This window comes from Sorex fumeus, unplaced genomic scaffold (assembly GCF_029834395.1).
Source record: "Sorex fumeus unplaced genomic scaffold, SorFum_2.1 ptg000072l, whole genome shotgun sequence".
NCBI classification, from domain to species: Eukaryota; Metazoa; Chordata; class Mammalia; order Eulipotyphla; family Soricidae; genus Sorex; species Sorex fumeus.
Genome location: NW_026606129.1, coordinates 10,030,066 through 10,314,742, shown reverse-complemented (window position 1 = coordinate 10,314,742; position 284,677 = coordinate 10,030,066). Strand labels below are relative to the sequence as shown.

The 284,677-nt window shown below is 51.2% G+C and overlaps 5 protein-coding genes across 8 annotated transcripts; 2 read left to right on the top strand and 3 right to left on the bottom strand.

Moving 5' to 3' along the window:
• The first annotated feature begins 6,939 nt into the window (after window positions 1–6,939).
• Window positions 6,940–62,255, top strand: RAF1 (Raf-1 proto-oncogene, serine/threonine kinase). 4 transcript variants are annotated; one of them, XM_056129362.1, is made up of 18 exons: window positions 6,940–7,239; window positions 40,406–40,638; window positions 42,553–42,665; window positions 44,965–45,067; window positions 46,412–46,569; window positions 47,622–47,720; window positions 50,020–50,173; window positions 50,871–50,930; window positions 53,877–53,904; window positions 54,009–54,127; window positions 54,395–54,512; window positions 58,602–58,686; window positions 58,959–59,135; window positions 60,067–60,113; window positions 60,764–60,882; window positions 60,973–61,104; window positions 61,227–61,361; window positions 61,461–62,255. In XM_056129362.1, exons 2-18 carry the CDS (start codon window positions 40,432–40,434, stop codon window positions 61,602–61,604), a joined length of 1,998 nt encoding a protein of 665 aa, XP_055985337.1. In that variant the 5' UTR covers window positions 6,940–7,239; window positions 40,406–40,431; the 3' UTR covers window positions 61,605–62,255. The 4 variants fall into 4 exon arrangements, with proteins under 4 accessions (XP_055985337.1, XP_055985338.1, XP_055985339.1 ...); XM_056129363.1 differs by lacking the exon at window positions 50,871–50,930 and having other exon boundaries at window positions 6,942–7,239; window positions 61,461–62,254; XM_056129364.1 differs by lacking the exons at window positions 6,940–7,239; window positions 42,553–42,665 and having other exon boundaries at window positions 40,562–40,638.
• On the bottom strand, window positions 62,189–79,311 carry MKRN2 (makorin ring finger protein 2). The gene is made up of 8 exons (XM_056129366.1): window positions 79,197–79,311; window positions 73,105–73,233; window positions 72,153–72,334; window positions 70,725–71,029; window positions 69,645–69,859; window positions 67,881–67,991; window positions 63,109–63,253; window positions 62,189–63,015 (listed from the first exon to the last, which is right to left on the bottom strand). Exons 1-8 carry the CDS (start codon window positions 79,220–79,222, stop codon window positions 62,878–62,880), a joined length of 1,251 nt encoding a protein of 416 aa, XP_055985341.1. The 5' UTR covers window positions 79,223–79,311; the 3' UTR covers window positions 62,189–62,877.
• A 5,580-nt stretch (window positions 79,312–84,891) lies between these two features.
• On the top strand, window positions 84,892–90,481 carry MKRN2OS (MKRN2 opposite strand). Its single transcript, XM_056129284.1, has 4 exons — window positions 84,892–85,112; window positions 88,839–88,888; window positions 89,303–89,465; window positions 90,268–90,481. The coding sequence occupies exons 1-4, from the start codon at window positions 84,892–84,894 to the stop codon at window positions 90,479–90,481; spliced, it is 648 nt and encodes a 215-aa protein (XP_055985259.1).
• Window positions 90,482–93,768: 3,287 nt separating this feature from the next.
• Window positions 93,769–113,671, bottom strand: TSEN2 (tRNA splicing endonuclease subunit 2). The gene is made up of 12 exons (XM_056129538.1): window positions 113,654–113,671; window positions 107,996–108,181; window positions 106,695–106,776; window positions 103,282–103,318; window positions 102,272–102,653; window positions 101,831–101,908; window positions 101,065–101,115; window positions 99,518–99,656; window positions 96,471–96,507; window positions 95,843–95,957; window positions 94,801–94,890; window positions 93,769–94,330 (listed from the first exon to the last, which is right to left on the bottom strand). Exons 2-12 carry the CDS (start codon window positions 108,170–108,172, stop codon window positions 94,271–94,273), a joined length of 1,248 nt encoding a protein of 415 aa, XP_055985513.1. The 5' UTR covers window positions 108,173–108,181; window positions 113,654–113,671; the 3' UTR covers window positions 93,769–94,270.
• A 49,874-nt stretch (window positions 113,672–163,545) lies between these two features.
• PPARG (peroxisome proliferator activated receptor gamma) lies at window positions 163,546–283,209 on the bottom strand. The gene is made up of 7 exons (XM_056129503.1): window positions 283,135–283,209; window positions 210,011–210,238; window positions 208,157–208,326; window positions 201,526–201,664; window positions 190,270–190,469; window positions 179,290–179,740; window positions 163,546–163,870 (listed from the first exon to the last, which is right to left on the bottom strand). The coding sequence occupies exons 2-7, from the start codon at window positions 210,228–210,230 to the stop codon at window positions 163,623–163,625; spliced, it is 1,428 nt and encodes a 475-aa protein (XP_055985478.1). The 5' UTR covers window positions 210,231–210,238; window positions 283,135–283,209; the 3' UTR covers window positions 163,546–163,622.
• Window positions 283,210–284,677: the final 1,468 nt, after the last annotated feature.

Below are 284,677 nucleotides of genomic sequence, written 5' to 3'. Positions count from 1 at the left end.
AGTCTGACCACTGCTCCATCTCTGGCACCCACCTGCGGTCCTCCAAGCAACAGTTGGGGGGGTCACTCCTTGATCACAGAGCCAGGAATAACTCCCCATATAGCTTGGGGAGAGAGCTCAAAGGGTGCTCAGCATGCAGGAGTACTGGGCTCAGTCCCCCACCTCATGGTTCTGAGTGTTGTTGGGAGCTATGCCTGAGTAACATGCTGGTGTAGCCCCTAAGCATGACCAGGTCTGGCCCCCAAGCTCCAACCAACAAACAAAACGCAATTCACAGTTGTGACTGATAGGGGCCGGAGAGATAGTACAGCGGGGAGAGCACTTGCCTTGCATGCGGCCAACCCTGGTTCAATCCCTGGCACGGCACCCCTGCGGTCCTCCAACCATTGTCAGGAGTGATCCCGGAACTCAGAGCCAGAAGTAAGCCCTGAGCACCACTGGGCATGGCCCAAAAACCAAAACCAAAACCAAATAAGACAAGGTGTGGCTGATCGTACTCTTCACAGATGGCAACAACAATAACCTCCACTTCTTAAGGGTTTCTGTGACCTTATCAATCCTCCATCCAGGGTTGAGTCAAGGCAGGCTGGGGACCACTCAGCTAGCCCAAGGTACTGTAAAGGGTGCTCGGCGACATAGTTGGCTCAGCTACTGCTGGGGTCTGGTGCTCTGAGTTGCCTGGTAGGAATTCAGGTGGCCTTGAGGTCACTCTGCTGGAAAGGCTGGGTTCTAGTGCTTGCAGATAGTCCCAGCTGACCACTCCTCACCCCTACACATCTGTCAGCCCCACGGAGGCGCAGAGGAGTAAAGACACCATATTGGAAGAGATCTTCCAGTCCGGAGTCACTGAGAGCTCGTGTGCGTGGGGTCCATCCATAGATGTTTTGGGGTGCTACTGTGAGTGCGGGCTGGAGCCATAGGACAGCGGGTAGGGCATTTGCCTTGCACGTGGCTGACCTGGGTTCGATTCCTCCGTCCCTCTCAGGGAGCCTGGCAAGCTCCCTGTGGCGTATTTGATATGCCAAAAACAGTAACAAGTCTCACAATGGAGATGTTACTGGTGCCCGCTCGAGCAAATTGATGAACAACGGGGGGACAGTACTACAGTGCTACAGTGGGTACAAGGTCTGGCTACTACCCGCTCTCCTGATTCTCACTCAGGGCCACTGCAGAGCAGAGCAGAGGAATTAGGCGTGTGAAGGAGCAAACCGGGCTCTCTTTAGTAACTGCTGAAGTAGGGACCTGGTGGGAAGGGAAGGCAGGACTTCACACCTGGTGGGAGGGACAGGCAGTTCAGCCCCTGCTGCAGCCCAGGACTGGGCCACAAACTGTGCAGCAGCTGAAATACTAGAGTGGGAAGGAGCCTGGGCCCACCCAGGCAAGGCCTACAAGTGCAGGAGGCCAGGAGAGCTTGTCTGAGGCCTGGTCCTCGCAGTCCTGGTGGCCAGGCCCCAGGGGAGGGTCACTTTGAGTTTGTGAAGGTGAAGTGGAATGGGAGCCATGTGGGTGGCAGGGCTGTGTTATTCACTGGACTTCCAGGTATAGTTGCTTTACCCTAAATTGAAAACGTCAGAGGGTAACAGTCACATGATCCAACAAGTAACATGTATGGAAAATGGATTAGGGGAGGGTTCACCAGACTGGAGCACGTGCTCTGTTGGCGGGAGGTCAGGGTTCCATGCTTCCCCTATGCCCCAACACACACACACACACACACACACACACACGCACACACACACACTCTGAGCAGCCAAGCTAACACACACGCACACACACACGCACACACAAACACACACACACACACTCTGAGCAGCCAAGCTAGCACACACACACACACGCACACACAAACACACACACACACACTCTGAGCAGCCAAGCTAGCACACACACACACACACACACACACTGAGCAGCCAAGCTAACAAACACACACACACACACAATGCACGCGTGCGCGCGCACACACACACATACACACACTCACTCTGAGCAGCCAAGCTCAAGTAGGTCCTGCTGGTGTTCCCCACACTCTCCAGAAAAAAATAGTTGAAACAAAAGTAAAAAATAAAGAAAAAAAAACTTAGAAAACAAAATAAAGCATTTAAAACAAAACAAAAAAAAAGTGGTCTAAAGTTTAAGTGGCCTTGGAGATGGCCCAAAGGGCTGGTTTTGCATTCATGGGGCTCAGACTTTGATCCCAGGGAACAAATATCCTCCCTCCAACCCCACAGCACTTCTAAGACCAGCCTTGCTAGACCTCTGCCAGACAACAAACAAAGGGTTAAAACAGACACAGGAAAGGAAAGAACAGAAAAAAAAAGAGTAAAAGTAGGCACTGGAAATATTTTTTTGGTTCCTGGTACGCTCTGCATCCATGAACCCCCGCCCCCACCTCCCAGTCTAAGATCAGTTAGCATTTTGTGAGCTTTTCAGACTTAACTTAAGCCTGCTCAAGCGAATGTCTTTTTGTCCTTCACACAAAACAGCATATGTCTTACTCTGCTTTGTCCCTTGGTTCTCTTCTTTCCCTGGGCATCTTTTCCAGATCAGTGCACTGAGAGTTCATCCTTTGTTACAGCGCCTTGCTACTTCTTCCTTTAGATTTCAAGCAAGGCAGCAAGAATAATACCATACAGAGACATTATTTCACACCTCTCCAAGCATATCTGAGGAAGAAAGGACTATGCATTTGTAATTTTGGTATGAATGTCCAGAAAGATTATTTTTGTTTCTACAGCCTAAGTTATGGATGAGAGAACCCAAGTATTTACTTTTTGGAGATCTGTCCAGAGGAGCTCTCTGTGCTCAGGGATCAGTGCTGGCAGCCTGAGATACAGAGTGTATGAGATGCCGGGGATTGAGTGGGGGTCTGTATGCAAGGCATGTACCCAGACCCCTGCACTATGCAAACCCTGCAGCCCTCACCAGAAGGCAGTCTCCAGCCTGGGATGACTTCTTTCTGCTAAGTCACACCTCCATGCCTTTGCCTATTGTTCCCTCCTCCTGCCCTGCCCTCCTGTCTCTGGAAAATTCTGACTCCTCCTTTAAGACTCTGCTTAAACGTTGCCTCTCTGGAGGCTTCCTTGACCCTCCCTGGTAGAACCGGTCCCTCCCTCCCCCCCACCCCCCTTTGGTGCCATCCCACGGAACCGGGACAGCTCGCCTGCAGAGCATGTTCTGATTACCTGGTGGGGTAACTGTCTGTGGACATGCTTCTGGCTCTCCTAGCTCCCACCCAGACCCAGCCCACACTTCGAACCACCTGTGACTAAAATTACACTTGCTGGAGAGACAGGGAGAGGCCACAGGTGTGGGAGTCTGACTGGGTCATGCCTTCCTCCAGCCTCTCCTCCCCTCCTGTGCCTGGACCCTAGAACCCTAGGAGAGAGTGCCCTCGCCTACAGAGTTCAGAGGCAACCCCCACTGGGCCCTCCTACTGAAGGGCTTGAAATGTTCTGGAGCCAGAGATGGTAGTTGCATAAAATGTACTCAAATGCCAGCAACTTGTTCACCTTATTTACTTTCTTGGGGTGGTTGTTTTGGTTTGGGGACACACCCCACGGTACTCAGGGATGACTCTTGGTGGCTGGTACTCAGGGGACTCTATGTGGTGCCAGGGATCCAATCAGGGTTGTCTGTGAACAAGGCAAGCGCTTTAACCCCTGTATTCTCTCAGGCTCAAACAGTTCACTTTAATGTGGTTAATTTCATGTGATGTGAATTTCACCTCAGTAAGTTATCTGACTTTTGTCTTGGGCCACATCCACCGATGCTTAGGGGTTACTCCTGGCTCTGCACTCAGGTGTCACTCCTGGTAGTGTTTGGGGAACCATATGGGATGCCGGGGATGGAACCCATGTGCAAGGTAAGTGCCCGCCCCACTGTGATATCTCTCTGGCCCCAAATTATGTTTTTTTTTTTTTTTTCAAAAGAAGCAGCCTCTCTCAGTGGTGGGTAGAGAGGTTTGAGAGGCTCCTTCAAGTTTCTCAGCTATGAAGTGCTGAACAAATACTAGCTGGGGGCTACCAAAGGGGAGAATGGCCTGGGGGTCAGCAAGTGTGGCTTTGCTGCTCTGCCCAAAGTAGTAATGATATGATGAGAAGATACTATAATAATTACAGCTAGTACTTCTCCAACACTTAACATGAGCCTGTACTTCAGGTACTGCACACCTCCAACACACTAAACTTCCACGACCAAGAGTCTGATCAGATCCTAGTTACAGATGAAGAGACAGAGGAAGACGTCCTCTGTCTCTGACGAGAAGTGGCAAGCTTGAGCCTAGGCAGTGGGAATCCTATTATTTTTAGCCCCCAGGGCCTAAACCATGTGCCATTTAGTTAAACTAATTTTGGGGGGCCAGGGGGCATAGACCCAGCAGTGCTCAAGGCGTACTCCTGGCTCTGTGCTCAGGGATCAGTCCTGTTAGGGACCATATGGGCAGCAACCTGGGTTGACCAAATACAAGACAAGTGCCTGACCTGCTGTACAATCTTTCATGTTTCTTGTAAGCTAATTTAACTCACAGGGGGGTGTTACTGTTATTTTTCCTTGGGGGTGGGGGGTGAAAAGGAACATACCTAGAGGTGCTCAGGGACTACCTGCAGATCTGGGGTTGTGAGACGTGGGGGTGATGCTGAATCTAGTGCTCCTGGAAACGGTCTCCCATGTGTAAAGCATGTGGTCTAGCCTTTTGAGTTACCTTTCTGTCCTGCTATTCTGATTTTAAAAAATTCGTCTCGCAGCAATTCTGTATTCATTCATTGCCTCATAGTCCTTCCCTATGTATTTTCATGTTGGTTTACATAGATTTTTTTTGGGTGTGGAGGCTCACTGGTCGATGCTCAGGGGTTATTCCTGGCTATGCATTCAGGAATCATTCCTGGAGGAGGTGCCTGAGGGAGGAGATGGTTGCTGGGGATAGAATCCAGGTCTGCTGCATGCAAGGCAAATGCCCTACCCACTGAACTATCTCTCTGGCCCCAAGTTCACATAGCCTTGTCGTGATCTCATCTGTATTTTTTTTTTAAATTTTGGGCCACACCCAGAGATGTTCAGGATTTATTTCTGGCTTTGTGTTCGGTAACCTCTTGGAGGGTTCAGGGGACCATCTGTGGCACCTGGGATGCAACCTGGGACGACCTCCTGCCTGGTAAGCACCTTCCTGACTTTTCTCTAGCCATTTTAATTTTTCTTTAAGCTTGCACGTAATACTTGAGTACACTTTATCTCTTTGAGAAATAGGAAGGAGATTGTGACTATAGCTGACTTCCCAATACTCATAAAAACGTGTGCCATCAGAGCCTGGGTGAGCAGGTGAGCAGGAACGGGCCAGTTTTGTTGTCCTGGTATTGAGTAAAATCTCACCGTACATCATGTTCCACTTCTTGGTTTTTAAAAAAAATCAGCATCGGATCTAGTGCAGATCTAGTTTGTTCTAACTTGACTTCCTATACTGTGCATGGTGCTGTTTATTTAACCCATTTCCTGTTTAATTAATCCACATCTTCCACAGAGCTTCTCTAATGCAAACATTTATTTTTTATTTTTCTGTTGTATTTTTTTTTTTCTGGCCATACCCGGTGATGCTGGGGACTACTCTGGGCTCTGCTGGGGGGGGTCACTCACTTCGGTGCAGTTGGCTACCTAATAAGGCAAGCATCTTGCCCTGGGTACGATCACTTGGGCCCCTAAACACAGACATTTGGACACAGGATGGCAGGATTTCTGTCATCGGCGCCCCGAAGCTGAAGGGCTGTGACAGGGGTTTGGACACCGCGGATGTCGAGGATGTCGCGAGATGACGCTCAACTGCGGAAGGCGGCTGCAAAGCAGCTTTTCATCACTTTGGACCAAACTTTCTCCCGTTATCCGACCTTCCTCCCGACCTGTCTGTCAGATCTGAAGGTGGGGCGGGGGTCGGACCCAGTTGACAGACGAGGAAACTGCGTCCTGGGGCTGCGACTGCACCCAGAGGGGTCGGACTCCGCGGGGGTCGCGCCCCGGCGGGAACTAGCCCTGTCCGCGGCGAGTCCCTGGGAACGTCTGGTCATCTCCGGGCCTGGCAAGGCGGGAAGGAGGCCCCGGTCCAGGATCCGGAAGCGTCGGGGCGGGTCGCCAGGTGCCCGATCCCGGCCCGGCATCCTCGTCAGCGGTCGCCCCGCCAGCGGCTCCCAGACCCGGCGTCCCCGTCAGCGGTCGCCCCGTAAATGGCGCTCCCGTCAGTGACCGCCCCGTCAAAGGCGCCCCGTGAGGGGTGCTATCGTCAGTGACCGCCCCGTCAGTTGTGCCCCCGTCAGTGGCGTCCCGACCCGGAATGGAGTCCCCGTCAGCGACGCCCGGGCCCGGCGTCCCTCCCCGTCGGCGGTCGCCCCGTAAACGCGCGCCCGTCAGCGGCCGCCCAGTCAGCTGTCGGCCCGTCAGCGGTCGCCCCGTCAGAGGCGCCCCGGCCCGGCGTCCCCGTCAGCGGTCGCCCTGTCAATGGGGGGTGCCCCCGTCAGTGGCCGCCCGGGACCCGTCAGCAGTCGCTCCGTCAGAGACGCCCGGGCCCGGCGTCCCTCCCCGTCAGCGGCCGCCCCGTCAGCTGTGGCCCGGTCAGTGGCGGCCCGACCCGTAGTCCCCAGCAGCGGCGCCGCGTCCCTCCCCGTCAGCGGCCGCCCCGTCAGCGGCGCCCCCGTCAAGGGCCGCCCCGTCCCGTCAGCGGCGCCCGGGCCGTCCGGCGGGCCGCCGGGGCGGAGGGAGCGACGGCGCCGGCGCCGGCAGGCGAGGCCCCGCCCCCGCGCCCAGGCCAGAGCGGCCGAGCGCCGAGCGCCGAGCCCGCAGAGCGCCGCCCGCGGCCGGGCGGGGGAGCGCGCGCGCGGGGCCCGAGCCGGCGGCGCCGCAGGCCGGGAGGAGGAGCGCCGAGGGACGGCGCCGCGCCCGCCCGCCCGCCCGCCCGCCCGCCCGCCGCCGGGGCCGCCCGAGCGTCTGTGGGTCGCGGGCGCTGGGGCCGCCATCTTAGATGGCGGGAGCGCGCCGGGGCCGGGCGTGAGGCGGGAGGCGGCGGGCCTGTCGGGGCGCCCGCGGCGGGCCGGCCGGCCGGGCTTTGGGGCGCGCGTGCGACGATGCGGGGGCCGCCCGGGGCCCCGTCCCCCGGGCTGGGCACGCGCCCGATGTGACCGCCGCCGCCGCGGGGAGGAGGAGCGGCCGCGACGCCGCCGCCGCCGGACGACGGGACCCGGAGGGGCGCGGCCCCGCCAGGTGGGCGGCGGGGCGCGGGGCGGGCGGGCGGCCGGGCGGGGGGCGGCGGCGGCGGCGGGCGCGGCGAGCGGAGCGGGGCGCGCGCATCCCCGCCCGGCGGCGCCCGGGACCGGCGGCGTCACCCCCAGGTGGGCCGGGCCGGGCCGGGCCGGGCCGGCGCGGCGGGGCTCCCGGCGCCTGACACCCCACCCCCACCCCCGGCGCGGGGCCCGGGCAGCGGCCGGCGCCCCCCGCCCGCCGGGGGGCAGCGTGGGCCGCGCGGCCCCGGGATGCGGCGCGGCGGCGGGGCCCATTCATTGTTCTCTCGGCGGGGCCCCGCAGGGTGTGCCCGGCCGAGGGCGCCGCCGGCGGGCGGGGGGCGGGGGGTGCCCACCCCCGGCGTGCCCTCGGGCCCTCGCGCCCCCCGCCCCCTCTGCGCCCCGGGGTCTGCAGGGCCGCGGCCCCGGGATGCGTTTGGGGAGCGTTGGCAGGTAACCGGGGGTGCCGCGGGGACAGGTGAGCGGGGTCGCAGGGGCAGGAGCCAGTTTGGGCTTTCGGTGGATGCCATTTGGAGTTCTCTCAGTTGCCCTTTTTTTTTTTCCTTTTTTTAACTTTCTTGCTCTTGAACTTTCTTTCCCCTTCTTGATGTTCACGCCGATCGCGATGGAAACGGGTTGCGTTGCGCAGGTTTTTGGCTTCGATTTTGCACTTAGGCCAGGGTGAATGGGTTGGTACCTGGGGGATGCTTGCAGCCCAGATGCTGATTTTGCAAGTGTCCCGCCTGCTGATGCGGTGTTAGAAGCGGTCTTTGGCCGTGCAAGTCCTGTCCCCGGCCACATAGAAGTTGGCTGGTTATATAGACCACAGAGAATGCGAGTGTTTTCAGTTTAGTAACAGTTTCTAGATAGTGAGGCGTTTCTTTAGATTGATTCCCTGGATTCCAGTTACGATTGTAAGGTCTTTCGCTCTGGAAACGTAATTCACACCTAAGATAGCTGTGTTGTTCTGATTGATCTTTTTGAAGAGCTAAAGTGTTTCCTAGGATGTTAACAGACTTTAAGGTGGCGGTTCGGAAATGTCTGCTAGGATGATTTATGTATCACTGAAAATCGTTAAGATTAATTTGGCTTTTGCCTTTACCGCTTCGAGGGCTGAGCATTTTAATATGCAGCAGAAATATTTGACCCAGTTGAACACTGGATCCTTGGGAAAATAAACCTGTTACTGGTTCCATTGTAAAGGCCTCTCTATTTGGGATGTAGTGTTGGTGATTATGAATTGTACTGTATTGCTTAGTCTTATACAGTCTTGTCAATAATGTGTGTGTATGATCTTCATAGTAGAATATTTGAGTGAAATGTAGTGGGACATTTTATGGATTTTGATTTAGCTGAAGAAAACTAGATTAAGTTGACCATTTATGATAAAAAGCATCTGAAAGATCAAATGTAGATGGTTATACGTCAGATAGGACATTACAACTATCCTGAAAAGAGCTGCTTTCACCTTTAAACATGCCACATACAAAGGGCTTTGTTTTGAAGATTAAATAACTTAGAAATTAAAATGTCATTTTCTGAAGTACTCAATTACCTGTTAAATGAAAAATGCATTTAATAACTTCAAATTACTGTTTCAAGTAGTTTTTGTAGTAATACTTGATTCTTTTGCATTTAAATGTCAGGTAAAAACTTTCGTAGTATTTCACTACTTAAATATCGAGAAAACTTACCGGAGGGAGTATATATTGTTTTTGTTTCAGGAGTATAATAGGCCTTACAGAATGAGGTCCTGGGAGGAGCTTGTTAGCCAGACAGCATGCCTTAATGTTGACCTACAGAAGAGAATTCTAAGTACTGCTTCTGAAAGGCAGTGGACTTATTTGAGGGAGGTGGGAAGGATTATTCAAACCACTAAGATGGTTGAAAAATATTTTGAAATTTATTTCTTTTAAAATTTATTTTTATTTTTTAGGGGAGCTGGAGAGATAGCACAGCAGGTAGGGCGTTTGCCTTGCATGCGGACGACCTGGGTTCGATTCCCAGCATCCCATATGGTCCCCTGAGCACCGCCAGGAATAACTCCTGAGTGCAGAGCCAGGAGTAACCCCTGTGCATCGCCAGGTGTGACCCAAAAAAAGCAAAAAAAAAAAATTCATTTTTTAAAATCCATATGTGGTGATGCTCAGAGCTTAATTCCTGTCCCTGTACTCAGGGTTCACTCCTGATGGGTTTGGGGGACCATATGGGGTGCCATATTGCTCCAGCCCTAAGATTTTCAGTTTATGGGACTGGGTATATGACCTGCCAGTTGTAGGGCACAAACTTCACATGCTTTTAGGACCCTAGGCTTGATCCCTGGTGCAAAAAAAAAAAAAAAATGCCTTAAGGTGCAAAAATGAATAAGTTCAAAATTTGATACTTAATATTTGTGTTATAGCAGTATTTTTTTTATATAGGGTGGAACTACTTTCCCTGTAAAATTCATGATAGTAATGATTGGGTTGAGTATATTCTTTCGAAGTTGTGAGTAAAAAATTCTTGCTGATGATTTTACATGTTGTGGTTGAATCATCTTGTTCCCTTCATTTCTCCTGGAATTACTTGGGTTGCTCTCAATGGTTTTAGTAGTTAACGTCAAATCTTCTAAAATTACTCCTAGCTTAACCAAGGAAAATGTCAAGTGGGTGTTGTTCCTTTGTTATTGGTTTTGGCGTAGGCTATCTGGAGTCTTTTTGGCAGATCACACACACAAAGTGTGTTAATTACTTCACATTCCAATCAGTATACATAGTATTTCTTGAGGAACACTTGACACATAGTTTTATTTTTAGACTAGATTCTAAGGACTTAAACTGGGTGGGGATTAATAATCTGAAAAGAAAACTTTAGATATTTTAAAATCTTTAATTTTAGGTTATTTACATTTTTGGTTAAGAAATGGAAAACAACAGGCAGTGGCAAAATTTAGGGGAACCCCTACCTATCTAACTGCTTTGGAGGTCCTTCCTCCTCTTTTTTACTTGAATTTCATTTATTCTCATTCAGTAGCAAGAGCATGCGCGCCCATTCTCTCTCTCTCCACCCCCTTCCCTCCCTCCCCTCCCCCCTTTCTCCCTTCCTTCCTTCCTTTCTGGTTTTTGGGCTTTACCTGGTCATGCTGAGGAGTAACTCCTGGCTTTACATTCAGCGTCACTCCTGGTGGTGCTCTGGGGACTGTATGGGATGCCAGGCCCACTGTACTTACTGTCTCTTCAGCTCTGCAGTGCTCAGGAAGTTTCTCCTGGCTCTGCGCTCAGGAATCACTTGTGGTGTGCTGGGAGACCCTATGGGATGCTGGGCATTGAACCAAGGTGGGCTGTGTGCAAGGCCTTACCTGCTGTACTAGCTCTGGGCCCCCCGTAAGAGTATTTTTTTACTGTTGTAGTCAAGCTGTCGTCTTCTGTTTAGTGTTTATGTTTTGGGGCCACTTCCTGGCAGTGCTGGTGTGGGCTATTCCTGGTGTGGTACTGTGATTTACTTCTGGCGGTGCTGGGGTTCCTTGTGATCTCTGAGCCATCTTTGCTAGCCCCAAGTGTTTCCCTTTCTTCAAGTGTATCTGTAAGTTTGAGTTAGAGAGAGAGAGAGAGAGAGAGAGAGATCGATCTGATGTTTCAGTCACACCTGACTGTACCCAAGGGCACCTCCCCACTCTCTGTCTGGTCCCTCCCAGCAGTGCTGAGGGGATCACGCGGGGTCGACCACACCTTGAGGTAGTGCTGAGCTACTCCTGGCTCAGTTTTGGGATTGTTCTGCTGATGCTGGGGACCATGTGGTGCAGGAGAGTGAACCAGGGCCTCTCTGTCTCTCTGGCGCTTGAGAGTTCGTTTTTTACCTGGACATTTTGGAATTATTCTTTGCAATTGTGGGTCGCTTTTTTGTGTGTGGGGGCAGTGTGTGTACATGTTGTGGGGGATCAAACCCACGGCCTTGCACTCAAGGAATACACTCAACCACTGAGCCACGCCCTCAGCCCTCATTGCTTTTAACATCTCTTAGGTTTGGAACTGATGAAATCCTGAGCTTTCCCCTTGGAAGAACATAACCTATCCTCTTCAGCAAATCCCAGTCAGAAGCTCAGGGTTTTTGAGAGGCCATTTCCCTCCTTCAGATAGATGATTCAAGTTTAAACTCCTTTTCTTTGCATTTCACAAAGTCCGTTCATAATCGAAAAAGCTGGAGTGAGTTCAGGTTGTTAACAGTAAAATGATTAAACTGGTGCACTCTTTTTAATGGGCACTAGGCTTTTCATTATGGCGCGTGATGCAGTAATGACATGGAAAATGCGGGACATAAAATTATGCATCTGGAATGATAAGTTGTATGAAAAAGTATAATGGAATATTATTTAGTAATGAGAAGAAACAGTGTATGGAAACTTTTTCCAATGTATGTAAACATGGCAAGCACAACATTAAATGAAGACCAGTTAGCGGAGAACAGATGTGTATGTTTCGAGGGGGGTGGGCACCTGGCAGTGTTAGGGGTTCTGCTCCTGGAGGTGCCTGGGATCCACGCAGTTCAGGGGCTCCAGCACAAACCTGCGAGCAGAGCACCTCCTCAGTCCGGTGCTGTCTCTCGGGCCCTGGAAGAGAACACGTTTTCAGATGCTGTCTCTCTCTACAAATTGTTCACATCAAATGCTGTCTCTCTCTACAAATGTTCACATTGAACACGTTTTCAGATGCTGTCTCTCTCTACAAATTGTTCCCCACTTCTGGGGTGGGGAAACGGCTCAGGGCAAGAGCGTGGTGCAGCTTGATATGACGGGGCGCCATGCTGAAGTCTGGAACCCCGGCACTGCCAGGAAGAGCCCCCTGATCACCTGGAGTGCCTCTGAACCCCAGCAGTGGTCCAGAAACTTAAGAATGAAAGAATGGGTTTCTGGGGTCAGCAGTGCTGGGAAACCCCCTCCCCCGCAGAAGGAATTGAAAAAAAAAAAAACCCAAGTTTTTCCAGGATCTGGAATGAGAGGGGAATGGAGAGTGATTGTGATGGGAATTTCTTTTGGAACCATGAAAATGTTCTGGAATTGGTTGTGGAGATGGACAGTGCCTACAAAGTGCCAGTGAAATGTATCCATTACGTGGATGAATTATATGGTGTATTCCTACACACAGGAAGAAAATACTCGCAGTGAAGGTTCAACAGTAGCCGGACTATAATGTTCCTCTTTCTATAGTTTTAGCTTTGTGTTTCTTATTTTTGGGCCACACCCTGCAATGCTTAAGTCGGATTGGCTTCTGACTGTGCTCAGGGCTCACTCCTGATAGGGCTTGGGGACCCTATGTTGTGCTGGGGAGCTAACCTACGTTGAAGGCAGTACTTGCCTGCTGTATTATCTATCACATTTGACAGTCCCTAAATTACCATTTCTTTATGGGAAAGGCGCCTCTCTAGCACAGGGGAGCTGCTTGGCTTGTACTCAGTGGTGATCTGGGAACCTGGCTTTGTGGGGCTTGAACCCAAGTACTTGGAACCTCTATTTCTTGAGCCTTTGAACTGTCTTATACCTCCTTCAGATAATTTTTGATGTTTGCTATTTGCTTGCACTTTTATGAGTAGCTTTGCATTGAACTATTTTTTTTGAAATTTGATTTTCCATAATCAGCAGTGCCCAAGGCTTGCTCTGGCTCTGTGCTCAGGGGTCACTCCTGGCAGGCCTCTGGGGACCCTATGGCGATTGAACCTGGGCCAGCCACATGCAAGGCAAATACCTTTTCTGCTGTACTATTTCTCCACTCCCAAGAAACCATTTAAAAAACCTCTTACATAGGTACTGACAGGCTTCTGTGCTTGATGTAGGGTGACTAAGGCAAGTCAACAGGCTTAGCTCTTCGCTTTCTTTCATCTGTTCCTCTTTTTTGGAAGCGTTTTGAGCACTATCTTCTAAATACCATCTCTTGATCTTTTTCTCTGTCTTGACAACTTAAAAAATGTATCAGTTTTTTAAATGATCTTTGTTATATTATGTATGTGTGTGTGCCTTACCAGGCAGTGCTCAGAGCTTACCCCTGATTCTGCACTCTGGGATCACTCCTGGCGGCCTCAGGAGACCATGTGGCGAACGCCCTCCCTGCTGTACTATCTCTCAGGGGGGACTTTATCATATATTCTTTTGCATATTATCCTCCTAGGTCTGGAGCGATAGCACAGTGGTAAGGTGTTTGCCTTGCACGTAGCCAGCTGGCTGACCCAGGTTCAATTCCTCCACCCCTCTCTGAGAGCCCGGCAAGCTACTGAGAGTGTCTCGCCCGCATGGCAGAGCCTGGCAAGCTACCCGTGACGTATTCGATACGCCAAACACAGTAACAACAAGTCTCACAATGGAGACATTACTGGGCCCGCTCGAGCAAATCGATGAACAACGGGAGGAAAGTGCTACAGTGCTGGTATTCTTCTAGATGGTAAATGTTTTCTACATGACATGCAATTTGTGTATTGATGTTTTTCCTTTGGGCTTCTGTAAAGTTCTTGAATTCCAGCCCTGGGATCAGGGAGATACTCAGTGGGCTGGTGCACATCCCTTGCATGAACCCCTGTCACCTTTATTTAGACTTAAATAGGGTGGGGAGATAGTGCAGGGTGCTGTCCTCACATGCTGCTTACCTCATTTCAATACTGGTCACCAAATATGGTCCGCTGAGCAGGGGAATGACCCTTGAGCCAACCGCTGGGTGTGGCCCCCAAACCCAAAATTAAAAAGCAGACATTTTTGGTTCGTGTATTTTGTTTGTGTCTGTAGTTTTTCGGTACTGCTTATGTTATAAGAGTTGGTTGTGACATGTCTTATTCAAGTATTTCCCTTTTTCTTAAAGGACTTGCATCCTGATCACCTTTGTGTACCTGGAGTTTAACACAGTGGTTGGCCCCTCCCCTGATTGCAGCTCAGTTTAATTGAGGCGCTTAGATGACACTTATGAATTGAAATTACAAACATTTTCTGTAGTTTGGGGTCATACGGTTATGTTAGTGCACTCAGGGAACCTGGTAGGTTGAACCCTGCTTGGCCGCAGGAGGCAGTCGGCCTACTTGCTGTATTATTGCTTTGACCCCATGAATTAAGATTTGTTTTTTTGGTGCTCAGGAATCACTCCTGGCCAGCTGTAGGTACCGTGTGGAGTGCTGGGAATTGAATCAGGTCCACTGCATGCAAGTCAAGTACTCTACTTGCTGTACTATCACTCCAGGCCCCGCCAGACCTAAGCTTTTTATAGCTAAGTCCTGCATCTCTGGCTTGGCTTGAGGTCCTTTTCTTGAGGGCCCGGGGAGGGTGCTGTGTGCTTGGGCCCTGCTCTGTGCTGGAGGTTTGCTCAGCGCCTCCCCAGGCCAGCTGTCTCTCCTGCACCTGATTTGAGCTTCTTAAAGGTGGGGCACTTAACTCTTTTTCCTTTTTGTCATCCTGGGTGTGGCCTTTTATTTGTTTGTTTTGGGTCACACCCAGTGGTGCTGGGGGACCGTACCTTGTTGGGGATCTAACCCAGGGCTCTTACATGCAAAGCAGGCACTCTAGTCTTCCAACCAACTCCTGGGGCCCTGGATGCTTGGTTGTGTTTGCCAGAGGTCACACACCTGGTTGCAGTGCTCCTCAGGAGGCAGATACTTGGTTGCGTTTTGGGAGGTGGCGTTCCCCAACTGCAGGTGCTGTGCTTGGCACTTGCAGGTGCACTGGAGGTTGAACTCTCAGGCTTGCAAGACAAGTGGTTTTTTGATGCTGAACCATCACCTGTGCCTTGGGCGTGCTTACTGTTACAAATCTCAGCTCTTTTTTTTTTTTTTTTGGCCACCTGATTCAGCTCAGGGCCAACTCTTCATCGCACTCATGTGAGTTGGTAGGGGTGTGTGTGTGTGTGTGTGTGTGTGTGTGTGTGTGAGAGAGAGAGAGAGAGAGAGAGAGAGAGACCCAGATCCAGTGATGCTTAGGGGTTACTCCTGGTTCTGTACTCAGTGAGCTTGGGGACCATTTACACAGTGCTGGGGATTGAACCCGGATTGGCAGAATGCAGTGCCAGCATCCTACTTGCTGGACTGTGTCCCCAGTCCCCAACCCGTTTTTTTGGGGGGGGGGGTTGATTTATTATCTATGAGTTTTGTCCCTTTTGCCTGTCTCATACACTTACTCTTAGAGGTAAGAGAATCTCCTTACAGGATCAAGGATGTGGCTCAGTGAGCTTATGTCTCAGATAGGTGAGATCTGGGGTTTGCTCCTTGGCATGTCCCGCTCCCCACCCTCCCAACCCCCCCAGTAGGCTTACTAAAAAACTCATATTCAGAACTTTATATTTTAGGACATGGTTTTCAGGTGATAATTCCCCTAACACGTTAGAGTAGTGCTTAGTTTATGGCACTGATAGAGATGTTGTTGCACACCGCCACACAGTGCTCGGACTGATGGCCTTGTTCAGCCTCCCCCTCCACTCGCATCAGAAGCCAAGGCTCTGGCTTCTCACGGGTGTAGCTCCTAGAGGACATTTGCCTGTTTTAGCAGCTGCTGACTCATTCATGGGCTAAAGCTGCTCTTGCCATGCTGGTTTTTTCCTCCTGTATTCATAGGCTTTATGCATGGAAGAATGTGTGTGTGTGTGTGTGTGTGTGTGTGTGTGTGTAAGAATTTTTAACCAAAGAGAATGTAGGAGATAAGTGATACTCATCTTTGACCTTTGTAAAGTAGATTAGAGTGTGATTGTTGGTCGAGAGTAGAAATCATAACTGGGGGTGAGAAGGCTCATATTCCACCCGACTTGGGGTTCACTCCTGCAGAAACTCAGGGGATCATGAAATGTTGGGTTTAAGTCCTGGGCTGCTTCCTGCAAAGCACGCGATTCAGCCCTTTGAGCTAACTTCCAGCTCTGGAATCAGGACCTTCTAGACTCCTATTAATCTAGCTGGCAAAGTAAAATGGACCCCTAAGGTAATTTTATTTATTTTTCTGTGGAGGGGGAAGTGTAGTAAATTATATATAACAAAATTTACAACTTTAGTCACTTTTTAAAGCATGCTGTTTACGGTCATTAAATAAATTGACAGGCTTGCACAGTCATCACCATGGTCTATTTCCAGACCTTTTTCATTATCTCAAGTAGAAACTGTACCCATTAAATAATAACCTCCACTCCTTCCAGCCTCCAGCTCTGGAAAACTTTGTTCTGTCTTTTTATGAAGTTGCCTTTTCCAGATACCTCTTACAAGGGGACTCTCACAATATTTGTAATTTTCTGTCTGTTTATTTAATTTAGCACATTTTCAAGGTTCATATAAGTGTAAGAATTCCTTTAGTTTTATGGCTGAATAATATCCTCTTATATGTGCTTGATACGTATATGTACATTCTATTTATATCACTATTTATCCATTCATCTGTTGATGAAGCCTTGGGTTGTTCCTACCTTTAACTTTTGTGAATAACACTATAAACATTGATTTGCAAGTATGTGAGTCTATGCTTTCAGTTTTTTTTTGAGTTTATGCCTAGGAGTGTAATGACAGGATAACAGGGTAATTTTGTTTAACGTTTTTGGGGGGTGGGGCTTGGGCCACACAGAGTGGTGTTTGGGACTATTTCTGGCTTTATTATTATTTTTTTTTGGGGGGGTGAGTTCTGGTGGTACTTTGGGAACCATCAGGGTCAGCGCATTCAAGCAAGCACCTTAACCCGTACTCTCACTTTCCATCTATTTAACTTTGCAGAACTGCCAAGCTCTTTTCTACAAGAACTGCACAATTTTATATTCCCATTGGAAATGCATGAGGGTTCCAATTTCTCCTCATTCTTGCCGACACTGTTATTTTCCTTTTTTTTTTTCTTTTGGGATAATAACTGCCCTTATGAATGTGAAATGACCTTGGGATCTTTTCTTATTGGACTGGTCAAAAGCTTCAAAGTTGGCTACATTTAGATTTCATGAACTTTTTCCTCTTATGAACATATTTGTTTACGTCTGTGGCACAATGCACACAATCAATGAACACAATCTTTTTTTGTTTGTCTTGCTTGTGGGCCGCACCCAGCAGAACTCAGGTCCTCCCAACTTGGTTCTGTGTGGTGCTCACAGGTCCATGTCATGACTGTCATTGAACCCAAGCCTCCTCTTGGCCTGCTCAGCATACCAGCCTTGCAGTTGTATTTTATTCAGCTGATAATTGAGCATCTAATTTTGTTCAGGTGATATAGGATGTCAGAGTATGAAATTGTAAAGGTAAAAGGTAAAGGCCCTCCCGTTGATCGTCGATTTGCTCGAGCGGGCCCAGTAACGTCTCCATTGGAGACTTTGTTGTTACTGTGTCTGGCATATCGAATACTCTCGGTAGCTTGCCGGGCTCTCCGAGAGGGGCGGAGGAATCGAACTCGGGTCGGCTATGTTGGCTGCTTGGAAGGCGAACGCCCTACCGCTGTGCTATCGCTCCAGCCCAAAATTGTAAAATAAAATAATATGTATTCTTTATATTTTCATGTAAGTTAGGTGTTACATTTTCTTAAATTTTTTTTTGGGGGGGAGGGTTTACGTATCACCCAGTGATGCTTACAGCTTACTCCTGGCTCTACACTCAGAAATACTCCTGGTGGTGCTTAGAGGACCTTATGGAGTGCTGGGCATTGAATCCAGATGGCCCGTGTGCAGGGCATGCACCCTGCCTGCTATATTCTCCCCAGCCCCATATTTCCATTTTTTAAAAATCTTGTGCCATGGGATAATTGAGTCATAAATCTCATTTAATTTACAGGGGAAACTACGTCTTTGCTTTTGTTGTAAATATGTTTTATAATCATAAGCAGTTCTGTAATTCAGCTAGACTCAGAGTGGGGGATAGGGAGGAAAAGATCCCAGTGAGCTTTGGGGTGAGCACAAGGATTTTGGGGTACCTGGGGGTAAAGGGGTGTTCTCCTGAGCTAATGAAAGGAATGGTCTGATGGTTAGAGGACAAGTTATTTGTTAAATTTGTCCACGATTGGAAATCATCATCATCTGTTCGCTGGTCTTGCCATGCCGGGATCCCAGAGTAACCCATGACTTAGAGGTGCTATCTTTCAACATGCCAAATACATGCTTGGCCGTGCAGATGAGAACTGGCAGGCGAACTTGTGCTGGGTCCCTCATGACTCAGCAGGAGAATTTCTCCCATCAGTGGACTTGCCGCTGGCGCCATTGTGAAGTTACTGCCCTGGCACAGAAATCCTGGGGTAAACCTGTGAATGCAGGAACCTTTGTAACCAAATTGTTGGTTCTCAGAGCACTGCAATGGCCTGCTGTTTGTGGAACTTGCATGCAGCGGAAAGGAGACGCAGCCTGAAGGCTCCCCTTGACAGTGATGTCCAAGTACATGGTGGGATTTGAGTCCCTGGCACCACCCGCGTTCACACGTAAGCACAGAGCCAGGAATAACCCGTAGTGCCACTGGATGTGACCCAACAAAACCAAACACAAACTCCCCAAAATTAAAAAAAATTACTCTTGGGCTGGGGCGATGACTTCAAGGACTCGAGGGTGTACCTTGCCCACGGAATCCCTGATTGCATCAGTGACCCTGCGGGGAGAGAGGCCTTGGGTGTGGCTTCAAAATCAAGCCCCAGCCCAAAACCCCCCAAAGAAAACTGTTCTCAAAAAGTTAGTTTGGAAATAATTTCTGAAAAACGGCGTATACAGTACCTCATTGTGGTTATTGCAGGTGTTTTTCTTCGGGAAATACACTAGTGAACCTTTTTTTTTCTTTTCTTCAAAAAATGAAAGTCATTCCGTCCAAGAGGAAGCATGAGAGAGGGCTGGAAACATAAGTTCTTGAGATTGTTTGTGCCAGTGTGAATATAGAATACAGTCTGGAGGACAGATCCTTTGTCTGCCCAAATGCAAGATGCCAGTTACAGAATAGTGGATTCACTTCATCTTTCAGAAAAGTCTTTGTTTTCAGGGAAGGCTAATTCTGTGTTTTAGTCACTTATTGTTATTCAGGTTTGCAACTAAAATTTATGCCTTTTACAGTGGCAAAAAGTTGTCTTTGTTTCCAAGTATTAATAGGTGATACCTGGTCCACCTTTTCCTTTTATTTTATTTATTTTTTGCTTTTTGGGTCACACCCAGCAGTGCACGGGGGTTACTCCTGGCTCTGCACTCAGAAATTACTTCTGGCGGTGCTCAGGGGACCATATGGGATGCTGGGAATCGAACCCGGGTCGGCTGCGTGCAAGGCAAATGCCCTACCCGTTGTGCTATCGCTCCAGCCCCCTTCCTTTTATTTTATAGCCAATTTAAAAAAACCATATTACAGGAGCAGTAGCACAGCGGGTAGGGCGTTTGCCTTGCATGAGGCCGACCCGGGTTCGATTCCTCTGTCCCTCTCCGAGAGCCTGGCAAGCTACTGAGAGTATCCCACCTGCACGGCAGAGCTTGGCAAGCTCCCCATGGCGTATTCGATATGCCAAAAACAGTAACAAGTCTTATAATGGAGACGTTACTGGTGCCCGCTCAAGCAAATCCGTGAACAACAGGAGGAAGGACAGTGCTGCAGGTGCTACCTGGTGATCAGAATGGGACCGGAGTGATAGTGCAGCAAGTAGGGCATTTGCCTTGCACGGGGCCAACCCATGTTCGATCCCAGGCATTCCACGTGGTCCCCTGAGCACTCCAGGTGTGACCCAGAAACCAAAAAAAAAAAAGACAAAACTCAAAACCTAAAAAACAGAATGATCCCTAACCCTGAGTATTTTGTTCATGCATTACATATTTTGGTATTTGTGTTAATGGTATATTTTGTAAACGCGTCTGTTCATTTAAAAATTAGCAGTTGCGGTCTAAATGAGGTGATGACTGATTCGGAGATGAAAAGTAAAACTGTTAAAAAAAAAGTTCAGGCTGACTTAAAATGAAAATAATCAAATGAATTTTGTGGCAAGAGTTAAAAGTGAAACTGGCTCCAGTCATCTTTCTGAGCCAGTGGGACAGATCGCTTTAATGTAATTACTTTGAATTAGCTGATTTTTAACTTGTCCTCTAAAATTAATTACCCCTTTTTAAGGTTGGAATCTTTTCTAAGCTTGGGCAGCTTGCTTGCTAACTTTCAGCAGACTGGAGCGTCACATTTCTTCATGTGCATTTATGTTGGCCAGTCATCTGATGAAGTTGCCAGTTTGTGGTCAGAAATTGAGAAAGAGAAGTGAGGAAACTCAGAATTGACACAAACACTACCTTGCAGTTCATCAGAGTGCCCTTTTGGACTGGTTGGGAAACTGTAGCCTAAGCCTTTTCTAAATTAGATATTGTTTTCTAAATTTGAATGGGGTGATGTTTGATGTTTAAGTAGTAAATGTTTAAATTTTTTTTTTGTTATCTATTCATTCTTGGGTGCTGGGCCCCATCCAGCTGTACTCAGGGGTACTCAACTCTGTGTTCAGGGGTCAATCATGCCAGTGTTCTGGGAACCATACATGGTGCCAGGGATTGAACTGGGGTGGGCTGTAAGATAAGTACCCTTTTTGTTGTTTGGGTCGTATCCAGTGATGCTCAAGCTCAGCTCAGCACTCGGGAATCACTCTTGGCAGTGCTCAGGAGATCGAATGGGATGCCTGGGATTGAACCCAGGTCAAAGCCAGCATTTTACCCACTGTGCTATCTCTCTGGTCTGCAAGACAAGTACCTTAACCCCAGTATTTTCTATCCAGCTCAAACTCAACTGCCTTTCCCTTCCCATCCCTCCATTCTCCGCCCCTCCCAGGGCTAGGGAAACGAAAGGGGTGCCGGGATTGAGTTGTGGTGGCCACGCACAGCAAGCACTGTATCTCTCCTGCCCCCAGCCCAAGTTTCTAAAGGAAATGATAAAATGATAAGGCCAGGCATAGGGATAGGTGTTTTTTTTTAAGTTGTGCTGGTTAATTTAGGTGATTTAGAAGTGATTTCAGGACTAAAGCATTTCCTTATGCAGGCCTGCAAAGGGTCTTTGGGAATAAGGACAGTTTGCAAAGGACAAATGAAGTGTAGTGTATAGTCACCATTGTTCTTCAAATAACATTAGAACTAAGCAAAGCATTTCACTGTTGATCTGGGAACCTCATTTTTGGGGCATAGTATAGTGGTTAAAAGCCTGATTGAGCTCAGGAAAACCCAGCCTGGAGTTTAGGGACTTCTGGAAGAGTTCCTTATTATTGTAATCAACAACAAGCACCATTGCCTTTTATAAGTGACGTGACACCGTCTCAGGCTAACACTTTGCTTCCCATGTATCATTCAATCCTCATGTGTGGGAATCAAATGAATAGCTTCCCTCGTAGAGGAGAAAGAAATACAAGTCAGTCTTACACTGAGTCCTCAATGAAGGCTGCGGGCGTACTGGGCTCCCTACAGTCAAGGGCATTCGGGCCAGGGCAGCCGGGAGCTCTGGCTGCTCTTCCCTCCCCTCCGCTCAGCTTCCACACAGCCCTGACTCAGGGTAATCAGGCACAGCAGCTGAAATTGAATGCGTTTTAAAAACTTGAGTATTTTATTTCTTTGGGCTTCACCTGGCAGTGTTCTAGGGCTGCTCCCAGCTCTGTGCTCAGGAGTCACTCCTGGCAGTGCTCTGGGAACCATGCAGTTCTGGATCCACCCCTTTGCATGCTGGCTGCAGAGTACGGGAAGCTCAGCCCAGAGAGCCATTTCTTACCCTGTTTCCGTGTACAGAAATTCCTCTGTATTGACCATGCTCAGAATTGTTGAGGCATGGTTTGTAATTAGTAGCCTTCTAGTTGCTTGACAATTACTCTTTTGCCAACTTTGGGGGGAGATTTTGAATGAAAACTTTTGGCAAGTTTATAGAATCTTCATTGTATTTGTGTACAATCCTTCTTCATGTGCTGTGGATTATGAGTTAGTTTTCTAAATAAAAGGACTTAACATTGGATTCTCTGTTATTTATATGGATAGAATTGAATAAGGAAGAAAGGTCAAATTAGCAAAAGCGTTAGAAATAGAATTGCACTGTAATTCATCTTTGGAGTTTGGGCCACACCTGGCAGTGCTTGGGGACTCTCCCAGCATGGTGCTTAGGCATGCTGGCAGTGCTCACGTGACTGCATCCGGACAGGGATTGGACCCGGTTCTCCCTCATGCAAAGTACTTGTTCTTGCCCTTTGAGCCATCTCCTCAGACTATGATAATGATTTTATACTAAATTCTTTGTTAGAATTGAAGCAAAACTTTGAAATATCAAAATTCTTTTCTTTGGTTTTGGGCCACACTCAGCTGTGCTCAAGAGATTACTCCTGGCTCTGCATTCAGGAATTTCTCTTGGCTGGGCTCAGGGGATCATGTGGGATGCCAAGGCTCGAACCCGGTCAGCCGTGTGCAAGGTAAACGCCCTATCTGTTGTTCATAATCCAGGCCACTCAGCTGGCTCTCGATTTTAAATTCTTTCGGTGCTGGGAGTGGACCCCAGGGCTCACCTGTGCAAGGCACGTGAGGCCTACCATCTTGATTCTTGGCATGTAGAAGATTTAGCCCTTTTTGGTTCTTGTACATTTGATGATTTCTGCAAGGCTTTCTGGTTGGTATAACGGGGTTTTTGTACCATTGTCCAGAGGCCTGTGACTCCACCTCTCAGGAGAGGTCCTGTGACCAGAGAGCTCAGTGGTGTGCTCCTCTGTACTTTGTAGCATTTTCTGCTCCCTGCTTATTCCTCAGAGAGGCCTTAATGTGCGAGCTGGAATCCTGAAAAACTACAGGATTCAATTCACTGAAAATTGCACCCTAAGTACTGGTAGTTTCATTTTCATAATTGTAGCCTTATCAGATTTTACCTGTCTTGGGGCTACTTTAATAGTACTCTTTTTACTCCCTAATAATCCTGTGCCTTACTCATGCTTTCAAAAACCTTTTTCTAACTTAGCGTCTGGTAAAACTCTCGGGAGCAAAACAGTGAGACCCTCACAGGGTTTTAAATTTTTATTTTGTTAATTTGGCACTGTTTACTAATTTTTTAAAAAAAATGCTTCTTAAAGCAGTTCACAGAAATTATTGCTCGGGTCAGACTGACCGCAGGGTGAGGAGACTAGAACGAAAACACTGAATTTGGTTCTCTGGGATTCTGAGCATCACAATAAATGGTACTATTGTTCTGGCTGAGTAGGGACTGCTTTCAGAATCTTTTGCCAATGTGTGAAATGTAGCTGTTATCTCACAGTTCAGATCTTGCATATCCTGGAGGTTGCTGGAAACAGTAAGAAATGTTTATATTTCCTTTTCTCAATTTTACTGAATATCTGGTTGATCTCATGGTTGACAGTGTATCTGTATGTGGGTTATTTTAAGTACTAGAGGTGCTGAGGATCAAACAGGGTTGACCACTTGCAAGACAAGTGCTTTGCCTCCTGTCCTACCTCGACAGCCCTAGAATTAAGTATTTTGGGGGTGGGGGCACACCCAGTGGTACTGCTTCCTGGCTCTTCCCTCAGGGCTCACTCCTGGTGGGCTTGGGAGACCATCTGGGGGTTAAACTTGGCCGCTTGCACGGTCGATGCCCTCCTGCTCTACTACTGCCTGGACCCTGGAGTTGAATTCTTAATATTACGTGGTTTTACTTGAGAAAAAAGCTTTTTTGTTTTGCAACGTGTATCCCAAATATTTGGAAATGACTGTTTCCTTTAAGCTTAATTCCACTATCCCCTGGAGCTGGAGCAACAGTATAGCTGGTAAGGTGCTTGCCTTACATGTGGCTGACTCGGGTTCAAGCCCTGGAACCCCGTGTGGTCGCCATGAGCACAGGGGCGGGTGGGGCCTCAAAACAACAACAACAACTGCTACCCCCAATCTGAAATTCTTCTTTTCCTTCCTTCTTTTTCGGTTCTGTTTTGGGCCACACCCAGTAATGCTCAGGGGTTACCCCTGGCTCTGTGCTCAGGGATGACCCCTGACATTGCTTACTGGGCTGTGTGTGGTGCGTGAGATCCCATGTGGGCCTCCCAAATGCAGAGCATGCCTGCGTTCAGCCCCTTGAACGTTTGCGATCCCTCTCATGCAGTTTTGATTACTGTTGCTTTGGAGCATGATCTGAAGTCAGGGAACCTGAGCCCTTCAGTTTCCTCATTCTTCCTCATCGTTGCCTGAGGTATTTGTGGTATTTTATTATTCTGTAAATTTTTTGGTGTTCTGTTTCCTTAAAAAATGTCATTGGAATTTTTATTGTGATGGCATTAAATCTTTTATGTGTTTTTGGCCGAAAGAATATTTTTACTTTCAATTCTTATCTCCATATGCATGGAAAAGCTTTCCTTTTCTTGCTGTCTTCTTCTGTTTCTGAGGATTATATTCAGGATGTGGCTCTAACCTTTGACCCACATCCCAGGCCTCTTGTTTGTGTCTTATATTGCTTTTTTTGGGCAGGTGGGGGTGGTCTGCCCAGTGGTGCAGGGTCCCAGGTGACACTTGGGAGGGAGACCATGCCAGGGCTGAGGACCTGTGTATGTGGTGCTTCCCTGGACTCTAGTGGTTTTTTTTGTGTTTGTTTTTTATGTTTTTTGTTTTAAATATAGGATGGGCCTTTCACTTCCTTTGTTAGATTTATTTCTGGGTATTTGATTCTTGGCTTCAGGGTAGTGCCTGTCGTTTAAACCCAATAGTGAAATCCAGCCGTTTGGACTGGATGATTCGTGAGTCACTGAAGGTCAGTGAGATAGAGTCATGCTCGGCGCCGTCTTTACTCTAGAGACTTTCCTGAGAAATGAGAAGAGCCTTCGTCTGCTCTGCTGAAATGAACGTGCACGAAGCTTTCAGAATCTGTTTGCCGTACACTTGATTGAGCCTTGTGGTTTGAGATGGCCTGCCTTAGAATGAAACCAGGGCACAAAGGAGCAAGCAAAAGAAACCTAATCTAACAGTATCAGAGGGGCGGAGAGAGTACACGGTCAGGCACTGCCCATGGCTGAAGCAGGTTCAATCCCTGACACCCCGTACAGTCCCCTGAGCCTGCCATGAGTGATCCCTGAGAGCTGGGAGTAAGCCCTGAGCACAGCCAGATGTGTCCAAAAGGCAAACAAAAAAAACAACCGTTACTGATTGAGCCTTTACACTGAGAATTTCTAAAACCATTCCCTTCTGGGATCACTTGACTCTGAACTCCGGAATTCCTCCTGCTGGTACTCAGGGGACCTATGGGACGCCAGGGATTGAACTCAGGTTAGCTGTGTACAAGGCCAGCACCTGCCTGCTGTACTATCTCTCCAGCCCCTCTGAAACAATTCATCTCAAATAAATTACTCAGTGAATTCCCGATTTGTGTAGTTTAAGTTGTGTTTCCTGTTATGTGTACCCCCCTCCAATTGAAAATCATAGTTCATAGTTTAATCCCTCTATATTTCAAATATCTAGGAATATTTACCTAAGAAAATCAGTTTGTGGAACCAGAGAGATAGTCCAGTGGGTAGCCTTGCATGCGGCTGACCTGGATTTGATCCCTGGCACCCCATAGGGTCCCCCCAAGCCCTGCCAGAAGTGATCCCTGAATTCTGAGCTAAGAAAAGTCCAGAGAAGCACTGCTGGGTGTGGCCCCAAAACAAACAAACTAAAATTTTAGTTCAAAAGTTCAGAGTATGCGGTCAGGCAAATTAAATTGTGTGTGTGTGTGTGTGTGTGTGTGTGTGTGTGTATGTGTGTGTGTATTTGTGGTGACCCTTCCAGGAATAGTCCCCAGGTATACTCCCCCCTACCCCTCCATACCCCTATTCAGAAACATTGTTTTGCTTATGCTGGGTTCCTTACCTTTTCCCTATAGATTTTAGGGTCACCTTGTCATTTTCTGTAAAGACACCACTGAGCCTCTGATAGGGATGATGTTGAATCTATAAATCAGCTTCAAGAATTTTTTTTTTTTTTGAGGTGCATGTTGATTTGCTTTTTGGGCTATACCCGTCTGCTCAGTGTTTATTCCTGGCTTGGGGAGCCATTGCAAGACCAGGGATCAAACCCCGTTTGGCTCTGTGAAGGCAAGCCCCTAACCGGCCCTGCTATCTCTTCCGCTCTAAAAATTCTTAAAGCTCTTCAATTTACTTGACCTCAGTTACTGCCAAGGGGACAATAGGATAGTTTCAAATCCATTTCCCGGCATGGATCCTTGCTCCAGTTTTGTGTAGTGAGACCTTGGATCTAAAAAAACATCTCTGCTGGGGTTGATTCCTGGAGGTGAAGGACGTGGGTTTGAAACACAATGTAGAGTTTCCACCCCACTTCTTACTGGCAGTAACTCAAGGTAGAAAAACTGCAGGACACTGGAGAGATCATGAAAACAAGTCTCCAGGCATATCCCATGGTTGGGGCAGGACGATGAGAAATGAGTATGATGGGTAGGAGGAAGTGGGGGTGGAGAGAGAAGAACCCCCTGAACATGTTGTGTAATGTGTTTCGTTTTTCTTTCAGAAAACTCTTTTAGCCCACACACCTGGCAGGGCTAAGAGGCAGTTTCTGGTTCTGTGCTCAGGGATCCCTCCTGGGGTGCCCGGGACCAGTGTGGGCTGGGAATAAGCCTGGCGGGCTGTGTGCAAGGCACCTTCTCCCCTGTAGTATCTCTCTGGCCTGCTGTACGTGTTGCCTTAGGAGGAAGAGTGAAGTGGGATCAGGCTGAGAAAAACGTTTGACTTGATGATAGGGGTTTTATTGGTGATTAGGTTTGGGTGAAAGCTTGACAGGCAAATTGAGGCAAAATGTACAGTCATTTCAAGTCTCTGTACTAGATACTCTGCTAGACCCGTGTTTGCCGACTTCAGTCGTTCAAGCACTACCTTCCTTGATTTTTGACCAGAACAGTTTATTGTTTTGCTTATTTAACGTTCTCTTAAATAGCTCACTTTAAAAAAAATGAACTGTTTTTTGAAAGTTAAGGGGTTCTCTAAAACATTGCCACCCATGGGAAGGCAACATGTGGTGGTAGATATTTCTGAAAATCAACATATCTTTCGAAGTACTACAGCAAAAATTAGAATAAGTTTATGAGCAAAATGAAGACAGATTACTTAGCACTTATGCTAATACAACACAGGCTCATTTAAATATTAGCATAGCTTAAAAGACATTTAAAAGTTTGTATGACACTTAGGGCTGGAGTGATAGCACAGTGGGTAGGACGTTTGCCTTGCACGCGGTCGACCTGACTGACCGAAGTTCGATTCCTCCGCCTTCGATTCCTCTGTCCCTCTCTGAGAGCCCGGCAAACCGTATCTCGCCCTCATGGCAAAGCCTGGCAAGCTCCCCATGGCGTATTCCATATGCCAAACACAGTAACAAGAAGTCTCACAATGTTACTGGTCCGCTTGAGCAAATCGATGAACAACGGGAGGACAGTGACAGTGATGACATTTAAACTTCTTTGTTTTGAGGGGCTGGGGTTCCTAAGCAGTGCTCAGGGAACTTGGGGGCAATTGAGGGGCACGCCTGGACTGGTAGTGCCTAGGGATGTAGCGCTATGGGGCTCAGTGGTAACGTGGCCGACCGACTCTCCCATCATGCTCAGGCCATCCCTGGTGGTGTTTGGGGGCCTCCAGGGCTGCTGCCGGGTGGTGCTTAGGGGTCACTCAGTTCCAGCTTTGAACTGGTGTCTCACACACTCAGAGAATGTGCCCTGGGCCCCTGGACAATCTCCCCTGCCCTACTTATTACCTATAAATATAATAAATACAGAATTGAAAGAGGACACCAGTTTGAGACTGTTGATTGTAGAGATAAAGACTGAAGGATGGCAGCACACTAAGTTGCAGAAGCAAAGCAGGTGCAGACTTTGCTGAAAATGTGATGTGTTGGCAATGTGCCATGGAGTATGCCTGCCTTGCGTGTGTCTAACTTTATCCCAGGCATCCCATAGAATCTCCTGGGCACAACCAGAGCTGATCCCTGAACACCACCAGGTGTGGCCCAGACACAGAAAAAGAAAAAAGAATGTGTTGAGGGTGCATGTGTGTGATTAAATACCTTGTGTTGGTTTCTTTTGCTCAGACGTCTAGGGAATTGTGTCATAAGCACATAGACATTTATTTATTTTTGGGAGACCTTCCAAACAGTGCTCAGCGGCCCCGGGAGGGCTTCTTGGTAGTGTTGGCCAGAGGTGCTGGGGGTCCCCGGGGCCAGTGGTGCTTCGGGGGACCTCAGAGCCACAACCTGTTGGTGCTCAGAGACCTGTAGTGTCAGGAATGCAGAGCATGTGCGCTAGCCCTTTGCGATCTCTCTCTGGCCCGACGTTAATTTTGTTTGTTTTTGTTTGGGGGCCACACCCAGCAGTGTGGGACCAGGGATGGGGGCTGGCCTCTAGCATGCAAAACATGCACTCCAGGGCTGGAGCCACAGTGCGGCCAGGACAGTAGCCTTGCGCTCATGGACCCGGGTTCAGTCCCCTGCTTCCTGTATTGTCCCCTGATCATTGCCAGGAGTGCCTCCTGAGTGCGGAGCCAGGAGAAACGTTCTCCGGCCGTCAGCGTTATTTTTTAGTTAGATACTGTGATTTGCTCGCCACTTTGAGTTTGCAGTCGTAGTTTTTGTTTAGTTTGGACCACAGCTTTGCTCAGGTGCGACTCCTTGGTCTTCTTGGGAGTGGTTTCCAGTGGTGCTGGAGATTTAACATGGGCCTTCTTCATGCAAAGCACGTGGGCATCTTCCCAAGCTCTTTCTGCAGCCCCTCACCTTTCTACAAAGTAAGGTAATTGTATTACTAGGGTGTGTGGGGGGAGGCTTTGGGGGGTGGGGACTCTTTTGGGCCACACTCTGTAGTTCTCAGGACTTCCCGCCTATTCTGAGATCACTTGTGGCCAGCTCAGGAACCACACCAGGTGCCAGGGAACCCGGATCACTGCGTGCAAGGCAGTACCTTTACCCCTGTTCTGTCTCTGACCCCAGAACAGTTAGATTCTTGTGCCTGATGCACAGGTTTTTATTTTGTTTGTTTTTTTCTTTCTTTTTTTAATTTTTATTAGTAAAACACCATGAGGTACAGTTGTAGACTTTTCTGATTTCTTAATTTTTGTGTGTGTTGTTTTGGGCACACCCGGTGGTGCTCAGGGCTGGCTCCTGGGTCTGTGCTCAGGGGTCACTCCTGGTAGGGTTTGAGGACCATACAAGCCAGGCGTCCTACCTGCTGCGCTGCCTCTGGCCCTTTGGTGCAGTTGTTAACCAGGGATTGTCCTCTTCAGCTGCCCAGGATTTTGACTTCGTCCTCTGTATTGATTTTTCATGCAACAAGTCCCTTGAGAAAGCGACCTCGAAGGGCAAAATTTTTTGTAACTGTGAATGAATGTCTTCTATTCTCTGTGATAGTTTTTTGTTTTGGGTTTTTGGGGCCACACCCAGCTATGCTCAGGGCTCTATTCTCAGGGATCACTCCTGGTGGTGCTCACAGGACCATGTGCAGTGCTGGGAATCGAACCCAGGTCAGCTGCATGCAAGGCAAGCACCTTATCTGCTGTTCTGTGGCTTCAGAGGGCCCTTCTAAAACATCTCTTAGTTGGAGTGCTCCCCGGGGGTGGCACCCTTTCGTTGTGCACCAGGCCTCATTGTGACCAGAAATCACTTGTGTCACTGGGGACGTCAGACAGAGCAGTGTCAGACACCCACAGTTGACACATGCCCTCGTGTCACAGCAGCAGAGACTGAACTCTCAGCCTCAGGCTTGCAAGGGGCATTCTAGTCTCTGAGTCACTGCTCAGCCCCGTTTTTTTTTTAATTTTAATTTTTATTTTCTGCTTTTTGGGTCACACCCGGCGATGCACGGGGGTTATTCCTGGTTCATGCACTCAGGTGTTACTCCTGGCAGTGCTCAGGGGACCATATGGCATGGTGGGAATCAAACCTGGGTTGGCCACGTGCAAGGCAAACGCCCTACCTGCTGTGCTATCACTCCGGGCTACCCCCCCCCCTTTTATTTTTATAACAATAGAATTAAACTGCTAGTTAGGAGCCAGAGTGATAGCATGGTGGGAAGGGCGTTTGCCTTGCTTGTGGCCAACCTGATCCCCAGCGCCACATACGGTTCTCTGAGCATCGCGAGTGCGGAGCCAGGAGGAACCCCTAAGCCTTGCTGTGTGGCCCAAAACACAGCCAGAAAGCAAACAGACAGCAGTTAGAATCTTGGACTCTGGGGGTCAGGCTTTTGTTGCGTTGTCCGGAGCGGGAGCCCGGTGGTGTCCTTCGGCCTGCCCGGCTGCCCAGTCAGGAGGCGGCTTCGGTCTGTGCCTTGAAGCGTTCAGTCAGCATCGGTCCAGAATGGCCTCCGCGCTGTCCTTGTTCTCGGGGCTGTTTTACCTCTCCTAGGCCTTCTTGTCAAAAGGTGCGAAAGGAGGATTGGGTGTAAAGGCTGCACAGTATAGAAAACACAAAATCATCTCACTCAGCAGTTAACCTGCTGACTGGAAAACTGACCTAATGTGAAATTCTTGTAAAAGTTACTCATGTCGCCTTTATCAGTCTCTTATCTCTACCCGCTCTGAACTCGCAGAAACCTTTGCTATTTCAGAGAAGATGGAGGAACAGCACAAACCCTTTTCCTGGTTCAGCCTAACCCCTTCCTCCCAACCCCTCAGGGTGGGGGGAAATGAGAAAAAGCCCCAGCCTGCAACCAACTGCTTTGGAAAATAAACTTATCTTAACAAGATTATTGAATAATTTGAAAATCAATTTTAAAATATTTTTAAAATGACAACAACAGTCGTGTACTTATTAACCATTTGAGCTACTGCCCCACACCTAGGCCATGTCGGGTAAATAAGTTCTCTGTTAGGGTCAATAAGGCACTTCATTGTTGGACTTTAAGGATTTTAAAATTTGAAAAATTGTGTCACCTAAGAGGTAAGAACCACTTCATTCTGTCTAAGGGGTTGGGGTGTAGCTTCATGCTAGAGTAACTAACTGGTATATGTGAAGCCCTGGATTCAATCCCCGCACCACCAAAACAAAACAGCGCCAAAAGCATAGTATTCGGGCGTCAAATGCTTAAAATTAAACTGGAAGGAGAATGATGTAGCGTTATTCTCCTAGCGGTTGGGTTGAGGCCCCCTGCACATCTCTCTGGGCAAGAGTCGGACCCTCCCAAACGCCCCATGCGAGCGCTTTGTGAAGGAAAGCCTGGCTGAACTGCCGCCTGCCCCGATGTTCTGTATGGAGTGTCTGTGTAATGCAGTAACTACAGGGCTGTAGAAATAGCTCGACAGGCTGAGCACGTTTTGCATGTGGGAGGCCTGGGTTTCAGTTCTGGCACCATGTGGTCCCCCAAGCACAGAGCCGGGCAGGAGTAGACTTGGCTCTGCCAAGTATGACTCACCCCCCCACCATCACACACAAAAGACGGAGCTGTAACAATACCATTATTATGTGTCAGACACAGTACTAATTGCTGTACGAAAATTATTGAGCAAATTTTGTGATCCAAATGAGGTAATATTACTATTATTGTTATTATTTGGGGTGGGTCACACCCGGCAGTGGTTGAGGACTATCCCTGGCTCTGTGCTCAGGAGACCATACGTGATGCCAGGGATTGAACCGAGGTCATGGGCACTGCAGCTTCATGCAAGGAAGTGCCTTGCCTTCTGTACTCTAATCTCTAGCCCCTATTATTTCATTCTATTTTTTTTAGTATTGGGAGGTCATACCTGCCAGTGTTCAGGGCTTCCTCCTGGCTGTGCTCAGGAAGCACTCCTGGCTTCTGGGAGGAGCCCAGTGAGGAGTATGGGATCAAACCTGAGTTAGTCCTTAAGACTTAACCTAGATTGAGTGACCCTGTCCAGAACCTTTCCTTGAGTTTATGTCTTCCCAAGTCACCTCTAAGGCACTGTCAGCTCCCCTTGTTCCCCTGCTCTCAGCTACACTTTTAACTTTGTTTTACTTCACTGTAGGTTTTCTTGCTGTTTTTTTCTACAGAAGACTCCTCTGATTTTAGTCATGTTCGTTTTGCCTGACACATTCTACCAGTTACTTGCAAGTGAAGCTTCCTTGCTTCTGAAATCTTTGCTTTGCTCTGAGGACTTCATTGAGTACTGCGCTGACCTCCGATATAACCTGCCTGCTTCACCCAGCCCCTGTCAGCCACTGGCACTGCATAATTTATTTTATCGTATGTCGTGGGATTAGAGATCTTTGTCTCCTTGGCTGAGGTTACCTAATCATCTAGAACAGTGCTGGCACACGATAAATAGGTGTGCAGTAATGTTTATTGCATCCATGCATCAGGGAGAAAATGGGCATGGGGGAAATTAAGCTATTTTGCAAAATAGGTCGTACAGCTAATAAAAGGTAGTGGTAGGTCTTTCAATATTAGCTTTGTGTATGTGGCTTCTAGTATCAGAAAATGCCACCCAAAATTTATGTTAGAATAAGATTATAGATAACTTTCCTTTTATTCTTCTCCCAAAATTTGCTTTTTTTTTTTTTCTGCAGTCACAAGGACCAAGTCTAGGGCCTCCCACATGGGGGGCAGTTCTCACCCCAGGTTGTGCTTAGGGATTGCCCCCAGCTGTGCTGGGGCAGGGTGGGGACCTGCACTGCCGGGGTGGAACGTGGGCCCGGCACTCAGTGTTCTCCAGCCCCGGGAGCCCTGTCGTGGGGGCTGGGGGTGCGGCTGGCGGAGGAGCTCTAGCCTTGCATGCGTGAGGCTCTGGCTTCAATTCTCTTTGCTGTCAAGAAAGAAAAATAAAAAAGAAAGGCAGGAAAGAGGGATCAGGAAGCCTGGAGGACCTGCCACAGGGTTGAAATCAGGCACTGTATCAGCACTAACTTGTCCTACAGACACACAGGTCCCGTTGCATTGGGAGCAGAGAGTGATGTGGAAAAGTCCTGGAAACACTTGTGGTTCTAACAAACGTAGATCTTCTGTCAGTAATCTTGGGCAGTTTTATTGAACTCCTTTGGTGGTTCTCTGTTTCCTCATCTCCAAAACCCTTGTAATTGTCTCTCTCCTGGCCTTGTTGGGAGGGTTAAGTGAGAGAGTGTTGCAAAGACCGGATCCTTATTATGGGCATACTGAAATGTCAAGAATTCAGCAGCTTAGGTAACGCTTGATTATCAGCATTGCAGTTTGGTTGGACGGAATTAATTCCTAGCACTCGTTCGATTGACAGTTTTTGTTGCCTGCTGAGTTTGATTGGTGCCAGATTAGAGGGCCAGCCTGTATTATTTTTCAGAGATCAGTATCAGCCAAATAATTGACTAAAAGAAAACGTTTTGGTGAAATGTTGAATACCGTTGGGTTGTCCTTGCTCCTCCTGCAGGGAACTTAGGTTTATTGAGTTACTCCCACAACAGTGCCCCTGAGGCACACCCAATTCCATCAAGCACGAATATCCCATTTTGCTTTTTCTCTTTTCTTTATGCCATTTGCATGGTTTAGCAATGTCCTTTTTGTATAGATGCAGGAAAACAGTTGATGCTATGCTTTTGTAACGTGGGAGTTAACTAACTCTGGATAATGTTTACTCCTGGGCATTCATCATATTTACCTGACTTAAGCCTCAATGGCCTTTACATCTTAATACTCCTGAAAGGAGGGTCCTGATGAAGGAACTGGATGGACCCAGGGCAAGCTGTAAGCTACCCCGGCATCAGAAAGGGACAAGCTAAATGCCATAAGAAGTATAATAAGTTAAGAGCACGGTCATGAAACAAACTCTGACATGACCCAAAAAGAATTAACTGAATAAGGACCCTGTTGGGGTTCGGAAGAGTAGCCTGACCTGAGGATCATAGATAGAGAGCGAGATGTCCCAGGAAGAGCCAACCTTTAAGCTTAATATAGAGTGACTAGAAATATTATAAGACTAGCTGAGGAAAGGAGAAAACAATATACCCTGGATGGAATTTTGCCCTTGAGCCGTCCTGCTAGTAATCTGGAGTGCTGAACCCTCAGATGAGATTTTTGTCCTTGAGTTAATCTAGAACTTCTCCTGAAGGAGTGGCTTTACATCTGTTTGTTGTTATGACAGTGTTCAACCCCACCTATGTATACCTCCACCCTTCATGATTTCTGTAACTGTGCTGTAAGGCGAGAGAGAGAAGGGGGCTAGGATGATGGACCGATGATGACTGGGACTACGACCAAACTGTGACTATGGTTGTGCTGTAAGGGAGAGATCGGACTAACGCTGGGGAGGAGAGAGAAATACACTACCAACCAGCCCGGGGCCCCGTTCCTGTTCCTCCGATTCCCTGGTCCTTCGTCCGTCCTTTGCCGTGGGCCGGCCAGGGGAACAGTTCTCGGCCACCGAACACTCCAGTCCCCTGCACGCCCACACTTTTCTTTTGAAACTCACAGTGAACTTCTGGAACCTACACCCTCTGAAGTGATATCAGCTAGAAATAAGAAATGGAGAACTTTCGACAAGGTGGGCAGGTAGGGATATGGGTATAGAAAGCGGACATCTAGCGGTTAGTAAGTCATATCCATCGTCTGGTATCAAATCTCTCTGTGTGTTTTTCCAGAGATTGACTTTGGGCCTGGCACGATGTGGTACTCCCGTGATGGAAGAGTCGCCGGGGCTGAGAAGGAAGGGCAGGGCCGGAGAGAGGCTTCTGAGTTCTCAGGCCTCCTGGGACGCTGGGGAGAGGGGAGGCGAGGGTGGACAGGTCTCGGATGCATAACGCATGACTAGTTGAACCTGACAAGTTCTAGAATTGGCCAGGAGAATACGTGTTAAGCGCAGTGTGGGCTTCTGAATCTATGCAGTTTGAGCATCATAATAAATTACGAGTCTTTTGAGTAAATATTTAGTTCGTAGAATACAAATTCTCAGGCTGTCTCCCTAAATAAGGGAAGGTCAGAAAACTTTTGTGATAATAGAGCTGTATTATATAAAGAGAAGTATCTGGGGCCAAAGAAGTGGTCCAGTGTGTGTACGCGGTAGAAGTCAGGGTAGACTTCTGGAGTGATCCCTGAGCGCGGAGCCAGGAGTCCGCCTGGAGCGCTGCTGGGCGTGGCCCCCCTCCCTCCCCCCAGTATACACACAGCAGCTGCTCTGAAAGGAGTTTTTGTCCATTTGTTAAATGTCGCCCGTGGCGGGGGTGTTGTGCTGGGCTCACACAGTTAGGTCACCACGGCGCTCAGCACACTTCATGCTTCACAAACATTTGAAATTTATCTTTTAAGAAGATACTTGGTTTTCTTCGACTGAGCATATGCATAGTGTTCAGAAGGGGCTTTGTCTGGGGGCTGCACTGGGCAGTGCTGTGGGGCTGCCGAGAGCGCCGTGTGGAACCCGCACCAGCCGTGAGCTCTGATCCGGCCCCCGTGTAGTGTTTGAAATGATCGTTGCCTCTTATGTGTGGGTCCTGGGCTGTTTCTGGCAGTGGTGATGACAGAAAAGCAAGTGGTGACAACAGGTGGCAATGGTGTCATTCTTACATTAAAGGTAAAGGCCCTCCCGTTGTTCATCGATTTGCTCGAGCGGGCCCAGTAACGCCTCCATTGGAGACTTTGTTGTTACTGTGTTTGGCATACCGAATACGTCACGGGGAGCTTGCCAGGCTCTGCTGTGCGGGCGAGATACTCTCGGTAGCTTGCCGGGCTCTCCGAGAGGGCCGGAGGAATCGAACTCGGGTCGGCCATGTTGGCTGTCTGCAAGGCAAACGCCCTACCGCTGAAGAGTAAATTGCAATTTATTTTTACTGCTTAAATTTTTATTTATTTTGGTTTTGGGGCCACACCCAGTGGTGCTTGCTCAGGAATTACTCCTGGCAGCATTCAGGGGGTCATATGTGGTGCCAGTGATTTGAGCCTGGGTTATCCATGTGTAAGGCAAACACCCACCGTTCTGTCTCTCCAACATCTGCAATTGTAGCAGTAAAGCCCAGTAGTTTTTCACTTTGTTTTGGGGCCACACCTGGTGCACCTGGTGATACTGAGGGGTAACTCCTAGCTCTGAACTCAGGAATCAGTTCTGGCGGAGCTCGGGGGACCATATGGGGTGCTGGGGATCAAACCCATGTTGTCTGGGAGCAAGGCAAGTACCTGTCCACAGTAGTGGCAAAAGCACTTGCTGTGCAAGTTTGAGGCTGCAGGTTCAATACCCAGTACAAGCCCAAGTGCCCTGAATTCCGCTGTCGTGGCTCTGTCATGGCGCCCAGTGCTGCCACACAGTGGACAACCCTGGCATACCACCAGGTGTGTGCAAGCACTGACGCTATGTGTGACGCCTGCACAGCATGACCCCTGACAGGTTCTAGTGCTGCAGTCCAGACGTGCGCTCTAACACTCTCTCCAGACCCTTAGGTGTTTTCTCAGACAGAACCAAGCTAGAGACTTGTTTTTTTTCCTTCTTGTGTCTTGGGCCATATACCTGGTGGTGCTCAGGGCTTGCTCCTGGCCCTGAGCTCAGAAATCACTCCTGGAGGGGTTTGGAGAACTATATGTTGTGCCAGGGATTGAACTCAGGCTGGATGTGTGGCAGGCAGGTGTCCTGCTAGTGCGTGCTGTACTATCACTCCAGCCCAGGGAGGGCTTTTCTTAAACTTGGTTCTCTCTCTCTCTCTCTCTCTCTCTCTCTCTCTCTCTCTCTCTCTCTCTCTCTCTCCCCCCCCCCCCCCTTTTTTTCTTTTTTTTTTGGGTCTCACTCAGCTGTGCTCAGGGTTTGCCCTTCTTCTTGCTCAGGGATCACTCCTGGTGGGGCTTGGGGAGTGGGGGCTGGAACCTGGGTGGGATCTGTTCAGGGCAAGCACCCTGCCTATATTGTACTGTACTATTGCTCCAGCCCAAGTAGGGATTTTCTTAAACTTGAGTATAAACACATTTTAGTCAGTCTGGATAAATTTTATTTGGTGGGGGGTAGGAAACGCCAACAGTGCTCAGGGATTACTCCAGGCTCTGTGCTCAAGGGTCACTCCAGGCAGGGCTCGGGACCACACTGTATGCTAGGGATTGAACCCAGGTTGGCCACATGCTAGGCAAGCACCAACCCGTTGTGCTATTGGTCTGGCCCCTGGATAAATATTCTCCAAATTAGATCTTTAGCCATGGCTTTCGGGCAGTGCTTCTTCTTGCAAGGTCTGATTTTATACCAGACTTGACTGAAATGTTTCCTGTCTTAATTCATGACTTTGGGTCTGAGGTACTTTACGGGTTATTGCTGCCATGACTATTCTTGTGTTTTGCTATTGTTTTGAGATTGTCCCGCTGCCCCAAGATAGGTCCACTAGTTGTATAGAATTGGAAACCTGCGGGTGGTCACTTGGCTTGATTCTGGCCTCCACCAGGAAGTTCAGGAAGAGGTAGATTTCCTCCTGTGTTTGGAATGGATGTAGCGTGACAGAAACGTCTCCCTAAAGCAGAACCATTTCTCTCCACCCTCTTGGTTTCCCATCGTCGTCGTCGCGATTGGGGTGGCGGTACACCTGACAGGTGTTGGCACATTTTGGTTGTGTACTTCGTGGGGCTGCCGTCTTGATTGTGGCGCTCCCATACTTTTGCTTGTGATGCTTAGTGGCTTGTTGCAGTGCTCATACATTGCTTGTCAGATGCCTCCTGACACAGTGCTCACTGATCTCTTAACTTTAGTCTGTGTTGGTGTTGCACCCTTTCAGTTGTGCTCGCACACACCGGGCTGCGGTGGGGTCAGATCACTGCCAGGATTGCTCTTGGTGCGTGTAGTGACCCTGGGGATTGAACTTGGGACCGTGACCTTGCAGAGTCACCGATCTATTCTTCTGGGCAGATTGGGACCTTAGTGATATAAGAGGTGACCTTCAGCTGTGTACGGACTGTGCCAATCAGCAGGTGTGAAGGGTTGACAGGTGGCCTAGGGCCCTGGTTAAGACTGCCGGCCTGGACTGCGGCGTGGAAAGGTTGAAGAACACACTGGGGAAGGGCCTGCTGGCTTGTTCCTGCGGATTCCGGCCTTGCAGGTGAAGGGGACAGTAGATTCTTATGACCTGAGATAGGAAACATGACTTCTGAAATGAGGTCTTGCACGACTTGTTAAGGAGTTTCGATTTGGTTTTCCACATCTGGCGTTGCTCAGGGCTTACTTCTGGTTCTGTGCTCAGGGATCATATAGGATGCCAGGGATCAAACCCAAGTCAGCCACAAGCACCCCAGGTGCTTTAACACCTCTGGCCTCGGATGTGGTACTGTGGCAGAGGATGTGCCTTGCGTGTAAGAGGCCCTGGGTTCAACTCCCAGCATCCTTCTAACACTCTCCCACCCCCAGAAAAAAACCTGAAAGGCTGATACCTGATCGTATCGTCCCCTCTTGATTCAGGTCTGACAGGAGAAAGGTGCCAGCACAGCGTCTGCCTGCGCCAGTTTGATCCCACCCAGTCCGGCGCTCTGTGGGGGTGTCGTCCCCACGCCGTCTGCTCGAGGGCTGAAGGCGGGCGTGTGAGCGTGAGCACAGGGTGCTGCACCGGCCTGGGGCGCGCTGTGCCTGCGGGAGCGGGGTCATCCCGGCACCCCCACCCCCCAAAAACAACAGCAAGGAGGAGTTGATGAGAACTCCCGTTTCAGGCGGAGGGAGGCTTGGGAAGGAGGGCGTCCATATAACCTCAGCCTTCTAAAGAAGTGACCTCTGGCTTCCGCACAGCTCTTGATGCCCGGTCACCAGGGCATCGCATGTCCTCACCCAGAGGGGTTGACTTTCTGTCATTGTGTGACTGGATGCGGACAGCGATTGCAGTTTCTTGGTGACTCATTCAGACATTTGGTTCTTTTTTTTGTTGGGTGACTGTCTCTCTGAGCACTTCTGCTTATAAACCAAAATCGAATTCTGACGCTGTGGTGGAAAAAAATTTAAACCGCTATGTAGGCTGGTTGTTTGTAATCCACTGTGTGTTTCTGGGCGAGCTGCATTATAGTTCTGCTCTTCCTTTGTTTGGGTTTTAGGGCGTATGTGGTGGTGATTAGGAGCGATTCCTGACTCAGTGCTCAGGGCTGAGGCAGCAGTTTAACCCCGTACTCTCTCTGCCACCCCCACCCCCACCCCCAGTGCTTTAAGCGAAGTAAGGTAGTTTTAGTTAAAAAAATTTTTTATTTAGACAAATATGGGGGGGGGGAATAAGAGGTGTGTTTGAGTGTGAATACAGGCATCTCTGAAGGAAAAAGACTGAGAGCACATTCTCAGGGGGACATGCAGGCCACACTCCAGCTGGGGGACAATGAACCCTGTGCTTTGCTTTTTAAAAACAGTCGTAAATGGAAAAAGGGTCTTAAAATCTTTGGGACCTTTGGATAAATAAAATTATTATATGTAAGGCATCTAACACATTCTAGAAATGCTGAAGTGCTGATTTTCTTCCTTGAAGGTAGTAAATAATGATCAAAAGTGTGTGTGTGTGTGTGTGTGTGTGTGTGTGTGTGTGTGTGTCAGAGAGAGAGAGAGATTGGGCCACATCTGGCGGTGATCAGGACTTAACTCTGGCTCTGACTTTAGGAATTACTCCTGGCAGGTTTGGGGACCTATCGTATGGGTGCCAGCGATCAAACCCTGGTTAGCTGTGTGCCAGGCTAGCGTCTTCCCTGCTGTACTGTTTCTCTGGCCTGGTGGCAGAATATTTTACTTCTCATAGTACTAACATGATTTTCATACTCAAGGTTAGTTGCTTACATTTAATTAGATACGAGCCAAAGTAGAAAAATGAGACTGAGAAAGTAAGTATTAAGGGGCTGGCGCGATAGTAACAGCACGTAGGGCGTTTGCTTGCATGTGGCAGACCCAGTTCGATCCCTGTCATTCTTTATGGTCCCCTGAGCATTGCCAGGTGTGACTCAGACATCAAAAACAAAAAAACAAAGTGTCAAACTAGAAGTCAAAAGGTTTAGGCTCATGTTTTAGGTGCATTTTGTTTTGTTATGGGGTTTTGGGCCAAACCCTTCAATGCTTGGAATGGGGTGAGGGGTATTGCCCCTCTCCTGGCAGTGCTCAGGGGACCGTCTGGGATGCTGGCATTGAACTTGGGTCAACTGCATGTAAGGAAAATGCCTTACCCACCGTACTGTCTCTCCTTCTCCTGCCCATGTTTTAGGTATTTTTAACTTGACGGTATAACCTGGTTGAGTTTTTTGAACCCTGTTTCACAGTTTTCTCATTTGTCTGTGAATTCTTCTATGGAAATATAATACGGAACTTTTCTGACTTATTTAAGTAGAAGGTATCACAAGAACCCCACCTACTGTTATTTTCAGTTCCTCTGTGTGTGGCATTGCTGACCGGATTGTCTTGTTTTCTTTATCTTCCTTGCCAGGCTTTAGTACTGTGTAAGCTGCCTCCATGGAGCACATACAGGGGGCCTGGAAGACGATCAGCAATGGTTTTGGGTTTAAAGACGCGGTGTTTGATGGCTCCAGCTGCATTTCACCTACCTTAGTCCAGCAGTTTGGTTATCAGCGTCGGGCGTCAGATGATGGCAAACTTACGGATTCTTCCAAGACAAGCAACACAATACGTGTTTTCTTGCCGAACAAGCAAAGAACGGTGGTATGTAAACATTCTTCTCGAAGTCCAGCTGTCCAGTTGCAGAAAAATATAGGGATAATATTGCCTGACTTTTAGATCGGGGGCTCTGGAGAGCCGGGACGCTGCCTGGCGTGCTGTGTGCCGTGTCCACGCTGCCGCAGTATTTGTCCTTAGAGCAGGGTGGAAGCTTGATTCTCCCCTGCTTGCCCTGACTAGGGTGAGGTATGCACAAGAAGGAAAATTTGGGGGCCCGCCAATGGGGGTCCCGCAGTGCCCTGAGCACCACCCCATCCCCACCTGGGAAATTTTGTTAGGAACATCAGCCATTTTGTTGAAAATAAATTGAATTGTAAAATCTTTCTTGTTGTTTTTGGGCACACCCACCTGTGGCGCCAGGGGTTGAACCAGGGTCATCAGGGGCCCGGCAGGCTCCTTGAGCTCTGTCTTCTCTCCCCAGCCCTAAATTTGTGGGTGGGAGTTTGCATCTGGCGTCCTCAGGGCTCACTCCTAGCTTTGTGCTCAGGGATCTCTCCTGTTGTGGCATGGGGGTCTCTGTGTGGTGCTGGGGATTGAACTGGGGTCCGCTGTGTGCCAGGCAAGTGCCTTCCCCATGTGCTGTCTGGCCCCGAGATAGATTTTGTTTGTTTTTGGGTCACAGCTGTCAACGCTTATGGCTACTCCCGGCAATGCCAAAAGGGGACGGGGCGTATGGGATGCCAGGGATGGAACCCAGGTTGGGCGTGTGCCAGGCAGGTGCTGTCTCTGCAGCCCAAAAAAGCAGCTTGTTTTTCCTTCTGGTAGATCATTCACATTGGCATGTACATTTTAGTGAGTTGAACAAGGGAGACGTGTGGGCAAAGTTGACTTTTTAGCTATCAGCCCACTCCTGAGAGTAGCAGTTAGGTATGTATCTTTCACACATGACATAAACATGTAACTTATATATCCTTAAATAATTTTTTTTTTTGAGTCACACCCGGTAATGCACTGGGGTTACTCCTGGCTCTGCACTCAGGAATTACCCCTGGCAGTGCTCAGGGGACCATATGGGATGCTGGGAATCGAACCTGGTAGAGCTGTGTGCAAGGCAAACGTCCTACCCGCTGTGCTATCGCTCCAGCAACCTAAATAATGTTTTATTTTTATTATTATTATTATTATTATTTTCTTTTTTGAGTCACACCCGGTAATGCACCAGGGTTACTCCTGGCTCTGCACTCAGGAATTACCCCTGGCGGTGCTTAGGGGACCATATGGGATGCTGGGAATTGAACCCGGGTCGGACGCGTGCAAGGCAAACGTCCTACCCGCTGTGCTATTGCTCCAGCCCCATCTAAATAATGTTTTAAAAATTAATAAAAATTGGGGGGGCCACATCCAGCACGGTTCTGCACTCAGGGGTCAGTCACTCTGGGTGGTGCTCAGGGGATTATATGAGGTGCCTGAAATTGAACCCAGGTCACCCTCCTGCTGTGCTGTTGCTCTGGCCCTAACTTGAAATGTGTTTTCCCCTAATTAACATTATAAACACCCTTTTTCTAGGCACTGTACATAATATAGTAGCAAAATGCGACACATATGCCATGCTCTACTGTTTGTGTGTGGGTGGGATGTGTGTATGTTGTGTGTTTGGTTTTGGACCACACCAGTAACTCAGAGGTTACTGGTGCCTCTACACTCAGGTGGTTCTCGGAGTGCATATGGGGTGCTGGGGACTGAACCCTGGATCAGCTGTGTGTGAGGCAAACGCCTCCCTGTTGTCCTGTGCTCTGGCCCCGACATATTTACCCGTTGCTGGACTTTTCTACTCAGCTCTCGCTTGTAAATAAGCAGCACTGTCACGCGTCTCCACACACCCTTCCACACTGCTGCCTTCAGTCCCACTTGCCTCCTGAGGGGTGCGCCGGGCTGGCTAACCGTGTCCTTTGTCTGCAGGTCAGCGTGCGCAATGGGATGAGCCTGCACGACTGTCTCATGAAGGCGCTCAAGGTGAGGGGCCTGCAACCCGAGTGCTGCGCCGTTTTCCGGCTTCTCCACGAACACAAGGGGTAGGACCTGTTTCCATGTTTCCAACATCGTGTCCGCTTACTTCCTAGAGTACTGCATTTGTATGAATGGTGCTTGTGTAATGGCCACTGGGGAGCGGGCAGCACCGGTGGGGCGTGGGACTTCGGGTGCAGCGCTCATGGCTTACATGGCTTACTCCAGAGGTGTCCCAGGGACGGCCCTTGGTTGTCAGGTGTGTCTCCAGCCTAAGGGTACATCCTGGGTGTGGGTTAGACGCCGTGACTGAGAGACTTCTCAGGGTTTCCCTGCATCACGGCGGAAGGCTGCTGTCCTGAAGAGATTCAGTCTCTCGGGGGCTGCGAGGTAGGTCAGTGGTTAAAGACCCTGTCTTGCAGATGTGTGGCTGTGGGTTCCACCCGAGTGCCACCATGTGTGCTGTATGTCATTCTAGCACTCTGCTGTCCAAGGTTCCTGGCTTCCACTGGCGGTGTGGGGGGCGCCCCTGCTCAGGGGTGCGGACCCCAGTGATTCCCGCAGCTCAGTAGCCAGGTGTCCCTTAGGCCTGCGACTGCAAGGATGTGTGGGCACTGGAGCCAGGAGTGCCCTTCCGAGAAGTGACCCCCTGCGGGCACCACAGCCAGAAAGTGTGGGAGCACAGACAGCGAGTGCGGGCACACCACCGCGAGAGCTGCCGCCCTCGTAACGGCGACTCCTGGGCATCGCGGCAATGGAGGGAAGGGTCGGCGAGGGGACTGGCTGCTCACGAACTCCCTCAGCAATTGCTGAGTTCCCGCAGCGTCGTCACACCAGGCCCAGTTGTGCAGGAGGGTTTCTGCGCCAAGAACAGCCGTACGTGGCTGATTCTGTTTCTCGTGACAGTGGCCACAGGGAGGTTGGACGTTGTCAGTAAGACCTGGTAGAGTCTGAATCTTCCGTTAGGACACAGAAAGATGCTGCCCATTTATTTACTTTTTTTTTTTTTCTGTGTGCCATCAACATAGAGTATCCAAGAGTGTTTTCCCTCCTCTTCTGCTGCAGGTGGGATAAGGAGGGTCTGCACTTGCCTGTTAGTGTAGCTCTTGCACGCACCCAGCCACAGTGGGGGGCAGGTGCTCGTGGTGCCAGGAATCTTGATCAGCTCAGGATCGTGGCATGCCTGTGAGAGGGACCGGGTTCGCCACCTCACACAGTGCGAGGGCTGTAGCGAGTGGCCACGTTCCCCTTAACCTCATAGTAATTCTCGCATCAGCTTATACTTATGGATCCAGAAAACCACTTCGTAGAGTTAAGGCTACTGAAATGCATGTTCATTTGTGCTTCCTTTGTGGGGTTCAGGAGGGGTAGGAGGGCTGAGTTTGGGGGCCACACCTTGGCCCTGTGCTCTGGAATCACTACTGGTAATGCTGGGGGCTGTGTGCCATGTCTGGGTCAAGGCAGGCTGTGCCCCAAGTGCATGGACCCCAACTCTCTCTGGCCTCTGTGATGTCTTATTACCTGTATAGTTTCTTTTTTCGTTTTTTCTTTTTTTGGGGGGCGGGGGTCACACCTGGCGATGCACAGGGGTTACTCCTGGCTCTGCACTCAGGAATTACTCCTGGCGGTGCTCGGGGGACCATATGGGATGCTGGGAATTGAACCCGGGTCACCAGGTTGCGTGTAAGGCAAACACCCTACCTGCTGTACTATTGCTCCAGCCCCCTATCTGTGTGGTTTCTAAAACAAAGTGAACTAGTGAAGATTAAATTTTGTGGCTGTAGTAATCCTTTTATATTAATCCTAGGGGAGCTTACTGCTTTATAGGAATTTGACTTCACAAAATCCATTCAATTATATATTATTGTGAGATTGTTTATTTCATTGTTTTAAGGAAGACTTTATTCTAAGAATGTAAGCTTTGGAGTTTGCAGACTGGGATTCTCACACAGACCCTCACACTGACTGTGGATCTGGATGAGTTCAATCTGAGTGCCTTAGCTCGCTCTCACTTTCGAGATGTTGATTCTTGGCAGAGAATCCCTTTTTGATTCTAGCACTGCATGCCTGTCCTGAGCATAGCCAGGTGTGGCCCTGAAACCCGCCACTCATAGGGTCTGGCGTTAACTGTCTAGCTCAACTGGCCGGGTATTGGTGTTGGACTCCCTAAGCATGTGTGGATGGGCCATCCCCTACGCTGCGAAAAAGTGATCATTCTTATTTAAGTTTGTTGTATGAGTTAAAGAAGTGTGTGGTATCAAATAAACTTCATGTCTGTATAGCAAAAAGATATATAGCAATTCTCGTTACTGTTGGTATTGAACTCTTAAACTTTTCTCCTTCATATTTTCAAAAAATTCCCTTTAGTAAAAAAGCACGTTTGGATTGGAATACGGATGCAGCTTCATTGATCGGAGAAGAGCTTCAAGTAGATTTTCTGGACCATGTTCCCCTCACAACACACAACTTTGTAAGTTGGATACTTCTTGTTGGGTGTTTCGACTGACGATAAACTTAAAGACATAAAGTGCATATGTTTGTTGGGCGCTTAGATTTAGTTAAACCAGTGTTTTATGGTAAGGCTCTTTCATTTCATTAGTCACAGATAAACCTTAAGTTCTGGTTGTTTTATAGGTGCTGGAAGTATTTTGTTGTTGTTACTGGACCACATCCAGCTGTGCTCAGGGATTGCTCTTGGCTCTGCACTCAGGGATCACTCCTGGTGGGGCCTGGGCATTGTGTGGGGCTGGGAATCAAACTCAGGTCGACCGTATGGAAGGCAAGCCTCTCTCTCGGTCTCTCTCTCACACTGTATTTAAATACCATGTTTACAGAGTTGTTTGTTGTATAGTTAATCTAGTTCTGGGCATTCAGTATTCCAACACCATCATTCCACCACCAGTGTGAACCTTCCCTCCACCATTGTCTCCACTCCCCCCTCCCCCCCTCGCCAAGCCTGTCCCCTGAACAGGCAGGAAGTAATTTATTTTATATTGCTTGTTACAATAAAATGGCTAATGAAATTACAGACAAAAAAAAAGACCAGTAAAATAAGATTCGTGGGAATTGTTCTCTCTCACCATGGGGTCTCGTTTACTAAGCTGCTGTTGCTAGTTGACCTTCTGTGTTACTCTTTGTTTACTGAGCTGAATCGGTTTCTTTTCTTTTTTTTTTTTTTGCTCCCCCTCTCCCCCCACTTTTTGGGTCACACCGGAGACGCACAGGGTTTATTTACTCCTGGCTCATGCACTGAGGAATTATTCCTGGCGGTGCTCAGGGGACCGTATGGGATGCTGGGAATCAAACCCGGGTTGGCCGTGCGCAAGGCAAACGCCCTCCCTGCTGTGCTATCGCTCCAGCCCTCGAGTTGGTTTCTATGCTACTTTTCTATCTCATTTTGTGTGCTCCTGCTGGGCTGTCAGTACTGTGGGATTTGGAGATCCAGCAAACTCCAGGAGCTGATGAGTTTCCTGGGCCTGCTGTGCATCTCTTCTGAGATTAGTTGTGAAGCTCTAAAGCTGGGCTGTGGCTTACGTGGCAGCAGATGTGGGTGTGGCTGCAGGGGCTGCTGGCGGTGAGCGGCGGTGTGGGGTGGGGAGACCACCTGCCCCACTCTTAGAAGCAGCAGAGTTCTCAGCCCGAAAAGTAGTGGACCTGAGCTTGCTGTCTCTGCAGAGGTTAGTTGTAAAGTAATGACACTGTGCCCCCATATTCTTAATTCCATAAATTAAAACTTCTTGGGGCCAATCCGGAGGTTTTTTTTGTCTTCCGCCTTCCTTTACTTCCTCAGTTCATACCTTTGTTCTTGTCCCAGGCACGGAAGACCTTCCTGAAGCTTGCCTTCTGTGACATCTGTCAGAAGTTTCTGCTAAATGGATTTCGGTGTCAGACTTGCGGCTACAAATTTCACGAGCACTGTAGCACCAAAGTACCTACCATGTGTGTGGACTGGAGTAACATCAGGCAGCTCCTGTGAGCACTCTTTTTCTTCAGAGACTGTAAAGGGGCAGGAGAAGTCTAAGCATTTTTGAAAGTGTGTACGATGGCCCGTTGGGGTTTAGTTATTCCGTGTGTGGACTGGAAAGCATGGGCGATGCTGCTTTTTTCAGCTCACTGGAGAAAACGTTATCAGATGGTTTGAATGCAAAAATCATTGAGGGTGGGAGGTGGGTACCAGGTGGTGCTCAGGTCTTACTCCTGGCCCTGCTCTCAGGGTCAGTCCTGATGGGACTTGCGGTACATATGGGATGCTGGGGATGGAACCTGGGTTGGCGCTCGCAAGGCGAGTGCCTTACACGCTGTACTATTGCTCTGACCCCAGAATGTAAAATCTTAAAAACGTTATCCCCCAGGGGACAAACAGTTACCAAAATATGTTTTATCTAGGCAAAGTATTGTTTAATAATGTTTGAACTAAGAGTACATGTTCCAAACTGCTTTTTTAAAAATGTTGGCAGGGATGTGAAGTCAGAGCTTTACCCTTTTTTTGTGGGGAAGGTGCTTAAAAAACAAAGGGGACTGGAGTGATAGTACAGCATGTATAGGGTACTTACCTTGCAGCTGACCTGGGTTCGATTCCCTGCATCTATACAGTTCCCCGAGCCCACTAGGAATGATTCCTGAGTGCAGAGCCAGGAATAAGCTCTGAGTGCTGTGGATATGGCCCCAGAACTTAAAAATAAAACAAAACATCCCAACCCCCTTCCTCCTGCCTCCCCTCCCCCAAACTCACTGAGACTTACTCTAGTTTTTTCTGTGTGCTTCTGGACCAGAATGTTTTTTAGAAATAGTTTGTGATTTAGGTATTGAGTGTCTTACTAGAGCATCTGATTGCTTAAATGTATAAATGCCCCAGGAGCCTGGTGTTTGCTGGCTAGTGGTGGTTGTCCGCGTTCCAGGGTTGCTGTCCCTGTGGCCCGGGATGAGGAACTGGGATGGGGAAGCCTCCTGCGTGCTTGTAGGTGAGACAGGCTGGCTGTGGAATTCCATCAGCTGATAACCAACCGTTCTCTGCTTTCATCTAGATTATTTCCCAATTCCACTGCTGGTGACACTGGCGTCCCAGCACTGCCTTCTTTGACCATGCGTCGGATGCGAGAGTCTGTTTCCCGGATGCCTGTCAGGTAACTTCTTAACTACAACTTGTCCTTTGGAAAGTGCTGTCCAGACAGGTCGGATTGAGTAGGCTTTCTTATATGTGAACCCCACACGGCTTCTGTGGGATTGATAGATTGTAGAACGTACTTTTTGTAATCTGTAGTTCCTATATTCTAGAAGGTGACTCTGGTTACAATTTTTCTTCTGTTGTCATAGTTCTTTCATATGACCTTTAAGAGAACTTGAGATTTTACCTTCTAAGCGTGTAATGCATTGAGTCGCCAAATTATATATGTGCATTTGGGGCCAGACGGATAGTATAGTGAGTAGGGCGCTTGCATTGCATGCAGCTGACCCAGATTTGATCCCTGGCGTCCAGTATGGTCCCCTGAGCACTGCCAGGAGTAACCTCTGAGCATCTCCATCTCCAGGTGTGGCCCAGACAACAAATAAAGGAAAAGGAAAGAAAGAAGACCTTCCAATTTAGAATGCTTCTTACGATTTTGTATTGCTAAAACCATGGTATTTCATAGACTTGCCCTAGAATATAATCCAGATAGATTTTAATATTTTATCTAAAGTGCCGATGAGTTTGCATGAACTTGTGTTCTAACCTTAAGACCAGATATTTATTGGAGCTGGAGAGATCATACCAAGGGTACGTCACTTGCCTTACATGTGGCTCACCCAGATTCGATCCCCAGCACCCTATATGTCTCCCAAGCCTTGCCAGGAGTGATTCCTGAGCACAGAGATGGGAGTAAGCAGTGAGCATCACCAGGTGAGTCCTTTAAACCAATACATTAAAAAGACCAAAGATTTATTGGGTTCATGTTTCTTGGGTAGTGCAGACAGATTGGGAACCTGAAACATATTTGTTCACAGTATCTGACTTTAATTAATTTAATTCCCTTTGTCAAACAACTGGAGGGCCTGTGAGATAGTAACGGGTCGGGCTGGGGGGTGAGACCTGACTTGACCCCCAGCACAGCCAGGGATACGCCCAGAGCATTGCCCGGTGTGATCGCCCAACAAAAGAAAAAGCAAACAAAAGTAAAGCAAGTGGAAATTGCTAAAGACAGCAAGCATTATCTTTGAGCAAGGATTTTTTTTGAAGTTATATTTTTATTAGTTATATGTCTGCTGGATTTTTGTTTGTTTCTTTAATAAATTGGAAAGCAAACAGGTTCAAAAACCTGAGAAAAATTTTCATAGAGAAACCAAGCCTCAGGAGGCATACGCAAACATTAGATGACCTAGGAAGGCATTTTCCCCCTGAGGAATTAGAAAATCAGCGTTTCGTCTTTCAAATTCAAGGCCGTGGTATATAAATCTGAACCAGACACACTACTCTTCAGAGCAAATTTGAAAATCTCGGGCTCAGTACGTTGTGTTTGGTGTTGGTAAAAAGGGGCTGGCCAGGCCGTGCTGCAGCTTGAATCCGAACAGGCTGTGGAGGAGAGGAGTGGGGAAGGTGTTGCCCTTTTTGGATCCAACCCAGTGTTCCTCAGCGACCCCCCAAGGCCTTCCGGAGATGCCAGGGGACCACAGGTGAAACCTGTCTAAATGCAGGGAGGGACAGACCTGACTCAGCCACTGGTCGGGCAAAGGGTCTCGAAGGAGACTAGATGAGAAGCAGGTCCTGGTTGGGAACAGCTCGAGCAACCCCAGTGGGTCCAAAAGAGGGGCAGCTTCTCACCACTGTCCCCCACCGCCAGTTCAGAGTCTCCTGCGGAGTGTCTGTGAGCTGGGCGGGGCCCCGCTAGCTGAGCATCTGTGCTTCCCCCAGGATAGTGCAAGTTTTCCGAGTAGTCTGTGCAGCTTATTGGTCCCCAACAAAGAAAACGTAAGCGGCTGCCTTCTTTCTGTGTGAATTTAAGTACATGCGTTTTTTTCTTCTCAGAAATACGCGGGGTGTGGGGCTGAGGAGAGAGTTTGAGGGACGGGCTAGAGCATCTGTCTCGCCCGTGGGGGGCCCAGGTTGGAGCCCCACTGGTTAGTTCTTGGTAGTTCTGGATCCCCCGAGTGCTGTCAGGAGCCCCCACCCCAGCCTTGAGCAATAGGCAGGCAAAATCACGGGGACCGAAGAGAATCTTAACACGCCGACAGCAGTTTGTGTTAAGAAAACCACATCGGGTGTGAGCTGCGCACACTTGCGTGGTGGCACATGCCATGTCAGTGTGTTAAAAGGCGCATCCCGAAAGCTGGGAGCACTTTTCCAGAGTCCTGGCGCGTGGCGTTGTCCTTGAGTGTCTGGACACGGAGCAGGCGGGGGGCAGCCTGGCTCCGGGGTGTGGGCCTCAGCGCTTCTCTCCCCTCTCCTAGCTCTCAGCACCGCTACTCCACGCCCCACGCCTTCACCTTCAACACCTCCAGCTCCTCCTCCGAAGGGTCCCTCTCTCAGAGGCAGAGGTCCACGTCCACGCCCAACGTCCACATGGTCAGCACCACTCTGCCTGTGGACAGCAGGATGATTGAGGTAATGGGGCCCCTCGGGAGAGGGCTGACTGTTGTGTCCGCGTTTTGTTTGGTTTTCCAGCCTGGCGAAGTCTTGAGCACTTTCTCGGCTTCTGTAGGGTCTTTTTCATCGACAGCATCTTTAGACAGACTGAATGATTGATGGGGGACTGAAATGACCTGAAGATAGGGTCGCATGTCAGTCCTTTCATTCCCTGGTAGGCTTGCCCAGATTTTTTGAGCACGTGAATGAGCTCTACCAGAGCAATAGATCAGCGGGTGGGGCGCCTACCTTGTGCCTGGCCCACCCAGATTTAATCCCTGGCATCCAATAGGTCCCCCGACCATCCCCAGGAGTGATTCCTGAGTGCAGAGATAGGTGTAAGCCGAGACCGCCAGGTGTTGCACCCTCCCCCCCCCAAAAAAAAATAGGGGAACAAAAAATATGATGGATGGAGAGCTATTTACTCTCTGAAAGACTGGGTGATTTTAGTTAGAAATGTGTGGGCAGTGCTGTAGGATGTTAATACACAGGGTTTCGGGGAGATGAAAAAGTACCCAAAGCTTGTGTTTTCCAGCTGCCTTTTCTTTTCTTGGCTTCTGGTGTCTTCTGTTTGTTTGGTTTGCTTTCTGAAAGTTCATCTTTGATAACAACTGATTACACTTAAAATACTTCCTTTGTTCTTTATTCTTCTTTATTTCTCGTTGCTTTGGACTAGAATAACAGCCTGAATGCTTCTCCCAGGCCGTGTTCCAGACGATTTTGTTTGAGGGGAAGAGTAGGTATTTTTCTTCATGCCTTTGCCTTCTTCTATACTAATAGGATTGCTAAGATTGTCAGGCAGTAGACTGTCAAAAATGAGACACTTGCTAAGTTCAGAGTTGTATTTCTTGTCAGACCTGTTTTCATGTTTGCTTTTTTTGGCAATAGACTATAATAGGAGTAAAAGAAATGCTGTTGTGTGGTATTGCTGATAAGTGAAATAAGTTTCTTAGGTGAGCTTTGGAGACTAAGGGCATTAAATAAAGTTAAAAATTATTTCCAACCAAATTCAATTTTAGGTTTAATTAGTTGATGCTCATAGCATCACTGTTTATTTATACCTCATTAAAAAACCAAATATGGGGCTGGAGTAATAGCACAGCGGGTAGGGCGTTTGCCTTGCACGCAGCCAACATGAACGACACAGGTTCGATTTCCAGCACCCCATATGGTCCCCTGAGCACCGCCAGGAGCAATTCCTGAGTGCATGAGCCAGGAGTGACCCCTGAGCATCGCCAGGTGTGACCCAAAAAGAAAAAGAAAAACAAATATGGGGGGGCACAGAGAGATAGTACAGCAAGTAAGGTACTTGCCTGGCACCTGGCTAACCTGGGTTCGATCCCTGCATCCAGTGTGGTCCCTCCAGATGGAGCACTCTCCAGATGGAGCTTCTGACTCACTCTAACCAGCCCTCGCAGTGACACAGAGAGATGCTGTCCCACTTACTTCTGCTCTCTGATTTCTTCCCCTGTGGCCTTTCCCCCTTTTTAAATGGAAAGGTTTATTGGAAAGTCAGAATGAAGAGGAACTCCCCACCAGGGCGGAAATTAGCACAGGACTACGTTCCCCTCTTGATGCTTTTAATACTTAGAGGTAACATGAAAAGTGGGATTTCTTGAAGTTTTATTATAAAGCGACCAGTACAGCTCTATTTTGCAAAATAAAATTTGATTTCTCTTTTGAAAAACTTTACATATGATTCAACATTTTAAAAGAATACATTCCTTTAAAAAGCCATTTCTAGTTTGAGTATTTAAAATTCCAAAGTTACTGAAAAACTTCTGTGATGACTTAATTCAGCTGTGAAAATTAGCATAGAAGAGTGTATGAAGGGAGAGTGTGTGTGTGTGTGTGTGTGTGTGTGTGTGTGTGTGTCTGTGTGTGTGTGTGTGTGTGTGTATGTATGATAATGAGTAGAGGGGTAAAAATGCTATGACAAGAAGAAAAGTACAGGAGAGATAGTACAGGACTTAACGTGCTTGCTTTGCATGTATCCTATCCTAGTTTGAGCCATATATGGTCAACCAGCACTGCCCTGAGTGATCCCAGAGCAGAAAGGCAGGAATAAAGTAGCCCCTGAGTACTTTCAGGTGTGACCTGAAACAAAAGAGAAAGAAAAAAGTATCCTACTGTGTGGGGGTATAAATCTAGGCAACGGAAATGCATTGTGCCAAGTTTAAACTTGAAACAAATGATAGGGAAGTTTAGGGCTTGCAAGATAGTTGAGTAGGTAAGCAGGGCACTTTCCTAACAGGTCAGCCTGGGTTTGAGCACCGGCACCACGAGTGATCCCTAAGCACAGAGGCAGAAGGAAGCCCTGAGCACTGTGGGATATGGCCCACAAATCACACACCCACCACCCACCCACACACATATAGAAGTACCCAAAGCTTGGCAATGAAGAATAAAAGAAAGGGTAGTTGACTTACAGAGTTCCAGCTGCCAAATTGAAATTCAGGTGTTCTGATCAGTGTATTGGCCACTTGGCAGCACTCACTAAACTTCCACATGTACACATTCCTGACCCCACTGTCCCCAGCGTGTTGGAGTAGACCCGGGGGGTGAGGGGGTGTTGTGTGTGTGTGTATTGGGCACCTGTTGTTTTAAACCCCTGTCTAGGTGATTCTGGAGACTGGCCAGATTGGGGGTCCCTGGACTAGATATTATTGGTTATTGAAACTTAGTGGAGTCAGCCACAGAGGGGCACCAGAGCCGCAGCTGGACTTGTGCTGTTTTTTTTTTAATCTCATAAAGAAGTCAGGGAGCGGGGTCGATCCAGCAATAGCTCTGTGCAGAAAGACTCTTTCCTGGCACAGCAAGCATCCTTTCCCGAGAAATTCCTAGGGGCCACGTGGCTTTATTGTACCAGTGTCTATAAACCTCAGTTGAGGATTTAGAAAATGGCAATTTAAGTTTTATTGTAGACGCTGATTTAAATTTCCCCGGTTTCTACTAAGTTCTAGAGACAGCCTTCAGTGTTTTACACGAGTAGAAAGGAACTAACTTTAGAGCCCGTCCATAAAGGTTAAAGAACATTTTGTGGTCCCAGAGCGCAGGGCTGAGATCAAAAGGTCATGTTTTAGGCCACCTCCTGGCTAAATCTCTCTGCTTTTTCAAATGTATTCTTTCTCTTCTCTTTTTATTTTATGTCAGATGTAGTTTTGGAAGTAGTAAATTTACAGTCCTTCCAGCAGTCTGTTTTTAGGCTCTAAGTATGTAATAATAGTGCTTACCATTATCAAATCCAGTTTCTGATCATTTTGTCCCAAACTCCTGGGACGGGAGAGAGGACTAGTCCCTGAATCCAAACCCCTCCCTCTGGGGGGTCTTCGTGGAGCTAGCCTCCATTTCCCTTCCCCATAGTGGAGGGGCACTTTCCTTGTCTTTCTAAGAAAATATCAGTGTGCTGTGTACGCTGCTTTCTGCTGAGGGAGAGGACTTGCTTGCCATTGTGTGTAACCTGGACAGTCTTCCTAATATTTGGTGACAGAATGGGGGATACTGGTCACTTAAATTTGGTGACGTAATGGGAAATTAGAATATATAATCAGATCCTTTGTATTTTAGAGATTCTGTAATCTGCTTTGTACCTGCAAGTCCCCCCTCCCCCCGCTGCCTCCCGTCCCCTGCCCCTTGACCCCCTGGGCGGGCAGCCCCTGACTCACTGTCTCTTCTGTTTCAGGACGCCATCCGCGGGCACAGTGAATCAGGTACTGGTCGGTCCCTGAGCACGGCTTCACGGGCTTTTTCTCTTTATGCTGTGTATCTCCTGTCGGCTCACCCGGTGTGGACTCTGTTTGTCTTGTCCATTAAGCCTCACCTTCAGCCTTGTCCAGCAGCCCCAACCACCTCAGCCCCACAGGCTGGTCCCAGCCCAGAGCGCCAGCGCAGAGAGAGCGGGCGGGCCCCGGGGGCCAGGAGAAGAACAAGATCGTGAGTAGCGGCTGCGCGCCTAGACGGAAATTCCCGTGCTTTCCTCTCGGGGCTTGGGAAGGCGCCTTGCACCGTCCCGCGGAGCGTCAGGCTTCTCACCCGTTTCTGGCCTGCGGGCAGTGGCGGGCACACGCTTTCTGTGTGGAGCCGCACACAGCCAAAACGGTGTTGCGCAGAGCGCGAGACTGGGGGTTGGTTACCCGTGGGGGGGGGGGGCAGTGGATGGAGCCCGGACGGAGGGCACAGGATGAACATCTCTTCCTGCAGAGGTCCCGTGGCCAGAGAGATTCAAGCTACTACTGGGAGATAGAGGCCAGTGAGGTGATGCTGTCCACACGGATCGGCTCGGGCTCCTTTGGGACCGTGTATAAGGGCAAGTGGCACGGTAGGTGTGGGCTCCCCTCCCTGCTTTGCAGGCCCAGGGGTGGGGAGCTGCTTCGTGCAGTGAGGTTCACAGCGGCACTCTCCGTGGCCCACGACCCCAGGGCGAGGGCAGGTTTAATGACCCCTCAGGACATTTCAGAGCATCCTGCTGGGATGTCGCTGTGCTGGGATTGCTGTGATCCTAAACGTGTTCTAGTTTAGGATTCAGTGAACACTGAGGCCGGAGCGATCGTACAGCAGGTCAGGTGTTTGCCTTGCAGGCAGCCAACCCAAGTTCATTCCCCGGCATCCTGTATGGTCCCCCGGCAGCGCCAGGAGTAATTCCCGAGTGCAGAGCCATCACAATGCCCTGAGCATTGCGGGTGTAACCCCAAAAGCAAACAAAAAGCAGTGAACACGTGGGCCCGAGTGATAGCACAGCAAGTAAGGCATTTGCCCTGCACATGGCTGACCCAGATTTGATCCCCAGCATCCCATATGGTCCCTGAGCACGGCTAGGTGTAATTCTTGAGTGCAGAGGCAGGCATAACCCCTGAGCATCTCCTGGCATAACCCAGAAAGCAAACAACAAAAAAGAAACCGGTGAACACGAATTAAACCCTGTGGGCAAGTGTGAGGGTCTCTTGTGGGCCAGTGGAACACAGGCCGCATGGGGCAGATGGGAAGGATCTTGCCGAGAATGGGTTCCAGAAACAAGCTGCAAAGAACCCAGAGATGCCACCCGCGGGTGCTGGAGAGGGCTGTTGGGCCCTGGCGTGCTTGGCGCAGGAGGGCTGGGTTTGCTGCCCTGGCACTTCATAGTACCGGGAGCACTTGTGCTGTGGCCCCCAGACGAGAGACGGTGGCTCCACGGGAGCTCGCAGCCGTGGTCAGGCGGGCGGGGAGTGCAGGCACGGCCATGGGGCTCCCTTTGCTTTGGGGCTTCAGTCTAGGAGCCCCGTCCGGTTCTTGAGTCTGTGCTGAGTGTTTAGTGTCTGCACGTAGCAGGGTTTGGTGGCTGGCGCTGTCCCTGGGGTGCTCTGGGGCTCGGGTTTCTGGAGGTCAGACTCAGGATCTCAGCACTGTGCCCACATCCTTGTCTCGGCTTCTTGTTTAATGAAGCCCATGTCCCTTGGGGAACTTGTATTCAGTTAATGTTGGGAGGTGGGGCTGTCATGGGCTAGTGCACGCGGGGCCTTTGAGGCTGTGACATTTGTGGCCGTGAGCAGTGTTTGCTTTCCCGTCAGTGCCCAGGGTGTGTACTCCTCCTCTTCTCTCTCTCTCTCTCTCTCTCTCGCTCGCTCGCTCTCGCTCTCGCTCTCTCTCTCTCTCGCTCTCTCTCGCTCTCTCTCTCTCCTCCATTCCCTTGACTGTCATCGGTACTGTGTGTGGCGGGGGGAGGTGTCCTCCCCTTTGTGGTGCTGACACTTAACTGTGGGCTGCTGGAACATGCGCACTAAGTTGTGGCACTTGGGGTCCCCGCCAGGGGATTGTAAACAGCACAGCCACTGGGCTTCTGTGGGCATGAGGGGCGCCCGTGGCTTCATGTGGCTGAGCCACCCCCTCGCCGTGAAAATATTTTGTTCTATCATATGCTGCGGTGTTAGTGGTGCCCAAACTCGTTTCCTGTGACCACACACTTCTCTGAGGTTTGTTTGGGTTTGGGGCCCCCCACCTCGAGGTGTTTAGGACCGACTCCTGGTTCTGTGCTCAGGGATCACCCTGGGCAGGGGCTTCTGTGGCTTGGAGGTGCGTTTTCCCGTCGGTGGCTCCCAGGCAGGCAGTGTGGACGTGTGTGATGCGGATTTTTGTATAATAGGATTTAGAAAGGTGAGGGGACTTGAACAAAGGAAAGACGAACTTTCTGTAGTAATGAGACCTGTTTGTTGTTGCAAAAAGGAGAAACTTGAGGTGGAGGAAGTTCAGCTGACTCTGGGGTCAGGTGAGTCACCGCGAGGCAGCTTGGGCTGCCAGTTATTCGCGACAGGAACTTTGAGGTCGCCTTATGTCCCCTTCAGACTGCGGGGGAGGACGGACCTTGAGGGTAAGTTCAGTGACCACTAGAGCATGCCCAGAGGTACGCTGAGAGGAAGCCAGCATAGGAGCCAGGCAGTGGCCCCCTCCCGAGAGGCCCTTTGACACCTCTCAGCCACGCCTGCTCCTTTTTCAACCTGCCTGGCGGCTGGACCACCAGCGTCGCCACCATCTTCCTGATCTGCTACTGAGCGGACGGCCGTGCGGGTCTGTGCACCCTCCCCCTCTTCTCTCTGGCCATCTCCTGCCTTGTAAGTCGCCCGGCAACGGCAGGCGTTTCTCAACACGGATGGTCCTTCCGCACCTTCCCTCGCCTGCTGTTCTTTGGCTCAGCCTGTCCAGCTCAGCGAGATCTTTTGGTTGTTTTTCACCCTGTTTCCTTCAGGAACCCTCTCGCCCTCCTCCCTGCACTGAGATTTCCTCCTGCGCGCCCCGCCCCCACACCCCTTTCTTGGCTCAGGTTCCAGAATGAGCAATGGGACGTGACCGTGTCTTCCTCCTGAGTCCCAGGGCCGTGGCATGGGGGCTGTCTGCTGGTTCTCAGGTGGCCGCCACCCTGCGCCCACGGTCTCGGTAGCATCAAGTGCCTCCTCAGAGGGGAGCCAGCTTGGGAGTCATTGTTCAGTGTCCACGGTAACTTCAGATGTTACAAGGGTCACAGGGCAACAGTTGGGGCCCTGTCAGTAGAATCATCTCTTACTAGTCGATGCTCCCCAAAAGTGAAACAAGAAAGGTGAGACAGAGGTTCTCAGAGAAGCTTCTGGAAGGAGGAACAGAGTGACGTACCAGGCACTATTCACCATTCCAGCTGTGCTCACAGGAAGGCTGAACGGAGCAAATTCATTGTTGGGAAATTTGGAGCACACGGCAGAACAGCCTGCCCCATCTCGTCCTTTTCTTTTATCGCACAGTCCGCCTTTGAGCGCCTTCCGTTCTGGTGCACTGGCAGGATTTTCTAGCCACATAAGTGTCCACATCGTCAGCCAGCTGTCTGCGTAGGCATCGATGAGAAGCTTGTTCAAGGCTGTGCTTGTGTTTTTGTTTTTTTGTGTTTTGAGCACCGCACACCCGGTGATTCTTGGGGCTTTTTCCTGGCTCTGTGCTCAGGCATCACTCCTGGCAGTACTCGGGGGACAGTATTGGTGCCAGGGATTGAACCTGGGTCAGCTGCAAGCAAGGCAGGTGCCCTACCCACTCTTCAGTCCAGTGTCAGTGGTTTTAATTGTTCTTAATTTTATTTATCGAATCACTATGAGATATAGGTACAAAGTTGTTAGTGATTGAGTTTCATACAATGTTCCAAACCCTTCCCACCACCAATGTCCCCAGTTTCCCTCCCAGTCCCGCCCCCCTGCCTGACTCTGGCAGGCACTCTCCCTCCTCTTCTCTCTCCCCTTTTGGCATTATGGTTTGCTATACAGCTATTGAAAGATTATCGTGTTTGTCCCTTTACCTCCTTTCAGCATTCAGTTCTTGTCCAGTGATCATTTCCAACTCTCCTTGTTGTAGTGGTCTGCCCTAACTGCCCTATCCCCACCACTTGTGGTAGGCTTCCAGCCATGGACCAGCCCTCCTGGCCCGTGATTCTGCTGACCTTGGATCATAGTCTCAGTTTGTGTTTTTTTACATGCCACAAATGAGTGCAATCATTCTATGTCTGTGCTGCGCTCTGACTCCTTTCACTCGGGATACTCTATGTCCATCCATTTATAAGCAAATTTCTGACTTCATTTTTCCTGGTGGCTGCATGATATTCCATTGTGTAGACGTACCATAGTTTCTTTAACCACAGTCGTTTGTTCTCAGGCACTCGTGTTGTTTCCAGATTCTGCCTCTTGTGAATAGTGCTGCATTAAACAGAAATGCAGATAACATTTCTGCTTTTGTGCCCCGTGAGTGGGGTTTTATAGGTAGTAGTACACCCTTTTCACTCTCTTGTCAACTTTAGTCATTTAAAAAGACCCTCGTCCCATCTGTGTAAGTAATCTGCGTGACTTCTGGTATATTTTCCTCAACACATGGGTGCCTGACACCTGGGTGCAGACCGGGTCTGACGGCGCTGCTGGCCTCTTTGCAGGGGACGTTGCAGTGAAGATCCTGAAGGTGGTGGACCCCACGCCAGAGCAGTTCCAGGCCTTCAGGAACGAGGTGGCTGTGCTGCGGTAAGCACGGCTGCATCCTTGGCCCCGGGAATGCCGGGCTCCTTCGGGTGACAGGCTCAGCACCAGCTGACCCAAATGCCAGGCGCTCTCTCCGGCTTCAGTGCTTTGGAGAACTCATCTGAGCGGACTTGTTTCTGCTTGAAAACCTTTCCCTCTCGAGCCTGTCCGCAGGCCAGGGGGCGTCGGGAAATGCCGTGGGCAGGTCTGAGTGGCCAGCACGAGATGGGCTGACGCGCCTGCACGCTCTCTCTCTCTCTCTCCGCTTTCTCCAGCAAAACTCGGCACGTGAATATCCTGCTCTTCATGGGCTACATGACCAAGGACAACTTGGCCATCGTGACCCAGTGGTGCGAGGGCAGCAGCCTCTACAAACACCTGCACGTCCAGGAGACCAAGTTCCAGATGTTCCAGCTGATCGACATCGCGCGGCAGACGGCCCAGGGCATGGAGTGAGTGGGCGGTGCCGAGGCCCTGAGCGGGGACGGTGGGCGTCACTCAGCCAGGGGAAGGGTCCAGGGATCAGCTTCCCGCAGGCACCTGCTGCACCCCTTGCTCCCCCGCTGGACACACTGTGCTCGCACCGGAGGCTGCCACAGTTTCAGTCAGGACCCGTTCTGGGGGGGAGCAGCTCTCCGTGCAGGCGTCAGTGAAGCCAAAGCAGCAAGTGCCTAGGAAGTCTCAGAGCTGCCTTGAAAATTGGTCTGGAATCTGAATTCTGTAGGTTAATGACTAACCAGACTGTTAAGAAAATGTAGGATTCGATTCTCATCGTAAAATCCAGCCATTGTACATGTGCAAGCCAGTGGAGTATATTCAGAAACTCTGCACCCACCACCGTCTAAATTCACATCATTCTTTGCCACATCCAGCTATGCTCTCAGGGCTTACTCCTGGCTCTGTGCTCAGGGCTCACTCCTGGCGGAGCTTGGGAGCATATAACCAAGCTCAGGATCAAACCCAGGTTGGCGTCGTGCAGGACAAGCACCCTCCCCGCTATGCTCTCTCTCTGGCCCCTCAGTCAGATGCCATGCTCCCTCTGGCCCTTAAGTCAGCCATTCTCACAGCGCTGACACTGGTGTGTCTGAGGTGTGCATCTGCGCTGAGAGGCCGAGTGCTTCCCTGCTCTGTATCGAGTCCGTTTGATCAGGTGACGGGTAGGATTACTTTCTGATGGCAAGCCAGTGTTTGCCATCAGTCGCCCCATTTGTGCTGTGGCCTCCCCTCTGGATAAGGTGTGGTGTGGGCCAGCCCGCAGCAGCCCAGGGCAGGGCGCGGTCACCTGTCTTGGGAGCCCGGACACATGGCCCTTGTGTGCACCGAGGAACTGCTTCCTCCGCAGGGCCTTGAAGTGCATCTCATACGTTCACTTTCCCTTCGCAGCTATTTGCACGCCAAGAACATCATCCACAGAGACATGAAATCCAACAGTATCCTTGGCCTGCTCGCTGGGAGTCAGGGTCAGCAGAAGGGCCTTGGGGGTCTTTGGCCTGAAGTAGGCTGACTTCTCCAGCACTGTTTATTATATTTAATTAGGTTGGGGGGACTCTGTGGTCAGTATGTGTTTCTAGTTTCTGTCCAGTGATTCTGGTCAGTCTTCAGTGCTTGGTGGCCACTGCCACAGTAAGGCAGGGACAGATGGAAGCTCACTGCAGGCCACTGCTGGGCTGACAGGGACCTTGATTTGGGGCGTGGCCTATTCGGGCCGGTGACTGAGGAATGAGGCGCCTTGTTAGTGGTGGGGTTCACTGGTCATCATGTGAACTGGCTCTATAGTGGCCAGCTGGACGGAGTCACTGGGCAGCTGTCTGCGCCCAGTGCGGGAGGGCTCACCCGGCTGCCAGGTTGTGCCCCGAGTGGGGAAAATGCCTTTCTCACCACAGCTGGAGTCTGGGACCCCCACCCCCCACCCCACTCCCCACAGCGGGTACTCCCAGCTCTGTGCTAGGGAGCTGCTCCTGGTGGGGCTGGGACTGTCCAGTTTTGGACCCCTGGCAAGCCCAGGGGAGAGATGAAGACACTTAGCAGAATGCCCGCCCGCGGCCCCTCCCGTATGCCAGAGCCCTTAACAAGCATCGAGACATATTTCTCCACGAAGGCCTGACGGTGAAAATCGGAGATTTTGGCTTGGCGACAGTCAAGTCGCGCTGGAGCGGGTCCCAGCAGGTGGAGCAGCCCACGGGCTCTGTTCTGTGGATGGTGAGCCGCGACACCTGCCCCCGTGTCAGTCCCACCCCCACCCCCGGGGCTGAGCCAGGAAGGAGCCACGTCCCCGCTCTGCCCCTGCAGGCCCCAGAGGTGATCCGGATGCAGGACAACAACCCGTTCAGCTTCCAGTCGGACGTCTACTCCTACGGCATCGTCCTGTACGAGCTCATGACGGGCGAGCTGCCCTACGCCCACATCAACAACCGCGACCAGGTACGGCTGTCACTGTCCCAGGCCCCAGATTCCTGCGGGTGGGCAGCTGTCACTGCTGTCCCGCACCCCAGATTCCTGCGGGCGGGCAGGCGGGTGGCTGTCACTGTTGTCCCGTGCCCCAGATCATCTTCATGGTGGGCCGAGGGTACGCCTCCCCGGATCTCAGCAAGCTCTACAAGAACTGCCCCAAAGCCATGAAGAGGCTCGTGGCCGACTGCGTGAAGAAGGTGAAGGAGGAGAGGCCGCTCTTCCCGCAGGTGAGAGCGCAGGGCTGGGAGCGCGGCGGGCGGGCGGGTGGGCGGGCGGGCCGGCCGGCCGGCCGGCCGGCCGGGCAGCCACATGTGGCCTCGTTGCAGATCCTGTCTTCCATCGAGCTGCTCCAGCACTCCCTCCCCAAAATCAACCGGAGCGCCTCGGAGCCGTCATTGCACCGGGCGGCCCACACCGAGGACATCAACGCCTGCACGCTGACCACGTCCCCAAGACTGCCCGTCTTCTAGCTGACCGCAGCGCACGGGGATGCGGTGGGCGCCACTCTCGGCTCCCTTCTTGCGGGGCCGGGAAGCTGCTGCTAAGATCTCCTGCCTCCTGGGGCCTTAACTTCACGTTGCCTTTTCCTCCTACCCTCCGGCTCGGGGTCAAGGACGCTGCTCGGGCGCCCTGCCCGTGCCCGGAGGCTGAGCCTCCTCCAGGCGCGCCCGGGGCTTGGAGGCCAGATGTGAGCCAAGGCGGAGGATCTCGGAGGTGGGACGTGCGCGGCAGCGGGCGGCGCACCCTCGTGTGGTCTTGGAGTCTGCTCGCCTCGAGCCTTTGGTTGGCGCCAAGTCGGTGTTTTGCACATAACGCACCAAACGGCCCCGGACTGCTGTCCCGCCGCCTGCAGGAGCTGCTTTGGTACTACGGAACTGGACTTCGGGGTGCTGCCCTCCGCAGAGGTCGCCAGTGCTTTGCTGGAAGGGGCCCGGGCCCCTCCCCGTCCCACCTTCCCCTAATGTCTTCCAGGAGCTGCCCCCATGGGGCAGGGCTGGCCCTGCTGCAGCAGTCGCGCGTGCGCAGGGAAGCAGGACAGATTTTCTGGACGATCTGGGTTTTAATTGTTTTTATTGCGCCTGACAAAATACAGTTATCTGACGGTCCTCAATTATGTTATTTTAATAAAATAAATTAAATGTAGGTTAATGGCTGTTTCCTCCTTTTAGAAGTGACACCGGCCGCACAGCAGAACCTCCACCATTCGTATCTGGAGCGCCTGAAGGGGAAGGGGGCCGGCCCGACCTCGCCGCCCCTCACTGACTCGGCCCGCGGCCAGAGCCAGACGCCCTCCCGAGTCAGGCGTTCCGGTGAGCTACGCACGCTGCTGAGGACAGTCCCAGGCCTCCTCCAGTTTGGGCCCCCCCAGAGGTGAGGGGCTGCGCTGCCTGGCCCCTCACCCTCCGGGCACAGTGGGGGCCCCTGGAGCGCCAGCTGCTGGCCATGCAGGTGTAGACGCTGGGAAACTGCAGGGGGCTCTCTGCAGGAAATGAATGTGCTGGGGGTGGGGGGGCAGCTGCAAACCTTGGGAGCCAAGACTCCCTGCTGCGCCCCCGGCCGCCCGCGGATCAACTACGACAGTCACTGCTACTGGTTAGGTCATTTATAGCCGTCGCCTCCCGTGCGTGCGTGGGGAGTGAGGCGGCTGCGGTGGAGGAAGCCTCTCACTGAGAGGCGCCTCCTCAGGTTGCTGTCACGGGGCTCTCACGCCTCCTCCCTGGGCTGGGGGGGAGCTGGGCCCACTCAGGACTCTGGCGACTCCACTCCAGACAGGTGCATGAAGAGGTCCCCCAGCTCTGTCATGTCGCCGTCCTCTGCGGTGGGGACGTGCTGGGTCTCCCGATTCTCAATGAAGTCCCACAGCCGCACGGAATTAAAGAACTGCGAGGGCAGAAAACGCACCGTCTGGTCACCACTCCCCGCCCCCATCGGTGCCCCTAGAGCCGCCTGGACCTCCCCCACCAGGTTCCTTACCCGCACGGTGCCTTCGGAGCTGAGCTGTTTGCGGGGCTTCTCGGGCTCTGCCAGCCGCCCATCGGGGTACGCGTGGCGGTAAAGGCATTTGCTTCCGAACGGGCAGGTCCCCTTGCCCTGCTCAAAGTACTTACAAGCTTTTTTCCTGAAAGGCAGAAAATTGAGAGGGCGGTTGAAAAACCTTGCCCTGCATGCCAGAGGCAGGTCAGGGTGCTGGACAGAGGCCCTGGGGACACAGGCTCAGGGACGCAGGATATGCAGGCAGACATCCCCACTGACATGCTAGACACCCCAGTTTCCTTCAGGGGACTCGGCTCGCTGTCCGGCCTCCAGATGTCTGGAAGTGGGGCTACCTCCCTCGGCTGAAGCCCCCCATCCTCCTCCCAATGCTTCCTTTGCTCCTGGCCAGCAGTGATGTGGGAGGCCAGTAGGCCTGGAAGGGGGCCAGACCCGGCCTGGGCTCCGAGTGGCTCTTCCAAAGATGCCTTCCCCACACCAAATCACCGCGTCCAGAAGTGACTCCCCCCAACTCGAGGAAACTGTTCTCTTTCCATTGCTGAGTCTGGTGACCACGAAGAGGCGTGTGGTGCCCCGCTGACCCAGACCCCGCACACTCACTGGAACCCCATCACCAAGGGGCCCCAAGGGCGTCACTTCCCACAGGTCCTGGTGGCGTTCCCTGTCACCCTGCCCCTCGGGACCTTCGGGCAGTCCAGCACTTCAGCACCTTCGACTCACTTTGGCCTGACCTCCCCTGGGCCCACCTCACCCCACACCACACAGGGCATTCGTGCTGCAGACTGGCCCAGGTGTCTTGTAGCAAATCTGTCACCAGAACATCGTGTCCTAAATGTGCTTTTGCACCTTCCTGTGAGACAGTCTTTCTAGTCTTGTCTCCCATGGAGCTTTTGCTGGTAGGAACCAGTACCACAGAGCCTGTCAGGCACGTCCACGGACGCCTAATGTCGCTCTCATCAGCGAACACCAAGTCCAGGAAAGACCCAAAAGCAAAGGCAGGACCCAGGTCCCGCTACAGTCTCACTCCTGCCCTCTGGTGGTGGGCACGTGGCACTTCACAGGGAGTGCTGGGCATTGCCAGTCAACTTAAAGGAACCATTTATAAACGGTAATGGTTTTGCTACAGTACAGATGAGTCCACTTCACCAACCCACTCTCCTGCAGACACAAGAACTTTAAAAGGCTGGAAGGCACTGGAAAAGGGCCATTATGTAAGATTACAATGCCAGGGTCATTCTCTGAGAAGAAACTGCTAACCCAGAGCCTGGTATCAAGGCAAATGGACTCTGGTGAGGAGGAGACAGGGGGCGGAGGAAGAAGCAGGGAGAGATACTAGCTCTGCCCCGCAACTGGAGAAACTGGAAAATTGAGGCGGGGACGACAACCATAGCCTCAGATGTAGCTGGGAGTTTTTTGTACCTAAAGAAGGTTAATTTGTCACCAGGTGCCTCAGACAGGAGCAGGCGTCCTCTCTCTGCTTGCCCCAAAGGAACCCCGGCAGCCCCCAAACTCCAGACCCAATTGCTGCCTCCCTCACGGCCGACCTTCACAGGCTTGTCCTGGGCCCCCCATGCAAAAGAATAAATCCTCTGAAAAACCCAGGTATGCGGGGCCAGTGACTGAAAAAAGGGGCCGGGACTGGGCCCCCGCTTCCCCGCTCCCCGCCCTTCTATGAACTGCCTCCGGGTTGTATTATTGTGAACAACTTTATGAAAATAAAATGTAAAAAAAGGTAGATTTTCAGGGAGCATGTAGGGATTTTGTTTAAAAAGCACCCCCACAAATCAAGGCAGTTCAACTGAAGATTCAAAAAACAAAACTGGGTCGGAGCCATCCCTAGTATGAGGCCAACCCAGGTTTGATCCCACAACCCCCTCCAGAAGTAATTTGTGAGTGCAGAGCCAACCAGGAGGCACTGGGTGTGGCCCATTCCCCCCACCCCTAGTTTTTAATTCACAAAGGAGGCTGAAGGGCAGTTCGGGCGCATGTCCAGCATGTGCAGGACCCCGGACTAGACTCGCGCCACACGGTCCCCCAAACACTGACAGGTGCTGTCAACCACTGGGCCGAGACAGCCTCAGATTCTTGAGCCCTTTTTTCTTTTTTTTTTGGCTTCCTTGGGTCACACCTGGCCCTGCACTCAGGAATCACTCCTGACAGTGCTCCGAGGACCCTATGAGATGCCGGGGATTGAAACTGGGTCGGCCTCGTGCAAGGCAAAATGTTCTCCCCGCTGCTCTATCGCTCCAGCCTTCTTGAGCCCTTTCACTGGACCAATCACTGGCCTCACTGCTGGGCGTTGCTGGAGGGCATCCAGACCTCCTCCGCTCCGCCAGGGGAGAGAGGGATCAGAAAGCAAAGGGGAGAACAAAGATGCCCCCTGCATGCTGGTCTGGGGACTAGACTCCCCTATTACTAACTGACATTCGGGCAACCGGGCCAGCGGCGTGAACTGCAGTGAGGAAACCACCCATGTAGCGGGTGCAGAGCTGAGCAGCCCCAGGAGGGCGCACGCCTCGCACCCTGCCTGCCTGGGTATGACCCCCAGCACCCCAGATGCACACCTGGCCGCCAGGAGTGACCCTGACCACGGCTGGGTGTGACCCAAAAACAAAAATGGAAAAAAAAAAGAGCCGTTGCGAGGTGAGACCAGCAGCACAGCTCATGTCTGAGGGTGCGGATTTCAACAGCCACTACAAATGCTTACGAAGAACAAAGACCGAGTCAGAAAAGAATAAACAGCTGCGCTCCACGGCACGGTATCACCATGCTGGTCACGTGTGACTGAGAATTCCAAAAGGAAAATACCAGGAGAGAAAAAATTGACAAAACAATGCCCCAAGTGTCCCTGATTCTGGGAACGACATAAGCACATGTTCAGAGAAAACAATGTGTGGAAGCACGAGGGCAAAGTAACAAACCACTGGAAGCCAGAGTAGAGAGTAAATCTTGGTGCCAACCTCAGAGATGATGCATGAAAATTTCAATTACAACCGATATCTCAGAAATGATCACAGCAAAATGCTGCCAGGGAGCTGAAAGGAAAACAGCTTTTAAGAGTCTTTAAAAAAAAAAAAAAACGCCTTGGGACAGCATTGCACCAGGCAGCCGGAGACCCGGAGACCTGCCGGAGAACGTGGGGAAGGATCGGGAGCACTCAGGGGTGGGCCCCGGGCGGATGGGAGGGTCTTGGATCCAAGAGCTCCTGCCCTCCACAGCTGGGACCCGAGCACCGCTGCGACCTCACAGTGCAGGGGACTCGGGCTAACCGCACAGAACACAGCCTGTCTGTCCTGGCCCAAAGGCCATCAGGACTGGGTGGGCACACACCTAGGGAGCGGTCAGGAGACTTTCCCATCCTGGTTACCAGGCTACTGGGGGATGTGGCCCAGTGGCCACAACCGATGGCAAAGCATGCGGCCGTGAAGCCTCTCTGCATTCACAATCTAAGCCAAGGCCAGAGTGGAAGAGGAACGGCCGTCAGCCACCAAGGGCAGGCTGCAGTGAGGAAATGGCGTGGACACGTGTGAATGAAAGGCAGCCGCGGGCTCAGATCCCGACAGGCACTTCAGAGCCCAACCCCACCATCCTCACTCGCCGGGCCAGAACCCCGAGTCTAATGTCTCCCCGTTTGCTTCTTGTTTCAGCTACTCATCACCTTTGACCCGGGCTGGGGTTAAGCCCCGTTTCACCTCAGTGAGCCTAAGATGCTGTGAGTTGGAAAGGTGGGGAGGAGCCATAGCACAGCGGATAAGGCACCTGCGTCCCACGCAGCCAACCCGGGTTCGATCCCTGAGCACAGAGCCAGGAGGAAGCCCTGAGGCCCCCAAACCAAACCCACAAAACTACCACCACTGCCCAAAACACTGAAACCAGCCACTCGACAGGTGGCAACCCCTCGAACCCAGAGCCTCGCTCCCGTGATTTCCTGACGCCTGCAGAGGGGACACAGGCAGGACGGCACCCAGAGTGCGGCGACCCAGCCCTCGGGATGGGTGTGTGATGCAGTGGCAGGGACAGCCAGGGCCACTGCAACGAGGCTCGTACCCTACAGCACCAAACTCAAAGCAGGGTTCCGCGGCAGCCTGCTCACGGCCTCCCGGCTCTGCACTCAGGGCGCCCTCCCGGCCGGCGGCACCAGCTCTCTGGCCCAAGCAGCTGGCAGAGGAAACACCGAGCAAATCCACCTTTGCCCCAGGCCCTACAGGGTTTCCTGCCTGGGGGACATCCTCCCAGCGGTCAGCTGCCGGTCGGCCGGCACTCATCTTGGCCAGCGGCTCCCTGCTCTGTTCTGAGCAAGACTGCCAGGCTCCATCCTCCCTTCCAGCGGCCTCAGGGTCCCAGAAACCACCCTGAACCACGGTGCCCTCACCCCGCCCTGCCCAGGTCATTCCTTAGCCCTGAGTCAGCATCTTGATTTTTGGGTCGTGACTGCTTCTTACTCTTGTTGACTCTTTCACTACACACGCTCTAGAGGGCCAAGTTTTCGTGGAACTGCCGAATGCTCGATTCCCTGGGCTCTGACAGGGTCCACGCGCAGATCTCTGACCAGTATTTGTTGAACAAATGACCACAGGTGACAAGCTAACCTTAATACCTCAAACTGGGTTGCAGGGGCGGCACAGAAGTCACCCAGGACACCTCGCTGTGGCCCTGGTCATCTCTGTGTGCCCACAGCCAGCGTGATGCCGGAGAAAAGGAAAAGCTCAGAGGCGGCAGGGCTCGGGGGTGAATGCAGGGCCCAGAGCACTTACCCCATTCCCTGTTTGAAAGCTTCAATCAACTCGTTCTTTTTATTCTGATCTTCCACCCAATACACGCTTGGGATTACAAACTCTGATATCACGCGGCATTCTGGACAGGACCTGAAATAAGCACCAGGTTAGACGGAGAGGAGAAATGGCAAAACCCTGAGCATCGCCAGGCACACGCCGGGCGAGCACTCAGGTGCTGACCCACAACCAGCCCGGGCTCCCAGCAGGTGAGCCCACGGCGCTGGGAGATACGCCCGCCTGTGAGGGAGGGCCTGGACTCTGATCCCTGCACTGTGCAGCCCCTGAGCACTGCCAGGGGTTGCCCTGGCTCCCCTGTCGTCCCCACATAAGAAAAACATCAGTGCCAGGGGCCAGAGCGATGGTCCAGCAGCAAGGGCGCCTGCCTTGCATGTGGCCAGCCTGGGCTCAATCCCCAGCATCCCACAGGGTCCCCTAAGCTCCGCCAGGAGTGATCTCTGAGCTCTGTAATGCTGGGTGAAAACCAAGCCCCACTGGGTGTGGGCAAAAACAACTTTAAAAACAAACAAAAAAAAAACCACAAAGCAGCCTAGAAGGGGTGATGAGCCAGTCTGACGGCCACCGCATAGGGACCCAAGCTCAGACCCGTGGCAGTCTGGCCCGAGCACAGCCAGATACAGTGTTGGCAGGCAGGACAGACTGTTCCCCAGGCCGCCCAGTGTGACCCGGCCATCAAGACTGACCGACCAGTCAGGTTGGGCGGGGCAGTCGAAGCTCTAGAGATGCGGCTCAGGATGAACCCCCCCTGCTCCCCCAGAAAAACCCCCAAACCCAACCCGACAGGAACTCGTGCCCGGGTGTCAGAGCTGCATCTGCACGGCCAAGGGTGCCGACACCCACACGGCCAGCAACCGCTGAGTGACCAAGTCCCCGAGCCACGCCAAGAAGCCAAGTGCATACGGACACGACACACGTCTGACACAGGAGCTGAGAGGACAGCGGAGTCCACAGGTGTGAGATACCCAGAGGAGCAAATCCCCCGGGGGAAGGGGACACCAGCTGCCAACACTGAGTGGGAATGGGCAGTGGCCGCAGATCAAAGCTGCTTTTCTGGACCAAAGGAAAAGTTTAAAAGTACTTGTGAGGGTGACTGCACAGGCCTGCAAATGAACTGGGCAGAGTGAGCACGTGTGTGTGTGTGTGTGTGTGTGTGTGTGTGTGTGTGTGTGTGTGTGAGTGCATGTGCATGTGCGCCTGTGTGGGTGTGCGTGTGCAGTGTGTGTGGCGAGGGTCACACCTGGGGCCTTGCACCGAGAGGCAGGAGCTTCAGCACTGAGCCACACAACGGCACAGTTTCATACTGTTTGCCTTGGGTTTGCATTATCCCTGGCAATGTCAGGCCCAAGCTGTGCCAGGCCTTGTACCCGGCCTCCTGCATCCTGCCTCCGGCCTGCGCCCGGCCCCGTGACCCGACTGCCTGCCACAGACATGACGCCACCTCCGCCCAGTCACCACACGGCCGCAGGCCGCCTCCAGCCGGGACTTAACCTCGCCTCGCTCCGTTTCCTCCCCGGACCGCGGGTCCCCGTGTTCCGAGATGCCCCCCAAGAGTTCCAAGCCTGTGGGAACCGAACTCTCGGGGAAGCGCCCGGGCCTTGGAGAGTCAGGCCCCGTGCTGGGGTGCCGTGAGTGCTCATCAGGGCTGGGACAGAAGGGTGCTCCCACAGGGAGGAAGTGGAAGCTCACTGGGGCCAGGGGCAGGGCTGTGCATGCCGCTGTACTCACTTGATGATGGGGTTCTCGAACTGCTTGGCGCACCGCCACTGGCGGATGCACGACAGGCAGTAGGTGTGGTTGCAGCTGGACAGGATGCCAAACCTGCGCTCGGACGCCGACGCCTTCTCCAGGATCACCTCCATGCAGATGCTGCACACCTTGTCCTGGCTGGCCTGCAGGGCGAAGGCCTTCTCCATCTCGTGCTCGAACGTGGACATGCAGCTCTGCGGGCAGGGATGGGGTGGGGGGTGAGGCTGCCGGTCAGCAGTGCCCAGCAGGACGCCCAGGCAACCAGGAGCCTCCCGGCCTTGGGTCTGACACCCTCTCTGCTGGCTTGACTCCTGGCCCTGCCCGTTTCAGCCGAGAGGCAGTACTGGGGGACCCCCAAGGTCACACAGGACCACTGTGGGGTGGGGGAGGAGTTCCCAAGGCCCAGGCCTGGCTTGCTGGTGCCGCTGGACACGGCCTGCTCCACTCTGCACTCGCTAACAAGCGAACCACTGACCTTCACTTAAGAGGCAGAGGGGGCAGCGCCCGTGTCAAGGAAGAAGCAGCCCCCGGTCTCTCTGGGCAGAGCCGGCAGGTGCGGGAGTCAATGCAGCCTGCACAGGCCCGGCAGTCCCTAGCCTTGAGTGCAGAGGCTAGTGTGGACACTGGGGCCCTTCCACACGGACTGCCCAGAGGCCACAACAGGAGACCTCACATCCCTAGACACAGGCTGGGAGGCCTGTCAGGGAGACACGTCAACCTGGTGGACTGCTCCCATGGGTGTGCATGGGTGTGCGCATGAATGTGCATGTGTGTATGTGTGCATGTGTGTGAATGTGAGTGTGTAGCCACCCGCCCAGCCGCCCACCCACCCTGAATTGTCCTCTAACTTAGTACAACTTTCTCCTGTCTCGTCTTTATCCTACAGAGCCAGAACTGACAGCCGCAGGCCAGGAAACAGGCCCGAGACACCCCAGGAGCCAGACGAAGGAGGGTGTCACGGGCACAGATGCCCGCGGTCGTGGCCCTCCCGGCCCGCAGCACGACTCACGCGCCCCACCTCACGCACCCCGGAACACATTCCCACCCGGCGGCCGGTACCTTCTCGTGGGCTTTCCTCTGCTCTGGGTCGAAAGGGTGCAGGACCTGCAGCCTGCAGATCTCACACATGTCCCCGTGCAGGTAGGCACACGCGTCCCCGAACCGGCACTCGCCGGCAGCCGCGTAGGGGCACAGCAGCTGCTCGGTGCCCTCGGAGCTGCCGGCCTCGGGCTCATCCAGGCCGCTGCGGATGGCGTCCAAGTAGGAGTGCGGCTTCATCTCCGGGCTGCCCTGGGCGTCGCTGCAGCCACCCGCACTGCCCACCACACTGGGACATGGCTTCTCCTCGGCCAGGCCAGAGAGATCTCAACACAAACACACGGTACAGAGATGGTGAACATGGTGTGTCCCAGACGGGTGCCGCCCCACATGTCCCGAACCATGGGACCCCCCGCTCGGGAGCAGATGGCAAAGGCAGGCCAAGGGAGAGGAGCAAAGCAATGCCCAGGGACTTTTAAAAAAAAAATTTAAAAAAAAGCATCAGCAGCAACTCAGTGCAACAGGAGAAGACAGACTACGGCATACATCTTCCTCCTCTGGTAACTGGGCCAGACCAGCTGATATTGGGGCTGTCCCCTACGTGGGGCTCAGGTGGTGCCCAGGGAACCCTGTGCTGATGGAGACTGAACCCAGGCCCCTGAATGCTGACAGAGCCCGCACCCTGCCATGGAGCTCGCTCAGATCCCGTGACACATTTATGGGAAACGGAATTATGGCCCAGTGACACCAAAATTACATATATGCATCCATCTCAGAAGGAACTGGAGGATGAGGGCAGGAAAGAGGGTTTTTTTTTCCACAGTGGAAAAGGGCCAGTTCATTTAAATCGACTACAGTAAAACCCTGGAGTGACAGTACAGAGGGTCAGGGATTTGCCCTGCACACAACCAACCCAGGGTTGATCCCCAACACCCTCTATGCTCCCTGAGTACCACCGGGAGTAATTCCTGAGTGCAGAGCCAGGAGCAACTAACCCCTGAGCAGCGCTGAGCATGGCTTAAAAAGAAACAAAAATATTCATAAAATAAAATTTACAAATAAAGACACCGGAGCAAGTTTTCGAGTCCTAGAGCTGGTATTCGGGCCCCTCGCACCAGGAGCTCCCGGCTGCCACCCACGGCCCTGAGCCTCTGGTGGGGGCACGGGTGTGGTTCACCCCTTACTTGGCAGCCTGGGATCTCTCACGCCAACTACCTGCAAGAGCCAGACACCCCTCCACTACTTAAGGACCACAGTGAAACCATCTGTCGGAGCAGGCTGGGCACTTGCCTTGCACCGGCTGACCCACGTTCACCCCCCAGCACTGCCGACGGTCCCCCAAGCCCCGCCAGGCGTGATCCCCGAGCACCACCCCAGGGGGGCCCCTGCCCTCCACTCCAACAACTGAGATCTGCCCAGAGCGCTCCTCGCGGGGCCGTGCTCACTCACTTCGGTCTCTCAGCACCACGGTTCTCTTCTCCCGCTTCCCAGGCTCGTGGAGACTCATCTTCACGATGGCCGCGGCATGGCTGGCGGGAGGGTGGGGGCTGTGGAAGCCGGGGGAGGGCACGGCGTGGGGCCCGGGGCCCATGGCACCACCCGCTGCGGCAGAGGGCCTCGTGTGGTCGTACCTGAACAGAACACAGACGGATGCACCCGGGCCTGGACCCACAGGCCCCACGGTCCCGCCTGCTCTGCTCCATTTGTGAAACTGGACAAGTGGACATTCTCGTCCTGGGTCTGAACCGACAGGAAGGGCTGGGTCCAGTGAGAAGGGAAAGCCCAGGGTACCGGGTCCGGAGACAGGCTCCGAGTCGGACCGCGGGCTGCGCCTTGCCGGGGTGGTACCTACAGGTGACAGCTCCCAACGCCCATCGGATGCCGCCAGCCCGAGCAGTGCCAGGAAGTTCTGAGACGGGCTTTGCAGCCAGTCTGGAACGTTCCAGTCTCTAGTGATCAGACTGGCAACGGGTTCAGAGGGGAGAGGAACAGAAACACCCCCGGCAGAACCCCAGGGGCCTCGCCACTGACGGGGCGACAGCCGACCCACGGAAATTGCGAGAGCTCAAGCGGCATCACAGGAAAAAAAGGCCACACAGGAAATCTTACTATGTTTACTGGGAGGCCACTTTTCTTTATTTGAAAAAAAAAAGAAGAAAATGGGGGGATGGGGGGAATGCAGATGCACATTCAGCAGTGCTCAGGGCTGACTCCTGGCTCTGCACACAGGGGTCACTCCTGGCAGGGCTTGGGGGACCATGTGTGGTGCTGGGGACTGAACCCGGGTCGACCGCGGGCAAGGGAAGCGCCGTCCCTCTTGGAATGCCAAGAAGGTGACTGACAAGCGTGAGCTCACTGTGGGGCGCGGGGCGGGGTTCCAGGGCCACCATCGGGCACTTGCCTGCAGCGAGTCCCGTAGGCGCAGCAGCCTTTCTGGTAGTATTTGCAGATGGTGGAGGGCTTGCTGCTCGCCAAGTCATGGGAGAAGAGGCACTGGTTTCCTTCCCGACACACGCCGTGCATGAAATACCTGCAGGGATGAGCAACACAGGCACGTTCAAAGGCACTGGGGCCCAAGAGACAATGACGAGTGACCCAAGTTCAATCCCCAGCCAGCAGAGGGCTCCCTGGAGCCCCGCCAGGAGTGATCCCTGAAGCCAGCACCAGGAGGAAGCCCTGAGCAGAGCTCGGTGTGCCCCCGCCAGAAAACAAAAATGCCTAAAAGATGCTTTTTGCTGTAAAAGCACCAAGTTCTGGTACCTGGCACGCAAACATTCACAATGAACGGCCTGTGTATCTGGGTTGTACCAAGCCCCGGAGATTGACTTGGTTCCTGGATTCTAACACAGTGATCCAAGCTGCACTGCAATAAATTCAATGACGGTCTTTCTGGAAAAAAATACCCTCCCCCACACCCCAGCAATCTCCACCAAAAAGTGCCCAAAAGGACTGGCGAGGGTTATGGCGGGACAGCACTTGCTTTGCATGTGTGTGGTCACTGCAAATTTGGAAGACAATGTGGACGTTTCTCAAAAAACTAGAAATTGAGCTCCCATTTAATCCAGAACTTCTGGGAATATATCCGGGGGTGCAAAAAAGTACAGTAGAAATGACATCTGCACCTGTATGTTCAATGCAGCACTGTTCACAATAGCCAGTGCCCGAGAACAGACGACTGGTTAAAGAAACACTGGTACATCTACACAATGGAATACTATGCAGCTGTTAGGAAAGATGAAGTCATGAAATCTGCTTATAAGTGGATGACCATGGAGAGTATCATGCTAAATGAAATGAGTCAGAAAAAGAGAGACAGATATAGAATGACTGCACTCATTTGTGGAATATAAAATACCATAACATGAGACTAACACCCAAAGACAGTAGAGAGGCCAGGAAGATTATACTCCATAGTTAGAACCTGCCTCTTGAGGTGGGGAGAAGGCAGCTGGGATAGAGAAGGGATCACTAAGTCAATGATGGTTGGAGGGATCGCTCGGGATGGGAGACACGTGCTGAAAGTAGATAAAGGACCAACCATGATGACCTCTCAGTATCAGTACTGCAAACCATAATGCCCATAAGTAGAGAGAAAGAGGGAATTTGTCTACTATGAGGAAGGGAGGAGGGGTTGGGATGGGGAAAGGACAGGTGGAGGGATGGGAGTTTGATCATTGTATGACTGAAAAACATGAAAGTTTTGTAATGCAGCTCACGGTGATGCAATAAAAAATACAAAAAAAAATTTAAAAAATTTTAAATTAAAAAAAAGAAAAAGAGAGAAGGGAAAAGAAAACTCGCATTTTCTACTTTAAGCTGCATCATGAGAGACACCAAGCCACTGAGACTCACGGGATCCGGTCGGCCCTGGGTAGGCATCTCACACCCACAGCCTCAGGGATGGCCACGGCCCAGTCACGGCTCACAGAAGGAAGAGATGCCAAGAGGCGCCACGCTGGTCTTCGTGCTGAAAACTTCAGGCTGAATCACCCGGTTTTATCACCCTGGGCGCGCCTCTGAGTCCCACAGGCCTGGCTGGCTCAGCGGCGCAGCGGGACATCAGTGACCAAGCTCAGCCACCACCCGCCAAACAAACCCAGACTTTGGTCTTCGTGAGATGCAACAATTTTCACACATTTTCTTTAACTGAACTATTTTTTAAAAAAAATAATTCCATTTGCTATTTTATTGTAACTAGCAAAATAAACCGCACGGCAGAGCCTGGCAAGCTGCCCGTGGCGTATTCGATATGTCAAAAACAGTAACAACAAGTCTCACAATGGAGACGTTACTGGTGCCCACTCGATCAAATCGATGAACAATGGGAGGACAGTGCTAGCTAGTTAAGAGCCAGGCCTGAGAGAACAAGAAGTACGAGGATACGCGGATTCATAAATGCAGGAAGAGCCGGGCAAAGTGGCAAGAGCCGCTACCCGGGAAAATGAGATCCAGAGAATAGTGCAGTTCACAGACCAACATCTCCTTCCAGACTGGACTGACTTCCAGTGCCCCCAGCAGAAACGAGGTATTACCTGGGCAGTGACCCCCCACACCCCATCTTCCCAGCTGTTCTCCTCTTCCTCTTTGCCTTTGGAAACATCCCCAGGGGTCCCCAGCTCCACTTCCAGGTAGGTTTGGGGTATCTACTTTTCCTTCCCTTGAATCACCATGAGACAGTTACAAAGTTATTCAGGGACGGGTTTCCTTCATACAAAGTTCCAACACCCTGCCCGCCATCTGACTGAGAGCGGTCCAGTCCTGCAGGGCAGATACTTTACTCCGGTCCCTGTGGTTTGCAACACTGTTGCTGACAGGTTCCGTGTCTGGCTGGGGACCTCCTCCCTCCCAGCCCAGCGCTGGTATGGCCTGGCAGTCACTGTCCTAACCGCCCTCCCCCACGTCGTGCGGTGGGCTCAGTCCTCCTGGCCCTGGTCTTTACTGTCCTTGGGTATTGTTCTCACACTGTGTTTTTTGATTCCCTGGTTTCTAAGCACTTCTGTTGCTTGTGGTTTTCGTGCCAGAGATTTGATCTTCGTGCGTGAGAGACACAGAGATGTGAAGCTTGCAGAGAGCCTCAAGGCCATCGGCCACCATGCGTGAGATGCATGCATGGGGGGGGGGGGGGCTCCCAGAGAACCTTCAGGACATTGCTCCCCCCCCTCGGTGCCCCGGGGAGGGTGAAGTGTCTCATCCTGCCTCTGAATCCTCCATCTCTGGGCCCCACCCCCATACCCTGTGACAGTCACAGAAGCACCTGCACCAGTTCTGTCCTGCCTGTCACCCGCCTCCCAGAGACGCCCTCTTCATCTCTGCCGCCTCCCGTGAGGCCCTGCTGGGGGTTTCCACTGAGTCCCCCCCACCCCCCCCCCTCGGCCCCGCCAGCCTTTGCTCATGTGGGGGCTGACAGGGGCAGGTTCAAAACAGGACAATTCTCCCCCCAGCCCCGCAGGGTGGCAGGTTCAAGATCAGCCCAGATCCATCTCGGCCCGGCCTCCCACGGGCTTCTGGGCTTCTTCCTGGCACGGCTCCAGCTGGGTGCATGTGCTGACCGCTGCCCAGGGGGTGAGTGCTCGGGCCTAGCTCACTTTCCAGTTTTTCCCACATGCTCAGGCATGACAGACATGGGGCGCGTCCCCATCAGGGGAAGGAGCAGGCGCGGCAGGGAGAACAGCGCGTGGACAGAGCGGTCACGTGAAGATGCCCGAGTCACGCGGCGGCTTGGCTTGCAACGTGAGCTCAGTCCCTGGCCACCCCGTCCCTGGGGATTTACATCCCGAGCCCCAGCTCCCTGCCTGTAACCTGATGACGGTCACCAGAGGGTCGGGCTCAGACAGAGCAGAGGGGACACGTCACGGCTGCGCCTGACCGTGGCACACACTCTCCGTGTCTGTTATTTATTGAGTTGAAGGAAAGAGCGGGGAGGCAGGGCGTGGGGGAGGGGTATGGCAGGGTGAGTCTCACTGGCACGGTGAGCCGGGACCCAAATCCAGAACTGTTCAACCCAAGTTCTTCTGACCACGTACTGGTGACCCCACACACCAAGCTCCAGGCTGACCCTCTCGGAAACTGGAATCCCGGGCTTCTGACCAGCCTCAAGCAGGACAAAGGAACTGCCAATGACAGACTCTGCCAATGGGACATTTGCTGATCTTGCCCCTGCAGGGAAGAGGCCACAGGCATCTGACGGGGGCCAGGCCAGGCCAGGGATGTCCAGCGTGGGGAGCCCTTCCTGCCTCCCATCCACACAGGGCTGGGAAGTGCTGTACCTCCAGCCCCCTCCCTGGGGGACACGTGTCCACATGGATGAACAGACCCAACCAATGCCATGTCCTGCAGCCCGCTAAGTCTGCACGTGCTGTCCATCCAGTCAGGAGGACAGACCAGGGGACTCTGCTCCCCGAAGCGGCGGGTCTCCCAACAGCTGGCCTCCAGGCCAACCAGATCACGCCCTGGGCTCGCCCTGGGTACCAAAGTCTGGAGATGACACACAGTGGTGAACAGAGACAGCAGTGCTCCTGCTAAGCGCGGTCACCTTAATGCGTCTTTTCCTGCCGGGCAGTTCCCACACCCTCCCGTTTATTTGCTTTCTGTCTGTGTATGCATTTTCCTTTCAGGTGAACATACTGAAAACCCTGAAAAGGAGGTGGGAGAGTCAGTTGCAGCGGGTAGGGCGCTTGCCTTGTGCACAGCCAAACTGGGTTTGATACCCGAGCACTGCCAGGTATGAGTCCTAAGCCGAGCCAGGAGTAAGCCCTGAGCATGGTCAGGCGTGGCCCCACAACAAAACAAACAGAAGCTATTACGAGCTCTGGAAATACTGGCAGTCAAGCGGGCTGGGGAGAAACAGGTCGGAGTACAGATCTGGCTGGCAGAAGCCCCGAGCACGGGCAGGTGAGCACCAGACGGCCCTACCAGCCTCAGCATTTGCCCTCTCTTCACCCGCCCAGCCAGGCCAGCCCAATACTGCTGGCAGCGGCCCTGAACCATGCCCCAGCCCTGCATGGGCGCCCCACCAACTAGAGGACTTAATTTCCCATTCCCCAAACTTAGCTGGGGGCCTTACAGTCTACAAAAGAACAGACTGACTTGCGCCTCTGAATAAAATGGCTGGGACAGGGGGAGGGGCAGTGGTCTCGTGCAGAGGTTCAGTCCTCCTGGGCGGGAGCAGAGTGGGATGACTGGGATCATAGACCACGTGGCTCCAAGAGCACCTCAAAGAAGCCCCAATAAGCCCAGCAACTGAGGCCGGAGAGACAGGACCACGGGGAGGGCGCCTGCCTTGCACCGGCCAGCCTGGGTTCAAGCCCTCGCACCCCAGATAGTCCCCAAAGCCCCCCAGGAGTGCGCCCTGAGTGCAGAGCCCGGAGTAAGCCCTGAGCCCCGCCAGGTGTGACCCCCCCTAAACCAAAACCACCCCAGCAGGTACTTGGTCACTCTAGTGGCTGGCACGGCTGTTCAGCTCCTGCTGGGGACAGGTTGGAGCCCGGGAGACGGGGCTGAAGTCTCTGCTCTAGTCCTGAGGTCCTGGACAGGTCCTGGACCAGGCTCCGGTCGTTATACCGAGAATCCCACACCAGGCACCGGCCGCCAACTCCGATGCCCACTGGAACGTGCCCTGCTACTGGACAGACCTCAGGACCCATAGCTGGGCAGGAAACAATCTACTGCCACCAGAAACTGCAGGTCCCTCAGGAGAGCAAGAGCAAACATAGACTCTCCAGCACAAATAACCTCAAGCATCTTCTCTGGACAAGAAAGTGCCAAAATCTGAACCACCACTTACTATAAACCACCTGGATCTTGCAAACTTTCAAAAACAGTGGCCGACTCCCTCGCGGGTCTTAGAGACTTTAATCTAGCCGCTTCTCAATCAAGTGCGAATGACTCTCCTTCACACCACGGAGACTCCCTAACTGGGGCAGGGGTTTAGGCCACACCCTGCAGGGCGGGGGGCTTCCAGCGGGGCTGGGGAGGAGGGGGGATCCCTTAGGATGCTCGGGGTCACCCCTGGGCGGCGCCTCCCCCTGCCCCGCGCCCACCGAGCCCCCTCTCCCGCGTGAAACCGTGCCCCACGCGGCGTTTCCCACTGCAACCAATTATTGGAATGAAATCGGCTCTTTGCAAGTCAATTCCCGATTCCCGCTCCCGGGAAACCAACCACCGGCCTCCCGGGGGGCTGACGCAAACTCGGTCCAGAATTTTCTCGCCGCGTCCAGGTGCTCCTGACGTCGTTTCTCCGCGCGGGGAGCGGCGCCGGGGCGAGGATGACGCCCAGGGGCAGCGGCGAGAGGGCCCGGGGCCGCCGTCCCGCCCCGCCCCGCGCCCCCCGCCCGCGGGACGCCCCCTCCGAGCCTCCCCGCGGCTCCAGCCCCCCGGGGGATGCAAGGCCGCCCCGAGCGCGGGGCCCCGGCGCCCTGCACGGCGCTGCCCCCCGGAGTCCGCTCCGGCCTCCGATCCGATCCCGGCGGCCGCCCCCCGGCCCCGCGCACGGACCTGCAAGTGACCTGCTTGGTGCTCATGATGGTCGCGCTGGGGGCCGTGGACGCGCCGCCGCCGCTGCCGCCCGCTCTGGCCGCCGCCGCCGCCGCCGCCGCCGCCCGGGCTCGGCCCCGCCCCCGAGGCGCGTCATCAGCGCGCGCCCCGCCCCCGTGCAGCGCCTTTGTAGCGCCGGCCGGAAACCGGCGCCGTCACAATCGGTTCCGCCCGGCGCACACGGGCCGGCCTCGGGAGCCCTCGCCCCGCCGCCTGCGTTCCCGGGCCGCCGGCGCCTGCTGTCTGTCCGGCCACGCTCTGCAGTGGGCTTTCCCGCAGGCCCTCCCGCGCGCACGCGCAGGCCCCCGGCTGCACGGAGACCACCCCCGGAGTCCCCCGGAGCCCCTGATCCCCGCACGCGGGGTTCCCCCTGCCCCGCGCTCACCCCGCGCCCCGGCCCGGCCCGGCCTCGCCCCCCTGCAGGCTCGAGCGTCCTCCCGCCGTCCCCCGCACGCTGCCCTGCGCTGCATCTAGGCTTAAAACCAGCAGGATCGGGCCAGCACAGCGAGCACTGAGCCAGGAGCAAGCCCTTCGTGGCGTCCGTTTCTGGGTTTTTGCCTACGACCGTGCGTGGAGCCTTCAAAAGAATAGTGGCCCGGCGAACTTGTTTGTTTATTTATTTACTTTTGTCCTGTTACCAAGTTCAGGGAAAGTATTTAACCATTCATCTTTCATTAAAAAGGTGGGAGGCTGGAGAGATGGTGCAGGAGGGAAGGTGCTCCGCCCGCATGTGTTCCCCTGAGCACGGCCAGGAGTGAGGCCCGAGGGTCACTATTGACCACAGGGCCAGGAATAGCCCTAAGCACTGTCCAATGTGACACCTCCCCCCCCCCACACACACACACGCCCCAAAATGTTCATCCTTGGGCTTTTTGAAGGCATTCCTCGTCATATTTCGGAAATTTCTGGAGGCTGAAAAGATAGTACAGCGAGCAGGGTACTTGCCTTGCATGCACCCTACCTGGGTTCAATCTACATCACCCTATTAGGGGTCCCTGAGCACTGCTGGTCTGTCCTCAGGAGGGGTGAGGTACGTCAAAGCGTCACCAAGAAAGTCTGCAGGACTGAGTCTGGGTCAGCCATGTGCACGGCAAGCACGCTACCCGCTGCGCAATCACGCTGGGCCCCTGATCTTAGAACATGAGGTCATCGCACTAGTTCCTATTCAAGCCAGAGCACTTGGCAATGCTCGGGGACCATAGGGGGATGCCGGTCATCGAGCCCAGGTCAACCGCACGCAAGGCAAACGCCGTACCCACTGTACTATCCTCAAGCCCTATAGTTACGTTCCTCTGCTTTATGTTCGTGTCTCTTTTTCAGCGCGCAGGAACTCAGGGAATAGAATTGTCTTCCCATAGGCCCCCAGTCAAGATTCTTCTAGTGAATAAACCAGACAGTTACCAGGGAGGAGGAGGAGGAGATGAAAAGCACTGCAGAGGGGCTGGAGCAATAGTACAGTGAGGAGAGGCATTTGCCTTGAATGCAGCTGACCCGGGTTCCATCCCCAATATCCCACATAGTCCTCTGAGCTCTGCTAAGAGTACTTCTGAGTGCAGAGCCAGGAGTAACACCTGAGCATCACCGGGTATGACCCAGAAAGCAAAAAAAAAAAAAAAAAAAGAAGAAGAAGAAGAAGAAGCACTTCAGGGAGCAACCCCTGAGCAATGAGCTGGGAGTAGTGCCCAAACACTACCTTGGGGATCCTCCACCACGAAATAAATTTTTTATTGCTTTTTTGGGATTTTTTTTGGGGGGGTCACACCCGGCGATGCTCAGGGGTTACTCCTACCCATGAACTCAGGAATTACTCCTGGCGGTGCTCGGGGGACCATATGGGATGCTGGGAATCAAACCCAGGTCAGCTGCATGCAAGGCAAACACCCCCCTGCTGTGCGATCTCTCCAGCCCCACACAAAATAAATTTTAAAAAGAAAGCCTTCACAAAAGGTCTTCAGTTCCTTTTTTTAATGAGACAAGCCCTCTTGGGTCCCGAGCAATAGCACAGCAGCTGGGGCATTTGTCTGGTACACGAACAACCTGGTGTGAGTTCAAAAAGCGTGGGCACAAGGGGCATGTGCGGTTGGTGGCTGAGAACTGCTCCCCTCGCCGGCCCACAGTGACGGACGGATGAAGGATGGAGGATGGAGGGATGGAGAAACGGAGGAACAGGGCCCCAAGCTGGAGCTGGTTGGTAGTCAGTGACCATTTATTTTATTCTCACCCTCATCCTTAGGGCTTTGTTCTCCCTGCCTCTCCCTTACAGCGTAGTTATTTCTCCTTTCCTTTTCCCCTCTCACAGATTATATAGAAATCGTGAAGGGTGGGCACACACAGGTGGGGCTGAACATTACAATAATAATAAACAGAGTTTGTAAAGCCGTCCTTCAGGGGAAGTTCTAGGAGATTAACTCAATGACAAAATCTCATCTGAGTGTCCAGCACTCCCGATTACTTGGAGATCCGCTCCAGGGTGGGATTCCATCCAGGGTGTATTGCTTTCTTCTTTCCTCACCTAGTAATTCATTTAGGTAAAGGTAAAGGTAAAGGCCCTCCCGTTGATCGTCGATTTGCTCGAGCGGGCCCAGTAACGTCTCCATTGGAGACTTTGTTGTTACTGTGTCTGGCATATCGAATACTCTCGGTAGCTTGCCGGGCTCTCCGAGAGGGGCGGAGGAATCGAACTCGGGTCGGCCATGTTGGCCGCATGTAAGGCGAACGCCCTACCACTGAGCTATCACTCCAGCCCAGTCATTTTGTATGAACACAGTAAGAAATATACTAAGCTTAAAGGTTTGCTCTTCCTGGGGACATCTCGCTATATATCCCAGACCACAGTCCTCAGGCCAGGTCAATCTTTCCCAACCCCAGCAGGGTCCTTATTCAGTTACTCCTTTTTGGTTCATGACCGAGTTTGTGCCATGACCGTGCTCTTAACATTATTATTATCTTGTCCCCTTTTGATGCCAGGGTGAGCTTACAGCTTGCCCTGGGTCCATCCTTGTCCCTCGCTGGGACCCTCCTTTTGGGGACATTAGGATGTCAGGGCAACTGAGGCTTAAGTCAGGTAAATATGATGGGTGCCTGGGAGTAAATATTCATCACTGCCACTGTCATCACTGTCATCCCATTGATCGTCGAATTACTCGAGCGGGCGCCAGTAACGTCTCTATTCCTCCCAGCCCTGAGATTTTAGCAGCCTCTTCTTATTCGTCTTTCCCCAACGATTAGTAAATATTATTCAGAGTTAATTAACTCCCAAGTTGCAAAAACATAGCATCAACTGTCTTCCTGTGCCTATACAAAAAAGGACATTGCTAAACCATGCAAAGAACATAAAGGAAAGAGAAAAGCAATATAGAATTAATAGTGCCTGATGGAATTGGGTGTGCGTCAGCAGCATTGTTGTGAGAGTAACTCAATAAACCTAAGATCTCTGCTGGAGGAGCAAGGACAACCCAATGTTACACAACAACCCGGGCTGATCCTTGCACCCCATATGGTCCCCTGAGAGCCACCAAGAGTGAGTCCTGAATGCAGAACCAGGAGCAACCTCTGAGCATCGCTAGGCATGGCCCTTCACCCCCACAGAAAAGACAACCTTCCCGGGACCGGCATCAAGAAAGTGAAGATATTCACAGTCACCCGATCACCTGGACCGTCTGACCCGAGCCGTGGGTTTGCATCAGTAATGAATCTCCAGTGTCTGTCACCCGAGCTGGGTGTCTAGTTCAGACTCGCTTGCCTCCCTGCGAAGGAAAGAAGTTGCTGGAAAGGATTCCTAAGGCCGCAGGTGGCAACACTGCACCCGCTCTGTCCTGCCCGTCAGCATCGGTCACGGAGCGGCACATTCTCGAGACCCCTGCTCAAGGTCTCCGGGGCCTGCCGGCCGCTGCCCTGATGCTTCGACTCTCAGCAGCTCTGGGCTGCCCGCGGCTTCCTGGCAGTTACCAAAGCTCTGCCACAGTCAGATGCCAGTTTCCAAGAGGAGATAAAGCCATGTCCCATGGGGGAGATGGGACAGGCGGTCGGGGAGATGGGACAGCAGGGAGGGCACTCGCCTTGCATGGGCCCAACCTGAGTTTGATCCACTGGGGACCAGCCATATGGTCCCCAAGCACTGCCAGGAGTCATCTCTGAGCACAGAACCAAGGAGTCTGCCCTCAGCACAGAGCCAGGAATCAGCCCCGGGTGAGGCTGGATGTGACCCCCGGCCCAACACACACACCTCAAGACAAAACAAAATAAAAACCCAGACCTACAAAGTAGCACAACATTAAGTTAAAAAAAAATGTGTGGCAACATCCTGGTCACTTATTATTTGTTTTCAAAGTAGAATTTGGGTCGGGAAATGTGACACATCTGGTTCCCACCTTGCTTTTGTATCTTTCAGTCCAGCTGAAAAGACGATTTTGAAATGGAAGCCTCCTTGGCACAAGCACTAAAATGCAGAGTTAGTGCAGCTTTGCAGGCCACTGTCAGAGCCCACGGCCATGAGCGGATGGGAACAACCCGTGACCCCAGGAAACCCCTCCTGGCCTCTCCCTCTCTGCAGCACCCTCTCCCCCGACACATGCACAAACATGCACTGCCCTGGACCACTCCATCTTTATTTCTCACCGTGCTGCCCCTGTGTATAAGATTACTGGGGCCGGAGTGATAGCACAGCAAGGTAGGGCATTTATCTTGCACGTGGCCGACCCGGGTTCGATTCCCAGCATCCCATATGTTCCCTCAAGCACCACCAGGAGTAATTCCTGAATGCAGAGTCAGGAATAATCCCTGAGCAGCACTGGGTGTGATCCAAAAAGAAAAAAAAAAAGATTACTGCTGAGCCGGGTTCGATTCCTCCGCCCCTCTCGGAGAGCCCAGCAAGCTACCAAGAGTATCTCGCCCACACGGCAAAGCCAAACACAGTAACAAGTCTCACAATGGAGACGTTACTGGGCTCGCTCAAGCAAATCGATGAACAACGGGAGGACAGGACAGGACAGTGCTGACCATACGTCAAATCAACAGTAAGCCTCAAGGTAGGTAGGTCAAGGTAGGAATATAAAATACTGACTCAGAACCAGGAGGGGCCAGTGAGACACGCAGAGAAAGGGTGTTTGCCTTACACCATCAGACCTGGTTTGCATCCTGCATGGTCCCCCGAGCACCTCCAGAAGTGACTCCTGAGTGCAGAGGTAGGAGGAAGCCCTGAGCACAGCCGGTGTGACCCCCCAAACCAACCAACCCAAAACAAACCCCCCCCCCCCAAAAAAAAAGATAGATCCTATTGTAGAAACCTCTAAACAAATAAATATTGGCTCTGTCTCTGGGCAGTTCACAGACTAATGGATGGACGAATCCCGGGAAGGGCGAACCCATTGCAGCCGGCGCCAGAGAATGTTGGGGTCCACGGGGGTGAGCCAGGCTTTCCAAGCCCAGTGGCACTGGCTGCCCACAAACGCTATGAGAAGTAGCGAGGCCAGAGCCTGCGCTTTGGGGAGATGTCGGAGAGTCGCTCTTTAAAACGCCTGGTTAAAGGTTACCCGACCTGGCCCGGCCGTCAGCATGACATCAGAGCCGATCAGATTGCGGCTGGTGTACTTTCAGCCAGCTGCTCCCTAAGCAGGAAAAGGAAGTGGGCTGCCCTGGCCGCCCTGCAGGCAGAGCCATGCAGGCCACTGAGGCAGGAAGGCGGCGCCTGGTGAGATTCCACCACTGCCGGCAGGACATCTATTGCTTCGAGGTGCCCCCACAGTGCCCCTTTTGCGGGCAGGGTGTGGGCGCCAGGCGGCTGGAGGAGGCGGCCCTGAGCATCGACAGCCCCTTCGTGGACGGGCACCGGGAGAAGTGCTCCTTCCTCCTCAAGCCGACGCAAGGGACCTTCCTCAGGTACCGTGTCTAACCCTGCCATATGGGGCTGCCCTGAGGCCTGCACCCTAATGTGGGGTCTCTGTGAGACGTTTGTCTTTCGGGCACACCCAGAAGTGCTTGGGGCTTACTCCAGGCTCTGTGCTCAAAGGTAACTTCTGGTGGGGCTCAGGGGATCCTGTGGGATGCTGGGGATCGGACCCTGGTTGGTCACACGCAAGGCAAGTGCCTTACCAGCTGGAGGATCGCATCATCTGACTGGGTTTTAGCATTAGCATCTAGCTTCGGCTGGCTGGCCTGCTTGTTTGATTAAACGGTGTGCACACTTCCTGGAGCAAGGGATGAAGCCTGGACCCACTCATTTTAAAAAAGAGAAATGCATAGCTGGTAATCAGAAATGCATGCTCCTGGCTCTGTGCTCAGGGATCAGTCCTTGTTGGGTTTGGGAAATGTATGGGGTGCTGGAGATGAACCCTGGTAAGCAAAGCAAGTGCCTTATCTGCTGTACTATTGCTCCAGCCGGGCCCAGAAAGATTTTACTCAAAGGTTTTGTGTAGCACTGTCCTCCCGTTGTTCATCGATTTGTTTGAGCGGGCCCAGTAACGTCCCCATTGTGAGACTTGTTGTTACTGTATTTGGCATATCGAATGCGTCACGGGTAGCTTGCCAGGCTTTGCCATGCAGGCGAGATACTCTCGGTAGCTTGCTGGGCTCTCCGAGAGGGGCAGAGGAATCGAACCTGGTTCGGCCAGGCTGGCTGCGTGCAAGGCATACGCCCTACCGCTGTGCTATCACTCCAGTCCAGGTTTTGTGTAAAAGGTGATTTTAGCTGGAGATATAGTACAATGGAGAGAGTGCTTAATTTGCACGTGGGCGACCTGGGTTTGATCCCCGGCATCCTACAGGTCCCCTGAGCCCACCAGGAGTGATTCCTGAGTGCAGAGCCAGGAGTGACCCCTGAGCATTGCCAGTTTGGTCTCCCCCAAACCAAAATAAAAACTAAAAAATAAATGAAGTGGGGAAAAAAATGACACGGCAGCACCTCTTATCAAAATAAGAACTTTTCTTATTTTCTTATCAAAGCCAGAATTCTGCCAGAGGGGCTGGAGAGATAGTACAGAATGCAGGGCACTTGCCTTGCACATGGCTGACCTGGGTTTGTTCCCCGGTATCCCATATAGTCCCGCCAGGAGTGACTCCTGAGCACAGAGCCGGAAATAAGTCCTGGCACAGCTGGGTTTGGCCCAAGAAACAAAACAACAACAAAAGAATTCTGTCAGAGAAACTGCAAATTGCTTTGTAGTTTCTGTGACAGCCTGAACTGCAGCCGGTGGCAGGTTCCTTGTGGCAGGAAACGCATTAGATACAAGGCTGGGGCTGGTCCGTTTCTTTCTGGGTCTGGGGGCCTCACTGGCAAGTCTCAGCTAACTGGGCCTGGGGGGGTCACTGTGGGGGTCCGAGATGCGAGGCGGCTCAAGCCACGGGGGAAGGGGGGCTGTAACTGGTCCACGGTCCATTTCTTTTCTTCTCTTTTCTTTTTTTTTTTTTTTTTGGCTTTTTGGGTCACACAGGGGTTCCTCCTGGTTCTGCACTCAGGAATTACCCCGGCGGTGCTCAGGGGACCATATGGGATGCTGGGAATCGAACCTGGCTCAGCCGTGTGCAAGGCAAACACTCTACCTGCTGTGCCATTGCTCCAGTCCCCTCCTTGGTCCATTTGAATCAGTTACTGACGCCACGAGACAGATTCAGCTTCCAAAACCCAAGGAAAGGCCCGGGCCGTGTGAGCCTCCTTGTGGGGTAGACGGTGGTGGAACACGGCCTGGCCAGGCAGGACTTTGGGCGAGCCCAGAAGAAGCTCTAGGAAGCGAGTGTGGGTCAGACCGGAGACTCCTCTGCTCTCAGGAGTCTGCTCTGGGCCGACAACTGGCCCAATGTCCACCTCTCCGCTCCCCACCTTCCTCCATCCTTCCTCCATCCCTCCTGCCCATCCTTCAGAGGAGGAAACCAGCCGGGCTGACCCCTGGGCTGGGTCTGAACTGTTCCTTGGACAGGGTGGACGGGGTAGGCTTTGTGCCCTCAATGGTCCTGCCCCATGTGTCTCATCCTAGTTCTGACCCAGTGGAGACTCTTTCGAGTCTGCGTTTCCTCCCCAGTTCCCCGGCAGAGCCGAGTGGGCCAGAACCAAGGCCAGACCCGGCTCCTTCCTGCCCTCTGTCCACCATGTGCATGTGAGAGGCCTGGCCGGGTCGGCTCGGGGCCCAGCTGCCCAATGCTTCCTTGGGAACGGGGCTCACACTCGGGGGTCCCTTTCCCTGGTGTGGGTTTGTCCCCCCAACCCTCCTGAGGCACTTCCTGTGGGGCACTCGGGATGTCCCCAGACACACAGCCGCCTGCCCCTGGCAAATGAAGTGACCTGGGGTGGAATCTCTGAGGTCACGCGGTGCCCAGTCTCCTTGGTGTTGGGGTGTTGGGTCAGGCCATGGGCTCCAGCATCCCCGATGTGCCTCAGGCAGGAGCTCAGAACCCCAGAGCAGACCCAGTCCACCTGCCTGCTGAGGCCAAGTTCCCGTGACTTGTCCCCCCTTTCATCCAGTTTCCAAACTTCCGCCTGCCTCTCGCCCCAAAAACGCATCTCCTGCTTCCTGAAAGCTGCGGAATGACCCCAAGGGATCCCTGAGGCTCCCCTCCACCCCTGCTCTGCTTCAGCCCTGTTGTTGCCCCCATGGTCTGTCCCGTCGCTCTGCCTATTCTGGGCGGCTATTCTGGGTGTGTACCAAGGAGACCTGAGAGAGGGTGGCCTTGCCCACCGGATCACGTGCTCTGTGACCTTCGCTGTCCCCTAGCTCCCGCACTGGTCAGGCCAAGGCAGACTTGTTCAGGGAGAACCGAGAATCTTCTCTGACAGGGTAGAGTGCGGGGGTGGCACCCACCACTTTTAGGACGAGAGCAGCGTCTCCCCTGGAAGGAAGCACACCCGGGGCCATCCCTTCCTGGGGGTACCAGCCCCCCGCAGGGTGGGGAAGGAGGGAGGGAAGGCGAGGGCAGCGAGGTGGGGGCCGGAGCCCTCATCAGCAACCCCACGGCCGCCGTTTCAGCTGACTCTCAAACCGGAGCCCCTAGGGATGCTCACAGGGCCGCAGAGAGGACACTGGGGGGCTGGGAGGGGTGCGTGGGAGCAGGAAGCGGGCAGCCCTCTGTGTCCTGGCCACTTGCAAGCCCAAGCCCATCACTCTTAGAGTTTCCTCTTGTCAAGTAGCGTGATCACTGAGCCACACTGCCTGCGGCCGGCGCTCAGGCATTTTCTTCTTCCCAGCTGCTTGCTCAGGCTGGGATACGCGCTGCCTCAGGGAAGAGCCGTCCAGAGAGGCGCCTGTCCCGTTTGGACACAGCTTGTCCACAGTGGACAGCCGAGACTATCCACTGTAGTGGAATGACTTGGAGTTGTAGGAGGAACGCAGGCTCGGCACAGAACGATGCTGGGAAACGGGTTGACGGCGGCTCTGAAGATGCCTCCAGGCCTCCATGAGAGCAGAGACGCGTCGGAGAACTGGGGCCCCAGTGCTTAGCCAGAAGCTTCAGCCGGGCTGACTCCCAGCTCACTCAGTGTCCGGAGGGCTGGACAGACCCAGAGGCGGGCAGGGATGCCTGGGTCTCATGCATGCGTCTGGGTACCAGCCAAGGCAGGAGGGGCGGGAGCCCCGGGTGCCACGGCCACTGACGAGAAAGGGGTGTGCTCTCTTCCAGGGACTATGACGGGCACTCCGACCTCCACGTGGGCATCAGCAGCACACACGGTGAGCACGTGACGGGCACCCGACCCTCACAGGTCACACATAATGAGCACGTGACAGGCATTGTGACCCTCACAGGGTCAGACACACGGTGAGCACATGACGGGGACCCGACCCTGACAGGGTCACACCTGGTGAGCATGTGACAGGCACCAAACCCTCCCAGGGTCAGCACATGGTGAGCCCATGAAGGGGACTGTGACCCTCGTGGGGTCATGTACTTGCCCTGCAGTGCTCAGGGATCACTCCTGGTGGTGCTTGGGGACTGCATGGGGTGTGGGGATCAAGCCCAGGCAGGTGATGTGTAAGGTCAGCGCCTTAGCAATATCCTCAGCCCTGGAAATGGCGTTTCTGACGCCATGAGCCGGCCGCTACCCAGCCCTGGCGACCCCATGACAGGAGTTATCCTGGCTGCAGGGACCGTGTACAGCTACACAGCGCTCGGCGTGCAGCGGGACGGTGAGGGCTGGGAGCAGAGCGTGAGTGTCCCGCTGCTGCCACCCCACGCATGGGCGCTGCTGAACCAGTGGGACAAGTACCTGGAGGACTTCTGCGCTGCGGCCACCTGGCTGCCTCACAGGTATGAGGGCGGCAGGGCCCAGGGGGTAGGGCTGTGTGGTTTCATGGGGGGAGGAGGAGGGGGGCTGGTGAGGAGGAGGGTGGCGGGTGGGGGTGTTGAGCGAAGGCGGGCAGCATGCATCTGGCTCAGAAGCTGGGTGGGATGACGTCGGCTTTTCAGACGCAACAGCCAAACCATTCTAAGTATGAAAAAGGCCGGAAATGGACACTCTAGTGGTTCTATTTATTTGCCTGGGGAATTCTGCACACCGGCCATGAATAAAAGATGGAACTGAAGCCACCCGTCGCTGCCCGCCTTCAAGCCAAAATATTTCACTTGTTGGGCTGGGGGGGCCACACCTGGCAGCACTGCAAGGCTACTCTAGCTGTGCTGGGGCCAGCCCTGGTCCCTGGTCCTCCTGCAGGCCTAGCCTGTGCCCTGCCCAGGGACCGGCCCTCACATCCTGAGCCGGATGTTCAAAAGGGAGACTGACAGGGCCCCACTGACCAATTTGTTCTGCATCCAATTTCCCATCTTGCTTCTCATCACCGCAGAAGATGCCTCGTCGTGGATGAAGGAAATAGCCTTTGTCTCTTCCGGTGGGGGCTGGGGGAGGGTCCTTCAGTCTCGAGGGCCATGTCCGGGACTCCTAGGACCCCAGACACTTTGCCTGGCCAGGGACAGCTGTGGCCAGCAGCAGGCCCAGATGCGCCCGGCGATGGCTTGTCCTTGGGGGTGGGGGCCCAGTCCGGGGCAGAGAGGGGCGCCTCCCACCTGCACCCCACGCTCAGCCTGCCCCTCTCTGTGCCCCATGCTCTGCCAGGTACGAGGAAAACCTGCACAACTGCTACACCTTTGCGCTAGCCTTCATCAACGCAGTCCTGCGCGCCGACGGCTCGGGGCCGCTGGACAAGCACGAGTTCACGGAGAGGTTTGTGCTCCCGCGGACCAGGACAGCATCCAAGTACATCACCCTGCACCGCGCCGTGGAGGCCCACGGATTCCACGCCACGGCAATGCAGCCGGCTGAGAGCTGAGCTGCAGGGAGCACAGCCGCAGGGGGCGCCCTCCTGTAGGGTCCGAGATGCCCTGAGATGCAGGACACTTGACGGCAGGGGGCGCCTTCCCGCTGGGACCCCACTGTGGGCTGAGCCCAGGGGCCCAGGAACTCGGCCTCCTAGGGTGTGGGCAGGAGGCCGAAGCCAGGGCCACAGTGCAAGAGTCCAGGGGGTGCATAAAACTTGACTGACTGCAACCCCGCCAGGGCACTCTCACGGGCTGGGAACTGAAACCCTGTCCACCCAGGCACTGGCAGGTGGCAAACCCAGAGCAGAGAAAATGTTTCATGCCCCGGCAGGAGTCCAGAAAGGAGGGGTTTGCTTGGTGAAGGGGGCATGAGATAACAAGTCGGTGATGAAGACCTTCTTACTGGTTTGGTTTAAAGCGTGCAAGGTCCCGTTCACAGTAGCCAACATCTGGATGCAGCCCGAGGTCTGAGGACGCATGGAACCCATGGAATACTATGCCGACACCAGGGAAAATGAAGTGATGAAATCTGATCATAGATGCACTGGCATGGACACAGTATCATGCTGAGTGAATAAGTCGGAGGGAGAGGGACAGAATGGACTGATCACATTCATTTGTGGGGTGTGTGTATATATATATACATATATATATATCACAGTCTTCCCGTTGTTCATCGATTTGCTCGACCGGGCCCAGTAACGTCTCCATTGGAGACTTTGTTGTTACTGTGTCTGGCATATCGAATACGTCACAGGTAGCTTGCCAGGCTCTGCCGTGCGGGCGAGATACTCTCGGTAGCTTGCTGGGCTCTCCAAGAGGGGCGGAGGAATCGAACTCGGGTCGGCCATGTTGGCCGCGAACGCCCTACCACTGTGCTATCACTCCAGCCCTATATATATATATATATCACTGTATCACTGTATATATATATATATATATATATATATATCACTGTATCACTGTCATCCTGTTGTTCATCGATTAACTCTAGCAGGCACCAGTAACGTCTCCTTCGTCCTAGCCCTGAGATTTTAGAAAGTGCCACATTCGAGGTTCTTTCAGGGTCAGGAGAATGAGACTCATCATTGTTACTGGTTTTTGGCATATTGAATACACCACGGGGAGTTTGCCAAACTCTACCGTGTGGGCAGGATACTTTTGGTAGCCTGCCAGGTATATATATATATATATATATATATATATATGTAGATAACATATTTGTGGAGTGATAGCACAGTGGATAGGGTGTTTGCCTTGCACACAGCCAACATGGTCAACCCGAGTTCGATTCCTCTGCCCCTCTTGGAGAGTCCGGCAAGCTACTGAGAGTATCTTGCCCACACAGCAAAGTCTGGCAAGATACCTGTGACGTATTCAATATGCCAAACACAGTAACAAGTCTCACAATGTTACTGGGCCCCCTCGAGCAAATCGATGAACAATGGGAGGACAGTGACAGTGATATATATATATATATATATATATATATATATATATATATATAAAGGACTGTAGAAGTGAGGAGGACTGGTCCCTGGTTGGAAGCCTGCCACAGTGTGGGGTGGCGAGGGCAGTTAGGACAGAGAAGAGACCACTATGACGATAGTGGGAAATGATCCCTCTGGATGAGAACTGAGTGCTGAAAGGAGGTAAAGGGATATATAGAGATATAAAGGGATGTACATGATAATATAACCTTTCAGTGCCTGTATCGCAAACCACAACGCCCAAAGGGGGGGGGGAGAGAGAGAGAGAGAGGAGAGAGAGGGAGAGGGAGAGAGGTGCCTCCCATAGAGGCAGGGGAGGGAAGGGAGTGGTGGGATGGCGGGAGGGAAACCGGGGACAGTGAGTGGTGGCGGTAAATGTGCACTGGTGGAGGGATGGTGATGGAACATTCTATGAGTGAAACACAATCATGAAAACTTTTGTAATTCTGTGTCTCATGTTGATTCAATTTAAAAAAAGGTGGGTGCAAGGTCATTAGGGCGTGGGCTTTAGGCTACTTAGGGTCCCTGAAACAGGCGCTCCTGCGTGGTTAATGCAGCAATTCAACCCCCCCCATCCGCGTCCGGTGGCACCTCACCTGTGGGCTTTCCTGCCTCCTCGTCCCGACCCCCAACTCCATGCCAAGCAGCTGCCTTGCTTTCGGTTTCTGGGCAACCTGTAGCAGAGGCCGTGCTCAAGCCCTCGGGCGAGTGTGAGGGTCCCCACGCCCAGTCCTGTGGGCCACTAGTTTCAAGCTGCATTTGCTCCTGCCTGAATCGCACCATCACCCCCTTGGCAGAGGCGGTGATGCCGGGCTGTGTGAGCTCAGTGCCACCGCCCCCGTCCCCCGAGGCAGAGGCAGTATTGCTGGTGCGGGCTCAGCGCTGACAATAAGGAACAGGCTCAGCTGTTAGCGTCTCGCCAGGAGCAAAGAGCTTTCTCGCAGGCTCCTGCAGTCAGTCATCACTGGTCTGAGCAGGACAGGAGATGGGTGAGGTGGTGAAAGGTCCATCTGGATGTCGGGTCAGCTGAGCGTGTGCCAGCAGGTGACCACGAGTGAAATGCTGGGTGGTCAGGGGCTCAGGCCAGGCCTCGGGGCTGCCACGGTCAGCCCTGCTCCCCACGTCTGTGCCTCCACCAGAGTCCTGAGAGCCGGGCCGACTGTCCACCAGCCGCGGCGATGGGCGCTCGGGGATCTGTCCCCTTGGCCTTCACTGGCTCCTTCTTCCCCACCTGCTGCCCTTCCCTCAGCTTCGCAGCCATGATTGACTGTGAGGTTGGGCTACACGTCAGCGGTGTCCATCGACCTCCACGTGTGCTTCTCCATGTCTTTTTTATTTTTGTGATGCAGGGGCAGAAGATCTGCACCACAAAAATGTGGGTTTGTGTATGTGAGGGTATGGGTGTGTGTGTGTGTGTGTATGGGCTCATACATTCCCTCGCTGGCCCTGCAGAGTTTCACAAGTTCACTGGACAAGAGGGGACCTTCCTACCTGCACTCTGTCCATGCAAATGTGCCCAAGTGAGCGACTGAGGTCTGAAGAACGAGACGGTCAAGAACAGGGAGGGCGCCCAGTGGTGGATGCATGAGGTCCTGTGCTGCACCCCCAGCTACACACACACATATACGCACACACACACACACACACACACACTCACACCGCCCCACACTTACACCCACACACATTCACACACAGTCACTCACATACACCCACACATACAACACCACCAAAACTGTAATTCTTTAATACTTTCTGTGCTGCAGAGAGCCTTGTCTGATGCATACTGATCTAACCCATGTGTCTGCAGCACTAGGGCTCACGCCTGAGATGGGTAATGATTTAAGTCACTGTGTCCCAGTTCTGGGGCTTACGCCCGACATGGGTATTGATTTAAGTCACTGTATCCATGTGCTGAGGCTCAGGCCTGAGGCTTGGCAGTTGAGGGAGACGCTGCCCAGTGAGTGACCTCTTGATGCTGGGGATAAGCTGAGACCCGCTGTCTTTCCGTTCCAAGGCAGGGGGCCTGGGGCCCCCAACACCTCTTCTGCTCACTCAGGAGTGGACCGGGGGTGCTCTGGCCATCAGGGCCTGCAGGCCGCTGCCCCGGTGAGAGTCAAGTGCTGTGCTCACTTCCGGCTGGAGGGGCCTCTGGGTCCAGGAGCCCCCTCTGCAGCCAGGGGAAGGGAACGGTTCCAGGGCAGAACGTGAAGTCCAGGCGCCAGCTGCCCCCAGACACAGATCCTCGTGAGTGGGGGTGCAGGTGCTTCAGACTGGCCAGGTCCATCGTCCTCGCCCAGGACAGGTGGGTGGCTAGAGTTCATCCTGGTCACTCCTCTCCCGGGAAGACACCCAGCGGCTCAGGATCACTTCCTGCATTGGCAAGACAAAAGGCCCTGAGCTTCACAAAGCCGCCCTGTCCCCCTCCTGGGGACAGACACTGCAGGGACAAGGCAGGTCTCTCCGCCCTCACGGGAACCAGCAGGTGGGACACACCTGCCACCCAGACACCCCGTCACACCTGACCTGGACAGTGCCCTGTGGAGGGAGTGGCTGGCCTTGGTGAGGGGGGATGGAGACCTTCACTGGCCTCCTGGGGGGCAGACTCATGGGGCGGGGCTGAACAAACGTCCTGGGAGGAGGAAGGGCTCTGTGCGGGACAGGACACGCCCCGGGGGCCAGGGAGGGGAAGGCAGCCTATACTGGGGTCAGCAGCGCAGATGAAGAACCTGGCAGTGCCCATGGAGAACAGTCCCCCACGAGGACAGGGGACTCAGTCGACCCCCAGTCCCTGGGCGGCCAGGAGCACTCTCTGCTGAGTGCTGCGAGTGGTGCTCACCCACCTGGACTCTGATACGCTTCATGCACTCCGGGGACTCCATGTCTGTGTCTGTCATGGAGGCAGGTTTGATCAGGTAGCACAGCATCAGCTCCTGCGAGAGGCGGAAGCACGGACAGCGTCTGCCATGGGAGCAGGGTGACTGCCCACGAGCCACGGAACGGCGTCTGCCCACGAGAGCAGGGTGACGCTCGCGAGCCACGGGACAGCTTCTGCCCACGAGAGCAGGGTGACCCAGGCTCACGCCCCCACAGGGCTCCCAAAGCCCTGGAGTGGAAGTGGGCGCCCAAAGTTTCCCCACGGCGTGGATGCAGGGCACTGTCACCACACCCCGGCTGGCGGAGCAGGATGCAGATCCAGTCACCACGCTAATGGCAGCAGGCAAATACTTGCCAAGCACATGCAAATACAGCCATCAACACCGGAGACAAGCCCCACGGCTGGGCGTAAGCGCAGCAGACCACAGTCCCACGCTGCCACACGCGGAGCTGGAGCCGAACGGCCTCTGCTGCCTGGGCGGCCGGGCCTGCAGCCCGTCTGTGCGCAGCCCGTACCGGCCGAGCAGCAGAGAACACAGCCGCTAGTCCCGGCGAGGGAGGAAATGTCCCTTCGATTTTGGTGGCAGCCAGGAAGGCAGATGGCGCGTGTGTCTGCCACCCTCGGCCCCATGAGGCCCTGCCCCTAGCCAGAGGACAGGGAGGGGGAACCACCGGAAGTGTCCGGAGAGCAACGGGGGCCCTCTCTCCACGAGCTGCGCGACTCTGAAGAGATGGGCCCAAGGTTGGAGTCCTTAGTGCAGGTGTGAGGGGGAGTAGGTGTGACGGGGAGCAGGTGTGATCAGGGAGCAGGTGTCCCCAGGCCCCGGCAGGAAGGCAGTGCCCACCGTGTTACTGGCCCAGGGAGCGAGGCCGGCAGCTGTGGGGGCAGGCAGGAGGCAGCTTCCCATGCCGGCGTGGCTGGTGGGACACTGTGCTTCCTACTATGATGCTCTCCTGCCCCCTCGGCATGTCGGGGCCACCCCCCGCGCTGGAGTGGCCGGATCTTACCTTGGACACGTTCACGGACACTCTGCTCAGGGCTGCCAGCGACTTCCAGCTGAGGGGTCTGCGGAGAGGTCCCTGGAAGCGCTCGTCGTCCACGAGCTCGACGATGACCGAGTAGCTGGAGAGACAGACAGGCCCTCAGGCCTGAGTATCCCCGATCCCAGGAACGGACAGACGGAAACGTCCCCCTTCCTGCCCTCCCCTCCGCGGGAACACAGCAGGGAAACGCTCGCCTCGGCAAAGCCCTTCGGAGTGTTCTAACCCACAGAGAGGAACCTCCCAGCGAAAGCAGGGGCCTCGGTGCGGACATTACATACACACATGAAGACAGGCTCGGTGCTTAACACAACACATGCTATCAACCCGTTTATTATTTCATGTGCGGAGTCAAGATGCTGGTGTGCGGAGGAAGAGACATGGCACCTCTCTCCCCACCGCCCAGGGGAATGTGACTCAGTGGCCCCGAGAACTAGTAGCAGAGGCCAGAATTTATCTTGCTTCCCCCACCACCAGAAATCAATGAAAACTCCTCCAAGGGGCCAGGGAAGGGGCTCAGTGGTGGAGCATGGCCTGGTGTGGGTGAGACCCAGCTTCCATCCCCTGGACAGACAGACAGACAGACACTGCAAACCTTGCATGGTAGAAGGGAGGGCCTTTCCGGTACAACACTGCAGAGGAAGGGAAAACGGAGAGTCGGTTGGTTTCGAACCCTTACTTTAATACAGACCTGTTCTCTCCCCAAAGGGACATAAAGCCAGGTACCATCTGCAACATGCCCTGTGGCCTGTCCTTAAAGGCCAGACAGCTTCCTTCCTGGAACACCATGCCACCAGGGAAGCCTTTCTGTGGCTGAGAGCCAGGCAGGCCCAGCCTGCACGTGAATCCTCATCAAGCGCTGGCTCCTGGGACCACCCAGATGCTCCAGGAGAAGATGCGCCGTCTCCCCTGAAGCCACAGGTGGGATTCGGTGTCTGAGCTACCCGATTTCTGAGCTACCCGGTGTCTGAGCTACCTGAGCTATTCGGGCACCCGATTAGGCGCTGCAGGAGAATGAACAAGACTTGGGCCTACTGTGCAGGAATCCAGGTGAGTGGGAGAGGCACACTGCACAAGGCATGCTCTGCCCAGCCCTGAGCTGCCGGGAAAGGAGTCGGGTGGGCGGCCAGAGTGCAGCCCCAAGCCTGGTCTGTCAGTTCTCTCGGGGGGTCCTGGAGGGCAGCTTACTTTTCCTCCCCAGTAAGTACCAAAGAGAGCACCCGGCACTGCAGATTCACCAGGAAGGGATGCAGGCACCTGTCACATGCAACACAAGCGGCCGCCAGGACACTGGCAGGTCCGTGGCGAGGCCGCAGGCAGACTTAAAACTGAACCCGAGTCTTGTTCCTTGCCCAGTCCTGGCTGCTTCCAGCTGCAGGATCACTAGGTAAGTCAGCAACTTCTCTCAGCCTCAGCTTCCAAAATCATAAAACAAAAACCCAAGGGAAAACCGGGAACTTGACGTGGCCCTCAAAGGCATCCTGAGACCAGCCCAGTTCTGGACGGTAGCCGGGCAGCTGCGGCGGGGACCCTGAGAAGCTCCAGATACGGACCGGACGGGCCCAGGGTTAGGTCTCCAAGGGATCGTTCCCGGTGCTCCGACACCCTCTGTGTGGCCGCTCGGGTATGGAGCAGGTGCTCCAAGAGTCCCTGTGACCACAGCGGCTGCCGAGGGGACAGCACGCTCAGAGCGAGGCAGGACAGATCTGCCCCTCCCATGCACAGACCAAGCTCAGGTGTCAGAGAAACGCTGGGCACAGAAACCCAAGAGGACGCTGTGGCAGGGGAGGCAGGAAGGGTCCTTGTCCAGACCCAGCCCACGGGCCATGAGGAGGGGGTTGTCACTGGCCGTGTCGCCCAGTATGGGGGGTTTACAGCGGCCCTAGGAGACGAGAGCCAGACGGGCCACCTGAGGAAAGGCAGCCTGACCATGCACTCTGGCCAAGGCCAACGTGAGCTGGGCGTTCAGGCGCTACTGGATGCTGTCACTCTACAGTGGCCATGTGGTTTTGATGCAGGGCAGGACGACTCCTGGCAGCTGTGGGCAGATGCCCCAGTGGCCCCTCACCTCGCTCCTGGCCACAGCGCAGGCAGGTTCGGCCCCTTCCCGTCTCCTACCAGCAGGTGTTCAACAGAGAAAGTCACAGCTAAAGACAGACACAGCAGCGCTGGGCGTTCCCAGGAGCCGTACATCCCCGCGGCTCAAAAACCCCGGTTAAGCTCGCAGGGCTGAGGCAGGATGATCGGGTGTGACCAAAACGCAGTCTTGAAGAATTGATGTACATGACTCAACATGAAGAAGGATGCAAGGCAGGCTCTAGGCAACGTGCTCAAACGGGGCCTGAGTATTTGTGGGAGGGTGACTTAGGTCACTCCTGGCTCTGCTCAGGAATCACTCCCGGCTCTGTGCTCGGGGCTCACTCCCGCCTCTGTGTTCGGGGCTCACTCCCGGCTCTGTGCTCAGGGCTCACTCCTGGCTGTGCTCAGGGCTGACTCCCATCTCTGTGCTCAGGGCTGACTCCCGGCTCTGTGCTCAGGGCTGACTCCTGGCTCTGTGCTCAGGGCTGACTCCCAGCTCTGTGCTCAGGGATCACTCCTGGCTCTATGCTCAGGGCTGATTCCTGGCTCTGTGCTCAGGGCTAACTCTGGGCAGAGCTCAGAGAATCGACTGCCATGCCAGGGATCCGGCTGAGGCAGGCCATGCTCAGTACCTGCTGTACTTTCTCTCTGGCCCAAGAGGAGCAAATTCACAGAGGGGGGCTGACCCTGTCAGGTGGGCGAGGGCGTCACTCTCTACACTCACAGGGAAACGCTTTCTCTCCTGGGAGAGGGAGACTCGCCCGCCTGGCCCTAGGTTTGTTTTCCTCACGGTTCTTCGGTCTGAGGGTCAGCGCTACACCTGTCCTCCTGCCATCCTGGGGGGAAGCCGTGCAGCCGGCCTGGACAGAGCCGGCCACCGTGGCTGTCTGTTGAACGAGGGGCTCCTTTGCGCCTCCACCCCCAGGGTCTGGGGTCCGTGACCAGCCCTCAAGTCCAGGGCTAAGGGACTGGCTCCGGGAACTCTGTGTGACAAACGACCTCTTCGGTGCAAGTGCAGTTCATCCCCTGCTGGGAAGCAGAGGGTGCGGCTCTGCGCAGATGGCCATTCATGAGAGGGTCAAGCCATCCACGTGGGCCAGTGACGCGTCCCTCTGCCCCCCAGCCTCACACACAGTGGCCGCTGTGTTCACCAGGCCACTAGTCATCTACCTGAGGGGGATGGCACGAGTCCTGGAAGAACCTGCTCAGGTCACAGAGCGAGTGGGGGAAAGCCGTGGTGTCTGCCCATCCCCCTGGATGCCCTCACTCTCCCCACCCCTCCTCTGCCACATCCGAACAGCCACGTACTTGGGGGCCCGGGGGGATGCCTCAGCAGATACGGGGACATCAGAGCTGGGCCCTGGGGTGCTTGGGACTGACCCTGGGGTCCTCGCATCCCAGGCACGGCCCAGGTCCTGTGCTCACCACACCCGCCCCTCCCCCCACTCCAGTGCCAATATTATTGTCGTGGCCTGAGGCAGGTTGGCCTTAGGGGAGAGAGGCCAGTGGTCACATAACCTGCCTGGCCCCTGGGATCAGAGTTGGAGTGGACCCCCGACTTACGCAAATCTGTGCCGTACTTGAGGCCCACTTTGGGCACCCAGCCTTTGCTCCGGAAGTAATGGTATGCCATGTACGTGGTCCTGAACGAGGGCTGCGCGGCCGTGAAGACCTCCCAGAGCTGCAGGATGGTTAAGGGCTCCTGCCGTGGGAAGAAAGGACAGGCAGGATGAGCTTGGCAGAGGCTGCCTCACCTCTGCCCCGTGCAGGGCTGACCACCACGGCGCAGACGGGGCGTCTTCCGACAGGGTGTCTGCAAACAGGGAGTCTGGGCTCCGAGCTGGGCTGGAGAGGCAGGGACCGTCCAGTGCAGGGGGCTCCTGGGGCACGCTACAGTGCTCTGGCAGGCGCGCTCTGCTCGCGGGGCCCAGGGAAGCAGCAAATGGCCTGAGCTCCGGGCGAGCCTGGCTCAGAGCAGCCTCCGGCAGGAGAGGGGGTTTCTCCGGGTGACCCTGCAGAGCTGTTGAGGGCAAACACAAACCCCACATCTTCCCAGGCACAGTCCTGCGACAGGGCTAAGCCAGCTGGAATGTGCCGGCACTTCAACTAAGGCCCCGGAGGGGTGGCAGGGGGCACTGGGAAGGCGAGGCAACGACTCCCCCCCAGACACAATCCCAACCACTGACTCCTCACGGGAAGGCGACATTGGCAGACTTGGATCAATTTACTCCTGAGAACAGGTGGACACAGAGGCCTCTGCTAGGTGTACCTTTGAGCTCACTTCTCTATTTTATTTCTTCTCTTGATTTTTAGGGCCGGAGCGATAGCATAGCGGGTAGGGCATTTGCCTTTCACATGGCGGACCTGGGTTCGATTCCTCCGTCCCTCTTGGAGAGCCCGGCAAGCTAACGAGATTATCCCGCCCGCAGAGCAGAGCCTGGCAAGCTCCCCATGGCGTATTCGATATGCCAAACACAGTAACAAGTCTCACAATGGAGACGTTACCGGTACCCGCTCGAGCAAATCGATGAACAATGGGAGGACAGTGCTATAGTGCTTGGTTTTAAGGCCACCCCTGGGATTCTCGGGGGCCCAAGTGGTGCCAGGAACCAACCGGGCCTCCCACACGCAGGCTGTGTGCCGGCCATACCATCTCCCACGTCTTTTTTTTTTTTTTCTTATTGGGTCACACCCGGCGAAGCTCAGGGGTTACTCCTGGCTCATGCACTCAGGAATCACTCCTGGTGGTGCTCGGGGAACCATATGGGATGCTGGGAATCGAACCTGTATCTGCCATGTTGGCTGCGTGCAAGGCAAACACCCTACCCGCTGTGCTATCGCTCCAGTCCCTCCCACGTCTCTTTTAAATCTGAACATCCATTGGGTTACTTCGATAACGTTCCTGATTTCAGAAAGAACACGCAGAGACCAGAGCAAAGCCTCCCGCTGCCCTGCTGCCTCCCCTCAGTGCTCAGGAGGCAGCAATGAGCCCAGAGTCCCTGGGAGGGCGGCTCGGGGTCACGGGCCCCTCCCGCTGCTCGCCACTACCCAGCTTACGCTCTTGGCCTTGGGCTCAACCGGGAACGCTTTGCGCGGACTGTTCCTCTTACCTCCTCCCGATAGATGCTCAGGCATCCCAGCGCGTACACCAGGAAGAAGGCCTAAAAGCGGAGGAAGCAGAACATGCCATTAAAAACTGCCCTTCAATGTTCTGGTTCCCATTTTTGTATTTCTGGGGCATGGGTGGGGGGTGGAGCCTCTCAAGCAGTGTCCCCGGGCCAGGGCGCAGGGTTCAGGGCTCAGGGGGCACCGGCGCCACTTCAGTGATGCCCAGGGGGGGCCTGGGGCTTTGTGCACGCCAGACACATACTGGGGTCCTTGGGGCTTTTCCCTGGTGGTGTCTGGGGGTGGCAGAGATGCTGTGATTCTTGGATTTGCCCCGTAAGAGCAGCAGCCGTCACCCCTGGTGACACCCAGAGCCCTGATTGCCCGGCAGCTTCCTAGCAGCCTTGGGTTCAGTCCTGGCTCGCAGCCCACCCGGCAGAGCCAGCCTGGCATCTGCTCTCGGGACGAACAGTGGAGGCGCCCACGCCGGCCGTGTCCTCCTGGGATTATCTGGCTAAAACCTTGATTGTGGGGGCTGGCCCGAGCCGCAGCCCTGGCCATTCGTGTTAGGCATGTGCCCTGCCGAGTGGCCTCGGCCCCCGTGTGGGATCTCGGTGCGAGAGCAGAGCCAGACTCCCCTGAAGGACCATCTCAGACGGCCGCAGTAGAGCCAGCAGCAGCGGCGGCGAGCTGCAGGTCCCAGGACCTGCCGAGTGGTAGGAAGGCAGCGTGGGGAGCCCAGGGGGGTCCTGGCCTGTGCTGCGGACGCACCTCTTCCAGGCTGAGCTGCAGATACTCCGGCATCCTGTAGGGGTTCCGCCTGCACACGAGCCCCCGGGGTTGCCCCTGCTGAGGAGAGAAGCCGAGACTGGTGAGAGGCGAGGGTGCACCCGAGCACACGTGTGGGTGTGTGGCGTCCCCGGGCTCCCTCTCCAGACCACAGAGAAACGGGATGAGTTCTTCACTGACGCCCCCAAAAGCTCTCTTCCCCGCTACTGACACTGCGGCTCGGGGGCGTGCTCAGGAGGTGGCGTCAGCACCGGCTCTGAGGGTCTGGCTGACCACTGGGCCCCCAGGGCCCCTGCAGTGTCAGGGCTGGGGGGCCACACGGCCTGGGGCCTCTGGAGGGACCGAGCTCCCAGTGGACGCCAAGCACGGCCAGGGGCAGGGGCCGCGGGAGGCGGTGAGGGGACCCGGCCTTCGTCTACTTACGTCCCCGCCCGGGGCCTCCTGGGTCTCGCTCGCGTCACCCCGGGGCTCCTCCACGAGCACAAACTCATCGCTGGGGCCCTGCGGAGCAGCAGCTGGGGGCAGGGCCATGTCCCCGCACTCCGCCAGGCCATTGGGAGTCTGGGGGTCCGGCCTGGGCCCCTCCCCGTCGGCTGCCGCACTGGAGTGGCCATTCTTGGCGGCAGGGGCCTCTGGCCCAGTCTTCCCAGCACTGGGCTCCGCGGGCAGCTCCAGCTCCGAGCAGCCTTCTGCCCAGGGCAGCTTGCAGGGCCGGGCAAGGTCCTGCAGGGCGCTCTGCACCGCGCTCTCGTCCTGCCCCTCCCTCCGCAGGCGCTCCGCAGCCCACTCCAGCCCGCGCTGGTACCTGCCGGACAGAAGCAGGGCGGGATCACACGCGGGCACAGTGGGCACTTCGGTACTTAACACATGGGAACAGCGGGCACTTCAGTATCTAACACACAAGGACAGCGGGCACTTCGGTGTCTCACACGAGCACAGCGGGCACTTCTGTGTCTAACACGGGGACTTGGAGTGTGTGTGTGTGTGTGTGTGTGTCGGGGGGAGGGGGTTTCACACGCAGTGCCAGTAGAGAAGTCAGGTTCCTGCACATGCCAGACCTGTGGTCTCTTACCAGAAATATCTCCCCAGCCTTTAACACCATCCCAAAAATACAATTTGATCCACATAAAATTTAGTCATTTTTTTGGGATTGTTTTTTGGAGACTTATTCCTGGCTCTGAGCTCAGGGATCACTTGTGGTGGTGCTCAGGGGATCATATAAGATGCCGGGAATTGAACCCCGGTCAGCTGCCCGCAAGGCATGTACCTTACCCGTTGTACTATCTCTCTGGCCCCTCAGATATAATTTCTAAGGGCACAACCCCCCTCCAAACATACACACACACACACACAAAATAAATACAAGCCAACAAAACCAGAAAGACCATCTTAAAATAGATGAGCTGGAAACTGGGCAGAGGTGCGTGACTTACTTCTCTGAGGTGATTATGGGCAAGGTCGTCTTCACATCTGCAATGACAAATAAGTACTATTCAGACACATTTTAGGTGGAAAAAGTACTGAAAATCTAGGAGAAACCCGAGATTTAGAAAACCCCACACATGGATGGCCAGCTGGTCCTGCCTCCAACGAGCAGAGGCCAGGCGTGTCCCCAGCCACCCTCCCACAACCCCCAGGCTCCGCTGAGCAATCACACACTCCTGCTGGGCTCGGCCGAGCTGGGAATCCTCAGTCAGCACTGCAGTGACAACAGCAGGAGGACCCACCCGCCACCCCAGGGCATTCGTCATCAAAGCCAGCTTACACAGCGCCTTCACTGCAGACCTGAACACCTGGTAAAGCCCCCGCCCCTCCCCCCCCAAGGCCTGCAAGGGAGTTCATGAACATGCATAGCCACTTTTTTGAAAAAAGGATGTTTTAAAAAAGCAAAAGCTGGGGGCTGGAGGGAAGTAAGGCCGGAGCCCGAGAGATAGTACACTGGGTAAGGCACTTGCCTTGCACCCGGCCAACCTGGGTTCAATCCCTGGAACCCCATATGGTCTCTGGAGCCCACTTGGACTGAGCTCTGAGCACAGAGCCAGGAGTAAGCCCCAAGCATTGCCAGGTGTGCCCCGAAATAAAACACAGCAAAGGATGATCCCCAAAGACGTCCGTCCAATGTCCAAGGGCAGGATGAGGGATTCGGGCTAGCAAGACTGTCTCACTCTCTGCATTTATGATTTCATTTCTTCACTGAAGGTCAAGTTTGAAAAAATTACATAATCTGGGGGCTGGAGCTAGGGCACCACCCCGGAACCGAGTGCCCGCCCATAGCAGCCAGGCTTGCCCGGTGTGAGAAGCTTCAAGCATGCGTTGCTGGTGGCTGGGCAGCCTTGTCTGCCTCCAGAGCCATCGGCTCATGCTTTGCTGGTCTGCCCAGGGCTGCAGGGAGCAGCCCACTGGCCCGGGCAGGTCAGCAGCACCCTCCAGCAGGCCGCCCCAGGCTTTCTCCAGTTGTGGGGGATGCCCCTGTGCTTCATGTTTGCTGATACTATCCCGCGGCCCAGGAAGGGGGTGCGCGTGGGCTGGGGTGTGCTGGTGGGAGAACCAAAGAATCGGGCCGATCAGCGCGCCTTAGACTCTAAAGGGCTGCGGAGTAATCTGATGCCTCGTTCCTCTCTATGATCTGAACTTAACACTTGGACTATGTAATATTGTTTTGTCGTTGCGTTGTTTTGGGGACATGCTGGGCAGTGCTCAGGGTTTACTCCTATGCTGAGGGATCATTCCTGGTGGAGCTCAGAGGACCCTGTGGGGTACCAGGATTGAACTCAGGTCAGCTGCATACAAGCAAGCGCCCTACTTTTCTCTCTCTCTCTCTCTCTATATATATATGTGTGTGTGTGTGTGTGTGTGTGTGTGTGTGTGTATGTATATATATACAGCACTATAGCACTGTCCTCCCGTTGCTCATTTTCATTGATTTGCTTGAGTGGGCCCAGTAACGTCTCCATCGTGAGACTTGTTATTGTGTGTTTGGCATATTGAATACGTCATGGGTAGCTTGCCAGGCTTTGTCGTGCGGGCGAGACACACACACACACACACACACACACATATTACATACGTATGTGCACACATAGATAGGGGTGTGTGTGTGTGTGTACGTGTGTGTATTTTTTGGTTTTGGACCACACCTGGTGATGCACAGGGGTTCCTCCTGGTTCTGCACTCAGGAATCTCTCCTGGCGGTGCTTGGGGACCATATGGGATGCCGGGGATCGAACTCAGTCAGCCACACACAAGGCAAACGCCCTCCCTGCTGTCCTATCACTCTGGTTCCTCTTTTCATATTTTCACCAGAGTACGTTTTAAGATAAATTCTAGAAAAGGGATGCTGGGTTAGAAGTAAATGCATACAGGGGGATACCCGGCCATTGACCCTGACCAGAACGATCCAAGGGGAGGTCTGACGCCATAAGCAGAAAATACCAAATGGGTCAACTTTAAGCTGTTCTTCCATCAGGGGAACCTAACAGTCTCGGGCGAGTGTCAGGGACCATCCATATAAGCTGGACTTGGGAAGTTTCTTTAATACAACTCTGTAGTTTAGAGATGACAAGAGGACAAAGATGAGTGACACTTTCCCACTTGACACCCGTCCGCATGGCTGCCCCCAGGAAGGAGCCCGGCGACAGCGGTGTCACGAGGTGTGGTGTGCAGCTGGTCTGAGCGCCCCAGACACCGGAACTACTGACGATCCAGCAGGGACCCCCAGAGGCCCCAAGGAAGTAAGTGTGCACAAGAAGGTCCACAGCGATGCTGTTTCGAGCAGCCCCGAAGCGAAGTGACGCAGAGCAGTGACTGCACAGCGCCAGTCCACGGGAACCCCTGCGGGTGTGCAAAGGGACTCGGATTCACTGATGGTGGGCTTCAGTTCTGTCTTGGGGCAGCCCCGGGGCTGGGCACTCGTGGACCGGATGGAGCTGGGACTCGAACCCAGGGCTTTGCACACAGAGCAGAGACTCCAGCCCTCCGAGGCCCCTCCCTGACCTGTGGTTTTCCCAAGTCGCCTGGAGGTGTGAAGAGGCCGAGAGCCACGGGCCAGAGTCACCAGTGTGTGAACGGATGCACGCAGCGGTCACGGGCGGGGCGGAACCCGGCCTGACATGACAAGCCCAGGCTCAGGGCCAGGTAAAAGGCTCAGGCGTCGGTGCTCAGTCCTCCTCCTGACTCAGTGCTCAGGGGACCACCCATGGGGCTGGGGCTGCACAGGGCTGGCCACAGGCAAGGTGGGTGCCTGGAGCTGGGAATCTCTCCCTGCCCTCTCGTGATGGTTTACTCTGCTGGCATTGGTTAGAAAATGGTCACGAGACTCCTTGGAGATATTTAGTATGACGGGGGCTTGCAAACGAAAGCAGAGGCCAGCAGGGGGACCACACATCGCAGCACGGCTGAGAAAAAGCCCATTGGCACCACGGCCGTCACCGTCAGCCCGGACTCTGGGAACAGAGGAACTAACACAGCGGCACAGCAGGAGAGCAGGTGCTTCGTTACCAGAACCTTCCACCTCCACGGCACTCTGCGAGGCTGTGCCAACAATGTAAAAAGCCTGACAGAACCCTGGCTGGGTCCAGAAATATTTAAGACTTACTTTCACTGATCAGAAGAACCCTTTCATTTGAGTAGAATTATTCTAGTTGCTATATTGTCGCCAGGAAAATTTCTAGTTATTCCAGTTGTTATTGGTGGCAGTGCGCATGTTACTTCTCTAGAATTTTAGTCTATAATTTAAAGCGCAAGATGCAAAAAACAAGTAAATGGGGTCTGGGAAGACACTCAGGACCCCGCACAGCCTGCACACGTGAGGCGGGGGGCCTGGCCGAGAGGGGGTGCGGGCACTTACCTTTCCACCTTGCAGCCAGCTTCGGGTCTGACACCGTGAACCTGGGCCGGCTTCTGGAGAGGATTCCCTTCCCAAAGTAGCCCTTCCGGGAAGAGAGAAACAAAGTTGGTTCAGACGTGGCTGATTCATGTTCAACTACTTCCGAGGGGGCTCCTGGAGGTGCCTGCCCACCCTGCCCCCGAATGGGCAGTATCTAGTGTTGCTGGGTGAAAATGTGCCACTGGGATCGAACCCGGGGCCTCACCCGTGCAAGACACAGGCTTGAAGGCTCCAGCTAAGCCCCGTCCCCGTGTCTCTAGGTTTCATTGAGGGAGACCCTGAGTGAACACGCGCTTTGTGCCACTATTCAAGTCCTCTTCCCTGAGACGAGCTCACGCGCCAGGAAGAGGTGGCATGACCCCCCGCGCTGGCAGCCCAGGCCCGGAGCACAGGTATTGGGTGCATGAAGTGGCTCATCTTCCCACAAGGGGCAGGAGCGGAGGCTGGGGCAGGCCGAGCTCCGAGACACAGGGAGGAGCGTCTCAGATTCCTCCGTGATGGTCCGGGACAGAGTACCCCTCCCCGCGTGACCAGGATAGAGTACTCCCCCTTCCCTGAGTGACCGGGACACAGTACTCCTTTTCCTCCTGCTCTGCCCCTGAAACTACACGGCTTCTGCCCCATTAAAACCAAGGAAGCATCTAACCCCAGAGGCACACGGAGGGACGGAAACCGCCACCATCCACCATCCACCTCGACGGAACCAGCACAGGAATTTCTGCCGCAGAACTTCGCAAAGCCTCCTGCTGACCGCGGTCACGTGTGACCGCATGAGTCTGCCCTCCAGGGTCCGAGCCCCCCAGTCTCCACTGGAGAAGGGGCTGCACACCTGGATTTCAGCCCGGGGGTGGAGGGGCGCCCCTGCGGGGACAGAAGTGGGGTGCGGGGCGTGGTAAGCAGGGGCTTCTGTGGGGATGGGGTGGCGAGACTGTTGACTGGACACTGCCCAGGAGAGCATTTGGGCCCTGAGGGGCCCTCCTGCAGCTGTGTGAAGACACCCCCGCAGGTGGACTGACTGAGCAAATCCTCCAGCTCCGCCTGGACCCGTCACTGACCGGCCATCAGGACCAACCCGGGGAGGGGCCCCACCGGGGAGGGTCAGTTCAGAGGCGAGCAACGTGCTGCTGGGAGCGGAAGGGGAGGGCAGCGAGTGGCCACCCTTCACCTGGACGCTCTAGTCTCTGCCTGGAAACTGTTTTACTGAGACCACCCAAGGGTGCTGGGGAGGGGAACGGGAGGGGGGTGGGTAGCGCCTGGCTTACCTTTCCGTACAGCTGCTCCATCTCCGCCGCGTCCCTCACCATCACGCCGTTGTTCAGCAGCTCGGCACGGAACAGCCTGAAGTCCTTCCTGGGCCCGAAGGGGAGCGGCAAAGGGCCCTCGAAACTCTCGAACACTCGCCTCTTCCGCTTCGGGGCGCGGAAAACGGCCTCCGCCATCGCCCGGGGCTGCAGAGAGGAACCACAGGAACGGCCATCATTTCTAGAACAGTGGGGTTCGGGGGGGGGAATGGGGATATCCCCCAACGCACGGGGCAGTGGCCCCCTGAGGAACGCCAGCGGCATCGCTGTGGACGGCTGAGGGCCCTAAGGTGTGACAAGGTGACATCACGGCTGCATGCGGGCCTCAAGGACCAGGAGGGCAGCTGCTCCCTTCCCCGCCAGCCACCTCACAGGGACCCCACCACCAGCACTTTGGGCAGAGAGAATCATGGGTATCACGGTCACCTCAGGGAGATCCATCCCAGTGCCAGGAGATAGCAAAACGGGGAGGGTCCTTGCTCTGCATGTGGGTGGCCTGGGTTTGATCCCCCGAGCCCTGCCGGGAGCCAACCCTGAGCACAGATCCAGGAGTCAGTCCTGGGCACCGCCAGGCGCGGCCCTGAACAACAAAAAAGCATGAGGTCGAGCCAGCACGCCATCCCCCAGAGAAGGCCCCTAACTTGCCAAGACTCAGGTCAGCCAGCAGCACTCGTGGGGGCCCATGTGAGCACGCTGGAGGGACAGGGACTTCAGCTGACGCGTGGTCCACTGTGGGGATGGCAGAGGGCTCCGGCCCAGCCATCAGGGGCACTCGTCCTCGGGGCACTCAGAGGGCACTTGTGACCCCTGGACCTTGTGGCCGTGAGGTCTGCACCTGTGCGCCCAAGCCAACTCCCTGGTGCCATCTCTCCCAGGTGTTTGTGGGGGCGACACCTGGCAGGGCCTGAGGATCCTATGTGTCACATGAGGGTAAGTACCCAGCCCTGGCCTGGACTCACCACCGGCGATGCTCAGGGTACCTCCTGGCTCTGCACTCAGGAATTACTCCTGGCGGTGCTCAGGGGACCACATGGGATCCTGGGAATTGAACCCGGGTCGGCTACGTGCAAGGCAAATGCCCTACCCACTGTATTACCGTTCTAGCCCTCACCTCCCAATTTTTAAAATAAGTAATAGCCACAACGCTGTGGCCACTGTCAAGATGCACTGCGAGGGTGACGGGGGGCTCGGGTCGGACTGCCTCAGCGTGGTTGCCCCGGAGCAGTGCCATTCTGGGTTGAGCCCCCTTGTGCCCACTGTGCGTGGGTTTCCTTATCAGCGAAACTGACGCACAGAGCGACGGGGACCAGTTGCTACAGGGTGTGCAGTGACCGAGCACCCAGAGGAAACTGCAGGGTGAGCAGGGAAGGGGCCACCCTGGGGTGCAGCTGCAAGTACCCTGCTGCTTCCGAGATGACAAGTGGAACTGCTCCCAGCAAACCCAGAGCCACGAGGGAGTTCGGGAAGCCTGAAGCTCTAGCTCACCCTTCCGGGGGACCATATGACACCCAGGGGAACAAGGCTGATGCACAGGGAAAGGCGCCCAAGCCCAGGGGGACTCTGCGCAGAGCCCCAGCACCTGGTGGGCATGAACATGACAAAGAAACGGCTGGAGAGACGGGCGGGTGGTCTGGGTCCGAGCCCCAGCACTCCAAGTCTGCCAGGGGTGACCCCTGAGCTCAGCCAGGAGTAAGACGGAGCAGAATTGGGTGTGGCCCCAAAACAAACAAGCAAAGAATAGCCATGAAGACGAAGAATGAGCAAGTTGGAACCTCTCGGGGACTTGCCCAAGTACCCTGAGAACTCAGTGATCGCAGGGCTTGTCCCCAGGGTTTGTCCAGCAGCTGCTACCCCACTACACTGCCAGGCAGTCTGTGCGTATGTGAGCACTTTGCTGCAGAGCCTGATAAACCGTAGGTACAACAGGTAATGGGCAACCAAGAGAGCTTCTGTGAGCGTGTGCCGACTAGATTTTTACTAACCCCGCAACACATGCCAACTACTCCATTCATTGCTCAACCAAAAACAGTAATTCATGCTAAAACATAGCACTATGCTAAAAACATTTTTTAAAGGCAGGATGTTGGGGTCCAGTAAGCAACTTTCTAGGGACCATTGGAACTTTTATGAGATTTTCACTTGTATAACTTCATCCTGGTATTTTCAATTGTACATATTACATTTAAACTTTCCTTTTTTTTTTTTTTTAAAAAAAAGGGTGAGAGAGAAAGGGTTTAGTGGTTAATTTAAAAAACTCCCAATTAAAAATTCTGTCGTGGGGCTGGAGCGATAGCATAGCAGGCAGGGTGTTTGCCTTGCAGGCAGCTGACCCAAGATGGATTCCCAGCATCCCATATGGTTCCTTGAGCACCGCCAGGAGTAATTCCTGAGTGCAGAGAGAGCCAGGAGTAACCCCTGTGCATCGCTGGTGCACCAAAAAAAAAAAAAAAAAAAAAAAAGCAAAAAAAAAAAATATTCTGTAGAGCAGGGAAGATGAGAAGTTGTGCTTGCCCGGTCTGGCCCATGAGGCTTCCCCTTCCAGGCTGGCAATACCAAGACTCAGCGAGGAGACCGATGGTGGGAACACTGCCAGCACTGGCCGGTGCCCCACCTGGTCCCCAGATGGAGCTCGAGTGTCCCCTCTGCCCCGGGAGGCCCACTTTCAGGAATACCAGAGGCCGTCCGGACACCCAACACTGCCACTGTTCTCTTGTGATCTCCCCCCTGGCCCCCCAGGTTCCAGCTGAAGCAGGACAGGAAAACAACCCGGCTGTCTCATCACGGGCTAAATATCGAGTTTCCTTCTGCCCCGGACACTCCACTCTAATCCCGATCAGCCCGAGGACGGAGTGCAGACGTGTTCGTGTCCACACGCGGAGGCACGGCTCACCACAACCCCACGCGGAAGCAACCCCAGGGGCCACCGGCAGAGGACTCGCCGGGCACAGGGCAGACTGTTGCTGAGAAACCAGGCGGTGGCATGTGTGGCCCTTAAGTGACAGAAGCAGCCGGTGCAGAGTGGCAGCCCAGCGCACGCGGCCACTGCCAGGCGACATCCAGAACAGGAGCGTTCTCGGAAGCCGATGGTGGAGGCGTGGGGTAGGGGGTGGGGGTGGGGGTGGGGAGACTACAGCAAGTGTGGGGTCTGGGGCGAGGAGGATATCTGGGAATTGGACTGCAGTGACGGACTCACAACTGTCGTGGGCTGAAATAAAGCTGCGTGCTTTCCAGCCGTGAATTTTATGGGATGCGGACAATGGAGCAAGGGAAAGAGGCGACCAGGCGGAAGAGTTAGAGCATCCGTGTGGGGCCCTGAGTTTGGTCCCTAGTGAGACACACACACACACACACACACACACACACACACACACACACACCAGGACAAACACGATGATCGCCAGTTTCAGAGTTCTATGGAGTTGTGTGCTGCTATGAATGAACTTGGAATACACAGCAGGAGAGGAGGTTCCGAACTTGCTGTTCTCCAGGCAACAGGTGCTTGAGTCACCGTGTGACAGTCACAAAGCTGTTCACGGTCGGGTTTCAGTCACCGTGTTCCAACGCCCATCCCTTCATCAGCGCATTCCCCACCACCAGCGTCCCCAGCTTCCCTCCGGCCACCCTCCCTCCTGTCTGGTTTGCAGTACAGATCCCGAGAGGCTATCCTGTTGGTTCCTTTACCCATCAACACGTGGTTCTGACCCGAGGACAGTAGAGACAAGGTCCAGGCGGACTGGCCCACAATCGGAAGCCTGCCTCAAGTGTGGAGGAAGGCAGCTGATACAGGGAAGGGCCCACTATGCAACGGGACTTTAAGAAATGTTTCTTCCCAGTCAGGATGTCATGCAGAGGGCTGGAGCGGGCACTGCCTGGCTGGACTGACGTCTGCTCTCCACGCATCTCAGGAGACAAGCCCGGAGGACCGAGCGGGAGTGGCCCACATCAACTGTTGTCAGGGGCGGAGGATGAGAAGAAACGAGAGCAGCAGTTTCTCTTACCCTCGATGCATTACTTTTTTTGTTTTGGGCCACACCTAGCAACACTCAGGGGTTACTTCCAGCTCTACACCCAGGAATTGCTCCTGGTGCTGCTCGGAGTACCATGTGGCGTGGGGGATCAAACCCAGGTCAGCCGCAGGCAAGGAAAGTGCCCTCCCCTCCTGTATTACTTTCAGAGACAAGGGATCAGCCGCTCTCTGTCCAGAGTGTCATCAGTCATCAGTCCAGAGTGTCACGGGCACAGCAGGGTCCCAGTAAGCGCTGGGACGCCTCGGAAGGTCTGGGGTGCTAAGGCTGGTTCCAACTGGGAAGGCCTGCAGGTTCTGACCCAGAGAATGACACCGCAGAGGGATCCAGTGCGCAGCAGAGATCTGACAAGCTTTGCTGCCCGCTGGTTCCATCAGCTGGAGTCTCAGGACTCCCAACGCCCAGACCTGCCACACCAGAAATCCTGGGGTGCCGCCCAGTGATTCAACAGGGGGCGAGGTCCCTGCCCTGGTGAGAAGCGGTCAGTTCACACTTGACAGCTACCCGAATTACAGAATGGGTATTGTCCCTGCTGGGCGTGGGAGGCAAGGACTCAGGCTCCGGGTGACTGCAACTGCGGGACATGGGGGCTGGCGAGGCCGGTGGGCCTCACTCCAGAGTCCTGCCGGAGACTGTTGACCTTCTTTGACGGTGCAGACAACCCAAACCACCAGGGAGCTGGACTACTATTTACTCAAAAGCCAAAATAAGCCCCACGGGGGGGGGGGAGGGGGGGGAGGAGGAGGAAATCGGAAGCACCTGCCCCAGCAGCGGTGACCCCCTCCCAGGCGCTGGGCGAGGGGCGCACAGTCCTTTCCCGTCAGGACCCGATGAGCGGCAGTCCGTGGGATCAGTCGGGTAAACAGAGGCAGGGGTGACTCCCACCACCTGCACCCCAGGCCCCGGGGCTCCAAAGGCACAACTCCCACCGCCACACATGAGGCTCCGTGACAGGGGGGACCCCCGGCTTGGGCGTGCCAAAGCAGAGTCGCACCAGGAAGGGGGCAGGGCTGGTAGCTGGGGTAGTGGGGGGGGTATGGGCTATTCCGTGGGAGCAGGAGGGGCACGGGCTATTCTGGGGGGGAGGGGAGCAGGAAAGGCACGAGCTACTGGGGGGCCAAGGGCTACTCCGGGGGGAGCAGGTGGGACACGGGCTATTCCGGGGGGGCACAAGTTAGTTCCGGGGGCACCGGCTACTCCGGGGGGAAGCGGGGGGGGAACCGGCTATTCCGGGGGGTACTGGTTAGTTCCGGTGGACACTGGCTATTATTCGGGGGAGATACCGGCTAGTTCCGGGGGGCACCAGCTAGCTCCAGGGAGAAGCGGGGGGGGAGGGCTAGTGCCGGGGGCACTGGCTAATTCTGGGCCAGCGGCTATTTCCGGGGGCAGCGGCTACTTCCAGGGACCGCGGCTGTTTCCGGGGCCAGCGGCTATTTCCGGGGGCCGCGGGGCAGCGGCTAGTTCCGGGCCCGAGGCGCTGGCCGAGCTCCGGTGCCCTAGGGGTCAGCAGTGCGGCCCGGGGACCCCTCTGCGGGTGTTGCGGGACCGGCTTCCCCGGGGACCCCGCGCCACTCCCTCCGCACCCGACTCTTACCTCCTGCGCCCCACGCGCGCGCCGTTACCCCGGCAACGCCGGCCTGGGGGGCGGGACCCGCTGCCGTCAAGCAACACGGCCGCAAAACTCTGCGAGTGCGCAGCCGCGGTCGGTGGGGGGGGAAGAGGCGGGAGCGCGCCTGCGCAGTGCGCCCGTGGGCGGGCCACCTGGTGTGTTTCCCGCGCCCACCACTGGGGGGCGTGAGGTTGAGGGCGCCTGGTGCTGGCTCTGTGCTTCCCTCTGCACAGGGGCAGTTTTTTTCCTTCTATTTTTTTGACTTTCAAAAACTATTTGTTTTTAATTAATTTTATCATATTTTGGTTTACGATGCTATTAATCAAGGCTTCGCATGGACAGAATTCCAACGTCACCCCCATCACCATGTACTTTCTTCTTCCCCCAAGGAACTCAGCCCCCTCTTCACTCCCCCAGTCCCCTACTCAGCTGTGTGTGTCCTTCTTAGATCTCCGCTGTGTATCTCCAAGTCCCACATAGGAGACAGCATTCTGTCCTTAACCTCCTCCGGTCCACCCATGTTGCTCTTTCTTTGAGCCGCTGCATAGTATTTCATTGTTGACTCTTTCGTCTGTAGTTGGGCATTTGGGGTGTTTATATATACCTATATATACATATCACTTATATACATATACACATATTTTTAATTATATGTGTACTCATATATGCATGTATGTAATATGTAATAGCACTGCGCTGTAGCACTGTTCTCCTGTTGCTCATTGATTTGCTTGAGTGGGGACCAGTAACGTCTCCATTGTGAGGCTTGTTACTGTTTTTGGCATATTGAATACGCCACGGGGACCCTGCCAGGCTCTGTCGTGTGGGCGGGATACTCTCCGAAGCTTGCTGGGCTCCCCGAGAGGGACAGAGGAATCAAACCTGGGCTGGCCGCATGCAAGGCAAATGCTCTACCTGCTGTGCTATTGCTCCAGCCCAATATATAATAATATTTATATAATATATATAAAATATATACACTGTAGCACTGTAGCACTGTCCTCCCGTTCATCGATTTGCTTGAGCGGGCACCAGTGATGTCTTCATTGTGAGACTTGTTGTGACTATTTTTGGCATATCAAATACGCCATGGGGAACTTGCCAGGCTCTGCTGTGTGAGCAGGATACTCTCAGTAGCTTGCTGGGCTCTCGGAGAGGGAGGGAGGAATAGAACCTGGGTCGGCCACCTACAAGGCAAATGCTCTATCTGCTGTGCTATATATGTATATGTAATGGTTATAAAAATAAATATTTAAATACGTGTATATGTATCACTGTCACCACCGTCATCCCGTTGTTCATCGATTTATTCGAGCGGGCGCCAGTAATGTCTCCATTCGTCCCAGCCCTGAGATTTTAGCAGCCTCTCCTTACCTGTCTTTCCCAACGATTGGAGGCTCTTTCAGGGTTAGGGGAATGAGACCCATTGTATTTACTGGTTTTGACATATTGAATATGCCATGGGGAGCTTGCCAGGCTCTGCCTATGCGGGCGGGATACTCTTGGTGGCTTGCCGGGCTCTCTAATCTATATCTATATCTATATATATCTAGAGCGATGGCACAGCGGTAGGGCGTTCGTCTTGCACGCAGCCTGCCCTGTCAACCTGGGTTCAATTCCTCTACCTCTCTAGGAGAGCCCAGCAAGCTACCGAGAGTATCTCGCCTGCACGGCAAAGCCTGGCAAGCTACCCATGACGTATTCGATATGCCAGACACAGTAACAATAAGTCTCACAAAGGAGACGTTACTGGGCCCACTCGAGCAAATTGATGAACAATGGGAGGACAGTGCTACAGTGCTATATATACATATATATGTATATATATGATCTGTTGCCTACTGTCTGAACTCCATCAAACATGGTGTGGTAATTATAGAAAATGGGTAGGAAGTGTTTTATGATGTGTCCTGAAATTGGTCTGGAGTGTGGCAGCGGTTGGGTAGTGGAGGTCAGCTGCCAGGGCTGGGTCCTTTGGGGTGGGAGGGCTCTCATCTACCACCCTCTGGGGCTCCCTGAGTGAAAACAACCTGTTGTGGAGTGTATATGTGTATATATGTATGTATTTATACATATATATACATAGACATGTATACAAATAAATGGTGTTTGGGCCATGCCCACCAATGCTCAGGGTTTACTCCTGGCTCTGGACTCAGAAACTACTCCAGTGGGACTCGGGAGAGTATATGGAGTGTCAGGGATCGAACCCAGCTTGGCTGTGTGCAAGACAAGCTCCAGACCCACTGTCCTATCGCTTGGCCCTGTTTCCGTACCTTTCTGTGCTCAGTGCAGCAATGAAGACGCTGTTCCTGTGTAATCCTCCAAACACTTCCCTAGGACTGAGTGACCCAGGGGTCCCGGCTCCTACATCACAGGACTCTGGCGAGAGGGGCCGCTGACCCTCAGCTCTGAGCATCTGTGAAAACTGCAGCAATGGACCTGGGACCGCCCAGGAGTGAGCCTGCATCTGAGTCTCTGCCCGCCCCCGCCTGTGGGCTCCTAAATCAGTCGACTGGGCCTTTCTCAGCCGCAGTTTCCTCCACTGAAATCTCAGTTATCAGGATGATCCAACGTGAAACAGACAGTGTTCCCTACGTGGCTGTTTCCAGGAGACCTGGCAGCGAGGCTCACGGGTTCCTCTGAGGTATGAACCCAGGGGTCCCTAGCACACAAGCTGTGCATGCAGGGCAGGAGGGAATGGTGGGGGTAGGGGAGAGGAGGGCAATGATGAGAGATTCTAGAGGCTCCGTGTGATGGGCTTTGGGTCCTGGGCTCCTCTCAGCTTTCTCTCTCTCTCGACCTTGCCACAGGCCTTAGCCTCTGCCTGCAGCTGGCCATGGGATGCTGCGGGTACTCTGGGAGGCTGCACAGCTCAGGCATCTGCTTGGCTCGTTTCCGTGCTGTCTCCCACATCCTGAGTTGAGTTTTCAGTGTCGAGATCAGTCCCCGGGCCTCATGCAAGTGAGAACTGTGTTGTACCACCAAAACAGCTGTCCTGGTCTGGTATTTCTTTTTTTTTTTTCCTTTTTTTGGTTTGCTTTCCCTGTTTTCTTTTTGGGGGGCACATCCGGTTGCTCCTGGCCAGGGATCACACCTGCTGGTGCTTGGGTGATTTGCTTGGGGGGTTCAATTTGGTACCAGAGATAGAACTTTTTTTTTTCTTTTTGGGTCACACCCAGGGATGCGCAGGGGTTCCTCCTGGCTTTGCACTCAGGAATTACTCCTGGTGGTGCTCAGGGAACCATATGGGATGCTGGGATTCAAACCCGGCTCGGCTGCGTGCAAGGCAAATGCCCTATCCGCTGTGCTATCGCTCCGTCCCCCAGGGATAGAACTTGGGTCAACCGCATGCAAGGCAAGTGCCTTAACCCCTGTACTTTCTCTCTAGCACTTCTCCTGAGTTCTGCTGAATGGTGAGCTCTTGCCAGGAAGAACTCAAAACGGCTTTCTTAAAATGTTTTTTTCATCGACTATTCATTAGTTTATGATGTTGTGGAACTTCAGGGAATTTTCCGTCCAACTGCAACGTATAAAACTGTCAGACACCCCACCGCCACCCCATTCCCCGCCAATGTTTGAGTCCCCCAAGGTGTGGCATTCGTGGATGGATTCTCCGCCAGCCCTTTGCAGCTCAGGGAAAGAGATCAGAATGTAGAGAGATTGTCTCTCAGTGTACAAGGGCAGTATTCATAGCAGGGTGTTATAGCATGGGCAGGTTGGCTGTAATATTGCACCGGGACTTGCCAATTTGGGAGCTTGGGCTTTAGAATCAGGGTTTTAACACCGAACAGGAACTCAGAGGTTGGCCAGTTTAACTTCCTCATATAATCGATAAGAAAAACGATTCACTGGCTCAGCCAGTCATCCAAGGAGAGCTGAGAGGCTCACGCCAGGTCTCCTGACCCTGGAACGGGGATTTCCTTTCTTTCTTTTTTTTTTCTTTTTGGGTCACACCCAGCGATGCACAGGGATTACTCCTGGTTCATGCACTCAGGAATTACTCCTGGTCGTGCTCAGGGGACCATATGGGATGCTGGGAATTGAACCCGGGTTGGGCCGCATGCAAGGCAAACACCCTACCCTTGTGCTATCTACTCCAGCCCTGGAACGGGGATTTTCTGACAGCGAAATCTCAGGAGACACCATCCAGGGGGTGAACGACCCCCACGTTCACAGAAACAAAAGGACCAGTGAGGAGATGCTTTTCCCAAGATGAGCCATCAGTGTGCATTTGAAATAGTTTGCTCAGGGCTGGAGCGCTAGTACAGCGGGCAGGGAGTTTGCCTTGTATACGGCTGACATGAGTTCGATCCATATGGTCCCCTGAGCACAACAGGAGTTATTCCTGAGTGTAGAGCCAGGAGGAACCCCTGAGCACCTCTGGGTGGACCCCCCCACCCCCCAAAATGCTTATTTGGATCATTTTCAAACACACCCAGAAGTAGAGAGAAGTTTAATAAATCATCGCTGGCAAAGCTTCAGCCTTTGGCGTGGCATTTCTTTCACGCTGCCTTGGATGTTTGGCATGGGACAGCTGCTTTGCACCTGATTTAATTCTAACCCAGAGCCCTGCACGCTGTTCTCATCTCTCGGAGCTGGGGGTCTTTCTTTCCCCTGTCCAGTTCTCAGAGGAGGCCCGTTTGCACAGGACTACAGGGCTTTTCACTTTGCTGGGTCATGCTAGATTCCCAAAGACAGGTGGTGGGCAGGGGGGAAACCCCTAATTTATTATGAGCTACAGGAAGCGTTCAGAGGGAAATCAGCTGCCCCGGAGGCGTCTGGGAGGGCTGATCGGGGAGGAGGGTCGAGAGGAGAAGAGAGAGGTGGCCTGTGGCAGGGCCCCTTGCCAGGCAGGTGTCGGTTTTGAGGTCACACGGGGGAGGAGCCGGACTCGAGGGGACGGGAGGTCAGAGCCCGAGATAAGGTCTACGGTCTGATAGGCAGGGCCGGGCGATTGTGGAGGCGCCTGGACTTTACCCCCCAGACAATGGGGAGCTCAGCCCCAGGGAGCCGGGCAGGCCGGTCCCATCGGCGCACCCCGTTTGTTTTCCCCAGTAAAGGTCGGGGAGTCTGCAATACAAAAGTGAGGCCACTAGATGGCGACCTTTCAGCAAAATTAAACCACCCAGCCCTGGGCCGACTGGTTTCCAGGGAGGAAAAGGGTAGGGGACCCCCCATCCCCACCCCAGACCCCAAGTGTTTTACCCCCAGCATCCTCAATAATAATGCAAGTGTGTGTCTCTCTGTGTGTGATCTGAAACAAAACTAAAATGTACACAGGTGAAGGGAAGGTGTTGAAACATTGTATGACTGTAACCCAGCACGCAGCTTGGTAACTGTGTATCTCAAGGTGATTCAATTAAAAATAAATTTACAAAATAAAACCAGGGATACAGCCCAGCTTCACTCTGCCAATGAGACCCTCAGGAATGTCACAGCTCCAAGGAGAAAGGCTGGTGGTGGTGGGGGTGGGGTGGGGGTGCCCCGAGGACCCAGGAGGATGGCAGAGGGCAATGGGGTGTTACTTTTACATTTCACCTCCCAGGGGGCCCCGTCCCCCTCCCAGGAGGAGTGGGCATCCACGAGCACTTCCAGTTTGAGCAGGGGAGGGGGGGAAGCTGACAACTTGTGGTAATGGGGTTCTGGGCAGAGTCCCCCACCCCCACCCCTCAAAGGTATTGCTTTGGTAGGCTTAGGGCATCTGGTGCAAGGGTGGGACATAGTCTTCCTTCGTGCAAGCATGTCTTCATTCATTCATTCATTCATTGACCCGTTCTGAGGCAAAACCCACATAGAACACTTCAGTTTCAGTTGCAGCACAGCGGGTTAGATCTTCATGCAGAGTGAAACTTCAGTGCTGCAAAGCTTGTGACATTAGTCACCGAACATAGTTGCACAAATGTTTTTGCTTTTTGTGAAGGGAGTTTTTTGTTGATTTGTTTTGGATCACACCCAGTGTTACTCCTGGCTCTGTGCTCAGGGATGACTCCTGGCGGTGCTGGGAGTATGGGGGCAGGGATTTGGGTTGGATTCAGATTATGCAAGGCAAACACCCTGACCCTGGTACTATCTCTCCAGCTCCTCTGGTGAGAATCCCCCCCTCACTCCCTGACCCCCCATTTAAATACCAGGATTTACAGAGTCATTGGTGATGCATTTGTTACAGGCTTTCAATTTTCCAACCCCAATGCCACTGCCAGTGTGACCTTCCCTCCACCACTGTCCCCATTTCTCCCAAACACTCCTCAATCTTGCCCCCTTAGCAAGCCCACAATAATTTATTTTATTTTGATTATTATCACTAAATGGCTAATCCAAAAATACTTCAGTAAAAGAAAATTTGTGATAACTGTTGTAGCTCACAGTGATGATCATGGGGTGGTTAAGTCCTTGTCTGAGGGTGTGCTAAGTTCTTCATTGCTCATTAAACCTTCTATATTGTTTTGTTTGCTTGTTTTTTTTTTGTTTGTTTGTTTTTGGACCACACCTGGTGATGCTGGGCTTACTCTTGGAAGTCTGGCAGTGCTTAGGGGACCTTATAGGATGATAGGGATCAAACCTGGGTTGGCTGTGTGGAAGGCAAATACCCTACCTGCTGTACGATGGCTCTGGCCCCGAGCCTTCTCTATTAATGGCTTTGTTTATTGGGCTTAGTTGGCTTCTACATTGCTTTCCCATCTAATTTGGTGTGCTCCTACTGGGATGTCGGTATTGTAGACTTTGAGGGTGTCACATGGCCATCATGCCAAAAGACCTCCCTGTGGATGGCTGAATAAGAGTCTGTTTGTTTCTTTTTCATTGCTGCATAATGTTCTATCATGAGCACTGATGTTTATGTATCTGTTCTCAGGATAGATCTCTAGGGTTTTTTCCTTTGGTCAATTACAAGCCATCATGCATTTATGTTCCAGAAACATGCTCCCAGAAACTCCAGAATATTTAACTGGGCTGTGAGTTTCCATGGGGGTGGCTGTGAGATGTGGGTGTGGCTGCCAGATGACTGGAAGTACAGGGTTCTGGGAGATGCTGCCTGTCCCCACTCTGAGAAGATCCCATAATAAGAGTTTTTAAGACGCACAGTCTTAGCAACTTCAGAAATGTGCAGAGTGAACTCGTGTGCCTGGGCTCTTTGTCCCGCCAGGAGGGCCAGCCAAATGTGGAACTTTCAGAGTTTCCCAGTGTGGATGGGACTCCCCCACATCTGTTGGAATGACCCAGGGGCTGGCAGTATAGTCTTAGGTGGAACTGGAGGGGGGCTTTTGTTTGTTTCTTTGAAGAAGGTAGATTTCTAGGGAGATGCTGAGTTATTTTGGGGGGCATTAAGCCAGATACATTTGGGAACTCTACTTTAGAACTAATTTTGCTGGTTAGGGAACTGCACAGCAGGATGATGGGGGCTCCTGGTCTCCTATGCTCACGCACTTCTTTGTGGGGGGCACCTCTGCAGTAGACCCACTCAGTTCTCTCCCAACTCTGAGCTAGGCATCATCACACCCATCTTTCCAGGTAAGCAAAGAGATATGAAGAGGTGGAATGACTTGCTCAAGACCACAAAAGGAATAAGCATTCCAGGGGAGCACTGGATCCCAGCATGCCAATTCCTGCCAGGGAGATGACAAAACACACAAGTTCCTAGAGGAACTTGGGCATAACTTTCTAAAGAGATCCACACGAAGGTGGCTTATTTTTTAAAATAAGTGCATGATGGCTCGTAATTGACCAAAAGAAAAAAACCCTAGAGATCTCTCCTGAGAACAGATACATAAACAGCAGTGCTCTTGATGGAATATTATGCAGCAACGAAAAAGAAACAAACCGGCTCTTATCTAGCCATCAGCAAGGAGGACTTTTGAAAGCATAGTGTTTGTGGATAAAGGCTTAATGCAGAGCCATCAGGATTTACGAGTTGTGATGCTGCTCATCTAATGCACTCAGACCTTATCAAGTACTGAATGTCTGAGTACATGCGACTGCACTCTGAAGATGCCAGGAAGGATGTGCTCCCAGCTCATTCTGTGCTGCTGAAGAACAGGGACATGTTCTGAGAAATGTGCCACTAGGGGATTTCGTCACTGTGCAAATGTCATCGAGAGTAATTACACAAACCCGGGTTACACAAAGCCTGCTGCGCACCAGAACTCCTGGCAGAACGTCTCGGGCTTGCCGCCCTGGGTCCCATCCGCTGTGATTGTCAACGTCCTTCCACGACACTCGAGCGTTCACGCGGCTGCTGGAACTGTCTCCAGGGCTGGATTTTCCTCCCCTTGTCCTGGTGGGGGTGGGGTGTGTACCCCAGTGGTGCCCTGGGACCCGAGGGCACTGTCTGGTATAGCTGGGGAGGCCACATGGTACCCTGAAGCCGGGGCCGTGGCTGTGCCTGACTGACCAGTCCCCGATCCTCAGAACTTCTCCTGGACCCGCTTGTGTTTTCCTTTCTCTTTTGGTTTTTGGGCCAAACTGGGCTATGCTCAGGGCTGACTCCTGGCTCTGTGCTCAGGGATCACTCCTGCAGGGCTCAGGGGATCCTATGGAGCGTCGGGGATTGAACCTGGGTCGGTTGCTTGCAAGGCCAGCTGCCATTGCCCCCCGCCCCCGGCCCGTGTGCTAATATTTTCTTTTAATCGAGATTGGGTGCCTTCTACTTTACACCCTACCTAGTGTGGTGCTTCTCCTGGTACATGAGTGGGGCAGAGTATGAGATGCTGCAAATTTGTGGCCACAAATTCTAAACTTTTAGATAGGGTGATACATCTCGGGTTAAATTTTTAACTGGATGGTGACGTTGGGGTCTGAGGCATCTCTGCGGCTTGATGATCTCTTCTGAGATTTATTTGTGAGTCTCTGGACCATGGCCCATTCATGAGCTTCTGTGGCACAGAGACAGACTGTGGGCGTGGCTGCCAGGCTCCCGGAAGAACAGGGGGATGGAGGGAGGTCGCCCACCCCCGAGTCTGTGAGATCCTGGAGATTTCAGTCACAAAGCCCACATACCTGAGTTTTTCAACAGATTCGCTCACGGATGAGGCTGGTTCCGAGCCGGTGGAGATCGAAGGCCAGCTGCCTTGGCCCTGGCACCTCCTCTGTAACGGCCCCATGCCTGTATTTTATTTCGTGGCCCTTTTTAATTTTCTTTGGGCCATACTCAGCAGTGCTCAGGGGTTACTCCTGGCTCTGTGCTCAGGAATTACTCCTGGTGGTGCTCGAGGAACCATACTGGATTGGCCACATGGCAAGGCACGTGCTCTCCCCACTATATTGTCACTATTCATGGTCCCTATTTCTTAAAAAAAAATCACAAAGAATAAATGCTATTTCTTTCTTTCCCTCTACTCGTTTCTTCCTTAATTTCTTCTTAAAACATTTCTCTCAGGAGAGGCGTTGATTCTCCACATTTGGAGGATGGGGAACGGGCGTTGGCGAAGTTCTTTGACCCAAGGTAACCCAGCCCAGAGATGACAGAGGTGCCTTTTAAGCCCAGACCTGCTGGACCGAGCAGCCCTGACAGACGGCTGCTCCGTGTTTTATGGCCTCAGATCTTATCCTACAGGGGTGCAGAGAATATTTGGTGTTTGGTTTTCTTCCTCTTTCTCATGCCCAGCCTCTTTGTGCCAACTTGCTTCTGCCTCGCGTGTGAACCCCTGGAGGTCAGCATCGCTGTTGCCAGGGTGACGGGAGACTTTGGTCCTCACGCCCAGGAAAGCAGCGAGAACAATCCCCACCGGGCCCCCGGCTGGCCCGGAGATGTTTGCTCGTGTCAAAAGGCCCGAATTCCAGGCAAACCAGGAATAATGTCCCAGTCATCAAATTGGAAACCCAAATTCAGCAAGGACACACATTTGCTGCCAGAGAAGCAAACAGCTTTTTCTATTCTTTCTCATTTTTTCCCCCCCAAACAAAACATCCTCTTATGAAATGTGTCCAATTTGCAATATTTACTTTCCTTTTATTTAATAACAGGAAAGGGTTTGCTGCACTTTTGTTGATTTTTGCATTTCTTATTAAAATTCTTTAAGGGGGTTTTAGGGGAACTTAATCAGCAAAAAAAGGAGAAAAAAAATCTCATCTGCATTCCTTCTGACCTGAGGAAACTCTTGTCTGTGGCGGCCTCTGACGGGAGGAGCCGCGTGTCACGTGTCCCGAGGCTTCCTGAGCGGCGTCCCCTGCACAGCATCTCCAGGGCTGATCACCTGATCTGTGCCCAGCCCTGTGCCCAAGAAGACGGACCTGGGCACAGGCTCCTGGCAGGCTGGGAGGGACACCGATATCCCCTTCAACAGCCGGGCAATTCTGGGCCCTCGATCTCACTCGATGTCCACCCTGCTCTCACTGGATTTTGGGACAGCTGAGGCATATGGGGTGGCGTCTTCCTCTGTCCTAGCCCCCTTCCCTTGAAGCTCACATTCTTCAGATCTGAAAGGAAAGGTTCCTCGGACTGACGGGGTTCTAGAGCCAACGGCACCCGCAGAGAAACTCTTGGAGACAGTGAGACCATCTTCAAGTTTCAAGGCTCAGAGAGGTTAAGTGACTTGCTGAAGGTCACACAGCTGGAGGGTGGCAGGAGTGGGGTCCGAGCTGTGGTTCAACTGACCCCTCCACTCCCACCCAACTCCCTTTAGCACGTTCCTACTTGGGGCCAAGAGCAGCACAATGTTTCTTGTATAGGTTAGATGGAAATTTTCTTTTATTTTTAAATTGAATCACTGTGAATTACAAAGTTACGAAGATATTTATGATTGAGTTTCAGGCCGCATTTGCGGCCGCATGACATCTTATCTCATTCTTACTTTGGACAACCTGGCAGGCTACCAAATGTAACCTGCCCACATGGCAGAGTCTGGCAAACTCCCTGTGGTGTACCCAATATGCCAAATACCAGTAACAATGATGGATCTCATTCTCCTAACCCTGAAAGAGTCTTGAATAATCACTTTTTAAAATCTCAGGGCTAGGGCGAAGGAGATGTTACTGGTGCCTGCTCGAGGCAATCGATGAACAACAGGATGATCGTGATCGTGAGTTTCAGGTGTTATTATTCCAATGCCCATCCCTTCACCAGTACCCACTACCCTCCACCAATGTCCCCAGTTTCCCTCCTGCCCCCAACCCCCTCCCCCCCATTATCCTAGTGTCCCCTTTTCTAACTTGTGCCTGCTCCCCCCTCCCCCCAGTGACAATCCTCCTACTGAGACCAGTTCTCCTGTTCTTCTTCGAGTCCATCACCACTGGACACTTGATATTTCCCTACGAGGATTTTTATTTATTTTTAAATTTAAATTTAAATTTTTTTTTTTTGCTTTTTGGGTCACACCCAGCGATGCTCAGGGATTACTCCTGGCTCTGCACTCAGGAATTACTCCTGGCAGTACTTGGGGGACCATATGGGATGCTGGGAATTGAACCCGGGTTGGCCACATGCAAGGCAAACGCCCTACCCTCTGTGCTATCACTCTAGCCCTCTTGCGAGGATTTTTAATATCCCGCACAGGAGAAACCGTTTTGGCAGACACTTAACACGCCCTCCAGAGCGTTGGGGTCCGGCCAGCCGGGCTTCCCGAGCAGGGTGTGAGGTTGGGGTCCTGCTGGCATCTGCGGCTCCATAACCTGGGTGGCCTCAGGGGCCAGGGTCATTTCTAGACCCTCCTCCTGTGCCAGCAAGCCTTGAGGGTCAGCACCTCAGCCGGTGCCTGTGGTCTCCTGCAGAGAGGGAGGGAACAAGGACCTCGGCCAGGCGCTGCAGCAAACAGTGCGCCCGGATCCTATGCGCCTGGATCCAGCAAACAGTGTCCGATGTCAGGGAGGATGCCGGGAGCTGAGACGGGCTCATCACAGTGGTGAGGGCTACGGCAGGGGAAGGAACGGGCCAGGACAGATGTCCTCTGATGCGGCCCTTGGAGCTGGGTCCCAAGGCACAAGGATGAGGAGCCGGCCATGACAGGGTGGACACTCCCCCGGCAGGCTCTGTTGAGCCCAAGGCCAACTGGAGGGACACAGCTGGAGAATCGTGGTCAGTGTGAGTGTGTGGGGGGTCAGCCAGGCTGCAGAGGAGGCTGGGATGGGCACGGAAGGGTCTAGAATCCGCCTCAGCAGGGTGGTGGGGATGGGAGGTTACAGCTGGGCCGGAGAGAAGACGAGGGGCAGAGCACAAGGCCACCAGGAGGGTGTCTGCTGTGTCGTGGAGAGAGACCCAGGCCCAGCCCGGCTACCCCCGCCCTCCGTTTCGGGCCTCAAGCTGGGTCCCCGACTTCTGGTCCTGCACTTTCCTCCCTAGGACAGGCCGTGCGACCCTCCTGATCGGCTGCAGCTGTGCCTCCGTGGGGGTCAGCGAGCCCCAGGGGTGTGGACGGAGTTGGGGGCGGTCCTCACGCATGTCCTGAGAGGGAGGGCAAGTGTGTCGCTTTCCACTGGCTGTGTGTGCTGGGGCTGGAAAGTTATGGGGGGGAACGATTCCGAGACACCCCAAAGGGACCAGCCAGTCTTGGCGAGTCTTGGAGGGACGGGATAGCATGGGCGTTGGGGAGGGGTCTGAGGTGTCAGGGAGCGGGCGAGGCCGGAGAGAGGCTGTGTGGGCAGGGCGGGAGCCTGGGTGGCCCCAGTGGTAGGTCCAGCTGGGGCTCTTGGGTTCGGGGTCCCAGAGCGAGCCCTGCCTTTGCTCCTGCTGGGTCCCCCAGGGTCCTCCCGAGCAGTCTGGCTTTCTCTGTGGGGGACGCCTACAGGGTGCGGGGTCTCTGTGTCCTCCCCTTGGCGTCAGAATTCTGGCTGTGAATGAGTAAATTGGGAACAGACACTTCACAGCAGAAGCAACACCAGTGACAAATGATCATGTGAAAGGAATGTGCGTCCACACCAGTATGAGAGATGCAAACGCAGACGAAAACCCAGAGTGAGCGTAGCCTCGGGCCCACCAGGAGGCTCGTGGAACATTCTAGAACACATCACTGCAGGCTCGTCTGCCACAAGATGCGACGTGATGGGTGGGGGGGGTCCATGGATTTGTTCACCCCACGTTGGTAGCGCGCTGCTTGTAGGCCAGGGTCACTGGCCGCCACGGGCGGGGCCCTATAGGAATCCTTATCCCAGACATGCACCCCATCGGCCCAGAGGGAGGCGGGGGCCAGTTTCTGGGTGGGCTGGGAGGGAAGAGAGGGGAGGAAAGAGAGGTCGGAGAGGGATCAGTTAGCGAGCCCACATTCCAAGCCCCCTGGGACCCCAGAGGCAAGTGGATGCAGAACTTACTAGAATTCCATGTACTCCTGCCGGCTAGGACTCCGGGGGCTGGACTTAGCTGGTGAAGGGGGTCCCCAAGTTTTGAGAGCCAGGGAGGATCATTCAACCCTCAGCTGTGGCCTGGCCGCTGAAGGGACCCTGAGCTTGGTCACTTCTCCAGAAAGCAGATGGGCGTGATCTGCACAAATCTATCGCTTACGGGGACCCCAAGGCTCCTGGCTGGGGTTGCTGGTTTTGTGTTTTTTTTTGTTGGGGGGCTGTACTGAGAGGTGGTCAGGGCAAAGCCTATACTCATGCCTGGTGCCATTTCCTGGGGTCCCCGTGATGGCTGCTGGCAGCTGGGCCCCTTCTCTGCTGAGGTCTAGCGGGGCGGGGGTGGGGGCTCCCAAAGTCGCTGGGGACTGCATGGGAGAGCGTAAGGTGCATCAGGGCCCAGCGGGCACTTGCTCCTTCTTCGTTCCCACCCGTGTGACCCCCTGGGACTGCTCACCCCCACAGTCCCGTAGCTCGAGGCTGCTTCTGTGTGTATCATACCCAGGGGCGGTTGCATGGGCTCAGTGGGCAAGGCTGGCCCAAGTTCGACCCCCGGAACCCCAGGTGGTCCCTGAGCACCACCAGAAGGGACCCCTGAGCACACAGCCAGGTGTAAGCCCCGAACACTGCTGGGTGTGACCCCCCTAAACTCAAACCCAACAGAAAACACACACAAACACACAAATGCATACACACACAAACACATACACACACAAACACATACACACAAATGCATACACACAAACACACACAAATGCATACACACAAACACACACAAAAACACACATATACACATACATACAAACACATATACACAAATACAAACACATATACACAAACACACATACAGATGCATACACATAAACACACACAAAAACACACATATACACACACATCCACACAAACACATACACACAAATACAAACGCATACACACACAAACACAAACACATACACACATACACACACACACACACGCACACCTTTTGGCTGCAACTTGGACAGCTGTGGACCTGAACTCACCTCAGTCCCTTACCAGAGAGACATGGCAGCTCAGAGGGGCCACGTCAGGGGTGGCCCTGGCCTCAGAGCCACGGTGACCCCCTCTCCGGCGATCCCTTTCTTTCTGCCTAGCCATCTGGAGAGGGATTCTCACTGTGTGGGGCGATGCCACCCTCCCCTTTCACTGAGGAAGCTGGCGAGGAAGGAGACCTCCTGCACCTCTGCAGGTGGCCGGAGGGGGAGATGGGGGTGCTGAGGCAGGGGTGCGGGGGAAAGGGCTGAAACCCCTCCTCCCTCGGGCAGGGGTGAGTCATCTGTGCCAACGGGCTGGGGATACAGAAAGACACATAGAAATGTTGAGAACAGGAGCATTAGTGGCAACCTGCTTTAGCGAGTTCTAGGGCAGGTCAAGTCTGAGAGCTCAGGCTTCAAGCCTTGTTCTGGAACTTTCAGTGGCCTTGGACTAGTGGCATGAGCGCCTGGAGCTTGGACCTGTTCGTCTGAAAGGAGGGGGAGGAGCGAGTGCGTTGGCTGGTGCAGAGGCACGGGGCGAACAGGCATGCAGTAACCCAGCCCCGTTTCTAGGGTCCCTCACGCGGCCTGTCCCACCTAAGCTTTGTCCCTGAGTTCCTCACACTCGGCAGCCCTGAGGAACAAGGAGCTGCCACCCACCCCCGAGCCCAGGTCTAGCTCCTCTCTGGATGTCTGCACTGGGCGGGGTCCACTAACGCGTGTTAGGCGGTGACGTCAGCGACTCTCTTGGTCTGGGAAGGTGCTTGTCTTCTGACAGGCTTGAAAAAGATGTCAACACATTAAAAAAAACTCGACAGATTTCTGAGGGTGCCATCGAGAGGTTCTGGTGTGTTTGGCTTTTGGGCTGCGATGTGGCTGGAGTGAGTGAGACCATGCTTGGTCCTCCTGGGAACATGGCCAAGGTAGAAAAACCAAGGGCCAGCCGTGCCCAGAGGCCAGAGAGAGCCACAGGAAAGCATCTTTTCTCTGAGCTGGAGAAGCTGAGTTCCACAGGGGGCTGTGTAGCACCATAGGGTGTGACCTCGTGACGCTGGGAGGCTCGAAGGCAGGGTAGGCAGAACCTGGGCCTTGTGACTGGAACTTGAATGAATAGTAAGGGAATGAATGACTTGTCATGGTGAGGGAATAAGTGACCTGTCACAGTAAGGGAATGAGGGACCTGTCATAGTCAGTCACTCATAGTCAGTGAGGGAATGAGTGTCTGTTGCAGTAGGTGAGAAAATGAGTGACTTCTCGCAGCAAGTGAATGAGTGACTGTCACAGCAGGTGAGGCAATGAGTGACCTGCTCCGAGTGAGCCGGCCGATCTCTCTCCCCCCAACTCTCTTCCCTTTGCTCCTATTGTGAGGACCAGGATCTGCCTGCTTAGCTTAGCTCTGTGTCTGCAGACTGGGTTGGGTCTCTGCACTTAGTTGTGTGTCTGCAGACTGGGTTGGGTCCCTGAGCTCAGCTCTGGTGCTTCCCAAAGTCCTTCCCAGCTCCAGGCACCAGAACTTAGGAGTGTGCCAAGTTCAGTGGGTACTGAGGGAGCTCCGGGCAGCGCTGGCCACAGTCCACCCTCCTGGGCTCCCAGGGTGCCCCTGCCTTCCCACAGAGGTAAGAGAGGTCATGGCAGGGAGCCCAACAGATGATGGGGAAAGGACAGGTGCAGCCCCCAGGGGAGGAGATGGTGATTCCCAGCCTGATCCAGCCCAGAGGTCTGAGTTGTCACTCCACGGGCTGCCTCTGAATTCGCCTGACTGGATCTGTGTGTGTGTGTAACAGCTCCATGGAGGTCATTTGCCTGCTCAAAGGTTGCATAGGATCAGGGGTCGGGGGCACCCCCTACCCCTGAGCTCTGGCCCCGACCCCTGATCCTACACGATAAAGGCCCTGGGTTTGACTTGACACCGCAAAAATACACACCAAGGGACCAAGAGCTCGCAGGGCTGGGGTGCAGCTTTGCATGTGGGAACCCCAGATTCCATGCCTGGCACCACACAGTTCCCCCTGAGCACCACTGGGTGTGACCCACCAGCCAAAGTAAATAATTGAATGAAAAATGATGATCTGTACAGAAACAAAGTGTATAACTGAGTTTTATAGTTCCAGCCTTGGGCTGTCATCATTACAGTCACACTTAAAACATGTCAGCATCCCCAGAATAAATTCCTGAAGTTCAGTGGATCACTAATTCACTTCGTTTAGTTTTGAAGCCACATGTGGCAGCCATGGGTCATGCCCAGCTTTACTTGTGGGGACAACCACACAGTACCAGGGACTGAGCTCCAGGCTCTGCTCAGACCACTGAGCCATCTCTCTGGCCCTAATTTACTTCCAGTCTCTGTAGATTAGCCTTTTGTAGACATTTCCTCCAAGAGAGCCCTAGAAGACAGAGGTCCCTCCCTTTTTCCACAGAGTGACAATTTCAAAGTTCAGCTGTGGGGTGACAGATACCAGTCTCCTGTTTCTTTCCTATGGTCAAACAATACTCCACCGTATGAAGCCATACTGTGCAAGTCTGTTCCCCTGTCAGTGGACATCTGGTTGGGGCTTGTCCAGTGTGGGGCTTGTGTGAGGTCACAGTTCTCCACAGAGAGGTCGCTGCTCTCCACAAAGAGGTCACTGCTTTCCATAGTGAGGTCACTGCTTTTTACAGTGAGGTTGCTGCTTTCCATAGTAAGGTCGCGGCTCTCCACAGAGAGATTGCTGCTCTCTACATTGAGGTTGTTGCTCTCCACAGAGAGGTGACTGCTTTCCATAGTGAGGTCACTGCTCTCCACAGAGAGGTCGCTGCTCTCTACAGAGAGGTGGCTGCTCTCCACAAAGAGGTCACTGCTTTCCATAGTGAGGTCACTGCTTTCTACAATGAGGTAGCTGCTTTCCATAGTGAGGTAGCTGCTTTCCATAGTGAGGTCACTGCTCTCCATAGTGAGATTTTTGATCTCCATAGTGAAGTCACTGCTTTTCACAGAGATGTCACTGCTCTCCACAGGGAGGTCGCTGCTCTCCATATAGAGCTTGTTCTCCACAGAGAGGTTGCAGTGCTCCACAGTGAGGAGGCAGCACTCCATGGTGAAGTCATAACTCTTTACAGTGAGGTTGCTACTCTCCACAATGAAGTCACTGCTCTCCACAGGGAGGTCACTGCTTTTCACAGAGAGGTCAGTGCTCTTCACAGTGAGCTCACTGCTCTCCACACTGAGGTACCTGCTTTCCACAGAGAGGTCACTGCTCTTCACACTGAGATTCCTACTTTACACAGAGAGGTCACTGTTCTCCACAGTGAGGTCACTGCTCTCTACAGTGAGATTGCATCTCTCCACAGTGAAGTCACTGCTCTCCACACTGAGGTTGCTCCTCTCCACAGAGGTTGCTGCTCTCCAGAGTGAGGTTGTTCTCCCCAAAGAGGTCGCAGTGCTCCACAGTGAGGGTGCAGCGCTCCTTAGTAAGGTCATGACTCTTTACAGAGAATTTGCTGTTCTCCACAGAGAGGTGGCTGATCTCCATAGTGAAGTCACTGCTCTCCACAGAGAGGTAGCTGTTCTCCTTTGGGAGTTCACTGCTCTTCACAGGGAGGTTGCTGCTCTCCATAGTGAGGTTGTTCTTCACAGTGAGGTCACAGTGCTCCACAGTGAGGATGCAGTGTTCCATAGTGAGGTCATGACTCTTCACAGTAAGTTTGCTGTTCTGCACAGAGAGGTGGCTGCTCTCCACAGTGAGGTTGCTGCTCTCTACAGTGAGATTGCAACTCTTCACAGTGAAGTTGCTGCTCTCCACGGTGAGGTCACTGCTCTCCACAGAGAGATAGCTGCTCTCCTTAGGGAGTTTGCTGCTCTCCACAGTGAGGTTGTTTTCCACAGAGAGATCGCAGTGCTCCACAGTGAAGATGCAGCGCTCCACAGTGAGGTCATGACTCTTTACAGTGAGGTTGCTATTCTTCACAGAGAGGTGACTGCTCTCCATAGTGAGGTCACTGCTTTCCACAATCAGGTCACTGCTCTCCACAGAGAGGTCGCTGTTCTGCACAGTGAGGTCACTACTCTCTGCAGTGAGGTTGCAACTCTCCACAGTGAGGTCACCCAGGTCTTTGTGGAACTTGGGATCCCTGACATACCAGAGTGTCAAGTGCCTGTGAGACGTGGTGGTGTTTCCCCAAATCCTATGGAAATGAGCATTCCAGGTGCTCCACACCCTTGCCAACACTTGCTGTGATTGCTCATGCTTTGTTGGAGAAACCAACAAGGTGGCTGGTAATTGTGGTTTCCTTATGTCTTAGGTCAGCCCAGGGGACTCAGGGCAGGGCAGTAGGGACCTAAAAACTACTGATGAACACCTGCAGGAAGGGCTCATGGAACCACCTAGAAGCTCCTATCTGGGAGCTCGCACAGAAGTGCTCACTCCTTTATTCTATTCTGCTCCCTTTCCCATGACGAGTTGCCCTGTAAGATGCCTGGGACCCCCACCATGGACACGGCAAAGGCCTCTTTAGAGACCTGTGAACCTTGTAGGGAGCACGCTTTCCTTCTTCCGATAATCTCCCTGACCGCCCTCCCCAACACACACACACACACACACACACACACACACACACACACACACTTCAGCCTGACTCCTTTTGGTCTCTGTTTCTTCCTTCACAAACCTGTTCCCATTTTCCTCATGCTGAAATGAGGGGACACCCTGGCTGTGGCAGGCCTGGGGGTGCAGGGGCCTGTGGTGGCCTCGTGACTGAACCAGCCTCCGAATTACCTCCATTTCCTCGTTTGTCTCCACAGGAGGCACAGAAATGAAGAGGTTTGGGGCAAGATCAAGCCAAGAGGAGAAAATGTCGGGGGGTGGGGGGGTCAGAGGCGGGGATGGGGCAGGGCCCAGCGGGGTTTCCTGAGGAGTGAGCGGGTTGGCGGTCTCTGTTCACTCAGCACACTGGAATCTCCCGGCCACGCGCCTTTTATTTCCTTTCATTAGCCTTCCCCGCTGGAGGCGACCGGTCATGATTTCTAGGAAGTGCTGCAGACGCTCTGCCTGACGGACAGACAGACATCCTCAGTCTGAAACGCATCCTTGGGGTGGCCGGGGGGCTGGTAGGGGGGTAGACTCGAGCACCAGGCTTCTGTGGCCCTGCCTCCCACTCCCCACTTTGCCTCTCCTGTGAAGTGAGTGTATTATTTACCCAATATCTCCATCGCCTAGAAAGTGGCTCCCTGGGATGGATGAAACTGGCCTTCCACAACGGTGGGTGCCGTCAGCCTCCAGTCAACCCCCAGCCCCGTGTGTGGGAGAAGTCATGGGGAAGCTCCAAGGCCAAAGGGCTCCCTGGAAAGACACGGGAGTGTGACTCCAGGCGCCCCAGAGAGCCCTAAAACAGTGACCACCTATGGAGGCAAGTTTGGGGGAGGCCAATTTCTTTTTCCTTTCTTTTTTTTTTGCATTGTAGCCTACTACAATTTTAATTTTTATAGTTTTTTACTCCCAATTCCAATATTCTTTGTGGACCGATCCCATTCTCTCAAACTTCCAGGATATAGTTGGGCACGTAGTCCTTTTTAGATCCTCTTATGTATACATTCATTCCCTTTGGAAGCAAAATCAAGGAGCAGATGTATCAAGTTTACTTTCATAAAATTAAAGTCATCAAAATCCATCAGTTTGTCAAAGATTGAGGAGAATATGTTCAGGCTGAACTACAGCTATTAAGAGTGTTTAATCGTAACTCGAAGCATGAGAAGAACAATCACATTCTAGAAGTTAAATACATTTCAATTTTTTTTTTTATGTAGGAGTACTGCTATTTATTCAGCCGCTGATTAGGCTGAATTGTGTATGAACTCCACCTTTTTTTCCCCATTTTTTTTATAATTTTATTTATTGAATCACTGTGAAAACAGTTCCAAAGCTTTCTGGTTTAAGTCTCAGTCATACAATGTAACACCCGTACCTTCACCAGTGCCCATTCTCCACCACCAAAAACCCCAGTACACCCCCATCCCACACCCTCCCCCTACCTGTGGGACAGATGATTTCCGCATTACTCTCTCTCTACTTTGATCACATTCAATATTTTGATACCAGACCCACCATTATTATTTGGGATTTTACCCCAACACTCAGATCTGCTGAAAAGGCAACAATAGATAATTTGTTTTCTATTGCTGGTTATGAATAACATATGAGGTCATGTGGCTGCAGTAGTGGCCACGCGATTTTGAAATTCCGAATTTTTTTTTCTTTTTGGGTCACACCTGGCGATGCACGGGGGTTACTCCTGGCTCTGCACTCAGGAGTTACTCCTGGCAGTACTTAGGGGACCATATGGGATGCTGGGAATCGAACCCGGGTTGGCCATGTGCAATGCAAACGCCCTACCCACTGTGCTATCTCTCCAGCCCCGAAATTCTGAAATTTTAACAATTAAATCTGGAAGGATTTCTGCCCAAACCTGCTGGGTTCCGAGATTTGTTCCTGAGTCTCTGGGATCATGGCCATTAAGCAGCTTGATCAGGAGCCAGAGAGGCCGTTTGTGGGCAGCGACTTGGGGTCTCTTTGGGATGGGGAGGAAAGGGCTGTCTCCATCCCCATCCTGTGAGGCCCCATGTGTCTCGTCACTGCGGGCCCAAACCTGACTGTCCAATGGCCTCTGGAAGATGGCAGGCACAGAGCTGCCTAGGGGGAGCAGGCGGAGGAACAGCACCCTTTCCCCCCTGTGGTGGCCTGGTGACAGTAACCTACTGCGCAGTCCGGATGCATTTCTGCCAAAAGATGCTGGGTTTTGAGATTTGTTTCTGAGTCTCTTGGATCATGGCCATTAAGCAGCTTGATCAGGAGCCAGAGAGGCCATTTACGGGTGGCAACTTGGGTCTCGTTGGGATGGGGAGGAAAGGGCCGGCTTTATCCCCATTCCATGAGGCCCCACGTGTCTCATCACTGTGGGCCCAAACCTGACTGTCCAGTGGCCTCTGGAGGATGATGGTCACCGGGCCACTAGGGGGAACACGCCAAGGTACAAAACCTATTCCCCTCTGGGGTGGCCTGGTGACAGTAACCTACTGTGTAGTTCGGATGCATTTCTGCCTAAAGCCGCTGGGTTCCGAGATTCGTTTCTGAGTCTCTGGGATCATGGCCATTAAGCAGTCCGATCAGGAACCAGAGAGGCCATGCCTCCAATTATATAGCTGAGTCGGAGGTGCTTTGTGGGTGTGTCTCCCACATACCTAACTTTTGGCCGTTTACTTTCTTGGTAAACTTTGCCCCAAGTTTTTGGGGTCTGGCCAAAGGCACAGCAGCAATTTTGGGGAATCTGAAGTCTGAAGGTGCCATCAGGATGCTGATGCACTCGCCTCACAGGTACAGATTGACCTGCTGGCGGCACCAGACCCCCAAGAGGAGGCCAATTTCTGAAACCCAGTTGGAGTTGGGAGCACGATGCTTGGACTCGATTCCTACCCTCGAACCTTGAGTCCTTCCTGAGGAGATGACCCCGGAGAGCAGCTCACTGATAAAGGGGAGGGGCTAAGCTGTCGCACAGGTGCACAGGGCAGGCCCCAGGGAAGCAGAGAGCAAAGGCTGCTGGAGGACCATTCAGAGTGACCTTGTTGGGAAGGGGGAGGGAGGCACGGAAGTTGGGTTTTGAAGGGTGAATAGAAGTTTGTCAGAAGATGATGAGTCAGTGGAGTATCACAGGTACCAAATTGGTGCAAGCTTGTCAAGTTCTGGAGGTTTTCGGACCCTGAGTGAGTCTGGCTGGGAAGATGGGGGTGAGGGATGGTTGGTGGAAAACCGAGAGCCCAGAAACTTCCCACCCGCAAATACCCTGGAGGACTGAGAGGTGGTTTTGTTCTTACGCCACAAGAGGGCTTGAGTCCGGGCAGGCCCTCAGAGCACTGCTCAGAGAGTAACCTGGTCATCAAGAGGGGACAGGATGGGGGTGTGAGGGGCAGGGAGCACTTCCTGAGGGTCTCAGTGGGGTTCTGCATAGGTGAACTGCTCCAAACCTGCAACAGGTGGCGGGAAGGGAGCCTGTGGGCAGCTGCCCAGGGGGGATTTGGGGGGGTTGGGCTGCCCCCAGGGGACATCCGGGACTTACTGCCTTGCCTTTTTTTTCTTTTTTTTTTTTTTTATGTAGGAGTACTGCTATTTATTCAGCCACTGATCAGCTGATTGAATTGGGCATGAACTCCACCTTACTTTTTTTAAATTTTTTATTTTTTGCTTTTTGGGTCACACCTGGAAATGCACAGGGATTACTCCTGGCTCTGCACTCAGGAGTTACTCCTGGCGGTGCTCAGGGGACCATATGGGATGCTGGGAATCGAACCCGAATTGGCCGCGTGCAAGGCAAATGGCCTACCCGCTGTGCTATCTCTCCAGCCCCCTTTTTAAAAGTTTTTTTATAATTTTATTTATTGAGTCACCATGAGAGCAGTTACAAAGCTTTCGGGTCTAAGTCCCAGTCGTAAAATGAAACACCAGTAAAATGAAACCCTTCACCAGTGCCCATTCTCCACCCCCAACAATCTCAGTATACCCCCATCCCACACCCTCCCCCTACCTGTGGGGCAGATGATTTCCGCATTACTCTCTCTCTACTTTGATCACATTCAATATTTTGACACCAGACCCACCATTATTATTTGAGTTTTTACCCCAACACTCAGATCTGCTGAAAAGGCAACAGTAGACAATTTGTTTTCTATTGCTGGTTATAAATAACATATGATGTCGCTGGTTGCCTTACTGCCTTGCCTTAACCTGGGTGGAATGTGTCAATGGAGCCCAGGGAACCCACTGGTGTAGGCTTTCCTCTGTGGGCTTCTGCGTCCTGCACCCTCAGGCCCAGGGACAAAACAGCCCAAGAGTGACTGTGTGTCCAGCCACCAGGCAGGCCTGGCCATGCCCTCGCTTTGCCAGAGGAGGACATGGGGCTACGGACAGGTTTCCCGAGAGGGCTAAAGACCCCAGACTTCAGAAAGGGCAGGATCAGGTCTGGGATGACCGTCTCGGGGATTCCTGCCGGTGGGCACCACACCGGCGACACCAGTGCCCGCAGCAGGGAGGGTGCATCCGTCTGCATCATCCTGAGATGCGCCCGGCCCTCCCTGCCATGTGACTGCACCCAGGCTGCTCTGCTCGGTGGATCTGAGGAAGACACAGGGCTGACACCGCTGCCTCGTCAGAGCTGGCCAAGAGCTTTGGGCTTCAGCAACAGAACTCCCGTGACAAGCCAGAGGGGACGGAGAGGTCTGGACCGGTGGTTCTCGGTGAAAATCTTTCTCCTCCTCCTCTTCTCTCCAGCATCATCCAGCGCAGGCTGGGCTGAGCTCAGGGGAAGGGCAGCTTCCCCTTGGCCGCACCCACTTCCTCTGGGGCCTGGGACGGAGCGGGCCTGGCCGCTATCTCCCTGCCCGCTGCTCCCGCGCGGCCCCAGGTACCCGGCGTTTGTTTTATGGATGGGTCTGTCGTGAGTCAATATGATAATGTTTCCTGTGAGAACTCAATTTCCCTGCATTGTTTGCCATCTGTGTGTGTCTGAGCACGTAGTCCTAATCACCCTCTGAGTGCACTGGGCCCCAGCGAGGGGACTCCCCCGGGAGGGGGCTGGGGGTTAGGGGCCCGGGGCACCCACACTCGGGTTGTCCCTGGCGCCGGTGGGGTCAGGGAGCGGTGGAATGAGTCACGTTCAGGTCTCGCCTGCAGACCTGGGTGCTTTATCTTGCTTCTTGCTGAAAGTCCCTGAAACCTGTCGCTTACTGGGACAAACTTGTCGTGGGCCCAGGCTGCATGCTTTCTTCTGGGGGACCCTTCTGGGGTGCCCCTGGAGAGCTACATCAGGGCAGGAGGGGCCCCTCTTTGAGTTTTAAAAAGTATATATATATATAAGTATATATATATACACATATATATGTAAGTATATATATATGTATATATATGGACTGGAGCGATAACACAGTGGTAGGGCCTTTGCCTTGCACGCAGCCAACATGGCCGACCCGAGTTCGATTCCTCCACCCCTCTCGGAGAGTCCGGCAAGCTACCGAGAGTATCTCGCCCGCACGGCAGAGCCTGGCAAGCTCCCCGTGATGTATTCGATATGCCAGACACAGTAACAACAAAGTCTCCAATGGAGATGTTACTGGGCCCACTCGAGCAAATCGATGAACAACGGGAGGGCCTGGGCCTTTACCTTTACCTTTACCTTTACCTTTACCATATATATATTTTTTTTGGGGGGGGGTCACACCTGGTGATGCACAGGGGTTACTCCTGGCTCATGCACTCAGGAATTACTCCTGGCGGTGCTCAGGGAACCATATGGGATGCTGGGAATCGAACCCGGGTTGGCCGCATGCAAGGCAAACGCCTTACCCACTGTGCTGTTACTCCAGCCCCTATTTTTTTAATTTTTTTGCAGAGCTAGGGATCAAACCCAAGGTCTCATGCATAGAAGACCAGAGCCCCACACTGGATCTGGCCCAAGGACCCCTCTCTCAGCTCTTAACCTGCCAACGGGAAAACCCACCAAGGGTCCAGGACATGCCAAGGGGCAGCTCACGGATTGTAAGAAAAGTAGGAACTGCAGGTCCAGGTGTTGATTTTGTCCCATGTTACTGGGCTAGACAATTGGGTCAGGATCCACCGCTCCATCACCCGGCGGGAACCAGGCCTTGAGAACAGCTGTGTGGACACGCAGGGCTGCCAGCCTGGGGTCTGTGGAGTCCTGTCCTGCCCTCATTTGCGCTGGATCATGGTGGAGTAGGGGCACAGAGGTGTCTCTCACGAGGGGCTTGGAGCCACCAATGCCACTTGCTTATAACTGGCCCTCTATACCACACACCAGCACCACGGGGGTCCCCAACTCCCCAGAGCAGAGCGGAAGTGACCGGGTACGAAGACAGGCAACTGGGCTTGAAGCTTAGCTGAGAGCTGCCACAGAGACAGACGTGGAGGAGAATCCCCCCCCTCCCCATCACAAGGCTGACAGTCAGGACAGCAGCACGCTGGACACTGGCACCCACTGGGAGTGGCCAGCACAGGGGCCTCCCAGCAGCAGGCACAGTGGATTCCTGGAAACCCCCCTTCTCTCCAAGTGTCAGCTTTTGCCTGTTGCAGCCTGAACATCCTAAGACTCACGCTGTCCCCCGTCCCCTGCCCCCACTGACATTGATCCTCTCCACTGGTTCCTGCGTGAGCCGGAGCGGTCACTGCACCCACTCATCCATCATTCACCAAACCTCTGCCAAGTCCCTCCATCCTGGCTGGACAGCGAGTTGGGGACTCGGGAAGGAGAACATGAATCCTGCCTCTGTCCAGGCCTTCCCAGGTTTTGTGCAACGTCAACACTCTTCCGGGTTCCTCAGGCACCCACAAAACAGGCTGGGCTGCACCGCGAGGTGCCCTGAGCCATGTGGGGACTGGGCTGAGTGTCCACGCGGGGGTTGCCTACCTCCCAGGTAGTGGTGCTTAAAAGAAATTTGGGGTCCCTAGGGTCTGTTGCCTGCCCCTCTCCCCGGAAGCTCGAAGTCATTTACTTCCAAGGTTTCTGAGGACACGCTTGCACTTATTCTATTTACTATTATTATTATTATTATTGTTACTTTTGCTTTTTAGGTCACAACTGGCGATACTCAGGGGTTACTCCTGGCTCTGCACTCAGGAATTACTCCTGGCAGTGCTCCAGGGACCATCTGGGATGCTGGGAGTTGAACCCAGGTCAGCCGCGTGCAAGGCAAATGCCCCACCTGCTGTACTATGCTCCAGCCCCTCCCAGGACATTCTTGAATTTGTTCTATTATTCTATTTACTTTTTTGTTCACACCTTGGGGAGCTCCTAGGGGGCCCTGGGGCTGCTCTGCTGTGTGGGGTCCAAGTGGAGTCAACCACCGTAAGGCAAGCGCCTGAACAGTTTCTCCAGCCCCAAATGTGCTACGTTTGGCCTCATTTCTGAACCCTAAGTCTACCCCCAAGGTGAGTAGATTAAGAACCTTTCAGATCACGAATATTCGGTATCCACTACCTCATTCCACCGAGTTCTCCCCGATGGGCTGTAGCTGGTCCTGGCTGGAAGCATTCTGTTTTTTCATTTTTTTAAATTTTATTGAATCACCGTGAGATAGTTACAAGCTTTTATGTTTGGGTTACAATCACAGAATGATCAAACACCCATCCCTCCACCAGTGCACATTCCCCACCACCAATATCCCTGGTATACCCCCCCTTTCCTACCCTCTCCCTGCCTTCTGAAGTTTCTACGAAGCAAATATCACCCTGATACCAAAAGCAGACAGAGATACCATGAAGAACGAGAATTACAGGCCGATATCCCTGATGAACACAGACGCAAAGATCCTCAACAAACTATTAGCAAATAGAATCCAACGACTCATCGAAAAGATCATACACCATGACCAAGAAGGATTCATCCCAGGGATGCAAGGATGGTTTAACATTTGGAAATTGATCAACATAATCCATCATATCAACAAAAGAAAAGATAAAAACCATATGATCATATCAATAGATGCAGAGAAAGCATTTGACAAGATCCAGTACCCAGGTATGATGAAAACTCTATTTGGTTTTACAAAGTGAAAGCAAACGCGAAAACCAGCGAGCTCGCCTGCTCAGAAGGGGAAACTGAGGCCCAGCATGGCAGAAGGATCTGCTGAGGACTCAGTGCCAGCACTCCAAGGTTTGGCCGAGCTTCACCCTCAAGGCACAGCCCAGGTTCATGGCCCGAGGGGGAGCGTTATGAGCTCAAGTCTCGGCCCCATCCTCACGGGGAGCTGTGGGCCACAGGTGAGGAGAAGGGGTGAGGTTTGAGTTCCACGGAGCCTTGTGGCGGGTCAGGTGGAGCGGACACTTAGCCCAATGCATCGTGGAATCGGACGTCAAGGAGAGCTGGTTCCTCAGGGTCACCCCACCCCATGCTGCTCAAGCCCTCACCCCAACTCCATCCGCAGGAACAGGCACAAAGAACGCTTTAAACAAATCCCTTCCCCAAATGGAAACGTGTCTCAGAGGCTTTCTAAGCATCAAAGCCCACACCCCAGCCCGGGGCATCACCGCCCCAGCACAATGGAGGGGAAGGTGCCCACCCAAAGGGCTTCGGAGGAAGCAGGGAGAGGAGGGGGCCCGTCTGCTCAGCCCCACCCTTTCCCGGGGGCCCAAGGGTGCTTCATCGGCTCCCTGCTCCCACCATCAGGGAGTCTGCCTCACTCTGCTCAGCTGGCATCCACAGCCCGCTGCAGGGCAGCTGTGCAGTGCAGAGCGGGGTAGGGCACCCAGGAAGGAAACCGCCTTATCACACCGTCTCTGTTCTCGCCTTATCTCTGTCAGCCCAGCGGAAGCTGCTAATATCATGTCTCTTGAGAGCAGAGGAAATTGAAATGAGGAGAGGAGAGCAGAGAGGGGATGGGGGAGGGGAGAGGGGGGAGGGGAGAGGGGGAGGGGAGAGGGGGGAGGGGAGAGGGGGAGGGGAGAGGGGGGAGAGAGGAGAGAGAGGGATGGAGGGAGAGAGGGATGGAGGGGGAAGGAGGGAGGGGGGAGGGGAGAGAGAGAGAGAGAGAGAGAGAGAGAGAGAGAGAGAGAGAGAGAGAGAAATGCCCAGATAGAACCAGATAGAAAGATCCACAAGACCATGGGGTCCCACGAGTTGTGGCCTTACCCTCACTCCACGCCGGCCACACCGCTTGGAGGTGGCATGGTTATTCCATACCCAACCAGAAAGCGTTTTGCCTTTGGAGGGAGCAAATAAGACTTGGGGTGAGGGAGTTCCCCCTAGGCTGTGGGCTGGGCGGGCTGAGTTCTGGGCCCCGTGGCAGTGACAGACCCTGCTGGGTGACAGCAGCCGGGCCTGTGACCAAGCTCCTCCCCAGGGACAGACAGAGCTGTCCCAGCAGACAGAGCTGTCCTGGTGGTCTGGGGGGTGGGGGCTGGATGGGGGAGGACATCAGGGGGCCGGGGAAGGTGGGAAGGGGGGAGCCAGGCAGGGTTCAGGCTGGGGACGGGTGAGGGGTCAGGTCTCTCGGGGAGACGTAGCCATGGCAGGCGCACTGGGTGCAAGGGGAAGGAGCGTGGGGAGGGGGCACCACACCTGGGCACCCATGGCTGTCACCTGCCTGATCACCGCCCTGGCCAGGCGAGCACAGCCCCGCGTGACCCTCTGTCTGAGGCCCCCAGAATCACCGCAGCCACAGGCAGCCCCTGCCAGGGGCCCGGCTTAGCCAGCGGTGCCATGTCCAGCCCTCCAGGGCCCTGCGTGTTGCCCCGTGGTACTGGGCTCAGGCAGATGGGCCCAGCCCTACCCCCAGGCCCCTGATCTCCAGCTGCAGAGGCAATGCCAGAGTTTTTTCCGGGCAGCCTGAGACCAGCGTGACCATTGGGGTAGGGGTGGGGGTAGCACTCCATCCTTAGAGGAGCCGATATACTGTGCCAAAGCAGAGAAAAGTCTGGTGACCAGTGGCCACTGAGCAGCCCCGGACCCTCATTCAGGGGGCCCTCCCGGGAGCCGAGGGATTGCTCAGAGATTGGGGTGTGGAGGCCCGAGCAATAGGACAGCAGGGAGGGCATTTGCCTGGCATGCAGCTGACCTGGGTTCATTCCCCGGCAGCCCATACGGTCCCCCGAGCCCAGCCAGGAGTGATCGCTGAGCACAGAGCCAGGAGTAAACCCAGAGCACTGCCGGGTGTGGCCCCAAAACAAAACTGTGACTGAGGTACATGCCAGGGACCCCATTCAAGCCCTGGTACCACTGGTTCAGCCTGGCAGTCCCTGGCACTCAGCTCTATCCTTGGGCCCTAGCATTGACTCGCCCGGTCCAGTTAGCTGAGTACCACTGGGAGTGGCCCCCTGGCCCATGAGAACTGCCAGACCAGACCCCCTCAGACCCCCACAATGACTCATTCTTGTGTTGTCACTAGGAGTAGCACCAAGGGGCACCACAGACCCTGACCCTGAAGTGCTGGGAGATGATTCAGGCCTAGCTCCAGGTGGCCAGGAGCACCCTAGGACCCCCCAGCTTTAGTTCTAAAGGTCGCACTAGATTACTGCTGGCCGGGATGACTGGCATAGGGAACCAAGAAAGAGAGGAAAGGGACCAGGGCGGATCCTGAGGGCAGAAGGAAGGTTCTAGAAGGGCCTTTTCATCACTGACCTGATCCTGCTTGGTGAGAGACTCGAGGAAGAAGCTTCACGCGCCCCCCTCCACATCAGCTTCTGCCAGAGACCCGATGCCTGTGCCCACTCCTCAGCCTGTGTTCTAGGGGTGTCAGCAGGGAGGATTGCAGAGGAAGAGGGGTGAAGGGCTAGTGGGAACAGGAGTGGAAGGAGGGGCTGTGTTTGGGGGGGACCAAGAGTCTGGGCCGGAAGCACCTGGTCAATGCCTGAGTGTCAGGGGGTGAAGGCCCGTCAGTTTAGACCCCTATTTCCAAAAGGCTGAACTTGTCCCAGTACTCCGTAGCTGAGTCCTGGGGTTCCCAGAACCTGGAGCCCCCGACAGGCCCCACGTTTTAAACCTTTGCTTCTGCCCGATGACGCAGAGCCTGGCCTCCTCCCACAGTGGTCAAGGCAAACAATGTCACCACCTCTGAGAAGCCACCCTTGATTTCTCTGACCCACCTCACCTTGTTTCTGGACCTTCTGGTGACCTGGGTATTTACCAGGGTAGAGAAGAAAAGAGTTTTGTGGCCAGGAGCCAACTTGATCTAGAGTGGGGACCACCCTAGCACTCCCACTGTGGGGGTTTGAACAAGTCGCTCTCTCACCCCCAACTTCCTCTTCGGTGAAAGAACCAGTAACTCAGTCCTGCCCGAGTTATTATGAGAATGAAAGGCTCTTCACATTTGAAAAACAGTGAAGAAACAGCCGCAGGGTAATGTGGTCACCATTGCTGTCGCCTCTGTGAGCACTGTTGTCGTGTGAATGTTCTTAATCCATCTCCCCTCCCCTCTGGCACCCAGGAGAAGACCCCTGCATTCGGGAATATGCCCTTGACCATGTCCTCAAGGTGCCGGGGGCTTCCCCTCCACACTGCAGCCTGGTGACAAGCACCCTGCCAGCCTCTTCCTTCGACCAAGCAAGATGCCGAGACCCAGAGAGGTTCATTAACCTCCCTAAGGCAGCCCAGCCGCGGGGAGGCACTGGGACTGGAGCGCAGGCCTGTCTATGGAGTCTCAACCAAGCCCGTCCCCTGCGTCTCTGCCTCCCGGAGCCCAGAACCCAGGGTTCTCTACTTCCTGGGCTCCTGAAGGTTTACACATGTGCCCACCAAGTGCTTTCATCCGGGCTTGATGCTGGTGCTGGTGGAAGTTCGCTGGGCAGCTATGGCAGTCCCAGCCTGCGACCCGGTCCACCCCGGGCCCCACTGCCCAGCCTTTCCCTCCATCCTCAGCTGCGGGGACTGTGGTACCAGGAAGGCGAGGACCCCCCCCCCCCCCCCCCCCCCCCCCCCCCCCCCCGGGCACTGGAGTGGCAGAGCAGGACCACAGGCAGGTTTGGCGACATTGTTACAACAGGCCCCAGCCTGCTGTCTGGACCCTGCTGTGACCCCGCTGAGTCCCTCCCCCGTCTCACACCCCCCCCCATGCGCCTCCCCTCCCCCCAGCCCAGCCAGTGGCCTGGACTTCAGAGTGGAACTGGGGGAGGGACAGCCTGACCCTCAAAGTCACACTCATCCCACTGCGAATAAGATAACTTTCGGGGGAGAAGAAGCCTGAATCCTCCCTTAAGGCCGGCTCCAAGTGAGGCATGCTTGCCACCAATGAACCACTTTTTTTTTGTTTTGTTTTGCTTTTTGGGTCACACCGGGTGATGCACAGGGGTTCCTCCTGGCTCTGCACTCAGGAATCACTCCTGGCAGTTGCTTGGGGGACCCTATGGGATGCTGGGAATTGAACCCGGGTCGGCCGCGTGCAAGGCAAATGCCCTCCCCGCTGTGCTATCACTGCAGGCCTCTGAGACAGTTTATGATTGGTTTTATAGGGGCCTCGCCCAGGTCCCCCCAGCAAAGCATCGCGTGAGCGGTCTCCCGCCTCCCCAGGAACTGAGTGTTATTCTCGAGGCCACGACACGGGTTCCTCCTTCTCTGCACAGGCGCGAAGGCTCGGCTGAGCAGAAATGCCCCAGCCCCACACCTGGTCAGGTCAAGTTCAAATTCTCCCTCTGCCCCTTCCTGTGTCCTGGGAGCCCCATCCTATCTCTGGGAGCTCCGCCCAGTCTCTGGGAGCCCCGCCCACACTCTTGAAGCCCCGCCCGCTCTGGGAGCCCCGCCCACTCTCTGGGAGCCCCGCCCACTCTCTGGGAGCCCCGTCCACTCTCTGGGAGCCCCGTCCACTCTCTTGGACCTCCTTCCTCAGCTTCGAGTGGCAGTGGCGACACCTCCCAGCCCAGCAATGCTGAGCAACACTGAGCTGAGGCCTGTGTGCGGGCCTGGCCTGGAGCTGACCCTCCGGGGGCCCAGAGCACCTGGCGGGTGCGGTGAAGAGCCCCCGCTGTCTCGTGGGGCCCGGGATGGGCAAACCCTTGACCCAAACCATTGCCCAACACTGTCTGCTCTTTTGAGCCTGTGCAGCAGCGCGCGGGGCCGGCAGCCGAGCTCCCGGCATGTAGCAATCATCGTCCCACGCGGCCGCCGCCTTTCCCGGCCCTGCGGGCAGCCAAGAGCTTGGTGGCGTCATTGCCAGGCTCTGTCCCCCAGCGGGCAGTGCTGTTGGCAGTTGCTAAACTCGGGCAATATGTTCTGGGCCCCGGCCAGGGGCCTCACGCGGGGCTAGGGTCGAACACAGTCCCTCAAGCCCGCGACTGGAGATCAGAGGGACACTCTGGGCCACCTCTTTGTCCCCAGCATTTGCCCACAGCTGTGAGGATGGAGAGAGCGGGACTCAGAGTTCCTTGGACAGTGAGCGACTATAGCCAACAGGCCCCGGGCCCTCTGTTCAAGGTCGCTGTAGAGACGGAAGGACACAGCGGGTGTGAATGTTCCAGCACACGGCGGGCCCCGAGGGGGTGCGGGTTCTTTTCCCGGTGCCCTGAGATGACCCCCTTTTCTCTCTGGGCTCCACCTTCCTCCCTGCTGACGCGAGTCCTGCCCCACCTCAGTTCCCCAGGCTCATCCCGAAAGGGAACAGCTGCGTTGGTGTCAGCCCTGGGCCCGACATGAGGCCAGAATCAGCTTCAATGTCACATGGTCACTCAGCGAGCGACGGGCTGAGTGGCCGGGGGACAGAGGCCTGGAGTGTTGCAGGACCTGGCCTGAGCTGGTCGGCTCCGGGCTCGGCTGTCCCAGTGCCACTGAGTGCGGGAACCTGCCGACTTGGCCTTCTCCTGAGCACCCGCCTTGTGCAACTTCCCTCTCTCGTGTATGTGGGGATGGGACACACCCGCGGAGCTCGGGAGGTACTCCTGAGTTGTGCTCAGGGCGCGTGGCGCTGGGGATCAAACCCCGGGCTCCGGCATGTGAAGCCTGTGCTCCTTTTCAGCCCTCCCCTCAGCCCTCCATCTCTCCCTTCAATGTTGGGGAGGGGGTGTGGGTCAGGGCACACACCCCCACAGCCGTTCACCACACACCAGCGAGTCCCCCGGGCCTGCCTGACTCTGCTCACCCTGGGCTGGCCGCCAGCTCCTGGCTGGTCCCCACGTCCTCGTGCGGTTCCCTCCCACAGAGACACAGGCCGGGGGCAGTGATGTCGAGTGACTTCCGGGAGAGGCCACCAGGGACACTCACTGTAGGTGTCACCTGACTCTCTCATCATGGCTTTGACCAAGCTGCCTATTGTTTGGGGAAGACCCCAAGGAGGGAGGTGCCCCTGGCAGGGTAGAGGCCTTCCCCCACCTGGCCTTCCTGGAACCTGGCCCCACTCACCTCTGCAAGACACAGGAGACCGTTCTCAATTCCAGTCATGAGACTGTCACTGTTGTAAGCCCCCAGCTGTCGGGGGGATTCATGAAGCCTATGAGAATCCACTGGCATATCAGTATCCAGTGATGAACCCTGAAAACCAACCTTGGACTCGCTCTTGCCCCCAGCTGAGCCAACTCGCTCCCGGCAAGTGTTCCCGGCTGTGGTTTCCGATGTTTCTCTCTTGCAGGAACACCTGGGAGGGTTTCCTGACTGTTGGGCTGCTCTACACTGAACCTCTTTTTGGCAGCTCCTGGGCACCCCCCCCCCCCACCCCCCGCCCAGTCCAGGCAGGCCTCTGACGCCAGCGATGCCAGGGGGCTCTGGGTGCCCACTCACTCGGGCCTGCAGCTCTGCACCTGGGCTGGGCTGCGCTTGTCTTCACCGCCCAGGCCTCTCCCCAGGGTGCCCGGATCCTCATCGCCCACGGAAACACGGGCAGGAGCCTGGGGGCATACCCCTCCCCGCTGTGGGCAAGGGCTGGGCCTTTGGTGAGCAGACTAGAGTCCTGGCCTGGACAACACGCCTCTGGGCAACCCACCCCCCACCCCGGCTGTCTGCAATCACCCCACCTGAACCCACGGCCCTGCTCAGGTGACCCTGATGAACTGAATTAGGCTGGGAAGCGGGTCCCGGGAACTGAATTAGGCTGGGAAGTGGGTCCCGGGAAACTGAAGAGATTCCACTTCCTCGGCCCGCGCCTCAGCAAGATGTCGCTTGCAACAGCATTTCCCAGCCTGAGGTCCCCGAGCCCCACTCCCAAGCACTGCTGAGATGGCAGCTGAGCCGGCCATTTGCCCCTGTTTCCCCTGCTGCCCGCACCCACCCTTTGCCCTGCTCACTCGGCACCCAGGGAGGCTGGTCTGTGGGTTTGCACCCACAGGAGTCCTGGCTCTCTGGATTCTGGTTATAAGGGGAAGACCAGAAGGGGAAGCAAAGGGGGCGGCGATCTGGGACTTACTTGCCTGTTTCCCTCCCCATGAGTGGGAACCTACTGCTCCTGGCCCCCTGCCTTTCCCGGTGACTGTCATGTTGTCACTGAGCAGATCCCGGCTCTGCCCTGTCCCCGTGACCTCTCTATGCTACCTTCGTCAACAACCTCTTCATGAAACTGTCTTCAGGGGGCCAACTGAACGTGAGTGCCGCGTCCCCACCAACGTCCTTTTTTTTTTTTGGCTTCTTGGATCACACCCGGCGATGCTCAGGGGTTACTCCTGGCTCATGCACTCAGGAATTACTCCTGTTGGTGCTCAGGGGACCATATGGGATGCCGGGAATCGAACCCGGGTTGGCCATGTTGGCAGCGTGCAAGGCAAACACCCTACCCGCTGTGCTATCACTCCAGCCCCCCAACGTCCTTTTTTTTAAAATTTTTTTTTATTTTTTGGGTCATACCCGGCGATGCACAAGGGTTACTCCTGGCTCTGCACTCAGGAATTACTCCTGGTAGTGCTCAGGGGACCATATGGGATGCTGGGAATCAAGCCCATCTGCCCCGCGCAAGGCAAGCACCCTTCCCACTGTATTATCACTGAGGAATAAACTGCATTTCCACCGTGGGCCAGTCGTTGTTGAGGGGTTTTTGTTCCTTTCCAATGCCTCTTCCTCCTTGCCCTGTGGTGACAGTGACCCCTGGCCCTTCCCCAGCCTCCCAGAGGTGTGGTCGAGCCTTAGGCTTCGGGACCTCGAGAGGACCGGGAAAGGGCCCCTGGGCGTTTGCACCTCCTGGGCACGGTGATTGGTCAGGCGCTGCATCACGGGACTCTGGCTGGTCCAATCAGGTCGGAGCTCCCTGGCAGGCGCTCCCTACCTGGACCAGCGGTTCCAACTGTGGCATCTGCGCTTGGCCAGGGACAAGTGATGCAGGAAGTTCTGTGCTTTACCTGTGTCTCCTTGAGAAGCAGCTAGGACGTTTGAGCAGCGAGTCTCGTTCTGTTCTCGTGAGACGGAACCAGAGATGAAGAATCTGGAACAGAGAAAATCTCCTGCCGCCCTTTTGGGCTCGACCCAGAGGCTTGTTCTCTCCTGGTGTCCGCGTGGCCCTGACCCTCGGGCCCATCCTCAGGCTCCTCCGGGCGGTGGCTCCATCCTAGCTCCCCCGACCCTCTCCCCTGGACCACAGAATCATCACCATCCCGTTTCTCTTATTTCCAGGGAGCACCGAGCCCCTGGAGAGGGGCTGCTTGGTGCTCCCCACCCTGTCCTGCTCTCCTCAGTTCCCCAGCATTTCGATAGGTCTGGCTGCAAAGACCCCCTCACCCCAGCCTCTCTGAACAGGCATGTAGAGAAGAAGGCGGGTGCAGTAGGGGCTGGACCCCGCATTGGACCCGCCGTCGAGTCCGATTTGCTCTTTAAAAAGGGCAGGGATGGAGGAGGAAGACGCCTTTCAGAAGGCTCTGGAGAGTCGTGAATGAATGATGGAGGGAATGAGTGATGGAGGGAGGGGCTCTAGGCCTTCTTCCTCCCCGTTGGACGAGGCAGGGAGGGAACGGAGAGACCTTAGAGGATCGGGTGCCAGGCTGGAGGGCGGAGGCTGGCTGCCAGGGGCCGCCCAGGAGGCTCCTTTGGGGTGTCCCGGGGTGGGCAGCCCCGCCGCCGCTGTGGGAACGGCTTCCGCCCAGCTGCGGCTTGCGTGACTGCGTGACCTGGGAATGCCGGCCCAGGGCGTGGAGGCGAGCAAACCCCATTAGCCGTATCAGCGATCTCCTGGCGCAGATACGGGAGTTTGAGGAGGCCCCGCGGCTCTGGTGGACTGTAAAGAGACGTGATTGAGGCGGGTCACGGGGAGGTGGTGGTGATTAGGGGGGCGGGGGTGAGGCCCGCAGACTTCCTGCCCAGCAGGTAGGAGACCGCCGAGGGAGAGGATGGGCAGTTAGTCACCGTGTACACCCGCTCTGAGCTCACGGAAACGCGCCCAGGTGGGCTGGGACCCGCCGGAGCCTCTGCAGCCGTCATTCCTGAGTGGGGAGACATTCACTGCCCCCCACTTACCTCCCGACCCCCAGGTCCCAGGGCCCTTCAGTATTTTTTTTTGCTTTTTGGGTCACTCCCAGCAATGCTCAGGGTTACTCCTGTCTTTGCACTCAGGAAGTACTCCTGGCGGTGCTCAGGGTTGCCGGGGATTGAACCTGGGTCAGCCGCATGCAAGGCAGATATTCTCCCCGCAGTGCTATCGCTCCAGTCCTAGCTCTTCAGGTCAGGAGGTGACCCAGGAGGCAGAAACCCCCTTAGTGCTGCCAACCCACTTTCTCCTCCCCTTCCCCTCATCACCCCCCACATGTCCATAATGAGCTTTTTTCTTTTAAATCAATTATTATTAAAAACACCGTGATTACAGAGTTGTCCATCATACTGTTGTTTAAGGCATTGAGTGTTCCAACACCAGCAGTGTGACCTTCCCTCCACCAAGATTCCCAATTTCCCTCCCCATCCCAACCTGCCCTCTTAGGTGCATAAACAAATTTATTCCAACAAAACTTTAAGCACTGGCAATTTGAATGATCAGAAAACAGATCAGTAAGAGCCAATTAGTGATGACTCTATGATTTTGACCTATGTAAATAAGAAAATTAAAACCATCTATACAATCCAAAGACCCAGAGACTATAAAACCCAGCTCCCGGAAGTGCGTGGCCACATTTGCGGCCGCGTGACATCTTATTATCTCATTCTTGCTTTGGACAACCTGGCAGGCTACTGAGTGTAACCTGCCCACATGGCAGAGTCTGGCAAACTCCCCGTGGCATGCCCATTATGCCAAATAGCAGTAACAATGATGGGTCTCATTCTCCTACCCCTGAAAGAGCCTTGAACTTGGCACTTTTTAGAATCTCAGGGCTGGGACGAAGGAGACTTTACTGGTGCCTGCTCGAGGCAATCGAAGAACAACAGGATGATCAGATCGTGATACAATTCAATAAAATGCCTATTCTCATTTACATATATACATTTTCAACTCTGGAATCTTAAGTATATTACATTCATTTTTATTTTTTACTTGACCTGCCCGTAATGAGCTCTTGTCTCATTTCATTGACAGGAAGACAGAGGCCCAGGGCTGAAAGAGATGGGGGAAGGAGGGAAATGAGGAGAAGATCTCAGAATCGGACCTGGGGCTGAGTTTGCACTTCAGCAGGCCAGTTTGGGGTTCTGGCTGGGACCTGAGGCCCTGGTGGGGCGGGGGAGGGGGTGGGCAGCAGGGAGACAGATGAGGGGTTGGGGTTTTGCTGGGTGGAGGGATGGAGGGATGCTGGCCACATCCAGAGGCTGCAGGTAGGACAGGCTTGGGGTGCTTGGGGGACAGGACAGGGGGCTGTGAAGAGCTGAGCCCTGGGACCCCACTGTGTGGTCTGAGTTTTACTCCCCATGGCGGGGGGGTGGCAGGACTGGCCACCGCATGAAAGGCCTTTTCTCAGTAGCTACAGAGTGCAGATGACCTGGGGGAGTCCCCAGAAGTGCTCAGAGGTTAGGGCCAGTCCTGAGCCTGAGGTTGGTACTAGGGGGCACCAGGGCTACTACCCCTGACACACCCAGGGCCAGGCAGTGGGTGGGTCTAGCCCCCGGGGCTCTCTTCCCAGCCCCCCAGATGAACTTCATCTCAGCTGTTGTTCTCCGTCACTGCCCGTCTGCCCTCACCCCCATGTGGCCCCTCCATGCCCGGCTGCTCTGGGGTGCGTCACCAAGAGCACATGAGACCCCCCTTCCGCTGTGTTTCTTTCCTTCCTGGAACTGGTCCCTAGCTCAGGAGAGGGACATACCTGCCACCCTCCCGTCACCAAGCCAAGCCTGAGTGCCCCTCCCAGGCCCCCACTTTCTGCAGTCCCCTGAACTGTGACTCGTCCTGTCCCCAACACCAGCGACATCCTTTGCTTCAGGACACCCGTCCCCACCCCCCGCCCCCCTGGAGTGGTGTTCCCTTTCCATCCAAGCTGTAGCACCCCGCTGGTGGCGGGAGAACAAGCCTTGCCTCCCTGCTTAGAATCTTCCATGGCTTCGGGAGACCCCTCCCCTGCCCCAGCTGGACCCCTCTTGACTGTTCCCGACAGTTCCCCTCCCCCAGCTTCTTCCTCTTCCAGTCACTCAGCATGCCAGGTGCTTTGGTACACGAGTTCTCTGCCTGCCAGGAACTGCTACAATCCCTCTGCCCCCCCTTAAACATCACCTCCTCCTTGAAGTCCTTCCTTATCACCCACCCCCGGCTGAGCCAAACCTCTCCCGTGTCTCCGTAAGCACAGACGATGTTACGCTCAGAGCATCTGGGAAAACCCACATGACCAATGTGGGCAGTGACTCTCAGGATAAGAACAGAGTGTGTGCCAGGGCTCGAACCCAGGACCTCACACGGGAAAGGCCTGCCCTTTCTTTGTTTTGGCCCCAAGCACAGTTCTGTTTGGCCAGGGCGGGTGTCCTGCTCGGGTCACACAGGGTGGGTCCAGTATGCAGGAAGGCGACGGCCGTGAATTCACATTTGCTGAGTCAAAGTTCTGGTGCTCTTCTGCCTGGCCTGCTCAGGAACTTTATCGGGAAGGTGTGCGAGGGCCAAGGAGCAAAGAGGAAGCAGAAACCGCAGGGGTCAAGCTGCTGCCCGAGGCTGGCCAGAGTTTGGACCCACCTGCCTCCAGCATGCCTTTTCGCTTTCTCCACCTGTCCAAGGCCTGGCCAGTGCCCTTCTGGCCACGCCAGACTTATCAGTGTGTCCCTGGAGGGGGCCGGGGGGTCAGGGAGTATTTGCAGAGTGACTGTCCACTCTTCCTCCGCCCCCGCCCGGCTGTCCCCTTTCCCTTGGAAGGCCCCTTCCCTGCGTGGGCCAGGTTTCTCCCTTCTCCACCAGCAGAGGCCCAGTTGCTGCTGGATGCTTTCCTGCGGGAATGCAGGTGCCCGGCTTCTGAGAGCTGGGCTCTGGGGTCCTCTGTTGGGGGCACTGGAAGTCCCCGGAAAGATGCAGCTCTCTTGGCAGGGGCCTCTGCTCCTTGAGGTTTTGGGGTGGGTAGAAATAAATGAAGGACTTGCTGAGTGCTACTTTGAATGTTACTTAGGAACAAAAACGGGGGCTGGAGGGACACTCCAGGTGCTGGGCCCGCGCCAGGTGCTGGGCCCGTGCCCTGCATGCAGCTGACCCTGCTCAGCTATGGAAGCATCTGGGTGTGGCCCTGGAGTCAGGTCCCTGGTCCCAGCAGCCCTGAATCCTTGGCCTCGTGGTGAACGGCCTGCCCCTGTGGCCAAGGACCACTGAGAAGGGTCTCCAGATCCCCTGAGCACTGTTCGAGAGCCACCCACCCCAAACCCACAATGTGTGTGTGTGTTAGTGTTGAGTGTGTATGTGAGTGTGTGAGTGGGTATGAGTGTGGGTGCGTGTGTATGTGTGCACGTGTGTGTGGAAGGGTGTGTGTGTATTGAGTGTGTATATGAGTGTGTGTGTAAGGGTGTGAGAGTATATGTGTGAGTGTGAGTGTTGAATGTGTATGTCTGTGTGTGTGTGTGTGTGTGTGTGTAAACTACCAGAGGATATGGGCATTAGCTGCTGTGGGCACAGTCCTGTTCTGCAGGGCACGTGATGTGATCGGAGCGAGGACCCTGTGAAATGTGCCCAGTTACTAGGACCAGCTGGCTAGGGACGTGGGGAGATGGCCTTGCTGTGCCAACAGGTGAGTTAATACAACGGAGAGCCGTGCAGCCTGGCAGTGAGCTTCTGGGTTTCAGCCCCCGGACTGAGCACCACCCTGCCACCTTAGGGGGCCTCTCTCCTGGGGGCATCGCCAGGGTGGGTCTCTACCTCGGGTCTCCGCAGTGCTTTTGTTCTCAGTCAGTCGGATTTGGCTGATGGTGGATCTGCCAATAGGACACTAGATGGTGAATGGGCACAGACAGAGGGACAGGGCATAGCCCCTTCCCTGACCACCTGCAGGGGCATGGGCCCATGTCCCCCGAGCCGTCGGCTCCTTAGGGGGCTCTGGGGATGCCTGAAGCAGTCCCTCTGCACTGGCCGGCCTGGGGCTGCCCCCAAGCCTCCAGGTGGGCGTGAGAAGCTGGCAGGCAGCGTCTGGCGCCCAGCGTGGCCCTGCCCTGCTCCTCCGAGGCTGCCTGGCGCCCGCTCATCTGGCAGGCGGGCGGCCAGCGCCTGACTCAGCGGCCCAGCCCGGAGGGCGGGGAGGTGGAGGTGGCACCCCCTGGAGCTGGAGCGGCCCCAGGCCTGGCAGAACCCGGCCTCCTTTTTTCAAATTGGAGGCCACACATGGCAATGGTCAGGGGTTACTCCTGGCGGCCAAGGGCTCTGTCTCCGTCCAGCGCCCCAGAGGCTCTCGGCACCAGAGGGGGCCCCCTGGATGGTGGAGAGGGAAAATGAGGCGCCCCGAGGGGGTTCCCATGGGCCGGTCATCGTGGGAACCGTCCCGCTCTGCAGTTCTTCAGCCTGGACTCAGGCCAAGACCACCAGTGTCCCTGGGAGCAGAATGGGCATCCTGTAAACTCCTTTCTGTAAACATTTCAGGCTCTAAAAAATGTTCTAGATTAAGGTGAAATTTCATTTTATTAAAAATGTGTTATTATTATTATTTCGGAGAGCCCGGCAAGCTACCGAGAGTATTCGATATGCCAAACACAGTAACAACAAAGTCTCCAATGGAGACGTTACTGGGCCCGCTCGAGCAAATTGACGATCAACGGGAGGGCCTTTACCTTACCTTTACCTTTACCTTATTATTATTATTATTATTATTATTATGCACAGTGGGTAGGGTGTTTGCCTTGCACGCGGCCAACGAGGCTGACCCGAGTTCGATTCCTCTGCCCCTCTCGGTGGGCCTGGCAGGCTACCGAGAGTATCTTGCCCTCATGGCAAAGCCTGGCAAGCTACCCAAGACATATTTGATATGCCAAACACAGTAACAAGTCTCACAATATTACTGGGCCTGCTCGAGCGAATCGATGAACAATGGGAGGACAGTGACAGTGATTATTATTGTTATTATTTTTTTTTGCTTTGGGGCCATCCCCAGCAGTGCTCAGGGGTTATTCCTGGCTCTGCACTCAGGAATTACCCGTGGCACACTTGGAGGACCATATGGGATGCCAAGGATCGAACCTGGGAAGGCTACGTACAAGGCAAACGCCCTCCCTGCTGTACTATCATTCAGGCCTCTGATGTTATGATTATTGTAGTTGAGGTCACATGGTTCCACCAGTGCTGATATTTCCTTTTTTTTTTTTCGAATTGGAGGCCACACATTGCAATGGTCAGGGGTTATTTCTGCCTTTGCACTCAGGGATCACTCCTGATGGGTTTCGGGGACCATTTGGGGTGCTGTGGATTGAACCCCAAGTCAGCCGTGTGCAAGGCAAGTGCCCTCCCCACTGACTATCTTTCTGGCCCTGATGTTTGTGGTCACTGAATCTCAATATTGGGTGTTGGAGAGTTCCCAGGACCCTCCACTCACGTCCTTCCGTTCTGCCTCTTCACCCCTGCCCCCTACACACACACACACACACACACACACACACACACACACACACACACACAGAGTCTCCTTGCTGCTCGGTCAGCTGAGTTTTGTGACCCTGCCCAGGGCTTGTTCAGCACCATCTATTCCCTTCTACCCTCTATATTCCACAGATGTCGTCTGTCCTTCTCTTGCCGGCTTGTTTTGCTTAACACAATGCCCTCCAGTTCCCTCCAGGGTACTGCAAAGTGCAAGATCTCATCTTTTCTACTTGCTGCATAGAAGACTTTCATTGTTTGGGGGCACCGGGTACACCTCTAGGTGACGCCTGACCATCAGAATCCCCCTCCCGCAGAGGAAAGGGGCAAGGGAGCTAAGGCCAGAGACAGGAAACTTCTTTGAGGTCACACACAACTCCTGCAGGGAGGAGCCAACATTCAGGCCAATGGTTTGGGGCTCGGGAGAGTGTTCAAAGGGCTGAAGCACATGTTCCCCCCCACCCCAAATTTCCCAACCCTTAAGTCCCAGTGCCCATGGCACAGCTGAATATGGCTGACCTACACCGCGAGTCTCTTTGCATGGCCAAATGTAACCAGGAATGGCTACAGGCTCCGGGGCATCATGGGGACCCCCTCACTGCTGGCTTATGTATAAACCAAACAACCCTATCTGCTGTGCAGTGAATTTGCATCTGCTAGTCAGGCTTCTGTGTGTGTGTGTATGTGTGTGTGTGTGTGTGTGTGTGTGTGTGTGTGTGTTTCTTCCAGAACTAGCTGTAGGTGGTGGGAGGGGGGCACTCAGGGGACCAAAGTTTAGCCTCAGTTCTGCCACTACTTTTGTTTTTCTTCCTTTTTTTTTTTTTTGCTTTTTGGGTCACACTTGGTGATGCTCAGGGGTTACTCCTGGCTCATATACTTCAGGAATCACTCACTCCTGGCAGTGCTCAGGGGACCATGTGGGATGCCGGGGATCGAACCCAGGTCAGCCCGTGCAAGGCAAATGCCCTTCCCGCTGTACTATCGCTTGGCTTGTTTTTCTTTCTTTGCAGTGCCGGGGCCACTCTGGGGCCTCAGGCTGCCTGCTCCCACAGACTTTCTCCTCGCTCTTGTCTGGATAACGGTGTGGGGTGATCCCCATGCAGGCAGGGTGAAGCTGGTTTCATAGTCCCCACGCGCCCTGGAGAACCTGACGCAGAAGGTAGGCAGACGCTGTTGTCTCCCTTTCACAGAAGGTGTCAGAGATCCGTTCCTAGGGGTGATTCTTCGAGAGGCTCCCAGCTCCCATGTCCGTGGGGTGGAAGAGCCCTCCCAAGGTCACGTGGCAAGGCTGAGCCTCCCACTGGCGGTGGGGGAGCCATGTGGCTCGAGGACTGTGGAAAAGTGGCTGGAGCATCCCCGTGAGTCAACACTTGCACAAAAGCCACTTGGGTCCCCTCTAAGCCTATCCCATGGTGCTAAGTTGATCTCCGAAACGACGCTCTCCTGGGAACTTCTGGCCCGGAACATACTTACAAAACTCCAGCGGGGATAGAAATATCTCAACCCACTCCCTTTTGACCCAAAAGAGCGATTTCCTTATTCTCCAAACCCCCTCTGGAAAAGCAAAACTATGTGATATTGATCTAAAATTAGTCACCAGAGAAAAGTCCCACTGCTTTTGGAGAAAATGTTTACTTAACCTCACCTCATCCCTGACTCTGCTCCTGATCAGAGCACAGTGGTCATCTTTCCCGTCTTTCCAATAAAATATCTCCTCCTAATGCTTACAGACTGGGGGCAAAAGACTCGAGAGAACCCCCCCTTTTTTAAAAAACTGTTCTGTCAAAGGCTGCAACCCAATTCTTTCTCTGATGTGGAATTACTCCCAAGGCCAGAGCAAGGTGATCAGACTCAGTATCGATGTCTTCAGCCAGGAGAGGTAGGCGCCCTTGCTCGAGTGGGCCTTCTGCCGTGGAGGGCACTTAAAGGCTAACATGACCATGACATTGCCTGCAGCCAACATGTATGGACTTCTGAAGATTTGCCAAGAAACGGTGCAAAATACGAGACACACGCATCACATAGGATAATCATGGCAACACTTTCTTGGGTCTGCCCCTGCTCTGGAGGAGGAATGCACAACTCAGGGGGTCAAGAGATGGACCCACAGCCACATGGCACTGTTGGCAACAGCTAGCATGGAGCTAGCATGCCCACCCGTCTCGACCTGGCCTGACTCTAAGGATACTGTCTCCAGTGATGGGACATGTTCAGGGCCATACACTGTCCTAAGAGTCTTCTCCAAGAAACTCAAGAATTACAAACAATACGAAATAAATTATTTCGGTTCTGCTTTGGGACAGGGGTTGGGGTTCAGGATGGAAACATCTGAAATATGGTGGTGGGAAGGTGTAATGGGGGTGAGATTGGTGTTGGAATATTAAATGTAATCAAACAGTGTGAACTACTTTATAACATAAAATTTAAAAATGAAAATAAAAAAGAATTCCTCCTGCAACACAGGACATTGCCCTGAAGTAACTATACAAAGGACATCAAGGAGAAGAGAAAAGCCGTATTTACAAGTTGACAGAGTCTGATTAGGGGATAAAGGTGATTGACCGGTTGGGGAAGCAGAGCACAAAGAAAGAGGTCACAGATAAACACTGAGGAATGGGAGTGCCTCGGGAGCACTGTGATGGGAGCAACCCAATAAACCCAAGCTCCCTGTGGCAAGGCAGAAAGGACAAACTGATGTTGTCCCACACTCCTGGGACTCTGGCGCTAGTGAGGTGCCATGGCTTTCCTTGACACTCAAAAATCCTTCCCGTTGGTCACATAATTCTCTTGTTAAACTACCTTTGAATGGATGATGCCTTGCAGACTTCGAAGACTTCACTTCTTGGACACGGTCTCTTGAGTAGCTTGGCTCCTTGAAACTCGGACCCAGAGCTCTAGGACACAGGGCTAGGAAGGGGGATGTGAGTGGGAGCTGCGAGCTTGGCCATGCACACAGGTAATGACCCTCCACAGAACGGGGAGGGCTGGGGGGCTGTGAGGCCTTGTTCCTGCCTCCGAGGAACTGGAGGGAACGGACAGCTGTGGAGGAAGGAAGGTCAGAGTTTCCCCGGACCCCAAAGGATGAGGTGAGTCAGAGCCTACTGGTGGACGGACAAGCGACAGAAATGAGAAATCACCGCGGGGTGGGCAGTGCTTCCTGTTGCTGCAGGCAATGTGGGCCTATTGACCAAATTCGAATGTGATCCCATCTCCAGCCCGCCTGGCCACATCCTGCCATCCCAGGCGCCCCTGGGAGCTTCTGAAGTCATTCCCTGCCCAGGACGGGGAGGGCGATCTGAATCTGACTCTGCCCCGGCCACTGTCCTTTCTCAGCCTCCAAGCCCACCTCGGTCCTATTGGACTATTTGGTCACTTGTGCTCAGTCCTCAGGTCTGATCTCACCAACAGACGCTCACCCGTCTCCATCTGGAGCCAACTGACCATAGTGTGGACTGGATATGCTGGAATGATTGGACATGGCGAGTAAGAAGGAGTTCGTGGAGCCTGGCCATGTGTGACCTCAGAGGAGAGAGGCAATCTTGACCGTCACCCTAGAGATAGAGATCCAGGGCCCAGAATCATGTGGGGGGCAGGAGGGGGGGAGGTGAGTGGACGAGGATCAGGGTCTTTGATCCTTTGTCACTGAGCCCCAAACTAGAGCTGGGAGTGTGTGACAGTGAGGACGGGGACGGCAGGGGGCTGGGCTTGCTGAGATAAACTTGGTTCTCTCGGGAATGAGATCGGAAACGAGCCCCTCCCAGCAGCTCTCCCCGAGGTATTTCCACGGAAGTCAGAGTCAGGGGAACCAGGTCCCACCCCTCGCTCTGGCCTTCTTTGCGCACAGCACTGTGAGGCAAGTCGGGGCAGATTCTTGGCAGGCTGGGGCCTGCCCACGAGAAACATTTGCCTTTGATGCCTCAAGGGAACCGAGAAAAAGCTGTTGGAATCCCCGGAGTGAGCCACCCATGAACCGGCCCCAGAGAGCCCGCCCCTCTGCCTCGGTGACTGTGGAGAATTTACTGTGTGGGTCGGTGGGACCCCCCTCTGGACTTCTGTGGGAGGCCCTCCGACATGCATACCCCAATTTGTCAAAAAAGATGCTAAAACTCAGATTTGCTGTTTTTGTTTTGTTCTTAAATTATGGCTAGAGAAAGGGGGTTTGTGGATTGGGGGAGAGAGCTGGGGAGAGCCAGGGCTGTGACTCATGTAGGGGGTGGCAGAATGAGGCAGGAGCCCTGGAGACCAGATACGATGTGTCGTCCAATACTTCGAAGAGGAGCACCCAAACCCCACGGAGGAGAGCTGGTCCCACGCAAGCTGCCAGGATTTAAAAGCTGTTTCTTGCAGACCCTCGGTGCCAAGGCACTGAAGATACCTCCCACCCTGGCAGCAAGGGGCCCCCAGTGTTGGAACAAGCCTGGCTGGAGTGGGCGTGAGGGGAGGCGGCCCCTGAGAGGCTCTTGCTGGGGTGAGCCTGTAATACTCAGGCAGACCTGCCCCACGCGGGCTCCTTCCCCTGGGCTGCCCAGATCGTTCCTGTGCTGCCTCTGCAGGGGGTTCTCATCCAGAGTCAAGGCCCGGGAGGTTTGAAAACAGCTCCCTACTTGGCGCCAGGGAGGAAGCAGGGCCCCGTTGTCCATGGGTCTCTCGTCTGTCTGCCCGATGGTTTTTGTGTCACTCAGACAACAGTTTCCGTGTCAAGTCAGAGTCGATGTTCTATTATTTATTAATTTTTTTTTTGTTGGCCACACCACCTAGCAGTGCTCAGGGTTTACTCCTGGCTCTGAACTCAGTGATCACTTCTGGTGAGCTCAGGGGACCAGATAGGGTGCCGGGGGTCATTCACATGCAGGGCAGATGCCCTCCCTGCTGGACTCTGTCACTCTGGCTCCGAGTTGCTGTTCTAAAGGTCTGAACTCCTCAGCCTCGTTCTTTTTGATTTTAACTTATTTTATATTGCTTGTTATCAATAAATTGCTAACAGAATGATCAAAAAAGATTTCCTGAGAAGAAAATTAGCGTGGATTGCTGTAGCTCACCTTGGAGACGTTAGTTATCTGAGGGATTCCTAAGATGCTGCAGGCTAGGCCTCTGGGTTCCTGTTTGGTGAGTTGGGATGGGCTGCTTCTATGCCACATCCCATCCACTCTGCAGTGCTGCTACTGGATTATCAGTGTTTCAGGGTTTGGTGATGTCGTGTGGCCACGAAGGTGGCCGCATGCTCCAGAAAGTCCAGAATTTTTATTTTTATTTTATTTTGCTCGAGCTCTTTTTGCTTTTTGGGTCACACCTGGCGATGCACAGGGTTTACTCCTGGCTCTGCACTCAGGAGTTACTCCTGGCGGTGCTCAGGGAACCATATGGGATGCTGGGAATCAAACCTGGGTCGGCCACATGCAAGGCAAATGCCCTACCCGCTGTGCTATCTCTCCAGCCCCGAAAGTCCAGAATTTTTCACTGGGTGCTATAGCTGGAGTTAATTTTTTTTCTTTTGGGGTCACACCTGGTGATACTCAGGGGTTACTCCTGGCTCTGCAGTCAGGAATTACTCCTGGCGGTGCTCAGGGGACCATATGGGATGCTGGGAATCGAACCTGGGTCGGCCATGTTGGCTGCGTGCAAGGCAAAAACCCTGCCCGCTGTGCTATCGCTCCAACCCCTGCAGTTAGATTTTTAACTGGGCAGCTGCCTCGTCCTTTTAAGGGCTTAAATGGCGACTCAGTTTTGTGACCTGACTCTGACGATCTGTGTACTGGGAGCTGAAGGATGAAAAGGTCTCGCCCAGTGTTTGGGTGTGAAACCCGCTGCAGGAGAGTTCCACGCCCCTGAGCCTCAACACCAGCAGGACCGAGAAGCAGATGGAGGAGACGCAGGGGAGCCCCTGAGGTCACTGAATTATCTGCGTTGGAGGGACGGGGTCAGAGGCTATGACAGTGCCACCACCAGCACTGGGTGTGTCCCTAGGAACTGTGGCCCCCACAGGGTCCCTAGGAAACAACTCACTACTTGCTGGGGGGTGGGGTGGGGCAAGCACTCCCTAAATGTGCTCTGTGTGTGTGTGTCTGGAACAGTGGCCCCCTGGGAGCATGGGTGTGAATGTGCGTGTGCACGTGTGTATGTGCATGTATGTGTATATGCATGTATGTGTGTGTCTGGGACAGTGGCCCCTGGGAACATGTGTATGAATGTGCATGTGTGTGCGTGTGTGTCTGTGTGTGTGTACATGTGAGTGCATGTGTGTGCATGTTTATGTGGGTGTATGTATATGTGAGTGCATGTGTATGTGCAGGTGTATATGTATGTGCGCGTATATGTGTGTATATGCTTGTGTGTATGTGCGTGTGTGCGTGTGCGTGTGTGTGTGTGTGTGTATCTCTGTACAGTGGACCTCCTGGGAGCACAGTGCTCAGTAGCACAGCCCACCTGCTTCCCATGGGCTGGGGAGACATCTGAGCTGTCTCCCCGACCCTGAGAAGGTACATTCTTGCCCCCCACTCCTGTCTTATTTTGTATGGACTCTTTTTTTTTGGTGGGAGCACCCAGCAGTGCTCAGGGGTTATTTCTGGCTCTGCACTCAGGAATGACTCCTGGCAGTGCTCAGCAGACCATACTGGATACTGGGTAATTGAACCTAGGTGAGCTGAGTGCAAGGCAAACGTGCACCCCAATGTCCTGTCACCCTGGCCCTGTGTGTTGACTCTTTTTGTTGCTGCACTTAAGACTTTCCCAAAAGCCATCCCCAAGCCAACATACGCTCGGAGACCACCTTCCAATTTTCATATTTTGGCGGAAGATAAGGGACTGCCAAGCAGTGTTCAGAGAGCCCGGGAGCATTCCAGGGATTCTTAGTCAAAGCAGCAACACTTGGTGCTCAGGCCTGGGGATGTGGTGGGCGTCAGTCTGGCTGGGCCACTGGCAGGGCGGGGGCTTGAACCTGGGACCTTTACAGGCAAGGCTGCACTTAAGCCATCCGAGCTGTCTCCCTGGCCCCGAGTTTTGCTTCTTTTCAGTTCCTAGAGGACTTAGAGATGGCATTCAGATGGCACGTAGCCATTTGGGCTCCTGACGCTCTAAGATAAACCAAGCATTGCTCTTCTGTTCCGCTATGTCTTCTTTGGGGTTTACAGGACCTGAATCAGAAAACACTTGTGTTTTCCACAGCTCTATACAGAGTCCCTGCCCCAGGGGCTGGGGGCGTCCTAAGGGCTGGAGGCTGGTAGTCAGTGGAAGTCTGGGTTGGGATTGTGAAGGTTTGAGTCCCAACTCCAGAAACACGAGTTCTCGGCAGCTTTGGAACCTGACGCCCCTGCTTCCCTCTCAGTCATTTTTAGGGGGCTGAGCCAGAGGATTATCAGAAAGTGTAAATCAAGTAACAGTTAATGCACTGATTTACTGAGCATGGAAGTTGGGAGCAGTTTCATTCATATTTTTATTTCTTAATTTTTTTTTCTGGGCTGGAGAAATAGCACAGCGGGTAGGATGTTTGCCTTGCATGCGGCCGATGGGGGTACAATTCCTCTGTCCCTCTCAGAGAGCCCAGTAAGCTAAGAGAGTATGAGAGTATCCCGCCCGCATGGCAGAGCCTGGCAGGCTCCTCGTGGCGTATTTGATATGCCAAAAACAGTAACAAGTCTCACAATGGAGACGTTACTAGTACCCGCTTGAGCAAATTGATGAACAACAGGAGGACAGTGGTGCTACAGTGCTAAATTCTTTTTTTTTTTTTTTTAGTGGGGGTTACACCTCGTGGTGTTCAGAGCTTACTTTTGGCTTGGCACTCAGGGATTACTGCTAGTGGGGACAGAGGACCTCACATGCAATGCCAAGGATCAAACCGGGATCAGCAACATGGAAGGCAAGTGTGCCTTATCTGCTGTGCGATCTCTCTGGCTTCTCGTTTATATTTTAACAACACAGGTGAGGAAGAAGAGGTAGGTCAGTGGTAGAGAACTGGCTTTGCATGTATAAGGCCCTGGGTTCGATCCCTCATACCATAAAAAAGAAAGAAAAAAGAAAGTAAAGGAAGGAAGGAAGAGAAGGAAACAAAAGGAGAACGAATCCAAGGGTGGGATCAGATCCCATTTCATTCTCAGACCCAGCAATTTTATAAGGTGGCAATTTTTAATATTAAAAGTAAATTGCAAATGTATCTTTATAAACAATATGCATAAAATACATCTATTATTCTAAAACAGTTTCTTTTTTTTTTTTAAATGCTTTTGTTTTTTTTTTTCACAGTAAAATTTTTAGGTGTCAGATTTCCCCTCAAAATAATAGTGCAACCGGAAGCAGGAAAGGCCAGTGGGCAGGGACTTCTCCGCTAGTACAAGTCCTTGTAGATCTCTTGTAGGAGCGGGTGGAGGCTCATGTCCGTCTCGGTTTTCTTGATCACCTGTAAGAGCTGCACGTGCTCTGTGACAATCTGTCTGAGGTCTGTCATTTTCTGCAGCAGTTTGGCAAAGAGCTGAGAGGACTCGGGGTGGTTCAGCTTCAGCTGGAGCTCCAAGGCCTGGAGCAGGTTGTCCTGAATGTCCTCGATGGGTTTCACGTTCAGCAAGCCCGGGCGGTCTAGGGGAGCAAAAAGGGGAACACGAGAACAGGAGGTTCAGTCACGAGAGTCCTCGGCCCCCTGGGTCAAAGGCCCGAGTGAGCCAAGTCCTCCCCTGGGTTTTGTTTGCTTGGTGCAGTCTTGGGTGGAAAGACCGAGCTCAGGGCCACGTGAGGGAGGGCGGAAGGGAATCAAGGCAGAGCACGAGAGCTCTGGCCACGGCCAGCTCTGGGTGGCCAGGTGGGAGACTCTGGAGGCCAGGTGCTCCTCGCCCTAGACCTCGGACTCCGGGCTGGCTTGTTTCTACTCACTTGGACTCTCATCTTGCGCCTGTGATCTCTGCTGTCAAATCTGTGTCAACATCTCTATTGACTCTGGTCCCATAGCTTTATACACGCTCATTATGTTATTTTGCCTAAGATAGCACATGGACTTCAAGGAGATAGATAGTTTTTAAATATCATTAGTTTGGTACAATAGATTATTTCCCCGTCCCTATTTTTGGGTTTGTTTTTTTGGATTTTGGCCATGTCTGGAGGTGTCCTGGATTACTCCTGATTCTGCACTCAGAGAACATTCCTGGTGGGTTCTGGGGACCATATGGGAAGCCGGAGATCAAACCCAGATCAGTTGTATGCAAGGCAAATGCCTCACCCCTGTACTATTACTCCGGCTCTGGGAAGGATAGATTTTTAACAGGTGTCTTCTGTGAGGTAAGGCTGCAGGAATTTTTTTTTTCAGTCTAGTCAAATTCTACGAATTTTAAAATGGTGACTTGTAGACTTTCATGTTTTCTCTCACAACAAGCTTATTAGACTTCTCCTTTTTCATTCTGTTTTGGAGTCACACCTGGAGGTGCTCAGGGACCACTCCTGGTTTAGGGTTTGCTATGTAGTTCTGGGGATGAATCCCAGGCTTCCTGCACACACAGCATGAGTCCAGCCCTTTGCTCTATCTCCTCAGCCTGGAACTTACCTTTAAATCCTCTGGACTTTTAGAAAAACATTTATTAATTTTAATATATTAAATTTATCCTATTTCTGAGATTTTACAACTTGACTAGTCTTTTAAAAAAATTATGGACTAGAGTCATTTAGTTAGGTTGTTTAACTGCAAAAAATAATGCCGGTTTTCTTTAGTTCTCTTTTACCAAAACTTATAATTTTCTTTTTCTTGTCCTGTTGCAAAGGCTAATCTCTCCAACAGACTATATATCACAGAAGTGACAGGAAGCATTCTTGTTCTTCCTAATCTTGAAGGAAGGCTTTTGAAGATTTGCCAGAAGTGTGATATTGCTATAGATTGTGGGGGATGTTTTACTCCTGGCTGGCTTTCTAAGGCTTTTAAGGCTATTTTATTGGTTTTAGTTAGAGTATTGTTGCATTTCAAATGTTTCTAATTTTTGTTGTTGTTTTTCTTAGGGTCACACACAGAGGTGCTCAGGGATCATGCCTGCTAGGGCTCAGGGGACCACATAGGGTGACTGGGGATTGAACCCAGGTCAACTGTGCGCAAGGCAAGTGCATTCTGTACTATCTCTCTGGCCCCTGCATTTTTATTTTTGGTGTGTGTTCAGTGCTGGGCATGGGACCCAGATCCTCCACATGGAAGGCATGCATACTGCCACCTCCCTGGGCCCCACCATTTTGAGAGAGCTTGTTTGGAGGTTCTAGCAGGGCAGCACAGCTACTCATACACCCTTGACTAAGGAATGGTCCATCTCTGTTTGGGGAAGGCTGCCATCTTCAACGGAGCGTGCAGCTTTGGGAGAGACGCAAAAGAAACGCACACCCACCTGCGCATCCAAGTCAGCCCAATCAACGCTGGAGACCAGTGGGGTGACATATATCACAGCCAGATCGCCCTCCCATCCCCCGCAAAATTTTTTTGGGGCCACCCCGGTTGGTGCTCAGGGCTTACTCCGGACTCTGAACTCATAGATCATTCTGGCAGTGCTTAGATCAAATCCGGGTTAGTTGTATGCAAAGCAAATATTCTACTCATGCTACTATCTATCATTCCAGCACCCCACGAAAAAATTTTTTCATGTGAAAAACATATGAAGTGTGTTTGTTTTGCTTTGTGTTTTGGTGGTGGTGCCAGGGCTCAAACACAGGACCCCCCTCGCGTGGCAAATTCTCTCATTGTGCCACAATCCCCTTCAAGCTAATGATTTTTCTTCAACCAGGATAATAAGTTTGAAAACAAGTGTCCTTATTTCCTTTCTACTGTTTTGCTAATATTTTATGTAGGGTTTTTAAATTTCCAAGGTTGATCTGAAGTCCTTCCTTTTGGTGCCCATTTCAGTGGTAAACATTAACAGGCATTATCAGAGTCAGGATGTTTTCTTTCTGCTCCTATGTGGCAACATTCTCTTCCTTGATTTCTTCTTGGGACTCCTTGGAAGGAAGCTTAGAACCTGGTGACAGATCTTTGACAACCTTTAAAATTTCTTCTAGGGCTTTAAATTCTTTTAGGCTTTTTTGTACATTTAATATTTTATACAGGAATAAGGCTGCATATGAAAGTCCCTTAGGATCTGAAACCTCATATTTTTATTTACACCCTCCCAGTTGAATGTATTTTGTGTGTTATCTTATTTAAAATTTTAATTTGCAAAGGCTTACATACTTTTTGTTTAACATAAAAACAAAACATGACCCACAGCTTTTGGTTTTGTTAGTCAACTCTTTCTCTTTGTTAGTAAATTAAATTTTTGTTTTCATTTTAAGCTACTTACTCTTTTAACTGCATTTAGGTTTATCTTTTAATCTTTCTTTTTTCTTTCTGGGTCACATTCAGTGATGCTCAGGGATTACTCCTGGTTCTGCACTCAAGAATTACTCCTGGTGGTGCTTGAGGGACCATATGGGATGCCACGGATTGAATGAACAGGGGTCGGCCATGTGCAAGGCAAACACCTTCCCCACTGTGCTACGCTCTGGCTTCTATTTATTTAAACTTTTTCTAGTTTCTTGAACAGAATGTTTAGCTCATTTAATTTTAGCATTTCTTGTTTTCTAATTAATGCGTTTAAAGCTTTACAATTTCCCCTACGTGTGCCTCCAACTTCACTTCTACATTCAGGAAAACAGCCCTCTTTTAGTTCTACTTAAAGCAGCCTGTTCTACTATTTTCATTTCATTTTTAATCTCGCAGTAATATAGAAGCATGTTCTTAAATTTCCAAGTAGGAAGTTTGGGTGTTTGTTTTTGTTTTTTGCACTGCTAAGTTTTATTTTCTAATTTCTGCGTTTGTTGAAATGTGGTCCAAATATAAAGTTTTCTTATTAATGCACACAAGGAGGGCGCAAGGCTTATGAACAACGTTCAGGACACTCACTTGCTACCTTGTTTTGATCTCACATTTTAGCTCCTTAAGACGATTCACTCTCTTTTTCTAATTATTTTACTTTTGGGGGGGCGACACGTAGCTGTGTTCAGGCTTTATTCCTGGCTTTGTGCTCAAGGATCACTACTGGCGGGGTTCCAGGGATCATATGGGGGTGCCAAGAGACCCAGGTTGGCCACATGTAAGGCACACGCCCTACCCACTGGATTATCTTTCCGGCCCTCTTTTTCAAATTTTAATATTTCTTTCTATTATAGAGAAAAACGCTATAGAATAATTTTGGGGGGCACCCCATGGTGCTGGGGGGCACCAGGACCACACCCAGCTGCATTGAGGAGGCCATGCAGTGTCACATATCCAATCTGGTGCCTGGTATGTGTCCAGGCCCTCTGTTCCATCTCCCCATAAAAGAGTTTAGGGTGTAGTGCATGCCTCGCGTCAGGCCAGTCCTGGTTTCTTCCCCAGCACCACACGGTCCCCTGAGCACCACAGGTATGGGAGACTGAGCACTGCTGGTGGAGGCCTGGGCAATGTGGTCCCAGTGCAGAAGGCCCCCTCCTCCAAACAAATGGAACCATCCTTCATCTTCTATTCAGGGTCCTCAATAGCAGTTGGCCCACTGTTTCCTTTTCAGGAAAAAAGAGACTTCCTGTCTCCCTGGAAATAAGTGAACAAGCAGAAAGTGTCTCCCAAAGGCACCTTAGGCTACAACCCCCCACCCCCCACCCCCGGCCCCAATCTCCTGGTCTAGCCGCCTTTGATTCAGTAATGATCTTTTGATCTTTCGGCTCCAACTGCTTCAAGCCCCTTCCACACCACGTCCTGCCACAGTTCTGCTCCTTTGCAGTCCATTTCTTCCTCCCCAGTATCCTCCTTGGGTCCTTCTGCCATCCCATCTTCAGTCTGTCCTTGGGGATACAGCTGGGGTTGACACCTCTGATGCTTTCCTTTAGGCCCACCAGCTTCCGGTCCCCTCCTGTGCCCTTCTGGTCCCTTTCCTGGGGGCCCCAGGGGCAGCAGATCCACCCCTCCATCACCAAGCCAATAAGTAGCTTTTAGTAAGAGTCACGGGAGGCTTTCTTGCTGTCCACCCTGCCTTTCCCCCTCAGCCAGGACCTCATGCTGTCCACTCTTCCTGAAGGGACAGCGAAGACGAACTTCCACCTCGCCCAAGGCCTGCCACTAGCCAGCAAATGGCAGGACGGAAGTGAGGCGAAGTCTGCGAGGTCCCCAGTGCCAGCCCTGTCACCCGACTTGCTGCCTGGCCTTCTCAGCTCTGAGCTGTTTATTTCCCTGGCCAGGTCACGAGGCCCCGAGGCCAGTGGCTGGACCTGCTCCACGGGACCCTCCAGAACAAACAGGAAGCACTCAATTGGCCAAGAGAAGGAGCCAGAAGGCTGTCCTGGGGAAGAGCCCCGGATCGAACAGTACAATTCTCCGGCTTGGTGACCAACCGGGCCAAGAGTGGCATCGTCACCTGAGGAAGAAGCCTCCTGGCCTGTCTTCCTGTGGCTAACACCCCTAGGAACAGCCGTGCACAGAGCAGCCAAGCCAGAGGGACCCTGGTAGCATGTTCAGAGTCTGGTTGCTCACAAGTGTCTCTAACTTCTCCAACGCGGCCTGTTCCCTCTCACACAGTCTCCTCTTGCTTCCCTGCACTGTCGAACCTGGGAATGATGAGCAAAAGCTCGCGGGTTCTGGGAAGGGGAAGGGATGATTCCTCCCTGGCCAGAAAGGCCCCTCAGCTCCGGGGGCGCTGGCCCCAAGCGCACTGGGGCGATCGCTCAGGCCACCGACTCCTAAGCCCGCTGCCTTGCGCCAGGCTGGCAGGGAGCACGGGGCTTTGGCGCAGGGTCCTGGAACTCGCCCTCTCGCCGCAGACAGGATCTGGTTTGGATTTTCAGACCCCTCCTTGGCAAGTTATTTTTTATGATGTGACGGATGAAGTGTGGTGCAGGGCTGGGACTCTGTGACGACTGATTCACGGGGCCTCTGGTGACGAGTCAGATCAGGGACAAGCCGCCCCCCCATGTACCGAGAGTCTCGGGAGTCAAATGGGGTATAGCAGAGTTGGGGTGCGTGTGTGTGTTGGGGGGAGAGTATATTCTGCTTCTCGGTCTTTCACTAACCGGCCCTGTGACCTCGCCACACTGTGATTAAATTCACGGGGTCTCAACTGTCTCCTCTGTAGAGGAGAATTGAACTAGATGGGGCAACTCTTAGACCCCAATTCAGAACTCCCAAACCTGATTCCCATGTGAAATTCCAATGGGGAAGTTCAATTCAAAATCTCTTTCACTGGGATAGGAGCATACGTCCCCATAAACTCACGACATGGGTCTTACTGAAACAGACAAGCTGGGCTGGGAGGGGTGCTTGTCTTGCACATGGACAATCTGGGTTTGTCCCTGGCACCCCCATATGTTTTTTGTTTGATCTTGGGCCACGCCCAGTGATGCTCAGGGCTTACTCCTGGCTGTGCACTCAGGAGTCACTCCTGGGGGTGCTCTGGGGACCCTATGGGATGCTGGAAAATGGACCCGGGTTGGCTGCATGCAAGGCAAACTCCCTACCCGCTGTGCTATCGCTCCAGCCCCAACCAGCACCCCACACGGTTCCCCAAGCCCTCCAGGAGTGCTCCAGGAACAAGCCCTGAGTGTGAGGTATCTGGGTGTGGCCCCCAAACAAACAAATAATCAACCCGCAAACAAACCCACAACCACTCAAAGTAAAAACTCCCTGTGGTCTCATTTAGTCCTTGGGGTGGGGAACAAAAGGACTCAGCGGCCTTGGCCTTGGCCCTTCCAGGCTCCAGGCAGCTGCAAACCTTCCGGTACCGGCCCCTCCCCACCCCCCTCTGTCCTTTCGGCCTTTCTCCGCATCCTCAACCATGCAAATCCCGAGTGAGCTGAGCCTGGTGCCACAGGGTGTCATAAATGTGCCTGCCTCCCTTAGCGGCAGTGCTCTCTGGCACCCTTCTTACACCCTCTCCTTGTGCCTTTGCTGAAGGAACAAGGTGAGGTGGGACCAGGGTTCGAGGACCCTGTTGAGATCCTGGATGTCCCTTGAGGGGCCATGTGCGCTGACTTGCACATGGCACAGGGCGTCAGTGGTGGCCTTGCAGGCACACGGCAGAGCTGGGTTTAGTGCCCACACCCTGCCCAGCAGTGGTGCAGAGCCAGGAGTGAGCCTGGGTCTCAGGGTGTGGCCACACGACCACGGAGTCAGGGCCTGCGTATCCCTCTGCTGTCGTGTCTCTCAGTTGGTGCCAGTGTCCTGGGCTCCAAGTTTAAGACAATAGCAGGTGGATGTCCCCAGCCTGCGGCGGGCAGAGAGGGATCTGTGAGGGTTTCACTGTCCTCCGTTTGCTCGGGAGTAAGTCTACAGGGTCGGAGGGTTCGGGGGCACATACCCACCGGGAAATGGAAGGGTCTAAGCTGTTCTGGGGGGCTAGAGGGAGAGACAGAGAGAGGAAGGTGGAGAGAGAGAGACAGACAGAGAGAGACAGAGAGACAGAGAGACAGAGAGACAGAGAGACAGAGAGACAGAGATAGGGACAGAGGAGGGAGAGTAAAGGAGAGAGAGAGAGAGAGGGAAAGAGAGTGAGAGAGAAAGAGAGGGACAGAGAGATAGGGGAGTGAGACAGAGAGAGAGGGAGGGAGGGGGAGGAAGAGAACGGGAGAGAGGAGGGAGAGAGGAGGGGATAGAGGGAGAGACAGGAAGGAGAGGGAGGGAGAGAGGGAAAGAAAAGTTGAGAGAGAGGGAGAGAGAGCACCCCTCTTTTTGGCTCCTTATTTCCTCCAGAAATGCCACAAAAATAGAGTGAAAAAGAGGCGAGCCGCCCGTATCCTCCTTTCTGAGTCTTTGAGGAATTTTGAGAAACGGGATCTGGAATCTCCGAATCTGACCTGCTGATTGTGGCTGTGAGGCTCTGGGCACCCGCGGAGGCCTCAGAGTGGCCCCCAGCCGGCCAGGCCACTCGTATCTCTCCCCCTGCGGGTTTTGTTCTCCTCATAGCTAATCCCTGCCAAGTGCCCGCTGATAAACGGATTAGGGCTGAGCGCTGAGTGCACTGAGGCAGCTAATCGGAAGCCCTTCTGACCCCTGCCACCGGACACCTGCTGTCACTCTCTGTCATCTCACGGAGAGGTGGAGGCCCGCAAGGGCTCCCCTGGCCTGACACCAAGTGCCCTCTCTCCACGCAGCCCCTGGTTCTGACCTCCGACCCCACCCCATGGCTCCCTCCATCACCTGGGGGGTCTCCATGGGAGACCAGAGCCCCAGGCCATGCTCGCCCCATGCAGGCAACCTGTCGGGATGTCGGTGAACGGTGCAGGGCTGGGAGGCTGCTGGGGTGAGCCAGTATTTAAACATAAACCTGAGCACCACAGTGAGAATGTGTCCAGAGCATGGCCCGTGGATGATGGGAGGGACAGACGGAGGGATGGACGAGAGGACCATGGGAGGATGGACGGACAGAGAAAAAGAAAGACTGGGAGAGATGGGTGGGAGAAGGGAGGGCTGGGTGGTGGGGTACAGGGAGGGAGGGACCAGCACGGGTCCAGCCCCACCCCCAAACTTATGGAAAGAGGGAAGAAGGGGCTCGGATCTCAATGACCCACCATCCAAGGCCACCCTGCCCCCTGGATGGGGGTCTCCTGGGTGAGTGGTGAGAAGGGCCCTACTTCCTCCACACAGTCTATGGTGCCTCTCAGGTGGAGGCTGTGCTCAGGTGAGAAATCTGATGGCTTTGTCAACCCCCTGGCAGCTCTGGGGAGCCAGGCTTGCCGCCAAGACAGAGTCTTACTCCCAGGAACGGGCCCCGCCTTGCAGAGCAGGTAACCAGGTTCAGGGAGAACCATGGGGTCAACCGGGTGTTTCCCTGGTATTTTCACCCCTGAATTTTCTTTCTTTTTTTTCTTGAGCGAACCTGGCCGTGCTCGGGGGCCAGATGAGCTGCAGGGCACTCAATCGGGTTCAGTCACAGGCAGGCGAGTAAGCGTCTTACCTTCTCTACTGTCTCTTTGGCCCCGGTGCCTAAGTGTTAAACGCGTTGGGGTTGGGACTCCCCCAGTTGGCTGTAAGGACAGTGCCCAGGGACCAAGAGGACGTGAGAGCCACCAGGCCATGTGGCTCAGGGTCCAGCTAGGCTGGACTGTCTTTAATAAAACCCATGACTGGCTCAGCAAGCACATTGGGCTTGCAGTAGGCAAACACTGTCCGTTCTAAATGAAGAAAATCCTTCTCCAATAAAACAGAACTTGTGTGTGTGGGCTTGGGTCTGGGTCACCGTTGGTGTGCTCAGGGCTTACTCCTGACTCTGTGCTCAGGGAGCACTCCTGCGGGGCCAGGGATTGAACCTGGGTTGGCCTCGTGCAAGGCAAGCGCCCTGCCCGCTGGACTATCTCGGAGGTCTGCAGCCTGAGGGAGGGGCTTCCTGCAAGCTCTGACTCTCCTCAGGAACAGGATGGACCCCGGGCTCCTGGGGCATGAGCATTTCCTGAGCCTGCATGGGTGCCCAAAGAGACCCTGGCCCTCTTGGTACTTTCTTTTCTTTTTTTTTTTTTTGCTTTTTGGATCACACCCGGTGATGCACAGGGGTTACCGTGGAAACTGCCAGAGACCCCCTGAAGACCAAGGCTCAGAGTTGGAAAATGCCCACATTTCAATATCCCGAGGCAGCGGTGAGGGCTTGCAGGGAAGGACAGTCCCTGTGTCCCCATTCGCAGCAAGCTGCTTTTTCCCTGCAAATGGCTCCGTGCAATGGGAACGGGGGTGCGGGTGGGGGGTGCAGTTAGACAGGTACCTGTGTCAGGAAAGGTGCCCCTGCAACTGTGACCGGCGGGAAGCGCACAGCCTTCATGCCTCCACACCGGCCACTTCCTACTGCAGACCCACTAGACAGACACTCATTAGCACTGATTCTGGGTGAGGCGCTGTGTTTTCAATCTAATTCCAATAAATTGGAAAGTAGTGATCTTATCAAATAGACAGTCTGCCCCATGTGACACCCATCAGGGCCAGGGAGCACCCCGCTTGGTGTGGGACCCCAACTCGGCCCTGATCAGCTCTAGCGACAACTTCGTCCCTTGGACCCTCTTCCTGCCCACGCAATACTAGAAATGCCGACGAACACCCCCTCTCCCCTCCTCTCCTCCTCCCCTGCAATTGCTTCCCAGACACTTGGGACAATTTGGGACCATCATAGGGGCTGTCTGGAAACGAGAGTCGCGGGGTGGTTGCAGCTAGACCCTGGCAGCCAGGAGAGTCTGTGGCTGTCAGACCAGAGCTTGGAGCATCTCTGTGTGGAGGGCGGGCATGGCCGTCGCCTGGAGCAGTGCATAGTAAAGCTCCGTGCCTGGCCTCCCGAGTCCTGGACGTTGGGTCGAGCAGTGAGGGCTTCCAGAGCGTTCTGAATGAACAGAGCTTCCCCGCCTGCTCCGTTCCAGCTGGAACCCTGCAGCAAGCAGCAAATGCTTAGCGGGGGGCGGGGCGGGCGAGTGTCCCGGGGCCTGTGGGCCCGGCCGAGCGCTGCTCTTGGCTCAGGCTGCTGGGCCGGCTGGGGGAGCTTGGCGGGGTGGCTGGCAGGGGGCTGTGGCGCCAGCTGCCGTGGGCCCGAGCTGGAGGCCGTTTTATGACTCTCGCCACCAGCCAGCCAGCGCACAGCCCGAAGCCCACGGGAAACGGTTCTCCGGGAAGCCACTTGGATTCTGGGCCCTGTTCTTCGTGAATGCGGCGGGGCCCCTGCTCTCCATGGGAGTTGACCCACCGCCAGGGGCTTGGAGGGGATTTGGAGGGGATTGGACACCCGGGCTTCATCCTAGACCCCAAACTCACTAGCTCTGAGATTTTAGAGAAACGGCAAGACTGGGACCCTCAGTTTTCTAGGAGACGAGAACAGAGTTGAACGGTCAGGCTTGCAGGAAGGATGGAAGATGACGCCTGTGTAATCAGGGGGCGGCTAGGGAGATCCCACGGTTCTCTCTCGTCGCCTGCGTTCGGTGGACTCAGGCTGCTCCCCCCCGCCCCCGGGATGGCCAATGCCATGGGCGGGCAAAGGAGGAAAGGAACCCGCCAGGCTGGTTGGGGATCAGTTGCCGCTTATTCCATTCTCCCCACACGCCTGTTCCAGTCTCACTAAGCTGCCCATCCTAGTCTCACGCTGTCCCTCATTCCCGTCTCCTCCCGTCTCTCCCACTCATCTCTCCGTGCTCCCTCTTGTAGCTGCATTTCTCGTCTCTGAGTGCACCTACTCCTGCATTCTTCCCCTACATTCTTCTCCCTCTGTCCACTTTGCTCGTCTCTCTGCATTCCATCTTGCTGCCCTGGTCTCTCTCCTCTCTCCAACTCTCAACATTGGGGGTAGACACCACACCCCATCTGGTAGCAAAATCAACATATCAAAAGTCCTTCCTGATCCCCTGATCAGGCTTAAGGGAGGAAATACCACCTAGGGGTGTTTTTCCTCTCCTTAGCCCAATAACTTATTTAACATCTTAATTCTACTTCTTAATATTAGTTATTTTGTATGGACACAGTAAGAGATACATTGAGCTTGTAGGGTGGCCCTCCTGGGGACATCTTGCCACAGACTCAGAATACAGTGCTCAGGCCAGATTAATCTTTCCTAACCTTAGCAGGGTCTGAATCTAGTTATTACTTTTTGGATCATGACAGAATTTGTCCATGACCGTGCTCTTAACTTATAGTTAAGTATTATGGTGCTTTGGCCAGGCCCATTTTGATGCCAGGGTAGCTCACTGCTTGCCCTGGGTCCATCCAGTCCCTTGTTGGACCCTGTTTTTGGGGTGCTAGGAAGTAAGGGCAACTGAGACTTAAGTCAAGAGAACAGATAGATGCCCAGGGGTGAATATTATTCAGAGTTAATTAACTCCCAAGTTACAAAAGCATAACATTAACTGTGTTCCTGTGTCCAGACAAAAAGAACATTGCTCTGAATTAACTATGCAAAGGACTTAAGGAGAAGAGAAAAGCAATATTTACAAGTTAGCAGAGCACAAAGAAAGAGGTTACAAATAAACACAGAGGAGCGGGAGCACTGTGATGGGAGTAACCCCATAGATCTAAGCTCTCTGTGGCAAGGCAGAAAGGACAAACCAATGTTATCCTACAGAAGCCCTCTGAGAAAAGGAACCAAGTGAACCTTCTGTGGTCATTACTTTTATTTATTTATTTATTTATTTATTTATTTTTGGAGAGGCACACCGTGTGATGCTCAGAGGTAACTTCTGGCTCTGCACCCAGAAATTGCTCCTGGCAGTGCCGGGGGGATCATATGAGATGCCGGGGGACGGAACTTGGGTCAGCTACATGCAAGGCAGACACCCTCCTTGCTGCACTATCCCTCCAGACCTAAGTTGGTCTTTCTAGGTTTATCCTCGACTCGGCTCAGAGGCAGAGGAATGCTTGGAGATGAAGGCTCTCCTCCTCCGTGATCTTTGTTTGAGAGCTGGTGGAAAGTCGACTGCTGAGGCCTCCCAAGGACCAGATGGAACAGCATTGGCAGTTTTGGGGTGATGTGCAGTCACAGCCATTTCGCTGCTGCACCCCCAGTCTCATCAGCTAATACTTAGCTGGGTCAAGGCAGCTGCTTTCCTGAAAAAACCCAATCCAACCCGCGAAGCTCCCTTCGGACCTTCCAAGGCCTTAATCTCTGTGCTCCCTGACTCCCCTCTGTCCCGTGGTGGGGCTCACCCCCCTCTTTTTACTTTCTGTGGGGTGTGTGCCTGCCAGGTGGAAGTTCTGCTGATTTCCAGACTAGCTCAGTAGGGGATCAGGGTGGCGGCCCAAAGTGCTCCCTTCGTGCATCAGGTTCACATCGGACTGTGTTCATCGGGTCCAGATCAGACTTCTGTTTCCCGCATCCCACCTCATGCTTGACATGATATGTTTTCCCTTTCTGGAAAACCCAGAACAGGGGGGAACCATGCAGTGGGAAATAGTACTGAGCCCCGATCTGGGTTCCTGCTCTCACTGCCTACAGATCCTACCAGAACCCAGTCTGGGGAGCTGCAGATGACTCAGTTTTTCTCTGGACTCTCCCCAATCAGCTTCCATGAGCTGAATGAATCCCATTCCTAGCGGCTGAACACACATGGGGCCCAGTGATTCATTTTTATTTGGGGGGCTACACCCATCTGTGTTCAGGGCTTACTCCTGGCTCTGCGCTCAGCAATCACTTAGGGTGGGACGCAGGGGACCAGACAGGATGCTGGTGATGGAACCCGGGGGACGTGTGCCAGGCAAACGCCCTCCTAACTGTACTATGGCTCGGGCCCAACTGAGCTACTCTTATCTGCTTCCCATAGGAGCATCTCATCTACAGAAGTACATTTTGACCACAGGAGGATTTGCCTTCAATGATACGGAAATCAGCTGATGGTAGCTCATACATATACAAACACATAAGTATGTTAGGAAGCCTGAAGTGATAAATAGGATTTTCCTTCTCACCTCATCACAGCCACGAATGAAAAGATTCTAATCGCTGGTGGCTGACAGCTTGGGTCTCAAGGATCTGGTGAGATGCAGCTGGTGAAGACAAGATCAAGGGACTGGCTTTTGGAGCCTGGACTTTTAAATGGTACCATTTTAAGTATGCACTGGGCCAAGTCAGTACCTGCACCATTAAGTCGAATCAAGCTGTTCTTGACCAACTCATAAAAGATGTAAAGGCCTAACGAATCTTTGATTTTCACAAAATAGGGTTGGAGAGTTGAGGGCATTTTTCTCCTATATGAACTCATACTTTGGATTCACAGGCTCATATACGTCAACACCGGCAGCTTCGAAATCTCCAGGACCATCATAATTGTGACTTGTTTAAACCTTTCCTCTTTTGGCACCAAGCATTTGGGGGTGGTCTATTTCAAACGTACCCCTTAAGGGGATACAAAGTGGTAAGGCCTGATAGTGTTATAACAAAAGACTTAAAAATAGCTCTCTGCCCAGCAGGCCCACCTCTGCAAAGTTAGAGTGACAAAAGGACCCAAAATTCCAACAGAGATTCACTCTGAAGAATGTTCACTATAGCAAAATTTAGGACACATTTCCAATGCATTTCTATATTTTTGTCCGTATGTTTCACTGTGACTTTTGGTTTTTGTTTTAGGGCCACAGTTGGCATGCTCAGGACTTCCTCCCGGCTCTGTCCTCAGGAATCACTCCTGGTGGGGCTTGAGGGACCACATGGGGTGCCAAGGATAGACACAGGGAGGCTGTGTGCAGGGCAAGCCCCACCCACTATACCCCCCTCCCCCAACCCTCTTCTTTGTTGAATTCATCACAGATCTTTGCCGCTCAGGAGTTAATTTGGTTCAGAAGTTGATTGGCCCTATATACTAAAACACGTTGGCTAGTATGTTTTACAAAACCAAACCCCGGAAGGAGCTATTTTTCAGATGGGTTATAACTTGATCCTGGCCTGGGAGCTGCAGGGTCAGCATTGGTGTGACTGTCCTAATCTCAATGGCATGTAGACCAGGATGGACGCTATGTCTAGAGCACAGAACATTGCCCAGTGCTGATGGTAGCCTCACTGGCCAGCAACTATGGACCTAGCCGTTGGTCTTTATTTCACATTTGTGATGCCTCTTACACAGGACAACCACTAAGTTCCAGGCATTTGATTTCAAAGGGCACTGCTCTTGGGGTCACCACGCACCCCAGAGCTAATGGATGGATGGTTGTCTGGTGTCTTGGGAAAACTTGTCTTTTACACACACACATTTTGTAGCGAGATGTCAGTCAATAAAGCTTTCCACGCACGCTGCAGAGGCCAAATACAAGGAGACTTGAATAGAAAACCTGGCCTTGGGAGGTGGATAACTAGTTTGTGCACTTATAAGAGCAGGAAGACTAGGACTTGCTGACACATTTCCCTGCTTACTTGAGATGGTTCTAAAGCCCAGCTCACTCCTTTACCAGTAACTCTGGGAAGCCTGCAGCCAGGGCTGCCCTTGTGATGGGGGAACAGTCACTGGAGTGACATTCTTTGGATCTTGGGAAAGCAAGTCCTAGGACTCAGACTCATGGTGCTTCCCCTGTGCCCGAGTTTCTAAAACCATGGGGTGCTACCCGCCCCCTCCAGAGCCCACTCAACTCTATGTGGGGGTAACGAAGAAGCACTAGGCAACAGCAAATGCCAGCGAGCAGCATTCGGTCAGCACGTGCAATGACTGAAATTAATTCAAAATCAAGTGCATAAGGAATCCACAGATGTATAAGAAAGCCTCCTGGCTGCCTTCCCCTTGGATGCATTCTAGGGTGAAAAGGGTGGCAGGTCAAAAGGGTTAAGAAGTCTGGCCTGTGTTGAGTCGGCCTCATCTTTTTTTTTGGTTTGTTTCTTTTTGGGTCACACTCGGCAATGCTCAGGGCTTACTCCTGGTGCTGCAGTCAGGAATTACTCTTGGTGGTGCTCGGGGGACCCTATAGGATGGCTGGGAATTGAACCTGGGCTGGCCGCGTGCAAGGCAAACGCCCTCCCCGCTGTGCTATAGCTCCAGCCCCGAGTCAGCCTCATCTTAAGCAAAGTTAGACATGTTGTTTTTGCCATATATGGTGGTGCTCAGGGCTTACTCTTGGTTCTGTGCTCAGAGACCAGTCTTGTGGGACTTGGAAACGAAATCTGGATTGCTCCCATGCCAGGGAAACTCTCTATCCACTGTGCTGTCGCTCCATCCCAAGACCCATCGTTATTTAAATCAGATGGTGACTGATCTGGCCTTCTGGAAGGGAAATGAGCAAAGGCAAAGAAGAGAGAGAGAGAGAGAGAGAGAGAGAGAGAGAGAGAGAGAGAGAGAGAGAGAGAGAGAGAAAGAGGAGGAGGGGGCACCTGTGTTCAACTGACCAGGGAAACTATTGTGGACCACAACAAGGACCCTGCACATGCAGGAGAAATGAACATTCCTCTGGGGGCCCTCCACATGGAAGGGGGCCCAGGACTGTGGCATTTTTCTGTACAACACGTGCAGGGAGCACAGCATGCAGGGAGCACAGACTGATACGATTCTTCCGGCCCTCCCACCAGCCCGGCCCTTCCCCGGAGGGATCAGAACCTGTTGCTCACCTCCGCTGAGAATGATGACGGCAATGAAGATCGCCAGGTCGCTGTCGTCTAATTCCAGTGCGTTGAACTTCACAGCGAACTCGAACTTGGGCTCCATAAAGTCCCCAAAGGGTTTCCTCAGGCTCTTAAGAAACTCCCGGGTCATGAAGCCTTGGCCCTCGGAGATGAGCACCCCGTCTTTATTCATCAGGGAGGCCAGCATGGTGTAAATGATCTCGTGAACCCCGTATTTGAGGAGAGTCACTTGGTCGTTGAGGTCGAGGCTCACGAAGCCGGGGATGCTCTTGGCATACTCGGTGATCTCCTGCACGGCCTCCACCGAGCGGAACTGGCAGCCCTGGAAGATGCGGATGGCCACCTCCTTGCTCTGCTCCTGCAGCGGGGTGATGTGCTTGAACTTGATCTTGTCCTCCCCCATCATCAGGGAGTTCATGTCGTAGATGACAAACGGCTGCAGGTGAGAAGCAGAGAGGGGGGCGGGGAGGGGAGGGAGGCAGCTGAGGAGATGGTGCAGTCTCAGGACGGGCATGTGCTCGGCTCACCGACACCCCCCAGTCAACAGCAAAATGAGGAAACGCTTCTCCCTCCCCGCCCCCCCCAGTTTTATTAGGCCTCCTCATTGTCCTCTGACACGGAACATCTTATTTGGGGGGGATGTCCTCCCCAAAAAGCGTTTGGGGGGGCTGGAGCAATAGCACAGCGGGTAGGGCGTTTGCCTTGCACACGGCCAACCCTGGTTCGATTCCCAGCATCCCATATGGTCCCCTGAGCACTGCCAGGGGGTAATTCCTGAGTGCAGAGCCAGGAGTAACCCCTGTGCATTGCCGGGTGTGACACAAAAAGCCAAAAAAAAAAAAGTGTTTGGGACACACCTAGCCATGCTCAGGGGTTACTCCTGACTCTGTACTCAGGAATCACTCCCAGTGGTGCTCAGGGGGGCCCTATGGGATGCCAGGGGATCAAACTCGGGTCGGCTGTGTGCAAGGCAAATGCCCTCCCTGCTGTACTATCTCCCCAACCCCAGTGACCGAAATCTTTCTCCAAATTTGGTTCTTTCTCCTTTCTATTTACACTGCAACACTTTGCATCTGACAGGCTAATAGTTCCAATTTCTGTTGTTTGGAGCCTATTGAGGCTTTTCAGAAATGACACAAGCCCTCTTGTTTGCCTTGGCTTCCTAGGAGATATGTTTTTAACCTCCTTTCAATAAAATGCAATTTCAGCAACCCCAGGTTGAAAAGACCCACTTGAACAGAAAGATGTTTTGCAGTTTCAGGTCGGATCTACCCAGATCTAAAACGAAACACAGAGTGCATGTACAATATATTGCACTATTAAAAAAAAATCAGCCTGAAAGCAGATTAGGAATAGGGAGCCAAGAAAATGTCTATTTCTTTTTTAATACTCTGGAAGCAATCCGCTGCAGAAAGAGCAGCTGGATAAGGCCTGCGTTGTGTGTGTTGCCAAAAGTAAATAAAAAAGGGCTTTGAGCCTGTCTTTTAAAATATCTGGCCCTGGGGGTCAAGTATCAATAGGAGATGCGCGACCCTCCCTAAGGGTCGCAGACCCCTACTCCGATGCTTTGTAGAACACATCAGTATGTCATGAAACGCTCTCTCGCTCCTTCCCTTGCACAGAACTAACCAAAGGTTTGCGTGATATAAAATCCCCCAGGCAACTGACAAAGGACAGCATCTAACATGGGATGGATGTTTTGAATAATATAAGAAGGAGATCCGTGAGTCCAACTCAAAGAAACGGATACCTGGAACCACTGATTCCAGGAGTGAGGGAACCTTGGGGTTCAGCTGGGGGATCTGTGATTAAACGCATGCCTTTCATTTATTTTTCTTAATTGAGGGACCCGGAGTCAAGAGGAAGTTTCCCTCTCTTCTCTTGAGGACTGTCCAGTTTCTCAGAAGTGGTGTGTATGTGTGTTTGTATATGTATGTGTGTGAGCCTATGTGTGGGATGCATGCATGTATGGAGGTGTGTATTCATGGGAGAGGATGCATATGGGCACATATGAGTGGGGCTGGCTATTGAAAACCATTGCTCGAATTCAAAATCAGAAGCAAAGGGCTCTTCTTGGGTTTTCAAAAACATATCTATTTTCCTATTTCAAGATTAATGGTACAAGGGCTGGAGTGATAGCACAGCGGGTAGAACTATTGCCTTGCATGCGGCCAACCTGGGTTTGATTCCCAGCATCCCATCTGGTCCCCCAAGCACCGCCAGAAGTAATACCTGAGTGCGTGAACCAGGAGTAACCCCTGTGCATTGCTGGGTGTGACCCAAAAAGCAAAAGCAAAAAAAAAAAAATTGATGGTACGAATGGAAGAGGATGAAAGGGAAGAGAAGCTAGCCAATGACCCTGGTTAGAATCTGCTGAGTTTCCTTCACGAGTTAGATGGGCATCCTGAGGTGTTTGCATTGAGAAAGCCCAGCGCGGGGCTTCCTGTTCCCTCAGAGCACTGTCGCTCCTGTGGGGGAAACACCGGCTGTCCTTCTTGAGAATCTGATGGCATGGCCTGGACAAAGAAATCCACCTGCGTAGGCCCAAGCACCGACCACGTGCACATGGCCCCTTCCTCCTCCCCTGGGCCTAAGCTCCCTCTTCTGCCCAGCTGCTGGCTCCTTGGTCCAGAATGCATGCACAGAATCCTTCCGCCTCCACGGAAGCCATTTATCTGGAACTCTGCCCTGATAAATTGCCCTGTGACTCTTCCCCTCACTTCCCCTGTCCCCTCATAGAAAGCCCAGGTTCCTGTTTTTGCAACTCTGTGAGAACTGAACAGAGGGCACCAAATCCTGCTCTCTCGGTGTGACAACAATGTGACTTGGACCCCTTGGCAATCAATGTTGGTCAGGATTTCCTGGCAGTAAACACTCAAGGACAGAGAACGGAGTCAGCAGCTCCACCATCATGCCAAACTATTCCGGTTATTTTTTTTTTTGGGGGGGGGGTTGTTTATTAATTCTTTCAGCCTTCTGAAAAAGCGGCCATGGGCAGAGAACTCTGAAGATGGACAAGGATGGACAAGTTTTCTAACTCCCACCCTATGGTGCTGTTCTCATTACATTTTTGTTGTAAAGGAATGGGGTTACCATGAGGAGCTCTCATGGGGCAAAGGATCACCAGACAACATCCATCTACTTCCTGCTGTCCACTGGCCAGGGACTGTACTGCAAACATCAGCTCTGCACATTTCACAGTGGGATCTCAGACCCGAGGCCCGCCTGGTGCGCGGAGAACACATCCCTTCAAACCATGAAGGGTCCGACTTAATACTGACCCTGCCAAACTCTTCCACTCAAATATTCTTCCTACCCTTGTTTCTGTCTTTGTGACAAAGCAAAGCCTTTCAAGTTCAATAAACTTACATTGTAGGAGAAACTAGAATATCTCTACAGTTGGTCTGATCATCTTATCCTCCAATCAGAGGCTACCAGTGCGTTTCTCTTTCATCATCCCATCAAGCATTCCTCCTCCTCAGTGGGAAGAAAAGCTTTTGTACCTCTAAGACACTGGCAGGGATGGCTGTAGGTTTTGTGGGCCCTAAAATATACATAGTTATTGGGATATTCGCAAGAAAAATAATCTGAGTCACAAGAGAAAAATTGCTTATGTACTTTCCAGAGCAACGGAGAGGCCTCTGTAAGGCAGGACCCTGAGACTTTAACTGCAGAGGGAGCCCCCTCTGGGTCTGACCATGCTTGTATTTTTCATATACTGGACATGAAAAAGACAAGGGTGCCACGAAGGAAACTTTACTTGAACACAATGTCTAACCAGAAAAGTTAAAAGCTTTTGTAAAGAGAAACTGATTTTCTGGGAAGGGTTATGCCAACTGTAATCGAGTGTGATAATATTTTGACTTTTCAAAATGGCAGCACATGCCCAAACTAGGATGGATTTGGGTTACTGTCTTATGCAGAGAAATAAATTGCGTTACAAATCTATTGGATGCCTCCTGGGCTGAATTGCCTTCATGACGGAAACAAAGTCGAGTCCTAACTGTTTCTGATCGGAGAAGGATCATTTCTGTCTCTTAGTTATCCTCAATCTCATCATTCTAAAATGAGTTGTAAGAGGGATGCACTGGATTAATGCTCCTTTGGACTAATAGAGTGCACAGACAGATGAGGCAGAGCTCAACACCTAAACCCAGCACCAACTAGTCTGGTGGCTGCTCTGATTTGGGAGACTGAAGTTCTGTGGGTGACCTCCTTCAGCCTCACCATCTCTTGGTAGCCTTGCTGGTTGAAATTGTTCTGGGAACCCCATTCTCCTGGGGCTCATCTGCTGGTCTTTCTTATTTGGACAGATCAGAGCAAAGTCTTGGGGAAGAAAATGGAATTCCTGGTCCTATCTTTTTCCTTTGTTTCCTTCTCCCTCTTTGACCATCTGGTCAACCCTGCTGCTGAAGACCCAGCTGGTTCTCCTCCACTGTCAGCAGAGGGCCCGTGCTCACTCAGCGGGTGGGCGAGCCTGGTGGGCTTGGACAAGCCCTTTCTGCTTTCTTCTGCTCTGCTCTCTCCTCGTGCGGAGAACCAGGGGATTTATAGAACCAAAAGTGTCTTCAAAAAAAAGAAAAAAAAAGACACCATCCTCCTCTAAATATGAAGAAACGGAAGCCAAGAGACTCCCCTCCCCTCCCCTCCCCTCCCCTCCCCTCCCCTCCCCTCCCCTCCCCTCCCCTCCCTTCCCTTCCCTTCCCTTCCCTTCCCTTCCCTTCCCTTCCCTTCCCTTCCCTTCCCTTCCCTTCCCTTCCCTTCCCTTCCCTTCCCTTCCCTTCCCTTCCCACTTCCTCCTGTCCTGTCTACCATCTGTCTCCTCCCCTTCTCTCTCTCTCTCTCTCTCTCTCTCTCTCTCTCTCTCTCTCTCCTCTCCCTCCCCCCACCCTCCAAACTGCCTCTTCTAGGAAGGAAGGAGGCTTTGCAAGGAACATCCTCATTTGCTGGAATTTTGGGGGCACCCAGTTCCTGGCTCTGTGTGTGTGTGAAGGAGATGCCGATGGTGACTCATGTGTAACTCAGTTTTCCTGAGTGGTTTGAAGATTTAAGGTAAATAAACGTGTAACAGGAAGACTTACACCTGTGTGAATGTACTAGCACACAACCACGGCTCTGAGAAGACCAGTTATGGCCAGGCCATGCGTCAGGAAGCAGCTGGCGTGTCTGATGCTGGGAGAGCCTGTATCCGCTAAACGGTGTGGGGTGTATCTTCCCCACTGACTGTCCGAGGACACAGAGTCTCCTCAGACCTCAAGCAGTGGCTTCTTTTCACTGAGGCTCCTGACTCCTTTTCTCCCGAGTCTGTCTGCTAGCTTCAGGGCAGGGGCCTCCCAGCTTTCGCGGCTCTGCTGCACACCAAGGGGAGAGAGGCCACGAGCGGAGGCGTCAGAGGCACAGATGCCTCCCAGTGGCTCCCGTGAAGGGCTGTCTAAGCGTCAGGATGTGAAAAGCCAAAGGTGCGGTCCTGTTCCTGCCAGTTTCCGTGCACTTCGCTTACCCTGCTTCTCACGCCCCTTCCGGAAACACTTCTCGGGGCCCTGTCAGTCGGCTCTGGTTATTCTCAAAACAGCAACTACACAGGGGCCTGTCTGATGGGTGGTGACGCTGCAGGACCCAGAGTCCAAGAGACTCCAAACAAGCCCGCATCACTCTTGCACCAGAGGGCACGGCCAAGGCCCTCTAGCTCTTGGACGCCGGGTCACGAGCTGGCAGGCAGACATCCGCTCTTCTAGGGAGTGTTTCATGGCAAACCTGGGCAATGGGCTGCAAACCACCTGCTATTTACTTCCACCAACAATCCCGGGGTCACGTGGCCCAGGGCTGCCTGGTGTGAGCACTGTGGCCATTGGGGAGAGTTACTATCACTCATTCCCCAAACCCAGTTAGTTTCCAAAACGCTGCTGGAAAAAGGTGCCCGAACCCCCAGGTGTTCAAACTCTGCAGGAGACGCTCTTCAAGAAAGGCCTAGAAAATTCTAGGCCTCAAGGGATCAGGGCTGGTCACTCCTTCCCATCTCCTTTCCCCTTTGGGGTCCTGGATATTACACCCACAAACTACCTCTGGGTGCCATTTAACTGCATTAATGGCCGGGATCCTGAGACTTACAAATGAATCTTGGAACTGAGCAGCTCACTGCAGAGATTTCTCCAGACCCGAATTATTTAAAATTTCAGAATTCCAGGAGCACGCAGTCACAAAAGTGGCCATGCCACATCTCATGCTCTTCAAAACAAGCAATGCAAAATTAATTATCTAGCCTCTGCCTGTGGGGCAGGCTGGAGTAGGTGGTGGGAATATTCGAAATGGTGGAGGGATTGGTGTTGAGATAATGAATGCAAACAATTATGGTGTAGCACTGTAGCGCTGTCCTCCCATTGTTCATCAATTTGCTCAAGTGGGCACCAGTAACATCTCCATTGTGAGACTTGTTACTGTGCTTGGCATATCGAATACGTCACGGGTAACTTGCTAGGCTTTGCCATGTGGGCGTGATACTCTCGGTAGCTTGCTGGGATCTCTGAGAGAGGTGGAGAAATTGAACCGGGGTCAGCCAGGGTTGGCCGTGTGCAAGGCAAATGCCCTACCCACTGTGCTATCGCTCCAGCCCAATTGTGAACAACTTATGAAAATAAAAATTTAAAAAAAAAAGGGCTCAAGAGAGGACTAGGCCTTGGGAGGCAGACAGTGGGAGAGTCAGTGCCATCCCCTCTGGTGGGAGACTGCTGCACCCCTGGAGACTGAGCTGTCTCCCAGGAGTCCAGAGCCCGGTCATCATCATTGTCATCCTGCATCCAACCCTAAGCCTGAAATTCCCCATTGCCAAGACCGGGGATGGGGGAGGTATCACGGATCCCCCAGAAAGTGGGCACGGGTATTTGCTCTCTCTGTTTCTTGACTTCTGGGTGGAGGTGGCCAGGGGCAAACAGGGGCCCAAGAGAGGAGGAGGAAGTTGACAGACCTGGGAATAGAGGCTGTAGCTAGGCCTGAGAGCAGAGATCATGGGGCAGAAATGGGGTGGGAGGCCCTGTGCAGAGACTCTTGGATAAGTCTCTTTGGCTCCTGGTGTTGGAACCTTATATGACTGACACCCAACCACGAACAACCTCATAACTGTGTATCTCTGTAACTGTGTAACTGTGTATTATAACTGTGTATAAGTCTCTTCAGCTCCCGTTGGAACCTTGTATGACTGACACCCAACCATGAATGACCTTGTAACTGGGATTCAATGAAAAAATAAGTAAATAAAAAAATTCAATAAACAAAGTCTCTTCCGATCCCGTAGGTTCTGGGTAACAACAGACCACACACCCCCGCAGCCCACGGCCTCACTCCACCTATGACGTTGGTCCTGGTAGGCTGTGTGACAGGGCCCGACGCACTGCGGTCACAGCCCTCCAGGCGCTCTTCACCCCCACCTTCAGCAGAGTACAAGCCTCAGCAGAACTTTCCCTATCGAGGCGAATCTCAACTTTCATAAGCCCGGGCCAAGAGATAAGCGAACACCCCAGAGATAGATGCTATCAAATGAATAACACGGCCACGCAGATAAAGAATCAATCTCTCTCGGCTCATTGGAAATCACATTTGGGATAACCCTCCTCCCCCCGCCCCCAAGGTTTTCTTTCCACTGATGCTTAATTTGATTTTGTAAGATAAGGCACAAAGAGAAAGCCAAACAGTTCTATTTCAGTTTTGTGTAATCAGGGAGTGGATGATTTCAATTTAGCTCAGTCCCTCTTCCCTTTCAAACAGACCCGGAAAAAGAGATGATTCTATCTCTGCCCAGAACATGAATGATTTCCAGGTCGGGGTGAAACTAGTGAAACTAGTGGGCCAGGAAAGGCCTTCTGACCAAAGTCTGGAATCTCGGAGGCCATTTGCAACAGTTTTATATTCAATTAAGCAAAATAAAACTCGAGTGTCTATTATGGGCAAAAGCACACAGTTATTAGTTACTACAGGGCGGCGAGGGGGTGGGTGGGGGGGAAGGCAGACATTTGGTTCGAGAAGCCTCTCGTCTAAGCACTTACTTATTTATTTCCTTAAAATAGCTTAATACCTGCTCAGCCCATAAAGCGTCCGCAATGATCTTATTTTTAACTCCAAAGTTTACAGCCAAAGGGTCATTGGGGGTGGGGGCGGGGAGAGGTTTGAGAGTGATTTACAGAGCGGCAAGAGGGAAGCGTTCGTTTTCATGCTAGACTCCAGAGAGTTAGCTCAAGTCTCTCTCCTCTCTCTCTCATTCTGCGAAATGGGTTGGATTCCCAGCAAGCGCTGCCCTTGGGAGATAAAGAGCAGGCGAGGAAATGGCTCCTGGAGGCGAAACTGCCCTGAGCCAGAGCCCTGAGTGGACAGCACCCTAGGGGGGGCTCCTGTCCCAGTCTGTCTCGCCAAGGCCCCCGAGGTGACCCCCACCCTGCCCCCCACTGCTCCTGCTCTCAGCAGGCGCCCACAAGCCGCCTGAAATAGTCACCTGGTCACCCCTGGATTTCCCTCCCTTTTAGCAAACAGCGATAGCACAGCGGTAGGGCGTTTGCCTTGCGCACAGCCAGCCTGGCTGAGCCAGGTTCGATTCCTCTGCCCCTCTCGGAGAGCCCAGCAAGCTACCGAGAGTATTTCGCCTGCACGGCAAAGCCTGGCAAGCTCCCTGTGATGTATTCGATACGCCAAACACAGTAACAACAAGTCTCAAAATGGAGACATCACTGGGCCCGCTCGAGCAAATTGATGAGCAACGGGAGGACAGTGACAGTGACAGTGAATTTTCTGGAGGAAATAAAGTTCTGCAGAGACTTCTTGGTGAGCCCCCGAAGTCTCTTCTCTCTTCCCAGAGAGCCAGCCTGGCGCTGCAGGATTAGACGGCGGATCCCAGGTCTGGGGAGCCCAGAGACAAGACCACAGGGGAGGAAGGTCCTGATGCCAATGTCCTGGGGTGGAGGGTGGTGATGGCATGAGCAGGACACGGGAGAACATGCCTGTGATTCGAAGCACAGCCCCAAGCGAGCCAGACCTCTGAGACTTTGCTAACGTGCCCCCTTGCTCAGTGTTTGTTTGTTTCGTTTTGGGTCACAGCCAGTAATGCTGGTGCTTGGGGGATCATATGGGATGCTGGAATCGAACCCGGGTTGGCCGCATGCAAGGCAAATGCCCTACCCACTGTGCTATCGCTCCAGTCTCCCCTCAGTCTCCTCTTTAAAAAGAATGGCGATAGCCATGAGTTGGTCACGTGTCTTGAGTGTAATAAATGTGCCATCACATTTATTTTTGTTTGGGGGCCATACCTGGTGGTGCTCAGGGGCTGCTCCCGGGTACCAAGCGGTACCAGGGATCTAACCCAGGATGCCTGCCTGCAAAGCCTGTGCCCCACCAGGCCCAGCAAACTCTCTCTCTAAATGTACAAATGGTAAAAAAATAATAAAATTGTAGAGATAGGGGTCTGGCACTTGGGGTCCGTGGGAAGGACTCTGGGTTTGATTCCTGGCACTGCCGTCTTGCTCTCCACACCCCTGAGCATCACCATCAAAGAAACAGCTGGATAGAGACAGAGACTATTCAGGGCATCGGCAAGGTGTCTGCAAGGGACAGCCGTCGGCAAACTCATGGTCCTTTGTGGCGTGTGGCTCTCTAGAGAGTGACACCTCTCGGAGCTTTCTCTGTTCCGTCTGTTCTACTCCTAAGGTTGAGCAGAAGGAAAACAGTATCTGGAGATGGTTACCTAGATGCCCGAAAGAGGAACAGAGACTCTCCCCCCTCTCCCTCGTGGCACAAAGATTGGGAAGATGCAATGACACGTAGCTACCTGGGAATTGTATGGAAGGGGCTTGACACAGCAGCTATCATGTGAACGGGGCTCTGCGGCTCGGCCCGGGCCAGGACCTGCTGCAGATGCCGCTTCGGCCCGGCCAGCCCTGCCCGAGGGCTTCTCAGGGGCTCCAGAAGCCGGGAGTGGGGTCTTGCTCTCACGAACCTTCCCTGCTGCTCTCTCCGCTTCCCATCAGGCCAGAGCTCAGCTTCTGGGAACCCTTGACTGCGGAACCACCAGCCCCGGGCTGGGATTTCTAAACAGCGCCTCTGGGGAGGCTGGGGGCAGCTCTTCACCCTGCGGCTCAGAGACGCCCAAGAGATAACACTCCCGCTGGTCACAGAGGCTAGAGCCGGGGAGAGCGCCAAGCGCTGGCATACAGGCTTCGCATGGGGGGTTGATCGCAGTTTGATCCCTGATGCCGCACGGTCTCCTGAGCACCGCCTGGAGTGACCTCTGAGCACTAAGCTGGGAGTAGCACCCGAGCACTGCGGGGTGTGGTTCCCCCCAAACAAACAAACAGGAGGCTAGAGTTTCTAGGGACCCAATGACAAAGAGCACCAGGAGAGAGGGAGAGAGACAGAGAGAGACAGAGAGACAGAGAGAGAGAAAGAGAGAGAGACAGAGACAAGGACAGAGATAGACAGAGAGAGAGAGAGAGAGAGAGAGAGAGAGAGAGAGAGAGTGTGTGCCTGGTATGGCTTTTGTGCAACTTCTTAAGAGTTGGTTAAAGCTCCATAACTTTGGGCATCATTGTCAAAGTGACTTGGATCCTTCCGGAGCAGAGTGGGGCTGCTGGAGGGTCAAGCCGTGGCCAGCTAATCTGGAGCCAAGAAGAGAAGGGTCCTCAGAGGGGTGGGTGGGAGGGAGGTGAGAGCTCGTGTCTTCGAGCTGGGATGGCTGTGTGCGTGGGAGCTCAGCAGGGGGCCGTGGAGGGCTTCACCCCTGGGAGCTGACATCGGCTGTTCCTCTCTCCCAACTTCCCCTTCCCAAGGCTCCTGACTCAGCCTGGCCGTGGGGCAGAGCCAACAGCTGAGCAGGGAACGGGGGTGAACATGACCCCCAAGGAAAGCCAGTGCTCCCTGCCCCCGGACCCCTGCCTCCCCCCTACCCCCCCAGCCCGGTCCCACACATGCAAAGAGCAGAAGAGAACTAACTGATTTGTCTGTGGTCTTGCCCGTCAAGATGGCTCTCGCCTTTGCCTTGGTCAGCGGGAAGGACTTTATATATGAGTCATACAAGTGTTTGGCCAGAGCACGGAGGTCAGCAGATTCTGGGTTCAGCTGGTCGATATCGCTGGAGATCTCCGCCAACAGCTTCTCCTTCTCGGCCTGTGGCATCCGGCCAAATCGGATGGCTACAGGGGAAGAGAAATGACAGGATGAATCACTGAATCGCAGCCTCTCTGGAGGCTCTCTCCACCCCGCCAGCTAGAAGCCGCTTCTCCCTCGCGGCCTGCCTCCATGTGCGCTCGGGGTCCTTCCCCGGCACTGTGCCAGCGCACAGGAAACGTGCAACTACTGCCTGTGTCTTTCGTGACAAAAATATGAAGGAATAAGTGACCCCCCCCTCCCCCACCAAGGAGAAGGACTCCGTGCAAGCTCAGGAAGGAAAGTCTATTTACAGACACCTGAGCAGAGAGCAAACTCTTACGCATCCCGCAAGACCCCACTCCAGTGTCCCCTTCTATTAAAATATGACCCTGAACTGAACAGTGGCAGGGCTTGGGGTGTGAAAAATCCACACACAACTTTTTCTACTCCCCCCCAAATGTCCATCATTGGGGCTGGAGCCATAGTACAGTGGGTAGGGCATTTGCCTTGCACGCGACTGACCCGGGTTCAATCCTCGGCATCTCATATGGTCCCCTGAGCACTGCCAGGAGTAATTCCTGAGTACAGAGCCAGGAGTAAACCCTGAGCACTGCCAGGTAGACCCATAAACAAAAAAAAAAAATCCAAATGTACATCATCTTCCCTCGTAGCTGAAGGGGAATGATTTCAGGGCCTCCTCTCTCTTCCTGATGAATGCCCAAACCCGCCAGCCCTCAATTCTACATGAGCGGCCCTCTCCATGTCCATCAACTGTCCACACAACTGCTGCTTGGATGTGGAACCCAAAGGTACCTTGGATCCACACAGTCTACACCGAGCAGAACCCCAGCGTTCCTACAGGGTTGCACCAGGCAGGCAAATCCAAGGAGCAGTTTTCCTCAACCTTACTCTTGGGGGGGCACGAGAACCCCAAAGCAGGGAGCCAAGATGTGTCTGGTGGATTCATAGCCAAGATTCCGGGATTGAAACAGAAGATGAATGAGTCCATCCGCTGGAAAATTTAGGAAAGGGATCGGGGTAGAATGTGTCCGGCAAGAAGCAGGACTTGGGGTAGACCTTGGACAAAGCAGAGTCTAAGAGAGCAGAGGCTGGCAGGAAGCACCAGCCCCCGGCTGCCCCCTGACATCAGCGAGCATGACAGCGTCTCCTCGCCCAGTGATGGCGAACGCCCCGCAAGTGCCAGACATTGTTCTCGGCTCTGGTTACATGGCACTGGCAATGAACTATAAACACACAGTTTCCACACCAAGAAAGGCCTCCCCTCTACCCAATAGGTAATCAGAGAGTTAAACAAATGGCCACAGATAGCATTTATTACCTTTCTGAGTCCTGGTTTTCCGTAACTTAACAAAAGCAGCCAAAATAACTTAAAAAAAATAAATCTTAGGATGTGCAGATTTTCTAAAGTGAAAGAAACCCTTCAGTTTGAATAAAATGCGAGCTTTTAGAAGCTGGAGTCCTCCCCAAAGTTCTCTCCACATCTTATGGGCGAGTTTTCTATAGCATTAATATTTGTCCAACAAACTACTTTCAATCAGCTATCCACGTGATTATTCACAGAGGTGATTTTAGAGTTTTTATATACAAAAGAAATTTAAAAACTAAAAGCCCACTCCATTTGGTAGCATTGGCTGGTATTAGACATACAGAAATCGCACGTGGGAGGGGATATACAATTACTTGCTTATATGCATGGTAGGGGGCCACCCAGGGGATGCTCAGGGGATGCTCAGGGGACCACCGGCCACCCTGGGGTGGTTCTCAGCTGAGTGAGCCCTGGTGCAGTGTGAGGGCCCAGGATGCTGCTGCCTTGGGGTGCTGGGGATTACCCAAGTCACCTTGGGGTGCTTAGGGATTTTCCAGGGCCACACTTGGCAGTGCTCAGGGGACCATATGGTTCAAGGATCAGACCTTCAACTACATGCATGCCCAGTACTAGCCCTTACATGATCTCTCTCTCTCTCTCTCTCTCTCTATATATATATATATATATATATAATTATTTTTTTGATGGGGGCACATCCAGCACTGTCCAGGGCTTCCTCCTGGCTCTGCACTCAGGAGTCACTCTTGGTGGGCTCAAAGAACCCTGTGGGATGCCGGAGATCGAACCTGGGTTGGCCCCGTGCAAGGCCATGTGCAAGGCCAATGCCCTCCCCAGGCCCTCTTCCGATGTTTATTTTTATTTTTCTCTTTTTGGGTCACACCTGGCTATGCACAGGGGTTACTCCTGGCTTTGCACTCAGGATTACTCCTGGCAGTGCTCGGGAGACCATATGGGATGCCGGGGATCAAACCCAGGTTGGCTCCATGCAAGGTAAATGCCCTACCCACTGAGCTATCACTCCAGCCCCTCTCCAGATGTTTTTAAGGGCAATAAGGCCCATTTTCCTTTGCAGCCTGTGAGTGCCACGTGGTAATGCTCACTCGGATGGGAACAGGAGACGTCAGTACAGGGCAGGGGCCTGGGCTGTGTGTGACCAACACGGGTCTCAGGCTGTGTGGATGAGGTAAGGAGGCTGAGGGAATCTAGGACATACTGACCTTTCTTCCACACAGGTGCTTTGTGGAGGATGGGCCCCTAGCCCCAGTCCTGTTCGGCCCCCCCAATCTCTCCACTTATAACTTAGTTAGGGAATGACCTTTTCAAAAAAGCAATTCTTGGGGCTGGAGTGATAGCACAGTGGGTAGGGCGTTTGCCTTGTACGCAGCCAACATGACCGACACAGGTTCGATACCCAGCACCCCATATGGTCCCCTGAGCACCGCCAGGAGCAATTCCTGAGTGCATGAGCCAGGAGTAGCCCCTGAGCATCGCCGGGTGTGACCCAAAAAGGAAAAAAAAAAAAAGCAATTCTTGGGGGGAGAACCTGAGGGCTGAAAAGCCCTGGCAGTGCTTGAGGGACCCTATGGGCTGCCGGGATCAGACCTGAGTGGGCCAGGCACAAGGCACGACGTGCGTTACCCACTGTACTCTCTCTCCAGTGAATTCCTCCTCAGGATCATTGCTCTCTTCCTCCAGCTGAAGTTGGAGCTGAGAAGGGCGACACAAAGATTCTCTGGGTGCAGAAATATGGCGGCTGTGTGTCCTCTTACAAGTCAACATGTGTGCACCTACATGTGCTCAAGAAGCAGAGGGAAAGTGCTCTGCGTATTCCCAGGAGTTGCTAAGGGACAACGTTTGGCCTTTCTAGGAGGACACGGATGGAATCATGGTGCTTGAAGCAGCAGGTTGCTTTCTAGCCCAGCTCCAGGAACGGGCAGCTGAGAGGATGCGGCACTGGGCAAAGGAGCCTCCAAATCTTCCTTCCTGGAGCTCTGAGCTTAGCTATGAAATTCCACAGAGTTTTGCAACAGCCAGTCCCAGGAACATGGTCTGTGCTGTCTCTGCCTAAGCACCAGTCCCGTAGTCTATGAGACCCTCAAACACACACACACACACACACACACACACACACACACGCACGCACGCACACACACACACACACACACATGCACACACACACACACACACACACACACACACACACTCTGATCTGCAGATCCAGACTCTGCCACACACAGCAGCACCTCGAATGAGGGCATATGGACATTTGGAGTAATTATCCCCTATTCAGGTACCCTGGCTTAAAAAAAAAAAAGACTCAATGTGAGAATGGGTTCAGGATAGACTCAGTGCCTCTAGGGGAAGCAGGCCATGCCTCTGACCAGGACCTGCCTCTGCAGGTGTGTGGCAGCCTTGGCCCGGGCTGGGCAGACTGTGTTGGGACAGAGCCACTCAGCACAGAACACCGGGGAACATTCAGGAATCCTGCTCAAAGGATCTGGAGAAAGGGAGGCAATGCCAGGGGGGCTGCTGCTGGAGCTTTCTTGGCTTGTTTTGGGGTCACACTCAGAGGTGCTCAGGGCTTACTCTGGGCTCTGGGTTCAGGGGTCACTCCTGGCAGTGCTTGGGGGAGGCTATGGGGTGCCGGGTATTGAACCCGAGTTGGCCAAGTGCAAGGCAAGTGCTTTACCAACTGTTCTAATTCTCTGCCCCCCACCAGGGCTGCTTAGTGACAATTAAATGCTTTAAAACCGTGAGCCTGACGGTGGGTGCTTTAAAGACAAATGCAATTAATTACAAAGATGGGCTGAAGCAGATTTTCAAGACAAGTCAACAGAAAAAGACGAGCATAAATGGAGGCCGAGTGTAAAATTTAAAATATTTTTGCCTCTTTCAACATGCCAGGACTGAATTTAAAGACTGTTTCGGGGAGGGGGGTCACAATTTCACTCCCATGCTCAACTGTTCTACTTCCACCTGTTTATCTTGCAAGGGCCTCATCCCATTAAGAAGGCCTAGAACCTTCTTGCTTTTCACACAGCCGACACCAGTAAGTGATGTTTGGCTTCCTTCCTTCCTATTTGGGGCTTCCAAGCAGTGCTTGGGGGATGGGTCCCCTCCAGGAGCTGCTTGGACTGCCTGTGAGGTGGGCTGAGGCAGTGCTCTGGGGTGCTTGGACCCCATAATCCTGGGGGATACCAGGTCATGCTCAGCGGCACTGAGGGGGGGTGGTGGTGGGAGAGGGCAAAAATACTGGATCAAACCTGGAACCCAAGCATGCAAGTTATGTCCCCCACCCCTCTGAGCTACCCCCAACCCCCCACTCTCTTTCTTGAGGAAAAAGAAAACCTGTGGTTCTAGAAGTTCTGCAGAACCCAGCAGTCTCATAACGGCTTTCCCAGCGACTTAGCACCCCTGTTTGACTATTTCAAACAGGGGTGCTAGTTTTCAGTTTTAGCGGACGTTTAGACACGCGTCCGGATTTCTTTCTAAAGTGGAGAAGAGCAAAAGCACAGGCTCAACCTGTGAACCCCGATGTCTAACGGGGTGTCCTGGATCTCTCAACATGAGCGCCAGACGCTGGACACGCTGGGTGGGCTACGGGCAGAAGGTGGGTCTAGAAGGGGTGAGGACCAATGAGCCTTGTGTGTGCTCTCTCAGACCCGCCTTCCTCTGAGTGCCCCCTTCCCCTTGCAGATGTCCCCAGGTCTGATGGACCATTGGGTTCCATCTTTCCTGCCTCTGGCACCAGGTAATGGAAAGAGCCACTTCGCCGGCACTTTCTGCTCGTCTCCCCACACGCTGCAAGGCAGTCTTGCCTAAATTTATTGAAATTTTGCTCTTAAAAATTTCTGCCGTGCTCAAGGGGCTGAGCGCATACTTTGCATCGGGAGGCCGGAGTTCAACACCCAGAACCACATGCATCCCTGGAAGCTCTGGGAGTGACACCCCCTCCCCCCACAAGCATAGAGCCTGGGAAGAAGTCCCTGAGCACTGCTGGGGATAGCCCTGCAACCAACCCAACTCAGTCTAACCCAACCAAACCCAAGTCTTAATGCTTTTCCCATGCCCGGAAAGGGAGCCTGTTCCAACCCTCCTAGCCCGTGGTGTCCCCACTGACTGGTCCCTCCCTTCAGCCGAAAATGTAGACGCCGTTCCTGTATTTCGGGGACTTCTGGCTTTCTGGTTCCCAGACCCCTCGGACAACCCTCTTGACTGACACTCTCTCACTTTTAGTGAGAGGGTTTCCAATTCTCCAAGTGCCCAGGGCGCCCTTCCCTTCTTTCCTGGGGATCTGGATCCTTTTCTTCCTCCAGTCCCTTGGATGGTGGTAGGAAAACTGAACTCAGGAGCTCTAAAGTACCAAACTGCATCGTTCTGTGATGGAGCCTTACCCCATTCTTGTTAAGGCAGTGTATGGTCCCAGCTATAGACTGGCAGGGAGGCTCCCTTTTCTCGGGGGCTATGTCCACTGTCACTGCTCCTAGGTGGACAGGGAACAAGACCGGGCTGACAGTGGCCTAAGAGCCTCTGGCAGAGAGGCCCATCATGTGGCAGAAGTGATAGGTGCAGAGTTTGCCTGATGGACAGCATGGAGGTGGTAAGGAACGTGGGTCAGTCACCAAATCCCTGTAGCTGAGAGGCTCGTGCCTGGGGACCCTTCCTTGGCTGCATTTTATAACAGTTAATTGGAGTAATTTTCCTTTTCTTTTTTTGCTTTTTGGGTCACACCCGATGATGCACAGGGGTTACCCTTGGCTCTGCACTCAGCAATTACTTCTGACAGTGCTCGAGGGACCATATGGATGCTGGGAATTGAACCCAGGTCAGCCACATACAAGGCAAATGCCCTACCCACTGTACTATTGCTCCAGCCCTGGCAATTTTCCTTTACACCATGAAGAAGACACATGACGGGGGGAATCCATGTTGAAGATGAACCTTGTCCTTCAGACGTATCCCTTTTCCTTTTAGTTTTTCTTTTGCAATATGCGCCAGATCCTCTGGGTACAAGGAAAGAGAGAATGATTGTAAAGATGCTGAGTATCCCCTGAATCTGTGAAGCCATTTTTCCCCCCCTGTATTTTTCTGATGCTGTTGAGAAACTCATTTTAGAGTTGTCAGCTTGCTTGATTCTAATAGAAAGAAAAATTATCTTTTGTAGAAGATATTCTAAGGAGAAAAACTGAGTTTCACTAATTTTTTTATACTTGTGTAAAATATTTGAAAAAACAATTTTTGTGGAACTGGGGATTAAAGTTGGGGTCTCACACATGCACGTTGGTGCTCTTGAAATAGATAATTTTGCTTCCAATCTCAATCACATAGGGAAAATGAGTCCAATGATAGAAAAGTAACCTAAGTCAATTCTTATTTCATTCAAATTAAAAATTATTTTATTATTTTATTGGGGGGAGGTACTCCCTGGCAGTGCTCAGGGGGCACACAATGCTGGCGTCGAGCTCTGGGGTCCCTGCTCCAAGTTCCTCCCTGCCTCGACTTCAGATTTTTTAAAATTGTACAACCCACACTTAAAATTTTATTATTCAGTTTATATGGGAAAAGCAGCACAGAATATAAATTAATCACTAGTCAGAAATTTGAAAGACTAGCTTATGGAAAATAAAAGGGGGCACTTTTAAGAAATGGGACTAATGTCAGGAACAGTGACATTACACAGACATTACGTTTGAAGACTATAAACGTGTGTGTGTGTGTGTGTGTGTATGTGTGTGTGTGTGTGTGTGTGTGTGTGAGTTCTTGGACTGAAGCAGCAATGTCAGTCTGTGAGAGTGTTCGGAGCAAAAGTGTGCAGCCAGGGGCTGGGAACATTAGCACAAAGCCTTAGAGCAGCACACAGGCATGGGACTGATATTCCATGTCCAGAACTGCCCCCAAATCAGATTCTGCAGGCAGCAGTTTTGTTCCCTCCAAACAGAAAACCAGGACAGTGGCTCTGCACCTTTGGGAGGCCAGGAGAACAGCTCTGTATACTGCTCTCCTTCTTCTAGAACTCTCTTCTAAGGGTGACATCTAGACAGAGATGAAACAGACAGTGTTTGGGAGCACTCAGGTACAGTTGATGCCATCGTTGGCAAGACCCAGGGGCCAGGCAAGAAGGACTGTTCAATGCCCCAAAGTTCTGGATATTTTTTTTTAAATCTCAATCACTTAGAAAAACCAACCAACCAACCAACCAACCAACCAATCAAACAACCAACCAACCAACCAAACAACCCAACAACCAAACAACCAAACAACCAACAAAACAACCAACGAACCAACCAACCAACCGCTTCTAAAGCACACCAAGTCCACCTCTGAGCGCTTTTGTCAGCCAGTCCCAAAAGTGGATGTTGGAGCAACAAGCGTTTTCAGGTGGGAGAATGCTAAAGACACGCCCTCCCACCCTCCCATGCGCTAAGTGAAGTTCTCCCTGCAGAGCCTCCCCTTGGCACTATGTCCCTCACCAAATGTGCCAGTGAAACCTTCCTTAGTTTGGACCTGCCCTCTGGGGCTGTATCATTACACAACCTGCATCATGCTGCTTTCAACTGCTGAGCATCAGGCCTGGGAGAGAACAGTTGGTTCTGGCCAATGAATGTCGTTTCGATGACACCAACACATGTTGGTGAAATTAACTACTTGGGCAACTTGGGCAACTGGCAGATGCTAAGATACGAGAGGAGACGCTGATACTGGCTGCAACATACGGAGGAGTGCTGGGAACATCAACTGGTAAAGTCTTTTGGGAAGACAATATGGACATTCCTCAACAAGCTAGGAATTGAGTTTCCACAACAGCCAACAATGCTACTACTGGAATCCCCCCAAGGGCTCCAAAGCACAAATCAGAAACAACATCTGCACCCCGATGTTCATTGCAGCACTGTATACAATGGCCAAAATATGGAAACAGCCTAAGTGCCCACAAACAGATGACTAGATAAAGAAATAACATTACGGGGCTGGAGTGATAGCACAGCAGGTAGGGCGTTTGCCTTGCACGCGGACGACCCAGGTTTGATTCTCAGCATCCCGGATGGTCCCCTGGGCACCGCCAGGGGTAATTCCTGAGTGCATGAACCAGGAGTAACCCCTGTGCATTTCCGGGTGTGACCCAGAAAGCAAAAAAAAAAAAAAAAAAAAAGAAACAACAGTACATCTACACAATGGAATACTGAACAGCCTTAAAAAGACAAAGTCCTGCAATGTACTGCAATGTGGGTAGATCTGGAGAGTATCATGTGGAGTGAAATCAGAGGGAGAGGAACAGGCTCAGAATGATCTTTCATATGTGGGATCTAAAGAAACCTCGTAGGGGGTTATCAAAGGCTCAATGGCCATAGAAAGGAAGAGCAGGAGAACTGGTCTCAGGAGGAAACTTAGCAAGGGATGGGGGGGGTGGTGGTGGTGGTGGTGGTGGTGGTGGTGGTGGTGTAAGTGGAGGTGGGGATAAATTAGGGAAGGGAGCACTAGGACCATGGGGGAGGGAGGGAGGGAAAAAGTGCCTGCCACAGAGGCAGGCTGGGGGATGGGAGAAAAGCTGGGGACACCATTGGAGGACAATGGGCACTGGTGAAAGGGTGGGTGTCGGAACAATATATCCTGAAACTCCATCATAAATATCTTTGCAATTCAAGCGACAGGGAGGCGGGAAGGCGGAGAGAGCAGAGGGGAAGGGGGAAGAGGAAGGGAAGAAGAGTCAAAAGGATGATGTAATTACCAACTTCACGATAGTTTTCTGTGACTTTGCTGGGAAGAGCAAACTATACTGTCAATACTACACATGGTTGGGCTTTGAATTACTGCTTGCCCATAAACTGGATGCAACAGAAGCTATATTTTACTTGACTGTGTAGAAGCACCATTGGCAGGCTCACCCAGGAAGTCTTTGGGATAACGACCTTAACGTCAAAGATTTCTTCATAAAGATAGGATAAGTTTATTGCAACTTGATTGCATCATCTAAAATATGACCCTTGACTTGAAAACGCGCCCTTAAGATTTATGAGATCTGGAATATAAAGAAAACGAATGGATTGAAACCAGCAAATGATTTTTTTTTTGGTAATTGGTGACTGCATTCATATGGTGCCACCGGATTGATGCAATCAACTGTAGGGGAGATGAATCACATTTCCATCCAGTGCGGCAACGGCTCACAGTTCCCTTCAGGATACGCCCCCTTTCTTAGATGAAATAACCCCACACTCAACATTCCTACAAAGACAATTTTGTGAACTAATTTTATTTATTTATTTTTTGGTTTCTGAGCCACACCTGGCAATGCGCAGGGGTTACTCCTGGCTCTGCACTCAGGGATCACTCTTGGTGGTGTCGGGGGAGCACATGGGATGTTTGGCATTGATCTGGGTTGGCTTCGTGCAAGGCAAATAACCTACTTGTTGCACTATCGCTCTGGCCCCTATGAGCTAACTTTAAAGAGTTGAATATCAACCAATCCGTGATTGTCATCTTGATGATTTCTCCCGTGAAATCCAAGCATCGGTATGATGGAACATTTTAATTTTCACAGACGCTTTGGAGTCTATAGATCTTAGTAGATCAGTTTAAACTCTGACTTTAATAAATTAGTAGTGAGGGAGGGGAAAGGAAAAAATAGGATAGCTAATAAAATATGACTTTGAATTCAATTTGATATTTCTGTGGTTTTTGAAAGGAATAAGTGATATTTGACAAATCTAAGAGATTCAAGTATATCTACAACATTTTTGTTGCTGTTGTTTTGGTTTTGGGGTCATGCCTGGCTGTGCTCAGAGCTTCCTCCTGGCTTGACACTCAGGGATCACCCTGATGGAATTTGGGGGACCATATGTGGTGCTGAGGATCAAACCCAGGTCGGTTGCATGCAAGGTAACAGAGCTGGGCTTTTTTTTTTTTTAAATTTTATTGAATCACTGTGAGATAGTTACAACAACTTTCATGTTTGGGTTCGGTTACAATCACACAATGATCAAACACCCATCCCTCCACCAGTCGCACATTCCCCACCACCAGTATCCCCGGTATACCCCCCCCCCCCCGCTTTCCCACCCTCCCCCTGCCTCTATGGCAGACAATAGTCCCCATACTCTCTCTCTACTTTTGAATAGCCCTATATCTTTAAAAAAGAAATTAAGTTGATAATTTAAAACCTTCCCAGGAATAAAACTCTGGGTCCTGATGGCTTCACAAATGAATCCTTCAAAATACTTAGGAATAAGCACCTGTTTTGCATTCATCTTCAGATAATGTAGAGCTGTGCTTTTTAATACTATTGAAGCAACATGAAAAGATAAAGTCACAACTGGGGCCAGAGGGATAGTACAACGAGTATTCCCTGCATGCAGCTCACCTGGGTTTGATCCCTGCATCCCATAGGGGGCCCCAAACCTGCCAGAAGTGATCCCTGAGCGCAGAGCCAGGACAAAGTCCTGAGCAACTCTGGGGCCCCAAAACCAAAAACATAAATTAAAAAAAAATCCCATAATTACCTGTAGTATCTGTTTTAAAATCCTACTGTCATTTCCTGCACCTTCTGGATTTTTCTCCTTTGCCCCTCTTCTCATGGCAGATGACCAAACACAGAATTCTGCATGACAAGTGTAGACGGCCTGGCATCCCTGGGCAATGACTGTCTCATCCACAGGTACTGCCCTCCCTGCCAACCTGGCATTAGTGGTGACCTACTGGTGACCATCTGGTGACCCAAGAGAGGGCGCCTACAGGCGGTGCTCGGGTTCACTCACCGTTATGTGACATCCCCACGGCAAGGCACTTCTGAAATCGGCAGTACTGACATTTATTTCGACTCTTTTTGTGGATGCGACAGTTAAGGTCACACCTATCGTAAATAAGCTTCAACCTGATTGTCCTCCGGAAGAAACCCTGCAGGGGGGACACGGGAGAGAAAAGAAGAAAGCTTGGTGTCGGAGTCAGGCAGCACCCAGTGAAGTCATCTTGTCCGCCCGGGCGTCTGCGATGGTCCTTTCTTCCCTTTTTTTTTCCATTTAAATGTTACTGGATTTTTTTTTTTTACTCTGGAGAAGCCCAGGCTTTCTCTTGAACATGAATTTGTCTCCTTTTCTCCTCTTACACTTCTCTAAGTCAAGTTCTTGAAATAAAACTACTTTGCTTCACACACACACACACACACACACACACACACACACACACAATTAAAATGTTATTGATTTACCATGGCTTATAACACTTGGTCAATTTGGGGGAGACCAGCCTCTTCTCTTGCTGTACCTGTCCCTCACTATCCCCAAAGTTCTCTGAATCAGATTGACCCCTCCATCCAGAGAACAGGGTGTGGTGTGTGAGTGTGTGAGTGTGTGTGTGTGTGTGTGTGTGTTTTCTTTGTAAATTACCACTTAACTGTTTTGGGGTTGTTGCTTCTAGGCCCACATCTGGCCATCCTCGGGGTGACCAGGGCTCTTCCCTAGGGTGCTTGGGGTACATGTGGTGCTGGGCATCCAACCCAAGGCCTCACATATGCACGGCACGTACTTGAGCTGTTGCTTGTGGTACATCCCGGCCCCAGAAAGGACAGTTTCTCGACATGCTCTGTCACTGCTAACCTAGCTTAGTGTCGCAACCTCCCTGGAACTCAGTGTCTCTGCTCAACCCCGGAGAAAGTCTCCAGTGTCCCTTTCCAGCCCGTGGACAAAGACCGCATCCAATTGGTGTCATTCCGTGCTTCTTGGCTCTGCATCTGGAGTTCGGTCTGCTCAGCGTGTGCTGGGTGTAATGCAACGTGAAGCAAACACCATGTAATCAGCCCCGACTCTCTGCAAGTCATTTCAGCAGCAGCCCAGCCTTTATAATCGTGCTAAGCAGTTTGGCGAAGCTATAATCATGTCATTCTAAAGCATGATCAGGGCCAATAAAAACCCACATGTGAATAATTTTATGGAATCCTCCTATGTTGCATAATGTCCTACAAAATTCATTTTGTTTCTTTCTGCACTGGATAGTGCTCCAAAATCATTGTACCGTATAGAAAAAAGGGATCAGGGTGGGGCAGGAAAAAAGAATAACGACCCCCCCCCGACACACACACACACACACACACACACACACACACACACACACACACACTCTGCCCCAAAATTGACGTGCTGCCAAAACAGCAAATATGTGCATTGAAGGCAAAGTGAATTTTGTCCTGTTTGCCTGATTTTTGAAAGACCTGGGGGGGGGGGTGGGGGTGGGAATTCTAATCAGAAATGCTTTCTAACTCTGTTTTTGGGGTTCAGAATATTTCTATGCTCCTGAAACTCTTATATACTTATGTAGGAGTACTGAGGCCTTTTATATTTATCTGGTCCCATTTTCACAAAAAAGCCCAGAATGACCCAGACCCTCCCATGCCACGCATTTGGCCTGTCCAGGTTTTGGTTCCCAAGTCTTGATTCCTTCTAGTGCTGACTTGACTGCAAACCTGGCGGCCGGCCATGTGCAGGGGTTTGAATTCCCTCCATCTCTTTCTCTGAAACACACTTGCCTGTTCCCTGCCTCCTGCCACACTTTGTCTCCTGCCAAGGATGCTCGCCAATCTCTTTCCTATGTGGTTTGTTGTCCTTCCTGATCCCCCTGGAACCCTGACACCCTTTATGCTATGGTTGGTTTTAACTAAATGGCTTTCTTTGGGTGGGATCTGGACCACGCCAAGCAGTGCTCAGGGCTTACTCTTGGCTGGGTGTGTGCTCATGGATCACTCTTGGTGGGGCTTGACAGACCTAAGGCAGTGATGGGGACTGAGCTGGGGTCAGCTGCATGCAAGGTCTCTCTGACTGCCCCCTCCGGCCAGTAGCTTTGTAACAGTCTCTTAATGTTTTACCATGTTATAGAATTTACTTGGAGTTAATTTGCTGGTCCTACCCCAGCCTCTGATTAAAACTGTGAACTCTGTGATGGCAGGGCTGGTCTCTTATGCCCAGGATGTAGTCACACTCACAATAATACTTCAGGAAAATCATTTTTTCATCTGCCAAAAGAGAAAACACTTCTGTCTCTGCTATTTGGTGGATCCTTACAGAGCCTTCACAAGTCCTTTGGAAGATCACTTTCCCTCTTTTTGTTTCTTTTTGGACTGATACAGGGTACTTTCGATGTTAAAGGATCATTCTTTCAAATTTGCTTATTTTTTTGTGGTGGCAGAGGAAGCGGTGCTCAGGGCTTACTCCTGGCTCAGTCCTCAGGGATCACTCTCGGTGCAGCTCTGGGGAACCACACGCGGGCCGGGTTCAGGGATAGAGTCCGGGTCAGCCTCGTGCAGACGAGGAACCTACCCGCTGTACCAGTCTCCAGTCCCAGGGACATTCTCCTCCACATCACCTCAGCACCGCACCTGTGCATAAAATCTTTGCAAACCTGCAGCACCCCCTCCCCTCACCACAGTTGTGTATTATGAATTTATTCATTTACTTGTTGAACTGTGGGGCCACAAGGGTTGAAGCTGGGGCTCACACTAGGATGTGGAGCAGTGTCAGGGGTCAAATCCGGGGGCTTCATACATGCAAGGCATGCACAGTGGGGCTGAGGATGCGGTGCAGGGCCCTCCAGGGCCACGGTTAGGATACCCCGGGATCTACACAGTGCTGGGGATCCAATCATTGCACTACCTCCTGGCCCCAGCTTTCTTTATTCTCATTCTAGAGACTAGGAAATGATGCACCGGTTCAATGCCCAGTCTTCTGGTCATTGGATTGGTGGTTGAATTTCAGTACATTATTCAGAATCTAGTTTTGTCTGTGATGGAGAGGTTCCTTTATTTTTGGTTTTCCTTTTTTCAAAAATACCTCCAACCTCTCTGTAACTGTTCTTACTTTGAATGAAGCTTCAGAAGCAATTAGACCAAAGAACAGTCCTGCTAATTTGAGGAGGCTAAAAGTACTCCGACCAGCTGTTGTGGCAGGAGGTACCTTACTGATATCTTTAGGTTTGCCTGAGGTTCCTAAATGATCCTTCCTTAAAGACATAAACATATGATGAAACCTCCAAGAGAGAGAAACAGGGAGAAAAAGGAAAGAAAGCATCCAATTTGCAAGCTGAATCAATGAGAGTTTTGCAAGCTCTGAGGTGTCTGTGTGCTCCGGCGGCCAAAAGTTTGTTATTTCCCCGAAGTCTGCACATGAACACAGTCAAGAATCTGTCCCTATTTCTCTGTCATGCAGATTCAAGCTTTTCCTCCCACTAGGAATTTTGGCAAGGACCACTAATATAAATCTGTTTCATTTGCGTGGTAAAATTGTTTAAGAAGACCGGCTGACAGCTAGCTTGAGCAATACCACCAATTATATTTTTTTTTCAATCCATAAATTCATCCGCAGGTTTGTGGGCAAACTTCTGCCATGAGCACTTAAATGATTAGAGCACCTATCAGAAAACGCTTACAGGTGAGTCAGATATACTGGCTCCTTTCATTTTCCTGGATTCCCGTGGACTACTGCTGGAAGCCAAGAGTGGTCTTTGGAGGCAGGGGGCCACTGGCCTGATTTACTTGCATCAGAATGTGATGGCGCCTTTCTTCATTCCCAAGTGGTGCAGGCTGGCCCTGCTTTATCCTCCAGAGAATAATTTTATTCTGCAAGTCCCCTTAGCTCCCTTAGAAATGGTCTTCGCTTGTGCAGGCTATCTGTCCTGACACACATCAGAAATGAAATCTGAGAAATGATTATGTACAAGAAAATATAGGCAGGCATCCCATTAGTGATCAAAGCCATGCTATCATTCCATGTCGTGGGGCTTCTGGAACACTCCACTGACACTCCTCAGAGGATGCGAGTGAAAATGCTAAATCACAACTTGGTATTATTATGAAAATACTTTCGACCTCCTGGGGGCCTTGGGGGGTTCAGTGGGGTCCCTGGAGGTTGACAGACCACACTTTGAGAACTGATGACTCATACTTGGAGAAGCCAAATTATACTATCCCACTAACATTTTTCTTATTCTTATCTTTATAATGAATATAGGTCTATTTACCCTTCCAAGGTTAGCACAGCTTTTGTTTTGTTTCATTTTAGTTTAGTAAGTCTGTGATCCAAGCTTTGGGTAGCTGGCTGGTTACTGTGGGCTACTATAGGATCTTCTTAGTTTTCTTCTAATTTTCAGGGCTAGTTGGTTGGTTTCTTGATGGTAGGTTAAGAACTGCCCTGTTCTCTCTGGTTTTATGCATCTGTTCTCTGTCTCTGCCTTTTACCTTTTCCATCCCTAACTTCAATGTGTTAGACTCTTCACCTTTCCTGTTTTTTTTTCTTTTTGGGTCACACCCAGTGATGCACAGGGGCTACTCCTGGCTCTGCACTCAGGTGTTACTCCTGGCAGTGCTAGGGGAACCATATGGGATACTGGGAATCAAACTCGGGTTGTCCGTGCGTAAGACAAATGCCCTACCCACTGTGCTATCACTCTAGTCACACCTTTTCTATTCTTTTTGGCTACTTTCCCCTCCCTTTGTTCTCTTTGTTCATGCCATTTCTCTCTTGCTTTTAGAACTTGGTTTATACCACAGAGCAGACTTCTAACTTCCGCCAGCATTTCTGTCCTTCAAGGGTTAGCTTCTCTCAGAAAGTTTATCTGCCACCAAATGATATGAAGAGTCAAGGTGAAGGATTGGCTCCCACAGCCCTAGTTTCCCAAGGGTCTCATCAGCTTATGCAACATAGAAACTTATTTGCAAACCAATCATGCTGCTTTTTTTTTTAAATTAAGGAAACTTTTCATGGTGACCGAAACAGAATGGCCTCTTAGGATTCCACAGCCATTCCATTACTCCAACATGGCACGGGCTGAGCCCATAAAGTGATAGGGTGCTACCATTCTCCAAGATCTGAAATGACTGATTAGACATCGTGATTATACAAGATCACGGATTGGATAGGCTTGGAGTGGGTTTTAGGGTTTAAAATAAAACACCACTTATCATAGTGCTGAAAGAGGGTCTTTATTTGTTTCTGGGCCACATCTGGTGGCACTTGGGGGCTATTTCTGGCTTTGTGCTTAGGAGGGGTCCCTGGAGGTGGTCGGGGGACCATATGTGGTATCGAGACTTGAACCAGAGTTGGCATGCAAGGCAAGAGCCTCAATCCTGTACCATCTCTCTGGTCCACGTAAGCAGTCATTTGACGTTTCAGAGCTGAGGGATGAGCAAGGTCTTGGTGAGGTGATCTTTATACAGGAGGTGACTTAGGTTTGCGGCTGTAGGGTGACTGGCCACTTACTTTGGACGAGGAGTATAGGGAATGGCTTTCTTTTCCAAAGTCAGTCAATACTGTATTTATTAGGTGACTTTCAAGTAATAAACTGATTCTTACTGAATTTGTAATGTCCACATCATGGAAATAATGTGGCTAAACAAAAACATATGATCTCATATAATAATTGGCACATAGCTGAAATTCAGTTAATATTAGTGTTTTTTTAAAAATTGGCCCATTACTTAATTCAGAATCCATGTATGTATTCTATCGTCTATTCAACTGATATTATATGTGTCTTGATTCTGAGAAAATAAAAAGCCTAACTGAGGAACTGAGTCTGATCTTCAATAAGGAGTATTTATTTTATAAGGTAGAGAGTTATCGATGAACTACTCTGAACCCTGGAGTAGAGAGCAAATACCTGTATTTTATCGACCAAGTATATTAAAACTATCTTAAGAGACTTACATATTAAAACAAGCTGCTTAACACTTTTTATAACTGGGCAGAAAATTTCTGGATGTCTGACCTTTCGAGAATATACCTTTTTCCCTAAGGAGTGGAGGTGAGAACAATAGTCTCTTCCTTACAAAAGTTATAGTTCGTTGCCTGTTCATACTTCCTGACTCAAAGCAATACTGGAACAAGAAAAAAAAGTGCTGACTGAGGAGGCTGGGTGTGCTATGTCATAGTTCTGCCACTCACCCCTGGGTGATCTTGAACAAATCATGCTAATTCCTCATTTCGGCTATCGACAAACTCAACTCTGAGATTCTCTTTCCCTCCTCTCCATTTACCTACGTACCACTGATCGATCAAGCCTTACGTACACAAAATCATGCACTGATTAGAGAAGACCAAACATCAACTATAACATGCCACGGAAGGGTTCCGTGGATCTGAGCTCTGGCCTGGGTCCTCGTTGCCCGTCCCCTCGACCCAGGGCTTCAAACAATTAAATTAAAATTAAAGTCACTCTCATTTGTTTCCAGTGGGCAGGATGCAAGGGCCAAATTAGCCCTGGGCTCCATCTCTGGAAGAAAGGGCTTCCTGCAAAATGCAAAAGGACTGATTGGCCGTTGGATTCCCACTCCCGGCTCTGCGTTTGCAAGGTGGAATCTGACAGGGAGGAGGTGGGTGGGCTCCCGGAGGCCCGAGAGGTCTTTACCTTGCACCCTTCACAGGCGTGGACGCCGTAGTGGAAGCCGGAAGCCTTGTCCCCACACACGCGGCACTCGATGGCCATGAGGGAGTTGGACGGCTCCTCGTGAGACTTACTGTACAGCTGCGTCTTCTCCGCGTAGTATGGTGGGGACGCGGGCTCCACTTTGATGGCACCTGTGGGCAGAGCACATGAGCAGATCATGATCCCAGGAGTGGGGCAGGCTGCTGTGACACCCTCTCCTGCCCACTGGGTTATTTGCTTGTTTCTGGGACACAGCCGGCTCTGTGCCCAGGGGTCACTCCCAGCAGGCCTTGGGGACCGAACCCGGGGCCTCCTGCATGCAGAGCATGGGCTCAGCTTGTGGTGCTCACTCTGATTCCTGCCTGCTCTGTTGGGGGTACCGAGGTGGGACATGAAAAATACACAGGAGAACGGAGGTGCCCATAGCTCTGGGCATCACTGAGAATAAACCGGGGCTCGGTGACCCTTCCACACCCGGAATGTTCAGGCTCTCATGGGACTGCCACACTGGAAACAGTCCAGGTTGTCTTGCTCCCCACTCCCCCCTCAGGGGGGGCCCTTCCACAGCTGGTGTTCCTCACTAAAGTAACGTGTTTTCATACAATAAAGCAACATGTTTTCACAGAAAGGCTGCAGTTTCCATGCATTTTAATTGTGTCTGTGAAAAGTGCAGAAGCAAGCCTGCCCCATCCAGGGAAGAGGGAGCCCATCTCAAAGGCACGTGGCAAAGGATAGGTCTGAGCGTAGCCCAAAGGGCTGGGTCACCTGGCTTGCTTGTGCAAGAGCCCAAGTTCGATTCCCAGCACAGCCGGGTATAGTCCCAGGTGGCTCACCATGGGCCCAAGTATTGAACCATCCAACTTAGTTGGCTAAATAGCTTTAGGAATGGACCCTGGACTCCCTAAGAAGTGCTCACCAAAAAAAAAGAGAGAGAGAGAGAGACCAGGCTCCTCCCATCAGTACTCAGAGGTGGGGGTTTGTAAAACGATCTTTGATGGGGGTCTGAGAGCATGTATGGAAAGAACATTCTATCTTCCTGCTGGCTAGGATCAGGACGATTAAATTTCCACAGTCGGCTCAACTGCAAACCACACGTATGAATATAACCAAGTATATTATTTAATCTAAAAAGAAACTAGAAATCCAAGAAGTTCTTACTTCTTATTGTCAAACAGTGGTGGCCAATGAGGGTGGCAACACACCGACCACAAAGTGATAAGAATCAAGGAAGCAGCATCAGAGAACTGTATTGTATCTTGCAGAGTGCAACTCAAGTTTGCCCTGAGTCTGATGCTGTATTGGAACTCAGTAGGGACGTGAAGAGTCATCCGTAAGAGACTTAACAATGTCAAAACTCGCTTTGGTGCTGAATAACGGAGTCTGTGTTAGAGACATCACTTCCGTGACACCCAGATTTCACTATTCAATTTGCTCCTCAAACGACAAAATGAGGGCAAAAATATGACCACAGTAACTTAATGCAGGTAAGCAACTTAAGGCAAGAAACAGTTACTCATTAACTTCTGAGTGGCCAAAAGAATTCAAAGTTTGGGTGATGGACTCTTAGCCTGAGTTACACGTGGCAATGTTATCACCATGCTGGTAAACATTTGTAAAGAAGCAAGAAAAAAAAAAGGGAGGGAGAAAGAAAAAGGGGATCCAGCAGGTCTGGTCTGGGGTATTTACACCTCCCCTTCCTCTTTGGTAAGTCTCACAACACTCTATGAAAAAAAAAACAGTGAATGATCAAACGTCTTCTCTAAGGAACTTTGCATATTTTATGGGCGATCGGGCTAGTTCCAATCTTAATCTGAAAAGTGAACGCGAACACCGTACTTTGGTAATCCTGGAGCTTCAGGTCATACTTGTAGTCGGCAATTGTGGGGTCTGCTCTGGCGAACGGAAGGTCTTCGTAGTGGGGTGTGGAAATGCTGGAGAAGTCCACCGTGGTGAAGGGCTTGATGTCGAAGGAGTGCGAGTGCTCATCCATCACGGAGAGGTCCACGGAGCTGATCCCGAAGTTGGTGGGCCAGAAGGGCATCTCGGTGTCAACCATGGCGAGTTCTGAAACGGGAAAGACAGAGGCGGTGCCGTGAGTCCCCATGAACTTCGTGGGCGTCCAAGGAGGGCGGGGAGTCCTTGGCCAGCGTGCCCCTCAGGCCTGGCTTGTGCAAGAAGAGCACACAAATGCCTCCTGGTGCTGACTGGCCACTGCTGGGCCCTGGCCATCCATGGACAGAGCCCAGGGAGAGCACTGAGGCCTTTGCAGCCTCACGAGGTCCTCAACTGCCCATTCTCATGGGCCCCCACAGATCACCAGGAAGGCTGCTCAGGATTCTTCTGCTTGTTTGGGGCCACCCCAGGCTGTCTCAGGGCTTACTCCTGGCTCAGTGCTCAGGGATCACTCCTGACAGGCGTAGGGGCCAGAGGGGTATTTGGTTTGTTTGTTTTCTTTTTGGATCACATCCAGCAGTGCTCAGGGGTTACTCCTGGCAATGTTCAGGGGGACCATATGAGATGCTGGGAATCGAACCCGGGTTGGCTGCACGCAAGGCAAATAAGTGCCCTACCCATTATGCTATGGCTCCAGCCCCCAGAAGGAGTATTTGGGATGAAAATCAAGGTCAGCTGTGTGCAGGGCAAGTGTCCTCCCCAGTGTACTATTGTGCCGGCCACTGTTGGTGATTTTTAATGGGCATAGAGTCTGGAACAGTTTGACTTTTTGGAAAAGAATTTTCTTTAAACTTTATAGGAGGAGATATCACTCCTCTATTAGCATTTATAATGTGTTGCATTTGCGTACAATCATGCCTCTGCATTGATAATTTAGGTAAATGTATCCTTTAACTACACTATAATTCTTTTCTTATAGTCACGCTAAAATAAATTCTTCAAATAATTGGGGCCCAAGTGATCGTACAGTAGGGAGGGTGCTTGCCTTGCTTGTGGCCGACCCACGTTTGATCTCCACCATCCCATATGGTCCCTCGAGCACACCAGGAGTAAATCCTGAGTGCAGAGCCAGGAGTAAGTCCTGAGTATGCTGGGCGTGGCCCCAAACAAAAAACAAAATGAGAGAGAGGTGGGGGGAGGGAGAGAGAGGTAGGGAGAGAGAGAGGAAAAGAGAGAGAGGAGAGACAGAAGAGAGTGGAGAGACAGAGGAGACGGGGGTGGGGGGGAGAGAGAGAGAGAGAGAGAGAAAGAGAGAGAGAGAGAGAGAGAGAGAGAGGAGAACAACACAAAACCAAAACAAATGACATGGAAGACAACTTCTGTGTCAATCATCAAACTTCCTCAGAGCTTCTCTGTGGCTGGAACTTTCCTTAAAAAGGAGAACATGACCCCCCCCCCCCGCCCCCACCCCCGTAGAACAGAGCTTGCATGGAAACATATTTACGAGAATGTCAAAAATCAGAATCCAGCCCAGCATTTGGTTTTGAAACTTCTGTCCTTACTGCTCTAGGGGCCGCACCTGGCGGTGCTCTGGCCAACGGTGCTTCAAACCATCCCCCAAACAAAACAGGAAAAGAAAACGGAGGAGACCGAGGTGAGCTCTGACCTAGGGCTTCTCAGGCCGGGAACATGCCGTCTCCTGCACGGCCTGCGGCGGGTGACTCATGTGCGTTTCTCCAGGTGATCAGTGGTCAAAGTAAATGAAATAAAACTAAGTATTTAACGTGGACTTGTGAGTCACTGGGGAGTGTAGGCTTTATTTATTTTTGGGTCACTCCTGGCGGTGCTGGCCAGGGTGGGGACCTACGGTGCTGGTGATCAAACCCAGGGCCTCACACATTCGATGCTTATTTATGCTCTCCCCTGGCCCATGAAGGGGTAGACTTTGCACCATGATATAACAGGGCGTGCTTGAAACCAATTTACTCCTCAAACCCAAAAGGTAATCACTGAGTTTTCCTTTTTTTTGCTTTTGGGTCACACCTGGTGATGCTTAAGGGTTTACTCCTGGCTCTGCACTCAGAAATTACTTCTGGCGGTGCTCGGGGGGTCATATGGGATGCCAGGGATCAAACCCGGGTCGGCCATGTGCAAGGCAAATGCTGGACTATTGCTCTGGCCCTGAATTTTCTTTTTTTAAAAAAAAGTTTTAATTTTACCTTGAAAATGGATACACATGGCTGACAGATAACATAATAGGACTGCCACAGTACACACGATACAACTCAGTTACCCGAGAGTTGTCTAGGTGTGAACTGACCACCCCTGTCTAGTCACCTACCCTCATCCCCTCATCAGAGGGCAGTAGGATTCTTTATGTGTGTGTGTGTGTGTGTGTGTGTGTGTGTGTGTATGTGATGAAGCTAACAACTCACTTCCTTTGCAACTCCCAAAAATGTGCTCCCACATCAAAAGCTGTCGTTCTGTGCTGTCCCTCAGCACCAAACTTCATCCTTTCCTAGCTGGAAGTTTGTGCTTTTAACCCCCATTTCCCATTTCACCCCTGTCCCGTCCCCCCTCCCTCTGGTCACCTCCAATCTGTTCCCTCCTGTGTCCATCAGCACCGTTGTGCGTTTTTTTTTTTTAATTTAATGCCTTGCATGCAGCTGGACCGGCCGACCCAGGTTCGATTCCTCCGCCCCTCTTGGAGAGCCCAACAAGCTACCGAGAGTATGTCACCTGCACGGCAAAGCCTGGCAAGCTCCCGGTGGCGTATTCGACATGCCAAACACAGTAACGAGTCTCACAATAGAGACGTTACTGGGCCCGCTCGAGCAAATTGATGAACAATGGGAGGACAGTGCTACGGTGCAGTGCCAATCTAATTGGTATCAGTTGTTCTTTTAAGACTGCATAGATAAGCGAAAGCAAAGTTTCTCTCCCCTTGCCAGCAAAGTCCTCCAGGCCTCCAGCCATTCTGGATTCTCTTTCCATTCTTCTGATTTATTTTTCAGAGACACCTGAAACGGTGCTCAGAGACCCCGGAGTCGCCCTGGGGTGGTCCCCAGCCCTGCGGTGCTGAGAACTGTGAGGGCCACACTCTCAGCAGGCCTGTGGTTCAGGGGCCTTGGAAGTCCCTTTCCTAGCTCCCTGTGTGTTTTGTTTGCTTTTGGGAAGCCACACACCAAGTGGTGCTCGGGGTTCACTGCTCCTGCTCCGTCTTCAGTGCCAGGATGGAACCCCGGGATGCTACATGCAAGACAAGTCCCTCTCCCCCTGTCCTGAGTCTCTGTGAGCTGGCATCGCCCATCTCAGAGGCAAAGACACGCACCGCTGAGTCTAGGCCTCCTGAAACCCGAGGTGTGTGTCTGTCTCCGTTGCAGTCACGCCCCAGCCACCAGTGGCGGGTGGAGGTCCCGGGAGATGCTTGTCCAGTGTTTGCTTATCAAATACAAGTGAGTTCAGGGGTGGCTGTGGCAGGGACAGGGAGAAGCAGGTCACTGTGTTTGTGGGGTACTTTCCTGGTTCCAGACACAGAGAGAACCGAGCTAGAATAGGAGGCGGGGAGGGACTTGCCCATGGCCCACAGCCAGTAAGGTGATGCTTCGTGTTCCAAGACTGACCCCAGTGCCCTTATCTGGGTCATTTCTCTTTCTTGTGCCTGGGATGGAAACGCTTTCTGGAGGCGTTTCCTGGGATGGGCCACCATGGGTCTTAGAAAAGCACAGTGCCAGGTCCAGAGTGACAGTTTGGAAGGTCCCTTTACTTGCTCCCTGGCCCCATGATGTATTTTGGTTTTTTTGGGGGGAGCTACGCCTAGTGAGTGTGGGGAGGGCATTTGCCTTGCACACAGTTGACCTGGGTTCGATCCCCTGCACCCCATAGGGTTCTCCAAGCACCGCCAGGAGTGATCCCTGAGTGCAGAGCCAGGAGGAACCCCTGAGCATCACTGGGTGTGGCCCCCAAACAAACAAGAAAATGCCTTGAGAGGACCAATGAGTAGGCGAGCCTGGTTCCAGGGGTGCTCAGAGACCTGAGGAACACTAGCAGCATGCCACACCCCAAGATGGGTGAGGTCACTCCGGGCAACCAGAAGAGGTGTCTGCCCTCAAGGACAGGGAAACCCCCACCTCAGCCTCTATTTCAAGATTCACTGACACCTGCTTAACCCTGGGGGTCAGTCATGGGCTCTGTCCTCTGTCCCCCCCCCTCCACCCTCAGCTCATTCACTTCACCTTCCACTTTTAGGAAAAAGCTGTGTTGCATCCAAAGCCCTCTCTGGTCCACCCAGTAGCTGCAAAGGTGGTTTCTCTTTCTTTCTTTCTTTCTTTCTTTTTCTTTTTTTTTTTTTTTGCTTTTTGGGTCACACCCAGTGATGTGCAGGGGTCCCTCCTGGCTCTACACTCAGGAGTTACTCCTGGTGGTGCTCGGGGGACCATATGGGAGGCTGGGAATCGAACCTGGGTCGGCTGCGTGCAAGGCAAACGCCCTCCCCGCTGTGCCACAGCTCAGGCCCCAGGAGGTTTCCTTAGTGCCTTCATCAGGGGGATGGCCAAACGCTTCTGCACACGACATCCACGTCTGAAGCAGGGCCCCTGTGCAAACGGGGTGTGGGGGGAAACCGAGGGTGCAAAAAGAATCCCTGCTCTGCAAGAATCATGGATGGCTCATGGCTCCGCTGGTTTCTTTAGGGTCTGCTTCACTTTGCACACATGATTTCAGTGACTCCCTGTCAACCACAGCCAGGTTTCCTCACGCCAAGCTCAGACCCCCAGGGGGAATCCTGACTTTATTGAAAAGCTCGGGGCGGTTGTAATTTTAACCTTAACCATTTCTGCATTCGGGAGGAGAATGAAAAATTCATGTGATTTTAAAGATGATGCCCCAGAAAAATGTTTGTGTGCAGCACACGCTTCACGGCCAAAGAATACTACTTTGAAAAACAGACTTTATTTTATAGTTTTCGGCTTGCTTAAAAACTGAGCAGAAACTAGACTCACCGATCCTTCCCCTGGCCCCCCGACCTTGCACAGACACCCCGTTCTTAGCGTCCATGTCCCTTATTGCAAACTCTGCCAGCAGCCGCGTGGCCATTTGTTACAAGACTGATGAAGCACTGTGAGTGGTCCTTGGTGAGGCCGGAGCTCCCAACAGGCCGCGTGCTTTGTGCTGTTCCACGATGGCCCGTACCCATCAGCACAGTTCACATTCTGAACAACCCCAGGCCCCCTTCCTGCACTCCAGAATACTCTATTTTACATAACATCTCCCACAAAGCCCCCCACCCCCGGTGGGAAAATGGTTCTGGCACAGATCTAGACAAGCAGTGAAATGTCTCAGCCTGGTATCAGGCCCCTTGACCCTTCTCAGTTGTCCTGACCTCAGTCCAAGCTTGGCATGCCCCGCAGTCAGACACGCCAGGCTCTCCGCCCTAGTTAAACTTATTCTGTGTTTCTGAGTCTGTTCTGAGTCTGCTCCAGAGACTGTGCTCCCCCCCCCCATCACTACACAGTGAATTCCATCCAGTAGCTCTCTACACACGTAGGAAGTAGGAAGTCCCAGAGGGTGTGTGTGCGGGGGGAAAGGGGGAGTTGGTGGGTGGGGGGATATCAGGGAGCAGATGCTCCTTCCTCCAGGAAGCCTTCCATGATTCCTCCCAGGGTTCCCTGCCCCTCTTCTCTCCGAGAAGCTGTTTAGGATGAGTATTGCCAACAGGTCATGTCAAGCCCTAGAGCCAGAGCACAGGGACTTGTCCGAGGCTCAGCTGGCCCTTTTTAGATTCCTGCCAGTCGCGTGCCCCGATACTGGGCCTGCGTTTTCACTGTCCAGTAAAAGGAGACAAATGAAGATACAGTTTCTCCAGGGCTCTTCTCTGGCCCCAACTGCGTTCCCCTGACAAGGTGGCTGGTCTTCGACATTATCCACAACAACCATTAAGCCGCAGCCTCTTTCTCTGGCCAGGCAGCCTCTGCTTCCCCTTTTGGTAACTGCAGGAGGGAGATCAGGGTCCTAGAAAGTACTTTTGTTTGTCTCCAAACCCTCCAAAACCCCCCCAAAGTAGACAGGACAAAATGAGAAAAGCAGCCGCCTCCTTCACTGCCTTGCAAACAACAAACCTGCCCCCTCTGCACCCCCTCACCCCCTCCTCCCTCCCGGCCTCTCATTCAGACCGCCCTGACCCAAACACTGGCGGTCGGAGAGCCAGAGAGGCCTGCGGCTCCCTAGATAGCAGATTTTGTTTTGACTTCGAGACGGGCCCAGAGAGCCTGCTTCTAATTTGGTCTTACAAACGTAAGCTACTGGCTCGGCCAGGCTTCAAGTGCGGAGGACGCTCTTTCCCGCGCCAACCACCCCGGGCAGCAGGGGCGCGTGTCTTTGCGGGTACCGAACCCTCCATGGGAATGAGACCCTATTCTGCCTTTGTCCAGCAGCACCTGTATCCCTCTCACACCCAGCTGGGGAGCCGCGGCGGGAGCCATCACTGAGACCTTCCAACCTGCTTTGAGACTCTCGAAGAGTCCATGAGTTTCTTTGTGCAATTTGTATCTGACCAATTTCCTGCAAAAATAAAGCCACGTCCCTAAAACGAGAGGTCTCATTCTGTGGCAGTAGGGAATTGGGTTAGGGAAGGGTGCTGAGTCTTGAGCCCAGCGCCAGAACGAGTGACCTTTGGGATTCCATGTCACCTTTTACGAAGAGAAACACTAAGGACATGTGTGTTGGGGAGGGGGCAAATATTGCATCTCTCAAATCATGACATTAGCCAGAATGAACAGAGCCCTCAATTTTTGCCCTGCATGGAGCAAAGTGTCAGATTGTCTCTTGTACTCCTCACCACAGCCTGGTGAATCAAAAGTTCATTTTGATTTTTTTTTTTTTTGCTTTTGGGGTCACACCCTGCAATGCACAGGGGTTACTCCTGGCTCATGCACTCAGGAATTACCCCTGGCGGGGCCCAGGGGACCATATGCGATGCTGGGAATCAAACCGCGTGCAAGGCAAACACCCTACCCACTGTGCTATCACTCCAGCCCCAAAAGTTCATTTTGAAATGTTCCTAATGAAAAGGAAACTGAGGCACAGGTGTGGAAGGAAGAGCCTAGCCTAAAATACACGGTAGAGACGGGGTTTGAGTAGGGTTGGGTATGGACTCAAAGTATAAGAAGGCACAACCTGTACACACTGCTTCTCAGAAGACAGTTCTCCTCCCAATCTTGCAGTTCTACATCAGACAACAGTTAATTTCAATAAACTTTCACTGCACACAGTTGACCTATGTGCCACAGAGCAAATGACTCTCAGATCAAAGCTTCCATGGGGGGGGGGGGGGGAAACGATGTGTGGTTCACAAGAGGATGCTCCCAGGAAAACTCTTTCAAACATTCTCTAAAAACCTGGTGGCCTCATCCATAGTGCCCAGAAGGAGACTCTCTCTGACTGCTTCTAGTTATTGTCAGGGTTCTCCCAAATATGGTTCCAAGTTAATACGCAGCTGCCCCACAGGCCCAGGCAAGTGTGTGGGGTAAGTGAGCTTGGGGATTTCTAACTCCTCTCTCCACATGCTGGCAGATATCCAGGGTCAAAAATCAATAGACCCTGGGGCTGGAGAGATAGCACAGTTGGTAGGACACTTGCCTTGCATGTGGCCGACCCTGGTTCAATCCCCGGCACCCCATTTGGTCCTCTGAGCACCGCCAGGAGTGACTCCCGAGTGCAGAGCCAGGAGAAACCCCTGGGCTTTGGAGGTGTGGCCTCCAAACAAAATAAGAAAATCCAAAGACTTGTTTAAAAGTGTCTCATTTGGAAGATTGAGAAGGGGACACATGATTTTCTCTGGAGCACATGATGGTTTAGAAGTGGAGGGAACAAGAACCCAAACTTCTCTCTGCCCCAGTGCCAACCTCGGAGCAGTCTCTGCATAAGGACACCATGATGATGTGCACATCTGCTGAGGAAGGAACTTTGAAACCCAAGTCAATTCTCACCGATCTTGATTTTTGGGGGATTCATTAATTCACATGCAGGAACAATGTCAAAATTTATGAAGGAGAAGTCATATGTAAGGAACCATTTCCTGGAGGGAAAATTATAATGGAAGAAAGAGCAGAGGAAAGAAACCTGGAATAGGATGTGTTTTGAACAGAAATAATAAAGGCGGAGTTAAATGTATATAGTTTTTGAGGGACACACCTCACAGTGCTCAGAGCTTCCTCCTGGCTCTGCGCTCAGGAGTAAGTAGTCTTGACAGTCCTCGGAGGGACCAGGATTGGCTGCATGCAAGGCAAGCACCCACTCTCTGTACTGTCTCTCTGGTCCTGAACTCAGAATTAAAAGACTTTGAAAATGAGGTGAGCATCGTATCAGTGCAGATTGTACCTGAGGAACCCAGGGAGACACATTTTGCTTGTTTCTTCGGGCTTGTTATTTGCAACACCAACGGTGAGGCAGAGGGAGGAGAAGCATCAGGCTAGGAGTCCTGGGTTCGAATTCTGACTTATCTGTTTTGTGATCTTTTTAAAATCTAACTATCTGTTTTGTGATCTTTCTATATCCCATTATTCTCATTTGCGAAGCAGTAAGACTGAGACAAGATAGAGTCGTGAGAAGTCTGAATGAGCTCATCTGGGCCAGGCCTCTTGCCCAAGACCCAGAGGAAACGCTCAGTAAACAGAGTCACGAGGCCTCGTGGTCATTTTTGTAGCTATCAGGAGTCAGAGTCCTAGAATCTGCAAGAGGTAGGCTCACGGCCTGCCGCACCGCCACCAGGGGACAGGAAGAGGAAGACACTCCAGTGAAGTGCCATTGTTCAGAGAGGATGATGCCGAAAACAGATGTCCTGTTTGGACGCCCTCTGGACAAGGAGTGGGCGCAAGTGCTCTGGACGGCTCATTCTGGTGCTTAATTGCTCTGGTGGGGCCAGGAAAGTCCTACGTCTGAACTGGCATTTCCCCCACTGGTATCTGCATATGTTAATGATGTGCCTTTCAAAATAATCATTAAAAAGCAACTCTGGTGGTCAAATACCTTCAGGGGACAAAAGGACAAGCTGGGTTAATGTGCTGGTCTGCAGAAGTTACTTTGCATGCTACTAATTCATGACAGGACAAAGTGTGCAGGCGCGCGCGTGCGAGAGCGTGTGTGTGTGTGTGTGTGTGTGTGTGTGTGTGTGTGTGTGTGTGAACACACAGTGTGCTCACTGGAGGCTGGACAATATTGAGATGTAGTTTATGTAACAATGTTGTGGGCGATTTGGGTTTCTTTCCCTCTTGACTGCCTCTGTCTTCATTTTCTAAACATGCCATTGGGTTCGTGTACTGTCTGCTAGTACATTGTTTCTCAGGTTTTAACTTTAAGGAATAACACCTTATCTTAATTATTTCACTAACTAATGTGCAAGGAAATGTAATCTTTCTTTTGTAGAGAGAAACTCGTATCTCAAAGCTTTTCTCTCATGAATTTGATTGTATGTCCACATTCATAGAGCAGTGTTTTGAGATAATGCATCAATGAGTACTTGGGGAGGGTGGAATTTAAATGTATTCCCCCAGAAGAAATATTAACAAAATTATCTAAATTTTATGGATTGTAAAATATATCTTCTCTTTGCATTTTTTCAATAAATTTATATATATTAAAAAAAACAAAGAAGGGCTTAAAAAAACACTCAGAAACACCATCATAAGGATAAATGCCTTTTTTTAAAAAAAAAGTTTTGAATGATAAAAAGGAAAAGTTCCATTTAAAAATCTCAGGAGTCAGAATGACACTTAAACTTCTTAACTTCTAACCCTGCAATGATGGGAGCTGGGAAATCAATAGAGCAGTGTTTTCAAAATACAGAGAAAAGTATCTCCAACTTAGAATTTTATACTCAGCCAAACCATCAATCAAATACGCAGGGAGAATAAAGACATGTTCAAAACTAGGAGGTCTTCCTTAAAAAGAAAGATGGCCCAACTCTACTAGATCAAAAGGAAAATGTGTGTGTGTGTGTGTGTTTGTATGTGTGTGTGTGAGAGAGAGACAGAGAGAGAGACAGAGAGGGGAGAGAGAGCCGGGACAGAACCCCTGAGCCTCATAGAGAGACCAGAGCAAAAAGGAGAAGAAAGTCATATGAGAGTACTTGAGAAAACCTGATGTATCCACCACTCAGAGGGAGAATTTGAGAACAAAGTAGTGAACTGTAGTCATGGCGTCTCCCACCACTTCCCTTCACCATCCCCAAAGAATTAAAATGGCAATTCGCATCAGAATCAGAACTGGGATAAGACACCTGGCTCAGTATTTCACTGTAATAATACTTCCAGCATTATTGTGCTATGAACACAAGCAACTGGATTATTTTGAAATTATAAATAACCATACTGTGATGATGGGGGAAGGAAGAGCATGTTTTGGGGAAAGTGCTTGGTAGTAAAGGGGTTAAGTTCTTAACTACTGCAGGGAAATGAAGAATCACTGGTTGGGGGTGCGGTGGGAGTAGGGTGTGTGTGGGACTGAGGTTTGCTGTTCCTCATTAAATGCCTTCTACTCTCTGACTTTAAAAACCTACACTCAGCTATTACTTTGATAAAAGTAAAACTTAAGTTCACTATCTTTTCATAGCAATACTTGCCTACGATTCCCACCCAACAGAATGAAAAAACGAAACAGAAAGGGGTGAGTGACGTGCCCGATGTCATACAACTAATACTCTGGATTTGAGCCCGGGTTTGATTCTGTGAGGGTTTCACGAGCCTATGATATCTCAGGAGGGATTCGAAATGGATACGTGGGCGTGTCACTTGTTTCTCCGATATAAGGAAATGGCTCATTTTGTTGTCTGCTCTTACTTATCAAAAGCCAACTCCGATGACCGTGTGACTGATATTCTATTGATACTCTCATTAATCACGTTGGCAGACAGTAGAACGTTCTAGTACATATTTATTTATGCACATTTCCTTGCAAGAAGCCAGAAGGGCTCGCAGCCTGATTTCAGGTTCAGATGAGCGAGGGCTGGGTCAATGTGGAGCAGACTGTCCGTGCAAGAGCTAGCTTTATCCTCCAGAGAGATTCCTGCTCAGCTGGCATCTGCTAGCAGGAAAGATGACAGATCACACTTTCCCCCACACTCATTCCTCCTGCTTCCCTGGGTGGACGGCCGTGCCCTCTTCCTCACCACTAGCTCAAAACGGGTTCTTCTGCTAAAACTGACTTCCCGCGCTTGTCAACAGGAATCTGACTCGGAACAAGACTTGAGGAGAATTCTGTTCTGTTCCTCTGGAGGAGCTCAAATTCCGCCTTTGTCTTGTACACACACCAGCAGTGAGGGAAGAGTTTGCCTGAATGAGAGCAAAGTGTTCCCCCCAGTGGGATCTTGTTAGTGTTTTAGAAGTAATTATTCATGCTGATTTTGTGTGTGTGTGTGTGTGTGTGTGTGTGTGTGTGTGTGTGTGTGTTATGTCTTCACTTTCATTCATCTCAAAGTATCTTTGATTTCCCTTCCAATTTCTTCTTCTGATTCACTGGTTAGAAATGTAATTTTTTATTTTATTATTTTTTAATTTTATTTCTTAGCTATTTGGGTCACATCTAGTGATGCTCAGGGCTTACTCCTGGCTCTGCACTCAGGAATCACTCCCTGGCTGTGCTCAGGGGACCCTATGGGATGCCAAGGATCGAACCCAGGTCAGCCGCATGCAAGGCAAATGCCCTACCCGCTGTGCTATCACTCCAGCCCCCGCCCCCCCCCCCCCCCAGCTGGACCTCTTAGTACATTTCTGGTTTCACTGTGAGAAGGAAGGGAATGAAAGACGCGAGAGGAGATGAGGAGCATCTCCAAATGGTTGCAGTGACTAGACAGGAAGAAGTTCCCCAAGATCTGCCTGTGACGATGGGGCTCCTCTTTTATTTTTGTTCTCAAACATTAGAAGGGCCTCCTGCAACCAGCGAAAAAATTGGGTAGGTGGTTTCAGATGATGAGTTACTACTGAAGCTTGTCCAGCAGCATGTTGGGGCTAGGGCAGGAAAGGCGCTTTCATACACAGATTGTTTAGTCTGGCAAAATTTTGTGGTAAACTACGCTTCTGTTTACCCTTTTGTTTTAAATTTACTGTTCCAGGCACTCAGTGAGAATACAATGGTCTCAAGCTAAACAAACACTGCAGACTAAAATGTCCAAACAGATGGACCAGGTCACTAGTGAGAGGCTGGTTCTCGGGGTTTCGGTAACTAGATGCTCTCTCAAAATATATCGTGGGATATTCAAATGTACATAGTATTTTCCATTGTTTAAATCTTCTTTCAAGCTCTTATGACATTCTCGAATTTTTTTTTACATGGAATAACTTTGTACAATTCAATGCATGTTTGTAGTTTGTTTTTGGAGGCCATATCTGGTGATACGCAGGGCTGACTCCAGACTCTGTGCTCAGGAATTATTCCTGGAAGTACTCAGGGGAACATACATGGTGATTGGGTTGGGGGGCTTGAGCTATGTATAAGACAACCGCTATAATCTTTGTACTATCTTTTTTGACTCAATACTTGTTCAAGATTTAAAAAACCTTTTAACTAGGAAAGAGAGCTTCATTCATTTGATAACGACTATTAAAAAAAGAAAAACAAGACAAAAACTTAAAAACACCTGGTGGTGAAATAGTTAAAGCTTTATTGAAATCAGAAATGAGATAAAGTTACTATTTATTGGGGCTGGAGCCTTAGTACAGCTTTTGCTTTGCATGTGGCTGACCCGGGTTTGAAATCTGGCATCCCATATGGTCCCCTGAGCAAGGCTACGTGTGACCCAAACAAACAACAACAGCCAAACAGCCTAAGACACAATCACAATCATGATCATGATCACAATCATCCTGTTGTTTGTCAATTGCCTCAAGCAGGCACCAGTAACGGTCTCCTTCGCCCTAGCCCTGAAATTTTTAAAAAGTGCCATATTCAAGGCTCTTTCAGGGTTAGGAGAATGAAACCCATCATTGTTACTGGTATTTGGCATATTGGGTACGCCACGGGGAGTTTGCTGGACTCTGCCGTGTGGGCAGGTTACATTCAGTAGCCTGCCAGGTTGTCCAAAGTAAGAATGAGATAATAAGATGTCACGTGGCCGCAAATGAGGCTGCACGCTTCCAGGAGCTGGGTTTTATAGTCTCTGGGTCTTGGCTGTTGATGAAATTACATGGTGCTGGCGGGGGCGAGGGGCAGTTGGTGGGTGTGACCCCTGCCTACTGGAAGATGGAGGATTTTTGGGTGGAGGATGCTCAGGCCTAAGACACAACAACAACAAATCCCCTCTTCCCCCAAAGAAAGGATACTAGTTATCACTATTTCTATTCAACTGCCTGGTGAAAATCTGTCCTAACATTTAATAAGGGGGAAAAACACACACACACAAGGATAAGAAAAATAAGATATAAAACCATCATTACTTACAGATGACCTGGTGTGTAGAGTTTTTCTCTACAAGAAGCTCTGTATTTAGAAAGAGAATTTAGCAGAATTGCTGAATATAAGGTCTGCATTTAAAAATCAACTTCATTTCTGTAAGAAGATGAGGTATTAAAATTTTTATAATAGCATCAAAACATTAAAGAAAAATAAAACAAAATGTCTAAGCTCTCTATACGAAATATGCAAAAACAATGAAGAAAAAGTAAGACTAAATAAATGGAGGAGGACTGGAACTATAGCACAGTGGGGAGGGCAATTGCCTTGCATGTGGCCGACCCGGGTTCAATCCCCGGCATCTCACTGGGTCCCCCAAACACTGCCAGGAGTGATTCCTGAGTGCAGAGCCAGGAGTTACCCCTGAGTATCGCTGGGCATGGCCCTCCCCCACAAAACAAAAACAAGCAACAAAAAAGGAGGTACATGTATGTTCATGGTAAAAGCAACAGTATTGTCCTTGTCCTCCCATTGTTCAAAGATTTGCTCGAGCGGGCCCAGTAACGTCTCCATTCTGAGACTTGTTGTTACTGTGTTTGTCATATCGAATACGTCATGGGTAGCTTGCCAGGCTTTGCCGTGTGGACGAGATACTCTCGGTAGCTTGCTGGGCTCTCCAAGAGGGGCGGAGGAATCGAACTCCAGTCGGCCATGTTGGCTGCGTGCAAGGCAAACGCCCTACCCACTGTGCTATCGCTCCAGCCCAACAGTATTGTAAAGCTATCTATTCTTTCTGTATTTATAGATTCAGAACAATCTCAATAAAAATCCAAGCATTTTTGTGTGAAATGCTAACTTTAATTTTTTTTAATAGGGAGGCAAAGAGAGAGGTCAAAGGGCTGAGCATATGATTTCCACGTGGGAACCCTAGATTTTATGCCCAGCACTGAATAATGGTCCCCTAAACTCTACTGGGAGCACAGAGGTGGAAGTGTCCCCTGAACACTATAGGGTGCAGCCCCAAAGCCAAATAAATAAATGTGTAAATTTCAAGAGCGGAGAATAACCAATGCATTCCTAAAAAACACTGAAGGTCTTATATACTCCTTGATATCAAGTCCAATTAAAAAGCTGCAGTAATTAAGACAATATGTTATTTGGTACAGAGGTAGAAAACTAGACAAACAAAAAAGCAAAATCAGAGTCAATACCCTATGTAGACGGTCATCTAATTTATAACAAAAATGGAACTACAGTATAACAGGGAAAGGATGATCATTTTCAATAAATGGAGAAATCAACTGGTTATTGATTTGGAAACAGAAAGAATAGATCTCTACCTTAAACCACACCCAAAAAATGAATTCCAAGTGGACTGCAGATGGAAATGTGAAATCTGAAACAAAAGAACTTTAAAAATAAAAATGAGGACTTTATCTTCCTTGGAGTAGGTGAAATTTCTTCCACAGGATATAAGCGAAAAAAAAAATCCAATAAACTGGTGTGTCTCGAGGTTTAAAACACTGCTTATCAATCAAGTGAATAGAAAACCAACCCACTAGGCAGTGGATCTCTGTTCTGCTGAGTCATTAGAGAAACTTTTGAGTCATTAGAGAAAGGGAAATAAAAATAAAAAATGTGATTCCACCGCACCCCTACTAGAATGGCTGAAAATTTCTAAGAAGACCAATCTCAGCAGCTCCACCTTGACCCACGCAGGGTGAGGGGCCCGCACCGCAGCTCGCAGCACATGGCTCATCTTCGGCTCTTCCTGCCATCCCAGGGGAGGCTCTCCTGGCTCACATCACAGGGCCTCTCCCTCCCGGTGGGTCCCAGCACCCTCCACACCATACCTGCATCCTACGAAGAGCCCATACCAGGGCTCCTCAAGTCCAAAGAAACAACAGTATAGGGAGACAGCAAGTACAAGACTGTATGAGAGCCAAAATTAAAATAAAATGACTGCAGTCAAATGTGAGAGAATTGAAGAACACGGTCGGTGATATAAAAAAGTCAATAGACGCTCTGAACAGCAGAATAACAGAAGTCGAGCAAAAGATCGAGGAATTCCAAGATGAGAAGGAAGAAACCACTAGGAAATAGCAGAAGATGGAAAATAGTCTGAAGAGAAATGAACGACAGCAAATCAGGCTGGGGAGTGGCAGGGAACCTGGGGCAAAACCCCACAAAAACCAGAAGACCAGAAAATACCAAGTGATGGATGAGAACAATTAGAATATTCCGACTTTGTTGGTAGAAGTGTCACTGGCGCAACCGCATCCCAAGCCAGTTGGTTTTATCTCCTAAAGAGGAAAAACGCTCCTGAGGTCCAAGAGCTTCTAGCAGATGATCCCTGAAAGTCCCACGCCAGAATGTTCATATTTGCACTATCTGCCATATTGAACCAGCTGGATGACAAACCCACAGCAGGATGGAGACATACAATGGGATAGATTCATATGAGATATACGTCACAGGAGTGAGAATGAACCAGAACGACAGTGTGGTCCATCTAAGAAGTAAATGAAGCAAATGAACGCAGGCACAAAAGAGCAAGCCAACCCCTGATTTTGCTTACATAAAACTCAAAAGCAGTTAAGACTAATCTCTGGGCTAATATTAGACTAGCCAGAGGCGCCTGTACAACCAGCATTGTTCTCTGCTCTGAGGGACCCTCACACAGCTCTTTACATCTGTGAAAATGATCAGGCACCTTTCTCCATGTATGTTATATATCAATAAAAAAGTAAGAGGACTGGAGTGAAAGTACAACTGGTAGGGCACTTGCCTTGATGACCTGTGTTCGATCCCTGGCATCCTGTGTGGTCCCTGAGCCCCGCCAGGAGTGATCCCTGAGCACAGAGCCAGGAGTAAGCCCTGAGCACTGCTGGGTATGGCCCCCAAACAAAACAAAACAAAAGCAAACAACCCCCTCCCCTGGTAAAGTTAAGAGACAACTTCCATAAGCATTTTGGGAGTGGAGGTTAGTGGAAGGAAAGAGAATTACTATATAAACCAACAAAAATCCCTTCCATTTGTGCGAAAGGGATTGGTACAACATTTCTAAGGCATTCTTTTAAGAAGTTAGAGTCTCTTATAGTCCCTATAAGTCTCATTCAGAACTTATAAAACAGTATTAAAATTAGTCTTAAGAAAGGCTTTTTTTTTTTTCTCTAACTGACTTCCTTTTGTTACAAAGGCCAAATACATTTTCAACCAAGACCCACTCCACAAAGTACCATAAAAAACACTATTAGAAACTCAGGGGACGCAGTTTAGTACAAACTATTAAACATTCTGTTTTGGCTTTAGAGGCTTTATATGGTGGGCCTGTGTGTAAGTCCTGCTTTATTTTACAAGCACACTGTATTTTTAACAACAGGGATAATCTTTTTCCAAATTCTACAGTCTGAATTCTGTGTTTGGAATTTGGAAAGTGAATATGTAGGAATCAATGGTCTTTTTTTTGGGGGGGGGTCATACCTGGCGATGCTCAGGGATTACTCCTGGCTCTGCATTCAGCAATTACTCCTGGCAGTGCTCAGGGGACCATATGGGATGCTGAGATTCAAACCCGGGTTGGCCGCATGCAAGGCCAATGCCCTACCCGCTGTGCTATGGCTACAGCCCCAGGAATCAATGATCTTTAGGGAGAGTTCACTGATATAAAAATGAAGTCAGTAGGTGGGTCAGAGCGATAGTACAGCGCGTCAGGCACTTGGTCTTGGATGTGGTCAACCGGGGTGGGACCCCGATATTCCATATGGTTCCCTGAGCCTGCCAGGAGTGATTGCTGAGTGTAGAACTAGGGGTAAACCTTGAGCACTGCTGGGGATGTACCTCCCTGACCCCAATAAAAGGCAGTAGGTTAAATCCACTCTACCAATTTTGTGCTAATCAGTTAACTCTTTTTTATATCATGAATCTATTTTGTAGACCTTGCCTCTTGAAAGCCTCATTGTAATATTTTACTACTGTATTTCTCTTTCCCTCACCTTTCCTCATTTTACTTTTCTTCGGATTTCTTTTTTTCCCCTTCAACTATCTTAATCTCAGTACATGTTCAACCAGTAATAGAAAACCAAAACATCGCAAATCAAGATAACCAATTACCTAACACTGTACAGGTATTTTGCAGGACACACACACACACACACACACACACACACACACGCACGTGTAGTTCTTGACCTAGAGATGCTTACAAAGGTGAAAGACATTTACTAATAGAAGAGCAGATGTTTAATGATAATTAGAGATTGCTGGAATAAGTATCCTAGAAATGAAAGGATGAAGGAGACAGAAATTAGAAGGAATAACTTCATGGCAGTGATGCATTTAAATTATGAGGATCCAGTGATATGACTAGGAGTTGTACAAAAATGGATAAAGGATTCAAGGGACAAATACAAGTTTCTGTCATTCAATATGCCCCTTCCATTACCCAAGAATGCTTAAGCAATAGTAGCATTGCCTGTAGTACTGTCCTCCCGTTGTTCATCCATTTGCTCGAGCAGGCACCAGTAACATCTCCATTGTGAGACTTGTTGTTACTGTTTTCGGCATATCGAATACACCACGGGGAGCCTGTCATGCTCTGCCATGGGGGCGGGATACTCTCGGTAGCTTGCTGGGCTCTCCGAGAGGGACGGGGGAATTGAACCCAGGTTGGCCGTGTGCAAGGCAAACGCCCTACCCGCCGTGTTATTGCTCCAGCCCATTAAGCAATACTATTAAGCAATACTATTGCTTAATACTTAATTTTACTAATCAATTTTATTAATTTAGTAAATTTTATTAATCAATACATTTATTAATAAATTCATTTTATTTGATAATTTTGTTAGTAATGATATTAATTTGTTAATATTAATACTTAACACTATTAAGCAATAGGAACTAAGTGAAAACGATACTGAGGATGATCAGATTCTACCTAGGACACCTGAAAACTTGTTTGGTTCCCAAGAGTCGATGTTTTTCTCTTGAGTAACTGGCTAGAGAAGTGTGTATGGTAGTGGCAAAGAGATTTCTTTGTAAATGGCAAAGATTTCTTCATAATTCTGGGCATACCTCTACCAGACTCTTTACTCTTGACTCTGCTAAGCATCCTCTTTTAATCAACCAAGCAAACTCCCAGTCGTCCTGCCTAGACAGTCCATAGTCCAAGCTCTATAATTGTAACTACTGAAGGTGGGTTGTCCCAGCAAAGGGTAAGACCGTGATAAAACAATGCCATGAAAATATTTCACTGTCAGGGCAAAGAAAACTATCGGAATGATGAATTTTTACTTTTTCCAAAAGAAATGAATGAGATGAAGGTAAAGGAAGGTATAAAGTTGTCCAAGTTGGGACACAAGGAGGGTTCGAGAATTCCTATTCTGTTTTAGCTTTGTCCCTGGCTTTTTGCCAAAACATGTCATTGAACCTTGGTTTCTTTCTTCTGGAACTATGATTAATAATATGCATCTCTCAGATAATATCTAAATATCCTGGGAAAAATGCTAAGAGAAAAAAATAAAAAAAGAGTAAGCAAATAGTCTAACTTATTTCACCGAGGTAATGGAAACCTTTTGAGAGCATGAATAATAAAAATCTGTATTTTCCCCAAGTGGTAACTTCCATATTCAGGGCGAGAAGGACAAAATGAAGACATTGCTTTGGGCTGATAGGGAATATCGGCTATTTCACTAAGTAAGTTATTCTTTTTAACATTGTGGATGTTTGGTCTCTTGGAAGAGAAAATGAAGATCGGGAGTAGTAAAAGCAGGCAGACTTGCAGAAAAAGGGACTTGGGTAATTCCCAATCTTATGATATGCAAAAAAATACGCAAATGATATTTAATTAATGTTATTCAATTTCATGAAGGAACCTGTTTCAAGGACTAATGATTACAAGTAACTAAAAACAAATAACTAATAACAAGTAACTCAGACAAGATGCATTTGTACTTGGTTTGTAGCATCACGTATAACTTCATTCGCTGGTGTTAGTACCGGAAATCATACTCGGTAGTACTAAGCTCTTGCTTTCACCAAACCTGCTTCCAATATGTGGTCTCACCTTGGAAGCTGTCAAAGTGCAGGAGGTCAGCGGGACAGCAGGAGGGCTACAGCAGAGTCTGTTGATGTGTCAGAAATTGTTAATGAAGAGGAGCCGAAGGCCTGTCTGGTGGTCTGGGAGACCAGTCTGGGGATACAGATGGTCCCTGGCTTCGGAGTTTCCACCTTGGCGATGGTACAAAAGCCACTGGGACTCAGCAAGAAACCGTCCCTCCAGCTCTGCTCTTTCCCCAGAGTTGGCCTGTGGGGTGGCGGTTCTGCTTCCCCACCTGGCCACGGGGTCACCCTCGGCAGTGGGCGAGCGTTATCAGTGGCTTTGAAGATTATGTTTCGGGTTTCTGCATCCAACTGTGCCCACAAATTGGTCTCAGATCCATTCAGCGCTCTTACGAAAGAGGATTTACGTGAGGTAATTTACCCACCTGTGGGCTCCTGTGGGGGTTCTGAGCCGGGGAAGGTGGGCGAGGCTAAGCCAGGAAGCTGGGTGGGTGGGTGCGATCAAACAGTCTTCCTCAACCTTTGCCCCACCGTGGCCCCCTGCCAGCCCTGGTTCCTTCCTGTGACCTCTCTCACATCCTAGCAGTTGGTCCCCTATTCTTGTGCCGTACCTTCCCCTCCCCCCCAATTTACATGACTTTCACTCTGGGAGGGGGTGGGGGGGTGGTTGGGTGAGAAACTATTTAAGGCATGGTGAACTTAATGATATTTTCGAGTTGTGACACATTTGGAGACATAAGACCCCGTCCTCAGGGTCTGCCTGCTGTGTAAAATGGAACATGTGTCTAGTGTCCAGGGAGAGGCTATAATGTGTGCCACCACGTGTAGGCCCAAATGTGAGCGGCACTTGACAAGTCGGGTCAAGAAAATGTCAGAGAGGGCTGGAGAGATAGTCCAGCAGGGAGGGCACTTGCCCTGCACCCGGGTGACCCGGGTTCCATCCCTGGCATCCCTCAAGCCCCACCAGAAGTGATCCTTGAGTGCAGAGCCAGAATTACGCCTTGAGCATTGCTCAAACAAAACAAAGCCCCCAACCAACCAATCAACCAACCAACCAACCAACCAACCAAAGTAAACAAGATACCAGAAGAAGAAGGTTCCAGAAAAGAGCCAGAGCACAAATGAAATTAGGACGGCAAGATAAGGCTGGACTATCGGGGGTCCAGCAAGGAGGCTGCATTGCTGGAGCGGAGAGAGAGAGAGAGAGAGACAGGCCTAGGGCTGGTGGGGCGGGGCAGGTGGCAGGGAAGTGGGGAGCACATGGGGGTTCCCCAGTCAAGCTGAATTGTATCTGACCAGCCCTCATGACCACGGGCCAAGGTTGTGGAGTAAGAGGACAAATCTGTCTCAAGAGGGTAGCAGCCCGCTGGAGCGATAGCACAGTGGGTAGGGCATTTGCCTTGCATGCAGCCGACCCGGGTTCGATTCCCAGCATTCCCATATGGTCTCCTGAGCACTGCCAGGAGTACCCCCTGTGCATCGCTGGGTATGACCCAAAAAGCAAAAAAAAAAAAAAAAGAGGGTAGCAGCCCATTTGGACGAGCACTAGGAGATGGGGCATGGCCTGGGCTGCAAAGCAAGATGTAAAAATCCCTTCTGTTTTCTTTTTACAGAAGAGGCCCAGGGCATTAGTTCAGAGAAACCCTCCGTGGTGCTGAGGCCCCTGCAGGGAAGGTGGGAAAAGGTGGGTGCATTCAGGAAAGCCCTGGGGTCACCGGGACCAGCATGAGTGAGGGGACACTGCAGGCAAGCCACCCATCTCCCAGGTCGGTGGGGAGGGCAGTGGTACCCAGAGGGCATAGGTAGGTCCCTGAGCATCCAAAGGGCAGGCAGGCCTGGGTACACAGTGGGGCCTGCCAGGCTCACCTACCCCTCAGCAGACCGTGATAACGACAGGCTTTGAGAAACGCGTTGGCAGGCTGGATGTTAAGGCCAAGACTTTCTCACTCGGGAGGTTGGCTGCAAGGTGCACAGAAACCCGGGCATAGGGTTCCCAGGGCGAGTTTGCAGGTGCGTGACGCACAGCTGACTGTTTGGAATCTGCTAGAGAATGCGAAGCCCTGGTCACCTGTGGGAACCTCAGCCTTGCCTTGGCGATCCGTCCTTAAACATTACACGGGCCTTAAACCGTGGGTAGCCAAGCAGACACGTGACCTTAACCTGGCCACGCCGGAGCTGAACGGCGCATGCGCAGTGCAATAACTGCGTCTCTAGTGATGCGGTGTTAAGGCTGGGTCCACAAAAAAGGGGGAAATCTGGAAGAGGTCCATAGAAACTTAGCTGCTGGCATTCCCCTCCACCCTATCCCCGCCGCCCCCATCCCATCCACAGTGTTATTTGCAAACATCGACACTAGGAGGTGGTGTTGAAAAGTTGCCTGGACAATCTTTGAATCCAGAGGAAGCTGAAACAGGGTAAAGTGTCAGAGGAACGACAGCGTTTAGAAACACAGAAAGGGGATTCTCAGGGTCTAGAAATCTTCCAAGTCTACTAAGTTGCGGTGATTGGAAACGATATTTCAATAGTTACATAAAATAAACAACGGCTCAAACTTGAACCACAGGAAGGAACAAAACTAATAAGGACATCAGTAACATTCTAGAAAAATAAGAAGCCCTGATTTGTTAGCTCATGCTTATTAGATTACGAAATGGAGAGTGTGTCAATCACCTAAACCTTCATCATATAAGGCCGCATTTCAATAGAGGGCCCCCAGGATATTCCAAGGGGGCACAGGTGAAAATTAGGGGGCACAGCACAAGACTAGGAGACCAACTGGTAGGATGAGGTGATGGGGGGGCACAGGAAATAAACAAGGTCAGGAGGGGTTACAGGGGGTCAGGGTTATAGGGAACCAGTGAACAGGGAGACATTCGAACCCAAGACATTGGTTTAAGACACTGCTTTTGAAAGGAAACATGTAATCACGTCTCTCACTTAGACCTCCAAGTGGTTACGACCTTTGGAAGTTCAGTCTTTTCAGAGACCAATGTGGACAACTAGGGGAGACAGCTCCTCGCTGCGGGGGTCAGGTGTGTGGCTCAGACTGAACAACGCTTTCTCCGAGTTTGATCAAAACACTCAGCGTAAGGGGGCTGGAGTGATAGCACAGCGGGTAGGGCATTTGCCTTGCACGCGGCCGACCTGAGTTCAATTCTCAGCATCCCATATGGTCCCCTGAGCACTGCCAGGAGTAATTCCTGAGTGCAGAGCCAGGAGTAACCCCTGTGCATTGCCAGGTGTGACTCAAAAAGCAAAAAAGAAAAAAACAAAACAAAACAAAACAAAATCACTCAGCGTAAGTCAGGCCTCTCCCTCCAACGTCTGCCCTTAGTCTGAGGAACCTACAGTTTTCCCAGCTGCGCTAAAATGCTTCCAACTTCAGATCTGCTGTGACTTTTTCTCTTTCAGCCATGATGGATTAAATGGCTTGAACCCGCAGTTCCAGAGAGAGAGAGAGAGAGAGGTGCTTTCGCAAAGATTGTGTCACTCCATCCTCCGAGGAGCTCTGTATTTTCCCAGGAGACGTGGGGAAAGAGCGGAGGAGAAGGAGTGACTTACTCAAACGTCCTAGGAGAACGCAGCCAAAATGAGACTGGTACAGTACATCCTCCCCCCACTCCCCATCCTAAGACACCCTCCCACCCCGACCCCTCACACTTCTGGGGAGGTGAAAACTCGGGTCCATTATCTAAACGTTTGCAAGTGCTGTGCTGCGGCTCGGCATTCCTCAGTCAACACGGCGGCCATCCATCACGCAGGCTCCCTCCTGAGAGCCTTGGTTTGAAGGATGGGCCATTGCAGCAAGGAGCGCGTCTCCCAGGCCTATCGCCATTGCTCAATCGGCTCCAAAGGACAAGCGTGTCATCATCTCTCAAGGCTCTGGTGCAACAAGTTAAAATGACAGAATTCACACAGGACCGAGTCTGGCACCAGAAGCAGAAGGCATACGCGGCCCGAGTTTCTCGAAGCTTCCCTTCCACCTTGCCAATTTTTACCAGTGGGAAATGGGGTCAGAGCCAGTGCGGGGTTACTTGGGGTTGCTGGAGAAGCAGCTCATGATGAAATCAGCAACTTGCAACAACCCCCCTCCACCGCCACCCCCATTCCACGTTACCTACGAGGAGGAGGGCGCCCCTAAGTGCAACGCTCAACGCTGTGTCCAGGACAGGACCCCTCTCTGCTGCTTCACCCTTCCCGTCACCCAAGAGCTGCTCGCGCTCAGGGTTCTGGGGTATTTTCAAGGCCTGTCGGTGAGAGCAGGACTGGGCTTGGCCAACTACTTGCCGTGGAAGCTACTAGTTAGCTACAAGTTGGGTTTTCGTTTCTTCTCTTATTGGTGAAAACCTACAAATCACACTTCAATGGCCACATCTTCGGAGCACAGGTTTTCACCAAAAAACAACCCTTCACCCACCCTGGACCAGACTCCGCGCCAGGCTGTGGGGCGGGTAAGAGTCCTCCCCACCCCAAGGGACCTAGCCCCAGCAGCTGACCTCCACTGCCCAACCACCGCCACTCTCCAGGTAGCTTTCCTGACATATTATAAGACACTTCCTACCCATTTATGCCTCTCGGAGAGCCCGGCAAGCTACTGAGAGTATCCCGCCCATACGGGCAGAGTCTGGCAAGCTCCTCATGGTATATTCGATATGCCAAATACAGTAACGACAACAGGTCTCATTCCCCTGACCCTGAAAGAGCCTCCAATCATTGGGAAAAGACAAGTAAGAAGAGGCTTTAAAATCTCAGGGCTGGGAGGAATAGAGACGTTACTGGCGCCCACTCGAGTAAATCGAAGATCGACCGGATGACAGTGATATAGTGATACAGTGATACGCCCACCCCACCAGCCCCCCCCCCCCAAATTGTGCCTAAGTAATCTGAACCAGCTGAAGCCAGAATCAAATGATTGCTATAATGTCAAGTTTCTGGATAGTAAAGGATTTGGTACCAGATTCACTGGGCAGGAAAGAACTGGGTTACTCTTTTTGTTTGTTTGTTTCTGGGCCACACTCAAGGTGCTCAGGACTTAGTCCTGGCGCTGTTCTCAAGGATCACTCCGGGGATCCTATGGGGGCTGGGGATCCAACCTGGGTCTGCAAATACAAGGCAAATGCCCGCCCCGCTGTGCTATCACCCTGGGCCTTGGAACTGGGTTATTCTTTTAGGGGGGGGGGAAGCTGAGACTCAAAAACTTAAAACTCAGGGGGCAAAGTCCTGACATAAAATGAAAGAGATTAGCCCAGAATGAAAACTAACTCAAAAATCACAAAACCATTTCTTACCATAAATAGTACGTGCCCGTTCCTCCATCCCGCCCCCAAACACACACACCCGACCTAAAATATTTGTTGTACGACATTCTGGACATAATCTTTTCCAACAGACAAAACTATCAAATTTGTGTTCAAGAGGTTTTTTTTTTTTTTTTTTTTTTTTTTGCAAGCATACTTCCAGGACACTTTGCCCTGAGGTGGGCTATTTGAGAGACTGAATAAAAGCAGCAATAATGTTTAAGGCTGGCAGAAAAAAAAAACAGAAGGCCAGCATTTTACAGAGTAGGATAAAGACTATTTAAGATGCTCAGATGACAGAAATAGGCAGTAAGTCATAATAAAAATGAAACAGTCTGTCAGGAAATTAATTCTTCTCGATTCTTTAAAAGTTTAGTGGTTAGAAAATGAAATTGTGATTAGAGGCAGAGAGGTAAAATGGGCAGGAAAGCTAATACTTTTCATATGGCTCACCCTGGTTTGCTCCCTGATACCACATGATATCACTGGGTATGACCCTGGGGGGCTCCCTAAGAAACAGGGTGACCCCTGGTCCCCCACTACATTGCAATGAATAAGTTCAAACTCAGGCAGCTAGAAAACACCCCTCAAAGTTCATAAAGATGTAAAGCCATCCATTTGACAAATACATAACTTCACTGCATTGATCTAACTTTCATTTGTATCATGAAACGTGAAACCGACTAGTTCCCGATAGGTTTTCATGTGGTATCGATGAGAAAGGAAAAAAAAAGTCCAACAGATGAAAATGTAGAAATAAATAAAAAGTAGGGAGCTGTGCTGAGAAACTCCAGCGGAAGGAGCTGTACAATGGACACGCGCATCATTCCACCACAACCTGGAAAAAAAATGCTGGAGCGTCAGGAGTCTGCTCGAACCTTACGGACCTAAGGGGAATCAAGTCACAGTCCAGTGTGTGCTTGGCATGTGGGAACCCCCTTTTCTCTGTGCATAAAATGTGCAGCTTAGGCTACATACCTCTTCCCCAAATCCATGAGGCATAGTGCAGGCGGTAAAAAGGAATAAAACCAGGGCTGGAGCTATAGCACCGTGGGTAGGGCGTTTGCTTTGCATGTGACCAACCTGGGTTCGAACCCCAGCATCCCATACAGTCCCCTGAGCACAGCCAGGAGTAATTCCTGAGGAAAGCCAGGAGGAACCCCTGAGCACCTCCAAGTGTGACCCAAAAAGCAAAAAAAACCAACCAAACCAACAATAAGAATTAAACCCAGTCCTTCTCTCCGGATGTTTTCAGTTCTTTGGGAGCATCAAAATGCACAGACAAATATCTGAATTTCAAAGTAGAACAAAAACATAGGGAAAGAGCTTTAAGGTGGGGGGGGGGGTAAAGGGAATTTCCGAAGGGCTCTGAGAACTCTTGAATGCGTCAGACTAAAAGTGGGCCAGTGAACCTTCAGGTATTCTAAATTGAGCTTGGAGGCACCTATGGGAACCCCGGAAACGCAAAGAAACAGGTCGATAGGGACCTTCCAGGCATAAACATTCAGGATATGAACAGGCACCGCTCACATGGGCTTTCACTATCCCAAGGTCCCTGGTAGCTTTCGCACACCAGAAAGGCCAACACAGAAAACTCTACACAAAAAGAAAAGCAGAAAAGCACAGCCTTTCCCGAGCACAACACACGACACTGGGCCAGCCAACTCCAGCGAGCCTCCGCTTCACCAAGGCCCGGTGTCTCCCCCCCCCCCCCCCCCCCCACCCCCGGGCCGCCTCTGGGGTTCTTCTCTACCTTGCGCGGTGCTTGCAGGCAGACTGGCCACGAAGGACTCGCTCTCGGGGTCAATCAGAGACTCTCCTAGAGTTTCCCCCATACCCGCCTGCGAACGGAGATTTGCTGGAATTCACGGTGCAGCCGGGGCCGCTTCTTGCAAAAGGCCCGTTAAAAGAAAAAAGGCTTGCGGGAGTCCACGGGAGCGAGCACCCCAAGTGAGGCAAGGCGGCTGTTTCCAAATGTTTGGGAGAGGTGGGAATAAACACACCATCCACCAGGCCTGGGTTGGCTGGCACGCCGCTGCTCTCGGCCAGCTGTGACAGAGATTGTGTCACGCTGTTGTTCACTGCTTTGGCAAGACCTGGTACATTACAAGGAAAACATTGCCACACCGTCTCGCCGGCGACCCACATGTTCAGCGTCTTGTGGGGGCGCAGGCTGCACCCGTGTTAGAGCGAGCCGAGCGAAAAGATGGCTTGATATTCCGTTGTCTCTCACACAGAAAAACGTTAGCTCTGGGCCTGATCGCAGACCACCAAAAATTACGCACACACGTTTCCCTCCCCACTTCCCTAAGTCCCCTGTTCCTGATCGAATTGAACTGTGTTATGGGAGGCAAACTTTTCAGTTCAAGTGTGTCTTAGTTGAACCTTGGCTGTCAGCCTGTCGTGAAACTGTGCTCTCCCAGTGGTCTTCTGACTACTTTACACAAGTCCCAAGGAATCCTGACAGCTCCCCTAATTCTGTGTTAATGGGTGGGGGGGGGTGGTGGTGGTTAGGCTACACGTGGCAGTGCTCTGGGATTTCTCCTGCCTCTGTGCTCAGGGATCACTCCTGGTGGTGTTCGGGGGACCATATGGGATGCTGGAATTGGCCAGGGGTTGGCTGCGTGCAAAGCAAGTGCCTTCACCCCTGTATGATCTCTCCAGCGCCTGGTTCTGCAACTCCACTGCCGAGAGAATGAAGAGAAGACCTGGAGTGGTTTGGATGTGCAGGTCTCAGGGTTTGTCTTTTGAAAACAAACAAACCACAAGCTCAAACTGGATTCCATCTCTGACAACTGCAGGTGGCTATTTGAACCACTGCTGATGTATAAGTATTAAATGCCTCGAGGTCCAGGGTTGGGGGGGTGGAGTGGGGTGGGAGGGGGGTGTACAAGGGACATGGAAAGTGGAGTTTTCTCTGAGAAGAATGAGACATTATCGAGGGGAAAAAATAGATGTACGCTAATAGACGAGTGAGGAATTGTGGTCAGTTTTGTAATCAGGAAAAAGCTGGCTTCTTGCTCAAGACCTTTGCCCTTTTTGGCAGGGAGAAACGCTAGCTTTTGCCAAGCTGTGGTGTGGGAGCAGGACTGCTCTCGCCCCAGAGGTGGCCGAATAGAACTGCAGTGACGAGCGGGTTCTGCAGGATGCCCCCACATAGGGCAATGTATTGGAAGGCAGAGGGTCTCCAATTTATCATGATTCCCAAGAGCCCCCCAATGAACCCAACAACTTGCAGGGGGAACTGACATTAGTGATAATCTGCTGGTCACTAAGCACCCCCTGAGGAGATGAGCTAAAGTTTCACTCATGGAGCAAGAGCTTGGGGGTCGAGTGGGGTGCTGAGGCTTCCAGGGGCTCAGAGCACAGGGGAATAAAAAAAGAGGGGCAGTTGGACAATTAGATCATTATTTTAAGCCTTCAGACCTTTATTGAGGCAAGTCAGGTAAAAAAAAAAACAAGCTCTTGTGACAATCCCAAAGATGCAGAGTTAGTGAGACAAGGTGTAGAATTGATCTATATTCACTTTAAATGTTCAATTAGGGAGGTGGAACAATAGCACAGCGGGTAGGGTGTTCGCCTTGTACACAGCAGACCTAGGTTCGATTCCCAGCATCCCATATGGTCCCCTGAACACCGCCAGGAGTAATTCCTGAGTGCAGAGCCAGGAGTAACCCCTGTGCATCGCCGGGTGTGACCCAAAAAAGCAAAAAAAAAAAAAAAGGTTCAATTAGGAAGTTTCTTTTTTTTCCCTTCATGCTTGGAAATTTCTTGCAGAGTAATCAAGACACAGTGACATAATGGTTTGGGGTGTGATGAGTCTAGAGATTTTCGGTTTCATCTGTGATAGATCAAAATAATTAAAGACAAGAACACTTTCCCTCTCCACAGAGCAGAGCACACACGCCAACCCCCTTCTGCCCACAGAGACTCTCACTTGGCGTCATGGGATGCATTTGAGTCTGGAAAGCAAAACTGAGCCTTTGCTCCCACTTCTCATCCAGTTCCCCATCGTCACCTCTTTCCTGCCCGCAGACTCCAACTTAAAAAAAAAAAAGAGAACAAGTCTAATAGAAATGTTCTGAAGGTTAGGCGGGATTTTAAGAATGATGAAATTGGCCTGACTGTACCATTTTGGAGCAAGAGAAACTCTTTGCAGTTGAACTGTGTGTTCACGTGAGAGAATCAGGTTCTCTTGTGAGAAGGTATGACCTGGCGAGGGCTAGAATGAAGGCCGTTGGAACTCTAAGCCAGTCTATCGGGTTTTGCCGCCCTCCGGGTTCCCAGGGCAGAGGAATTCAGGGCCAGAGATGTCTGTTCCTTTGCAGAACAAGGGTCTATCCCAACAGTTTGTTTTTCATTCCTGTAGATTTGTACCTAGTGGGGGAGTTTTTCCTGGTCCTTCTTCCTCACATTCTTGTACTTCCTCTACTATCATGCAGTCATTCGTGCCACATACTTCAATCTGAAAAGCTTGGTATTCCCCCCACCCCACCCCCCGCCGCCCCCTAAGACTCCCCATTATTACCTGGCACTCCATTTCCACAAGAGTCTCTCTTTCACTGAGAAAAACACAGACCCACTCTTTCCAACCATCAGCAGAGGTACTATTTCTGGAGACTCTGCACCTCCTCTTGATTGTCCCAACACTCGATTCTGGACCTATGGTGTAGTCTGACCTATGCTGTACTTCTCAAACATACATTATTTGTGTTTATTTTGGTTTGGGGGTCACATATGGGGATGTTCAGGGCTTACTCCTGGCTCTGTGCTCAGGAATCATAGAGGGGGTCCAGGGGTTGAACCGGGTTGGCCACAAGTAAGGGAAGTGCCCTGCCCTATAGTACAGTGGTACTTTATTACAGTGAACTGATATATTATCAGTTAATGACCCAGCTGCACCTGAATCCATGTGCTGTCATGCCATCCTGAAGGTGCCCCGTCATGTCCACTAGCACCTAATCTAAGGGCACCGACTCTGGAAGCACTGACCACATTCTGCTCTCTCAGCTCTCCCTCTGGGCTGTGTTACTTGAAAGAAAAAACCTTTCTCTTATTCACCGCAGCTCATTCATTTATTTGTTCAGTAAATATTGATTGGCAATTATATCACAATCGTTTGGCAGGCTCTGAGCTAAGTGCTGCCTTCGTGAGCAAGATCGATCGGTCTATGAGTTAAAAAATAGTCACTAAAGAAAATGGTAATTTTGATTAACATAGAGCCTGGATGATAGCAGGCTCAGTACGTCAGTATGCGTCTTATAAGATTCTGATAATCTATTGAGTAATATAAAATGCATCTCAAGTCATAAGCAAAACATACAATGTATATGCAAAGCAGACAATGTGTATAGATTGATCATTTTTTAAAACACTTATAGTATTTTGCCTGAATTCACTGTAGTCTTAGATCACTAAAGAAATAATTCCCTCACAAGGACATTAAATAATGAAAGATAAAGGACAAAATTTCATTTATACTTAGTATCCATTTTTTTTCTTTCGGGGTCACACCCAGCATTGTACAGGGATTACTACTGACTCATGTACTCAGGAATTATTATGGCAGTGCTCGGGGGACCATATGGGATGCTGGGAATCGAACCTGGGTTGACCGTGTGCAAGGCAAACGCCCAACCCGCTGTGCTACTGTTCCAGCCCCTAGTATCCATTTTGTACTTAAATGTGAGAAGGATACATATATGTATGTATATATTTTGTGTTTGGGGTCACACCTGGCTGTGCTCAGGGGTTACTCCTGGCTCTGACCTCAGGGATCACTCCTTATAGGCTCAGGGGACCGAACAGGGTGCTGGGCATGGCTCTGGATTGGGTGTGTACAAGGCAAGCACCTTACCCACTGTGCTATCTCTCTGGCCCCAGGAAAGATATATTTTATTTTACTACTATTCACACTGTATGGCACAGCGAGTAGGGCGTTTGCTTTGCACGAGGCCAACCCAGTTTCGATTCCTCCACCCCTCTCGGAGAGCCGGGCAAGCTACCAAGAGTATCCCTCCTGCAGGGCAGAGCCTGGCAAGCTCCCCGTGGCATATTTGATATACCAAAAACAGTAGCAACAAGTCTCACAATGGAGACGTTACTGGTGCCCGCTCAAGCAAATGGATAAACAACGGGAGGACAGTGCTACAGTGCTACTATTCACACATTCCTCAAATGCTTATTAAATATCTGCTGCATATCATTATTCTGTGCGTAGCAGGCAAGCACATTAGTGAACCAGTGTTCCTACCCTCCGGAGTTTCCATGTGAACTTTATCAAAACTATCCAAATAGACCTAAAAAAGTGATTTTTCAGCATACCCAGCTTGGAAAGCCTAACAGCATCCAGTAACACCAGGAAGAACATCTTTGCTAACGTCAGCATGTGCGATTATTAGGAAAGTTCTAAGGAATTCAACATGCACGTGACTCTCTCCAGCACCCAGGCTGGAAGAGGTCCTGGGGTCCTCCATGATCAAGATCTGAGAATTATTATCACACAATACACAAAAGAGCAGGCTGGGGAATTGCACTGTCATTAAAGATGGTGCACTCCACCCTCTTCTGGTATTCTATATATCAAATGGTTATCAACACTTGGCATCTGAAAGGTACCTCTAGACCGAAGTCTAGAAACTTCTAGACAGAGCTCTAGAGAGAAGTCTGCTATCACCCACCCCTTGAAGACCAGCCCTTGGTGAGCTCCAAGCAAGGAGAAGGGCTGCGACCACACCTTCTCCAGGGCTCTGCACACAGGCTCTTTCCCAAAGCCTGTGCTCTGTGGGAGGGGAGGTGCAGAGGGCCTTTTCTGCTGGAGACACGGGCATGGACAGGCCACTCTCAGCAGGCAAGAGCATGGACAGCTAAGATGACTTAGCATAAAGGGGTGGAAAACTTCCTGAACTTTTCAACAGTCCCTGACTCCTGAAAACAGGAGGGATTGGCAGTGGAGAAGGCCTCTTTTCTTTTCTTTCTTTTTTTTTTTTTTTGTTATGTAGGAGTACTGCTATTTATTCAGCCACTGATTAGCTGATTGAATTGGGCATGAACTCCACCTTACTTTTTTTTCATAGTTTTATTTATTAACCCCAATATACTCCCCCTCCCACCCCACCCAATGCCTGTGAGGCAGATGATTTCTACTTAACTCTTCTCTACATTGATTACATTCATCATTTCGACAAAAGATGCCCTATTATTATTTAGAATTTCCCCCCAACAATCAGAATTGCTGAAAAGGCATTGTGAAATACTTTGTTTTCTATAGCTGTTTATGAGAATCATATAATGTTGCACGGCCCCTATTGCGGCCACGCAATTTTGGATTTCTGCAAAGAGCCAGATAATTTAGAGATTGGTTTCTGTGCGTCTGGTGTTATGGTTGTGCCGGAGGGCCGCTGGTGGGGGGCAACGCAGGACCTTGGTAGGGCGTGAAGGATGAGCCGGTACCGCCCCCCCTTCCCATGAGACTGCAGTTGCCCGGTCACCACCGGCTCATACCTGGCTTTCCTATAAGCTTTGAGGCGGTGGCCACCTTGCTGTCTGGGGGGGGGGGAGGGGGCTGGGGGGAGGGGGGAGGAGAAAAGGAGGAAGGGAGCAACACCCTTTCCCTGGATGGCGAGAAGGCTACTTTTCAATATCTGATCTTCAACATTCCTTTAAGAAACTTTTCTGTGGCACTGGGTGCTAACATAAAACCAACCAACCAACCCACCCGAAAGAACAAATCGCAGACTCCCCAGATTTGATGGATAGGCCTCTAGATTGCATATACCAAGACCAGCGCAATCACAAAGAGTGTGATGTGATCCAAACACCAACAGCTCATCATGTGGTCGATTAACACACGTGAATTTTCCTAAAAGCACTGCTCACTGTTTACGGTGATTTACAGAGACTATTTCCCTGAAATTAACTAGTAAATATCTGAGGATTGTAGTACTCTTGAACATGAATCTAAGTTTGACTTTTAATTTAGGGTTCCTATTTTTTCTATTCACATATTATATGCTATATATAAGTAAAAGTAAGTAAGTAAAGGCCCTCCCGTTGATCATCGATTTGCTCGAGCGGGCCCAGTAACGTCTCTACTGGAGACTTTGTTGTTACTGTGTCTGGCATATCGAATACGTCACGGGGAGCTTGCCAGGCTCTGCCATGCGGGTGAGATACTCTCGGTAGCTTGCCGGGCTCTCTGAGAGGGCCGGAGGAATCGAACTCGGGTCAGCTGCCTGCAAGGCAAACGCCCTACCGCTGTGCTGTCGCTCCAGCCCATGCTATATATATGCTATATATAATATATGATATATAGATATACATATATATAACATTTTATTTATTCAATAACCATGAGATACACAGTTACAAAGCTGTTCATGGTTGGGTTTCAGTCACTCAATGTTCCAACACCCCTCCCTCCACCAGTGTACATTCCCCTCCTCCCCCCGCTCCCCCCCCCCACCCCTCCACTCTCCAGGCTAAACATGGATGGAGAGATTGACTTTACTTTTATCTTCTTTTTCATTTCGTCCAGAGGCACTCTGTTGACAGGAGTTCCCAACAGCCAACGGCCCACCCGACCCCTCTCCTTCTCTCACTTTAAAGGCTGCTTCTTTGAAAATAAAGGGTGCCCGACACTGATGTTAGCTCTGAGAGACCGACCTCCAGGATCCCTTCTGGCCCAGGAGCCAGCCCAGGGTACCCCTTGCCCTGCGTGAGGGTCTCTGTGGAGAATGAGGGGTGCACACGCACTGCCACCCATGGCCAGGAGGGCTTAGAGACGAGTGTGCTGATAAGGGCTATCCTGTCCCAGGACAGAAACATCCCCACAGGGACATTCTAAACATCCCCACAGGATGTTCATTCCTGCCCAGGGTGCTGGAATGATGCTCACGCCCAGAAGTGCTTCCTTAGCTCCCGGGCACCAGCCATTTCTAAGCACAGCTGCCATCCGAGTTTCTTCCTAGCCATGCCAGGGAGAGACGATATTCCGAGGGGCGGCACACGCCTCCCAGGTCAGGAATGGATAACCTTGTTTTCTCATGTGAACTCATCTTCCCCCTCATCCCCCAGCCTTCCAGCAAAAGGGAGAGGCAGAGGAAGGCATCGCACAAGGCAAATCCACCTTGGACTCCACAAATATGGGCATTTGAGTTCGGGCTCTCAAAAAGAACCTACTCCCCAGGCAACACTGACCCTTTCAATGACACCATTTCGACTTCAAAGAAAATTAAGCCGGGCGGAGAGATACACACTGTTGAGTGCATGGGTTTGGCCTGGGTTTGGTCCCGGGCACCATGCAGTGGCCCAGGGACAGTCCAGCTCAGCCATGGAAGACCCTGAATTGGGCCCTGCAGACTCCCCAGCGCTGCTGGGGTGGCCTGAGAAGCCCCAGCACTGCTTGACCCTGGCACTGAATTGCCCACCCAAGTGGCTGAGAATTGTTGGTGCTCCCAAACCCCCATCCCCGAAAAGCCAACCAAGCAACCAACCAACCAACAATCTCCAATATGAGATTGATTTGTCAATAGCCCCAATAGCTGTATGTATGATGTCTTGAAAAAATATTTCGAAAGAGATTTCGAAAGGACCTGAGCCCCTGAGGCTTTCAGTTCTTTTCGGGACTCAGCCGTGACTGGTGTCCACCTCTATTCTAGGAGACAAAGGGCTTTCTGCACAACGGAGTGATCCGCATTTTGAGCGACTTGCACCAGGACACTTATGGGTGGCTGGGACCAGCATATCTCGGAAAGTGTAACAGAACCTCCAGTCATCGTTCAGTACTCAGGTTCGAATCCTGAGTGAACTATTTCCTTTTCATAGCCGAGTACCCATTAGGTGACCATACAAAAGGCATCTTTATCCAGAAAAAAAAAAAAGCCCCATCCTAAAAGCCACAACAAGAAACACCATGGGGGCGTCTCCCCACCTCATCCCTACTTCCAAAGTTTTAACTTGCCCATAATTCCTAAAAGAAGAACCTGCCTCATCAGACCCCTTTCTAGGGATTCGTTCAACACGTTTCCAATGACTGCACCTTCGAAGCTAAGATCCCAGCTAAACCATGCTGACTTGTCTTTGCATGTACCGTCAGGAATGTTCCAGAAATTCAGTTTTGAACATAACAAAAATACCATGGATTATGTTGCCAACAGACCCATATTTGGAATGTGGGAAACCCTAAACCACTAGGGTGTTTCTCAACCTCTCCTGACCAAGATCCCTCCTGATTCTTGCTTCCTCCTTGTGGGCCCTTCTTCCGCTGGTTGGACCCCTAATCTCATGCCACAGGGCGCCATTCATGTGATTTTTCACTCTAAGAATATCCTGGAGGCCCACAGGGGTCATACTCCCTCCCCCCCTTAAGAAACACAACTGGAGAATCATATATATATATATATATATATATATATATATATATTTTTTTTTTGCTTTTTGGGTCACACCCGGGGATGCTCTCAGGGGTTACTCCTGGCTCATGCACTCAGGAATTACTCCTGGCAGTGCTAAGGGGACCGTATGGGATGCTGGGCATTGAACCTGGGTTGGCCACGTGCATGGCAAATGCCCTACCAGCTGTGCTAATGCTCCAGCCCCCTGGAGAATCTTTTTTATTCTTTAGATTTATTCTGTTAACTTTTTTTTGTTGTTGTTTTTTAAGCCACACCCGGCTATGCTCAGGGCTTACTCCTCACTTTGTGCTCAGGGATCACATCTGGAAAGCTCAGAGGACCATATTGGGTGCCAGGGAATGATCCCAGGTCAACTGTTCAAAGCAAGGGCCCTAGCCACTATACTATCACCCCGACCCCGATCTGTTAATTTTTCAAGGTGACGACTTATAGGGACTGTACTAGGCGGAGAGTGATATTTTGGTGGTGGTGCAGTATGGTAACATGCATTTAGAAGAAGTGTGAGACTATATCCCTAACACATATAGTTTTATAAATTGTTGCCCTCCATAAAAAAATTAAAATTAAAAAAATCCAGTTCTAGGGGGATTCCTAGGTCACAGACCCTATAATTGGCGAACGATAGTGGGAATTGACAAAAATCCTAGAGTAAGCTTGAGTCACAGGGTTTTCAGCAGGTTTAATTTATGCAAAATGAGTGCCGTGTCAGTTGTCTGGTTCTTCTGCAGGAAATAGATGGCTAACTGAGGCGATAGATAAGAACGAGGGCCGAGGAGATGAATATGTCCACCCTCTGAATTTTTCATTGGAGAAAAATGAAATCCAGAGAAATAAAAAGATTTGCTCAAGGTATTACTGAGATCATCAGGAACAGACCAGAGCTAAGAATTAGATTTCTTCATTCCCAGTCCACAGTTCTGAACTGTGGCTCTATCTTATTAAAATGATGCAATAAAATGTTCAAATAAAGCCTTCCCACCAATTACCCTTCACGCCAACAATCACGCTAGGAGGCTATCGGCAGGAAAGCATTTGTGCTCTGCTATGATTCACTAACTGGGCATGAATCACCTAGGAGAACGGCCTGGTTCACCAGAGCGTCTGGGGACAGGGATTTCTACAAAGTGAGTCTGAGATAGCAATGCGGCAATTAAAATTTGATAACAGTTCCACAATCAACTCAGGAATTCATTTTGCTGACAAATGTCCTTTGCCTCATTCATAAATTCTTCCTGAGTCATTGCAGTGTGCTGGAGTTCGTCTGGACCAATAATTGCTTTTCTATTGACATGGATTCTTGTTGAAAAAAAATGATAGCACGAAGATTTCTACTTCGAGGCAAGAATACTCTGACTTTGGAAAAGCACCCGAGAGAGGCCATGTTCCCATGTCATTGGAATAACCCAGTGATGCTGGGAGGTTATTGAAAGCTAAAAAGCATAAAGGGACATGCATGCTAACTTTTCAGCATCTCTATTGCAAACCATAATGGCTAAAGGGGGAGGGAGAGGAAGAGAGAAGGAGAGAGGGGGAGGGAGGGAGAGAGAGGAAGAGAGGGAGGGTGGGGAGAGAGAGATATGCCTGTCAGAGGCAGGCTGGGGTAGAGGGTGGGAGGGAGGGAGGGAAACTGGGAACATTGGTGCTGGGAAATTATACTGGTGGAGGAATGGGTGTTGGAATAGTGTATGACTGAAATACAATCATGAACAGCTTTGTAATGCTCTATTTCATGGTGATTCAATAAAATGAAAAATTAAAAAAACAAAAGCATGCCACAAACTCTGTCTCCACATAGAAGAGAGAGACCTTCAAGATGGAAACTCGCCGTGGTCCTTGACCAGACAGTGGGACTTAGTTTTCTACCCACCATCCAATTGCATGATGAATAAAATGGGTGGATTTCTGCCACATGAGCTTCTGGAATTCATACTTACCGAGCATTTGCTTTTGTCTAGCATGTCTCTGCGAAACATACTTATGTCCCTGAAACACATCTGAGAACAACGAAAGTGTTACTGATGCTCGGTGATTTTATTACTTTAAAATCAAGTTGTCATGAATAAGATTTAAAATGTTGAGAATATGAATATATATTAGATACAGAGCTATATATATGTAACAGATACATATTGACTATATAATATATATTAGACTCTCTTACAGGTAAAAGGTAAAGCACAGCGGGTAGGGCGTTCGCCTTACAAGCGGCCAACATGGCCGACCCGAGTTCGATTCCTCCGCCCCTCTCGGAGAGCCCGGCAAGCTACCGAGAGTATTCGATATGCCAGACACAGTAACAACAAAGTCTCCAATGGAGACGTTACTGGGCCCGCTCGAGCAAATCGACGATCAACGGGGGGCCTTTTACCTTTTTTGACTCTCTTACAGATGATGCTTTATTCAAATTGCCTTTAATTTCACAACTTACTCTTTCAGACATTAAAAAAAAAGAGGGTTAGGGAAATAAAGTAATATGTCCAAAATAAAATGCTTTTAAGTGATAAGAGTCTGAGTTCAAACACAGGTCAGCTTTATTTTTTATACCATATTGACTAGAAAATCACTAAATAAGAAAAGTTGGGGTTTTTTTTTGCTTTTAGGGTCACAACCAGCAATGTACAGGGGTCACTCCTGGCTCTTCACTCAAGAATTACTCCTGGCGGTGCTCGGGGGACCATACGGGATGCTGGGAATCAAACCCAGGACAGCTGCGTGCAAGGCAAACGCCTACCCGCTGTGCTATCGCTCCAGCCCCAGCAAAGTTTTATAATCAAAAACTATCACCAAATGTTTTAAAAATACCCTAACATGTTTCCTAATCTTTGCATCTTATTTTTTAAAGAGAAATATACTTATTTCGCTTAAGGGGTATAAAAGACTATAGTTTTCTATAAGAAAAGGTGTGTACATAGTGGCAGAGTGACAGTAATTAGGGAGGGCATTTGCTTTGCATGTGGCCAACCCAGGTTCTATCCCAAGCATCTTTATATGGTGCCCTGAGCACCGCTAGGAACATATTCCTGAGTCCAGAGCCAGGAGTAACCTCTGAGCACTGCCTGATATATGGCCTTAAAACAAACAAACAAAAAGTGTGTTTCAAAAACAACCTTTTAGGGCTGGAGAGACAGCACAGCAGGTAGGGTGTTTGCCTTGCATGTGGCCGACCCGGGTTCGACTCCCAGCATCCCATATGGTCCCCTGAGCATCGCCAGGAGTAATTCTTGAGTGTAGAGTCAGACGTAACCCCTGTGCATCGCCAGGTGTGACCCCCCCAAAAAAACCCACAAAAAACACAAAAAAACCCTTTTAGGGACTGGAGAAATAGTCCAGGGGTTCAATGAGCACAGAGCTAGGAACAAGACCTGAGCACAGCTGGGCTTTTTGGTGGGCAAAAAAAGCAAACAAATCAATAATCTTATATATAACGTCAATCTATGTTAATTGTTGAAAATTCATGTTAAACTTATAGTGTGTATTTAATTGGATCTTTTTTTCTCGGTATTGGTATGATCATAAGTATCTCCCTGCGGCTAAATATATACATACCTGTATAATCATAGGATTTATATTTTATATTTACTTATCTTGCTTTTTGGGTCACACCTGGTGATGCACAGGGGTTACTCCTGGCTCTGCACTAAAGAATTGCTCCTGGAAGTTCTTGGGGGACCATATGGGTTACTGGGGATTGAACCCGGGTTGGCCGCGTGCAAGGCAAATGCCCTACCCGCTGTGCTATCACTCCAGCCCCGAGGATTTATATATTTTAATCAAAATGAGATATGGCACAGGCTGTTGCGGCCTGTTTTTGTCTGTGAAGTGCGCCCAGTGGTGCTTCGGCTCACTCCTGGCTCTGCCATCAGGAATCACTCCTGGCGGGGCTGCCGTCTGGGGAGCTGCATGCAAGGTAAGTGCCCTAACGGTTGTACTTTCACTCCAGCCCTAATTTAACATTTTGTTTCTTTTTTACACTTGGCAATGCTTGGGGTTTAGTCCTAGCTCTGCACTCAGGGATCACTCCTGGTAGTGCTCAGAGAACCATTTATGGTGCCTGGAATTGAGCCCAGGTCAGCTATGTGCCAGGCAAGCGCCTGACCCATATTCTCTGGTCTGGCAATCTATTTTTCAAAGTAAACGAGAGAGAGAGAGAGAGAGAGAGAGAGAGAGAGAGAGAGAGAGAACTCAAAAGTCTGAGCATCTGGTCCCCTTCAGGAACCTAGAGTTGATCCCTGGCACTGCATGGTCCCCCAAACTTTGCCAGGAGTGACCCCTGAGCACAAAGCTGGGAGTAACTTCATACACCATTTGGTGTGGCCCAAAATCTATTAAAAAAAATGAAGTCAACAATCTTCCTCTTTCTATTTTGGAAACTTTTCATTTCACAGCATGGCCAGTCCATACTCAGATTCCCCAGCTGACCTACATATTCTTTGGAGCTGGTTTGTTTCAAATCTGAATAGAGTCCAGGATGACGAAACGTATTTGGTTGTATGTCCCTTAAGTCCCCGTGAATCTCGAAGAGCCATCTCCCACCCCCAGACTCCCTCCAGTTTCAGGCCGCCAGACTAAATGGAGAGACTGGTCAGGTTTCCACAGAAAGTCTTTCCAGAATGTCTCACATTCTGGATTTGTCCAGAATTTTCCTGTACCTTCATTATACTGCCTTTCTCTCCCTCTCCTTCCTATGAACTCAAGACTATAGCTAAGGACTCACGGGTTCCAGTCAAGCCACTTGGATCTGAGTGCAAATTATTTCCCGTGACTTTGCATCGGGGACAACGGGGTATGATGACTTTGTGAGACCAAGGTCAGGCTCCCCCTTGCCACCTCTGGATTCATTTCTTTCTCTTGGCAACCTGTGAGTAATCTGTGTGCTATTCCTCTGATATTAGGACGATGTCCAGTTTTGCTGATAACTCATTATGACATCAATGCTTTGACTTTGTGAAATAGAGAACTGCTCATTCACTCACTTCTTCCACGTATACTAGCTGACATTTTTCTAGAAGGTAGCGCTCTCCTGTAGGGAACAAAGTGAGTGGAGAGCCTGAAATACGGTTTCTACTTGAAAGCCCAAATGTTAGATTCATTTTCTACATTTTCTGCTAGACAAGGGTAGGAATCTTCAAGACCTAACCTTCAGATATGATTCTCTTGTCCATTGAGTATACCCATAATGAAATATTTGGATTTTTCCTTCTTCAGTTATTTCAATTTTTTTTTAAAAAAAGAATTTTATTTTAACCTTACTTCTCTCACTTGTACTTTGGCCTAAGGTGGTGAGAACCCCACCCCACCCTGAGTGTTCTAGGTATCTAATCTTGTTCTCTTTTTATTGCATCTACAAAGTCACTTATCAAACTCTAATAATACATCTAATTATTTTACCTAACACTTCCCATTAACAAGGATTTCCTATTTTTAGCAAGTGCTTACTCCGTAAGTGCAGGGAAGAAGCAGAATACTAACTTAATTGGTTCACCCAAAATGTGACCGGAGAGCATCAGGAAAAGCACCCCAATTCCTGCTAGCCTACATGCAGACAATCTCACTTGTCCTTGGATCTCCAGGTGGTCTTTCGACAGATATACGAAGCTCTGGGAAGTAAGAGGCTCTACCTATAGGCTCAGCAACACAAGCTTCACAGTCAACTTTTCATTTCAGTCCACATTTCATATGGACACAAAACTAAGTCACAAAGACGGAAAGGAAGACGTTTCCAATTCCAAAATCAGGATCCATCCGTCGTCCGCACCAGTCCTTCAAATTATGTTTTTGTTCTCTATTGTACACCGTCAGATAGGGAGCTCAAAGGCCTCAAGTTGCTCTGGGCAGGCTGACAAGTATCCTACACATTGAAATAAGCTGTGGGAAGCAGGCCAGATTGCTTAATTGTTACTTGGGAATCTGAGGAGGTGGACAAGCCAGACTCTTGAGGGGATCCACAGAGAACAACTTTTTCCTTAGGCAGCAGCAGAAAACAATGGGCCAGATTCTCATTGTGTGTCAATTTTTTTCAAGATGATTCCAATCATATCACCCATTGTTTCTCTCATGTACTGCCCGAAGGGGAAGTGTGTTGTTATCTGTGGGAGAGCTTCCACTAGAGAGCCGCAGAGAAGAACGTCGCCTCTGGGAGAGTCTTCAGGGTGCTACACTTAGTTTAGTATGGAAATTGCAGATAAACATTTGGGGAATTATGTACCTGAAGACCGAGGCGGAAAGGTCAGGAAGTCCGAGAGACAGAAAATGAATAAGACAAGCAACTTGCGGGTTGATTTAAGGGTGTGGGGAAAAGAGAGTGGATTGGAAGAAGTTGTGACATTCACAGAGCACAGAAACATGGGATTGTCAAATGTTCAGGAAATCTGAGAGAATGTCAACTCCAACCGCTCATCCTTTACAGGTGAAGACACGGAGGCACAAAATGACTCAGTGACTTACCAAACAATACAGAATTATTGACAGAGTTGAAGCTGGGATTTGTAATTCCTGCACTCTCTCTTGGGTTTCATTAGAGCTTTTTTAATTTTTATTTTTTCTAACTGAATCTACATTCGAAAAGGGAGGGATAGCTGCAGACAGTTATTCTTTCTTTTTAAATTTTGCTTTTTGGGTCACACTCAGCAATGTTCAGGGGTTACTCCTGGCTCTGGACTCAGGATTACTCCTGATGGTGCTGGGGGCATAATATGGGATGCCAGGGATCGAACCTGGGTCATCCGCATGTAAGGCAAATGCCCTACCCACTGTACTATCTAGCTCTCCAGCCCCTAGACAGTTATTCTGAGCAAGGTCCAGGGAAACAAAGTTTGTTTTGCCTCTTAACAACTTTTTTTGAGGTACATTAGATATTTCACACAGTTCAAGTGTGCATTTATGAATCAGACACAGTTCAAGTGTGCATTTATGAATCAGTAAATTTACCAAGTTTTGTGACAACCATCACTTGTAACTTGGCTTTTGTGTATTTCATCTTCCAATAAAGATCCTTCATATTGATTGAGAATCAATCGCAGTCCCCACTCCCAATCCCAGAAAATCACTGATCAATTTGTTAGTCTTTTCAGATTTATTTTGATTGGACTTTACTTTCCATATAAATGGAGGCACAAAATGGATGATTTTTTGTCTATTTTTTTTTTCCACTTTGCATAAGTTCCTCCATTTTGGAGACAGAGTCAGTGAGTCAGTAGGTGTCTTTTTGTGGGGAGGGGCCACACCCAGAAGTGCTCTGCGCTCAGGGATCACTGCTGGTGGGGCTTGGGGGAACCCGATGGAATGTGGGACTCGAACCTGGGTCAGGTGCATGCAAGGCAAGTGCCTTCTCCACTGCAGTATTGCTCTGGCTCTCAGTGAATTATTTTCTTCTCACTTAGACTAGACCATGTAGAAGTCTATTCTCTTTTTGGTTATTCAATTTGTTTCATGTACGTTATTTCCAATTCGTGGTAAATTTTACTATCCAAGTCTTCAATATGTCTTTCATTTTAATGAAATAAAAATTCCTATTTGTGATTACTGGAAATCTGGATGATTTTTATCTCTGAACACTTACAAGCAGGCTCCATGCCACGGTTTTATGTTTTCATGGTGCTGGTATCATTACTCTATTATCCAGGACAAATGCCAGATGATGAAAGTAATTTTTGATTAATTCATTAATGAATTTGGGCCATACCCAGAAGTGCTCAGGGGCTACTCCAGGTGCAGTGCTCAATGGTAGCTCCGAGCAGAGAGGGAGAGGGGCCCTCAGGGAAGACCTGGGCTTCTGCATTTATTCCAGTCTGGGAGCATAAGTCCCCCCCCCCCCCAAATTTCATTTTATTAAAGCATCATGACTTACAAAGTTAATCATAGTTGGGTTTTTGGCATACAATATTCCATCACCAGTCCTGCCACCAGTATCAACTTCCCGCCACCAGTGTTCCCAAGTTCCCTCTCCTACCCCAAGCCCCAGCCCCAGCCTGTCATCTTGACAGGCACCTTTTTAAATTTGATTTTAACATTTAGATCTCATGATTTCAGTGTTGACTCTGGCTTGGGTATTTGGCTCTATCATTCCTTACTACCACCGAGGTACCTGCATCCCCCTGACCTCAGACCCCTTTGCTTCTAATCCATCTCTTAGACTTTTAATATGCAAAAGATTCATTGGAATTCAGCAAAAGGGGAGCTAATACTGTTGTAGGAAGGACCATTTTTTTAGAAGAGTTTGAAGAGAAGTGGACAGGCACGGAACAGAGATGCTGACCCCGACAAAATGCAAGGGCTAACCTAAAAGTTGAGGGTTTGGGACTTGCCATTGAATGTGTTTGGGTTATAGAAAACAAAAATGATAGAAAAACTTAATGCATAAAGAGCCTGGACCTAGTTTTATACATATATAAATCCTAAAGTATAAACATAAAGTGTCACAAGCAATTTTCTTCTTAAAAGAACTCTGTGCTTTACTCAAACGACAGAGATAAAGTCACATAAATTTTAAAATATACTAAAAAAGTGCATATGTTATACTTAAAGGAAAAAAAGAGGTAGTTGGTTAGTGTAAAATTATATCGCTAGTTAAGTAGGCTCTAAAACACAGGCTCTTTGCTGTGAATAAAAAACATCGATTCTAGGTTTTACAGGTTGTATGTTGTCAATCTAGTTGCTTCATAAATAAGACATTTAATTGAAACTGAGGTATAAACTGAGGTATAAAGGTATAAATCTGCTGAAACCTCTCTCTCTCTCTCTCTCTCTCTCTCTCTCTCTCTCTCTCTCTCTCTTTGCTCATCACTGAATAATGATCCAACCCAAATCTTGAACTTTGAATGTAAGCACAGGTATTCACAGACTTGACAAAGGGGTAAGATAAGGTAAAGGTAAAGGCCCTCCCGTTGATTGTCGATTTGCTCGAGCGGGCCCAGTAACGTCTCCATTGGAGACTTTGTTGTTACTGTGTCTGGCATATCGAATACTCTCGGTAGCTTGCCTGGCTCTCCGAGAGGGGCGGAGGAATCGAACTCGGGTCGGCCATGTTGGCCACTTGTAAGGCGAACGCCCTACCCGCTGTGCAAGGGGAAGAAAGCAAAAAGTTTCAGTAAAATCCAATATTCAAGGGCTAGAACGGTACAAGATGGAAGGAAGTAGGAGGAGGCCGGAGTACTGATGCTGGGGCCTGGGAACTTCGAGCCTGTCATGAGGACTCTTGGGGTTAATTCCCTTTTTTTAAAGTGGAGAGAAGGAGATAGGCTGAGGAGACTTCCCACACTTGGAGTGCTCCCTTTCGACAAATTTAAAGATTCATTTTAAAGAAGGGCTAAGGGGGGGGGTGGGCTGGAGTGATAGCACATTGGGTAGGGCGTTTGCCTTGCACGCGGCCGACCCGGGTTCGATTCCCAGCATCCCATATGGTCCCCTGAGCACTGCCAGGAGTGGTTCCTGAGTGCAGAGCCAGGAGTAACCTCTGTGCAAAGCCAGGTGTGACCCAAAAATGCAAAAAAAAAAAAAAAAAAAAGAAGGGCTAAAGGTTTTCCAATTATGAACTCTCCTCTCCAACCAGATTTACACCTGCCTTCTCATAGTTTAGTGATATTATTGCTGTAATCTGCTCACTCACCTACCTTACTGTTCCATTCCCTAACATGCACTTCCGGTTCTACTCCTCAGAGAGGAGGCATATAATGGGTGCTCAGTACTGTGCAGTGCAGGCATCACCGTGGGAACAAATGCATTGCTTCCCTTTGTGTGCTCTCCCCTGGGACTTGTTCCTCAATCCCCGATCTCATTTCTGCTACAACCCTTAATGATGTGACGCTTCTTGCTCTTAACACAAAGTAGATGATCTCTGAACGGCGCGTCATTAACTCTGACCCCAAAATAGTGCACTTCTATAGAGTCACTATCACGCAATTTATACCAAATTGTTTATTTCCCCTTCAGTATAAAATCAAGCCCTTTGAAAACAAGAGAGAACATGCCATTTAGTTCATTGGCTCTTCACCGAACACCCTAAGGTGTTCAAACCCAGATGAATGATTGATGGCAAATAATTTATGTACTGTTGTTTTTTAAAGGCCTTCAAGAAAGTACTCTGCCCTAAATGTAAATATCCACAAGAGCAGCCTCCTCGTTTTCAGAAGAGGTTCTAAGAAAGATAGTTATTATTCTCTGAATCCTGCCTTGACACAGAATTCAAGACCATTATTCAAATTCAACTTTCCTGTCCCTCCCTCCCCAGATAAATGATCAGTCTCTGAAATTCAGTTCCTTAGATGGGAATCTGTATTCGGTGCTTGGACAGCCTTCAAAGAGTCACCGGGATTCAGAAGGAGCTTGGGGCTGTAATGGACATGCCACCACAGATCAGCTGGCCGGTCCCGCGTGTCTCTGGGCCTCAGTTTCCCCACATGCAGCAATGGAGGTCTTAGGTGTTCAGCCTTATAGGAATGTGAGCAGGATTGAATATATTGCTCTATGGAAGAACTTGTCATGCTTTAAAGTTGCATGTGAGTGGAAGATACGATATTTCCCCATTGGTACAAGAGGACTAAACATTTTTCTTAAGATTGTAACTTAAGAGCTTCTATGAATAAATGAAAATGTGGATGGGGAAATAGCAGAAGGGCTGAGCACACACTAACAACTGCCTGGCCCCAGATGTATCCCTGGAGGCCCCTCAGGCATGGCGGAAGTGGCATGGGCGATGCACAGTGACACAGAACCTGACCAGAATCGGGTCCTAAGGCCCAGCATTGACCAGCATTGGGTCACCCTCGGTCAGCTTGAGTGGCCCCAGAGACCATGAGTACCACTTATGGGCAATTTCTCCCCCTCCCCTATACAAATAAGTGCCAGAAAGTTGCAAACTCGGTTACAATGCCATTAGTGATTTCTGGGCGACGTGAATGAACATAACTGATTTTTTTCTTTTTTGCTTTGCAATTTGCTTTAGAAATCTGCTTCCTATTTCCCTCCATTTCCCCTATCAGACCTCTTACACCCATAAATTAAAAGCTGTTTTCAATAAAGACACTACAACAACTGAGTATGAAAAATCCCAGCGATCAAATTGGGAAGACTTCGGATCTTGAGACTCTTCAGCAAACTTGACCCAGTCGATCAGGTCTTGTGTGGAAAGGCCAAGAAAGGTAAAGAACAGAGATGTTCAATGAAGGTTTTCAAAGGAAAGGACAGTTATCCAGAGGAGTGGCTTTCCATTCTGGGAAAGAACTATGCACTATCTTCCATTGTTGTTTCTCCCAAATCAGCAGTGTTCATCCTCAGAGAGTAGCAAGAGGCAGAAGGCTCAGCATGGAAACCCTCAGACAAGAAGCTGAGGCTCTGTGTTGCATAAAGAGACCGCAACCTCGGGACCAGCCACAGTTCCGCCCCACTCCCTGAGTGCCTGGCACTGAATAGGGGGTACCTGGTGTCATGCTCAGAATGCACCCCTCAACAAGTCCACACCCAGCTCAGCTTTTCTCTAACTTGCTGAGAGTTCTGATTTTTTTAAATTTATTTTTTATTATTATTTTTTAATTAATTATTTTTTATTAGTGAAACACCACGAGGTACAGTTGTAGACTTACAAATTTTTGTGCTTGGGTTTCAGTTATACAATGATCAAGTACCCATCCCTCCACCAGCGCCCATCCTCCACCACCACAGGTCCCAGCATCCCTCCCACCCCCTCCATCCCCCCATGAGAGTTCTGATTTTTGATCAAAGGATCTGAATCCGGATGCGCATGCTCCCCCTGAATCCATTCCCATCAGTACCATTCCCGACCCCACCCAATTAGTGTCTCTGGAATCAAGTGAGGGAATCAGATGACCATAAGGTAAAGGTAAAGGTAAAGGCCCTCCCGTTGATCGTCGATTTGCTCGAGCGGGCCCAGTAACGTCTCCATTGGAGACTTTGTTGTTACTGTGTTTGGCATATCGAATACTCTCGGTAGCTTGCCGGGCTCTCCGAGAGGGGCGGAGGAATCGAACTCGGGTCGGCCATGTTGGCTGCGTGTAAGGCGAACACCCTACCACTGTGCTATCGCTCCTACAGGAGCGATAGCACAGCGGTAGGGCGTTTGCCTTGCACAGATGACCATATGCTCTGTTAACCAAAAGGGACACACCTGCAGTGCTGAGGGGCTTGGGAGCTGCCTGGGCTCTGGGCTTGGTGCTGGGAGGTCACCCCCTGTCCTGCCCAGGGGACTGGAGGGTGTCAGGTATTGAGCCCAGGGTCCCACATGCAAATCCTGTGCCCGACTCTTTGGGCCACCACCTCCCCAGCCCCAAAGGAGTGCTTTTTTTTAGGAAGGGGAAGGAGGGAGAGAAAGTGTGTGTGAGAGAGAGTAGCACACTCAAGAGAGAGAGCCCGGGCTCCTCCAAAAGTGAAGAGAGCCCTACACATATGCCAGCATTAGACACGAAGGAGGGAAAGTCCACATCTCAAGGGGCGGATGCGGGCGCGATTGGCTTGGCCATGTAGGCGAAAGTGGCACAGGGGCTCGGGCAGCAATGTGCTGAAAGGGACACTTTTTTTTTTTCTTTTTTTCTTTTTTTTTTTTTATTAGTGAAACACCATGAGGTACAGTTGTAGATTTACAATTTTTGTGCTTGGGTTTCGATTATACAATGATCAGATACCCATCCCTCCACCAGTGCCCATTTTCCACCACCATGGATAATAACCCCCCCACCCCCATCCCCCCATTCCCCCCTGCCTCTGTGGCAGGGCAATCCCCTGTGTTCTCGCTCTCCTTTTGGGTGTTGTGGTCTGCAAAAGAGGCATTGAGTGGCAAACATGTTCAGTTCATAGTCTACTTTCGATATGCATCTCCCCTCCTGGGAGGATCCTCCAAACACCCTGAAAGGGACACTTTTAAGAGTGAAAAAAGGGCACCATGGAAAATTATGCCAGGGTGTCAATGGACCTATCACTGGCAATAGGATAGAATCAGCTTAAAGTGAAATGAAATGAAGAAATTTAAAAGGATTAGGTTTGGGGCCAGAGTGAGAGTGGTCCCTGAGTACAGAATGAAGGGTAAGCCCTGGTTTTGACCCCTCAAGCACTCCCCCCCACAAAAAAAAATTAGAGTCTAGGGACTAGAAGCTTGGTCAGGGAGTTTCCCCCTCCATTGCCTTCTCAATTTCAAGTAGCTCATTTGAATTGAGAAATGAGAGTAACACTTTACTGGAAATTTGTCATGAGAATGTGGTAGAATAAATTTCCTATTTTGCCTTTATTTTTAATATTTATTTACTTTTTAAAAATTTCCTTCCTTGGGGCTAGAGCGATAGCACAGCAGTAGGTCTTTTGCCTTGCACGCTACCTACCCAGGTTCGATTCCCAGCATCCCATAGGGTCCTCCGAGCACCGCCAGGAATAACTGCTGAGTGCAGAGCCAGGAATAACCTCTGGGCATCGTCGGGTGTGACCCACAAAGCAAAAAAAAAAAAAAAAAAAGAAATTCCTTCCTTCCTTCCTTCCTTCCTTCCTTCCCTTTTCCTCTCTCCCTCCCTCCCTCCCTCCCTCCCTTCCTTCCTTCCTTCCTTCCTTCCTTCCTTCCTCTCTTTCTTTATTGATTCACCATGAGCTACAGTTACAAAACTTTCATGTTTGACTTTCAGTCATACAATGATCGAACACCCTCCACCAGTGTAAATTTTTTGTTTTTTTTCTTAAGGCTCAAGGTTCACCTAGGGCACCTGTTATGCAAAGCAGGGAGAGAATTGCAAAGTCTTTGCCCGAGGCCCTGTTGCATTAAGAATCCTGCATCTGGCTTGGTGAGAAGAGACACCTTCCAAGAACTGTTGCATCTGGCCACTTTTCAAACAACCAGATGTGAAGTAAGTGATGCCCATGTGGATTACAAATCTCATCTTAATATCTTTCAACATAAATGACACTAACAATAGTCAAGATATTTACTTCAAGGCTTCTGAGAGGTGAGAGCCATTATCCACATGAGACCCACGCTTTAGAAAAACTGGATAAGACAACGGCCCTTAAAAAAATATTCTCAAGGGCCAGAGCGATAGGACGGCGGGTAGGGCACTTGTGGTGCACAAGACTGACCCAGGTTAGATCCCAGGCACCCCATTTGGCCGCCTGAGCACCACCAGGAGTAATTCTTGAGTGCAGAGTCAGGAGTAGCCCCTGAACATTGCTGGCTATGGCCCAAAAACAAAACAAATAGAAAAATATTCTTTCAACATCAAAAGAGCTTAAGTTTTGACTCAATGGCTATAATTCATCATAGCACCGAAAGCTACAAAGACCAGATCATTCTGTTCCATAATTTTTTTTCTTTTTGGGTCATACCCGGCGATGCACAGGGGTTACTCCTGCCTCTGCACTCAGAAATTACTCCTGGAAGTGCTGGGGTTGGGGGGGGTGGGGCATATGGGATGCTGGGAATTGAACCCGGGTTGGCCACGTGCAAGGCAAACGCCCTACCCGCTGTGCTATCACTCCAGCCCTGTTCTATAACCTTTTAATAGCTGGGCAAATAGTTTTGTTTTGGGGTCACAACCAGCAGTGCTCAGGGGTTATTCCTGGCTCTGCCCTCAGGAGTTACTCTGGTGGTGCTCCGGGACCATATGGGATGCTGGGAATCCACAAGGTAAGCAACTGACTTGGGAATTCTCCCCCACTTGGGAATTCTTCATTATAGGTTCAAACCCCGGAAATGACACTATTTGGGAGCTATTAGGTCTGCCATGGTCAGACTTAAAGCAAACAGGCATTGATGGGATTTGCTCGTGCGGGCCCAGTAACGTCTCCATTTTGAGACTTGTTGTTACTGTGTTTGGCATATTGAATACATCACGGGTAGCTTGCCAGGCTTTATCGTGCGGGCGAGATACTCTCAGTAGTTTGCTGGGCTCTCCAAGAGGGGTGGAGAAATCGAACCCGGCTCGGCCGGGCTGGCTGCGCGCAAGGCAAACGCCCTACCACTGTGCTATCGCTCCAGCCCATTGATGGGATAGTCCTAATATATTCTCTGGAGAATATACAGAGAACTCTACTGTAGATTAAGACAGTGTCAAATGTCTATCAACAAACCCATTACATCAGCTGGAATGCACAGTGATGGGGTTAAATTATCTTGAAAGAAAATTAACAAACATCTCCACTGCTCCCAATTTTGTCCTCTGAGGACCCATTAATCTGATGGACTTTGTGATCCATCAGATTAACCTGGTCTGATGAGGGTGGATCCCTATATCCAGGTCAATTTAAGACTGAGAATTTGGGAATACACAAAATAAAAGAGGTAAAGAAAAAGAGGAGTAAATCTGGAGCCAACACAGACGCTTTGCTGTGAAGAGGGAGATGGTAGCCAACACAGACAAAAGTCACACGGGGACCAGTGGAGTGAAGAGCTCTGGCCTGCAGGTGTGCTGGATGAGTTCAGGATATGACAGCTTCCACCCCAAAGTAGAACAGAATAAAAGTAACCCCAGTGTAGTCTCCTAAGCTGGACAACTCAGTTTTACATGTATCCTCCGTTCCCTCTAGAGTGGCAGCCGTGGTTTCCACTTTACTGAAAAACCAAGACTCAGAGTAACGTGACTTGGCCAAGATCATCTAAACAGGAAGTAAAATCTGAACCGAAAAACTTCACCCAAATCAACAAACATTAGTTGAGTGAACCACCATGTCCAAAAAAAAAAAAATGCTAGCTACAAGACACTGTGGGAAATACAGAGAAGCATAAGTCTGCCCTTAAGGAATTTATATCTTGCTGGAGAAACAAGCTGCAAAGAGGTGAAAAGTTAAGTAATTGTTGATGATTTAAATAAGAAATTCCAGCCAAGGATAGAGATGTCACAAGGTAGCACCTGGTTCATTGCCAAATAAAGAGGAAAAATGACTTTGTTTCACAAGGACCCAGAAGAGCAAGTCAAAATGTGGAAAAGTCTTCAGGGAAGAAGTGGGATTTCAGGGAGAGCTCCCATAGAGACCTTCCAGAATATGGCCTCCTTGAAAGACGAAGCTTGCACACCTCTACCAACTTTCATTCATACCACTCAACAGGAAAGCACCCTACTCACTGTACTATCTCCATGTCCCACCCCCCACACACGCCCCCACACACAACCAATTTCTGTGCTTTATAGTTTTCTAGTCCATGATGGATCCCAGATCACGAACCAGACTGCAGCAGTGCTTCAATGCGGTACACTTACCATCCCTTTTAGCCTGAAAAATGCAACACGGGCCAGTGCTGCCAGAAACACCTCAGATTCATTACATGGTTGATTTAAAATAAATTTGTATGTGGTTACAATTTCAGAAATCTTTTGCCATCACCAAATTTTCTTTGAAAATCAACCAGTCAACTCATATTTGGTGACTCATAATTTAAGAAGCATTTATTTATTTTTTTATTTTTTGCTTTTTGGGTCACACCCGGCAATGTTCAGGGGTTACCCTGGCTCATGCACTCAGGAATTACTCCAGGTGGTGCCCGGGGGACCATATGGGATGCTGGGAATCGAACCCGGGTTGGCCATGTTGGCTGTGTGCAAGGCAAACACCCTACCTGCTGTGCTATCGCTCCAGCCCAATTTAAGGAGCATTTAGAAGGTGTAGGATTAAGCACTGAGAGAGAATATAATTCTTCTGATTTCCTCAAGGAATAAAGGTTTAAATGGAAAGAAGACAGACTTGACAATAAGGAAAAAACAAAGCTAGAATCCTTGCATCACTTCACACTGTAACTCTGGGACAGCCAATCAGAGACCTTGTCTCCTCACTGATGGAACAGAATTACTGTGGTGAGTCTTAAAGGATGCAGAGAAAGGTTTGGAAAGTTCTTTAGAGGGCTTGGAGAGAGAGAGAAAGAAAGGAGAAAAGAGGCAGATGGTGGTGGTGGGGGGGGTCAGGAATGGGGTCGTGGAAGGGAAACTGGGGACACTGGTGGGAAATACTGGAGAAGGGACAGTGTTAGAAACAGTGCGTGACTGACACTCAGCCATGAAGAGCTTTGTAACTGTGTAATTCATGGTCATTAAAAAAAAAAACAAATAAAATTAAAAATTTTTTTAAATTAAAAAAAAAAGAATGGCTTGGTACATAAGAAAAAGATTAGCTTCCTTCTCCCCACAACCCACTATAAAGGGGCATTTTTCGTTACTAGAAGATTCGCTTGAAGAGCTCCCACTGGGAAGGTAGCCTGGGAAACAGTCTTGTGACTAAATTTACTTAAACCTAATTTTCTGAAGCCAAGGTCAGTTTCCACCACTGTGTCTGCGGAACACAGCATGCGGCTCTTCTGAGCTATGTGACCGCACCACACCCACCCAACTCGTTTTTGAGACGTCATTTTTCTGATGGCGCTGGGCTGCACACTGATGTGTATCTGAAGGGAGCAGAACAATCCTGCAAGAGCTGCACTGCTCACAGGGTCAGTGATCAAAGAGGCCAGATTTTGAGCCAATCAACAGTGCTCAGGAATGTTCTGAGACACCTGGTTCTACTGGGTTGGAATGAAATAAAAACCTAACCTATTGAACAAAAACAAACGCACTCAAGTTGCCATGAATCAGCAACAGTCTTTAAGGTATGGGAAGTTGCTCCTGTACTTTTAAGGAAAAACTGGACCAAAGCTAAAGGAAGCAAAAAAAAAAAAAAAGGCTGTTAATAAAGATTTGGCCTTAAAAGTCAACCTTCAGAGCATTTCTTGAGATAATCTTCTATCATCTTTGTATTTGCAGTAAAATCTCTGATTCAAAGTGAAACTCAGACACTGAAAGTTCCTGAATCATCAATTTGGAAGATTTTTTTTCTTCTTCTGGGTTCAAGGGGACCAATTCAGAGTTATCTTAGTTCAGTCCAAATATTGTTTCACCTCGTGCTATTTACCATGTCAGAAAAATGGCTTACTGCGTTTCAGAGAGATTCTACTCGACCGGAAACAAGAAAGACTTTCTGATTGACTAAGCTACTAGGAAATTCAATTGTACCGAGAACAGTATCAACATTGTGCACCACAGTTCATCAGCGATTCTCATGACTGGATTCTGACAAAAGCCTGGGGAACAATGTTTACACCTGACAATCAGTTACACCAAAGGACCTTGGCACTGAAGTACGCTGTCATAGTTTTCTTCTCTTGTGGGATTTGTTTGTTTGTGTGTTTGTGAGCCACACCCAGAGGCGGTGCTCAGGGCTGACTCCTGGCTCTGCACTCAGAAATCATTCTGCGCTCAGGGGACCACGTGCCGGAGATGGAACCTGGGTCAGCTGCATGCAAGGCAAGGGCCCATCCCGCTGTGCTATTGTTCTGGCTTGTGGGCTGCCATTTTAAGAAGTCAATTGTCTGACTTCGTCCCAGCCCAGTCCTCCCAGAGCCTGGCCTTACTGTGCCGACCCTGTCTTTTGTTTTTTTGGAGGGGCTGCTTTTTGGGTCACACCCGGCACATGGGTTCCTCCTGGCTTTGCACTCAGGAATTACTTCTGGCGGTGCTCAGGGGACCGTATGGGATGCTGGGATTCAAACCTGGGTCGGCCGCATGCAAGGTAAACACCCTACCTGCTGTGCTATCACTCCAGCCCCGCGCCCTGTCTTCTTTCTGGCTTCTGAGATGCCCTTCACCCGCACCTCCTGTTTTGTCTTCAAGGCTCCTGCCTTAAGGCATTGCACTTCTAATTCTATATGCTCTCTGCATCCAGTCCATCCCCATGGGGGACTCTCCCCTTCCTAATGCCATGTCCTGAAGACACTACATATGATCTACACAGATAACCCTTTCTCACCAGGCTATAAGGACATGAAGCTGCATCTCAGCCCCCAAGATGACACAACCGACGCACTGAAACACGTCACGGGTGCCCAACTCAGCAGGTCAAGAACCGCATCCATCCTCTGGGTCCCAAACTGGTCTTGGTCAGTGACTCCTGTCTTAGTGCCTGGCTGCCAATCTGCCAGCTGGCCATGCTCCCCTGAGTCCCCCAACACAAAGGGGCCTTCACTGATGGCTCTCCTCCTCAACACCCATTACTGTGTGCTTCGAATTTTGTGAAACACAGCCGGTTGCTTCTCTACCTCTTCTCTGTGGTCCAGCCCAGTCCAGGTTACTCTTGTCGGTCAGGTCCCTCCCCTAACTTCCGGCCTGCCCCCTCCACCTCTTCTCTTGTGCCTTTCTCTTATGCCCCTCGTGAGCTATGTCAGAGAGGCCCCATAAAGATGCAAAATAGATGATGCAACTTCCCAGTTTCAACGAAGGACTTCGGGCTGTCTTATTTTTTTTTCTCTGAGGGGAGCCCCCACCAAGTGCGGCTCAGGGTTTACTCCTGGCTCGGGGCTCAGGGGTTACTCCTGGCAGGGCTTGGGATCTAGCGTCAGAGTGTACCCTCTGCACTCTCTCTCCAGTTGGACTTACGATTATTTCAAATCCACCTGCCCCCAAAACTTCCCACTCCTGATGCAGTTTCCCTCCTATTTTAACACCATCCTCCCCACATTTCTCTTAAGATAGCTTCTTTCTTCAATTATCGACCCAAGTGTCACTCTCCCAGACCCTCAGACCAGATGAGTCACCCGGATACCATCCTGTCCAACTCCTGCAACCACTTTCCCCCCTCACAGTGCTCGCCGTGCTGGTTAGGTCACTGGCTGCCTTCTCAGGAGAAAGGATGGCTGCCGTGTCCCGTCCTGGTACAAAGAATTCCGAGAACTCGAGTTGTAGTGTGGGCTGGTTTCTGTTAGCTCACCCTGCGCTCGGGGCAAGGCACTTCCACTCCTGGACTGCCGTGATAAAAGGTGAGGGAGGAGCCGGGGGATCTGCTTCTGCAGCATCACCCACGTCTGAATCCTTTGCAAAGGAAGAAAAACGGGTCGCAGACCTGCCAGGGTTGTGTCCTCAAGCTCCCCAGAGGTCCCATAAAATGGATGTAAGAAACCATGAAAATGTCTTTGAATTGTGAAACGTGGCTTTTATAACGACCTCGCAGATTATTTTGCTATGAAAACAAAAGCTCTTTATATCCTAAAATTCTCAGGGCCCAAGAACATATTTAAGGATCCAAGAATCTGTGGGTCCCAGTTTGAGAAAGACGGTCTCTTCTGGGCTGATGGCCTCGCTGTTTTAGAGAAACGGACGTCTCCTTCCCAAAGTCCTTGCATATCTTCCTCTACACGAAACAGAGACTTGGGAAAGAAGACACGGAAGCATGAAAGCATCCAGAAAATTCTTTCACTCAAAGTGAGTCAGATTCCCAGGCACCGCTCTTGGCAATAGGATGAAAAGCATTCAACCTTCAATCACTGATTGTAGCAATGAAAGTTTGGTAGAAAGTGTTTCCCTGAGCTCAAATGAAATGATCCAGAGAGATAGTACAATGGATAAAGTGCTTGCTTTTCATGCAGCTGACCCAGGTTCAATCTCTGGTACCCCATATGATCCCCTGAGCCAAACATGAATGATCCCTGAGCACAGAGCCAGGAGTAAGCCCTGAGCATAGCTGGGGATGGCTCTCCACCAAAAATAAATAAATAAATAAAGGGAAAAAACTGCCTGTCATATAGGCAGGCTGGGAGGCAGGAGGGAAACTAGACACATCGGTGGAGTGAAGTGAACTTTGGTAAAGGGGTTGGTGTTGGAACAAAACCCAACCATGAATAACTTTGTAATTCATGGTGATTCAATAAAACAATAAAATGGGCAAGAGATTTGAATAAACATTTCTCCAGAGACTTAGGAAGTACCAGAAGCACAAGACAAGATGTTCAACATCATTAGTCACTTGGAGATGCAAATCAAAATCACAGTGAGGTATCCCTTCCTGTCTAATAAGTTGGCAACAATTAAAAAAAAAAGGAAAATAAGTGTTAGGGAGGATGTGAAAATTGAAACCCTCACACATGGTTGGTAGATAAAATAGTGCAGTAGTTGTGGAAAAGAAATCGGAGGTTCCTCAAAAAGTTAAACACACAATGATCATATGAGCCTTCAAGTTTACTCAGAGGTTTATGAGAAAAAACTGGCAAATGTTCTCAAACAGATATCTGAATGCTGAAGAGTTTTTTTGCAGATGTACTCACATCAGCCCAAACGTCAACCAATGAATGGGCAAACAAAATGTGTTGTGGCCTCTGGCTGAAGGTAGAAGAAAACGGGACTGCAGGGTGGACGGTGGGAGGTTAGGGTTAGTGTGGCCAGACTTTCTGCTCGGGATGGGCAAAGAATTTTGGATCTGAAATAGGACGGATTGCTTCATGATATCATGCTCCTAAATATCATCACAGTCTGTGCTTAAAAGCTTTAAAATGGCAAATTTCACATTACATGTATTTTTTAAGTCTGTATTTTTGTCCCAATTTTTATTTTTTAATTTTTTTAATATTTATTTATTTTTTAATAGTGAGGCACCATGAGGTACAGTTGTAGACTTACACATTTTTGTGCTTGGGTTTCGATTATACAATGATCAAACACCCATCCCTCCACCAGTGTGCATTTCCCACCACCTCGGATCCCAGCATCCCCTCCCCCCCCAGTCCCTATCCCACCCTGCCTCTGTGGCAGGGCATTTCCCTCTCTCTCCTTTTGGGTGCCATGGTCGGCAAAAGAGGCATTGAGTGGCAACCATGCTTGGTCGACAGTCTACCCTCAGCATGCTCTCCCATCATGGGCGGATCCTCCCAACACCCTTCACCTGGTGTTCCCTTCTCTTTCTGAGCTCCCCCTTCCCCTAACATGTGTGGTTGTCCTCTGGGTCATTGAGTAAAATTCCTGGTACTAATCTCTGCCATACCTGGGTGTTAGTTTCCTATTTTGTTACTTTATGTTCCCCCAGATGAATGCAATCTTTCTATGTCTATCCCTTTCTTTCTGAGTCATTTCGCTTAACATGATACTTTCCATGTAGTACCACTTGTATGTAAACTTCATGACTTCGTCTTTTCTAACAGCTACATAGTACTCCATTGACATTACATGTATTTTAACATGAAAAAGAGAGAGACTAAGACAGACAGACAGAAGTGAGACAGTTTTTTATTGGCAGGTTGGGAGCCAAAGTGACTAACATGTTGATGAGGTGACAAGGACAGAAAAAAAGACACAACATTGTCTTCAGAGAAAAAAAAAAAAACCCTTGTTATACAACCTAAGCTCTAGAGGTTGAGTAGAGCCTCAAGTAGGGGCTACTCCTGGGGTCATGGTGGCCGGTCCCTACCACTGCTTTGTTCCAGTCCCAAAGACAAGCTAATCCAATGGCTGGATTAATTATTAATCACCCTCAGTGCTGAATGTGGAAGACCTCAAGGGTAACTGAAAAACAGCTGAATTACAGATGGAAGTATTCGGATTTCCGGTTATCCTTGGTCTTCCCATCTGCTAGAGGTGACAACGAGAGATTAAAGGCCTATCAGTGAAACCAAAACCAGGACACTGACCCACCGGGCTGAGGGGAAAGCAGTGCTCCCTGAGGGACATGCTGGACTAAATGGCACTGTCTGTTCTGTTCCTCCACCACGACCCACTTCCTCAGTGCCTCTGACATAGGCCAGCGGCCTTCACCCGGGAACAATCCTGGGATCTGAACACCTCTTTCATGACAGGAATTCACGTTTCAAAGCGTTTTCCGACAGATCTGTCAGCTGGCCGGGCAGACACCATCCCTGCCATGGTGTCTCCCCACAGGCTGAGCTGGAGTGAAGGCCCCAAGCCAACCTCCATTTTCTCCTGTGGTGCCTGCTTGGCTCTGGCTGTGGATTTGCCCGTTTCTTCAAAACAAAAACACCCTCTACCCCCCCAATCCCCACGTCTGGCCAACAGTGTGGACAAAGTCTTTAGTTTCTCCTCAGGCTCTTGGACTAAAAGCCCCAAGTGGAGGAAGGTAGCAGCCACTCATAATACAGATTCTGTTCTCCAGGCCTCTCTAGACTGCTGACTGAGTGCCCAGAGGCCAGGCTCTCGAATTATCTCAGTATAAACAGAATGCTCGTTTCCTGACCCAGCCCTCCTCGGCCAAGATTCCACTCGCACTGCTGATTTATAGGTGCCCTCACTCTCCTTCCAGAGGGTTCGAACACGACCGGCAACCCCTCCCGTCACTGGTCGGGGCACGCAGAAGGGCCCAGAGCTCATCCACAGCCTCCTGAAGAGGAAGCAGTACGGCGGGCTAACACATTCCGTTTCCTTCTCTTTGGTCCCCTCAACTCTGGTCAGGCCGTGACTTCTATTTTAAACGATAAGCTAACTTCGTTGACAGAGAGACTGTTCGTGAATCACAGAGAACTGGTCACCCTTGCCAATCCTGGGGTGTGCCTAGTTTGACAAGCACTAAGCGTTTAATAGGGAGACAGAAAGAATACACCACCAGCTTTCTTCCAGTTTCCATTTCCACAGGATGGCAGAGTCCAGAAACGTCCCAACTCCCCCGACTCAGAACTCCAAATCTCTGAGCGGCCACTGCTGGACACGGAGCTTCCCAGACCACTGTTTTTGCTTCTCTCCAAGCATCAGCCATTTATTAAAGCCTGCATGTTTATCCTTCCCCTGTAAACAAATACTCTAACCCTTTCCCCTGGGGAAATGCAAGATCCGAGACAATCCCAAAACGCAAGGAAATGTCATCTCGGACTCTGATCTCTAACCAGCAAGGTGGGAGGTATCAGGGACCCTGAAAATAGCACTCAGGGAAATGGGTGACATTCTGGAAAAGTAGAAACAGCGAATCATATACAGTACAAAACAAACAAACAAAAAACCCAAAGCAGCAGCAATTAAAAAATCCCCACATATTTCAAAAAAGTGACCTCCGTTAGTTTTCTCATTTAAGAACACTGACCTGAGAGATTTTTTGATTTTGTGATAGGTAATTGCTTGTCCAGTTAAAGTCATAAATGAGCGTGTTGTTTTCCTGGTCTAGAAAGAGTATATCCTGTGGCATTAGCTTGTTAAATTAGGTGCATTTCTTCTGGTTCTCAGATCATTGGGGGCAGAATCCTTGCAAAGTATATCAGATTATATGGTTAAACTGAAGAGTTTTTACACTTGACCATATTTGAGGGGTGTGGGGGTGGATGGTGCCGCGCAGAAGGAAGTAAATGGTATGAGGGTGACATTTTGTAACCTTTTGCTGGCCTAGGGACAACCAAAATCATGTGTTTAAGATGGGAAGTGTTACTAAATTTGGGATGACTTTGTGTGGTTTCCCCCCCTTCTCTTTCAACCATCATCACTAAATTTCCTCAGAAATAGATTTGTGGTTTTGTTTTTTTTTTTCTTAAATGTTGCAAGGGGACAACATTTAAGAAAAAAAAAAACACCCAAAAACCCCATTTTCCCCTCCAGAATGTCAAACACAAATTCTCTTCATAAAGGAAACATTTTAGATGACAAAGACTATTCTTACACTAATAAAGAAGGACTGCTAGGGTCCTAACTCACTTTCAAGTTACCACAAAAGAGAGTTTAGAAAAAAATCCTAAATGTCCATTTCATGTGAGTCAATTCCTCAAGTTTAGTTCCCTCTTGCAAAAAAAAAAAAAAAAGCAACCAAATGAAAGAAACACACAGAAAATATGATATAAAACCTGACTAAACAAATCAGCCAGTTCCCCTAGTTGTCCAAAGAAAAAAATTGGGAGATAAAAGAAGAGAAAAACAAGAAAGAAAGTATCTTATAGACTCTTTTAATTTTATTTATTTTTATTAAATTTAATTAATGTTTTGGCCACCTCTGGCAGTGCTCAGGGCTTACTCTGCACTCAGGGATCACTCCTGGCAGGCCTTGGGAAGCCATATGGGATGCCAGAGACCAAAGCTGGGTCTGTCGTGTGCCAGGCAAATGCCCTCCCCACTGCACTATTGCTCTAACCTCTTAAGGACTCTTTGTACCGGTGACATTTTGTGCCGTGATCAGCGTTCATTCATTCCTTACATATCTCTTGGCCAGTAAGCGAGGCTCAGGTGTTATGCTCCAGGCTGAGGGCACAATCAGACATTTTCATCATGGTCAGGAACCGGGAGAGGAGTACCACCTGAAAGTTTGGCCTGTGAACCTATCTACTGAATACTACCTTTGTAGCTCTAATTTGATTTTTGGACCACACCCAGCGGTGCTCAGGGCTTACTCCAGCTCTACACTCAGAAATGGTTTCTGGTGGGATTTGAGGGACCCTACGGGACGCTGAGGCTCGAACCCAGATAGGCCGCGAGCAAGGCAAACGCCCTCCCCACTGTACTCTGGCTCCAGCCTGGATCTCTTGATTTGAATGATGCCACCAGTCCCCTTGCAACATAAAACAATCCACCTTGTCCCTCTGCAAAGAGTTGGCCCAGGTTGTCTCAGAAGGCTGAACGCCGGGTCCTTAAAGCTCAGCGGGGCTGATCTAACCTAAGTAGTTCTGTGTTCAGGAAACAGGTCGGAGGAGGAGAAGGGCGGAAGTGACGCGGCTAAGGTCACTTAACTGTGAGAGGAGGTGCTGTCACTCGAGTTTTGGCAGCTCTGCCCGTCTGACAGCCTCCCGTCGCCCTCCTGCCTGCTCCTGGGGGCCTCATATAGGCCAGCCTTTCCCTCAAGTCCAGACTGGGCCAATCACCTGTGGTTAGGTCTCTTCCTCAGGTCAGTGCCGAGGCTCCATCTGCACGGTCCCTTTCCTGGAGAGAAGGATCGCCCTGCTGCAGACTCAGTGTTCTCTCAGCTCTCTTGCCCGCTACCTTCCATGTTGCCCCCCCAATCTCACTCTGCCACCCAACTTCAGCAGTGCTCTCTCGGCAGCTGTTAATGCCGCATCTCCCTTTTTCATTCTCCTTGAGCTTTCATGGTCACTGTACAAGATTTCAGTTCAAAACACAAAAAGGTGAGTTTGGGTGTCGGAAGGAGTTTTTAGTTTAAACCAGGATCCCTGGGCCTGTGTGTGAGATAGTACGTGGGTAAGGTTCTTGCCTTGTATGTGGCCAACCGCAGTTTGATCCCTGTGGTTGGCACCACAGACGGTTTCCTAAGCCATAGCAGGAGTGATCCCTGAGCACAAAGTCGGGAGTCTTTGAGCACTGCTGGGTGTACCCCCCCCCCAAAAAAAATGCAAATCCAAACCCAAACCAAAATAAACAAACAAATAAATTCAGATTCTACTTTGACCTGGTACCAGGACTATAGAACTTATTTAACCCGATTAACCTCCACTTTATTTACCTGCAAATTTATTTAAGACAAGCACACCTCCCAGCCTGCAGGAGTATGGGTAGGGGCAAACCAGGAGAAGTAAGCAAACAAGGCCCATCTGGCTGCCGCTCCATGTGACTCTGCTTTCTCGTCTCATGGCCTCCTCGGCAACTCTTCCTCTCGTATATACTAATCAGCATCATTTTGGGCGTCAGGATAGAACCTAGGGCCTCAAGCACGGCAAGCTAGGGACCTCATCTTCCTCTTTCGGACTCTTCTGGCGCCCTCTCCTAATCTCCCCTTTCCAGATTTTCTTCCACATGGCGAAAGAAGAGAAGCTGAGGTTGGAACAATAGTATAGTGGGGAGGGCCCTTGTTCTGCTGGCATCTGCCCAGGTTCGATTCCCAGTACCTCACATGGTCCCCGAAGCCACGCCAGGAGTGATCCTTGAGCACAGAGCCAGTAGAATGCAACTCCCAAGCAAAACAAAACAAAACAAAACAAGGAGCTAAGTCAATACCTCTGGTCCACTCCCACATCCTTACATCTCTCCAGAATGTTCTGCTTCGGAACTCAACCCAAATCAAGCTCCTCTTTCTTTTCTTTTTGTGTTTTGTTTTGGGGCCACACCTGGCAGTGCTTGGGGGTTACTCCTGACTCTGCTCCCAAGGATCACTCCTGTGGGTTCGAGGGACCATTTGGGATGTGTGGCAGGCAGATTTCCTACCCACTGTGCTATCTTTCTGCCCCCCAAGCTCCTCTTCCCGTCACAAACAAGTCTCTGCCCTATTTCTCTGAGAGTTCCCATCTCCTGGCACATCAGCCCAATCTTCAGTTTGTCTTCTATCTTCCATCCCCTCCGTTTCGATGCAGGCACCGACTCTTCTAAACTATCAAACAATCTCTCTCACATGTCCCTTCCAAACAGAGCGACAGCCGTGCCACTTCCCTATCTGCCAATCTTCATGTTGCCCAATGCCTCCCAGGCAAAGTCCGAGCTGGCGTGGCCTTTGGATCATGCCACATCTGGTCCTTCTCTCTTCGACAAACCTGCCCCAGGTGCAGCATGCCCTCGGATATCTGCACGTCCCTTCCTTGTGACCCTCCTCACATCGAAAATGCCCAAGTTCTTCCTTCTCACATGTCCCAGGCCTTTGAAATGACCAACAAGTCTTGCTTTGAAATGACCAACAAGTCTTGCTTTGCCAGGGAGCTTTCTTTTCTGATCTTACCTGGTATGAGGCCCTTGGTGTGCTTTCGTCTCTCTGGTTACTGTCTTTGAAATAAGACCATGGGCAAGGCTGGTACCCTGAACCCTTTTGTCTAGTACTCTGCAGGGTAAATGAAGATAGTTCCAAATACCTAGTAAATAAGACAATTTGGAATCCTCCAAATCTCAGTCTACAAGTAAGTAGTCTTTTACCTGACTTAGAGATGCTGCTTCAGATGTTACAGAAAATTGAATGGCCCCCACGGGTCTGTGAACTGACTAATCCTCATCCTTCTGGTCACAGAAGCTAAAGATAGTTGCAAAGTTGCCTAAGTACTTCTTCAGATTCATTTTCAACATTTAAAGAAAAAAAATAGAATAAAGGATTTTTCACGAAATGGAGAAAAATCCAAAACTGCAGATGCAAACAGTATGGGGAAGTCCTTTTCGATGGATTCGATTTTTGTACCATACGTTGTGTCTCTAGTCAATAAATTCAAAATACTACTAGATTAAGGCTGCGCCTAGTGTTATGCAAGTAGTAGAAATAAAACCATGTCGCAATCATTTTCATAATATTTTCCTTTTTGGTATTTACATATTGTTTGCAAGGAATTGTTTTTGGTGTCCAGGAGACTGGAAGATGGTGTCTCTCGACAACTGTAATCTGGCTGTGAACCCATCACTCGAAGAGGGACAGGGAGCTGACTGATGGGGGTCTCAGAAAACCAGTGGGGGCAGCAATGGGACGGGGGAAAAGGCAGGTTAGGATCAACTCTAAAGTTCCAGCCCCTCTCAGAAAGTGGAAGCGCACTTTGGGAAAGGTAAATCATCAGCTTCGGAGAGGAGCTGGGGACCAGGCACACTGAGTCACAGAGATCGTCTACAGCCACACTGAGATAAAGGAGCATCCCAATCAATGCATCAACCCCACTAGGGGGAAAGGCTCAGAAGCCAGAACCCCGGAGCATGGTGGGGAAACCAGGGTACCAAACAAATGCCTCCTAAGACGCACAGAAACACGTTTCCAGCAGCATTTAGCAGCAAGGGGGCGACTTTATGTCCAGACTCTCGCGAGCTGTTGCCACCTGAAGAGCGTTTCCTTATACATTGCACACCCGCCGTGGGCAACATTTTCTGGAACGTTCAGGCAGCAGGAAGGTGAACGTCAAGCCATCCTACCACATTCCAGCCACCACTGACCCCAGGCCAGGGAGCCCTTAAAAGGATGTGAGCTTAAGGAAGTGAGTCCACTTGGTCAGGCCCGCAGGCAGTGCCTGATGAGTGTGAGTGCCTCCAGTCAGCACTTTTCCTGGCGAATATGGGGTAGGGGACAAACCGAAACCTTTACACGGGGCCCCTTTCCTGTTGTTGCACAAAACATAAAACAGTCATTAAAAAATCAACCGACACAATGATGGAGCTTAACACTCTTCCTGAGGATAGTAAAGATCATTGAATATTTGCAGAGTTTCTAACATGCCACATCATTCCATCTGTATGCGAATGACTGTATTGATTTCCGATTGTGTGGCAATACCTATCCAATTGCAGGCTCAGTCAACAAAGGGCTCTAGGTGTCCATGTGGATCCTAGAAAACAGGGCACTAGGAATGATGCTATAAAGTCTTCAGTGGCTAAAAGTACATTAACTATTATTAGGTAAAGGTAAAGGTAAAGGCCCTCCCGTTGTTCGTCGATTTGCTCGAGCGGGCCCAGTAACGTCTCCATTGGAGATTTTGTTGTTACTGTGTTTGGCATATCGAATACGTCACGGGGAGCTTGCCAGGCTCTGCCGTGCGAGTGAGATACTCTCGGTAGCTTGTTGGGCTCTCCGAGAGGGGCGGAGGAATCGAACTCCGGTCGGCCAGGTTGGCTGCATGCAAGGCAAACGCCCTACCGCTGTTTAAGGAAACTAATAGCAGGAGATCGTAAGGCAAAAAAAAAAAATCTACATTTGGTCCCACTTTGATTTGCAACAAGAAAGTAGAGATTAGGAATAATGAAACATTTTTCCCCTAAAAGAATGAATATATGGACAAATCAAGGCTCTAACAAGTACAAAGTTAAGACACAAATTTCTCAACACAGCCTCAAATAATAAAATCAGTCTGAGCTTTCAAAGTCAGTCCTGGTGACAGCCAATGCCTGGCATAATGGTGTGGATTCCATTCCAATCCCATGTTTTTAAAGATCCACTTAGATCTGGCCAGTGAGTGAATGTGTAGCGCTGATCAGTGCTAGTGATTGTGTGTGTGTGTGTGTGTGTGTGTGTGTGTGTGTGTGTGTGTGTTGGGAGGCGGCAGGTGTAGAGGAGGCTGGGGGTGCTCCGGAGTGGTGGCTGGCAAACCAGGTCCAGGAAGCTCTGCCCTGACCAGAGATATCCTATACCACTCAGGTGGTGTCCTGTGGTGCCAAAGAGCCCCAGAGCCAACCTGGTGTGTGTGGGGGTCTCTATGGCCACACCTGGGATTTCTGTGAGTGGATGTGGTCCCAGGGTTCAAGCGCACACATCAGCCGTGAACTTCTGAGTACCGAGCTCTCTCGGGCACTGCTGGTGTGCTACTGGCTTCAGTGAGACCTTCTAAGGGACCTACCTGCCATCTAGCTTCTTCGACTCCTTCACTTGGAAGAGATAAATACCCAGCAATGATGAGAGCAAGTGACACTGGAATACCTTAAAGATACTTCACATAAACATTTTCCCAGCCCCCTCCTTTTTTAAAATTACACTTGAACCTCATGATAAAAACATCTCTTAGTTATGGGGTGGAGCGATATTATAGTGGGTAAAGCGCTTGTGCAAAATAACTGACCCCGGTTCTATCCCCAGCACTCCATATGGTCCCCCCCAAGTCCCACCAGGAGTGAACTCTGAGCATAGAGTCAGAAGGAAGCCCTGAGCACTGCTGCGTGTGGCCCCCAAGCAAATAAAAAACAATACAGAAGAAAAAAAATCCTCTTCACAGGTAAGAAAATCACAGGTTCACAGAGGTTAAAAATAAATACATAGATTTGCAATGAAACCCAGATGGTCAAACCCCCAAAGCAGCAACTGTCTTTGGAATTACATAAGACATAACCAGAGGGGGCCAGAGCAATAGTACAGCTGTACGGCATTTGCCTTGTATGTGGCCAATTCAGGTTGAAGCCTGTCATCCCATATGGTCCTCCAAGCACTGTCAGGAGTAATTCCTGGAGTAACCCCTGAGCCTCGCTGGGTATGTCCCCCAAAGCTAACCACCCCCCAAATAAAATCCATAATCAGAGGTCCATGTTGGTAAAAAAATAATAAGAGTATTTCAATATCTTCATCATCACAGCAAAAAAAAATTTTTACTGTCTGCAATAAAATTTTTAATTGTTTGCAGATATTATCATAATTCATTCTGAATAATACTTCTTATATTTTTCAGTGAAAGTAAAAATATGTTGTGCCTTCTATTAGCCTCAGTAGCATTCTCTGGATATTTATATTAGAGATCTGCAAAGAAATTGGTCTTGTCAATCGTATTTATGTTTCAGTGGTTACTTCTGTACACAAAAGAGCTCTCAGTTTGACCACACTCTCTGGAAGCAGTTCAACAGCACATTGTTAATAGCCCGACTCCTACGAAATCATCTTGAAGCTCCCTGGGAATTTAGATTTGCACAAGTTATTAGGATGTGACCTTTCCCTTCGATTTCTTATTTTAGGATTGACTTAACGTGGTATTTCCCCAGTGGGAGCTGTTGTATTTCCTTCACAGATAAGAAAAATAGCGATCACAAATTATCGTGAGTAAACGCAGGGAAACATATAGTTCTGTGAGGCAGATGAAACTGAAATCATCGAGGCAGATCACACGACGGGCTCCTTGGGTCTGAGAGGAAAGTCATGTGCCTTGCTAACAAAAGAAAACAAAAGTCACGCCATTATGGTATTTCCCTGCAATTTATACCTAATTGTTCCCTGTCCCCGCCACCAAGTCTTATGACTTTGAAAGATTATTAAAGATGTTGACGTCACCAAATTTCCTATGTCCTGTCTACTGGGAGTTTAAAAGATTAAAAATATCAAATCTTTTACTAATTGAAATTATTTCACATCACAGGACCTGAACTGAAGAACAAGGCGTTTGTGAGTGCAGAGGGGAGAGAGAGAGAGAGAGAGAAAGAGAGAGAGAGAGAGTGAGAGACAGAGACAGAGAGAGACAGAGAGACCAGGAGAGACAGAGCGACAGAGAGAGACAGTTAGACACACACACACACAGAGCAGCTAGAATAGTAAGAAAGAAATCAGTCACCTCATATTCCAGCACTCACATGGGATCATATTGTGACTTTTTAATATACTGTGGTAGAATGCATATAAGTCACAGATTATTGATAGTATCCAGAAAATGGAGGTGGGTGAGCTCAGGCTACTGAACTTATTACTGGCATTTTTCAAGAGAAGAAAACATTGTTTTATGATACCACCTAAGGCTTAGGGGGACGGTCTCATATATAGTACTTGCATGTACTACAGTATGATTGTCAACAAAAGTCTAGTTTCCAACATGTTTTTCAAAGGCAAACAAATTTTCTCTTAAGTTATTCCTGAATCAAGCCAAAACAACTTAGTGATTAAAATCAAAGCAGATAGAGAAAGGAAAAGGTATAGAATAGAAATAACACTGCAGTGAGCTAAATGTGCCCCAGCAGAGGTTACTATGCCCTGTCTTGGGGTCTAACAGAGTGACTGCTACACGGCTGGCTGTGTGAACAGTGAACCGTCCTGACCCATCTGTCCCTTCAGAGTTACTTAAGGAAAACCCGGAAATAGAGAAATGAGATTAAAAATAAATAAATAAATAAATAAAATCTTACAATAGTCATAGTGTAGGACCTAAGTGGAAAATGAAGAAATATGTCTAAAAGTAATTTTTGGATCTTTTCTAATTACTACTTGAGAGCACTTTTATTGAAATCATTACTCAAAAATCTCAATGAACCCAGCCCCACCCTCTATACCACGTATTCTGCCAAACAGCAAACTATACACTCATCCTCCCCCGGGCTCAGAAATTTCCCCTCCAGCTTCCTCTGGTGGAGGCTATTCCCCACCCTGAACAGCCCTGATCTCATTTGTTTGAGGAATTTGATTTACCAAACCTCAAATCGATTTGGGAAATTTGTTGACTGAGACAATCCATTGAGCTGAAGAAAAATGAACACCATTGAATATCCTGAGATATTAAATTGATTCTTTCACATTTTACATTTCTTAAACTGATTCATAGCACCCGTTGTGATTGAGTTGGACATCTACCCTGAAATATGAAACAGTTCAGTTGCGAGGCTTCAAAACAGCTTTCAAATGGAAAGAGACTTCAGCAATCATCTCCTAGAATCCCTGAACTCCATAAACATTGGGGGGCGGAGAAGCCACGTGCTAACTTTCCAAATACTGTAGGGACATAGAGAAATGTTTGTACCCGCATTAAATACTGGAAGGCAAGTTGCAGGAAGAAAAACAGTCTATGAGTGCTATCATTATAATGTTTTTATTTAAAAAGATATCTATTAGTTATTACACTGAATACTTATTAGCCCCAAAAATGTAGTATGTTGTCTTGCAGTTAAGAGCTGTAATCTCTACATATATATATAACACTTTATCCCAAGTGAAAGTTTAACACAAAAAGGAAAGACAATTATGCATGACCATTTTTTGTTCATTTGTTAATTTTAGCCATTTTTGTTCATTAGTCCATTTAAGATACATAATTAGCACAGTGGTAGGGCATTTGCCTTGCACGCGGCTGGCCGGGCCAACCCGGGTTGGATTCCTCCGCCCCTCTCGGAGAGCCTGGCAAGCTACCGAGAGTATCTCGCCTGCACAGCAAAGCCTGGCAAGCTACCCATGACATATTGGATGTGCCAAACAGAGTAACAAGTCTCACAATGGAGACGTTACTGGGCCCGCTCGAGCAAATCCATGAACAATGAGAGGACAGTGTTACAGTGCATTTCTGTATCATAAATATCTCATATTTTTTGTTCTAAAATTATTCCCCTCAGATATTCAAAACACACTTTTAAAATATCTGACTTTAAAAAATGGGCATCCACATCTCTGGAGTCTGAGTCTTTGCAAACTGGATTTTGACAAGCCGTCATTCCTTCCAGCTAGACACATGTAGACCTCTGGCCAGAGGGACCCAACAATAGTCATAATATTTTATTTATATCTGCCATAACCTCAGAAAATAATTTGCAATGTCCTTGCAATTCAGTTGGCCTCTAACCAAACCTCCAAAAGTTCATATTAGAATGACCCCCACCCCCACCCCTGCGGGCAGAACTTCTCCTAGGAGGACACATATAAAGCATAGATAGGTGATAAGTAGTTCCCATGAACAGAAATAGGGCAAATGCTTGCTGTAGAAGTACATTTCTTTTGCTCATTCTGCTGCTAACAAGTTCTCAGAACGACCCAAAACGTCATGAAAACCTGACTGAGTGATAAGGATGGTCAAAGCCAAGCACAGGAGACCTTATAAAAAGTCAGATATCACTGAAAAGATATTTATTGCCAGCAATGAACGGTGTAAGAAGAAATAGCAAACATGCACAGACATTCCCAAGAGCTGGGAGGAGGTAGAGGAAGGATCGATCGTGAGTGATTTAGGGTAGTTTTTCTACTTTAAAACACATTTTCGTACTTTTCAATAGTACAAATGTCCCGAGAGAAATTAGGATCCAATGAGAAAAACCCAGTGGGCCAGAATTTCAAAGCAAAAGCAACTGTCCTAGTTCCCAATTTTACAAGGCTACCCTCTGCCACCCACTTCAAAACCTTGAGGGTTTAAAAGCCAACACTGTCCCTATCCTAATCCATAAGGCCCCGAGTTCATTCAGAGCAGCAGGGCTAGCTGGAGAGTTTATTTACACAGGGCAGGACTGAACTTTGCATGTGAGCACATACAGAAAATGATAAAGATCATTGTGTCCTATTAGTAATTTACAGAATTGTGATTTGCTCCACCCAGAACACCTATAATTGAATTCCTCAGCCATAAAATCATGGGACCAAACAAGTTCAGATATCTTTTATCTGCACCCCCTGTTTTTTTTTTCTCCCTTCCCATCAGTTAACATATTTCTTATGGTGCTTTTCTTCTTTTTATAGATTCATTTGTCTCGGTTATAAATTAACCCCACAAACCACTCTCCTAACCACTGCAGTCCTAGGCTTCCCGTGCAGTTTTTCTCTCCTTGCACAATTTATGACACGGGGCCAGTTAACTGCCAGTTGGTAAATGATGTCCATCTCTAGGTTGAAAAAAAGAATTCCTAAGGATACATGCCCTGGAGCTGAGATTCTCCTCATAGCTCAACACCCTGGCAAAGAAATGGAATGCAAGTGCTAAAGACTTCTGTTACTTTTTTCTGACTTTTTTTTTTAAGGGTGATAAAAGATACATTACACACATTTTTTTACTTTTTACCAGTTTTTCCATGCATGATGCTCTGACACTAAGTACATTAATTCACAATGGTGCCTGGCTATTATCCCATTCCAGAATTTTCTCATCTTCCCTAACTGGAACTCTGCTCCCAGTCAAACAGGAGGTCCAGCAACCCCCACCCCCACCCCCGCCCCCATCCTATCCCATCCTCTTCCCTCCCCCCAGTTCCTGATAACAACCACTCCACTTTCCATCTCTATGAACTGCTTTAGGTAAAACTGCTGTTTTCCCTTATTTACCAAAAGTGTGTGACCACCTGTTGTTTTACTAAATCGGTTGAACACACAAGAGAACTGCCAACCAACTTCAGGGAGCGATTCCTAATATTCAGTGTTTCCGTTTTCGGGCCCCAACACTTGAATTCAGACCAAACACTCATTTTTGGATGCCAAAGTCCACCCCTGACCCTTTCTTTGTCCTTCAAGAGCTTGGTCTTGGGATCTGAAATGATTTTCATTTCTCTAACGCTCAACTGATTTTCTCGGTCCACAATGCCTCTCTCGATTGATTTAAGCATCACGTTTCCCTTGGCATTGTTCGTGTTCACCGAATTACCAGACATTTTGCGTAGAGAAAAAAAAAACGATCCTCTCTCATTTTCAACATTCTAAGATGAGACTATTTACAGTGCAAATTCTTGTTCAGCTGTTGTCCTGGGTAATGCAGACTGGTGGGCCAAGAGACAACCAAAGTGATCAAGCACTGAAAAGTCAACTCAGACCCTGCTGCAAATGAACTAGAACCTTGCCAAAGAGGTGCTTTCTGCAGACACAGGGCCTTGTGAGTTGGTGGTGGTGGAGGTGGTGGTGGTGGTTGTTTTCTTCCCACTCACGTGCTTCCTGGGGGGTTGGAAGGAACTGCCCGGAAGTAGTGAGTGGAGCCCGAGCCAGTGGAGGTGGGAGGGAAGCATGCTAGCCAGGATAAAGAAACACAGTTTGGGAACAGCCCTGTTCCTTTCGGTTCTGGGGTTTGCAAACAAACACCAATTCATCCAACAGCAGTGGAAGTGGAGCGAGAAAGATCCCAGCCCTGACGTCTCGTTCTGACATAACCTGATGCATGCAGAAAAGTTGCAAAGATGGTAAGGAAAGTTCCATGTTCCCACTCACCAGGCGTCTGCTATAGTTCACATCATACAAATGGCGTGCAGGGACCAAATGCAGATAGTAATCCAACCCAACGATGCCAATGTCTTGATCTGAATTTCTCTAGTGGGTCCCCTTATGCCCTTTGCTGGTCCACCCCCAATGTTACTCTTGGCTCTGCACCACGAGTTATTTCTTGCCATGCTCAGGGGACCATATGAGATGCCAGGGGTTGAACCTGGTTTGGCCGTGTCCAAGGCAGATGCCCTCCCTGCTGTACGATCCCTCTGACCCCTTATGCCCTTTCTTGAGGCCAGGCTCCAAGCAAGGCCCTCAAGTGGCCTTCAGTCCCCTAAATCTCCTTCTTCCACTCTGTGGTCTTTCCAGTCTTAATGATTGTTTTAGTTTTGTGGCTCTTGAGCCATACCTGGTAATGTTCAGGGCCTACTCTTGGCTCAGTGCTCAGAGATCACTCCTGGCAGTGTTCAGGGGACTGTATGGGTGGCAGGGACTGACCCTGGTTCAGTTGTGTGCCAGGCAAGTGCCCTATCTGCTGTATGATCACCCCAGTCCCTTGATGTTCATTACTGGTAAACAACTTTATTGATACAACTATTGTGGACAACTGACCCCTTAAGCTCTGCATATAGACTGGTCCTTACTGGTCTTTTATGCTGCTGAAGACCAGTGATGTTAGGTTTGTCTAAAGTTGTCTCATGTTTCATATGAAATGGGGGGTATAATACCCAAGTCCTGACTGTGTCCTTCTCAGGAGACGTCCAGCACACTACATTCCCAAGCTCCATGGCCTGGGCCATGGCATTTCTCCTGGGCCCTCCACTGCCAAGTGAAGTGTTAGTCTCCTGGGAGAAGTCTATACTTGGGGAAGATGTTTGGAATTTATGTATATTCTGTTCCTCTTTTACCTGCGAATGCTAATATTCAGCAGAGTGTAGGGAAAACTCCTCCTTCCATTTATTCATTTCTCCAGTTCCTTATTTATATAAGCTTGGAATAATATAGCTGTCTATACATGTATATAAAAACACACAATATGCTTTTTATTGGGAGGAGTTAAATTCCAATACTATATTTATTTATTTATCTTTTTCAATTGCTCTGTTTGGGAGCCACACCCGGCTGTGCTCAGGGTTTACTCCTGGTTCTGCTCTCAGGGATCACTCCTGGCAAGGTTCCAGGAACCTATATTTGGTCCCAGGAATCAAACCCAGGTTGGTTGCATGCAAGGCAAATGCCTCACTTGCTGTACTATCACTCTGGCCCACTGTAATATTTTTATTGATTCAACTTTTTCAACTTTGGCTATTGGGAGCTGAAATAATTGGGACAACAAAATTGGAACTGGAGCGATAGTACAGTGGGGAGGGCACTTGCCTTGCATGTGGCCTACGCGGGTTCAATCCCCAGCACCCCCATATGGTCCCCCGAGCCCTGCCAGCAGTGATTCCTGGGCATAAAGGGAAAGTTAGACCTAGCACGATGGGTATGGCCCAAGAAAAGCCAAATAAAACCCTCAAACCCCAAGAACATGAAACAAAGAACTAGAGTATTAGACTAGACCCCCCCCCCCAATAAAATATATCTACATAAAAATTGAGGAGTGAAGCTGCTTTCCCTTTGGGGGTCAAGCTTTCCAATGGCAGGGCTTACAAGGAATCAGCAAGAGACTTTTCCATTTCGGTCCCAATTTCATTATATGTGTCATAGGAATCTGGCATCAGTTACTTGCAACGGAGGTTCATTTTTAAGAATCAGAGTTATTTCCCAACTGCAGGGACACTCTCCTATCTTTGTTTTGTCTTATACAAGTCTGATACAGAACACGCCTCCAAAGGACTGGTACGTTAGAATGAAGAAAATATCCTGATAGCCAAAATAAGAGCGCTCGGAGAATTTGGACAATAGAATACCGGGAGGAATTTGCAGGCTCTCAAAAAGAGAAGGGACTTCAAAATCAAACAGATTCAGAATGCTGGAGGCCACCTACCTTGATGGGGCGATTCTTAGGGAGAAAATGGTCTTCTTGCTACAACGTGCTTTACAGTTGTCTGCCTTCAAATCTGAAAGATTGAAGAGAGACAGAAAAATGAGTGACAAACAGACAGATAGACATACACACACACACACACACACACACACACACACATGTGCGCACATGTATGGTTCTTAGACAATTCAGGCCACTGAAAGGCACTACCACATGCTTCTCCATCGAATTTCATTCTGCCTTTTGCTTCCTTTGCATTCTGAGCTCGATGTCTGACCCGCTTTGTACCCAAGAGCCTTCTCCAGCCTCGCTGTGAGTCACGCAGGTGGAAGAGTGTTCCTGGGACACACGATTCGATTCACTTCCTCTACTTTCCTAGGGCTGTCGGTGGTCATGAGTCAAGGCCCCTTATCTCCTCCATCGGGATGTCAGATGAATAACGCCGCCCACATGATTGTACCGACCGAGATCTGAGGGATTAATGGCCTCCAGAGACAGACACGTGTGTAAACGCGTGCATGGCAGATGATCTGTGAGAGCCTGATTAATTCTAGATGGCACACGGCAAAGCTCTGTGTCCCGACCACGCAGAGGTGGCACAGACCCGAGAGCAGATGCAAATGAAGGTGTCTATTGTCTTAGGGTTCCTACCTGGGCTCTGGTGGAGGGCTGAGCCCTGTGGAAAGGCACCAGGACATTCCATGGTGACAAAGTAACACCTGCAGCTTACGGCTGGTGATCAGCTCTGTAGGAACCACAGCCTCCAGACTCCAGCGTGAGCCGCAAGTATCTGGAATCTCCACTTTTTTTTCATTCTGGAAACTTCCATTTGGAATCCAATTCTACTCTCCAACGCGCAGCAGAGATGCAGTGGATCATGAATTTGAAAGTTCTCCCCATTTTGTTATTTTCTAACACACAGGAATAGGTGGGAGTCCACATCCTGTTGCCTGATGATTTGGTTCTGAAGCGTCACTCGGCAATTCTCTTGCTGTCGTTGCCACACAACAAGGCAAAGGTAAGTTTTGTTTCCAGAATGGGACTCGTTCTACAGAGAGCATTCCTTCCTTTGGCAGTGACTGAGGGTCTCTCTCTCTCTCTCTCTCTCTCTCTCTCTCTCTCTCTTTGGCTCTCTGACTGTGTTTCAGTTATTTGCACAAACATTCTTATTGGTTAGGGAAAAAATATGGAAACGTATTTGTTCAGAACATACTCACCAAAACTGTTAATGATTTAAGAGAACAGCTTTACAATAGGAGATTACCACATTGACTTCCCCATCGCCACCACTCCGCCCCTCACATTAAAGTCTCGTAAAATGGACTCAAATGTATGAAAACCAAAGGAAGGAATATTAGGAAAGAAACTGTTTCCGATTTCCTTGACACCCATCCAATTTCCCTTTGAAATCTATAGGAATTCATGAAGAAACAGGAAGAGAGTAAAGATTTCTGGACACTGGTATCTACCTCTCACTCGTGGCCTAAGGCTTGGCTCCACAATGAGGAGACAGAATTCTAGAGCCTTCCCTAAAACTTCTCCC

Bases quoted from the DNA above. Each gene is read 5' to 3' on its own strand.
- RAF1 (XM_056129362.1), top strand. From the start codon at position 40,432: ATGGAGCACATACAGGGGGCCTGGAAGACGATCAGCAATGGTTTTGGG. The intron at 50,174-50,870 runs GTAATGGGGCCC...GCTTTGGACTAG, and splicing joins TGGACAGCAGGATGATTGAG to AATAACAGCCTGAATGCTTC. The intron at 59,136-60,066 runs GTGAGTGGGCGG...TTCCCTTCGCAG, and splicing joins CAGACGGCCCAGGGCATGGA to CTATTTGCACGCCAAGAACA.
- MKRN2 (XM_056129366.1), bottom strand. From the start codon at position 79,222: ATGAGCACCAAGCAGGTCACTTGCAG. The intron at 71,030-72,152 runs GTGAGTGAGCAC...GTTTGTGTTGAG, and splicing joins CGTGGTGCTGAGAGACCGAA to ATCTCTCTGGCCTGGCCGAG. The intron at 69,860-70,724 runs GTACCGGCCGCC...CCCTGCCCGCAG, and splicing joins AGAGGAAAGCCCACGAGAAG to AGCTGCATGTCCACGTTCGA.
- MKRN2OS (XM_056129284.1), top strand. From the start codon at position 84,892: ATGCAGGCCACTGAGGCAGGAAGGCGGCGCCTGGTGAGATTCCACCAC. The intron at 85,113-88,838 runs GTACCGTGTCTA...GCTCTCTTCCAG, and splicing joins ACGCAAGGGACCTTCCTCAG to GGACTATGACGGGCACTCCG. The intron at 88,889-89,302 runs GTGAGCACGTGA...TCCTGGCTGCAG, and splicing joins GGGCATCAGCAGCACACACG to GGACCGTGTACAGCTACACA.
- TSEN2 (XM_056129538.1), bottom strand. From the start codon at position 108,172: ATGGCGGAGGCCGTTTTCCGCGCCCCGAAGCGGAAGAGGCGAGTGTTC. The intron at 103,319-106,694 runs GTAAGTGCCCGC...TTGTCATTGCAG, and splicing joins GCTGGCTGCAAGGTGGAAAG to ATGTGAAGACGACCTTGCCC. The intron at 99,657-101,064 runs GTAAGAGGAACA...TTCCCACGGCAG, and splicing joins TGAGCATCTATCGGGAGGAG to GAGCCCTTAACCATCCTGCA.
- PPARG (XM_056129503.1), bottom strand. From the start codon at position 210,230: ATGGTTGACACCGAGATGCCCTTCTGGCCCACCAACTTCGGGATCAGC. The intron at 201,665-208,156 runs GTAAAGACCTCT...TCCCCCCTGCAG, and splicing joins ACGCCTGTGAAGGGTGCAAG to GGTTTCTTCCGGAGGACAAT. The intron at 179,741-190,269 runs GTTAGTTCTCTT...TCTCACCTGCAG, and splicing joins GCAAGACCACAGACAAATCA to CCGTTTGTCATCTACGACAT.